The 280,347-nt window shown below is 43.0% G+C and overlaps 21 protein-coding genes and 1 long non-coding RNA gene across 29 annotated transcripts; 16 read left to right on the top strand and 6 right to left on the bottom strand.

Annotated features, from left to right (window-relative positions):
- Nucleotides 1–1,989: 1,989 nt before the first annotated feature.
- On the bottom strand, nucleotides 1,990–5,272 carry LOC117594094 (calcium-binding protein 2-like). The gene is given in 6 exon segments (XM_034290922.1): nucleotides 1,990–2,163; nucleotides 4,089–4,236; nucleotides 4,568–4,680; nucleotides 4,824–4,879; nucleotides 4,881–4,905; nucleotides 5,236–5,272. Coding segments are annotated over 6 exon segments (405 nt in total). The 3' UTR covers nucleotides 1,990–2,137.
- A 120-nt stretch (nucleotides 5,273–5,392) lies between these two features.
- On the top strand, nucleotides 5,393–12,577 carry LOC117594114. Its single transcript, XR_004575491.1, has 3 exons — nucleotides 5,393–5,434; nucleotides 9,659–9,824; nucleotides 12,355–12,577. It is a non-coding gene; the product is annotated as an uncharacterized LOC117594114 (long non-coding RNA).
- A 186-nt stretch (nucleotides 12,578–12,763) lies between these two features.
- LOC117594113 (up-regulator of cell proliferation-like) lies at nucleotides 12,764–19,442 on the top strand. Its single transcript, XM_034291078.1, has 7 exons — nucleotides 12,764–13,114; nucleotides 13,394–13,679; nucleotides 14,794–14,836; nucleotides 15,044–15,310; nucleotides 15,430–15,696; nucleotides 16,446–16,529; nucleotides 18,234–19,442. Exons 1-7 carry the CDS (start codon nucleotides 12,960–12,962, stop codon nucleotides 19,430–19,432), a joined length of 2,301 nt encoding a protein of 766 aa, XP_034146969.1. The 5' UTR covers nucleotides 12,764–12,959; the 3' UTR covers nucleotides 19,433–19,442.
- A 111-nt stretch (nucleotides 19,443–19,553) lies between these two features.
- On the top strand, nucleotides 19,554–22,864 carry LOC105020894 (interferon-induced very large GTPase 1-like). Its single transcript, XM_034291077.1, has 2 exons — nucleotides 19,554–22,100; nucleotides 22,332–22,864. Exons 1-2 carry the CDS (start codon nucleotides 19,555–19,557, stop codon nucleotides 22,837–22,839), a joined length of 3,054 nt encoding a protein of 1,017 aa, XP_034146968.1. The 5' UTR covers nucleotide 19,554; the 3' UTR covers nucleotides 22,840–22,864.
- A 1,045-nt stretch (nucleotides 22,865–23,909) lies between these two features.
- cabp2a (calcium binding protein 2a) lies at nucleotides 23,910–44,214 on the bottom strand. Of its 2 annotated transcripts, none has more exons than XM_034291080.1 (7): nucleotides 43,745–44,214; nucleotides 40,835–41,017; nucleotides 27,651–27,681; nucleotides 27,147–27,281; nucleotides 26,855–26,964; nucleotides 26,291–26,438; nucleotides 23,910–24,567 (listed from the first exon to the last, which is right to left on the bottom strand). In XM_034291080.1, exons 1-7 carry the CDS (start codon nucleotides 43,805–43,807, stop codon nucleotides 24,542–24,544), a joined length of 696 nt encoding a protein of 231 aa, XP_034146971.1. In that variant the 5' UTR covers nucleotides 43,808–44,214; the 3' UTR covers nucleotides 23,910–24,541. The 2 variants fall into 2 exon arrangements, with proteins under 2 accessions (XP_034146971.1, XP_034146970.1); XM_034291079.1 differs by lacking the exons at nucleotides 40,835–41,017; nucleotides 43,745–44,214 and adding exons at nucleotides 33,043–33,273; nucleotides 33,857–33,930.
- A 2,228-nt stretch (nucleotides 44,215–46,442) lies between these two features.
- On the bottom strand, nucleotides 46,443–55,346 carry LOC117592714 (prostaglandin D2 receptor 2-like). 2 transcript variants are annotated; one of them, XM_029118324.2, is made up of 5 exons: nucleotides 55,258–55,346; nucleotides 51,257–51,454; nucleotides 50,984–51,096; nucleotides 50,548–50,696; nucleotides 46,443–48,874 (listed from the first exon to the last, which is right to left on the bottom strand). In XM_029118324.2, exons 2-5 carry the CDS (start codon nucleotides 51,448–51,450, stop codon nucleotides 47,921–47,923), a joined length of 1,410 nt encoding a protein of 469 aa, XP_028974157.1. In that variant the 5' UTR covers nucleotides 51,451–51,454; nucleotides 55,258–55,346; the 3' UTR covers nucleotides 46,443–47,920. The 2 variants fall into 2 exon arrangements, with proteins under 2 accessions (XP_028974157.1, XP_012996115.2); XM_013140661.4 differs by lacking the exon at nucleotides 55,258–55,346 and adding an exon at nucleotides 55,102–55,249.
- Nucleotides 55,347–55,380: 34 nt separating this feature from the next.
- Nucleotides 55,381–68,020, top strand: vwa11 (von Willebrand factor A domain containing 11). The gene is made up of 18 exons (XM_029118322.2): nucleotides 55,381–55,468; nucleotides 59,097–59,282; nucleotides 59,388–59,524; nucleotides 59,629–59,773; nucleotides 60,098–60,191; nucleotides 60,541–60,672; nucleotides 61,337–61,523; nucleotides 62,057–62,226; nucleotides 62,759–62,871; nucleotides 62,983–63,099; nucleotides 63,266–63,442; nucleotides 64,673–64,805; nucleotides 65,032–65,184; nucleotides 65,397–65,489; nucleotides 65,619–65,887; nucleotides 66,127–66,260; nucleotides 66,503–66,662; nucleotides 66,810–68,020. The coding sequence occupies exons 2-18, from the start codon at nucleotides 59,097–59,099 to the stop codon at nucleotides 67,209–67,211; spliced, it is 2,802 nt and encodes a 933-aa protein (XP_028974155.2). The 5' UTR covers nucleotides 55,381–55,468; the 3' UTR covers nucleotides 67,212–68,020.
- A 7,877-nt stretch (nucleotides 68,021–75,897) lies between these two features.
- Nucleotides 75,898–107,464, top strand: LOC105020899 (von Willebrand factor A domain-containing protein 7-like). 2 transcript variants are annotated; one of them, XM_034290959.1, is made up of 18 exons: nucleotides 75,898–75,927; nucleotides 78,229–78,414; nucleotides 78,520–78,656; nucleotides 78,761–78,905; nucleotides 79,230–79,323; nucleotides 79,729–79,860; nucleotides 80,507–80,693; nucleotides 81,225–81,394; nucleotides 81,935–82,047; nucleotides 82,156–82,272; nucleotides 82,430–82,603; nucleotides 86,795–86,927; nucleotides 87,105–87,257; nucleotides 93,140–93,232; nucleotides 104,835–105,103; nucleotides 105,537–105,670; nucleotides 105,907–106,066; nucleotides 106,211–107,464. In XM_034290959.1, exons 1-18 carry the CDS (start codon nucleotides 75,913–75,915, stop codon nucleotides 106,685–106,687), a joined length of 2,889 nt encoding a protein of 962 aa, XP_034146850.1. In that variant the 5' UTR covers nucleotides 75,898–75,912; the 3' UTR covers nucleotides 106,688–107,464. The 2 variants fall into 2 exon arrangements, with proteins under 2 accessions (XP_034146850.1, XP_034146851.1); XM_034290960.1 differs by lacking the exons at nucleotides 75,898–75,927; nucleotides 78,229–78,414; nucleotides 78,520–78,656; ... (9 more) ...; nucleotides 87,105–87,257; nucleotides 93,140–93,232 and adding exons at nucleotides 95,902–96,007; nucleotides 97,483–97,672; nucleotides 97,783–97,919; ... (9 more) ...; nucleotides 104,136–104,288; nucleotides 104,619–104,711.
- A 24,243-nt stretch (nucleotides 107,465–131,707) lies between these two features.
- On the top strand, nucleotides 131,708–188,107 carry LOC117594093 (von Willebrand factor A domain-containing protein 7-like). Its single transcript, XM_034290921.1, has 18 exons — nucleotides 131,708–131,737; nucleotides 133,759–133,944; nucleotides 134,051–134,187; nucleotides 134,279–134,423; nucleotides 134,744–134,837; nucleotides 135,400–135,531; nucleotides 136,016–136,202; nucleotides 136,722–136,891; nucleotides 137,430–137,542; nucleotides 137,653–137,769; nucleotides 137,936–138,112; nucleotides 139,273–139,405; nucleotides 139,632–139,784; nucleotides 144,335–144,427; nucleotides 186,118–186,386; nucleotides 186,820–186,953; nucleotides 187,193–187,352; nucleotides 187,499–188,107. The coding sequence occupies exons 1-18, from the start codon at nucleotides 131,723–131,725 to the stop codon at nucleotides 188,105–188,107; spliced, it is 3,024 nt and encodes a 1,007-aa protein (XP_034146812.1). The 5' UTR covers nucleotides 131,708–131,722.
- On the top strand, nucleotides 147,642–149,499 carry LOC117594097. The gene is made up of 3 exons (XM_034290962.1): nucleotides 147,642–147,733; nucleotides 147,983–148,142; nucleotides 148,289–149,499. Exons 1-3 carry the CDS (start codon nucleotides 147,657–147,659, stop codon nucleotides 148,688–148,690), a joined length of 639 nt encoding a protein of 212 aa, XP_034146853.1. The 5' UTR covers nucleotides 147,642–147,656; the 3' UTR covers nucleotides 148,691–149,499.
- On the top strand, nucleotides 163,387–169,051 carry LOC114828703 (von Willebrand factor A domain-containing protein 7-like). Its single transcript, XM_034290961.1, has 10 exons — nucleotides 163,387–163,489; nucleotides 163,601–163,717; nucleotides 163,884–164,060; nucleotides 166,337–166,469; nucleotides 166,696–166,848; nucleotides 167,141–167,233; nucleotides 167,357–167,625; nucleotides 167,857–167,990; nucleotides 168,233–168,392; nucleotides 168,535–169,051. The coding sequence occupies exons 1-10, from the start codon at nucleotides 163,415–163,417 to the stop codon at nucleotides 168,934–168,936; spliced, it is 1,713 nt and encodes a 570-aa protein (XP_034146852.1). The 5' UTR covers nucleotides 163,387–163,414; the 3' UTR covers nucleotides 168,937–169,051.
- Nucleotides 188,108–189,351: 1,244 nt separating the features above from the next.
- On the bottom strand, nucleotides 189,352–195,725 carry LOC105020898. 3 transcript variants are annotated; one of them, XM_020043836.2, is made up of 5 exons: nucleotides 195,710–195,725; nucleotides 193,656–193,952; nucleotides 193,095–193,213; nucleotides 192,797–192,908; nucleotides 189,352–192,659 (listed from the first exon to the last, which is right to left on the bottom strand). In XM_020043836.2, exons 2-5 carry the CDS (start codon nucleotides 193,933–193,935, stop codon nucleotides 190,243–190,245), a joined length of 2,928 nt encoding a protein of 975 aa, XP_019899395.2. In that variant the 5' UTR covers nucleotides 193,936–193,952; nucleotides 195,710–195,725; the 3' UTR covers nucleotides 189,352–190,242. The 3 variants fall into 3 exon arrangements, with proteins under 3 accessions (XP_019899395.2, XP_019899396.2, XP_034146849.1); XM_020043837.3 differs by lacking the exon at nucleotides 195,710–195,725 and having other exon boundaries at nucleotides 189,352–192,656; nucleotides 193,656–194,049; XM_034290958.1 differs by lacking the exon at nucleotides 195,710–195,725 and having other exon boundaries at nucleotides 193,656–194,048.
- si:ch73-109d9.2 (C2H2-type zinc finger protein) lies at nucleotides 194,180–199,452 on the top strand. The gene is made up of 4 exons (XM_010888239.4): nucleotides 194,180–194,914; nucleotides 195,351–195,487; nucleotides 195,809–195,905; nucleotides 196,569–199,452. The coding sequence occupies exons 1-4, from the start codon at nucleotides 194,644–194,646 to the stop codon at nucleotides 197,750–197,752; spliced, it is 1,689 nt and encodes a 562-aa protein (XP_010886541.2). The 5' UTR covers nucleotides 194,180–194,643; the 3' UTR covers nucleotides 197,753–199,452.
- A 1,297-nt stretch (nucleotides 199,453–200,749) lies between these two features.
- On the top strand, nucleotides 200,750–205,963 carry si:ch73-109d9.3 (zinc finger protein 768). Its single transcript, XM_010888244.4, has 2 exons — nucleotides 200,750–201,638; nucleotides 201,910–205,963. The coding sequence occupies exons 1-2, from the start codon at nucleotides 201,362–201,364 to the stop codon at nucleotides 203,211–203,213; spliced, it is 1,581 nt and encodes a 526-aa protein (XP_010886546.2). The 5' UTR covers nucleotides 200,750–201,361; the 3' UTR covers nucleotides 203,214–205,963.
- LOC105020902 (sodium/potassium-transporting ATPase subunit alpha-1) lies at nucleotides 205,868–213,863 on the bottom strand. The gene is made up of 21 exons (XM_010888245.4): nucleotides 213,720–213,863; nucleotides 213,357–213,482; nucleotides 212,894–212,953; nucleotides 212,373–212,576; nucleotides 212,138–212,251; nucleotides 211,922–212,056; nucleotides 211,566–211,683; nucleotides 211,031–211,299; nucleotides 210,156–210,599; nucleotides 209,727–209,919; nucleotides 209,462–209,637; nucleotides 209,222–209,358; nucleotides 208,857–209,007; nucleotides 208,600–208,768; nucleotides 208,344–208,498; nucleotides 208,048–208,171; nucleotides 207,754–207,899; nucleotides 207,270–207,403; nucleotides 206,995–207,096; nucleotides 206,589–206,680; nucleotides 205,868–206,061 (listed from the first exon to the last, which is right to left on the bottom strand). Exons 1-21 carry the CDS (start codon nucleotides 213,729–213,731, stop codon nucleotides 206,033–206,035), a joined length of 3,090 nt encoding a protein of 1,029 aa, XP_010886547.2. The 5' UTR covers nucleotides 213,732–213,863; the 3' UTR covers nucleotides 205,868–206,032.
- A 1,492-nt stretch (nucleotides 213,864–215,355) lies between these two features.
- Nucleotides 215,356–221,743, top strand: LOC105020903 (ecto-ADP-ribosyltransferase 4-like). Its single transcript, XM_034290957.1, has 4 exons — nucleotides 215,356–215,651; nucleotides 219,501–219,516; nucleotides 219,705–219,836; nucleotides 220,864–221,743. The coding sequence occupies exons 1-4, from the start codon at nucleotides 215,587–215,589 to the stop codon at nucleotides 221,620–221,622; spliced, it is 972 nt and encodes a 323-aa protein (XP_034146848.1). The 5' UTR covers nucleotides 215,356–215,586; the 3' UTR covers nucleotides 221,623–221,743.
- A 6,508-nt stretch (nucleotides 221,744–228,251) lies between these two features.
- Nucleotides 228,252–229,199, top strand: LOC105021006 (formyl peptide receptor-related sequence 6-like). The gene has a single exon (XM_010888434.3). The coding sequence runs from the start codon at nucleotides 228,252–228,254 to the stop codon at nucleotides 229,197–229,199; it is 948 nt and encodes a 315-aa protein (XP_010886736.3).
- A 7,170-nt stretch (nucleotides 229,200–236,369) lies between these two features.
- Nucleotides 236,370–237,362, top strand: LOC105008687 (N-formyl peptide receptor 3-like). The gene has a single exon (XM_034290919.1). It carries the CDS (start codon nucleotides 236,451–236,453, stop codon nucleotides 237,360–237,362), a length of 912 nt encoding a protein of 303 aa, XP_034146810.1. The 5' UTR covers nucleotides 236,370–236,450.
- A 9,195-nt stretch (nucleotides 237,363–246,557) lies between these two features.
- LOC105008690 (chemokine-like receptor 1) lies at nucleotides 246,558–249,084 on the top strand. Its single transcript, XM_010868045.3, has 2 exons — nucleotides 246,558–246,573; nucleotides 248,085–249,084. Exon 2 carries the CDS (start codon nucleotides 248,113–248,115, stop codon nucleotides 249,082–249,084), a length of 972 nt encoding a protein of 323 aa, XP_010866347.2. The 5' UTR covers nucleotides 246,558–246,573; nucleotides 248,085–248,112.
- A 4,509-nt stretch (nucleotides 249,085–253,593) lies between these two features.
- On the bottom strand, nucleotides 253,594–254,545 carry LOC105008691 (C3a anaphylatoxin chemotactic receptor-like). The gene has a single exon (XM_010868046.3). The coding sequence runs from the start codon at nucleotides 254,543–254,545 to the stop codon at nucleotides 253,622–253,624; it is 924 nt and encodes a 307-aa protein (XP_010866348.2). The 3' UTR covers nucleotides 253,594–253,621.
- Nucleotides 254,546–264,504: 9,959 nt separating this feature from the next.
- LOC105008692 (C3a anaphylatoxin chemotactic receptor-like) lies at nucleotides 264,505–272,567 on the top strand. Its single transcript, XM_010868047.3, has 2 exons — nucleotides 264,505–264,590; nucleotides 271,356–272,567. Exon 2 carries the CDS (start codon nucleotides 271,384–271,386, stop codon nucleotides 272,338–272,340), a length of 957 nt encoding a protein of 318 aa, XP_010866349.2. The 5' UTR covers nucleotides 264,505–264,590; nucleotides 271,356–271,383; the 3' UTR covers nucleotides 272,341–272,567.
- A 2,534-nt stretch (nucleotides 272,568–275,101) lies between these two features.
- Nucleotides 275,102–278,838, top strand: LOC105008693 (NAD(P)(+)--arginine ADP-ribosyltransferase 2-like). 3 transcript variants are annotated; one of them, XM_010868049.4, is made up of 3 exons: nucleotides 275,102–275,949; nucleotides 277,054–277,158; nucleotides 277,282–278,838. In XM_010868049.4, the coding sequence occupies exons 2-3, from the start codon at nucleotides 277,081–277,083 to the stop codon at nucleotides 278,020–278,022; spliced, it is 819 nt and encodes a 272-aa protein (XP_010866351.1). In that variant the 5' UTR covers nucleotides 275,102–275,949; nucleotides 277,054–277,080; the 3' UTR covers nucleotides 278,023–278,838. The 3 variants fall into 3 exon arrangements, with proteins under 3 accessions (XP_010866351.1, XP_028974251.1, XP_019899465.1); XM_029118418.2 differs by lacking the exon at nucleotides 275,102–275,949 and adding an exon at nucleotides 276,736–276,941 and having other exon boundaries at nucleotides 276,998–277,158; XM_020043906.3 differs by lacking the exon at nucleotides 275,102–275,949 and having other exon boundaries at nucleotides 276,736–277,158.
- Nucleotides 278,839–280,347: the final 1,509 nt, after the last annotated feature.

The raw sequence follows: 280,347 nt of genomic DNA, 5'->3' as shown, positions 1-280,347 counted from the left end.
CTACAATATCTTCAAAATTCAGCTGCTAGAGTACTGTCTGGGGCCAGGACTAGGGACCATATAACCCCTGTCTTGGAGTACCTGCACTGGCTACCTGTTAGATACCGCATTGATTTTAAAATCCTTATGTTGGCTTATAAATCTTTGCACCACCTGGCACCTCAGTACTTGACTGATTTATTAATGCCTTACACACCTTGTCGGAACCTGCGTTCCTCACGAAGAGGTCTCTTAGTCGTTCCTAAGACACGGCTTCATACTAGGGGTGATCGCGCTTTCTCTGTCTATGCTCCTAAGCTTTGGAATTCCCTCCCGGCTGACATCACAGAAACAAATACACTAGCGACTTTTAAATCTCTTCTTAAAACATTTTATTTCAGGATTGCTTTTACTTGATTTAAATTCTTCTGTGTTTATCCTTGTATTTAAATTGTACTGTTTCTGCTATGCTTGTCTGTAAAGCGCTTTGAGAAAGCTACTTTTAAAGGCGCTATACAAAATAAATGTATTATTATTATTATTATTAAAATGCATTGAGCTTGCAGAATAGTGAACTTTAGTGATGGCCACATGCAATAAAAATTAATTAACGAAGAACACAAGGCACTGCTTGATGACATTCCAGCGCAATGGAACCTAGTAAATCATGCAATTAAAAACTAAAGCGAAATATGACAACCAGAAGTAAAAAGCCTGGTATGAATTTAACAATAAAATATGCATAAATAATAAAGACAAGACCCATGAAATAAATAGTAGATACCATAATTTTCAATTAATCTAGGATTTGAAACAAAACATGTACCACTTGTGTTGGTATTGCGTGAAGTGATGAGTAATACCACATTTGATGTAGACACTAGACAGACAGTGAAATTACTGCGATAATTCTTTACAAATGTCTAATTATTGCATAATCATTGAAGGCTGCAAGATAAAGAGTTTGAACTCCCTGACTAACACATTCCTGCAAGCTGATACAAAATGTGAAGTTAATCACTGTGAATGGAAAGTCTGCTTTATTGACAAATACCATATATTCACACGTATGTACGTATGTATGTTGTGATTAGAAACTAAAGAAGACAATATTAATGTTGTTAAATGTACAAGGGAGATGCTTTCCACTATAAATATAAAAGTTATTTTTGGTTTGTTGATATGGTTCATTCTCTTAACTTTCATTTTTGATAGACTGGTTGGATGGTGGGTGAAAGGGGATTGAAAATATATGCAGAAGGGAAATCATTGATTGTTAGTGATCCTTCAGTTTTTCACCATAAAATTATGCTTCTGGAAAAGGTCCATACATACAGTAATGTACATTGTGAAAGTCTTTCATCTTGTTGTGAGAATATACAAATGACACTTCATTAAATCATTTGTTTCATTTATGTTTGATAAAATATATATTTTAATTATTTGCCAAATACATTTTTGATATTATTGTTTATTTGACTTCATGTAAAATGTAAAGAATGCATGTATATACTTACGATTTAATTTAAAAACCATAGCATTTCTTTTATTGTATAAACATGAATACAATATTACATAAGATATTGATAATTGACATTGGCATGACTTAACATAAACTGACCAAAGATCTACATTGTCATTCAAAATTTTTTCAATAAAAATGTATATCGACAAACATTTCATGTCATTCACTTCATCACCCTTACACTCGTAGATTCATAAATAATAGATTGAACCAAATGAATAAACATTAATTATAATTCTGTTGATAAGTATCATTAGACAATCAGAACATCACCCTGCTGTTGATCAATACTTTCTAAAATATTTTAAATCAAAAACATAAGAATGCTTAAGAATAGATGCCATTAACAACATAGAGTAGTAAAAAATTTGAATACCATGAATGAAAATGTCTTACAAATAAAGCTATTGATAAAGTCATACAACAGTAAACAGAAAACAGAAAATTGTATTATAAGGGATTGTTAAAGAAATACAACCATACACCATAAGAAAAACATGAAATATGTATCAACAATATTGTAATTCATTGTAAAAGTCCATATTAAGGACTGATCCATAACATCTTAGTAGAGGCGTTGCTGTTTTTGTTAACTCTCCAGGTCATGTGATCAGGGTCTTCTCACCAGGAGACTCAACGAGACATCATTCGGACAAATTCTGCAGAAAGAAAATAATTATCTCAGTACAGTGAAAACATTGTCAGTTATTAACCCTTAAGTTATGTCAAATTGACCTGTTTTAAGAGTTTGATTTGTCTGAAATACCATTTAGGTTATTTTGATCTGCATGAAACTTCATGATATCCTCAATATTGTGTTTATGAACATATAAAAACGAAAGGCGACCAAATTTAACAGTTTCAAAGGCCTCTAAAAAAATTTACAAAAAGGAACATTCATAATGTTAGGGTCAAAATGACCCGGTGGTGGAGAATAAACGAAAATGCTTGTTGAAAATCCTGCTGAATACAAATATAGAATGGAAACTATAGCTTACTACACCTTACTATACCTCACTTCACCTTACTACAACTTACTACACCTTACTGCAACATATTACACCTTACTACACCTTACTACACCTTACTATACATCACTTCACCTTACTACAACTTACTACACCTTACTACAACTTATTACACCTTACTACAACTTATTACACCTTACTACAACTTACAATATCTTACTACAACTTATTACCACTTACTACACCTTACCACACCTTACTAAAACATATTACACCTTACTACACTTTACTACACCTTACTACAACCTATTACACCTTACTACACCTTACTACATCTTACTACACCTTACTACACAACTCCTCAATACACACACACACACACACACACACACACACACACACACACACACACACACACACACACACACACACACACACACACACACACACACACACACACACACACAATGCCTGCCATGGTCAGTGTTTGTTGCAGTACTTCTACCAGGTCATATGAGGTGAAGGATTGTCATGTTAGAGATACACCAATCAACCCTAACGTTATGACCACCTGCCTTATTTAGTGTAGGCCCCCCTTTTGGGTCCCTCATCCACATGAATGGCAGGACCCAAGGTTTCCCAGCATAACATTGCCCAAAGCATTACACTGCCTCCGCCGCCTTTTTCCCATAGTGCATCATGGTGCCATGTGTTCTCCAAGTAAGCAACACACACACCCCCGGCCATCCACGTGATGTAAAAGAAAACATGATTCATCAGACCAGGCCACCTTCTTCCATTACTCTGTGGTCCAGTTCTGATGCTCACATGCCCATTGTAGACGCAGTGGACAAGGGTCAGCAAGGGCACTCTGACTGGTCTGCGGCTACGCAGCCCCATACGCAAAAAACTTTGATGCACTGTGTGTTCTGACACCTTTCTATCAGTACCAGCATTAACTTTTTCAGCAATTTGAGCTACAGTAGCTCGTCTGTTGGATCGGACCACAAGGGCCAGCCTTCGCTCCCCATGTGCATCAATGAGCCTTGGCCACCCATGACCCTGTCGCTAGTTCACTGCTTTTCCTTCCTTGGACCACTTTTGATAGGTAGTGACCACTGCAAACCGGGAACACCTCACATGGGCTGCAGTTTTGGATATGCTCACAATTTGGCCCTTGTCACAGTCATTCAGATCCTTACGCTTTCCCATTTATTTATTTCTAACACATCAACTTTGAGGACAGAATGTTCACTTGCTGCCTTATATATCCCTCCCACTGACAGATGTCATGAAAACTTGATTATTAGTGTTATTCACTTCACCTATCAGTGGTCATAATATTATGGCTGATCGGTGTATTTCACTCCCTGAGACCCTTTTTTAATGTCTAACATCACACACACTAAAAGTTAATTTGACCCGCTAACATAATGAGTGGAACCAAAATGTAAACATAACACAAGGGTTAATATCAGACCATGGATTCATGTTTCTAGCAGCGGGTAACACTCATCTTAGTCTTCCCCGTTTTCTACTCTTCCTGTCCCCTTAATCTCTTCCTGTGTGTCCCCAATTGTTTTTCTTCACTCTCCCCAACTGCACCTCCTCCTCACCCTCAAAGTCGACCAGGCCGTCCCCGTTGAGGTCCACGTCTTGGAGGATCTCGTCAATCTCCGGGTTGTTGAGCTGCTCCCCCATCAGCTTCTTCATGGCCTCCTTCAGTTCGGCCAGGCTGATCTGACCGTCCCCGTTGGAGTCAAACTGACACAGGGTGGGGGGGTGATGAGAGAGTAATAAAGATGGGAGAGTGGAACAAAAAGGGAAGGGGAGCATGATAGAGGTTTCATAATGAATGGTGTCAAGGAAGACGTGGATGATAATATTGAAGTAGGGATGGAGCATAAATGGGATGTAGTTGGATAGAAATGAAGGAAAGCAAGGGGACCAAAATCTACTCTAATGGCAAAATATGCATTGAATACTTAGATCATAATGTTTCTATTGATAGTTCACAAAATCTAACCTCTCTTGACATGCAGCTCAGGTCTTTTTTAAACAAACCAAGTAATGAATAATGGAAGTCCATCCGTACCTCTTTGAAAGCATCTCTGAGTTCCTTCACTCCTATCATGTTTGCCATCTCCGCCAACATCTTGGGACCCATCAGCTCCCCAAAGTCCTCAAAGTCCACTCTGCCGCCATCTAGAGGGGAAATGGAGACATGACAGAAACAGTCGCTTGGATCGTACTGAGCGAGTCAATATAAAATACGCTGATTTTGTCCCAGTGTCTGTGAACATACATGCGATTATTCATGTGTATGAGCAGGTATGTGTGTGTGTGTCAGATGTTCTGGCTGAGTTCGATGAGGCCCATCTCAGTGGGCATTTATCCCATGGTCCTCAAACTCCTTAAAAACCTCCTTCAGCTCTGCTCGGGGGGAGGGGTGCAGTTGACGGGGTGAGAAGAGGTGATGAACTGAAAGCGGGGGGAGGGGGAAATAGGGGTGGCAAGGGGCAGAAGGGAGGGATTATGGGATTGATGGGCAGAAAGTAGAGAGAAAGGCACAGTGTTCACTACATTCTTAGATTCTTAGATAACTTTGACTGCTGACAAAACATCAGTGATTTTAGTTGAAGGAAAGTACAAAAAACATTACAGCAAAAAATTATGCAGGTATCAAACTGTAGTGTTTGACTCTAAAGTCACGTGAAAACAGATGATGTTGTTACTGCCTCTATGTAATATGTTTCTCTGTACCTTCAATCTCATCTGGATGTAGATCTCTGTGCTGCATTGTTAGAGTTTAGAGAGGGTGCATTTGATTAATAAAACTTTGAACTTTAGACCTGTTTTACAAGGTGGAGTATGTTACTTCTGACGTAGGAAAAGTACATTTTACACATTGCTCTCGTTCTGGAGCTTCACATAAGGCACCTCCAAATATAACATAGAAAAGGTAAGATAACATTTTATAATCATCAAAATAATGAATTGATTTAGTTTATGGTTGGAGGTAACATAGGCCTATTGAAATCAATCAATCAATCAAATGTATTTATAAATCCCTTTTTACAACAGCAGTTGTCACAAAGTGCTTTTACAGAGACACCCAGCCTTAAACCCCAAGGAGCAAACAACAGTAGTGTTGAATTTAGTGCTTAAATAGATTAAACTGAACAAGTTGGTTACATCATGTTTGAAAGTCTATACGTATGTTTTTCCTGGACCGCGTAAGCAGAGCCCTGGCCATGAAGAGGGAATGTCTCTTAAGGCCTTTTCACACTGCATTGTTCTAATCTAAGCCCTGGGCTATCTTAGCCCCAGGCTAAGACTAGCGCCAGGTTAGCTTAGCCTGTGTTCACACAAGAGTTTGTTAACCCTGGGCATTTACTTCATACAAATGGTTAGCAAATTGGGTCCAAAAAACCTAACTTACCAAAAGATTAAATAGCCTAAGTTTCTCTACAGAGTCACTGACACATTTACAACACGTTTTGTGTGCTTATGAAATAAAAGAATAAAAACAGATGAAAGAAGCACTTCATAGTGCTAGATAACCCTTACAAAAAAGTCCCACAGGAACCCTGCAGGATGTCCTACAGGATTTTGGGGCCACTTTCCTGTAGGACAGTTCATGCAGGATCCTGTAGGAATCCTGCAGGTTGTCCTTTAGGAAATAGATCCTGCAGGAATCCTGGATAAAAAATATCCTGCAGGAATTCCAACAAAATGTCCTAGAGGAACATGGCGTCTACATCCTGTAGGTGATCCTGCAGGATTTGACCTACATGATTTTGGGTCCACTTTCCTGTAGGATAATTGTTGGATCCTGTAGGTAGTCCTTCGGGAAATAAATCCTGCGGGAATCATGCAAATAACACTCAAAATATCCTGCAGAATATTTTCTCTAAGAATAACTCGAGAATGTGGTCCTTTAATCCTATGAAATATCCTTTAGTTCTTGTTCTTGGAGGCAAAAGAAAACATTTCAAGGATTCCTTCCTGAATTGCCATGGTTCTGCAGGATTCCTTCCTGAATTGCCATGGTTGTGCAGGATTCCTGCCTGAATTGCCATGGTTCTGCAGGATTCTCAAAATGTCTACAGGATATGTCATACACAAGCATGAGCATCAGGGAGATCCTCCCGAATGTATTGTCATCTAGCGACGCCTCTGCCTGTGGGACATTTTTTGTAAGGGATTAAACATAATAAGAAATGTTAGTCAGTTTAACACAATGATTAATGGTGTCTAGCTATACACTCACCTAAAGGATTATTAGGAACACCATACTAATACTGTGTTTGACACCCTTTCGCCTTCAGAACTGCCTTAATTCTACGTGGCATTGATTCAACAAGGTGCTGAAAGCATTCTTTAGAAATGTTGGCCCATATTGATAGGATAGCATCTTGCAGTTGATGGAGATTTGTGAGATGCACATCCAGGGCACAAAGCTCCCGTTCCACCACATCCCAAAGATGCTCTATTGGGTTGAGATCTGGTGACTGTGGGGACCATTTCAGTACAGTGAACTCATTGTCATGTTCAAGAAACCAATTTGAAATGATTCAAGCTTTTTGACATGGTGCATTATCCTGCTGGAAGTAGCCATCAGAGGATGGGTACATGGTGGTCATAAAGGGATGGACATGGTCAGAAACAATGCTCAGGTAGGCCATGGCATTTAAACGATGCCCAATTGGCACTAAGGGGCCTAAAGTGTGCCAAGAAAACATCCCCCACACCATTACACCACCACCACCAGCCTGCACTGTGGTAACAAAGCATGATGGATCCATGTTCTCATTCTGTTTACGGCAAATTCTGACTCCATCTGAATGTCTCAACAGAAATCGAGACTCATCAGACCAGGCAACATTCTTCCAGTCTTCAACTGTCCAATTTTGGTGAGCTCGTGCAAATTGTAGCCTCTTTTTCCTATTTGTAGTGGAGATGAGTGGTACCCGGTGGGGTCTTCTGCTGTTGTAGTCCATCCGCCTCAAGGTTGTGCATGTTGTGGCTTCACAAATGCTTTGCTGCATACCTCGGTTGTAACGAGTGGTTATTTCAGTCAAAGTTGCTCTTCTATCAGCTTGAATCAGTCGGCCCATTCTCCTCTGACCTCTAGCATCAACAAGGCATTTTCGCCCACAGGACTGCCGCATACTGGATGTTTTTCCCTTTTCACACCATTCTTTGTAAACCCTAGAAATGGTTGTGCGTGAAAATCCCAGTAACTGAGCAGATTGTGAAATACTCAGACCGGCCCGTCTGGCACCAACAACCATGCCACGCTCAAAATTGCTTAAATCACCTTTCTTTCCCATTCTGACATTCAGTTTGGAGTTCAGGAGATTGTCTTTACAAAATGCATTGAAGCAACTGCCATGTGATTGGTTGATTAAATAATTGCATTAATGTGAAATTGAACAGGTGTTCCTAATAATCCTTTAGGTGACTGTACTTTGGTTTCTTATTTTATATTTAATGTTACTAATGATCTGCTGTGCTTAGACTAAAACCAGTAGGGTTAACACTTTGAGTTCCACAACAATCCTGTTTTAATATGTTGTGTTTGTATATACACGTTAGTCGATTCATAATCCATTATGTATTTTTTTCATAGTAGTTAATGTGCAAGAAAGTTACAAATGCCTAGCCAACCAGCTTCTATATCAGATAGAAGTGTATTATGCACATGGGACTTGTGAGGGGTGGGGCAGCGATTGTATCTGGGTGGCTATGCCCCCCCCCCTATCCAGCCACCCCTTGGCAGTGCCATTGCCGGGTGGGCAATTTAGTGTGCTGGCAGAGGGGATGCCGTAGAGAGAGGCTTTTCACGGCACAGATCTAGTCCTGACAGGTCAGGTAAAGCACAACATTAAAATGGTGGATGCCTTCAAAAAGACATTTCCTTGTTTAACAGTTTTGCTAAAATCCTGTTCAACCAGTTATTGCTGTAGGAGCCGCACCCAGCCCCAACCAAGTGATGTTTTCAACATGCATGTGTTCTCATCAGGAAAATATATTGAAGTGTATAACAGGATTTGTATGTTTTCTTCCTGGAACTTGTAAATAATACTTGTAGAAGAAACTAAATCTAATGGATTATTCCAGCAACATATTACAGCTTGGTAGAATTTTGACAGCAGAAACACAAAAGCACTTACATGTCATTGATACACTTGGCATCACAGTTATTGAAGAAAGACAACAGTAAATATAGGAGAAGGAGGAGGTGACAGATGGAGGATGACAGAGAACAAGGGAAGATATCAGCAGTTAATCCCTGTAGTTCAGTGGTACTCAAACCTTTTATAGCCTCCAAGACGTTTTACCTTGACTTTTGCAGTGCACAGCTGAATGAACCAAGTCTTTACCCCAAGGAAGGAACATTTGCAATGTCCAGAACCTCTTGGCAACCTTTAGAACAGTTAACAGTTTTCAAGACAATTTCCTGCAGTTATACACATTTTGTCCTGGTGTAGAGAGAAAACACGGCAGATTTAAAGCTTAAATGATAATGGATGTAAATATGATAATTGTACTGTATATACTAGTTGGTGTGCGGGTCTCGTCGTACTACTGGAATAAATATAAAACCAACCGCAGGTGGAGCAGTTACTGGATAAAGCAGAGCAAAGTAGCGTGAATACGGCCATCACCGTTGGTAACCAGGATGATCTGCTAGTGCGGGCTTGAACACACCAAATTGCACACGCTGTAGACAAAGCCAATAATATTTATTGATACAAATTCATAAGGGCATATCTTACTATACAACTCCCCACAAGGGCTTGGACAGGCTCATAGAACCAAGTCAGACAGGGACACCCACTCACTCAATCAGGACTGGTCTGTGAAAGGAGTAGTACACAACATTGTGCAAGATCTTAAGTTTCTTGGCAATTTCTTGAATCTCGAATGATGAGATTCAGAAGAAAGTTATTTGTTTCTGGACATTTTAAGCCTGTAATTGAACCCAATTGCTGATGCTGCAGATACTGAACAAGTCTAAAGAAGGCCAGTTTTATTGCTTCTTTAATCAGCTCAACAGTTTTCTGCCTTGATAACATAATTGCAAAATGTTTTGTAATGATCAATACAAGCCACTACATACCCCATCAGATTCTCACTATTTAAGTGTTAATATGGTATTTACTCTTCTTATTTACAGAGTGATATGGGACTAGACCTGTCATTATCAGGATCTTGAGGAGTCCTCTGGGAGTTAAAATGAGTTCTCTACTGCCGAGGGTTGAGGGGGCTGCTGCCCCTGAAGAAAGACATAAGGATGAATCACCACACCAGGCGCTTGATGAAACCATGGAGACAGATAGGAGGTGTGTGCATGTTTGAGTATTTGTGTCCTATTCTGTCTTCAAAACATATGATGCAGTTCAGGATGACTGTTTTTATAAATACTGGCATTATAAATAATACATTGTTGACCCGTAGTTTCAATAATAACGGGTGGTAAATCTGCTTTGTTTCAATTTTAATTGTGATGTCTCCAGCCTTAAAATGGTGGCACTCAATTTGATTAGCAAGTTGAGTTTATTTTTTTTTCCTTCTTATGGATTTGCTTCTTATTTGCTGTTTTTAGTTTTTTGTATTAGTTTTTACTTGCAATTTTAAGAAACAAAATGAATCGTCATCCAGAAATAATAATTGTATTCAAAATTATTGGCACCCCCTGTCACAACAGGTGGTGTAGTGCAGTGTTGCTTGGACAAGGAACCAGGTGCAGGCAGGGGTAGTCAGTGTGGATTCTTTAATTGATAAGAAATAAACAAACACCGAGCACAAAAACACACAAAGCAAAGGGCTGACTAAAGCAGCAAAGACAATATGAATTGGTACACGTACTTACAATAACAGCAACACACACGACATCCAAACACGACAAGAACAATGAGCCACAATGTGGGGAGCAGAGGGGAAACATACATACACATACAAATTAGCTAGATTGGGACCTGGTGTGGAAGATTGGAAACCTGTGACAGTCCGGGATGTGTTCGTGAGATATGGGAACTGAGAAACTATGGCACGGTAGCGCTGCTGCTCACCGCACCATGACACCCCCTAAAGAAATCTATGCAAGTCCTAGTAGGAGTAGCAGCATTACATTACACCTATATAATAATAATACAGCTATAATATTATATTACTAATATTTATAATAGTAATGAAGGTAGCACTTTATTTTGAGAGTCCCAAAAGTGTGCCAGTAGATGCTCTACAGACAATGTGCTGACTATCTGTAACATTTCAACTAACTACTAACTTATCTATATCCTAACCCTAACCTTTACTCTATCCCTAACCTTAACCCCTCACCCTTAACCTTATTCAAAACCTAACCTTAACCTTAGCAAGCTGTTGTTTTGACCTATAGTTTGTTTAACGCTTGTTGAACATTTGTTGATAGTAGTACTATCTATTGATCATCTACAAATGGAAATTGGAACTCTCAAAAGAAGGTGTAACCATAATGAAAATGTTCCTGCTTCCAGTACTCCAGACAGACCAGTGTCACTGGCCTTCATTTATCAGTCCATTAAGACTGACCAATTGAGGTTTACCCCTCCTGTATTCAAGTATGGAGATTCTACTCAAATATGAAGAAGAGCCAGTGCTTGAAGTGGGGAAAAAAAGGTGCCGGTACTCTGTTTCATTTGCATATCATTACATTTGAGATTTTTACAGTGTCTAGCTCTGGCACATGCGTTCTTTTATTGCCTTTCGGAAGCCAGGCTAACATGACTTACAATTTCAAATTCGACACACTTTTTCTAAGTTTCTAGGTTTTGGATTTCACCAGTGAAAAATATGTTTACGCTCAGGTGGAAGCCACAGCCATCAGACAGCTCCTGATAGGGTGAACCGACTGCTTGCCTTTACGTGATTCGTCAAGATCTTTAGTAAGTCATGTATTGCCCTCTGGGTAGTGTAGTTTATGTAACGTTACGTTAGGTCATTACAAATCTCTCTGACACTGACGCTTTTTCTGTCAGTAGTAGAGTACCGGCTGCATGTGAGAAGTAGCGGTACACAAGAAAAAGTGCAGGTACGTTTAAGAGTAAAATGTAGAAGTGCCAGTACCGCCCCACTTCGAGCACTGAGAAGAGCAAGATAATCCTTATTTTTATTTGTTTTTTAATAATGTTTTTTCTGTTGTTGCTTGTAGCATGAAATATGATGTAGTTCTAAAGAAATATCATCTAGTGCCTTTTCCTAACAAGTTGAAGGATCAATGGTCAGGCTGTCAATCTTAAGAAAAATTCAGACCAAAGAGCATTCTACAGAATTGGAAATAAATTAATACAAATGTATAGACTTCATTATCAGATTCTTATTTTGCCAGTTATTGCTGTAATACACAGTGACACACACAAAAAAGAGCACTACAGCATTTGATTTGTTTGTTTATTAAATATTCCTTAATGTCTTGTATTATTTGCAGTGTTTATCTGGATAGAACAGAGTCCATTGTCTCTGGTAATCAGTCATTGAAGAGTGACAAATCCATGGGTGCCATTATTAATTTCGAAAAGGAAGCGTGAGATTATGTTATCTCCTATCTGTTTACATACACTTAGTTTTCAGACACAAGAATAAGCCAGTTGATCAATATATGATTTTGTCCTGAGTCGTGTTTTTATTTCCTTCTCATGTATTTGCTTCTCATTTGCCATCCAGTTGTCATCCAGAAATAATGATTGTATTCTAAAACATGTGTCCCACAATTATTGGCACCCCTAAAGAAATCTATGCAAATCCTAGTAGGAGTAGCATTATATAATAGTAATACAACTGTAATTATAGTACTAATTATACTAATAGTAATGAAAATATTACTGCTTCCAGGACTCCAGATAGACCAGTGTCACCGACCTTCAGTTATAATTCCATTAAGACTGAACAAACAAGGTCTGCCCATTCTGCATTCAAGGATGGAGATTCTACTCAACAAGAAGACAAGTAAGATAATACTTATTTTTAAGTGTAGTTTTATCTGTGTTATTGCTAATGTTTTTCCTGTTGTTGCTTGTAACATCATATATATGATTTAGTGCTGTAGAAATATCAGATAGTGCCTTTCAAAGATATTTGACCCCTAACAAGTTTGTTCATTTTGCTGGTATACACATTTTACATTGACATTTCATTGTGTTTTATATTTTATTTTAAAACCAAGAAACACAAAATCAGTTGTAAAAAAAAAACTGATACATATATACATTTATTTTCAAACCCGTTGCTATGGAATCTCTCAGTTCCTACAGATGAAAGACATTTTCCTAACAAGTTGAAGGATCATTGGTCAGGCTGTGAATCTGAAGGAAAATTAAGACCAAAGAGCATTCTACAGAATTGGAAATAAAGTTATACAAATGTATAGACTTCATTATTAGATTATTATTTTGACAGGTATTGCTGAACTGGGAAGTGACTCACACAAAAAAAGAACAATGCAGAGTTTGAATTGTTTGTTCACATCATTTTCCTGCCTGTCTTGGATTATTTGCAGTGTCTATCTGGACAGAGCAGAGTCCATTGTTTCTGGTGCTGAATCATGGAGGAGTAACAATTCCATGGATGCCATTATTAATTTGAAAAAGGAAGGGTGAGATTATGCTCTTACCTGTAAACATACACATAGTTTACAGAAAGATGAACAAGCCAGATCAGAAAGTCTCGTACATGCAGTATTGCTGTTTAGTCAGAGAAGTACTTTAATATCAGTTTTTCTATTATTTGTTAGATGATTACTATTCTTTACACTGTTAGCAGCATGGACCATGCTATTTTTTGAAAGCGGCATCTATGAACATTTTTGATTATAGTTGTTATACTAAATGTATGAGTTTATTCTGACAAATGCCTTTGTCAAATTCACAATTAGGCAAGAATGGACGGTCTGTAATCTCTGTAAGAACAAGGCTGTGAAGTCCTGTCCGATCTGCGACCAGTCCTACTGTCCGTTCCATGTTAAGAAGCACTGTAAGGAAACCACTCACACACTGGTAGTGATGAATAGACCATTAAAGGAGAAACTCTGTCAGGAGCATCAGAGACCTCTGGAGGTGTTCTGCAGGACAGACCAGAAGTCCATCTGCACCCTCTGTTCAGTGACAAAGCACAGAGGACATGATACCAACTACGATGACAAAAAACAAGCTGGAAGACAGGTAACTAGTTTCTTTATTACTTTCTGTTGGGTGGATACCCTCCCAAAATAACCTTATTAAAATGAGATGCTTATGGTCATACAAGCGTAGCTAATGAAAGGGTCTGGAAAAGGCTTTAACTAGGAACTGGGATACTGAGATTTACCAGGATTTACCTCCTTAATAAACCCACTGGTAAATTGTAATACATTATTTGTATAAACAGTAGCATGAAGCAAAACATTAAATATACAGCCAGTTCCACCAATTGATTGCTCCATAATTCAGCAGACCTAGATTAACGAATGTAAACAAATTCAAAAAAGTAAGAATTAAAATAAGCTTGCTGATAATGATGCCCTCTCAGGTTTACATCTGGGCCAAGTTGATAAAATCTAATTCTATTTGATTGAACGTGAATACCAGGAAGCCTGGTTATTTCTTGCAATTTCCTCAGGAAGCATAATTGGAAGATTCTCTGGAAAATATGAAACCCTAATCTGGGGGGCTACCTGTGATGCTTGTCTTCTTTATCAAAATTTTTTTCAGTTTACTTTACACAACCACACCTGCTCCTTAATGACTCTTTGTCACCCTGAGCAACACTGACAAAGAAGGACCTTTAATAAATCCAAGATCTCTGTCTTGCCTGGCTTCATGAATTCTTGCAAAATCTTTGTTTTAGATTTTGTTTAATCAGTTCATCCAAAAACAAAAGTAACACTGAAGACATGATCTTGGTGTCCTCAGTGGTAGATAAAGGCTTGGTTATACATTCCTAATACTACTACTTCTACAGAATATTATATGGAAGATAAAATGTATATATTGATACGTACAAATGCAGTGTTATTTACAGTTGGTTTAAATACAGTAGTTACAAATGTGTAATTTGTGAGTAGATATGGTAGATACAATATATGCATGTATGTAACAGTTCTGCCATTGTGGCCCTTTTTGGTCTTGGCCTACATAGTAAATGTGTCTATTCAGTTGGTTGTTTGTGTGCGCATTTAATGAACAATTAAGTGTGTGCTATTAGTGTTTAATGTAGGTATCCTATTGTCCCAAAAGTAGGGCCTACCAGGTTTTTAGGTTATATCAAAATTAATAATACTTTGTTTTACTGTCCCAGAACTTGTATCCAGAGCAAATTTGGAGACCGTCCTCACTTGACAGTAGGTGTTTGTAAAATTCAATAAATAAATTACCCAATAAAAAAAAAGTAATACACTGTTGTTAATTTACATAATATGTTCAGGTCACAAATAATTATAGATATTTTTTGGCTGAGAACTTATTGTTCCTCAGCGGTTGTCTAATTTATTTTTAACAATTATAATGCAAGTATATATCACAATTTTCTCTTCAATTTTTTCTTTAAGCTCCTCTGCCTCCTCCATGTGAGATCCAGTTCCTTTCAGTGATGTCTGGCTCGGTTTCTCTGAGCTGGGGGCCTCCTGAAGGACTGAACGGACCACACAAGTTCATAGTAACCTGGGGATATAATGAAGAACCGCTCAGCCTGAGGGTAGATGGTTGTAGTGTTACAATAGATGAACTCCAGCCTGGTAAATGTTACCAGTTCCATGTAGCCACAGAGGGGGAAGATTGTAGTCGAAGCCGATTGGTCTCAGCATCTGTATTAACAGGTAGAATAACTTGAAACTTGAATTTGACTTTGGTTATTTGCATGTTTTTTTTATGGTACCCAAACAAGTTATTAGATGTTATATTACATCTCCTGAAACAAATTATATTCTCTTCCTAGTGGTCCCCGTACCCAGGGATTTACAAGTAAACCGGTCTGGAGAAAACTCCTTCACTCTTAACTGGTCCAAGCCTGAAGGAATGGAGAAAGTCCCTCAATGCTTCCTCATATCCTACTGCAGCCCAAACACAAAGACCTGTGCAGCTACTACTGAGGACTGTTACAGAACTCTCTCTGATCTACAACCTGGAACTCAGTACACTGTCAGTGTCTCAACTGTTCTGAACGGAGAGCAGAGTGAACCTGTCTCTACAACCATCTGCACTGGTAAGGCCTCATACCAACTCATTTGAATTCTGGGGACAGAAGTGGCAAACTCAAGTCACATGAAAATATGATTAAAATATTAATGTCTGTTTCAACACTTAATCTGTAGCTTTGGAGCATTTGGACATACGAGATGAAGGTGAATCTTTATTAGTGATGGGAAATCAAACAAGTGAGGGAATAAAGAAATTCACTGCTGTTATTGCAGGCATGGGATATTTAACTAAATACATTTACATTTGTAACTAAATGTATGTTTACATACTTAATGTTTGCATTAAATTGAATTGTTCCAATATTTACAGTCTCATGAAATCTGGAGCATAAGTTGGTAAAACATATCTGTGTTGAAATCGCCAGAAATAAATGGTCACATCCAGTACTTTTGGGTCATTCACCTTTTAAAATTTTCATATCAATTGAGTGTAAGCAAAAATAATATTTAGACTTTACTGTCCCAATACTTAGAGAGCACTGTGTGTTATTTTTAAATTTTTGTTTGTTTTAAAATGTCAATGTTATAGGTGCTACACATGGGATTTTGTGGTGGAAAATATCATTTTAGCTTAGTCCATAGAGAGAGAGGCTACTTTTGCTCGCCTAACAAACATCAGTTACATTATATCTTCATAGAAAATTCTGAGTTTTGACATTTTGTTCCTCTTTTAGCCCATATATAATCAATGCAGGCAAACTTTTAGCAAGCTATTGGTATTAAATCAGTTGTCCCTGCCCCTGCCTGATGCCAGGACCAACAGATGCAGCTTCAGTCTCAGCAGCCCTGTCTGCCCATCCCCATAGCCCTGAACCAGCCCTACTCCCAACTGAAAGAGGTGAGCAGCATTGTGTTAAATAACATGACAGTTGGGATAATTGCAGGGGGTCTATGGGATTTTTACTTAAATCTTTATTTTTTTTTAATTTTTACAAAAGTGAATCCAAAAGTAAATCCATTTAAAAGATAAGAATTCAAACACTAATTATTTTTCCTCATAACTGCCCCCACCTGGGTGCCCCTGGAGGTAAAACCAGAGGCCACCTTTCGGTTGATCAATAAAGTAATCTAATGTAATGCTATTGTCAATGGATATGCTCACCTGTTATGTCACTACATACATTTTTTACTTCCATTTTTTACAAATTATTACTTATTAGTAGTCTTCAAAAATACAAACATTTAATGGTAATATATAAATATTTATAAGTAATCATTTGATTGAATACCATGCTAACAATGCTTAGTTGCCACGGAATGACACCAGTTTTACAACAATAGATATATCCTGTATAAGATTGTCAAAAAATCTGGTTCTAGAGAATTTTTGACTATGCAAGTGGTATTGTAGTTATTAATGTGTTATGGCAGAAGCCTGTTGTAGCTTTTCAGAGGGCAGCACAGAATTTACACAGAATTAAGTTGATTGAACATAGCTCAGATTACAACAATTAACAGATGGCAGCATTTTGCTCCTATACCTATGTAACCACACCTTATTAACTGTAATAACAATATTAACTATACATACATCGGAAATTCTATGGGTTACAGTTTATTTTGTGAAGCCGGCACATTCAGACTATCATAAAAATGTACGTGATAAGAAACTGCTTGCTATGGTTACAGTCAGTATTAAGTAGGTACCTACTGTATGTGTTGCTCCCACCAGGGTGATGCCATGGCAATCATGTTGTCCAAATAGAAATAAGATCTCAAAGACATAAGAAAGCATGTCAACTGAACTGATCTAATCAATAAAAAAAAATCATTTTTAGGCAACTGAGAAAGTAATGGACCAGAGGATTAAAAAAAGGCAAAAATCTAGACACTTTCTTAATGCTACTGTATGACAGAGTCTGCCTGTGATCCCACTAATTTCTCGAAAACCGTTAACTCACTTAAATGTGGTAACTCCTCGACAACCCTACCAAAGCAAATTATATCGGATGCTGGGATCATCAATAACTAAACTGAAACGATATTCTACAACTTTATCTCTGCTGGTTTTCTTTTTGAAAGACAAAATAGCCAATATAATGCTGAACGGTATATTTCCTTAGCCCCTCGGCCCTCTGGAGCAGAGGAAAACAATAACCCGGTTTTTAATTTCCAATTATTCACAGAAAATTGTCTGTGAAGTAATTATTTAAAAGAAAAAGAAAACATCCAAGATTATCCTAAAAAGTAATTTTTAGAAGCCAATTTTCTTTCTAGGGTTCTAAGAGTTCTGTGAAAGTGTCTAAACTTTATTTTATTGATATAAGTAACAGTATGGCAGTGGGAAGCACTATTTTTCTCTTTTTACCATACGCCTGTCTCAATTGCATGTGGATGGTGCTATGTCGACATAAGGATGCAATTACCAAAAGTCATACAAACAAGAAATGTTTACTGGCTTCTCTTTTTCTACAAGCATGTCATATTGATCAACCCTGTAAACAAAATAATACAAATGGCTGTGGTTGCATGAAATGTAAAGTCAACAAACATGTTATATTTTCTTATTTACCAAACAGTGATGCCATATTTCATTTTTCAGTATCCTCATTCATGGAGCTGTTGCTAAGGATTGGTCTAGAAGATCACTATGGAAATAAGCTGACATTAAGTACTGTCCTGGAGATAAATGCAGATACCACATCAGATGAGACACCTAACACTCTGCAGTCACTTCCAGTGGCTTTCCTGAAGAAGTTAATGATGGCAAATTTTAATGCCAGGAGTGTGATGGTGAAAGGTGACTTGGATAACAGTGAAAAGATGAATCCATTAGATTTGATTACTGCTGTCTTTCTGTGTTCAGATGGTTTGCTACAGCAGCAGATTGCCCAGAAAATGTCCATCTGTCAGTTTGCTGTTCCTCTCCTGCTGCCAAACTATGATACTAAACAAAGCACCTTGATGCTCTGGGCCTTGAGGGACATAGTGAAGAAGTATAGACTGTCTTCACAAACAGACTCAATGTCCTTCATAGAGGAGAGGATTGTTGCCTCTGATATTCCTATGGTGTCCTTTGTGAGGCTAGGAGAGAGCAGTTTGTCCAAGTCACAGATTTTAAACAAGTTGCTTTGTGACTCTCAACAGTACCATGACACCTTTGTTCATCATGATATGGAATGTGGTGATGTTCCTCGTGTAATCTCAGATGGCCTAGTTGAAATCAGCTGGTACTTACCATGTGGGAATAGAAACATGGACAGGTTCACTACTCCTGTGGCTGTCGCCAATCTCAGGGGAGACATCAAGTCCTTTGAAAAAACGTTTTCCTTTCTGTGTGAAACATCAGCTGCAGTGTTTGTTTTCATTGAAAAATTAGAGGAAGATTTTAAGATTTTGCAAGGCCAACCCTCCAAAACACAGTTATTTCTGGTTGTCAACTCTCAGAAAGAACAATTCACAGATGAGACATTGGCAAAACTCACCACAAAATGCAGTATCGATCCAACAAATATGATTGTTAAGAAAAGGGAAAATTGTGCAAACTTTGTTAAGATTCTGCTGTCATCTGTCAATGACATCCTCTATAAAAGTCCAAATCCAGTGAAAATTGAAAGCATGGCTGACATTGCCTGTGAGAGTGGAATTCTGGTTGATGAAAACTGTAATGACTGTCAGAGTGCCAGGAAGTTGGCTGAGGAAATCACTAGAAATATCCCAGACACAGTCAAATTCAGCTACCCCTACAAGGGTCAATCTGGAAAGATATTTCCCAGTTGGAAAAAGAGATGTGTAGACTGAAAAATGCAGGGAATGAAGACATTGAGAAATACAAGAGTTCTCTGAAGAGAAAACAAAATAATCTAAGACAGGATCAAAAAAGCATTAATTTGACAAATGCTAGGACACATTTTATTAGTGCAATGTCTGGGTCAGGAGTGAAGCGAAACTATTTCCTCAAATGGATGCAGATTAATCTGGACATTATATCACAGAAGAATACATCAGGTTTTGAGGACAAGTACAATAAGCTTAGCAAAGATTCTCCAGAGGAGAAAGACCAGATTGCAGATTTGTATAAGAAAATATCTGATTGTTCATTGGGACTTGAACACTTCCTTCGTGAGTTGGGTCAGTTATATGAATCTTCCAGCTTCCCACCTGAAAAAACATTTACAATGCAAGAGATCCAAGATTTGCCTCCTTTGTGCGCTCAGATGCTGTTGGATGGTTTCCCAATTGAGCTTGTAGATGGAGATGCATCAAATATCCCACTAAAATGGATTACTGCTGTATTAACTCAGCTACATACTAAACTGAAATCAAACAGCAAGATCCATGTGGTGACAGTTTTAGGGGTCCAAGGCACAGGGAAGTCTACTCTCCTCAACACCATGTTTGGGCTCCAGTTTGCTGTCAGCAGTGGAAGATGTACCAGAGGGGCCTTCATGCAACTAATAAAAGTAAATGAAAAACTCAAGGAGGAGCTGAAATGTGACTTCATTGTGGTCATTGACACAGAGGGGTTGAAATCACCAGAGCTAGCTCAACTAGATGACAGCTATGAACATGAAAATGAACTGGCCACTCTAGTTATAGGACTCAGTGATGTCACGATTATCAACATAGCCATGGAAAACTCAACAGAGATTAACGATATTCTACAGATTGTTGTTCATGCTTTCATCAGAATGAAGGAAGTCGGAAAGAGGCCAATTTGTCATTTTGTTCACCAGAATGTGTCAGATGTGTCTGCTTATGTCAAAAACATGAGGGCCAGGAAGAAGTTGTTGGAACAGTTGGATGAAATGACCAAGGCAGCAGCCAGAATGGAGAAGAAGGAGAACATCACCAAGTTCACTGATGTGATGGATTATGATCCAGACACCAGCAGCAGCTACATCCCAGGACTCTGGCATGGAACTCCTCCTATGGCTCCAGTCAATGTGGGCTACAGTGAGGCAGTGTATGACTTCAAGAAGAGACTGATGCAAATATTGAAGGAATGCAAGGGGGATAATGATTTGACAGGTTTCCTGAAGTGGACAACAAGCTTGTGGGAGTCTGTCAAATTTGAGAAATTCATCTTTAGTTTCAGAAACAGCTTAGTTGCAGATGCATACTCCTGTTTATGCAGTGAGTACAATGCATGGGAATGGTCATTTCAGAAAGAAATGTATTCCTGGATGGTATGTGCCAAAAACAAAATTTCTAATTTTGGTCTAACATTTCCTCAGTCTCAAATGAAGGAAAATATGCTGGATGATTTGTTAACAGAAGCATCTGATAAGATTGCAGTTGGAGGAAACGAAATCCAAGGCAAAATAGTAAAGTACTTTGAAAGGCACGACAGACATGTAAATCTAGTGGAGAAATATAAGGAGGACTTCGTGGCCAGTGCCAACATATTGAGGAGGGAGATGGAAAACAAAGTTAGGAACACTCTACATAGAACTGTTGAGATCAAAGAGGGGATGGCCAAACTGGAAAAGATCAAACGCTCACATGCAGAAACAATGGAAAAGAAAGTTCTGGCTTTGCTGCAAATATGCAGACGCAAGAAATCTGATTTATTAGATCAAGATCTTGAAAAAGAGTTTGAAAGCATGTGGACGAAAACTTTGTCTGAGATCTGCTTCAGAAAACCTCCAACAAGAAATATTCCTCAGGATGCCTTTCTTGTGTTAAGTAGAAATCTAGCAACAAGGGGGAGTTATGTCAATAAATTGTTGGTTGGAAACAATCTAAGGGATTGTGGGACAAAACCCTTTGCTGTAAAATCAGGGTATTGTTCTGATATGGAAAAAGATGATGCCCAACAACGGCATCACATCAAAGAATTGCAATTCTTCTGTAACCAAATTGTAGCAAAGTGTCAAGACTCAATAACCCAGAGGGTGGAAAGCAAAACAGATTACTATGACACGTACATCAAGGAACTGCTTGAAATGATTGATGAAACATTACTACAAAACAAGAAACTTAAAATTTGTGAGGAATGTGAGGTGTCACTGAAGTTACACATCTTTGGCATAGCAGCCATAGAGTTCCAGAAGATGCATGATGATTTCATTACAGTTAATGATCCAAGGAAGTGTCTGGAGCAGTCTAAGAGCAAGTACCTAACTGATTTCATAGACTTGTTTCATGAGCGAGACCAATGCCAAAAGAAAGCTGAGGATTTCACCAAGCTGTGTTTACAACCAGCTGTACTGGACTATGTGAATAAAATGATTGGTCCTGATGTGGTGGATCTAATGAAGACTAGTAAAGGGTCAGAGGATTACAGCACAAGAGGGGCTTTCCAATTCTCTATTTTGAAACAGCTCTTGACTGATGGGGAGTATGAGAAGTATAGAGAGTACATTAGAAATTATGAACAGTTCATAAAGCAGTGGCTGTTTGACCATATTGTCAACCAACTGTCAAAAGAGAGCAGTCTGAAAAAATTGGTGAAGAAGCATCTTACAGAGATAGTCAAATTAATCACTGATACAATACGACAATTCATAAATACAACCAGCACAGATAAAGAGATTAAGACGTTCATTCAGAATTTCTGTGGTGCCCTTGGAGACAAGCTTGTTGTTCCCAAGGATGCTCTGAATTCTATCATGACTCTGAACTACTCAAGAAGTACAGAACAGTTTGCTGACAATCTCATAGAGTTTGTGGGAGAAATGGAACAGTCACTGGCGGCCAAATATGACCATGAGATGGACATCAAAGAGCGACTCAGGTCACTTCCATTTAAGCCTCAGAACGAGATGTTCACCAGTCTGTTTGGTTGTGGAGAGGTATGTCCATTCTGTAAAGCACCCTGTGAGGCAGGAAGAAAGGAGCATTCAAAACACTTCACCTTCATTCATCGTCCACAAGGCATTCATGGTTGGAAGAGAACTGATACGAAGGTTTTGGTAACTGATATATGTTCCTCTGATGTGATTAGTGAGAACAAATTCAACCTCTCTCTGGTAGGAGCTTGTAACCACCTGTACAAAGACTACCAGAAATACTTCCCAGACTGGATCATACCTGGAGATTCCAGCATTGAGGCTACAGACTACTGGAAATATGTGATGGCCACATTCAATGAGAGAATTGCTGAAGACAACGATGGGCTTCCTGCTGACATCCCAGAGGACTGGAAGACATTAACACCTGAGGATGCCATGAAGTGCTTGGAAACAACATTTAACATGACATGAAGTGGAAAATGACAGTGAAGATGGTTTGTGACTAAGAATCCTTTTGAATACAGACAAAGGCTTGTATAACCTATTCATGAACAATTACTTTGAATAGATCGATATGTATGCATTGAGCTTGCAAAATAGTGAACTTTTTTGATGGCCACATGCAATGAATATTGATTAACAAAGAACACAAGGCACTGCTTGATGACATTCCAGCGCAATGGAACCTAATGAATGAGAAACTAAAGAAAGTGAAATATGACAACCAGAAGTAAAATGCCTTGTATGATTTTAACAATAAAAGTTGCAAAAATAATAATCCATATTGTAAAGATAAGATCCATTAAGTAAATAGCAGATACCACGATTTTCAATAAATCTAAGTTTTGAAATAAAATGTGCCACCTGTATTGGTATTTCGTGAAGTGATGAGTAACACCAGATTTGATGTAGACAGACAGTGAAATTACTGCGATAATTCTTTACAAATGTCTAATTATTGCATAATCATTGAAGGCTACAAGATAAGAGTTTGCACTACCTGACTAACAAATTCCTGCAAGCTGATACAAAATGTGAAGTTAATCACTGTGAATGGAAAGTCTGCTTTATTGACAAATACCATATATTCACACGTATGTACATGTTGTGATTAGAAACTAAAGAAGACAATATTAATGTTGTTAAATGTACAAGGGAGATGCTTTCCACTATAAATATAAAAGTTATTTTTGGTTTGTTGATATGGTTCATTCTCTTAGCTTTCATTTTTGATAGACTGGTTGGATGGTGGGTGAAAGGGGATTGAAAATATATGCAGAAGGGAAATCATGTGATTGTTAGTGATCCTTCAGTTTTTCACCATAAAATTATGCTTCTGGAAAAGGTTCATACATACTGTAATGTACATTGTGAAAGTCTTTCATCTTGTTGTGAGAATATACAAATGACACTTCATTAAATCATTTGTTTAATTTATGTTTGATAAAATATTTATTTTAATTATTTCCCAAATACATTTTTGATATTATTGTTTATTTGACTTTATGTAAAATGTAAAGAATGCATGTATATACTTACGATTTAATTTAAAAACCATAGCATTTCTTTTATTGTATAAACATGAATACAATATTACATTAGATATGATTAATTGACATTGGCATGACTTAACATAAACTGACCAAAGATCTACATTGTTATTCAAAAATTTTTAAATAAAAATGTATATTGACAAACATTTCATGTCATTCACTTCATCACCCTTACACTCGTAGATTCATAAATAATAGATTTAACCAAATGAATAAACATTAATTATAATTCTGTTGATAAGTATCATTTGACAATCAGACCATCACCCTGCTGTTGATCAATACTTTCTAAAATATTTTAAATCAAAAACATAAGAATGCTTAAGAATAGATGCCATTAACAACATAGAGTAGTAAAAAATTTGAATACCATGAATGAAAATGTCTTACAAATAAAGCTATTGTTAAAGTCATACAACAGTAAACAGAAAATTGTATTATAAGGGATTGTTAAATAAATACAAACATACACCATAAGAAAAACATGAAATATGTATCAACAATATTGTAATTCATTGTAAAAGTCCATATTAAGGACTGATCCATAACATCTTAGTAGAGGCGTTGCTGTTTTTGTTAACTCTCCAGGTCATGTGATCAGAGTCTTCTCACCAGGAGACTCAACGAGACATCATTCGGACAAATTCTGCAGAAAGAGAATAATTATCTCAGTACAGTGAAAACATTGTCAGTTATTAACCCTTAAGTTATGTCAAATTGACCCGTTTTAAGAGTTTGATTTGTCTGAAATACCATTTAGGTTATTTTGATCTGCATGAAACTTGATGATATCCTCAATATTGTGGTTATGAACGTATAAAACGAAAGGCGACCAAATTTAACAGTTTCAAAGACCTCTAAAAAAAATTACAAAAAGTAACATTCATAATGTTAGGGTCAAAATTACCCGGTGGTGGAGAATAGATGAAAATTCTTGTTGAAAATCCTGCTGAATACAAATATAGAATGGAAACTATAGCTTACTACACCTTACTATACCTCACTTCACCTTACTACACCTTACTACACCTTACTACACCTTACTACACCTTACTACAACTTACAATACCTTACTACACCTTACTACAACTTACAATACCTTACAATACCTTACTACACCTTACTACACCTTACTACACATCTCCTCAATACACACACACACACACACACACACACACACACACACACACACACACACACACACACTGCACAAACAAACTATGCCTGCCACGGTCAGTGTTTGTTGCAGTACTTCTACCAGGTCATATGAGGTGAAGGATTGTCATGTTAGAGATACACCAATCAACCATAACGTTATGACCACCTGCCTTATTTAGTGTAGGCCCCCCTTTTGGGTCCCTCATCCACATGAATGGCAGGACCCAAGGTCTCCCAGCATAACATTGCCCAAAGCATTGCACTGCCTCCGCCGCCTTTTTCCCATAGTGCATCATGGTGCCATGTGTTCTCCAAGTAAGCAACACACACACCCCCGGCCATCCACGTGATGTAAAAGAAAACATGATTCATCAGACCAGGCCACCTTCTTCCATTACTCTGTGGTCCAGTTCTGATGCTCACATGCCCATTGTAGACGCAGTGGACAAGGGTCAGCAAGGGCACTCTGACTGGTCTGCGGCTACGCAGCCCCATACGCAATAAACGTCGGTGCACTGTGAGTTCTGACACGTTTCTATCAGTACCAGCATTAACTTTTTCAGCAATTTGAGCTACAGTAGCTCGTCTGTTGGATCGGACCACAAGGGCCAGCCTTCGCTCCCCATGAGCATCAATGAGCCTTGGCCGCCCATGACCCTGTCGCTAGTTCACTGCTTTTCCTTCCTTGGACCACTTTTGATAGGTAGTGACCACTGCAAACCGGGAACACCTCACATGGGCTGCAGTTTTGGATATGCTCACAATTTGGCCCTTGTCAAAGTCACTCAGATCCTTACGCTTTCCCATTTATTTATTTCTAACACATCAACTTTGAGGACAGAATGTTCACTTGCTGCCTTATATATCCCTCCCACTGACAGATGTCATGAAAACTTGATTATTAGTGTTATTCACTTCACCTATCAGTGGTCATAATATTATGGCTGATCGGTGTATTTCACTCCCTGAGACCCTTTTTTAATGTCTAACATCACACACACTAAAAGCTAATTTGACCCGCTAACATAATGAGTGGAACCAAAATGTCAACATAACACAAGGGTTAATATCAGACCATGGATTCATGTTTCTAGCAGCGGGTAACACTCATGTTAGTCTTCCCCGTTTTCTACTCTTCCTGTCCCCTTAATCTCTTCCTGTGTGTCCCCAATTGTTTTTCTTCACTCTCCCCAACTGCACCTCCTCCTCACCCTCAAAGTCGACCAGGCCGTCCCCGTTGAGGTCCACATCTTGGAGGATCTCGTCAATCTCCGGGTTGTTGAGCTGCTCCCCCATCAGCTTCTTCATGGCCTCCTTCAGTTCGGCCAGGCTGATCTGACCGTCCCCGTTGGAGTCAAACTGACACAGGGTGGGTGGGGGGTGGGTTGGAGGGGGGGGGGGGGGGGGGTGAGGGGTTTGGGGGGGGGGGGTGGAGATGGAGGTGTCAAGGAAGACGTGGATGATAATATAGATGTAGGGACGGAGCATAAATGGGATGTAGTTGGATAGAAGAGAAGGACATGGAGGAGATAGAAGGAGAGCAAGGGGATGTAGAAAGTTAGATAGGAGTGAAGGAGGAGATCAAAGAAGTGAAGGAAAGCAAGGGGACCAAAATCTCCTCTAATTGCAACATATGCATTGAATACTTAGATCATATTGATTCTAATGATAGTTCACAAAATCGAACACAAATTCTAAACTCTCTTGACATGCAGATCAGTTGTGACGGTCATTTTTAATAAACCAAGTAATGAATAATGCAAGTCCATCCGTACCTCTTTGAAAGCATCTCTGAGTTCCTTCACTCCTATCATGTCTGCCGTCTCCGCCAACATCTTGGGACCCATCAGCTCCACAAAGTCCTCAAAGTCCACTCTGCCGCCACCTAGAGGGGAAATGGAGACAAGACAGAAACAGACACTTGGATCAGTCAATAGTAATCAGTTTGTTTTAATCGGAATGTGTGTGTGTGGGAACATACATGTGGGAGCAGGTGTGTGTGTGTTAGTGTGTGTACAGCATGTACACTTGCAAACGTGTGTGTCTTCATGTGTGTGTGTGTCTCACAGATGTTCTGGCTGAGTTCGATGAGCTCCATCTCAGTGGGCATGTATCCCATGGTCCTCATGCACTCTCCCAGGTCCTTACAGCTGATAAAGCCGTCCCGGTCCTTATCGAACTCCTTAAACGCCTCCTTCAGCTCTGCTCGGGGAGAGGGGTGTGGGGGGGGCGGGGTGAGAAGAGATGATGAGGGGGAGGGATCGGGGGGAGGGATCGGGGGGAGGGATTGGGGGGAGGGATCGGGGGGAGGGGGAAAAAGGGGTGTCCAGGGTCAGAATGGAGTGATGACGGGATTGAGGGGCAGAACGTAAAGAGAAAGGCACAGTGTTCATTCTTAGATGACTTTGACTGCTGACAAAACGTTAGTGTTTTTAGTTGAAGGAAAGTAAAAAAAAAAAAAAAGAAGAAAGCAAAAAATAACGCAGGTATTTTAACTGCACTGTTTGACTCTAAAGTCACGTGAAAACAGGTGATGTTGTTACTGCCTCTGTGCGATATGTTTATCTGTACCTTCAATCTCCTCTGGCCGTAGATCTCTGTCCTGCAGTGTTCCAGATTAGAGAGGGACGGAAAGAGAGACAGAGACAGTAAGATACCTGACACAGACACCCACACAGAGACACGCACAAACACACACACACACACACAAGAACAGACATTCACTGAAGATGCTGTAGAAGCAGAACTGTACAAAGAGTGAATAACCATGCAAAACACATATTTAGCGGAATGCTGCTTTCTTTTATTTTGCTTCATCTGAATGCCGCTGGCTGATCTTAAGTCTCATCTAAATACCGCCGATCTGAATGCTGCCAAATTATCTTTAGCTCCATCTCAATGATGCTGTCTGTCTGAAGCCTTTACGTAAAGGTTTATAACTGATCATTTGCTCTATCTGAGGGCTGCTAACTGACCTTTAGCTCCATCCGAATAATACTGACCGATCTTTAGCGCCATCTGAAGGTTCCTGACTGCACTGCACCGATCAGGCAGTACATTCATATGGACGCCTTTGTAAGGAATAGGATGCCTGTGAGAATGTTACCTGACATGATGATGCACCAGTTGCAGCCCACACAATCACATAGGACACAGCTGTCAGAGCTCAGCCAATCCCATATTGGAGACCCGGGCTTTGTCAGCCAATCACATGGGAGAGCAGGGCTTTTTAAGCCAATCATATGGGAGACAATCGGGCTGTGTTGAGCAGAGGTTACTACAGATAATTGGATCTCAAGCTGTGTAATCCCTTAACAAATCCCTTGTTTGGCTGCGTGGCATGAATTTATGTGTTTTGGTAATGTGGGAGGGATGGAGTATGCAACCTGTGGGACAGACATGAATAAATCCTCTAACCCTTCATCTGATGCATAGCGTTTTAACATGTTAAAATATGGTCATGGCCGTGTCATAACACATTATAACACCGTCATGACAGCACTATTTTATATTAGGGCCCAGACACCAAAATAACAGGAGCGAAACGTACAAAGCCAAAAAAATACAAACCACTACAGCAATTATGAAGAATGCTTATGTTTTATAACACTGACATTGGTGATATTATTGTCAGTTTGACTGTACGCAGTCACGTGTCATGTCATCTGTTTACATTCCCATCCCTCTTCATCAGATTATCTTTATTTGCCGAAACTATTTAACACCTGTTCACCAGTCACGGCAATTCATTTTGGTGTTGTATTTGTGGCTGCGATCTAGGTAGTAATGAAGGTGTTATGATGGTCCTGTGCCAGGAAACAGGTTGAATAGCTTGAAATAGCTAAATCCCCTTTTGATATGGTTACAAAGCATTACGACCATCATTGTCACGTAAGCCAAATATCCCTATCATGTACCTGGACATATGGACATATGTGAAATCCACAGTCACAACGACGGGGTCTAGTCCTGCTGCTGAAATCTGCTCCCACATTCTATATGTTATGACCACGTTATGAGGTGTTATAACACTAAGTAAAGCACAACCGAATCCTCTGTATGAAATTCACAGGGTTAGGTTTCTGCCATCTCCTCACCTCTCCCTCTTAAACATCCCTAGTATCATCAACAGGGAATATCTGGATCACAGCCAGAGTATTTGGTAAAGGTAAAGGGGAACCTTTGGTGTGATGAAAGGTCGCGTACCCAAAACAGTGGTCGAGGTATGGACTATCGCATGGAGCCAGGTACTGTTGATACTAACAAAGAAAGTTGCAGACTCTGCATTTCAGCCCCAAGTGATTTATGAGGTAAAATACAGAGGTTTCGGAAAACCAACGTGCCGTGAGCGGGCTGCACGTTTTGTCTGAGCCAGGCCAGGCGCAGAGTCGCTAACCTCGTTCACACAAACAGCAGTTCTTTGGCTGATTTGGAGATCGGTCGTGCGGTCCAGCTGCAGTGTGTAGTCAAATCTGAAACACGCGGCACTGCGGGCGATGCCAACGGCATAGCGGGCGATGCCAACGGCACAGCGGGGCTTGTGCGCAAACACACACCCACACAAACACACACCCACACAAACACACACTGACAGCCAGGCGCTGGGTGGTGTATGACATGCAGCCAGGGTCGTAGGTCAAAGCAGATTACAGGGCAGGAGTTGCCAGGCAACGCATGGAGATAAGGAGATTTTGGGGTTTTAGTGCGAATGGGGAAAACACGTAAACACACACACACACTAGTCCATTAGTCTTTTAACGTAATATATCCCATGCCCAGTTCATCCGTGTTACCAAAGGTAGGAAGATTAGAGTGCCCTCCTTAATAACAAATGTTTTCACAGCGCCAGGGCAGAGTTCAAATACCAGCTAAATCATTCAGATACTTTATGGATTTGCTTCATCTTGCCAGGAGTGTTGGTTTGCACTTTTGGGACTTTATTGACTCCATCGGTTCCAATGTGAGAGGCAAGCTTGATCAAACCCACCAGAAGTGTTTTAAATTTGAATCGTATTTGAACCCAGGACTGCTCAGTAACCTTCTTTTAATAGCACCAAGCGCGTATGTCCTCAGTCCCCAGGGACCCTTTTATTGGATTATATGTTACAGTAACGTAATGAGTTGGTGTGGCGTAGGATAGTCACAGCACTAATGCAACTCGATGGCGCAGCGAAAACCCTTTCTGATGGAGGACAGCATGAGGTTTAACGCCACTGCTTATTGTACTCCAATATAATCTAAATGCACAACAGATTTTAATTCACAGCCTTTGTTGTGTTGTGCTCTGTTTTTATTTATTTTTGACCCAATTCCGCAATTCCCTGACTGGGAGGTTGTCACAATTATTATTTTAATTTTCTTTAAGCTGTCTTCTGTAACTGCCACTGACATCACAGTCACATCACAAGGAAAATGAATACTAACACACAATAAATATAACATTAGAAAATGAAACTTCTGGATTGGATTAGACAGAGCAGGACAGAGATTGCATTTATTCTAGATTGTATATAAATCACTAAAGCCTAGAGCATCTTTCTCCTCAGCTGTTTATCGGCACTCTGCTCAACAACTTGCTTATTGATTAAAACACACAAACACAATTGTATTATATGCTGACTTTTACCTTTCCCTCATAGCCTTGTGTGTCCAAAGAGAAAGTACAGGAAATGTATGGTAAGACACAAGAGAGCAACTCATTTTGAGTTTAATGTAAGCAGGTTCATATCCTCAACAACTTGAATTACGATCTGGAAATCACATAGTCTGGACATTTCTGAGTAGGTCTCAAACATTAAATCAGCTTTCCTCTCAATTTCCAAGAACAGAGGATTCTGGGATTAAATGATCAGTGTTGCATAAATACTGTTAGGCTTTTGACCGTCCTCGGTTCTTCAAGATGCACTCAAGATATTTTTATAATTTCATGCAACAGTTGTGTACGTGGTTCTCTTGAAACCAAAATGTGTCCCCGTTTGGTGTGCACTACATCACCCATTGTCTACAGGGCTGTCAAAGTTAACGCGTTAATGCATGCAGTTCATAGAAACCACTAAATGCCGTTAATGTTTTGTCGCCATTAACACATTTTTCTTTTTTGAGAACCATCCATGGTTAGTGCTTGACTTGAGCTCAGTCTGTCGCAACTTTACTGGCACGTGACTTGTGTTGGAGTCCAGAGCGCTTCACTTGTACTTTTGTTCAATGTAACAATGTAGTGTAGCTTACACATTAATGTGGTGAAACGTTTAGCGCCTCTCGCCACCTGTTGGTGAATCCCGCCTAACAGCACGATGGTACTCGTACGTTACAACACACAGCCTGTTTGAAGTTGTCGGAAATTGTGATGATTTTGAGAAGACCGGCCGTTGCCCCGCTCTGACCCTGGTCCCAGTCTGGTCCCAAGGTGTTGGCTGTGCACGGATCGACCTGTTGATCTTACTTTTAGCCGGGTAGGTTATGCCTATTTCATGTTCTTGCTAGCCAAACTAAGCATTCATGAATGTAATGTATACAATGAAAAGCACAGGTGGGATTCAGTGTCGGATGACATGGCCATTATTGTACTGGGGGCCTTGATCATGAACACAATGGTAGTTGATGGTAGAAATATGTGATCAAATTTGAGCACATTCAAAAATTGCCATTAATTGCAATTAACTACCATTAACTAATTGCAATTACATATTTAAGTTAATTGCATTAACCTAAACAAACATCTCCAATTGTTATAGCGGAGTCCAAAACCCCACTATCACCTGGCATAATGAGATATTTCTCCTGCTACTGTAAGTGGCTTGCCTGAATGATAAAACCCCTAGCTAAGGGCCCTAAGCAATTAGTATTATCCTAGAGTAGCTGCCATCAGGAAATGACAGTTCTGTTAATCTTTTTGAAGACGGCTGTATCGCAAAACAGCATCCTGTACCTTATTTAGTGAACTACTGTAGGGCCCTGGTCAACAAGGTGCACTGTAGAATAGGGTGCTGTTGACGCTCAGACTTTAGGATCTCCTCTCTGCCAGCAGAATGGAGTAGCAGCACTCGTGCCAATGCCAGCTTGCCTCTGAAGGTTCTCTTCAGTTCCTGGATGAGAGACCTGATGCTGCTGGAATTAGTGTTTGACCGCCTGTAGGTGGCGCTCTTCCGTTTGATCTAAGGGGTCAAATCCCAATGCCCCGGGGCAGTGACGGGGATATTGCCCTGTGTAGGGTGCCGTCTCTTGGATCAGATGTTAAATAGAATCTCGGTAATCACTGAAGATACCATGGCATCTATCCTAAGAGTAGGGATGTGAACCCCAAAGTCTTAGCCAACATTTTCAGTCTCACCCTAATTACCATCGTGACGACCTGATCAGTTCATTACTTTAATGTAAGTTGCTCTGGATAAGATCATAAGCTAAATGACAAAAATAAATAAAAAACTCAAAGCTGTAATGAGATGTTATACCAGACGCTGCTCCCTTTTTGAGGATAATTAATTATAAAGTAAATGATGATCATGAGAAAGAGTCCTTAAAGTATCTACTCAGGTAAAAAATAAATAAAAGGGTTTCACTAAAAGCTGTGAAAGTGGCATCAATGGGTTGGGAACACTCACAAGGATGGATGCTCATTGGTGGAGATGATGCAGTTTCCTCCAATCACGCCACTCGGAATGTCAGGGTGGTGATGATGTCACGGGGGAGATGCGGACGCTCCGGTTGAATGGTGTCAGAGCTCTGGACAGGGTGACGTTTGTTAAAGTGTTCCTGATACTAACGACACCATGGATATGAAGCACAGTCCGCCGAAGGATTTGGTCGGGCAAAATGTCCGAAATAGACCCTGTACGGTTGGCCTGCAGTGAGGCCTAACTTTGTGTGTGTGTTTGCATGAATTCAATTGTACGAATGTGTGCATGTGTGTATCGGCGCGTGTTCAGGCTAGCCGGTGCGGGTATCGGCATGTAGCGTTACGTACGAGCTGGCTCTGAACGAATCCTTCCCTGAGGAAGATGCAGGCTGGGCCTACGATGTTCTGCAGCACGGTGCAGTTTTGGACCAGGGCACATAGAGGCTTCTTCTTAAACGTCCCTCTCCTGCCATCCCTCTCCTCGCTCTCTTCATCCTCCTCCTCTTCCTCCAGGACCCCCATGCCCCCCAGCATCGACGCCGTCGCAGCCAATGGAGTCCCCTTCGAGGACGACACACCCTTTATGAGGGGAACCAATCAGATCGATTAACCGACCTCATGCCAACCAACCAGATTGGTCGGAAAAGTCCCTGTTCATCAAATCGAACTGTCAGGCAATAGAAATAGTCCTGGAGCTCTCTGCCTTATTTTATCTGTTATTTTTCCAGGCTTATGTATATTTATATCATCATCATCTTTACCATGTGACACAGGTGACAGTGTTGTCATTGTTACTTTACCTAGGTGTCAGTCCAACATCTATTTTTACATTTACATTTGGCCAAGCTGCCAGCTAAACAATTAGATATCCATGTGAAATCAACACAAACATGTATCTATGCCATTTGATTTAGATTTACATGAAAATTGAAAAAGTTCCCTTTCATGAATTGTCATGTTTTTCCAATCCACATTGATTCAACGTCTTCACATTGAAATGTTTTAAATTACATGTAAACGATGCTGATTCAACCAGGTTGTTCCCAGCAGGCACAGTTTTAAAAACATAATTTCGGGAATCAGCTAAAAGCGTTTTTTGACCGTTACGAAATCCCCAAATGTTCTAAACGTCAAGGAATAGAAAGAAAGGAGCATTCCTTACCTTCCTCATTTTGCTCCTCTTATTCCCCATCACCTTGTCTCTACAGGAGTTCTCCCCTCCTCCTCCTCCCCTTCTTCCCCAACTTTCCCTCTGTCCTTCCCTCCCCCTTTTTCTCCCCTCTTTCTCCCCCTGTCCTGTACCCCGTCCCTCCCCTTTCCGCCCTCCGTTGAGCGGTTGCATAAACTCTACGCCTCAAATGTCCCGGTCCAAACCCACCGTTCTAATGTATCCCAGAAGGCCCTTCTCTTAGCGAGGACCAGTAGTGTTCTACTGACGGCGATGATAATAATTATAGTCCAGCCACTGACGTCCTCTGAAACACTGAATCCAAGATCCGATTGATCTATTGACAGAAGGTTGCCATGCGGTCGCCATGTGTCCCTGCCCAAAGCCCCCTGGGGTCTTGGTTTTTCCCCCTCTCTCTCTCTCTCTCTCTCACTCTGCTTTACTCCGCAAATGACCAGTCTGACAGAATTGGAAGAAAGAGCGAGAGGGTAGGAGAAGCTATGCGAGCGAGAGAGAGTTAGGAAAAGCGAGCGGGTGGACGAGGGGGATGGGTACAGTTATAGGGGGAAACTGGAGGCCATTTTAATCCTCAACATTTCAGATTAATGGTATAAAGACTGGTGGAAAACGAGGGATGGAGAGGATTGAGAGAGTGAGAGAGGGATTGACCAGAGGAGGAGGGGCAAGAGGAGAAGGTGGAGAGGGGCGGGCCGTGAAAGGGGACAGGGAGGGATGGAGAGGAGGAGGGGGAAGTATGAGGAGGGGAGGATTGGGGCAGGCCTTTAGAGAAAGAAATTCTAGGACAGAGGAGGAGCAGGAGGTGGAATAGGAGGGACATGAGGGGGCGGCATAGAGAGGAGGTGGAGGAGAGATACAGAGGAAGAGGAGTAAGATAAGGAGTGTGAAGGGAGAAGGAGGTGTGAGGGGTAAGACAGGGCAGGAAAGTAAAGATGGAAGTGTTGAGAAACATCAGATGATGTCCATAACCCCGGACTGCTGAACGACGCGACAACAACCGTGCTCAAGCTGTTGCTACAGACTCTGTGGCTAGGCTTAAGTTTTGTTGATTTCACTTTGAAATCAAGTCAGTTAGGTGACTCTTCAACCAGATGTAAGTCAAAAATAGACGTTCAACTGACAACGTGGTAAAGCAACAATGACATAAACAAAGTAAAATGTGGCTCATGCTAAACATGAGGATGATATAGGATGTTAACACTGTTATCAACAGAATGCTATCTTAACCAATCGGCAGTTGGGCTGAACTAGACGGCTGGGGTGGCTTGCTGTGCTTTGAAATTTGGAGTGTAACGTGACATTGGTCCACTCGGAGACGTGAGGGTCCACTCGGAGACGTGAGGGTCCACTCGGAGACGTGAGGGTCCACTCGGAGATGTGAGGGTCCACTCGGAGACGTGAGGGTCCACTCGGAGATGTGAGGGTCCACTCGGAGATGTTCTGCTGATTATCCATTGTGAAGTCCTCAGCTGTATCACAGAAATGTTGGGTGTCCTTGAGGGAGACCGGTTTCACATCTCACTGGTTGAGACAGCTTTATGATACCAGCCCCTTTCATCTCACTGGTTGAGACAGCTTTATGATACCAGCCCCTTTCATCTCACTGGTTGAGACAGCTTTATGATACCAGCCCCTTTCATCTCACTGGTTGAGACAGCTTTATGATACCAGCCCCTTTCATCTCACTGGTTGAGACAGCTTTATGGTACCCACCCCTTTCCGTCCTTTTATGTCACCTGACTCAGGTAAATTAGTAAATGTCCGGTGGAGACCATTCTGAACATAACTGTTTTCAACTGTTGAGGTAATCCTCAACTCACCTTTCATGTGCAACTGGGCACAGTTTGTGTCAGAAATTACATGAACCCGAGACGACAGCTGTCCAAGCGTAAGGAAAAGAAAATGGTCCATAATGAAAACTCGGCTTCGAGTTCAGACAACTCAAAGTCAAATGTCCAAACATTTTAGGTGTTGGAATCACCACGAATCCCAAAACCATAAGCTGGGTATTACGGACACAGTGCCCTGCCAACTCAGATGACATGGAGGATTGGTGGGAAGAACTGAATAGGAGACAGAGGATATCTGCTGTGTGAGGAATGGATGAAGAATGTAAAATGACTATTTGTACTACGATCATGTATTCCTTTTTTATCAAATGAGCCGCAACATTGATGCTTTTTTTGCTCCAGGTTTTTATTTCGTAAATGCAGCTTGGCTGAGTGTGTGTGTGTGTGTGTGTGTATTTGTACAATATGTTTGTGTATGTGTACAGTATGTTTGTGTCTGTAAGTGCGTGTGTGTGTCTCTTTGTATGTATGTGTACGGTGTGTTCATGTAAGTGTGTGTGTGTGTGTTTGTGTTTGCGTGTATAATAGAGATCAGCTGTTTGTATCCAGGCCACTGCAGCCTGGCAGAGCATCACAGCATGAATCTGTCAGATTGGATGGCACATCATACACACTCCTGTCTCTACTGCTGCCTCTCTCTCTCTCTTTAACAGTCTCCTTACTTCCCTCATTCCCTCTTTCATTCTGGGTCTCACACTCTCTCTCTCTCTCATCCTTCCACCCACTTCATACCGCAGCAGTCAACTGTAATGGGTTTAGATGAATCTGCACGAAAGGCTGCCGTTTTCAAACTACACCACTAGAGGGCAGCACACAAATCTCTCTCCTGAGACACTGCCAGTATCCAGAGTAACACTGGGTCAGGAGTGATTCTAGAGGATCGCCACTAGGTGGCAGTTCAGCACAATCAGTGTGTCAACAACCAACAACTGGAAGCCAGTCCATTAAAACTCAATTCAGCCTGAAATCACAGACTTTCTTGAGTACTATTCGAAAACCTCTGAACTACTGGGTGAAACTCCTCATAGGTATCCGTTTTCAGAGTTAGAAGTGTGTGGGGAAGGAAGGAATACTGTAAATAATGAATGTGCATAAACATCACCACATTGGATTTGAATGAATCCCAGCCTTACGCTCTGGTTGTGAAACTTTGAAACTGACCATTCACACAGCATTTGAACACAGAGTGACTTATCATACTGTGTCTGAAGTTGTACACAGTGTTAAGGAATACATCTTCTACTTTTTTTACAAAGAGAATGGGGAGAAACTACTCACTGCAAAAAACAATCAATCAACGACCAGAGAGATACCCAGAGGAAACCTCAGATGGGATGACCTGTTTTTAGCCTGGGTTAGATCACAACACTGTAGAGAACATTCGCACTGCACCTGTTACTGTAACGTGTGTGTGTGTTGGTATGAATGTGTGTCTTCAATATAATTTGATGTAACATCTTGTCATTAGCTCTCTACTCCAGCGTTTCTCAAATCCACGTCCGTGAAACGCTGGTGGTCTCCCAAGGAACGCCTGCCGGTGTGTAGAATATCCATCATCAAGGTCCAGTTGATTCTATTGATGTTTGGCCCATAAAAGCTTCATGACTAATCACCAGTGTTAAGCAGTTGGCACTTACAAAGTGTTTCCTATTCCACTCTTATAAATGAGGCTCTGAAACGGTTTTGGGCTTATTAACTATTATTACAAAACTGGTTGACAGGCTCTGGGCTACTCCTAATGACTAACGCGTCCACTCACTCGTGACGGAAGCCATTTGGTGTTACCTTCCATTCAGCGGACGATGAAATCAAATCATCCTTGGATGTGGATGTAAACACTATTACATCATCACCCTCCGTCAGCCTGTGTGCCTCAGAACGAGCCGGAAAATCGAATGCTGTCTTTAAGAACAATTGTGTGACATACCTACGTTAAACATTGTTACCTAGCAAAAAGAAAATGTTATCGCTCTATTCTCTCTCCCCCCTTTTCTCCCTCCTTTCCACTCTCCCTCCTCTCTCTTCTTCCTTCCTCTCCCTCTTCCTTCCTCTCCTTCTTCCTCCCTCTCCTAGTTTCCTACCTCATGTATACACCCTCGGTTCCCATCCAACTGTAGTGACCAAAGGATTTCCAACATACATGTGGACCTATTTGTCCAGGATATATTTAAGGCACGTAGCCTGGTCCATCTCCCCTCTCTCTCTGTTTCACTGTATCTGGCCAGATGGATGGAGGGATATCTGTCCCTTTCATCTTCTCCGTTGTCCCCTCTCTCTTTTCCTAGTTTTCTCCCTCTTGTCTCTCTGCAGTCTCGCATATTTCCATAATTCCCTGTGCACGTGGGCAGCGTGCGTGTGGTTTCCCTCGGCAGGAGATTTGGGGTTGTGCTGCGTGCTCCGGAATGTTGGGAATGGATTATGTCCAAAATGGCGGAAAGAGCTGGAGATGGAGGGAGAGAGAGAGAGGTAGAGGAACAGACAGATGGAGGGAGAGAGAAAGAGGGAGAAGATCAGATGGAGGGAGAGAGAGAGAGAAAGAGGTAAAGAGAGGTAGAAGAACAGACAGATGGAGGGAGGGAGAGGGAGATGGATAAAGGGAGGGAGGGATGGGTGAGTTCACACAATCAATTCTATTGTCCACATCAGCTGTCTGTGGTGACCCACAACGTCAGATTATCAGCCCGGGTTTAAGGGTGATCCCTGTCGGTGCTGTCTGACTGCTTGTCTGTCTGCCTGTCTGCCTGCCTGTACCCGGGCTGTCTGCCTGCCCGTGTCTGTGCTGTCTGTCTGTGCTATCTATCTGCGCCGTCCTGTCTGTCTGTGATGTGTGGTCAGCACACAGAATCAGACACCCAGTGTCTTTCTTTCTGTCCATTTCAGATGATAGTAAATTGAATTGCTGTAAAGGCTTAATTTCACTGTAATTTCTCATGGTTTACAGACAACCTGGGATTCCCACATATAGCCTAAAATTCCACATCAAATTCCTAATTGGCACGTGGTATCTCCGTCTTCCAAAAGTGCTGTATGTTAACATGTTTGCCTGGTTTCAGCTGTAGTAGGTAGAAGATCACATTGACATGATACTGGATTCTCTTCCTCTGAGTCGTTTAATCTCACCGCCATAATCCCCCATCCCTCCACCTCTATATCTTTCACAATCAATCCCTCCTCCATTTCTCATCACCAATCTCCTCAGCCCAGTCTTTCTTTTCCCCTCTTTCCTTTTGACAGATGAGTCGCCGCGTGGAAGACAGAAACATCCCTATTTCTGAAATCCAGAGTGAACATGGTTTTTAAAATATGTCACTGACCTACAGTAAATGGCTCCCCAATCCCTACTTCCTGCCCCTTTTTTTTCTTACTAGAGCCTTATAGTGATACATGAAGCATTCAGCCCTCAACAAAACGCTAACCTATAACCATGACTGTACCAACACAAAACAGTCCTGGTTTACATTGAGACTACATTGCTGGCATTCTATGAATAACAAATGTCCATCTGTATCCTGTTGCTGGAAGCAAAAGCGTCTCCACGTTCTCTCTCTTGTCTCTTGTCTTTATCTCTCTTTTTTCCTCTCGGTCTCCCCGACACTCAAATTAAATTCCATAATTTTCAGCTACAGTTGCATCATGTTCCTTTCTATCGATCCCAATTCTAAGCAGGACCTCAACAGAGCTGAGCAGCTTAATTCAGCCTTTATTTTAAGATGGACCACCTGGTTTGAAGTCGGGGAAGGATATGCATTTCATTCATAATGATGCATGGCTCTTTTGAATCAAAGTTCTACTTAGATTCCTGATGGTTAATGAAATGACCAATCCGTAAATGTACCAATAAACTGGTGAATCAAACAAAGAAAAATGTGACAATAGCTCAGTTGTTGCCGAGAAATTTCCTTGGACCACAATACCAATCTGTCCGGACAGGGCATTGACCTCCGAGGCTTAAAGTGGTTCCTTTGACGGTTACATTTTTGTGGTTCAAAGGTCATAGATTGTATCTTCCACCAACGCATTACATCTGCTGTCTTCCAGAATGCACCGGGTGATAACATGGAGATCTGAATACAGCGACTGAAACACAAGAACCCTGCACGGCAGGCAATAAGCCGCGTGCTTTCCGTGCTTCTGAACGCTACACTTTGCGGCTTTCCCTGCTTTCTCTAAACCTATAAACAGTGATTACGCATAATGACCACAAGCCGTTTTGTGCCGTCAACCCAGATGACACAATCAGAGTTTTTTTTTTTATTGTGACAGATTCCTCCCAAACTGGCAGTTGGGTGCAGAGACGTTAGAATAGGTCTTAGCGAAGCTGCAGTGCAACTTTGAGTTGATTACTTTTGACTGACTCATTATGCCCAGAGAACAAGGGGTCACTGAGCTTGACTTTCACTCTTCATCTCCTTTTTCCTTTCTGGTTCTCGTTCGCTCTCTATTTTCATTCTTTAGCTTTCTCTCTCCCTCTTTTGTGTTCATGAGATACTGTACGACCAGTAAAAAGCCTCAGTCAAATCTATGAGTGAGCTTCTCTTAAATTCATTTTAATACTGTTATTAAATGACAGTATTAATAACACCCCACAATACCACCACATGAAGGCATGCACCATTCTGGCCTTTTAGTGGTTTAAGCCAAAAGTTAGGATACCCACAGAAGAAGACCCACAAGCAAATAATATTACATGAAATCCCTCAAGGCAGAGGGCCCCCTGGTACGGTTTTCTAAAGGTTGTGAAGGTTTACTACCACAGTTAAAACGGTCTCCATTGGTGAATGGTCCCACAGTAAAAACGGTCCCCATTGGTGAATGGTCCCACAGTTAAAACATTCCCCACTGGGGAATGGTCCCACAGTTAAAACGGTCCACACTGGGGAATGGTCCCACATTTAAAACGGTCTCCATTGGTGAATGGTTCCACAGTAAAAATGGTCCCCACTAGTGAATGGTCCCGCATTAAAAAACGGTCCTCACTGGTGAATGGTCCAACAGTAAAAACCGTCCCCACTAGTGAATGGTCCCACTGTAAAAACAGTTCCTCTGATCAAACTGCCTGGTCTCCAGCTCCACCCACCCCACTGCACCTCCACCAGTGTCCTACCTGTCCGAAGACGGAGGCGACGATGGGTTTGAGCCTCCTCCTTTCTGGGGTCTTGAGCACCCAGGTCTCCTCCGGTGGTTCTGTGGGAGAACACAGGCTGTAGGTCTTGGTCTTCTTAGAGGGTCTCTTTAAGCTGGAGGAGCTCCATCTCCTTAGCTTCTCTATCTTCTTCTTGATGGAGCCCTGGAGACAGAAACAGGGATAGTTGGAGTGAGGAACTCAAGCAAGTCACAACAGAACGCCTGCTTGATGGAGCCCTGGAGATGGAAACAGAGATACCTAGACAGAATGAGGAACTCAAGCATGTCACTACAGAATGTCTATTATGTCTATACAACCAGTGAAATGTTGGAACTTGGAGAAAAACGATGTGAACTTGGTCAGCGGTTATTTTCTTTTGTACAGAGGACTGCTTTAAATCCAACATACAGCTCTTTTAGCATGGAGAGTTTATCGTTCGATCCAAGGCTGGACCACATTTATTGCTCAAAGTCAAGGATCTGTCATCGGAAACTGTCTCCCACTGAATGTTCACAAATTCAAACCTTTCCACAAGACGTTTCAGATTTGATATGTGAGCTTCCGTGGAGGTCATGGATCGATAGCACAGTCCAAAGCAACGCTCCACAATGCATCCTCCAGCTAACAGCGAAGAATTCAGAAACGTAGACAGCTGCTACACGTAGTGGTTGTCAATAATAACGTTATTGTCAACATGTTATTGATCAAGGCATAAAAGTGTGAAATGTCTCCATCAAAGTCTTGGCTAGGGATCGGTAGTTTAGCACAACAGTAGAAACCAGCACAACACTAAGTGTACGGTAAGCTGAAAAAAATAAGTTCTGAAGTCTCACTACTTCGACATCTTCGACAAGATAAAAAGGAAATACAACCTGCATGTTTCTACCAGTCAAAACAAAAGTGTGCTTTCATTTACAGCGCACGGGAGGATGCAAGCAAACTCCCTTCATGGCTTCCCCTATTTCTCATTTCTCTATTTTCATTTACATTTCTCTTTGAGGCGCCATGTTAGACCAATATTAGCACTGCCGACAACAACTGGAATACTTCAAATGGGGGGCAACCAGAGCTTGTTGAATTCTAATTGTCACAACCTCCACAATGCAGGTAAAGCCATTCAGATGTATTCACACTGATCTATTAGCCCTCAAACTCAATGATGGACCTCAAGGTTTTTTCCCTCCAACCCTCCAATCAGGGAATTACTTAGACCTGGGCCACAAGGTGGGTGGGACTAATGATGAGGTAGAACAGAAAACCAGCCGACTCCAGACCTTGTAGGGTAAGAATTTAACCATCCCTGGTTGTATGCTGAAGCCTGTGCTAAAAAGCCCTGCAGACCCAGCCCAGAGGGAGCGCAGCCCAGAGGGAGCACAGCCCAGAGGGAGCACAGCCCAGATGGAGCACAGCTCAGGGGGGAAAAAATGTAAATGTCCGGACTCTTATTAAAGCTCTGCTTTCAGGTCTCCGGTGTCATTCCCAACCAGTCCCTTTTATCAATCCGGAATGTTTAGAGTCCTGGTTCTCAAACTCTCCTCCAGGTGGCGCAGTCAGTAGTTACGATAATTACATTACCTGACCTCCACCAGGTCACAGATCCTGTTCCGTTTACTGATCTTTGACAGACAGAATAACTTTTGTTTTCCGGGGCTTTAGTACACCCTGGGAAGTAGGGAAATGGGGAAGTAGGACAATACACATGTTGGCGCTTCAGTCTATCCTATTAGCAGATGTTTTGGATGTGACTGTTCTCACAAAGATGTCAAAGCCTGTCAGGCCCATTAGCAAACTGTCCATGACCCAATACCAGCAGTTAAACAGTACCAGTGGATATACTGGGGAAAAAACAACAGAGAGATGGAGACATTCATGATACCGTGCATGTTCCCGATACAGGAATACCCAACATCAGAGAGATGGAGACATTCATGATACTGTGCATGTTCCCGATACAGGAATACCCAACAACAGAGAGATGGAGACATTCACGATACCGTGCATGTTCCCGATACAGGAATACCCAACAACAGAGAAATGGAGACATTCATGATACTGTGCATGTTCCCGATACAGGAATACCCAACAACAGAGTCATAATTCATTATTAAAAGTCTGGGAAACAGAAAGGCCTATAGTTATACAATTAGGTATTACAGTACTTCGCTGCAATTACTACTGTTCTAATTAACTTCTGCTGTAGTATTGTAGTAATGTACTATTACTACAAGTTTACTGCATTACAACAGTCTTCTCTGACAACTACAGTGTGAATACTCCCCTTGTACTACTAATATACAACTATTATTAATAATATTCTACTATACCTTCTACCACCACTACTAATACTGTATCATTTCATCTAGTACTCTTCTACTGTACTGAACTGTACTGCTACTAGTGTATTACTAGTACTTTAACTGATGTTCTGCCATCCTACTGTATCACCATTTTACTACTACTACTCTGCTATTCTATTGTACTGCTACTGAATAACTACACCAACGACTAATGTCCTCTGAGACTAGCGTACTACTCTGCTGGATATTGGACTTGCATGCATGAATATGAGTTAGTCAATAGAAAAAGGACAGTGATTGTTTTTGGATTCAACACGCGAATACAGAATAAATGAATAACCAGGATTATGAAAAGTATTAGGGAAATATTCCATGACAACAAGTGACTCTAACAGATTCAACTTGTCAATGTAGACATCAGTATGTCATCTGACACCAAGTAGGTAGACTGGAAATGATCAATATGACAGGGCTGAAAGTTGCAAGAGAAATAACATTGTTAGAAGGAAGAAATACACACACACACACACACACAAACACAGAGGCACACACATACAGACACACACACACACACCAACACACACATGCGTACCCTTTTCTCTAATTTGCCTTCTGGGATGTCATCTGGGCCAAACATGTTTCCAGCTTCACTCATTCTCCCGACCGAAGGATCACAGTTTGTCTATCACTGTCTATCGCTCATTTACGCCCTGTCTGCCTCCTTCTGTCGCTCTTCCTTGTTTTTATATTCACTCACTCGTTCTGTCACTTCTGCCTTGTTCGTTCACTCCTTGTTTGTCTCCCACTCTGGATATCCTTCTGCCTCGCTTGGCAGTCTCTGGGTTGTTTTATTCACTCACTCTATAACCTTCCCTGGTCATCTGCCACTGTTGATCCCTGCCATCTCTCATCTACCGCTCCCTCATTTATCTCTCTCTCTCTCTCTCTTATTTTCCTCTTATTTTCTACCCATCTGCCTCTCCATCACTCATACACTCCGCCACTCTCGCTGAAAACGCTCCCGTCTCTGTCTCTCTCTCTCTCTCTCTCTGTCACTCACACTAAGTCTCTGCCCTCTCTCTCTCTGCCTCCCTTTCTCTCTCTCTCTCTCTCTCTCTGCATTTCTCCCTCTATCACACAACGCGGCTCAGCGGAATGTCATATTTTTAATCAATAGAATGAATCCCCGAACTTTGTCGATGTTTGTCTTAATTCAACGTCTCCTTTCCTCCTCTTTGTCTTTCCTCCTCTTCGTGGTCCCCCTAATCTGATATTAGGGGGAGAACGCGCGCTTTCTCTCAACTCTCACATTTACTTTCGGTTCTGTAAGCAGACACTTCCTTCTAGAGAGACTTAAAGGAAAAAGTTGCCCCAGAATCAACTTTGTTGCCACCCCACAGCCCCCACAACCCCCACACCCCCCACCTAACTTGGGTCCACACACTTTAAGGTAAAGTTTAGGGTAAAACTGGGATTAGTGTTCAAATTGCTTAGCATTAGACGTCGGCTTTATAGTTAGTTACAGGTAGGCAGTACAGAAAATATTGTCTTTCTGGTCATCTTCCTTTTCCCATCAAAGATAGAAAAACGAATGTGTGTGCGTGTAAGTGCATACATTCGTGTGTGTCCTTCTCTGTGCGCATCTGTGTGTGTGTATGTGTGTGTTTAAGATCTTAGCAGTATTCCTGACGCACAACTCAGCTTTAATACCACATGTGCATCTGTCCGTCTGTATGTAAAACCCCTCTGCATTAACCTCTTTTCAAAAGCATTCCACCGCTTCTCTCTCTGTCTACCCACTGTGTCTCTCTTTCCAATCTCTCTCTCCCCACTCTCAATTATTGCTCCCAATCTCTGTGCGGGTATCAAGAAATGTTAGGAGGTTGTGGCCAGCTAGGCGTCTTTAGGACGTTTCGCAGTTTGTTGACCCTCACTCCCGTATTTTAAACCTCTCCCTCTGGACTCAAAGTATTGAACTGCGACAGGGAAACGGGCCCCTGGTTTAGACAAAGAGAGGGCAGGTCATCGGGGCTAACGTCTGACATTAACTTCACATTGCCAGGAAACGGGAAAACTTTGAAAGCGTTTTACGCTCGAGGAGGGGAGGATTGGTTTATAGAGGTATCTCGTATTGCTGGAGTTCCCGAGCAGAGTTGAATGCCGCCCACAGCGTCCGTGACTAGAATGGAGAAGGAAGAGACCATTGGGACATTGTTGGGACAGAGGGAAGACATTTCTCTCTGTTTTGGGAGAGGAAAATGTGACATGAGCCTCAATCACAACGTGAGAATCAAAAGCTATGTGCTACATAACACAACGTTGTCCTGTTGGTGTTTTCCCTCCATGTTCACAGCCTGAACGTGGGAATCACCTATATCCAAACGGTCGGTAATGGAAGACTGAACAGCACTTTGACAACGCTTACGGTTTTACCGTTACATGTAAGCCTACCCACAGTCACACCGCAACCAACGCTGTGTGTAGGACTGCCTTCCCTAATGCCTGGCTCGATGCCAGAACCAGGACATCTACCGTCTTCCTGACTCCAGTTGGTATTGACTATTGATTAAAAAAGAAACGGTGGGATTTCTAGTTCATGTCCTGCTTTTCCACGAAAGAGTAATCACTATGTGGTTAATAAAGGGAGAGAGAGAGAGAGACCGAGAGAGAGAGAGAGAGTGAGAGATGATCAGAGATGGAAAGGGACGGAGATGGAGGTGGATAATCAGTTCACGCTGGGTGAAAGCGGAGCCGAGCGGAGTTGCCTGACTTGCGTCAACCCACACAGGGATTAGAGATTTCATTCACTGTCCGTGTCCCAAGCGGCACCCTACGCAGTGCAGCCCCTTTAACCCGGGACCCTAGGGTAGTTATCTACATAGGGAGTAGTGTTCTCTTTTGGACTCACTCTGCGACCCCCCCCCCCCCCCCCCCCCCCGTATTCTAGCGCTTCGCTGTTTAATGTTCTCAACATTACAACAACCTCTGTGGTAATCTGACAAGACTACAGCCCGAATTACACCTTGCTGTGGAGAGAGAGAGAGAGAGAGAGAGAGAGGTGATAGTGTAGAACCGAAAGCAATCTCAGGTTGAAAAGGATAAAAGATGGAGAGGATAATATATGTAATTCAGCAAAACCAATCACGCTGAAATGTGATTAACGGATGAGCTACATGAAGTGTGAGTGGTCCTTAGATTACAGGTGTCGGAAGTGACAGGCCATAGCGTTACATGATTACTGCCCTCTGGTGGAGAAATGCTGAAAATGCTTAAATGTAAAGGGGTTTGAATGTTGTTTATTAGATAGGATAACACCACATAATGGCTCAAGAACACAAATCCCCCAAAGAATGTACCAATACAATTTGTCTTTAAAAAAAAATCGTTAAACACCCTCAGGTGTTATCATCACAAAACAGTAACAAATGTAAATGTGTATAGATAACTAAACAGAGTAAACACATTTTCGACCCTGCCTTGAGTGCAGATAAGTAACTGACACATAAAAAAGTAAGGACCCAGTTGATAGAAGACATTTTTGGAACAGTTTCACAACTGTTGCCAATGTTTCGTCAGAAATCAGGTGGGGTCCTTGTGACATAAAGTGGGGTCCTCGTGACATAAGGTGGGGTCCTCGTGACATAAGGTAGGTTCCTTGTGTCTCAATAAAGTTAGTGTTGCAAGAAATGGCCTAGGAAACACCTTTACATGAGCATATAGTGAATCTTAGTTTGGATTTAGTGCAATTTTAACAACATATTACTCAGCCCGAAATACTGTATGATGGTAAATAAATTATAGAAATTGGCAAACACACACCACCCAAAACCCGATCAGCTATCAGTACCTTGTGGCCAAAACATCTTTTAAGATTGCTAGGTGATAAATCACATTGAAATTGCATTCCGTGACATTTGGAGAAGAACAAAGTTATTTTTTTGAAATAACTAAAATGTAACTGTCATATTGGAGAAATTATCGGTCAATTGATAAGGTTACTTTACATGCCAAGCTCACATGCCTCAAAAGGCAAATCCCTTACCCAACACACATTGCCCTTAAAGATTATAATTGTTTGTCAGGAAAAGCTGTGTCATAAAGACTTTAGTCAGCCATGGGAAACCAGTGTTACAAAGACCTGAGTCAGACTGGTTGATTTCCATCTAACCAGGCTTTTCACTCATCACTTGCCACATTCTAGCCTGGCTGTTGCACAACACAAGTGTTTTGGTGCCTGTAACTTTTTTTTTTTTTATTTGCTGTTGACTTCCAAGTTAACTCCAGGAAGGCAAGTATTTAATTTCCTGGTTTGGTAGTTAATGGTGTTTATTTGCATTTTTTTATGTACCAACATTTCTTAAAGGGTCATTATGTCATATGTTTGCATTGTTACGTGAGGAAATGTGCGTAATATTTTGGATGCATTCTAACTGTTATGCAGAATTACCATTGGTCAACAGAAACAGGTCAAATGCCTGCGTTTGCAACATCCGTGTCAGTCTTGCCACATCCATTGTCAGCATTGTCTTCGCACATTTAATATGCCCCATTTCTATCCGTTCATCAGAATAAACAACCAATCAACTCAGACCACTGGCAGGAATGTCATTTCTTAAAAGAAAAAACAAAAAGAGTTAAGAGTCAAAACATCCGCACCACTCAGGTAAAAATCTGCAATAAGTTGTAAACCTAGCTACTGACTGTAGTTGTGGAACCGTCAGCCCATTTTGATACCAAAAGAAGTACAGGGAGGATAACAGAGAGAAGTTCAACAATGTTCACTGGCGTGTTCTCCGTCATGTTCACACTGCAGCTCCTCCAGTGTCCTCTTGTTCTGCGTCTCACTGCCTTTCTGTGAACATGTGTTTGATGGAAGCAATGGTGGGTGAGTGTCCATTTGGACACTTGGAGACCCCAGACTGGGTCGACAATTTGGAGACAACGGCGACTGGTTCCCCTCCTTGCTCCCCAGTCCCCTCCACTTCCCCATCCCATTCCGGATACTCTGCCCCAGCCCAGCGCCTCCCGCTCCTCCTGCTCCTCCCGCACCTCCCTCCTCGACCAGTCCATCCATCAGCGCCCCGAGGCTCTGTCGGATCCGGACGCAGAAGTTCGGACAGCTGAACGCGTACAGCACCGGGTTCAGCACAGAGTTCAGGAAGGCAAAGGTCGTCGCTATGGGCAACCCCACCTCCACCAACTGAACCAGTCTGTCCGATTCCTGAGCATCGGCTTCGATGAGGCAGAACAAGTGATAGGGCGCCCAGCAAAGGGCAAACGCCGCGATGACAGACGTCACCATCTTGGTGAAGCTGTGGGACAGGCCAGGCTCCGTCGGTTTGGAAGACGGTTGCATGGAGGGAGGCTTGGTTTTATCAGGAGGGTTGGGTTTTCTGTCCCTAGAATCCCTGTTGGTCAAAGCACCCGTCAGTCTAACCGTGTTCTCCTTCGTCCTCCTCTTCCGCCTCTTGCTCAGGCTGAGGCAGAAGACAGCGTAGCTCCCCGCGATCACCCCTAACGGGAGGAGGAACGCCAGAATCGCCTTGGAAACGGCGGTCGCCATCTGCCGTGTCCTGCAGTCCTGGGCCAGCGTTTCCGGCGAGGAGTACAATCCAAAATGGTGGTAGCACAACTTCCTGTGGTCCTGCTTCTCCGTCACGGCCCGGAAAAGGAAGTAGGGGAAGGTGTTAGCCGCCGCCCACAGCCAGCCCAACAAACACACCTGAGGAATTAATGTACGACAAACAGGACACTAAGCTGGGAACATGCAGAGTACATTATACCATCAATTCACATGACATGAAAAACCAAAAAGTGCAGAAAGTGTTTTCTGCCGGGCCTATTATTGGAGCCCTTTTGTTGCTGTGCCTTTGAAAAGTAGTCCGTCCCCTTTCTCCACATTTTATTGTGTTATGCACTTAATTAAGACAATGTCAAACTACAAAGATTACCCCCCCCCAAAAAAAAAAAACATATTTTGAGAAATCTCAGAGTTTATGTCGCAACAATCCCACAGTCTGACAAACGCGTCCTCACTGCATCCACAACCTCGGGCCGGCGGTCCTCGCCACCACCGGGACCTCAGGATACCGCGCCTTTCCTGTCCACAACACGGCAGGATGCCCACAGAACAGACATTTCAACACCAGCAAGTCAGCAGCCCATAACCCAGAGGTAATGGTCAGGGATATGGCCAGGAAACTGCGGTCATGTTTTACGTGGTCAAGTTCACGAATGGGTTTTACCCAGGTTGAGCTACAAACAGTAACTCTGGCCTTTTCTCCTCTTTTTTTTTTTTTTTTATCCATAAAAGTGAGGAATAAACCCAGCTGTCCCCCATCAAGGCCAGAGAGATCACAATGTGAAGTGAACATTTGTGGGTTCCCATCTCAGGTCAAGGAACCCAGATGTGCTACCTGTTCCATCGCCAATGTCAGGCTGAAGACCCGGTTCCAGACAGCCCTATTAACACGGTGCCCCCCTCCCAAGACGTTAAGAGGACCCAGACAGAAATCAATCAATCAATTGTATTTAATAAAGCCCTTTTTACATCAGCAATTGTCGCGAAGTGCTTCTACAAACACCCAGACAAAAACCCCAAACAGCAAGCAACTACAGGGCTGATGTACAGTGGCCAGAAAAACTCACCAAAATGGTCAAAACCTAGGAAGAAACTGAGAGAGGAACCAGGCAAAAAGATAAGCATCTGGAAGAACATGAACACCATCTAAAACACAGCTATATTTGCTTCAGATGCTCTGCTTCCACAAGGCGGAGAGTAACAACAACAAAGAAAGAGAATATGTTTATTTACAGAAGTGAGTGTAAGAACAGTCATTCCTGAGAGTAAGAACAGTCAACATGTTCTCCCCCGGCACCTGGAACTGTTACAGAAGATTATTCACCTGGCAGGAAGGGCGGAGCCCAGATGTGATTTCCCTCCTGGGTATGCCCTCAAGCATGTATTTGTCAGACCGTACAAGCAACATGGCTGAAAATTAACCGCAGAGAAACAAAGCCTCCTTGTCTCTCCATTTCCTAAGTTTGCTCAAGAATTAATCTTGCAAAGGAAAGTTGCATTACTGAAAATCATTTGCAAACTTGTTGACTTGCAGGCAATAGCCTGTTTAGCAAGAGGGTTCTGGTTATAGATGGTTTGTGTCGTTATTGTGATAGTTTCTCTGTATCGTTAGGACTGTTGACGCTCTCCACCCGTAATGTTTTTCAGACTATTGAACCGCCTCGGTGTCAGAACAAGATAGTTAGGACACAGCAGCTGATACACTTCTAATAACATACTGTCCTGTGCTTCATTATGCTTTGCTGGGTAGTGTCACTTACGAAGCGCTGCCACAAGGATGAATTTTTTCATAATAAAATGAGATGTGACCCCACCTTCCAGGCGCCGCTGACAGAGCGGTGGTTCTGGCTCCAGACCGGCATGGCCACCAGCAGACAGCGGTCCAGAGAAATGGCCGCCAGCAGAAAAGCAGAAACGAACAGGTTGAGGTAGAACACCGAGGACTGGGCCGAACACAGCGGACCTGGGAGAAGATGACAAATTACCTCTGAATGAACACAAGGCACACGCCACTGTCAGTATAGACATGGAATAAGTACAATGTGTCAGTGATCTAGCAGGAGAAGTGATAAACCTCTTGTTTCTCCCCAAGGTAATACTGTCACACACTGACCACCAGATATGACATCCAGATATTCAGAAATGAGTATCTACAGTCTACACCTTATCTCCAGTATTATGAACATTGTTGCTGCTTCTGCGTGTAATGCACGTTTAATGCATGTTGTCAGACCGGGCTACGACACACACCTCCCAGCTCCCAGCTGTGTAAGGAGTGCAAGTAATGGGTGAAGAGAGGCAGCGTCAGGGTGGTCAGGAAGTCCGACAGGGCTAGGTTAAGGACCCAGACGGACGACACGGTCCTGTGGAGAAAACACGAGTCGATCAGCGGTTTCACCGGACGAGCTCCCAATGACCCGAGCACCGCAAACACACGCACATGCGCGCACAGGCGGACAAAGATGAAAACAACACATTGGTCCAGCCTGTGTGGTTGCACCCCCCCCCCCCCCCACCCCCTACCTGCGACGCAGACGGAAGCCGACCACCCAGAGTACCAGAGCGTTCTCCACGATGCCCAAGACGGAGATGAAGCCGTGCAAGCACACCACAAACAGGTTGGCCCGCGTGTTGTTGTTCAGGGAGTGTTTCAGCATGGTGTCGAGGAGGGGACACACCATCGAAGAGGCGGACGATGATGAACTGTTAGACATCATCCATCTGGACAAGGATGAGGAAGAGGCAGTCGGTGAGGAGGATTGGCACTTGTTGAGACTGGAGGTAATAAGTGGGAGGGAGACCGGGAAGGAAGGAGGAAGGCAGCAAGGAATGTGAGGGGGAGAGGAGGTAGAGGAGGAGGAGTGAGTGGCTCTAGCAGGAGAGAGGGGAGAGGAGGTAGAGGAGGAGGAGTGAGTGGCTCTAGCAGGAGAGAGGGGAGAGGAGGTAGAGGAGGAGGAGTGAGTGGCTCTAGCAGGAGGGAGGGGAGAGGAGATAGAGGAGGAGGAGTGAGTGGCTCTAGCAGGAGGGAGGGGAGAGGAGATAGAGGAGGAGGAGTGAGTGGCTCTAGCAGGAGGGAGGGGAGAGGAGGTAGAGGAGGAGTGAGTGGCTCTAGCAGGAGGGAGGGGAGAGAAAAAGGTAAAGAGGAGGTGGAGAATTCAGAATAAAGAACAGTGACATTTCATTGTGACAGAGCTGAAGGAGACAGAAAGGCCAGAGGAAGATAGAGACAGACAGGGCAGAGGGAGATAGAGACAGACAGGGCAGAGGGAGATAGAGACAGACAGGGCAGAGGGAGATAGAGGCAGACAGGGCAGAGGGAGATAGAGGCAGACAGGGCAGAGGGAGATAGAGACAGACACAGCAAAGGAAAATAGAGACAGACAGAATAGATGGATATAGAGACATACAGGGCAGAGGGAGATAGAGACAGACAGGCCAGAGGGAGATAGAGACAGACAGGCCAGAGGGAGATAGAGACAGACAGGCCAGAGGGAGATAGAGACAGACAGGCCAGAGGGAGATAGAGACATACAGGCCAGAGGGAGATAGAGACAGACAGGCCAGAGGGAGATAGAGACAGACAGGGCAGAGGGAGATAGAGACAGACAGGGCAGAGGGAGATAAAGACAGACAGAGAAGAGGGAGATAGAGGCAGACAGGGCAGAGGGAGATAGAGACAGACAGGGCAGAGGGAGATAGAGACAGACAGGGCAGAGGGAGATAAAGACAGACAGAGAAGAGGGAGATAGAGACAGACAGGGCAGAGGGAGATAGAGACAGACAGGGCAGAGGGAGATAAGTATGTTGATGTTTGCACTCCCACATGCCATAGCTCATTTCCTACAGCTGATGATTTTCTCGAGAATTTCTGCTGCACTGACACGCTAAACCATAGTAATCATATTAATACATAGTTATTATTAGATTTACAATTAAATCCCATCCAATGACCCCAAACGCCCCACCCTGGCCAAACCCCACCCCCTCCCCACCCTGGCCAAACCCCACCCCCTCCCCACCCTGGCCAAACCCCACCCCCTCCCCAACCTGGCCATCAGTCCCGCCCTAAACTCTGTCAAAACAATCTCACTTTGGTCTTCAAAATCATTTTAGTTTCTGTCTAGTGAAAACCACAGGTTGAAACATGCTGCAAAACAACAGATCTGCCTGCTACATTCTGGACCAAATGCAATCCTGACAAGTAGTGTTGACAAAGACAGATTCATGCTGAAACCAAAGACTAGGGTGAGACGGCGGTTTAAACACCAAACTTGTAAATTATGAGATCAACATCAGAACAGTAGAATAGTCATGACAAGTTAACTGGCAGTGGGGGTTTCTTCTCTCTCACACACACACACAGACGTTTATCTTAACTGCCAAAAATTTACTTGTTTCCGTGAGACCCAGGCAAGCCTGAACCAGTCCTCTACACACTCACACAAACACGTGTACATAGATAGACACAAACATGTACTCACACACACACACAGACAGACACACGTATCCTCAGGCCCACTCCTGCCTGGCCACAGTACAGACAGACACAAATTAGCTTAATCACTCAACGCAGAAATGATCATATAGCACGTCTTTCATAATTCTGAAAGTCTCCCATTTTCCCACAGATCCAGAACCACCGAGGGAACAAACAAAAACAACCCAATGTACACATTCATCTCTAGCCATCCGCTTAATTAACACCTCCATGTTTTTTCCTCGATTTTTACTTGACCTGGCCCCTAAAACTCTCTTGAACATCTTTGTGACCCTCCAGGTGGGTCACTCTACCCACAACGGTTCCCTACATCAGCCTCTGTGCAGCAACACCCCGGTCAAACATTAGCTTATATTTCTACGAGTCCTTTGCCATTTACTCCCGCTACGATTCTATACCAACGCTTTCTGTGCTTCCTCTCCTCGGCGTGTCCTTCAGGCTCCTGACAATTCCAGAGTTTTCCTCAGAATAGAGAGAATTTCAAAGAAACTGGGCCGTCACTACTGCGGCTGTCCTTGGTTAGCGTTAGGTGTAACACAGGAGCAGTGTTTCATTGAAGGGTCCTTGTGTGACGCTGCTTATTTTGCCCCAATCAAGGGGTGGGGTGGGGGGGTTGTCTTTTGGGTAACAGACCAGAAAACAAGTAGTCAGCTGGACTAATAAGAATCCACCCACACTGAGACATTACATCACCAGTCCAAAATACCAACAATTAGCTGTGCAAAATCTCAAAATGTCCCTGTTTTTCAAGAAAACCTGGCTTTCTGGGGAAAATGGGAATATGGGGGAAAGTTACTCTTTACTTTTAAAATAATATGCTAATGTCTTAAATTTACACAAATTCACTATCACCCCCATCCTCTGTGAGTTACACTGGCTTCCTGTCTCCCAACGCATTGACTACAAGATCCTGCTACTGATATATAAAGCCCTAAACAGTACTGTCCCAGCCTACCTCTCCGACCTTCTTCTTCTTCCATATCAACCAACACACACACTCCGTTCCAGTACTGCAGGCACTGCACCTCATAATCCCCAAATCCAAGCTCCAAGGCTTTGGCGACAGGGCATTCTCAAGGGTTGCTCCTAGGCTCTGGACCTCTCTCCCCAAAACCATCCGTGACTCTGAGACCATCCCCATCTTCCAGAAACACAACAAGACTCATCTGTTCAAAATCGCCTCCCCATAATCTCGCCAAAGCCCACACTCTCTCGTAGTATTTCTTTTGTTTCTGTTTGTTTTCTGTTCCATGTCAATATTGTACAGCGTCTTTGGGTCACTGAAAAGCGCTTTGTAAATATAATGTATTATTATTATTACTAAAGTTATTTCTAAGATGTTACTCCTTTCTGTTTTACGGCTATTAATTCATCCAATCATCCCCTTTTTAATCTCCGTAACACACTGAACTCATCACCGTACAGGTCGCTCAACCATGAAATAAGCAGTAACCAAATATAGTTTGACCAGCCAATTACCTCCCTTCACTTCTGTACTCAGTAATCCTTCCCATCTGGCCAGGTGCAGCAGAGCCCAATCACACTGCTCTTTTGGCTAGATTATAATTATATCCTACACAAAAATCTAACTATAAACCTTTGTAATGATTTGTCTGATGGGGACATTTGACTTACTGCGACTGAAATTTGGTGAAAAGATCTTACCTGGCAATTAGGTCAGCCAAATATGCGACCTGATGTATATTTCAACTTGGTGTATTTAAAAGAAAATCTACATTCCAGTATGTACCTGTTGTTCTACGATGGTAAAAGTTGTTCAAAAGTTTATGGTTAAAAAACACAACAACCTAACATAAACCCTGATCTTTTGAAACTAATAATAACGAGTGTTTATTGAGGTTATGTATACCTGGTATTACCGGTCGTTACTGACGATGAAATACAGCTGGTCACGCACCAAGTTAACAGTCCTATTCTCCCTTTTTTGCTGTGGTTGCCAGCTTCCAGTAAAAGTAAATATACAGGTAGCTGGACCAAATGATTCTCCCTCCTCAGCCCGTCTCACCTACTTCCTCGTTGACAGGCATTTCATTCTCCTCCTCCAAGACTACCTTTGGTTGCCGGGTTTCAGAGAGATTCTCATCATCTCCGGTCTCATCTGCGTAAGGGGAGGAGCAAGCGAAGAAGAAGGGGCAGAATAGAAAGAATTTCAAAGAAAAGTGAGAAGTGGTCCTTGAGACAGAGGGGTTTGTAGGAAGGGAAAGCAACAAAACAAGGTAAGCTCCACATATTTTAAAATAGAAAAAAATATTGGTACATCTGTGTCTGGAAGAGGGTGTGTTAATATATATGTATTTGCAAAGGAGAACATTCGTTTTTCAAATGTGTAAGTAAGGAGAAGTAAGGAACGTGTGAATGATCGAATTATTGTGAAGTTGTGATGTTCGTCACGCATGATTGAAAACCATGCTAAAAATAGAGTTCTGTGAAGGCTGAAGCTTACGGTGGTCACATGAATGCAGTCGTGCTACTATATGAAAATAAGTTGCAACTGAGATTTTAAAAAGCATCAAACTTATACAAAGTTAATAAATAATCAATAAAAAAAAGCAGGGCGTGTTACTATAAGCACGTATACACGGGGCATAACGGGTGTACAGCCCATGGTATATTGGTCAAATACCACCGAAACACCCGAGATTCAACCGTTATCTATATAATTTGTGGTATATGGTCTTATATATTACAGCTTTCAGACAATTAGCATTAAGTGTAAAACGACCTCGTTTATAATTGAACAATACCGCCCGAGGGGGTGTGTCATTTTGCCAATACATAACACCACGTCTGTGGCCTGCTCTTACGCGAACTACAGCGGCAGCGTAGTTTTTCTACAGTGGTAGGGACTGACACTTGTGGGGGTCTGGGGATGGCACGAATTTGTTATTAGAGAACATATTTCTGTACGCCCATTGTAGACGTTTTTGTGACATACTTCCACCCAGATAAAAAAAAAGACATTACAATAGATTTTATATTCAGTCATTAATAATCATAAAATATTCAATAATAGTTTCATAAATATTTAATACTTTTTTGTTTTGGAGAAAACATTATTACATCTGTGCCGTTTACCAAGTTTTACTTGCAGGTTGTGAAGATTTAAAGAAAGCATAGCTCCTGAGAGACGTGTCAGGCTATATGTTGCATTATCAATGACTGCGTTGATTCATTTTGTAACAGGGAAGGACACAGAGGTATTCAGGGCCCTGGAGGGAGTTTATTAACATAACTCAAAGGGTGAGGGGAGGAGGTGAGGGAGAAATCCTTTATCGAAAACCCAACCGCTGTGTTGGGGCTGCGTCCTGGCGGTGGCCTCCCGGTGGGGGTTTGGGAGGAACAGGTTCAGGAGGACCTACTTTTGGAGGCTGCTCCACCCTTCTTCAGCAGGGCGTGGTGTTGCCCTCTGCTGCCTCCACCTCTGTCCCCAAGTGAACAGCCTTCTTTTCTGCCTCTTCCGACTCCTCTACCGCTGAGCAGCTTCTGGTTAGCGTGTATATACCTCCCCAGACGAGGTCTCGAAGGGGTGTGGCTTCGCAGGGGTGTGGCTTCGCAGGGCGTGGCTGGTCCCTGCTGCTTACTGGCCCTGGAAGGTCCTGGAATCCCTTTGGGGGAATGGGTGTGACGGGTATTTGTCTTCCCCCCCAAAAAACTAAAATGCTTCCCCTTCTGGCAAGAGTTAGCACTCGTTTTATCGTTTTCTTTTTTGATCTTAGTTAGCTGTAAATTCCAACTCCGCTTTTGGGGGAACATTTTTCAACATCTCATTGCTAAAATGTTGAATTTCGATGCATTTTTCACCAGAATGTGCCAATTCTAAAACACTGTAGCCTAAATATTAACCTGGTCCGATGATTACGCCAGGCTGAAAAGACAATCACGTCGGGCCCACAGTTGAACTTGGAACGAATTAAGCGCAGTGTGATGGGGAAACTCGTGCCGTTTGTGTTGTGTGTCTCTGCTGTTCCAGCGCCTGGCCTGAGGGGGAGTGAGCTGTAGCCGTTTCAACAAGCCAGTGGAGTACAAATGCTGAGTCAAAGCAGTTCTGCTTGGAGTTGTGAAGCAATATCCTGCAATGGCGATGTGACAAGCTGATTAATCACAACGGGAAGTGTTTGGTCATTGCGGTTACTAGGATTTAACAGTGTGCATTGAGTACACAAGTGTTATTGCTTCACTTAGATTCCCTTCATTAAATACAAGGTTGTTGATGAGTTTTCGTTAGTGCTAGGTGCCTCTGTCGTTTTGCTGCAAATGGTACAAATTTTAGCGATTGTTTGGGTGCTGCGTTTGGGTGTTTGGGTGGCTATTAGCACAGAAGTCGGTTCATTGGCATTTCAAGCCTGGGTCGAGGTTAGCCAGAGGTGCTAGGTCATGGACTACAAACTGGTCAGAGACCACAAAGCCCCCAAGATGTCTAGTTGTTATAAAGAAATGGGACTTTTGCATTACCCTCCAAAGCCATACCAAGCAGTCATGCACCTGGTCAATAATTATGATCTCAATGGGTCAAGTAGAGAATTGTTGGTGTATTTAGGAGCACATGTCCCATTCTGTCAGCCTCCTAAAGGGGAAGAGGCGCTAAATGTTCGCTTCACAACTGCCTGTGTGTGGACCTTGTTAGTTTATTAGTGGTTTGGACCCCTAGGAAATAAAGCCCTCTGTCCTCTCAACTTCAACTCTGTCGATGCGTAATGGACAGCTTGTTTGTTTTACTGACTTTGAGGGAGATGTTTTTTTCCACTTCAGTGGTTTTGAATAGTTATGGCCATTCGAGGCTTCATTGCCGTTCTTCTAGCAGCAGGATATTATACTAGCAGCACTCTGATTTGTATTTTTCAAAATAAAAGCAAAATAGTTAATAATCTGGTCTGTACATTTTATTTTTACCTTTTGCTGTTGGGAAAGTGCTATATTTGACTATACATCCATTGTCACTGAAATGAGGAGGAAATGAAGGTCAGTCTCATGCATGTTTTGGTTCTTATGACAGGATACACGGACGGATTCTCGAGATCAGCAGGATCAACGCTCCGTAAAAACAATCCCGGCTTATATACATATACAGCTCCGGGAAAAATTAAGAGACCCCTGCATCTTTTTCTTTCCTTTCCAAAAAAGTTGAAAAGGAAAGTTTTGAGTAAGGAACAGAAGCGTTCAATTTGCAGTGGTCTCTTAATTTGTACCCACACTCAAAACCATCCTTTTCGACATTTTTGGGAAGGAATGGAAAAGGTGCCGTGGTCCGTTAACTCTTTCCGGAGCTGTAGCTCCCAGTCAGCTCTCAGCTGAATAGACTGTGAATAGGTACAGTCCTTGTCCCAAGGCCATGTTCATGTCCTAGTCAGTTGTAGGAAACTCCTCAACTTGCCACCTGGTTCTAGTTAATCACATGCCGCATTCAACCAATTAGCAAGTCGAAATGTTCTGGGTTTCCTAATTCCAACTAGCAATTTCACAGTCACGAATCCATGAGTCATTTTACATCAGAAAGCAGATGTTTCACATCAGAAGGGAGACAACATAACGTTATGTTGCGGCTGAGTGTTGAAAGATACATAGTTATTCTGACTGAGGTCGAATACAATTAGAGAATAAACATAGAAACACATGCTTAAAATGTTGGATGACAACAAAGTATATTTAAAAAAACATTGTATTTATTAAATATTTACAAAGCATACAAAGTATCTGACTAGCAGTAAACGAGGGATTCCACCAACCCTCCAGTCTCCCAAGTTATCACATAATTCAACAAGCAGATGACACTGATGTTGATGATGTTGTCTTTTACCCCAAACCCCTCTCAACCCTCCCCCGACACGCACCCCCACAACCCCACAGATGATGTCACCGATTGTAGGCGTGTCCCTTCTGGCCCTGGTCCTATCAGGAGGAGCCTGGGCGTTTGTACCCACCGGGGGCGGAGCCTCGTCTCATGTCAGCATGACACAATCAGCAGTGCTACAGAAGGTCACCGAGGTGTGCCGGGCCATCGCTCAGTTAGAGGGACAAGACTTCATCCTCACGGTAAGTGCGGGTGTGGGGGGAACAGTGTGTGTGTCTCTGAGGGTGGGTAGGGGGGGTTATTTACTTTTCCGTCTTTCCTGCTTGACTATCAACCTCTCCCTTCAGGGTAACTCAGCTGAGGAACTTGTCCACGCCTGTCTGGGTCCCAGTGCTATCGGGGAAGTGTCGGCCGCTAAGTTCAAATCTGCCCTGAATGACATTAATGAACAGCACCCCCTAGTGGACCGAGACTTTGTGGACAGGTCGGCGATGAATTTACGCACGAGGAGGTTCTTAATGTGAAATTGAAGAATTGCATTGAAATGACTCGTGCTGAACCAACTTATTTGAATCCTTCTCACAACAGCCCACAGCATCACTTCAACTCAGAGCTGTTCGCTCGGGGCCGGAGCCTGATCACCAGTGGGGTGGCCAGCATCAAGGCTAATGTACGCGCTGAGAACTTCCACGCTGCCAGAGAGACTCTGGGGAGGGTGTTGCATACACTCCAGGTAAGGAAGGGGAGGGAGGGAGGGAGGGAGAGAAGGGGGGAGAGACAGAGAGAAGAGGGAGAGAAAGGGAAGATGAGGTGGCAGTGTAATGATTAAAAGCCACGGGTCAGAAACCCCAAACTTAAAAGTAGAAAATATGTCATTGTGCCCATGATCAAGGCACTTACCTTTAACTGCTGACGTAAGTCGTTCTGGGTCAGAGTGTCCGTTAACAATTCAAATGTAAGGAAGAATGGCACAGAATGAGAAGATAGCAGGAGAAATGTATTGATACTGGGTGTACTGTGTTAATCGCAGTGTGTGATAAACCAATGTGTTTCCCAGGACTTCTACAGCCACAGTAACTGGGTAGATCTGGGCTACACCCAACCATATATCAACTTATTACGCCCCGACCTCCCACTGGAAAACCTAGCGGGTAAGACATGCCAATCTGTGTGTGTGTGTGGACGGATGGCAAAGAACAAAAACAGATGAAGAAGTGACAAAGCTGTTGACACACAGACACGGAGGGACACACACATCACACACACACACACACACGTGGATGTAACACACACACACAACATTGGGATGAGAATAATGATGCAGATTGATGATGATGAATTAAGGGATATAACATTCGCAGGAATACTTTAGGAGACAGAGTGTATGTGTGTGTGTACAGTGCTGTGCATAAGTTCCAAACCACTTCCTTTCTCTTAACTGTGCAAGTTTGAGGTTTTTCGGTCTTGTTCACATTTGAACGTTGTGTTTTGTTTGTGTAGATTTCAAAACTCCAACCTGTAAGGACTGCACCAATGGTGGGTTCTGTCCCAACTCCCTCTTACCTGACATCCTCAGAAAGAAGATTCTCACGTCAGGATACATGGGGATCACCTCCAAATTTAAGCCTAATGGTACGCACACACAGCTTTGTATTTACATTGTGGGGATCAGAATACAAGAAAATCCATGTTCCCTAAACCCAAGCCTAACCCAAGCCTAAACCAAACCTCAATTTTGTAACATTCAAACCAAAACATAAACTAGCCCTATGGCCCGACCCTAAAATTTGCTTAGCATAATGCCTACATTTGAAAATTAACCTCAATTATACTGAACCCCAGTTGTTTGATGGTAAACCCCTGAACTGGAAATAGAATTTGTCCTTGTGAAAGGTCTAAATGAGGACAGATTCCTCATGTTTTATTACCCTTGTAAGCACAGGCGCCGATTTATGTTTTCCTTCGTGGGTGCTTACAGGCGCACGCCATTTATATATATATATATTTTCGTGGGTGCTCGCTATTTTCCGTGGGTGCTCGAGGCCCCGGAGCACCCACGGTATCGGCGCCTATGCTTGTAAGGACTTCACATGAAAACACACAAATACACAAACATAGCTTGTCTGATAAATCAGATTTTTTAAGTCAGGACTGGTCGAATGTTTTCAAGATTGGACCGGTCTTTCTGTCAACACCTGGACGATAAAACCGACACACAAAAAACACACTCGCTACCCTGCTAATATACACTACACACTGTCTCTTTTTGAAAGCCATCATCCCATCTCTCCACTAGGGAAGTGTAGTCATGGAGGTGTTGAAGACCTGACCAGCTTGACGTCTCCTCGTGGGGGCATCAGCAAGGATGAGCGTCGCCCCGACAATGAGGCCCTGCACAACACCGCCGTTACCTTGGCTACCACCGCCAGCCTGCAGCTGTTGGACGACATCCGGGGTGCCGCCGGTGACAAGGACTTTCTACGGTACAGAGAGGGAGGGATTAGTCAAGGACTATCTACAGTACAGAGAGGGAGGGATGAGTCAAGGACTATCTACAGTACAGGGAGGGTGGGATGAGTCAAGGACCATCTACTGTACAGAGAGGAGGAGGGGATGAGTCAAGGACTATCTACAGTACAGGGAGGGTGGGATGAGTCAAGGACCATCTACTGTACAGAGAGGAGGAGGGGGTAAGTTAAGGACTATCAACTGTAAAGACAAGTAGAGGGAAAGGGGATAAGTCCAGGACTATCAACTGTAAAGACAAGTAGAGAGATAGATAGACCTTGACTATCGGCTCATTTACATTCCTATACGTTTTCTGAGACATTTTGAAGAAAACTCGAGGCTCTAGATTATTTTGTTGTGAAATTCTTGATAGTAAACCCTTTTCCACCAAACAATAGCCACATACTGCTTCAAATGCATACATTACCCAAACATTCCCCATACATTACCTGTGGAAGCTACTTACTCCTACTGTCTTTTTCTCTCTCTCTCTCTCTCTCCTCCCCAGCCTTATGGGCGTAGCACGTTCCTCAGTTGTGGTTTTTGTGATTGACACCACCGGGAGCATGAGTAACGACATAGCTGAAGCCAAGCGAATGGTCAACGAGATCATCGACAGCAAGAAGGGAACACAGGACGAGCCCTCCCAGTACATCCTGGTGCCCTTCAACGACCCGGGTAAGGCTGGGTTTAGCGTGTTCTCCTCAGCTTCCTGACACTTCTGTGAGGTTACGGGTTTGGCTGGACCGGAGGTCCTCAGCATGGGTTTGAATCCTCAGCAGGGGTTTGAATCCTCAGCAGGGGTTTGAATCCAGCCCAGTGATATTTCTGCAAAAATGCCGAATGTGACATTGTGGGAGACTTTTCACCGACCTCTCAAGGAACACATTTTCCAGTTGGGGTTAACAGGATAAGGGAAATAGGACTTTGAATGGAAACAGCGTTTTGTATTTACGTGTATATCTTTTATTTGTGTTTCTGTATAGAAGAAAGCTGTTCATGCTCTTCATGACACAGCTTTGATATTTTGTCAGTCTGGCTAACATATTGCTGGACTTTCTATGGGCGGAGTAAGGCAGCTGGCTAGATACCACTCTATTTATTCATCCCTTAGAATCTGTGCACTAATAACTTTCAAACTGATGAATCCCTTACAATGTAATGCAATCTTCTGAATGAAATGAAGTATTTAAAATGTGTTTGCATGTAGAATTCGGACCCTTGATAAGAACGACAGACCCTAACGTCATGAAAGCGGAGATTGCTAAACTCACCGCCGATGGAGGTGGAGACCCACCAGAGATGTGCCTATCAGGACTGCAGGTACAGTGACTGACATGGCTGTCTTCCAATTAGGATTACAAATTTTTTCCCCCCTTTTTTGTATGTAGTGCGCCTGATTAAAATACCTTAATCTCAAACTCCCTTCTCCAGTTGGCGCTGACCGGTGCCCCAGCATCATCCCACATCTACGTTTTCACTGATGCTGCTGCGAAGGACATTTCACTAAAGGACACCATCAGCGCCCTGATCAGAAGCACCAAGTCAACGGTGAGTAATTATATGAACACTTCCTGTTCAGAAGGACCAAGTCCAGTTCTTTCAGTTCAGAGACAACCAACATTTCTGTGAGAAACCCATGCCTTGTATTCACTTCCAAAGAATCCGTTTTTTGTCAGGTTTTTCAACCTAATTGACGGTCTCTCTGTCTCCCCAGGTGTCTTTCTTCATAACTGATGGCGGAGCTAGCCGCAGGAGGAGGAGGCGTTCAGTTGATATGTTTGACATCTACAGGGATCTGGCCCTGGCGTCTGGAGGTCAGGCTATTCGGGTCAGCAAGGCCAACTTGCCTCAGGCCACTGGTATTATTGCTGACTCATCCACCTCTGCTCTGGTGAGTCAGTCGGCCATTTTGTTTTGGATCAGTGGTTGAAGTGAGATCATTCAAAACAACAACTAATTGTTTACATTTGAAGTAAAACCTTGATTATGAAGCTATAATTACCTTTTTTTCCCGGTTAAATTGTGTTTGCTGACTGGTGTTTTATGTTAATGTATTTTGTGCGTATTTCTGTTATTGCTGTAATACAAGGCACAACTGCAAAAGAGACCTAGATGTCAGGTTGATTCACTGTGTAAAGAAAAACGTGAACATGAAAATAAACGTCAAAGGTACTCAAGCCCCACCCCCCTCAAAATGAACTGCCTCTCATCATAATTTGGCTGTAATACTACTTATTGTGTCAGTAATGATTTTCAAAATATAATGTAAGCCAAATTTGCAATGTTTAATTTTGAAAGTCACATATGTTTATTTATATAGCACAATTCATACATAGTAGCAATTCAGCTTGTTTTACAAAGAAAAAGAAAAAGATAAAAAAACATTACAATAAAAACAAATACTAGAAGGAAACCAATAAAACATCATAATAATAAAAACATAGCATAAGAAAATAGAAACACAATACAAACTAAATTAAAACATAGCTGGTAGATTCCGTAGTAGATTCCATGAGGAAGCTATAAAAGCTGTAAGGCTAACAGTGTGGTTAAGTGAAAGCACTCAGTCATAGGCGTGTGAAAAGTGTTTCTAACCTGGATTAAAAAGTTGATACGTTTGGGGCACATCTAGATCTTCTGGTAGTGTATTCCAGTTGTGTACAGCAGAACTGCTAAACGCAGCTTCTCCATGTTTAGTTTGGACTCTGGGCTCTACTAGCTGACCTGAGTTCATGGATCTAAGAGCCCTGCTTGGTTTATACAACATATCAGAAATGTATTCGGGGCCTAAACCATTCAGAGATTTATAAACTAAAAGCACTATTTCAAAATCTATTCTGTAACTGAATGGAAGCCAGAGCATTTAAGAACTGGAGTGATGTGCTCTGTTCTCTTGGTCCTGGTTAACATTCTAGCAGCAGCATTCTGAATGAGCTGCAGCTGTTTTACAGTCTTTTTGGGGACTCCAGTCAAGGAAACATTTCATAAAAAAAGTACACATTACAAAAAACTACATATTGCAATAAAATGCTACAATCAATAATAAAACTACTCAACAACATACTGAACAACACATGCCCTATTCTTTCAAATTCTCTCTTTTTCTTTTTCTATTCCGTAGGTGACAGTGCTACAGCGAGCAAGGAACCCGGGCAAACCTGAGACGTTCTCCTTCCAGCTGGATGAGTCTCTGACCAACATCACCATCTACATCACTGGAAATACCCTCGCCTTCACCCTCAAGAACCCGGCAGGTAAGGACGTCCAACCCCTAAACACTGATCCATGGTCAGTTCTCAGTTACAGGTTCTCCTCATGGAGTAGAATGAAGTTAGAAAGTGGAAATACAGAACACATATATTTCCAGCTGGGATATGGAGCTGAGGCTGGCTAGCTTTTAGAAATCACCCTCTGGTGAGAACTTGTGCTGTACCTTGTCAACCTGTGATTACCCTGATTCTCCCTCCTCCACTCTACTAGGCGTCACTCAGACAGAGACCGAGGCCAGCGGGAAACTGGGGACCGTCCAGAAAGTGGGCAACCTCTACCGGATACGCCTGGCCTCCAACAAACAGACAGGATTATGGGAAATCAACATGAACTCCAACCAGCCCTACACACTGAAGATCACGGGTGAGTTATGGCCGCTCTCTAGTGGTGATTGTGAACTCTAGAGGACAGCCATGAAACATTTCTGCAGATGGTGTTTAAAATACTGTAACTGTAAATATTGTAATATAAGATTGGCACGCAGGTTTGGCAAAGTCATTTAGAAAGAAAACCAGTCTTGAGCTTGTTTATGTGTGTCTGTGTCGGTGTGTTTTCGTGTGTGTTTGTCCCTCTAGGTCAGAGTACCATTGCCTTTATTTATGATTTTGTGGAATCCTTTGGAGGACCACATCCAGGATATGCCCCGATATCTGGACGTCCAGAATCAGGTAAAAACAACAACATTGTTTAAAAGAAGTCTTTCTAGAAAGGAAATTGAACCACGGGTCTACACAGCCAGACTTTTATCCTCCAGTTCATCCTTCCTTATTCCCCTCTCCTCCTCCTCCTCCTTCCAGGTGTTCCTGCAATTCTGTTGGTGTCAGTGTTGGGCAAGAAGGGACCAGCCTCGGTAAAGGTGTCTGATGTTGTCTTGGTGACAGTGTCAGGATCAGAGGTCATTGGTGGGACCTTGGAAGATGTGGGCAATGGAGACTTCCTGGTTACTGTAACCAAGGTCCCTGCTGGCGAATTCGTGGTTCTAGTGAATGGGACTGACCTGGTGTCCACCACTTTGTTCCAGAGACAGTCCACCACTCAGATGTCCGTTTCCAGTGTCACCATCAGGGTACGTGAAGATGACACACTTCCTGTTTACACTGATGTGATGTTAAATACTGAAGTAGGCCATATTGGGATATAGACAATAACAATAACTAATAGAAGAATAGACAATGAACGCTACATAAATGTTTCAGTTTTTGTAAATTGGCCAACAACATGAATAATTTGCACATTTTCATCTTCGTGAAGCGTTTTTCCCACTCCTCAACAATTCTTCTTCTCCTTGTCCTCTCCTCCTCACAGGCTGTGGTGGACAGAACCATGGAGCCTGGTAAGGCCTTCACTCTTCCATTCGTTGTCATGACAAACAGCACAGGAGGCTCTTACAAAATCAATGCCAGGAATGACAAAGACTTCACTATGAACTACCCCACCAGGTAGGAATCATGTGAGGAATATAAAGACCCCAGTTGGCCTGATCCCAGATCTGTTTCATTCAGGTGACCTGTTGACCAGAAGAGTTGGTGATTGAACAGATCTTGGACCAGATTATCTAAGCCTATTGATCAAAACAAGTTCATTCTCTACTCTACATGACATGAGTCAACAATGGTAGATATTGTTCTCTTCTGATTTCATTTGTTCACTCCAACATGTTGCTAAATGCTAACTTCAACAGCGTCATGGTGGGGACCGGAGGAAACGCCACCGCTAATCTGACCATCACAGCGCCCGCCAACACTGAGTCAGGGACGGACATCACCCTGACCATCGAGGCCGTGGCCCCGGGATCTGTTGACTCCAACTACGTGGTCCTGCGCCTCTCTGTCGTCACCAAGGTAACAAGAGATTTAGAAAACATAAGTGTCTACAGATGCAGTATTTTATTTTTAGTATATATTGAGCAGCATGGAAGTCATACTGCAGCTATAAAACATGATGTAATTCTCTTTCCTCTTTCTCTCTCGTTCTCTCTCTCACTCCAGGTGACAGATTTCACTCCTCCTCAGTGTGAGGTGGTCAACGTTTCCACGGTTGACTGTCCGGCCGACCCAGTGTTCTGCAACGCCTCCTTCTGGCAGCTCTCTGCTAACCTGACCGACGGCGTCAACGGCACAGGCATCGCCACCCTCAAAAGCCGCCAGGGCGTCGGCAGCCTCACCCACACCGACCTGAAGCAGATGTTTGTCGCAGCGTATTTCAACGCCTCCTGCTGCTCTCCGAAGGTGGAGCTGGTGGCGGTGGACAACGCCATGAATGTCGGCGTCTGTCTGTACTCCATCGTCCGTTCCTCCGTCCCGCCCTCCCTCACCCTTACTCTGCCGTTATGGGCGTGTCTTCTAGTCTCCGCCCTCTTCAGTGAACCCTTCAGGGGCCTACTAATCTGATCCGAGGGGTCGCGTTCTGCCCGCCAGCCCAACACTGATTCATGTGAAATGTAATGTTCCAGACGGACTACATTATCCTGCGCGTTGCACCAACCATAGAAACACGGGACACCTCATCGACAGCATAAATATGTATCAGATTATGCTGTCATCAAGTCATCTGGAAAGCTTAAAAATAAAGACCCATCCAGGTGTTTTTAGATCAATAGATTTAGAATCAATAGAACATACTCACAAATCCCAGTCAATCACGGCATATTAATAGCTACATCTGGTAGCATCATTTGATGGCCATTCTACTTTGCCATGCAAATGATGGCATCATAATGCCGTTGCCGTGTTTGCGGTAAAGAGGACAATGTCACAATGCAGTGGAAATGTGTAGGGAAAGACCCTGAATCTCCTAATTGCCTGCTATGAAAATATGCCTAAATTTAGATTATTGCTGCTATGTGTAAAACACTGTATATTCATGTCGCCATTACCAATCAAAGGCATGCTAAAAAGAACAAGCTCATACAGATGACAGCTAGTCTTTAGTAACCAGTTCTAAACCTGTTGATGATAACCTCTTAATGTTTTGCTGTGAAAACAGCTAACAGATTGGGTCTAATTGTTATTGCTAGTATAAATGTCAACCAAAAAAAGCTCTATTTTCCTTTTATGTTGTGAGTAGTGTTGGATTACAACTAAATGTATACAGTTATAACAAACCAGATGAGAACTATGCTAAGCTAAGTAAAGCTAAGCCTTTTGTGCTTGTAAATGGCATAAAAACTGTGAAAATTGATTAAATGTCTTGCATTCTTTCTGAACAATGTTGTGTCTCTGCATATAATATGTATCTGCATTTTTGTGGGGAGTTCAGAGTGAGAGAGAAAGATTGAGGACAGAACAAACTGTGTCTCCGTTCTCTTAAGACCACGAATAGATCTTCCTCTCCTTATAAACCCATCCAGGTCTCAATCCGTGGATCCGCGGATGCAGCACTCTGTCCGTTGCATAAATATGAATGAAAACGTAATCGCTGTAATTGTCCGGTTTTAATGCATATTGTATGTAGCCACCTTCTTGAAGCTTTCTGTGTTTTGTTTGGGTTGCTATGGGGACCACAGCCAACTTGTTACCAGGCAACGACATTGACCTTGCATCTTAGAAAGGCTAATGTGTAAAGACTATAGGGATTACATCGCTATATGTGATGTATTAAACTGTAATACATTGTTTGTATTATAAATATGATATAAAAATGTTCTTCTGTCAACGTAGTATTAGGATGTTCTTGGGTTTTTGGGAAAAAGTTTGTACCATACCATACCATCTTCTTCCGCTTATCCGGGGCCGGGTCGTGGGGGCAGCAGTCTAAGCAGGGATGCCCAGACTTCTCTCTCCCCAGACACTTCCTCCAGCTCTTCCGGGGGGACACCGAGGTCGTTCCCAGGCCAGCCGGGAGACATAGTCCCTCCAGCGTGTCCTAGGTCTTCCCCGGGGTCTCCTCCTGGTGGGACGGGACCGGAACACCTTCCCAGGAAGGCGTTCCTGAGGCATCCGAAAAAGATGCCCAAGCCACCTCAGCTGACCCCTCTCGATGTGGAGGAGCAGCGGCTCTACTCTGAGCTCCTCCCGGGTGACCGAGCTTCTCACCCTATCTCTAAGGGATCGCCCGGCCACCCTGCGGAGAAAGCTCATTTCGGCCGCCTGTATCCGGGATCTTGTCCTTTCGGTCATGACCCAAAGCTCATGACCATAGGTGAGAGTAGGAACGTAGATTGACTGGTAAATCGAGAGCTTCGCCTTGCGGCTCAGCTCTTTCTTCACCACGACAGACCGATACATCGACTGCATTACTGCAGAAGCTGCACTGATCCGTCTGTCAATCTCCCGTTCCATCCTTCCCTCACTCGTGAACAAGACCCCTAGATACTTAAACTCCTCCACTTGAGGCAGGCACTCTCCACCAACCTGAAGTGGGCAAGCCACCCTTTTCCGACTGAGGACCATGGCCTCGGATTTGGAGGTACTGATTTTCATCCCCACCGCTTCACACTCGGCTGCAAACCGTCCCAGCGCATGCTGAAGGTCCTGGTTAGAAGGGGCCAACATGACAACATCATCTGCAAAGAGCAGAGACGAAATTGTGTGGTCCCCAAACCTGACACCCTCCGGCCCCTGGCTGCGCCTAGAAATTCTGTCCATAAAAATTACGAACAGAACCGGTGACAAAGGGCAGCCCTGCCGGAGTCCAACATGCACTGGGAACAAGTCTGACTTACTGCCGGCAATGCGGACCAAGCTCCTGCTTCGGTTGTACAGGGACCTGACAGCCCTTAGCAAAGGACCCAGGACCCCATATTCCCCTCCACAAGATGCCGCGAGGGACACAGTCTAATGCCTTCTCCAAATCCACAAAACACATGTGGATTGGTTGGGCAAACTCCCATGAACCTTCCAACACCCCGTAGAGGGTATAGAGCTGGTCCAGTGTTCCACGGCCCGGATGAAAACCACACTGTTCCTCCTGAATCCGAGGTTCTACTATCGGCCGTATTCTTCTCTCCAGAACCCTGGCATAGACTTTCCCGGGGAGGCTAAGAAGTGTGATCCCCCTATAGTTGGAACACACCCTTCGGTCCCCCTTCTTAAAAATAGGGACCACCACCCCGGTCTGCCATCCCAGAGGCACTGTCCCCGACCGCCACGCGATGTTGCACAGGCGTGTCAACCAAGACAGCCCCACAACATCCAGAGGCTTGAGGTACTCAGGGCGGATCTCATCCACCCCCGGTGCCTTGCCACCGAGGAGTTTCTTGACCACCTCTGTGACTTCAGCCCAGGTGATGGACGAGCTGTGCAAAGTTATATAATTAATCGAAACATAAAACAATAAATAAAAAGAAACAAGAAGACAGTTAAGCACAAACATCCCTTAACTGACTCAAACCAAGGAGTTTTAAGACGAAACTTAAATGTCTCAGTGGTGGGGGGTGACCTGATAATAACGGGCAGTTTATTCCACAGTCTAGGGGCCACAACCGATAAGGCATCATCACCTTTTGTTTTCATCCAAGAATGTGGAATGGTTAAAAGTAACTGATTTGATTATCTAATATGTAATATTTAATAGAAATGAGCACAGAGTACTTCAAACAAACTGAACGAAAAAAAAGGCTTTACCTAAACGCCACTCACCACTGACGGGCAACATACAGCGACAAGCAACAATAACCGACAAGTGAGGGGAGCAGAGGAGAAACATTTAAACACATACTGATGACTTAATTGGGACCTGGTGTGGGTGACAATTGGAGACAAAACAAATGAAGGAGTCCGGGGTGAGTTCATGAACAAATGGGAAACCGGGAAAAGCGGGAGATGACGGAGCCGTCCGTCACCTCACCCTCACAGTCGGGGAGATATGGTCCCTCTTCCTGGTACCAGTCAACAATCTAGCAGCCGCGTTCTGGACAAGCTGCAAGTGTAATGATGATGAGGGACAAATTCCAGAGTTCAAAGAATTGCAACGATCAGTTCGAGATTATATAAGGCCATAAACGAGAGGAAGGATTTTAATTTTGTAATAGTCATCAGATGAAAAAAGCTACATTTGACAACATAATTCATTTGTTTTTCAAATTTTAAGGCTGAATCAAAGATAACTCCTACATTTTTTGCAAGGGGGTGCACATTTGTGGACTAACGAAGATGAGTAAATGTTTTCAATTTTAACCGAAAAGGTTCTATCTTTCAAATTAGAATTGAACCAGTGTAGAGCCACACCCTGGATACCAACCCCTTCCTGGAGACGATCCAGGAGGATGACATGATCAACAGTATCGAAAGCTGCACTAATGTCAAGCAAGAGTAAAACACACACAGCACAATTTCCAGAGTCACCGAACAGCAACAAATCAGTCAGTACCTTAAGAAGTGCTGCTTCTGTGCTATGGTGTTCTCTGAAACCTGACTGAAAGTTGTCCAACATATTCTTTGAGAGCTGAGAAAGAACAACCTTTTTCCAGTATATTAGACTCTCCATTAACTAAAATATACAGAAGCAATGTGAGCATAAGACTTAGACGGGCAGATTTTTCAATGATGACGACAGCTCACGTCAATTCCTTGTGTCGTCCATGATTTCCGGGTCCCATGAATATGGGAGATTTTGTCTCCGAGAGCAGCTCCGCCTACTGTCGCTGTGATTAGCTGGCTCTCGTTGGAAATGAATGAGAGAGTACCTCTTTATAGCTCTAGCTAGTGGACAGTGTGAGCGTGCCTCGTGCAGTCTAACCAATATATAGCTACTTCGTCGCTATATTTAGCGATTATTCAGACCCCTTGAGGGACTCTTTTGAAAAAAACAACCATCGACAAATATAGTGACCTTTTCTTGTGTTATTATTTGACTTTTGGAGACTCTGACCTGAAAGCACATATCATTCTTACTTCTCTCAATGAGTAGCGGGTGCTGCCGTGGGCCCATCCCCCATCCCAAAACACTCTCGGGCAGCCCAGTCCTCGCGCACGAGTCCCTCCCAGCTGCAATCAGAACAGGAGATGTTCACCCCTCTGCATCCAGAGACTGCAAATGAATCGCGAATGCGGGAAGCCGCCGCTGGCTGATCACGCCCTGGCTTACCTTCAGGGTGGGATGAAAATGTAAAATGTTCTTTGTCTAAAATAAATCACTACACAAAAATAAATCACTGCATTTGACTCTCACAGTCTGTCACTTACTCACCTCATCCACTGTGTGTCCCTCTCTGTGATATAAGCTAAGCATCAAGCTGGCTAGCTCATCATGTCTCAGTCTAAATTGTACACAAAAAAATACAGAAATGAGAGGGAATCAAACCTTGAATTCAAAGGCTGGTTGAAGCCGTTTATTGGAGATGATACACGGGCATACTGCCTGTATTGTAAGGCTGATTTCTATGCCAAACTTAGTGAGGTAAAAAGACACATGACAACTCAAACACATACTCAAAAGGCAAAGCCTTATGACAGTTCCACCCAAAACAAGCTGCCATTTATGGTTAAAAGAACTGACTCGACAAAAAAGGCTGAGGACTGTTGTGGAAATTCTGAAACCTGATGCATTCTTACTGTTTAAAGGACTGAGTCCCATTGTTTGGATGTGAGAATGAATGAGTTACTAGTTAAAGATGCTGAGAGGGATCTGGTATTTGTCCAAGGGGGACATCCTTGACCAGCATCCTTGTACTCGTAAATCTGTATAACCCTTTATTGTCTCTGTTGTTTGTCCAGGTGCTGTGAGTCTGCTCCTAGAGTTGATGAGGTTACCCATGTGGGGGGGGGGGGGGGGGGGGGACAGCCTGCCCTTTGGGTAAACTCTTATGTGACAAGACAGATGGCAGCATCTTACCACACCCCTTTTCTATGTAATGAATACGGATTGTTCATGTATGGAGTTAGAGACTTCTCGGATGATAATGTATGTAAGCGTTTGACGCGTCTCTCATATTTGCAAATATTAATAAACTGTTAGAATGTGCCTAGAGTATTTCGTCTCTGTACTTCCTTCTTAAAGAGTTCTGATCGATAAAATTACCATCACAGGACATCATGGCATTACCTATCCCTGAACACTGTTCCATGCTGGCATGTGATCACAGTGGAGAAGCATGTAAAGCTGCTTTCTCTCCCACAATGTCATTCCTCTCTCCTACAGCGTCCATCACAATTACATGCACATGGCCAATTATGCAAATTAGGCGATGATGTCATTTAGCGACTTTTAATCAGTCTCTGCGGATGGCGTCATGGTGACTCTCAGGAATACCCTCTCAAACCTCTACCACCTGTTCTGCACTAGCCTTAAGCCTCCCGCTGCCCTCTTATATGCCGGGTTAGCTAGTGTCATAGGGGCTCTCGCCACCACATCCATCATGACCCTACCCTGCTCTATGGTCTACCTCCCAATGTCGCAAGGACGGCATTGGCTTAGGTGCTAACTTGAGTAACCTCAAGCAACTCAAGAAGGCTGGAAATAGTAGTCCCCCCTCCCATACTGCAAAGTTTTGTTTTCTAAATACCCGTTCTCTGAACAATAAATCTAATTTGATAAATGATGTCATTCTGGACTAGGAACTGGACTTCCTGTGACTGAGAAACATGTCTTCAAACTGACGAGTTCTTGACTTTTAACCAGGCCATTCCACCTGGCTACACCTACCTTCGAAAATCATCCTTTTCGGGTTGGGGTGGGGGACTTGCCATTCTCCATCGTGCCTCTTTTAAGGTCAAGGCAGTCCCCATCCCCACTGGGTCTGCCTTGATCTCTGGTCAAAGTGGTCAATGATCTTCTCCTTGCTGTTGACGATGATAACATCTCCATCCTTATCCTGCTTGATCTGTCTGCAGCCTTTGATACCATCTCCCATTCTATTCTCCTGGACCGCTTAGAGTCTACCCTTGGCATCACTGGATTGCCCCTTGCCTGGTTTAAATCTTACCTGTCCAATAGGTGGAAGTTGTGGCCCTTGGGGGTTCAAGGTCCCGTCAACTGCCTGTCAACCAAGGGGTCCCTCAGGGCTCGGGTCTGGGCCCGTCACTGTTCATTATCTATCTCCTCCCCCTGGGTCAGATAATCCGGAACTTCCAACCTATGTGGATGACATACACATTTACCTTCACACCAAATCCTCTTCTGCCCCATTCTCTCTCTGATACCTCTGCCGAAACCCTCATTCATGCATTGGTCACCTCACGCCTCCACTACTGTAATGGGGTCCTGGTTGGTGTCTCCAGAGAGTTTTCTATGCACAAAACTCTGCCGCCAGGATCCTCACCCACTCTAAACGCTGGGACCATATCCCTCCCACTCTTGAAAAACGTCACTGTCTCCCCATAGAACAGAGAATCACCTTTAAAGTCCTTCTCTTTACTTTTAAGGCACTCCAGTACCTACCTCCCCCCTATCTTCGGCATGTCCTTCAGGCTCCTGACAGTTCCCGAGTTTTCCTCAGGATAGAGAGAATTTCAAAGAAACTGGGCCGTCACTACTGCGGCTGTTCTTGGTTAGCGTTAGGTGTAACACAGGAGCAGTGTTTCACTGAAGGGTCCTTGTGTGACGCTGCTTATTTTGCCCCAATCAAGGGGTGGGGTGGGGGGGTTGTCTTTTGGGTAACAGACCAGAAAACAAGCAGTCAGCTGGACTAATAAGAATCCACCCACACTGAGACATTACATCACCAGTCCAAAATACCAATAATTAGCTGTGCAAAATCTCAAAATGTCCCTGTTTTTCAAGAAAACCTGGCTTTCTGGGGAAAATGGGAATATGGGGGAAAGTTACTCTTTACTTTTAAAAGAATATGCTAATATCTTAAATTTACACAAATTCACCATCACCCCCATCCTCTGTGAGTTACACTGGCTTCCTGTCTACCAACGCATCAACTACAAGATCCTCCTACTGATATATAAAGCCCTAAACAGTACTGTCCCAGCCTACCTCTCCGACCTTCTTCTTCTTCCATATCAACCAACACACACACTCCGTTCCAGTACTGCAGGCCACCTCATAATCCCCAAATCCAAGCTCAAAGGGCATTCTCAAAGGTTGCTTCTGGCTCTGGAACTCTCTCCCCAAAACCATCCGTGACTCTGAGACTATCCCCATCTTCCAGAAACACATCAAGACTCATCTGATCAAAATCGCCTACCCATATAGCCTCGTCAAATCCCACACTCTCAATCTTTGTTGTTTTCTCATAGTATTTCTTTTGTTTCTGTTTGTTTTCTGTTCCATGTCAATATTGTACAGCGTCTTTGGGTCCCTGAAAAGTGCTTTATAAATATAATGTATTATTATTATTACAAAAGTTATTTCTAAGATGTTACTCCACTGCACTCATCACCGTACAGGTCGCTCAACCATGAAATAAGCAGTAACCAAATCTAGTTTGACCAGCCAATTAATCGCTAAAGAGCAATTTTGTGAGACCTCCCTTCACGTCTGTACTCAGTAATTCTTACCATCTGGCCAGGTGCAGCAGAGCCGCTCTTTTGGCTAGATTATAATTGTATCCTACACAAAAATCTAACTATAAACCCTTGTAATGATTTGTCTGATGGGGACATTTGACTTACTGCGACTGAAATTTGGTGAAAAGATCTTACCTGGCAATTAGGTCAGCCAAATATGCGACCTGATGTCTATTTCAACTTGGTGTATTTAAAAAAAAAAATCTACATTCCAGTATGTACCTGTTGTTCTACGATGGTAAAGGTTGTTCAAAAGTTTATGGTTAAAAAACACAACAACCTAACACGCATAAACCCTGCTCTTTTGAAACTAATAATAACGAGTGTTTGTTGAGGTTATGTATACCTGGTATTACCGGTCCTTACTGATGAAATACAGCTGGTCACGCACCAGGTTAACAGTCCTATTCTCCGTTTTTGCTGTGGTTGCCAGCTTCCAGTAAAAGTAAATATACAGGTAGTTGGACCAAATGATTCTCCCTCCTCAGCCCGTCTCACCTATTTCCTCGTTGACAGGCACTTCATTCTCCTCTTCCAAGACCACCTTTGGTTGCCGGGATTCAGAGAGAATGTCATCATCTCCGGTCTCATCTGTTTTAGGGGAGGAGCAAGCGAAGAAGAAGGGGCAGAATAGAAAGAATTTCAAAGAAAAGTGAGAAGTGGTCCTTGAGATAGAGGGGTTTGAAGGAAGGGAATGCAACAAAACAAGGTAAACTCCACATATTTTAAAATAGAAAATAATATTGGTACATCTGTGTCTGGTAGAGGGTGTGTTAATATATATATATACATATGTATTTGCAAAGGAGAACATTCGTTTTTCAAATGTGTAAGTAAGGAGAAGTAAGGAACGTGTGAATTATTGTGAAGTTATGATGTTCGTCACGCATGATTGAAAACCATGCTAAAAATAGAGTTCTGTGAAGGCTGAAGCTTACGGCGGTCACATGAATGCAGTCGTGCTACTATATGAAAATAAGTTGCAACTGAGATTTTAAAAAGCATCAAACTTATACAAAGTTAATAAATAATCAATCAAAAAAAGCAGGGCGTCGTACTATAAGCACGTACCATGCACGGCGCATAAAGGGTGTACAGCCCATGGTATATTGGTCAAATACCACCGAAACACCCGAGATTCAACCGTTATCTATATAATTTGTGGTATATGGTCTTATATATTACAGCTTTCAGACAAACAGCATTAAGTGTAAAATGACCTAGTTTATAATTGAGCAATACCGCCCGAGGGGGTGTGTCATTTTGCCAATACATAACACCACGTCTGTGGCCTGCTCTTACGCGAACTACAGCGGCAGCGTAGTTTTTCTACAGTGGTAGAGACTGACACTTGTGGGGGTCTGGGGATGGCACGAATTTGTTATTAGAGAACATATTTCTGTACGCCCATTGTAGACGTTTTTGTGACATGCTTCCACCCATATAAAAAAAAAAGACATAACAATAGATTTTATATTCAGTCATTAATAATCATTAAATATTCAATAAGAGTTTCATAAATATTGAATACTTTTTTTGTTTTGGAGAAAACATTATTACATCTGTGCCGTTTACCAAGTTTTACTTGCAGGTTGTGAAGATTTAAAGAAAGCATAGCTCCTGAGAGAAGTGTCAGGCTATATGTTGCATTATCAATGACTGCGTTGATTCATTTTGTAACAGGGAAGGACACAGAGGTATTCAGGGCCCTGGAGGGAGTTTATTAACATAACTCAAAGGGTGAGGGGAGGAGGTGAGGGAGAAATCCTTTATCGAAAACCCAACCGCTGTGATGGGGCTGCGTCCTGGCGGTGGCCTCCCGGTGGGGGTTTGGGAGGAACAGGTTCAGGAGGACCTACTTTTGGAGGCTGCTCCACCCTTCTTCAGCAGGGCGTGGTGGTGAACAGCCTTCTTTTCTGCCTCTTCCGACTCCTCTACCGCTGAGCAGCTTCTGGTTAGCGTGTATATACCTCCCCAGACGAGGTCTTGAAGGGGTGTGGCTTCGCAGCTGCATGGCTTTGCAGGGCGTGGCTGGTCCCTGCTGCTTACTGGCCCTGGAAGGTCCTGGAATCCCTTTTTCTTTTTGTGATCTTAGTCACTGAAATGAGGAGGAAATGAAGGTCAGTCTCATACATGTTTTGGTTCTTAGGACAGGATACACGGACGGATTCTCGAGATCAGCAGGATCAACGCTTTGTAAAAACAATCCTGGCTTATATACATATACAGCTCTGGGAAAAATGAAGAGACCCCTGCATCTTTTTCTTTCCTTTCCAAAAAACTTGAAAAGGAAAGTTTTGAGTGAGGAACAGAAGCGTTCAATTTGTAGTGGTCTCTTAATTTGAACCCACACTCAAAACCATCCTTATCGACATTTTTGGGAAGGAATGGAAAAAGTGCAGTGGTCCGTTAATTCTTTCCGGAGCTGTATCTCCCAGTCAGCTCTCAGCTGAATAGACTGTGAATAGGTACAGTCCTTGTCCCAAGGCCATGTTCATGTCCTAGTCGGTTGTAGGAAACTCCTCAACTTGCCACCTGGTTCTAGTTAATCACATGCCGCATTCAACCAATTAGCAAGTCGAAATGTTCTGGGTTTCCTAATTCCAACTAGCATATGAATTTCACAGTCGCGAATCCATGAGTCATTTTACATCAGAAAGCAGATGTTTCACATCAGAAGGGAGACAACATAACGTTATGTTGCGGCTGAGTGTTGAAAGATACATAGTTATTCTGACTGAGGTCGAATACAATTAGAGAATAAACATAGAAACACATGCTTAAAATGTTGGATGACAACAAAGTATATTTAAAAAAACATTGTATTTATTAAATATTTACAAAGCATACAAAGTATCTGACTAGCAGTAAACGAGGGATTCCACCAACCCTCCAGTCTCCCAAGTTATCACATAATTCAACAAGCAGATGACACTGATGTTGATGATGTTGTCTTTTACCCCAAACCCCTCTCAACCCTCCCCCGACACACACCCCCACAACCCCACAGATGATGTCACCGATTGTAGGCGTGTCCCTTCTGGCCCTGGTCCTATCAGGAGGAGCCTGGGCGTTTGTACCCACCGGGGGCGGAGCCTCGTCTCATGTCAGCATAACACAATCAGCAGTGCTAAAGAAGGTCACCGAGGTGTGCCGGGCCATCGCTCAGTTAGAGGGACAAGACTTCATCCTCACGGTAAGTGCGGGTGTGGGGGGAACAATGTGTGTGTCTCTGAGGGTGGGTAGGGGGGGTTATTTACTTTTCCGTCTTTCCTGCTTGACTATCAACCTCTCCCTTCAGGGTGATTCAGCTGAGGAACTTGTCCACGCCTGTCTGGGTCCCAGTGCTATCGGGGAAGTGTCGGCCGCTAAGTTCAAATCTGCCCTGAATGACATTAATGAACAGCACCCCCTAGTGGACCGAGACTTTGTGGACAGGTCGGCGATGAATTTACGCACGAGGAGGTTCTTAATGTGAAATTGAAGAATTGCATTGAAATGACTCGTGCTGAACCAACTTATTTGAATCCTTCTCACAACAGCCCACAGCATCACTTCAACTCAGAGCTGTTCGCTCGGGGCCGGAGCCTGATCACCAGTGGGGTGGCCAGCATCAAGGCTAATGTACGCGCTGAGAACTTCCACGCTGCCAGAGAGACTCTGGGGAGGGTGTTGCATACACTCCAGGTAAGGAAGGGGAGGGAGGGAGGGAGGGAGAGAAGGGGGGAGAGACAGAGAGAAGAGGGAGAGAAAGGGAAGATGAGGTGGCAGCGTATTGGTTAAAAGCCACTAGTCAGAAACCCCAAACTTAAAAGTAGAAAATATGTCATGGTGCCCATGATCAAGGCACTTACCTTTAACTACTGACACAAGTCATTCTGGATCAGAGTGTCTGTTAACGATTCAAATGTAAGGAAGAATGGCACGGAATGAGAAGATAGCAGGAGAAATGTATGGATACTGGGTGTACTGTGTTAATCGCAGTGTGTGATAAACCAATGTGTTTCCCAGGACTTCTACAGCCACAGTAACTGGGTAGATCTGGGCTACACCCAACCATACATCAACTTATTACACCCCGACCTCCCACTGGAAAACCTAGCGGGTAAGACATGCCAATCTGTCTGTGTGTGTGTGTGTGTGTGTGTGTGTGTGGACGGGTGGATGTGTAAGGGCAAAGAACAAAAACAGATGAAGGAGAAGTGACAAAGCTGTTGACACACAGACACGGAGGGACACACACATCACACACACACACACACGTGGATGTAACACACACACACAACATTGGGATGAGAATAATGATGCAGATTGATGATGATGAATTACGGGATATAACATTCGCAGGAATACTTTAGGAGACAGAGTGTGTGTGTGTGTGTGTACAGTGCTGTGCATAAGTTCCAAACCACTCTTACCAAATGTATGAATTTCTTCCTTTCTCTTAACTGTGCAAGTTTGAGGTTTTTCGGTCTTGTTCACATTTGAACGTTGTGTTTTGTTTGTGTAGATTTCAAAACTCCAACCTGTAAGGACTGCACCAATGGTGGGTTCTGTCCCAACTCCCTCTTACCTGACATCCTCAGAAAGAAGATTCTCACGTCAGGATACATGGGGATCACCTCCAAATTTAAGCCTAATGGTACGCACACACAGCTTTGTATTTACATTGTCGGGATCAGAATACAAGAAAATCCATGTTCCCTAAACCCAAGCCTAACCCAAGCCTAAACCAAACCTCAATTTTGTAACATTCAAACCAAAACATAAACTAGCCCTATGGCCCGACCCTAAAATTTGCTTAGCACAATGCCTCCATTTGAAAATTAACCTCAATTATACTGAACCCCAGTTGTTTGATGGTAAACCCCTGAACTGGAAATAGAATTTGTCCTTGTGAAAGGTCTAAATGAGGACAGATTCCTCATGTTTTATTATCCTTGTAAGCATAGGCGCCGATTTATGTTTTCCTTCGTGGGTGCTCACAGGCGCACGCCATTTATATATATATATATATTTTCGTGGGTGCTCGAGGCCCCGGAGCACCCACGGTATCGGCGCCTATGCTTGTAAGGACTTCACATGAAAACACACAAATACACAAACATAGCTTGTCTGATAAATCAGATTTTTTAAGTCAGGACTGGTCGAATGTTTTCAAGATTGGACCGGTCTTTCTGTCAACACCTGGACGATAAAACCGACACACAGAAAACACACTCGCTACCCTGCTAATATACACTACACACTGTCTCTTTTTGAAAGCCATCATCCCATCTCTCCACTAGGGAAGTGTAGTCATGGAGGTGTTGAAGACCTGACCAGCTTGACGTCTCCTCGTGGGGGCATCAGCAAGGATGAGCGTCGCCCCGACAATGAGGCCCTGCACAACACCGCCGTTACCTTGGCTACCACCGCCAGCCTGCAGCTGTTGGACGACATCCGGGGTGCCGCCGGTGACAAGGACTTTCTACGGTACAGAGAGGGAGGGATTAGTCAAGGACTATCTACAGTACAGAGAGGGAGGGATGAGTCAAGGACTATCTACAGTACAGGGAGGGTGGGATGAGTCAAGGACCATCTACTGTACAGAGAGGAGGAGGGGATGAGTCAAGGACTATCTACAGTACAGGGAGGGTGGGATGAGTCAAGGACCATCTACTGTACAGAGAGGAGGAGGGGGTAAGTTAAGGACTATCAACTGTAAAGACAAGTAGAGGGAAAGGGGATAAGTCCAGGACTATCAACTGTAAAGACAAGTAGAGAGATAGATAGACCTTGACTATCGGCTCATTTACATTCCTATACGTTTTCTGAGACATTTTGAAGAAAACTCGAGGCTCTAGATTATTTTGTTGTGAAATTCTTGATAGTAAACCCTTTTCCACCAAACAATAGCCACATACTGCTTCAAATGCATACATTACCCAAACATTACCCATACATTACCTGTTGAAGCTACTTACTCCTACTGTCTTTTTCTCTCTCTGCCTCTCTCCTCCCCAGCCTTATGGGCGTAGCACGTTCCTCAGTCTTGGCTTTTGTGATTGACACCACCGGGAGCATGAGTGATGACATAGCTGAAGCCGAGCGAATGGTCAACCAGATCATCGACAGCACGCAGGGAACACAGGACGAGCCCTCCCTGTACATCCTGGTGCCCTTCAACGACCCGGGTAAGGCTGGGTTTAGCGTGTTCTCCTCAGCTCCCTGACACTTCTGTGAGGTTACGGGTTTGGCTGGACCGGAGGTCCTCAGCAGGGGTTTGAATCCTCAGCAGGGGGTTTGAATCCTCAGCAGGGGTTTGAATCCAGCCCAGTGATATTTCTGCAAAAATGCCAAATGTGACCTTGTGGGAGACTTTTCACCGACCTCTCAAGGAACACATTTTACAGTTGGGGTTAACAGGATAAGGGAAATAGGACTTTGAATGGAAACAGCGTTTTGTATTTACGTGTATATCTTTTATTTGTGTTTCTATATAGAAGAAAGATGGTCATGCTCTTCATGACACAGCTTTGATATTTTGTCAGTCTGGCTAACATATCGCTGGACTTTCTATGCGCGGAGTAAGGCAGCTGGCTTGATACCACTCTACTTATTTATCCCTTAGAATCTGTGCACTAATAACTTTCAAACTGATAAATCCCTTACAATGTAATGCAATCTTCTGAATTAAATAAGTAATGTGTTTGCAAAAATGTGTTTGCATGTAGAATTTGGACCCTTGATAAGAACGACAGACCCTAACGTCATGAAAGCGGAGGTTGCTAACCTCATCCCCCAAGGAGGTGGAGACCTACCAGAGATGTGCCTATCAGGACTGCAGGTACAGTGACTGACATGGCTGTCTTCCAATTAGGATTATGTTTGTTTTCCCTTTTATGTATGTAGTGCGCCTGATTAAAATACCTTAATCTCTAAATCCCTTCTCCAGTTGGCGCTGACCGGTGCCCCAGCATCATCCCACATCTACGTTTTCACTGATGCTGATCCAAAGGACATTTCACTAAAGGACACCATCGTCGCCCTGATCAGAAACACCAAGTCCACGGTGAGTAATTATTTGAACACTTCCTGTTTAGATGGACCAGGTCCAGTTCATTCAGTTCAGAGGCAACCAACATTTCTGTGAGAAACCCATGCCTTGTATTCACTTCCAAATAGTCAGTTTTTGTCAAGTCTTTCTACCTTATTGACTGTCTCCCCAGGTGAATATCTTTAAATCTGAAGACGCTAGCCGCAGGAGGAGGAGGCGTTCGGTTGAAATGTTTGACATCTACAATGATCTGGCCCTGGCGTCTGGAGGTCAGGCTATTCGGGTCAGCAAGGCCAACTTGCCTCAGGCCACTGGCATTATTGCTGACTCATCCACCTCTGCTCTGGTGAGTCAGTTGGACATTTGGTTTTGGATCAGTGGTTGAAGTAAGATCATTCAAAACAACAACTAATTATTTACATTTAAAATAAAGTCTTGATTATGGAACTATAATTACCATTTTTTTTCAGTTAAATTGTGTTTGCTGACTGGTGTTTTATGTTAATGTATTTTGTGTGTATTTTTGTTATTGCTGTAATACAAGACACAACTGCAAATGTGATCTAGGTGTCAGGTTGATTCACTGTGTAAAGAAAAACATAAAAATAAACGTCTACTTCATCATTTATGTACCAAGGTACTCAAGCCCCACCCCCTCAAAAGGAACTGCGTGTCATCGTAATTTGGCTCAAATACTACTTATTGTGTCAGTAATGATTTTCTATAACGTAAGCCAAATTTGCAATGTTTAATTTTGAAAGTGACATATGTTTTTTTACCTCTCCTTGAACTGCCACCTTAACGTGGTGGAGGGGTTTGAGTACCCGAGTGACCCTAGGAGCTATGTTGTCTGGGGCTATATGCCCCTGGTGGGGTCTACCAAGTCAAACAGGTCCTAGGCGACGGGTCAGACTAAGAGCGGTTCAAAACCCCCTTAATGATGAACAACATTATGAGTTCCGTGACGTCGCCCGGAATGGCGCAGCCGGGGCCCCACCCTGGAGCCAGGCCCGGGGTTGGGGCTCGTACGCGAGCGCCTGGTGGCCGGGCCTTTCCCCATGGGGCCCGGCCGGGCTCAGCCCAAAGGTGCGACATGGGGCCGCCTTCCCGTGGGCCCACCACCCACAGGAGGGACCATAAGGGGCCGGTGCGGAGAGGATCGGGCGGCAGTCGAAGGCAGGGGCCTAGACAACCCGATCCCTGGACACGGAAAATAGCTCTAGGGACGTGGAATGTCACCTCGCTGGCGGGGAAGGAGCCTGAGATCGTGCATGAGGTTGAGAGGTTCCGACTAGAGATAGTCGGGATCACCTCTACGCACGGCTTGGGCTCTGGAACCACACTCCTTGAGAGAGGATGGACTCTTCACCACTCTGGAGTTGCCCATGGTGAGAGGCGGCGGGCTGGTGTGGGTTTGCTTATATCTCCCCAGCTCTGCCGCCATGTGTTGGAGTTTACCCCGGTGAACGAGAGGGTCGTTTCCCTGCGCCTACGGGTCGGGGATAGGTCTCTCACTGTTGTTTGTGCCAACGGGCCGAACGGCAGTGTAGAGTACCCGACCTTCTTGGAGTCTCTGGGAGGGGTGCTGGAAAGTGCTCCGACCGGGGACTCTATCGTTCTACTGGGGGACTTCAACGCCCACGTGGGCAACGACAGTGACACCTGGAGGGGCGTGATTGGGAGGAACGGCCCCCCTGATCTGAACCCGAGCGGTGTTCAGTTATTGGACTTCTGTGCTAGTCACAGTTTGTCCATAACGAACACCATGTTCAAGCATAAGGGTGTCCATCAGTGCACGTGGCACCAGGACACCCTAGGCCGCAGGTCGATGATCGATTTTGTTGTCGTTTCATCTGACCTGCGGCCGTATGTCTTGGACACTCGGGTGAAGAGAGGGGCGGAGCTGTCAACTGATCACCACCTGGTGGTGAGTTGGATCCGATGGCGGGGGAGGAAGCTGGACAGACTCGGCAGGCCCAAGCGTACTGTAAGGGTCTGCTGGGAACGTCTGGCCGAATCTCCTGTCAGAGAGATTTTTAACTCCCACCTCCGGCAGAGCTTCGACTGGATCCCGAGAGAGGTTGGAGATATTGAGTCCGAGTGGACCATGTTCTCCACCGCCATTGTCAAAGCAGCCGCTCGGAGCTGTGGCCGTAAGGTCTCCGGTGCCTGTCGAGGCGGCAATCCCCAAACCCGGTGGTGGACACCGGAAGTAAGGGATGCTGTCAAGCTGAAGAAGGAGTCCTATCAGGCCTGGTTGGCTTGTGGGACTCCTGAGGCAGCTGACGGGTACAGACAGGCCAAGCGGACTGCAGCCCGGGTGGTTGTGGAGGCAAAATCTCGGGCCTGGGAGGAGTTCGGTGAGGCCATGGAGAAGGACTATCGGCTGGCCTCGAAGAGATTCTGGCAAACCATCCGGCGCCTCAGGAGAGGGAAACAGTGCCCTACCAACGCTGTTTACAGTAGAGGTGGGCAGCTGTTGCCCTCAACTGGGGATGTCGTCGGGCGGTGGAAGGAGTACTTCGAGGATATCCTCAATCCCGCCTTCACGTCTTCCTTTGAGGAAGCAGAGGATGAGGGCTCAAAGGTGGACTCGTCTTTCACCCGGGCTGAAGTCCCAGAGGTGGTTAAGAAACTCCTCGGTGGCAAGGCACCGGGAGTGGATGAGATCCGCCCTGAGTACCTCAAGTCTCTGGATGTTGTGGGGCTGTCTTGGCTGACACGCCTGTGCAACATCGCGTGGCAGTCGGGGACAGAGCCTCTGGGATGGCAGACCGTGGTGGTGGTCCCTCTTTTTAAGAAGGGGGACCGGAGGGTGTGTTCCAACTATAGAGGGATCACACTACTCAGCCTCGCCGGGAAAGTCTATGCCAGGGTTCTGGAGAGGAGAATACGGCCGATAGTAGAACCTCGGATTCAGGAGGAACAGTGTGGTTTTCGTCCAGGCCGTGGAACACTGGACCAGCTCTATACCCTCTACAGGGTGATGGAGGGTTCATGGGAGTTTGCCCAACAAAAGCCAGGACCTTCAGCATGCACTTGGACGGTTTGCAGCCGAGTGTGAAGCGGTTGGGATGAAAATCAGTACCTCCAATTCCGAGGCCATGGTCCTCAGTCGGAAAAGGGTTGGTGGTGAGTGCCTGCCTCAAGTGGAGGAGTTTAAGTATCTAGGGGTCCTGTTCACGAGCGAGGGAAGGATGGAACGGGAGATTGACAGATGGATCGGTGCAGCTTCTGCAGAAATGCGGTCGATGTATCGGTCTGTCGTGGTGAAGAAAGAGCTGAGCCGTAAGGCGAAGCTCTCGATTTACCGGTCAATCTACGTTCCTACTCTCACCTATGGTCATGAGCTTTGGGTCACGATCGAAAGGACAAGATCCCGGATACAGGCGGCCGAAATGAGCTTTCTCCGCAGGGTGGCTGGGCGATCCCTTAGAGATAGGGTGAGAAGCTCGGTCACCCGGGAGGAGCTCAGAGTAGAGCCGCTGCTCCTCCACATCGAGAGGGGTCAGCTGAGGTGGCTTGGGCATCTGTTTCGTGGGAAGGTGTTCCGGTCCCGTCCCACCAGGAGGAGACCCCGGGGAAGACCTAGGACACCGGGGAAGACTAAGAAAGTGTCTGGGGAGAGGGAAGTCTGGGCATCCCTGCTTAGACTGCTGCCCCCGCGACCCGGCCCCGGGTAAAAGCGGTAGATGATGGATGGATGGATATGTTTATTTATATAGCACAATTCATACATAGAAGAAATTCAGCTTGTTTTACAAAGAAAAAGAAAAAAACAATAGAATAAAAACAAATACTAGAATGTAACTAATGAAACAACATAATAAGAAAATTATAGAATAAGAAAACAGAATAAAAACAAAATTAAAACCTAGCTGGTAGATTCCGTAGGAAGCTATAAAAGCTGTAAGGCTAACAGTGTGTTTAAGTTTGAGCACTCAGTCATAGGCGTGTGAAAAGTGTTTCTAACCTGGATTAAAAAGTTGATACGTTTGGGGCACATTTAAGATCCTCTGGTAGTTTATTCCAGTTGTGTACAGCAGAACTGCTAAACGCAGCTTCTCCATGTTTAGTTTGGACTCTGGGCTCTACTAGCTGACCTGAGTTCATGGATCTAAGAGCCCTGCTTGGTTTATACAACATATCAGAAATGTATTCGGGGCCTAAACCATTCAGAGATTTATAAACTAAAAGCACCATTTCAAAATCTATTCTGTAACTGAATGGAAGCCAGAGCATTTAAGAACTGGAGTGATGTGCTCTGTTCTCTTGGTCCTGGTTAACATTCTAGTGGCAGCATTCTGAATGAGCTGCAGCTGTTTTACAGTCTTTTTGGGGACTCCAGTTAAGGAAACATTTCATAAAACCGCTACACATTACAGCAAAACACTACATATTGCAATAAAACGCTATACATAATAACAAAACTGCTCAACGACATACAGAACAACACACGCCCTATTCTTTCATATTCTCTCTTTTTCTTGTCTTCAAACTTACTTTCTCATTCTGTCCATTTGTCCTTTTTACTCAGGTGACAGTGCTACAGCGAGCAAGGAACCCGGGCAAACCTGAGACGTTCTCCTTCCAGCTGGATGAGTCTCTGACCAACATCATCATCTACATCACTGGAAAAAGCCTCACCTTCACCCTCAAGAACCTGGCAGGTAAGGAGGTCCAACCCCTAGACACTGATCCATGGTCAGTTCTCAGTTAGAGGTTCTACTCATGGTGTAGGATGAAGGTTGAAAGTGGAAAGACAGAACACATACATTTGTGTGAGACTTTGTGCTGTACCTTGTCAACCTGTGATAACCCTGATTCTCCCTCCTCCACTCTACTAGGCGTCACTCAGACAGAGACCGAGGCCAGCGGGAAACTGGGGACCGTCCAGAAAGTGGGAAACCTCTACCGGATACGCCTGGTTTCCAACAAACAGACAGGATTATGGGAAATCAACATGAAATCCAATCAGCCCTACACACTGAAGATCACGGGTGAGTTATGGCCACCATTTAGTGGCGAAGTCTAAAACTGGCAAGTATAGAGAGTACAGAGATATTGTTATTCACGTTGGCACCAACTACGTTAGGATGGAACAGTCAGAGGTTACGAAACAGAACATAGCATCAGCGTGTAAACTAGCTAGAAAGATGTGTCGGCATCGAGTAATTGTCTCTGGCCCCCTCCCAGCTAGGGGGGGTGACGAGCTCTACAGCAGACTTGCGCAACACAATCGCTGGCTGAAAGCGGAGTTCTGCCTGTCGCAGGAGGTAGAGTTTGTAGATAACTGGCCTTCTTTTTGGGACTCTCCCAGAAATAGGGCCAGGCCTGATCTGCTGAGGAGCGACGGACTCCATCCTAGCTGGAGTGGTGCTCTTCTTTTATCTAGGAACATTGACAGGAGTCTCACTCCTATAGCTTTAACATGAGATAAGGTGCAGGTCAGGCTGCAGGCTGTTAGCCAGCCTGCTAGCATAGTGGAGTCTGTCGATAGCATAGCCAGAGTAGTTAGTACAGCTTTACCTATTGCCACTGTGACTCGTTCCAGGCTGAGAAAAGTTAAACAAGGTAGTGCTAACAAAAACAACCTTATTAAGATAAAGCCTTCCTCCACCTCGGTCAAAAATAAAAATTATTGTATCACCTCGCATCTCAAAATGGGACTCCTAAATGTTAGATCCCTTGCTCCAAAAGCAGTTGCAGTAAATGAATTAATCTCTGATCATAAACTAGATGCTATTGGTTTATGTGAAACGTGGCTAAAGCCTAATTCATTAATTGCCTTAAATGAGGCCTCTCCTCCTGGTTATACTAGTGATCATATCCCTCGTGCGTCCCGAAAAGTAGGGGGTGTTGCTAATATTTATGACAGTAAATATGAATGTACTCTCAAACATATCACTGAGTTTCATTCTTTCGAAGTTTTACTCATGAAAGTTAACCAGGCCGATAAATCGTTTTACATAGCTACTATTTATAGGCCCCCCGGGGACATACACATTGTTCTTCAATGAGTTTCCAGAATTCTTGTCTAACCTTGTAGTCATGGCAGATAGTATTACAATTTTTGGTTAGTAGTACACTACTGTTGTTTGCTCCTTGGGGATTAAGGCCGGGTGTCTCTGTAAAGCACTTTGTGACAACTGCTGTTGTAAAAAGGGCTTTATAAATGAATTTGATTGATTGATTGATTGATTGATTGGTGATTGTGAACTCGGCATGCAAAATTAAATAGTTGTTTAAAAATTGCTTGTTTTGAATTTTTTAATTCTGCGAAGTTCACATTCACCACTAGAGGACAGCAATGAAACATTTCTGCAGATGCTGTTTAAAATACTGTAACTGTAAATATTGTAATATAAGATTGGCAAGCAGGTTTGGCAAAGTCATTTAGAAAACCAGTCGTGAGCTTGTTTTTGTGTGTCGGTGTGTTTTCGTGTGTGTTTGTCCCTCTAGGTCAGAGTACCATTGCCTTTATTTATGATTTTGTGGAATTCTTTGGAGGGCCTCATCCAGGATATGCCCCGATATCTGGACGTCCAGAATCAGGTAACAACAACACTGTTAAAAAGATGTCTTTCTAGAAAGGACATTGAACCACGGGTCTACACAGCCAGACTTTTATCCTCCAGTTCATCCTTCCTTATTCCTCTCTCCTCCTCCTTCCAGGTGTTCCTGTAATTCTGTTGGTGTCAGTGTTGGGCAGGAAGGGACCAGCCTCGGTCAAGGTGTCTGATGTTGCCTTGGTAACAGTGTCAGGGTCAGAGGTCGTTGGCGGGACCGTGGATGATTTGGGCAATGGAGACTTCCTGGTTACTGTGACCAAGGTCCCTGCTGGCGAATTCGTGGTTCTAGTGAATGGGACTGACCTGGTGTCCACCACTTTGTTCCAGAGACAGTCCACCACTCAGATGTCCGTTTCCGGTGTCACCATCAGGGTACGTGAAGATGACACACTTCCTGTTTACACTGATGTGATGTTAAATCCTGAAGTAGGCCATATTGGGATATAGACAATAATTGGCCAACAACATGAGTAAATTGCACATTTTCACCTTCGTGAAGCGTTTTTCCCACTCCTCAACAATTCTTCTTCTCCTTGTCCTCTCCTCCTCACAGGCCGTGGTGGACAGAACCATGGAGCCTGGTAAGGCCTTCACTCTTCCATTTGTTGTCATGACAAACAGCACAGGAGGCACTTACAAAATCAATGCCAGGAATGACAAAGACTTCACTATGAACTACCCCACCAGGTAGGAATCATGTGAGGAATATAAAGACCCCAGCTGGCCTGATCCCAGATCTGTTTCATTCAGGTGACCCGTTGACCATAGGAGTTGGTGATTTCCACATAAACAGATCTTGGACCAGATTATATAAGCCTATTGATCAAAACAAGTTCATTCTCTACTCTACATGACATGAGTCAACAATGGTAGATATTGTTCTCTTCTGATTTCATTTGTTCACTCCAACATGTTGCTAAATGCTAACTTCAACAGCGTCATGGTGGCGACCGGAGGAAACGCCACCGCTAATCTGACCATCACAGCGCCCGCCAACACTGAGTCAGGGACGGACATCACCCTGACCATCGAGGCCGTGGCCCCGGGATCTGTTGACTCCAACTACGTGGTCCTGCGCCTCTCTGTCGTCACCAAGGTAACAGGGGATTTAGAAAACATAAGTGTCTACAGATGCTTTATTTATTTGTAGTATATATTGAGCAGCATGGAAGTCATACTGCATCTATAAAACATGATGTAATTCTCTTTCCTCTTTCTCTCTCGTTCTCTCTCTCACTCCAGGTGACAGATTTCACTCCTCCTCAGTGTGAGGTGGTCAATGTTTCCGCGGTTGACTGTCCGGCCGACCCAGTGTTCTGCAACGCCTCCTTCTGGCAGCTCTCTGCTAACCTGACCGACGGCGTCAACGGCACGGGCATCGCCACCCTCAAAAGCCGCCAGGGCGTCGGCAGCCTCACCCACACCGACCTGAAGCAGATGTTTGTCGCGGCGTATTTCAACGCCTCCTGCTGCTCTCGGACAGTGGAGCTGGTGGCGGTGGACAACGCCATGAACGTCGGGACGTGTTTGCATTCCCTGCCTTCCATAACCACCTCTGTCGCCCCTTCCACTGCCCCTTCTTCAGGCCCGCCCACCGCCCCTTCCACTGCCCCTTCCACTGCCCCTTCCACTGCCCCTTCCACCGCCCCTTCCTCCGCCCCTTCCACCGCCCCTTCTTCAGGCCCGCCCACCGCCCCTTCCACTGCCCCTTCCACTGCCCCTTCCACTGCCCCTTCCACCGCCCCTTCCACCGCCCCTTCCTCCGCCCCTTCCACTGCCCCTTCCACTGCCCCTTCCACCGCCCCTTCTTCAGGCCCGCCCTCCCTCACCCTCAGCCTTCCACTATGGTTCTGTCTCCTAGTTTCTGCCTTGCCACTATACCATCCAGGGTCCTACTGATCTGACCTACTGATCTGCTGCGCCACCGGGGAAGACCTATACATTTATACTAAGTTTGTCTAAAAATGGGAAAGTGCCCGCACACTTATTCTAACAATGCATGTTTTAAGAGGGACAGAACTGGGAACCTTAAAATAACATGCTATATTCCGTCTTTCACATACCAAAACAAACCTTACACGGGTCAGAAGCATATGGTTACGTTGAAGTTCTCAAAAGAAATTGCTAGTGAAATGTATTGTATAAATACCTTATAGTCAAAAGTGGACTATAGTTACGCCATGGTGGTGCGGAATGTAACCAACACAGCACTGACACAGGCTGCTCTTACACACAACAACATTTGACACTGTCTTTACCCGTGGTCCACAAAGCCCTCGGGGGCCTTGTCATTAAAAACTGGTCTGGTTCTTAAAACATGCGCCTGACTTCCCCTTTTGACAGACCTACAGCTGTCTAGAAGCCAAACAAACTGTCCTCTAGACAGCTTTTTTTTGCACAAGCTCCTCTGACTGCCTGGATAGGATTCCGCATCTGCAATTCCCACTCCCTCTGTTTTGGTGAAGTTTTATGTTAATGTATTGTTGAGTTTTTTTTATTGCTGTAATTCATGGCTCAACTACAAAAGAGACATACTGCAGGTTTGATTCACTGTGTATAGAAAATAAAAAGCTAAAAATAAAGCTCTACTTCATCATTTAATTATCAAGATACTCAAGCCCCACCCACCTCAAAATAAACCAATTGTTACAGTCATTTTGTTGTAATACTATTGGTTGCTCCACTGATTTTTTTCATTATACAATATAATAATGTAAACAAATAAACATTCTACCAGTATTCTAGATGACCTTTAGCAGACAATGTTACCCAGACTGACTAACATGAGCAATTATATTAAAATACCATACCTCAGGACCTTTCCATTACTGGTTCCACACACAAACCACTGGCTTATCTGCCTCCCTGATCACAATCATGAATATTTAATATTATACCTTTGGAAAAAAGCAATGGTGAAAGTTGATATTAAGAGGAATCAGTTACAAATGAAAGGTTGTTAACAAACACCAGGGTGGGTACTAGGCATAATCAACATATGTGGTTGCTTAGGCCCCCACCAATAGGGGACCTCCAACAGATAGGGCTGCCCCCGACCAATTGGGGAGAGGGGGGCCCCAGGTCAAAATTAGCTTAGGGCCCCCAAAAGGCTAGAAGTGGCATTGAGAAACATGCCTCAATTTATTAAAAATGTTTAATAAGACAAAGCAAGATTTCTTTTTTTTCTCTTTCCCTCTATCTCATTAAATAATTGTTTATGTGCTATAAAACGTCCCAGTGTGTGATGGATTAATAAATGCAGATGTTTCATTAATTAGAACTGGGGTTTTGGACGAATTATAGATCCTGCCGACCAATGAAATAATTGAACACTACAGTAATACAACACAACAACACACCCAACAACATAAGCTCTTCACACTAATCTTCTCTCTCATCTTCTCTCTTTTTTTTTCTTCAATCTTACTTTCTCATTCTGTCCATTTCTCCTTCTCCTTAGGTGACAATGCTACAGCGAGCAAGGAACCCTGCCAAAGCTGAGAAGTTCTCCTTCCAGCTGGATGAGTCTCTGACCAACATCATCATCAACATCACTGGAAAAAGCCTCACCTTCACCCTCAAGACATCCAACCCCTACACACTGATTCAAGTTCTCAGTTACAGGTTCACCTCATGGAGTACGATGAAGATAGAAAGTGGAAAGACAGATCACATACATTTCCAGCTGGGATATGGAGCTGAGGCTGGCTAGCATTTAGAAATCACCCTCTGGTGAGACTTTGTGCTGTACCTTGTCAACCTGTGATTACACTGATTCTCCCACCTCAACTCTACTAGGACAGAGACTGAGGCCAGCGGGAAACTGTGGACCGTCCAGAAAGTGGGAAACCTCTACCGGATACGCCTGGCCTCCAACAAACAGACAGGATTATGGGAAATCAACATGAACTCCAAGAAGCCCTACACACTGAAGATCACGGGTGAGTTATGGCCGCCATCTAGTGGTGAATTACGGACATTCACGTCCCAGATGTCCATATGACCAGTCCAGCAAATGGCCTTGCACTTCTGTTTCTGAAACCTCACGGCAAAACCATGCAGAATGCACAGAACCATGCAGAATGCACAGAACCATGCAGAATGCACAGAACCATGCTCAACGTTGGTGGTTTCCAGCCCGTCCATGGCCGCAGGAACATGTTCGGAGCAGGGGGTGTGGACCAAGTGGTGGAATTGAACTTTGTGATAAAAATGTATTTTTTTTAGATTGTAATTTGGGTTCACAGGTTTGGCAAAGTCATATAGAGAAATAACGAGTCGTGTCTGTGTCCATGTGTCTGTCCCTCTAGGTCAGAGTACCATTGCCTTTATTCATGATTTTGTGGAATCCTTTGGAGGGCCTCATCCAGGATACGCCCCGATATCTGGACGTCCAGAATCAGGTAACAACAACACTGTTAAAAATAAGTCTTTCTAGAAAGGACATTGAACCACGGGTCTACACAGCCAGACTTTTATCCTCCATTTCATCCTTCCTTATTCCCCTCTCCTCCTCCTCCTCCTTCCAGGTGTTCCTGCAATTCTATTGGTGTCAGTGTTGGGCAAGAAGGGACCAGCCTTGGTAACTGTGTCAGGGTCAGAGGTAGGTGGCGGGACCTTAGAAGACATGGGCAACGGGGACTTCCTGGTTACTGTAACCAAGGTCCCTGTAGGGGAATCTAGTGAATGGGACTGACGTGGTTTCCTCCATTTTGTTCCAGAGACAGTCCACCACTCAGATGTCCATTTCCAGTGTTACCATCAGGGTATGTGAAGATGAAACACTTCCTGTTTACACTGACGTGATGTTAAATCAAGGCAACAATTGCATATTGGGGTATAGAGAACAACAATACCCAATAGAAGAATAGACTGTAACCTCTACATAAATATTTCTGTTCATGTAAATTGTCCAACCAATGAAAACATTTCACATTTTCTAATGTGGACCAAACCCACTACTTGACAATTCTTCTTCTCCTTGTCCTCTCCTCCTCACAGGCTGTGGTGGACAGAACCATGGAGCCTGGTAAGGCCTTCACTCTTCCATTCGTTGTCATGACAAACAGCACAGGAGGCTCTTACAAAATCAATGCCAGGAATGACAAAGACTTCACTATGAACTACCCCACCAGGTAGGAATCATGTGAGGAATATAAAGACCCCAGCTGGCCTGATCCCAGATCTGTTTCATTCAGGTGATCTGTTGACCAGAGGAGTTGGTGATTTCCACATGAACAGATCTTGGACCAGATTATCTAAGCCTATTGATCAAAACAAGTTCATTCTCAACACTACATGACATGAGTCAACAATGGTAGATGTTGTTCTCTTCTGACTGAATTTGTTCACTCCAACATGTTGCTAAATGCTAACTTCAACAGTGTCATGGTGGGGACCGGAGGAAACGCCACCGCTAATCTGACCATCACAGCGCCCGCCAACACTGAGTCAGGGACGGACATCACCCTGGCCGTCGAGGCCGTGGCCCCGGGATCTGTTGACTCCTGCTGCTCTCCGACGGTGGAGCTGGTGGCGGCGGACAACGCCATGAACGCTGGCATCTGTCTGTACTCCATCGTCCTTTCCTCAGTCCCGCCCTCCCTCACCCTTACTCTGCCGTTATGGGCGTGTCTTCTAGTCTCCGCCCTCTTCAGTGAACCCTTTGGACATGAGGATATGTGCAACGGACAGGACATAATAAACTGTGAGGATTGATTGGAGCACAGAGAACACCTTTAAGGCAAGAACCAAGAAAACCTGGGTCATGGAGTTCATTTCTCACGAAGAGTCCCTTTGAAGATCTTGGGAGAAAAGCTCTCTTACAGGAAGTGGGCTGCTTATGACAGAAAACTGCTGGAAACAGCAATAAACATTGACTACCTCTGCTATAAAGACTGTTTACAGGCATTGTAGAACAAACTAGTACATCTATCATGTCTAAGTATCCAAAATCTGAAGTCCAATCATCCAGAGTTATCTCCCTGTCCTGATAGCTGACAATAAAGAATGCTTTTACTGTCCAGAATATCTTTCATTTTGCTTACAATTTGATTGAACGTGTTCTTTTGAATCATATGAGTCATATTTTCCAGTAGAAACACACCATTAATTCAGACTTGTGTTTCACCTGATTACAGATATGAAGTTACAAAGATACTGAATTGTGTTGGCTTCATATTTATGTAGGCTAGTCTTTTCTTTGACATATTTGTCCTGACGACGCAATGACCATAAATTCACCCATACACCCAAAGGAAAGTAATCAATTTCCCAGACCAAGATTCAAATGTATGTTTTGGGGTTTACAGTCTGTTTAACAAAAACGTTTCAAATGTACAAATATGATGGGACTCCCTGTCAAACTTCCCTGCTGTTGTACTTTATTTCTGCTGTCTTGTTGTCCCAGCCCCACCAGTTTAGCCTATAAAATGCCAAGCAACGATCTTAGCAAGAAACAAACTCAAGTCAGCCGTCCAGCCTGTGTTACGGCCTTGTGTCATCATGTTCAACATGTATATGTTGTAGCTCACGCTAGGTAGATCAGCCTTCTACTGCCCAGCAGAAAGGTTCTGTCCACTTGGTTCTGTCTTAAATGCAGCATTAGACTTCAAATGACTGATCACAACATAGTAATATATAAATATTTAAAATATCGAAATTCAGATTTGTCAACAGGGAATTGAACATTCAATTCACCCATTTGTGAGGAACTCCTTACTGAATAATGCATTTAGATTTACTTTCATTTATTAGTATAACAGGTTACACTAAATGGTGCCAAAATACTATGTTTTTCAGATTGAACCTATCCACTACTTTCTGCAAACTTTGAACTGACATTCTTCACATTCTTCCAATTAAGTACCCTGTGTTCATCTAAAAACCTGAACGGCAGTCCAATGTATTTTATAACAAGATAGTTTTATCTTGTTACCCTGTTATTGTTAGACTGTTATTGTTACCCCCCCGGCACCGTTCTCAGCTGACACGCCCACAAATCACGTCTTCGGACGCATCATCATAAAAAACAATGTGAGTTAATTATTACGGTGTAACCGCCTAGCTCAGTTCAGTATATATTCAGGTGAATTTCTCCGGGTTTTTTTTCATTGCTTTGGTTATCCAAGCACTGTAGGTAGAAAGGAAGAGCTCCAGCTACTGTCCAGCACACTAAGGTATGAAATCTTTGAACGTGTATGTATCATATGTGGTTTTACATCTCAAAACAATCCACATGGAATTATTTCCAATTTGTTTACCAATATAGATATATAGATAGCATATAGTAATGTTAAGATATATAGATAGAATATACAGCGCCGGAAAAAATGAAGAGACCACTGCACCTTTTTCTTTCCTTTCCAAAAAAGTCCAAAATGAAGGTTTTGAGTGAGGAACGAAAAAGGTGCAGTGGTCTCTTCATTTTTTCTGGAGCTGTAGTAATGTTATGGTAAATGGGATAAGGTGCTTAGGTGATAATGTTTATTGATTATTTGTGGTAACCACAACACCATGTATTTTATGTTTTTAATGTTTGTCACAATATATTTTATTTTCTCCTTAATTAGGTCATGTATTTGCATAAGTGGACAGATTTTAGCAAATTTTAGAAAATGAATTAAAAAAATACAAATAACAATTAAACAGAATCTTAGCTTTTGATACCAGATGTTTATGAACTTGGGGGTTTTCCTGACTAGTAAATTATGAAGTTATAGCAAACCTGATGGCCATTCACAAATCCTTTGATACTGTTTTACAAGTTAAGAGCCAGATAATTTAGTAGCATGGCATCAAAGTGGGAAAAGTATTAGAGGAGCACCAGATATATTAATGTCAACAGTATGAGTGTGGACAGCCACTGAGAATTGTTTCAGGGCCCCACATGATGCTATTATACAGCTCCGGAAAAGGTTATGAGACAACTGCACCTTTTTCTTTCCTTTCCAAAAAAGTCGAAAAGGAAGGTTTTGATCAAGGAACGGAAGGGTTAAAATTAAGAGACCACTCAAAAAAGGAAAGAAAAAGGCACAGTGGTCTCTTAATTTTTCCTGGAGCTGTATATCAGAAAGTACATGGGATTCTCCCAGTCTACAAACAAGCAACATTTGCAGAGGTATAATAGTTCAGTTTCTGACCAACCCACAGTTCGGCGTTCGCTTTCAAACACATCAGGGTGTTGAGTTAATGGATAATGGCAAACCGACAGAGAAAAAAGGGCCTTAGTGTACTTGAGCACAATAGTAGTTGGGCAACAAGGCGTTCAGAACATGGGATGAGGCTTGTAAAGGAAAACACCATAAGAAAACATTCACATGTGGCTCAGGAGAGAACAACGACGTTAGTGTTTTATTGATTAATTATTAAAATGGGGGAAGACTGCATGTGCCAGACTCTTGTATAATTTTATGGACGTATAGTTCGCTAACTGCATCATTAGCACAGATAAATGAGAACATGTGGACTGTGGCCAAGACATTGAACAACAGATATGGGCTTGGTCAGGAAATCTCTTCCTGACCCACTTGAGGACTAATGAGGACTGGAAATATTGACGAATGTGTTGAACTTGATGGCGGAAATGATGATGATGGTTATGATGGCTATGGCGATGACGTCTCTCTCAACCCAGAAACACACTCTCCCGCAGACTCGTGATGTCGCCGATGGTAGGCGTGTCCCTTCTGGCCCTGGTCCTATCAGGAGGAAGCTGGGCGTTTGTGCCCACCGGCGACGGACCCTCCACTCACGTCCGGATGACAGAATCAGCAGTGCTACAGAAGGTCGTCGAGGTGTGCCGGGCCATCGCTGAGTCAGAGGGACGGGACTTCATCCTCACAGTAAGTGCTTTTGTGTCTGATAGAGAGATGTTCTTTTTTCTTTTCTTTTTTTAGCTACTGCTGCCTCACCTCGGCTTGGCTGACCTCTAACCTCGGATATTTCCCTTCAGGGTAACTCACCTGAGGAAATTGTCCAGGCCTGTCTGGGTCCCACAGCTACGGGGGAAGTTTCAGCCTCTAAGTTCAAATCCGCCCTGAACGAGATCAACGAACAGCACCCCCTGGTGGACCGAGACTTTGCCGACAGGTCAGAGCAGAACTGAAGGATGACATTTCCATAGAAGCATATAAATACGATTATTTAATCGAATCATTACATAGAGTATTTATTTTTATATTTAACGAGAATGTACTTAAAAAAAAGAAAACAGAGCACACATCCATTGGTTTTTCAGAAGGTTTTGGTGTCGGGCCAGTCGTATCAACGGTGTGAATGTTAGGGACGTGAATATCAGCTATAACTCACACTAAACCAATGGATCACAATCCTGTATTATAACAGCCCAGAACATCACTTCGATTCAGAGGAGTTTGTTCGAGGCCGGGGCCTGATCACCGATGGGGTGGCCAGCATCAAGGCCAACGTACGCAAGGAGAACTTCGTGGCTGCCAGAGAGACTCTGGGGAAGGTGCTGCATACCCTGCAGGTGAGGAGGGTGAGGGAGGGAGAGAAGGGGGAGACAGGGAGAGAGAGGGAGAGAAGGAGAAGATGAGGCGGCAGATAGCCTGATGTTTAGGCTAGTAACCAAAAGGTTGGTGGTTGGGATCGAGGACGGTTTAAGGCATAAGTGACATGAGCAGCCGCTTAGGGTCCCCGACTGCTAGAGGAGATGGGCCCCCCACTGCTAGAGGAGATGGGCCCCCCACTGCTAGAGGAGATGGGTCCCCCACTGCTAGAGGAGATGGGTCCCCCACTGCTAGAGGAGATGGGTCCCCCACTGCTAGAGGAGATGGGGTCCCAAATCAAATTTTGCTTAGGGTCCCCAAAATGTTAGAACCGGTACTGGTTGCAAGGCTTAAAAATTTAGCATGGCTCTGGATAAAAATGCAGGTAAATTATAAAAATGTAAGAATATCACTGTGACAGAGGGAGAAATGTATGGATACTGGGTGTACTGTGTTAATCGCAGTGTGTGATAAACCAATGTGTTTCCCAGGACTTCTACAGCCACAGTAACTGGGTAGATCTGGGCTACACCCAACCATATATCAACTTATTACGCCCCGACCTCCCACTGGAAAACCTAGCGGGTAAAGCCTGCCAATCTGTCTGTGTGTGCATGTGTGTGTGTATGTGTGTGTGTGTGTATGTGTATGTGTGTGTAGGTGTGTGTGTGTGTGTGTGTGTGTGTGTGTATGTGTGTGTGTGTGTGTTAAGGGTGTTTGTGGAAATCCAGAGACCACCTAGACAGAGGGTGGATGTGTGGGAACAATGTCAGATAAAAAAGAGATAAAGCATTTTACATGCTGACCAAATGCCAGACAGTGTGACACATAACTCAGTCAATGCACTCACAATCCAGGGTGGGGTATTGATAACCACTGTTATAAAGATAACAGAGAATGATGTGTGTGTGTGTGTGTGTGTGTGTGTGTCAGTGTTCTGTAGGTCTTGGTCACATTTGAACGTTGTGTTTTGTTTGTGTAGATTTCAAAACTCCAACCTGTAAGGACTGCACCAATGGTGGGTTCTGTCCCAACTCCATTTTGCCCGACATCCTCAACAAGAAGATACTCACGTCAGGATACATGGGGATCTACACCCCGGCCAAGCCTAGAGGTAGACACACGCCGGCTCTCATTCACCTTCATGCGGATGACACTAGTCCACCTGGCCCCTCACTGAAGTCTGGGCTGAGCACCCTTCAACATGGCTTCAATGACACACAACTTGCCTTTCATGAATCCCAAATACTCCTCAGTTCTAGTAAAACTGAATGCATCATCTTCAATTCGAAACCACCTGTACGCGATCGGTAAACACTGTCACATTAGATTTAGATGATATTGATGCCTAGTACCTTGAACCGTTCACTTTTATTACACTCACATCAGCCAACTCTGGTCTAGCATCAAATCAATGATTGATTTCCTGTTTCACAAAACAAAACAGACCTGCACTTTGGCATTATAACTAATTAGGGTTTCCTTTTGTATTTATGTGTAACTAAGTGTTTCTTTGGCCAGGATGTCATTTTAAATCACAATTGTTTCTCAATCGACTTAACTGTTTACAGACACATTAAATAAAAAATATATTAAAAGGTTTTCTAGTGAAGCAAATTTTCAAAATGAGGACATTTGGCAGGTCGATTGACTGCCTTTTGGTCCTCACCTGCACGGTCAGAACAACACACAGAAAACATGCTCACCACCCTGCTAATATACACTACACACTGTCTCTTTTTGAAAGCCATCATCCCATCTCTCCACTAGGGAAGTGTAGCCATGGAGGTGCTGCAGACCTGTCCAGCTTGGAGATTCCTCGTGGGGGCATCAGCAAGGATGAGCTTCGCGCCGACAATGTGGCCCTGCACAATGCTGCTGTTACCTTGGCTACCACCGCCAGCCTGCAGCTTTTGGATGACATACGGGGCGCCGCTGGCGACAAGGACTTTCTACGGTACAGAGAGGGGGAAGGGATGAGTCAAGGACTATCTATGGTAAAGAGAGGGGGAGGGGATGAGTCAAGGGCTATCTACAGTACAGAGAGGGGGAGGGGGTAAGTCAAGGACTATCTATGGAACAGAGAGGGGGAAGGGATGAGTCAAGGGCTATCTACGGTACAGAGAGGGGGAAGGGATGAGTCAAGGACTATCTACAGTACAGAGAGGGGGAAGGGATGAGTCAAGGAGTATCTACTGTAAAGAGAGGGGGAGGGGATGAGTTAAGGGCTATCTACAGTACAGAGAGGGGGAGGGGGTGAGTCAAGGACTATCTACGGTAAAGAGAGGGGGAGGGGATGAGTCAAGGGCTATCTACAGTACAGAGAGGGGGAGGGGGTGAGTCAAGGACTATCTATGGAACAGAGAGGGGAAGGGAATGAGTCAAGGACTTTCTACGGTACAGAGAAGGGGAAGGGATGAGTCAAAGCACTATCTGTGGTGCAGAGAAGGGGAGGGGATGAGTCAAGGACTATCTATAGTACAGATGTGGAGGTGATGGATAAAGGACTATCTACAGTACAGAGGGGCAGGGGATGAGTCAAGGACTATCTAAATATATTTTGAAATACATTATTACAATAAGTTTAACAATAAAATACTATTCTTAATATGATCAGCTGAGTAAGAATAAGATACAATTACATAGGCTGTAAAAAATAAAACCTGAACTAAAAAAACAAACCTGAACTTGTTTAAACTAAATATACCATTGGACTCAGTTTTACCTCATGCTGCTTCAGGGCCCCTGGTAGTCATGGAACCTAAACTAGTGGCTGTGATACAGTGATTACGATCCTTATGAGGGCATATGGTTCCACTGAACCCAGAATTTAAAATTAAACGGTATGCTGTGAATGCACCCCTTTCTGGTGTCAGCATCAGGCTAATGCCCTAGGGAGAACCATCTTGACCTGGGCTGCCACATGGGGCACTTAAACGTGGCTCGGCTGCCACCCCCTGACGAGGCACACCTGCTCATAATCAGGCCTTGTCAGGGGACGTTAAAAGGGACCCTCAGAAATTGGGGCCCCTACTTCCTGCAGCTGTGACTGACCGTAACCCCTGGAGATGGGCAAAGTAGTGCATCTGTTCATTCGGCTCTCACATCCTCTCTCTCTCTCTCTCTCTCTCTCTCTCTCTCCTTCCCAGCCTTATGGGAATAGCACGTTCCTCAGTCTTGGCTTTTGTGATTGACACCACTGGGAGCATGAGTGATGACATAGCTGAAGCCAAGCGAATGGTCAACGAGATCATCGACAGCAAAAAGGGAACGCAGGACGAGCCCTCCCAGTACATCCTGGTGCCCTTCAACGACCCAGGTAAGGCTGGGTTTAGCGTGTTCTCCTCAGCTAAACATCCCTGACACTTCTGGCATGCCCCGAAACGCGTGACCACAACGTGAAACCAGGAACTGGTGTTTGTGGGTCTGTGTCTGTTTAACTAACCGGGTATGGCCGAGAACCCACAAGGACAAAAAACAAAACTGGGGAACTCACAGATTAAAGCTAAACAAATTACAAGAAAATGGGTTAATGGGGTAACAAACAATGTAAATAGGAACAATGTTTCACATCTGTACACTGTCCTTGAAATGTTTAAATCCTTAATTATGTCGTTTTACTTTCAGATTCAAATAATATATTTAAAATGTGTTTGCATGTAGATTTCGGACCCTTGATAAGAACGACAGAGCCTAACGTCATGAAAGCGCAGGTTGCTAAGCTCACCGCCAAAGGAGGTGGAGACAAACCTGAGATGTGCTTATCAGGACTGCAGGTACAGTAACTGACATGGCTATCTTCCAATTAGGATTAAGATATTTCTTTGTACCTTAAAGTAATCTTTCCCTACCTTCTCCAGTTGGCGCTGACCGGTGCCCCAGCATCATCCCACATCTACGTTTTCACTGATGCTCCCCCAAAGGACATTTCACTAAAGGACACCATCGTCGCCCTGATCAGAAGCACCAAGTCCACGGTGAGTATTTCCTCAAACAGTTCCTATTCGCAAGGACCAATTCCATTTCCTGCAGTCTAAAGGAATCCAATATTCCTGTGATTAACCCTGGCCTTGTATTAACTTGCAGAGGTGGTTTTTCACAGGGAGTCCACCTAACTGTCTCCCCAGGTGTCTTTCTTCATGACCGGTGACGGAGCCGGTGCTCGGAGGAGGAAGCGTGCGGTTGGGATGTTTGACATCTATAAGGATCTGGCCCTGGCGTCTGGAGGTCAAGCTATTGGTGTCAGCAAGGCTAACTTGCCTCAGGCCACTGACATTATTGCTGACTCATCCACCTCTGCCCTGGTGAGTCAGTCGGCCATTTTGTTTTAGATCAGAAGCTGAAGATCATTCAAAACAACAACTAATTATTTATTTAAAATGAAGCCTTAATATTAAAGTTATATTTTTTTATCATTTTTTTTTTTATCTAATTGTGTTTTGGGGACGTTTTATGTTAATGTATTGTTGAGTTTTTATTATTGCTGTAATTCATGGCTCAACTACAAAAGAGACATACTACAGGTCTCAGTTTGATTCACTGTGTATAGAAAAAAAAAACTAAAAATAAAGCTCTACTTATCATTTAATTACCATGGTACTGAAGCCCCACCCACCTCAAAATCAACCAATTGTTACAGTCATTTGGTTGTGATACTATTGGTTGCTCCACTGATTTTTTTCATTATACAATATAATAATGTAAACAAATAAACATTCTACCAGTATTCTAGATGACCTTTAGCAGACAATGTTACCCAGACTGACTAGCATGAGCAATTATATTAAAATACCATACCTCAGGACCTTTCCATTACTGGTTCCACACACAAACCACTGGCTTATCTGCCTCCCTGATTACAATCATGAATATTTAATATTATACCTTTGGAAAAAAGCAATGGTGAAAGTTGATATTAAGAGGAATCAGTTAAAAATGTAAAGTTGTTAACAAACACCAGGGTGGGTACTAGGAATAATCAACATATGTGGTTGCTTAGGGCCCCCACCAATAGGGGACCTCCAACAGATAGGACTGCCCCCGACCAATTGGGGAGAGGGGGGCCCCAGGTCAAATTTTGCTTGGGCCCCCAAAAGGCTAGAATCGGCATTGAGAAACATGCCTCAGTTTATTAAAAATGTTTAATAAGAAAAAACAAGATTTCTTTTTTTCCTTTTTCCCTCTATCTCATTAAATAATTGTTTATGTGCTATAAAACGTCCCAGTGTGTGATGGATTAATAAATGCAGATGTTACATTAATTAGAACTGCGGTTTTGGACCATTTATAGATCCCGCCGACCAATTAAATAATTGAACACTACAGTAATACAACACACCCAACCACATAAGCTCTTCTCAGTAATCTTTTCTCTCATCTTCTCTCTTTTCTTGTCTTCGATCTTACTTTCTCATTCTGTCTATTTCTCGTCTCCTCAGGTGACAGTGCTACAGCGAGCAAGGAACCCCGGCAAAGCTGAGAAGTTCTCCTTCCAGCTGGATGAGTCTCTGACCAACATCACCATCTACATCACTGGAAAAAGCCTCACCTTCACCCTCAAGAACCCGGCAGGTAAGGACGTCCAACCCCAAGACACTGATCCATGGTCTGTTCTCAGTTACAGGTTCTCCTCATGGAGTAGAATGAAGTTAGAAAGTGGAAATACAGAACACATATATTTCCAGCTGGGATATGGAGCTGAGGCTGGCTAGCTTTTAGAAATCACCCTCTGGTGAGAACTTGTGCTGTACCTTGTCAACCTGTGATTACCCTGATTCTCCCTCCTCAACTCTACTAGGCGTCACTCAGACAGAGACCGAGGCCAGCGGGAAACTGGGGACCGTCCAGAAAGTGGGAAACCTCTACCGGATACGCCTGGCCTCCAACAAACAGACAGGATTATGGGAAATCAACATGAACTCCAACCAGCCCTACACACTGAAGATCACGGGTGAGTTATGGCCGCCATCTAGTGGTGAATTACGGACATTCACGTCCCAGATGTCCATACGACCAGTCCACCAAGTGGCCTTGCACTTCTGTTTCTGAAACCTACTGGCAAAACCATGCAGAATGCACAAAACCATGATCAACGTTGGTTGTTTCCAGCCCATCCATGGCCGCAGGAAGATGTTCTGAGCAGGGGGTGTAATTGTGTGGTGGAATTGAACTTTGTGATAAATATGTATTTTTTTAGAAATGTATTTTGGGTTCACAGGTTTGGCAAAGTCGTATAGAGAGATAACCAGTCGTGTCTGTGTTCATGTGTCTGTCCCTCTAGGTCAGAGTACCATTGCCTTTATTTATGATTTTGTGGAATCTTTTGGAGGGCCTCATCCTGGATACGCCCCGATATCTGGACGTCCAGAATCAGGTAAAAACAACAACACTGTTAAAAAGATGTCTTTCTAGAAAGGACATTGAACCACGGGCCTACACAGCCAGACATTTATCCTCCAGTTCGCCCTTCCTTATTCCTCTCTCCTCCTCCTTCCAGGTGTTCCTGCAATTCTATTGGTGTCAGTGTTGGGCAAGAAGGGACCGGCCTCTTTCAAGATCTCCGATGTTGCCTTGGTAACAGTGTCAGGGTCAGAGGTTGTTGGTGGGATCCTGGAAGGCATGGGCAACGGCGACTTCCTTGTTACTGTAACCAAGGTCCCTGCGGGCGAGTTTGTGGTGCTGCTGAACGGGACCGACCTGGTTTCCTCCACTTTGTTCCAGAGACAGTCCACCACTCAGATGTCCGTTTCCAAAGTTACCATCAGGGTACGTGAAGATGACACACTTCCTGTTGACAGTCAAATACAACTTTAATGAATGAGTCAGGAAGTAGCCTTTATGGAATATTGGGACATGGTTAGATAATATACGATAGCAGAGAACAGTGTGACTGTTGCTTTTCGACAGCAACTCAAATGCCGAATTTCATCACTTCAATGCCAACACACATATTCTCTTAACTGTATAGAATTTAGCAAATCAAAAACAAAATTCCCAACATATTTTAATTCTGCTTGATTTAAATTCTTAACCATAAGACACAGGTTTTTGAAACCCCATCTGATTGGCTGCCACAGGAACAGGGCCCCAATCGCACCCAATAAAGCTCCGCCTCCTGAGCACAAAGATTTGTCAGTCACTGTTAATGGGCCAATAAATGAACGAGAAGCAATCCTTTCTTTTCTGACCCTCCTCACAGGCCGTGGTGGACAGAACCATGGAGCCTGGTAAGGCCTTCACTCTTCCATTCGTTGTCATGACAAACAGCACAGGAGGCACTTATAAAATCAATGCCAGGAATGACAAAGACTTCACTATGAACTACCCCACCAGGTAGGAATCATGTGAGGAATATTAAGAACCTAGCTGGCTTGATCCCAGAACTGTTTCATTCCGATGTCCTGTTGACCATAGTTGGTGATTTCCACATGAACAGATCTTGGACCAGATTATCTAGTCCAATTGTACCTGTTTATTTTCCACACTACATGAGTCAACATCAGAAAACATTGTTCTCTTCTGATTTAATTTGTTCACTCCAACATGTTGCTAAATGCTAACTTCAACAGCGTCATGGTGGGGACCGGAGAAAAGGCCACCGCTAATCTGACCATCACAGCGCCCGCCAACACTGAGTCAGGGACGGACATCACCCTGACCGTCGAGGCCGTGGCCCCGGGATCTGTTGACTCCAACTACGTGGTCCTGCGCCTCTCTGTCGTCACCAAGGTAACAGTAGATTGAGAAAACATGTGTCTACAGATGCAGTATTTTATTTTGGTATATATTAAGCAGCATGGAAGTCATACTGCAGCTATAAAACATGATGTAATTCTCTTTCCTCATTCTCTCTCGTTCTCTCTCTCACTCCAGGTGACAGATTTCACTCCTCCTCAGTGTGAGGTTGTCAACGTTTCCGCGGTTGACTGTCCGGCCGACCCAGTGTTCTGCAACGCCTCCTTCTGGCAGCTCTCTGCTAACCTGACCGACGGCGTCAACGGCACGGGCATTGCCACCCTCAAAAGCCGCCAGGGCGTTGGCAGCCTCACCCACACTGACCTGAAGCAGATGTTTGTTGCGGCGTATTTCAACGCCTCCTGCTGCTCTCGGACGGTGGAGCTGGTGGCGGTGGACAACGCCATGAACGTCGGGACGTGTTTGCATTCCCTGCCTTCCATAACCACCTCTGTCGCCCCTTCCACTGCCCCTTCTTCAGGCCCGCCCACCGCCCCTTCCTCCGCCCCTTCCACCGCCCCTTCTTCAGGCCCGCCCTCCCTCACCCTCAGCCTTCCACTATGGTTCTGTCTCCTAGTTTCTGCCTTGCCACTATACCATCCAGGGACCTACTGATCTGACCTACTGATCTGCTGCGCCACCGGGGAAGACCTATACATTTATACTAAGTTTGTCTAAAAATGTGAAAGTGCCCGCACACTTATTCTAACAATGCATGTTTTAAGAGGGACAGAAATGGGAACCTTAAAAGAACATGCTATATTCCGTCTTTCACATACCAAAACAAACCTTACAGGGGTCAAAAGCATATGGTTACGTTGAAGTTCTCAAAAGAAATTGCTAGTTAAATGTATAGTATAAATACCTTATAGTCAAAAGTTGACTATAGTTAGGGCCATGGTGGTGCGGAACGTAACCAACACAGCACTGACACAGGCTGCTCTTACACACAACAACATGGATAGCCTTGACACTGCCTTTAGCCGTGGTCCACAAAGCCCTCGGGGGCCTTGACATTACAAACTGGTCTGGTTCTTAAAACATGCGCCTGACTTCCCCTTTTGACAGACCTACAGCTGTCTAGAAGCCAAACAAACTGTCCTCTAGACAGCTTTTTTTGCACAAGCTCCTCTGACTGCCTGGATAGGATTCCGCATCTGCAATTCACACTCCCTCTGTTTTGGTGAAGTTTTATGTTAATGTATTGTTGAGTTTTTATTATTGCTGTAATTCATGGCTCAACTACAAAAGAGACATACTGCAGGTCTCATACTGCAGGTTTGATTCACTGTGTATGGAAAAAAGAAAGCTAAAAATAAAGCTCTACTTGTCATTTAATTACCAAGGTACTCAAGCCCCACCCACCTCAAAATAAACCAATTGTTACCGTCATTTTGTTGTCATACTATTGGTTGCTCCACTGATTTTTTTCATTATACAATATAATAATGTAAACAAATAAACATTCTACCAGTATTCTAGATGACCTTTAGCAGACAATGTTACCCAGACTGACTAGCATGAGCAATTATATTAAAATACCATACCTCAGGACCTTTCCATTACTGGTTCCACACACAAACCACTGGCTTATCTGCCTCCCTGATCACAATCATGAATATTTAATATTATACCTTTGGAAAAAAGCAATGGTGAAAGTTGATATTAAGAGGAATCAGTTACAAATGAAAGGTTGTTAACAAACACCAGGGTGGGTACTAGGCATAATCAACATATGTGGTTGCTTAGGGCCCCCACCAATAGGGGACCTCCAACAGATAGGGCTGCCCCCGACCAATTGGGGAGAGGGGGGCCCCAGGTCAAAATTAGCTTAGGGCCCCCAAAAGGCTAGAAGCGGCATTGAGAAACATGCCTCAATTTATTAAAAATGTTTAATAAGACAAAGCAAGATTTCTTTTTTTTCTCTTTCCCTCTATCTCATTAAATAATTGTTTATGTGCTATAAAACGTCCCAGTGTGTGATGGATTAATAAATGCAGATGTTACATTAATTAGAACTGGGGTTTTGGACCATTTATAGATCCCGCCGACCAATGAAATAATTGAACACTACAGCAATACAACACAACAACACACCCAACAACATATGCTCTTTACACTAATCTTCTCTCTCATCTTCTCTCTTTTTTTTTCTTCAATCTTATTTTCTCATTCTGTCCATTTCTCCTTCTCCTTAGGTGACAGTGCTACAGCGAGTAAGGAACCCCGCCAAAGCTGAGAAGTTCTCCTTCCAGCTGGATGAGTCTCTGACCAACATCATCATCTACATCACTGGAAAAAGCCTCACCTTCACCCTCAAGACATCCAACCCCTACACACTGATTGATGGTCAGTTCTCAGTTACAGGTTCACCTCATGGAGTACGATGAAGATAGAAAGTGGAAAGACAGATCACATACATTTCCAGCTGGGATATGGAGCTGAGGCTGGCTAGCATTTAGAAATCACCCTCTGGTGAGACTTTGTGCTGTACCTTGTCAACCTGTGATAACCCTGATTCTCCCTCCTCCACTCTACTAGGCGTCACTCAGACAGAGACTGAGGCCTGCGGGAAACTGTGGACCGTCCAGAAAGTGGGAAACCTCTACCGGATACGCCTGGCCTCCAACAAACAGACAGGATTATGGGAAATCAACATGAACTCCAAGAAGCCCTACACACTGAAGATCACGGGTGAGTTATGGCCACCATCTAGTGGTGAATTACGGACATTCACGTCCCAGATGTCCATATGACCAGTCCAGCAAATGGCCTTGCACTTCTGATTCTGAAACCTCACGGCAAACCATGCAGAATGCACAGAACCATGCTCAACGTTGGTTGTTTCCAGCCCGTCCATGGCCGCAGGAACATGTTCTGAGCAGGGGGTGTGGACCAAGTGGTGGAATTGAACTTTGTGATAAATGTGTATTTTTTTTAGAATGTAATTTGGGTTTGTGTTTGTCGTGTCTGTGAATGAATGTCGTGTCTGTGTTTGTGTCTGTGTCCATGTGTCTGTCCCTCTAGGTCAGAGTACCATTGCCTTTATTTATGATTTTGTGGAATCCTTTGGAGGACCACATCCAGGATACGCCCTGATATCTGGCCGTCCAGAATCAGGTAAAAACAACAACACTGTTAAAAAGATGTCTTTCTAGAAAGGACATTGAACCACGGGTCTACACAGCCAGACTTTTATCCTCCAGTTCACCCTTCCTTATTCCCCTCTCCACCTCCTTCCAGGTGTTCCTGCAATTCCATTGGTGTCAGTGTTGGGCAGGAAGGGACCAGCGTCGGTCAAGGTGTCTGATGTTGCCTTGGTAACAGTGTCAGGGTCAGAGGTTGTTGGTGGGATCCTGGAAGCCATGGACAACGGCGACTTCACTGGTTGAGACAGCTTTATAATACCAGCCCCTTTCATCTCACTGGTTGAAACAGCTTTATGATACCGGCCCCTTTCATATCACTGGTTGAGACAGCTTTATAATACCAGCCCCTTTCATCTCACTGGTTGAGACAGCTTTATGGTACCCGCCCCTTTCATCTCACTGGTTGAGACAGCTTTATGATACCAGCCCTTTTCCGTCCTGTTATGTCATCTGACTCAGGTAAGTTAGTAAATGTCAGGGGGAGGCCAAGGCATTCTGAACATAACTGTTTTCAACTGTTGAGGTAATCCTCAACTCACCTCTCACGTGCAACTGGGCACAGTTTGTGTCAGATATTACATGAACCCGAGACGACAGCTGTCCAAGCATAAGGAAAAGAAAAGGGTCCATAATGAAAACTCGGCTTCGAGCTCAGAAAACTCAAAGTCATGTGTCCAAACATTTTAGGTGTTGGTTTCACCACGAATCCCAAAACCATAAGCTGGGTATTACGGACACAGTGCCCTGCCAACTCAGATGACATGGAGGATTGGTGGGAAGAAATGAATAGGAGACAGAGGATATCTGCTGTGTGAGGAATGGATGAAGAATGTAAAATGACTATTTGTACTACAATCATGTATTCCTTTTTTATCAAATGAGCCGCAATATTGATGCTTCTTTTGCTCCAGGTTTTTATTTTGTAAATGCAGCTTTGCTGTGTGTGTGTGTGTGTATTTGTACAATATGTTTGTGTCTGTGTGTGTATGTGTACGGTATGTTTGTGTCTGTAAGTGCTTGTGTGTCTCTTTGTATGTATATGTACGGTGTGTTCGTGTGTGTGTGTGTGTGTGTGTGTGTGCTTTTGTGTGTAATAGAGCTGTTTGTATCCAGGCCACTGCAGCCTGGCAGAGCATCACAGCATGAATCTGTCAGATTGGATGGCAGTCACACACACTCCTGTCTCTACTGCTGCCTCTCTCTCTCTCTTTAACAGTCTCCTTACTTCCCTCATTCTCTCTATCATTCTGGGTCTCTCACTCTATCTCTCTCTCATCCTTCCACCCACTTCATACCGCAGCAGTCAACTGTAATGGGTTTAGAGGAATCTGTACGAAAGGCTGCAGTTTTCAAACTACACCACTAGAGGGCAGCACACAAATCTCTCTCCTGAGACACTGCCAGTATCCAGAGTAACACTGGGTCAGGAGTGATTCTAGAGGATCGCCACTAGGTGGCAGTTCAGCACAATCAGTGTGTCAACAACCAGCAACTGGAAGCCAGTCCATTAAAACTCAATTCAGCCTGAAATCACAGACTTTCTTGAGTACTGTACGAAAACTCCTCATAGGTATCAGTTTTCAGAGTTAGAAGTGTGTGGGGAAGGAAGGAATACTGTAAATAATGAATGTGCATAAACATCACCACATCGGATTTAAATGAATCCCAGCCTTGTGCTCTAGTTGTGAGACTGAGAAACTGAACATGCACACTGCATTTGTACACAGAGTGATACTGTGTCTGAAGTTGTACACAGTGTTAAGCAATAAATCTTTTACTTTTTTTTACAATGAGAATGGGGAGAAACTACTTACTGCAAAAAACAATCAATCAATGACCAGAGAGATACCCAGAGGAAACCTCAGATGAGATGACCTGTTTTTAGCCTGGGTTAGATCAAAACACTGCAGAGAACATTCGCAGTGCACCTGTTACTGTAACGTGTGTGTGTGTTGGTGTGAATGTGTGTGTCTTACTTCAATATAATTTGATGTAACATCTTGTCATTAGCTCTCTACTCCAGCGTTTCTCAAATCCACGTCCGTAAACCGCCGGTGGTCTGCCAAGGAACGTCTGCCGGTGTGTAGAATATCCATCATCAAGGTCCAGTTGATTCTATTGATGTTTGGCCCATAAAAGCTTCATGACTAATCACCAGTGTTAAGCAGTTGGCACTTACAAAGTGCTTCCTATTCCACTCTTATAAATGAGGCTCTGGCTTTGGAACGGTTTGGGCTATTAACTATTATTACAAAACTGGTTGACAGGCTCTGGGCTACTCCTAATGACTAACGCGTCCACTCACTCGTGATGCAAGCCATTTGGTTTGACCTTCCATTCAGTGGAAGGTAACATCAAATCATCCTTGGATGTGTATGTAAATATTATTACATCATTACCCTCTGTCAGCCTGTGTACTTCAGAACCAGCTGGAAAATCGAATGCTATATTTAAGAACAATAGTGTGACATACCTATGTTGGCATAAAAAGATTGTTATCAAAAAGAAAATGTTATCGCTCTATTCTCTCTCCTCCTTTTTCTCCCTCCTTTCCACTCTCCTTCCTCTCTCTCTCTCTTCCTTCATCTCCCAGTCTCCTTCCACGCGTACACACCTCCGGTTCCCATCCAATCATAGTGACCAAAGGATTTCCAACATTCTTGTGGACCTATTTGTCCAGGATAAATGTAGATCCAAAATTACGTAAAGAGCTGGAGATAGAGGGAGAGAGAAAGAGGGAGGAGATCAGATGGAGGGAGGGAGGGAGGGAGAGAGAGGAAGAGAGAGGTAGAGGAACAGACAGATGGAGGGAGGGAGAGGGAGATGGATAAAGGGAGGGAGGGATGGGTGAGTTCACACAATCAATTCTATTGTCCACGTCAGCTGTCTGTGGTGACCCACAACATCAGATTATCAGGCCAGGTTTAATGGTGATCACTGTCGGTGCTGTCTGACTGCTTGTCTGACTGCCTGTCTGCCTGCCTGTACCCGGGCTGTCTGCCTGTGATGTGTGGTCAGCACACAGAATCAGACACCCCGTGTCTTTCTTTCTGTCCATTTCAGATTAAAGGCCAATTTCACTGTAATTTCTCAGTTTACACACAAATTAAATTCCTAATTGGTACATGGTATCTCCGTCATACAAAAGTGCTGTATGTTAACATGTTTGCCTGGTTTCAGCTGTAGTAGGTAGAAGATCACATTGACATGATACTCTAACTGGATCCTCTTCTTCTGAGTCGTTTAATCTCACCGCCATAATCCCCCATCCCTCCACCTCTATATCTTTCACAATCAATCCCTCCTCCCTTTCTCATCGCCAATCTCCTCAGCCCAGTCTTTCTTTTCCCCTCTTTCCTTTTGACAGATGAGTCGCCGCGTGGAAGACAGAAACACACCTATTTCTTAAATGAACATGGTTTTTAAAACATGTCACTGACCTACAGTAAATGGCTGCCCATTCCCTACTTCATGCACTTTTTTTCTTACTAGAGCCTTATAGTGATACATGAAGCATTCAGCCCTCAACAAAATGCTAACCTATAACCATAACTGTAAACCAACACAAAACATAGTCTCCTTGTTTACATTGAGACTACATTGCTGCCTGGCTGCTGGGACTGTATCCATAAAGCCAGGGTTAGTCTATCAGGGGTCATTCTATAAATGACAAATGTCCATCTGTGTCCTGTTGCTGGAAGCATCTCCACGTTCTCTCTCTTGTCCCTTGTCGCTCTCTTTCTTTTCTAAGTCTCTCTGTCACTCAAATTAAATTCCATTATTTTCAGCTACAGTTGCAGTTGTTCAAAAAGGGAGACCAGAGGGTGTGTGCCAATTACAGGGGTATCACATATCTCAGCCTCCCTGGAAAAGTCTACTCAAAGGTACTGGAAAGGAGGGTTCGGCAGATAGTCGAACCTCAGATTGAAGAAGAACAATGCTAATTCCGTCATGGTCGTGGAACAACCGACCAGCTTTTTACTCTTGCAAGGATCCTGGAGGGCCCTGGGAATATGCCCATCCAGTCTACATGTGTTTTGTGGATTGGGAGAAGGCGTATGACTGGGTCCCCCGGGAGATATTGTGGGAGGTGCTGCGGGAGTATGGGGTGAGGAGGTCCCTTCTGAGGGCTATCCAATCCCTGTACGTCCAAAGTGAGAGTTGTGTTTCGGGTTCTCTGTAGTAAGTCGGACTCGTTCCAGGTGGGGGTTGGCCTCCGCCAGGGTTGCGCTTTGTCACCAATCCTGTTTGTAACTTTTATGGACAGGAAATCAAGGCATAGTCTGGGTGAGGAGGGGTTGCAGTTCGGTGGGCTGGGGATCTCATCGCTGCTTTTTGCGGATGATGTGGTCCTGATGGCATCATCGGTCAGTAACCTTCAGCACTCACTGGACCGGTTTGCTGCTGAGTGCGAACTGGTTGGGATGAGGATTAGCACCTCTAAATCTGAGGCCATGGTTCTCAGCAGGAAACCGATGGAGTGCCTTCTCCGGGTAGGGAATGAGGTGTTACCCCAATAAAGGAATTCAAGTATCTCGGGGTCTTGTTCGCGAGTGAGGGGACAATGGAGCGGGAGATTGTCCCGGGGAATCAGAGCAGCGGGGGCGGAATTGCATTCGCTTTTCAGCACCGATGTGACGAAAAGAGAGCTGAGCCGGAAGGCAAAGCTCTCCATATACCGGTCAATTTTCATTCCTACTCACCTATGGTCATAAAGGCTGGGTCATGACCGAAAGAACAAGATCGCGTGTACAAGCGGCTGAAATGGGTTTTCTCAGAAGGGTGGCTGGCTTCTCCCTTAGGGATAGGGTGAGAAGCTCAGCCATCCGTGAGGAACTTGGAGTAGAGCTAATGCTCTTTTGCATCGAAAGGAGCCAGCTGAGTAAACGCTACACTTTGCGGCTTTCCCTGCTTTCTCTAAACCTATAAACAGTGATTACGCATAATGACCACAAGCCGTTTTGCCCCGTCAACACCAATGACACAATCATTGGAGTTTTTTTTTTATTGTGACAGATTTTTCCCAAACTGGCAGTTGGGTGCAGAGACGTTTGAATAGGTCTGAGTGTAGCTGCAGTGCAACTTTGAGTTATGGCCTGAGAACAAATGGTCACTGAGCTTTCACTCTTCATCTCCTTTTTCCTTTCTGGTTCTCATTCGCTCTCTTTTTTCATTCTTTAGCTTTCTCTCTCCCTCTTTTGTGTTCATGAGATACTGTATGACCAGTCAAAAGCCTCAGTCAAATCTATGATACCCACAGAAGACCCACAAGCAAATAACATTACATGAAATCCCTCAAAGCTGAGGGCCCCCTGGTACGGTTTCTAAAGGTTGTGAAGGTTTACTACCACAGTTAAAACGGTCCCCATTGGTGAATGTTCCCACAGTTAAAACGGTCCCCACTGGGGAAAGGTCCCACAGTTAAAACAGTCCCAACTGGGGAATGTACCCACAGTTAAAACGGTCTCCATTGGTGAATGGTCCCACCGTAAAAACGGTCCCCACGAGTGAATGGTCCTGTAGTTAAAACGGTGCCCACTGGTGAATGGTCCCACAGTAAAAACAGTTCCTCTGATGAAACTGACTGGTCTCCAGCTCCACCCACCCCACTGCACCTCCTCCAGTGTCAAACTGCCTGATCTCCAGCTCCACCCACCCCATGTCATATTTTGAATCAATAGAATTAATCCCCGAACTTTGTCTATGTTTGTCTTAATTCAACTTCTCCTTTCCTCCTCTTTGTCTTCCCTCTTCTTCATTGTCCCCCAAATCTGACATTTCGGGGACAATGCACGCTTTCTGTCAACTCTCACATTTACTTTCAGGTCGGTTAGCAGACACTTTCTTCTAGAGCAACTTAAAGGACAAAGTTGCTCCAGAATCAACTTTGTTGATCTGTGTGTGTGCGTGTATGTGTGTGTGTGTTTAAGACCTTAGCAGTTTTCCTGACGCACAACTCAGCTTTAATACCACATGTGCATCTGTCCGTCTGTATGAAAAACCCCTCTGCATTAACCTCTTTTCACAAGCATTCCACTGCCTTCACTCCCTGTCTACCCATGGTCTCTCTCTTTCCAATCTCTCTCTCCCCACTCTCCATTTGTGTCCCTCTCTCTCCACAGGGGTCAAGAAATTCCCTGGAATGTTAGGAGGTTGTGCCCAGCTGGGTGTCTTTAGGACATTTCGCAGTTTGTTGACACTCACTCCCTTATTTTAAACCTCTCCCTCCATCTCTCCCTCTGGACTCAAAATATTGAACTGCATCAGGGAAATGGGCCTCTGGTTTAAACAAAGTAAGGGCAGGTTATCAGGGGGTAACGTCTGACATTAATTCCCACATTCAGACCGTGCCAGAAACGGGAAAACTTTGAAAGCATTTTACACTCGAGGAGGAGAGGATTGGTTTATAGAGGTTATCTCTTATTGCTGGAGTTCCTAAGCAGAGTTGAATGCCGCCCACCAGGCAGACCAACGTTACACGTCTGTAACCAGAACGGAGAAGGAAAAGACCATTGGGACATTGGTGGGACACAGGGAGGACATTTCTCTGTTTTGTGAGAGGTGTGAAATGTGACATGAGCCTCAATCACAACGTGAGAATCAAAAGAAGTGTGTTACATAACACAACGTTGTCCTGTGAGTATTTTACCCCCATGTTCACTGTCTGAATGTGGGAATCACCTACATCCAAAAGGTTGATAATAGAAGACTGAATGAACAGCACTTTGACAACGCTTACGGTTTTACCGCAAAATATAAGCCTAGCCACAGTCACACCACAATAAATGCTGTGTGTAGGACTGCCTTCACTAATGCCTGGCTCGATGCCAGAACCAGGACATCTACCGTCTTCCTGACTCCAGTTGGTATTGACTATTGATTAAAAAAGAAACAGTGGGATCTCTAGTTCATGTCCTCCTTTTCCACAAAAGAGTAATCACTATGTGGTTAGGATGAGCTACATGAAGTGTGAGTGGTCCTTTGATTACAGGTGTGGGAAGTGACAGGCCATAGCGTTACATGATTACTGCCCTCTGGTGGTGAAAAACTGAAAATGCTTAAATGTAAAGGGTTTTAAAGTTGTTTATTAGATGGGATAACTGGACGAATTGGCTCAAGGAAAAAAATCCCCTAAAGAATGTACCAATAAATTGTGTCTTTAAAAAAATCGTTAAACAGTAACAAATGTGAATGTGTATAGATAACCAAACAAAGTAACCACGTTTTCGACCCAGCCTTGAGTGCAGATGAGTAACTGACACGTAAAAAAGTAAGGACCCAGTTGATAGAAGAGAGATATTTTGGAACAGTTTCACAAATGTTGCCAATGTTTCTTCAGAAATAAGGTGGGGTCCTTGTGACATGAAGTGGGGTCCTTGTGACATTAAGTGGGGTCCTCGTGACATAAGGTAGGGTCCTTGTGTCTCAATAAAGTAAGTGTTGCAAGAAATGGCTTTGGAAAGGCCTTTACATGAGCATATAGTGAATCTTAGTATGGATTATGTGCAGTTTAAACAACTTATTACCCAGCCCAAAATGTAAGTTATTTTCAAAAAAATAACTTTGTTCTTTTCCAAATGTCATGGAATGCAATTTCAATCTTAAAAGATGTTTTGGCCACAGGGTACTGATGGCTCATCGGGTTTGGGGTGGTGTGTGCTTGCCAATTTCTATAATTTATCCACCATCATACAGCATCTGTCATATTGGAGAAATGATCAGTCAATTGATAAGGTTACCTGACATGCCAAGCTCACATGCCTCAAAGGGTAAATCTCTTACACAACACACAATGCCCTTAAAATGTATAATTGTTTGTCAGGAAAAGCTGTATCATAAAGACTTGAGTCAGCCACAGGGAAACCAGTGTTACAAAGAGCTGAGTCAGACTCTGGAAATGTTGATAAGCAGGCTTTTCACTCATCATTTGTTATCATTTCTAGCCTGGCTGTTGCACAACACAGGTGTTTTGGTGCCTGTAACTTTTTTTCTACATTTTCTGTTGACTTCCAAGTTAACTCAAGTTAAGGCAAGTATTTCCTTTCCTGGTCTGCAATAAGTTGTAAACCTAGCTACTGACTGTGGTTGTGGAACCATCAGCCCGTTATGATAAAAAAAAAAATACAGGCAGGATAACAGAGCGAGGTTCAACAATGTTAACTGGCGTGTTCTCCGTCACGTTCACACAGCAGCTACTCCAGTGTCCACTTGTTCTGTGTCTCCCTGCCTTTCTGTGAACAGGTGTTTGATGGAAGCAAAGGTGGGTGAGTGTCCACTTGGACACTTGGAGACCCCAGACTGGGTCGCCAATTTGGAGACAACAGCGGCTGGTTCCCCTCCTTGCTCCCCAGTCCCCTCCACATTCCCATCCCATTCCTGATACTCTGCCCCAGCCCAGCGCCTCCCACTCCTCCCGCACCTCCCTCCTCCACCAATCCATCCATAAGCGCCCCGAGGCTCTGTCGGATCCAGACTTGGGACAGGCCAGGCTCCATCTATTTGGAAGACAGTTAGGAGGGTTGGGTTTTCTGTCCCTAGAATCCCTGTTGGTCAAAGCACCCGTCAGTCTAACAGTGTTCTCCTTTGTCCTCCTCTTCCGCCTCTTGCTCAGGCTGAGGCAGAAGACAGCGTAGCTCCCCGCGATCACCCCTAACGGGAGGAGGAACGCCAGAATCGCCTTGGAAACGGCGGTCGCCATCTGCCGTGTCCTGCAGTCCTGGGCCAGCGTTTCCGGCGAGGAGTACAATCCAAAATGGTGGTAGCACAACTTCCTGTGGTCCTGCTTCTCCGTCACAACCCGGAAAAAGAAGTAGCGGAAGGTGTTATCCGCCGCCCACAGGCAGCCCAACAAACACACCTAAGGAATTAATGTACGAAAAACAGGACACTAAGCTGGGAACATGCAGAGTACATTATACCATCAATTCACATGACATGAAAAACCAAAAAGTACAGAAAGTGTTTTCTGCCGGCCAATTATTTGAGCCTTTAGTAATCAGTCCCCTTTCTCCACATTTTATTGTGTTATATTTGAGAGTTCCCATCTCAGGGCAGAGAACCCAGGTGAGCTACCTGTCCCATTGCCAACAGACAGCCCTATTAACAAGCTGCCCCCCTCCCAAGACATTTAGACGAACCAAACAGACCTATTAACAAGCTGCCCCCCTCCCAAGACAATTAGACGAACCAAACAGACCTATTAACAAGCTGCCCCCCTCCCAAGACGTTTAGTACTCAGTCCCCTTTCTCCATATTTTATTGTGTTATGCACTTAATTAAGAAAATGTCAAATTACAAAGATTACACCGCACCCGTCACCAAAAAAACAAACATGTTTTGAGAAATCTCAGAGTTTATGTTACAATAATCCCACAGTCTGACAAACGCGTCCTCACTGCATCCACAACTTCAGCCCGGCGGTGCTCGCGACCACCATAATCTCAGGATACCGCGCCTTTCCTGTCCACAACACGGCAGGATGCCCACAGAACAGACATTTAAACACCAGCAAGCCAGCAACCCATTACCCAGAGGTAATGGTCTGGGATATGGCCAGGAAACTGGGGGCATGTTTTACGTGGTCAAGTTCATGAATGGGTTTTACCCAGGTTGAGCTACAAACAGTAACTCTGGCCTTTTATCCATAAAAGTGAGGAATGTCCCTGTCAAGGCCACAGAGATAACAATGTGAAGTGAACATTTGAGGGTTCCCTTCTCAGGGCAAAGAACCCAGATGTGCTACCTGTCCCATTGCCAACGTCAGGCTGAAGACCCGGTTCCAGACATCCCTATTAACACTCTGCCCCCCTCCCAAGACATTTAGAGGACCCAGACAGCCCTATTAACATGCTGCCCCCCTCCCAAGACATTTAGACGACCCAGACATCCCTATTAACACTCTGCCCCCCTCCCAAGACATTTAGAGGACCCAGACAGCCCTATTAACATGCTGCCCCCCTCCCAAGACATTTAGAGGACCCAGACAGCCCTATTAACACTCTGCCCCCCTCCCAAGACATTTAGAGGACCCAGACAGCCCTATTAACATGCTGCCCCCCTCCCAAGACATTTAGAGGACCCAGACATCCCTATTAACACTCTGCCCCCCTCCCAAGACATTTAGAGGACCCAGACAGCCCTATTAACATGCTGCCCCCCTCCCAAGACATTTAGACGACCCAGACATCCCTATTAACACTCTGCCCCCCTCCCAAGACATTTAGAGGACCCAGACAGCCCTATTAACATGCTGCCCCCCTCCCAAGACATTTAGAGGACCCAGACAGCCCTATTAACACTCTGCCCCCCTCCCAAGACATTTAGAGGACCCAGACAGCCCTATTAACATGCTGCCCCCCTCCCAAGACATTTAGAGGACCCAGACATCCCTATTAACACTCTGCCCCCCTCCCAAGACATTTAGAGGACCCAGACAGCCCTATTAACATGCTGCCCCCCTCCCAAGACGTTTAGAGGACCCAGACAGCCCTATTAACATGCTGCCCCCCTCCCAAGACATTTAGACGACCCAGACAGCCCTATTAACATGCTGCCCCCCTCCCAAGACGTTTAGAGGACCCAGACAGAAATCAATCAATCAATTGTATTTAATAAAGCCCTTTTTAAATCAGCAGTTGTCGCAAAGTGCTTCTACAAACACCCAGACTAAAATCCCAAACAGCAAGAAACTAAAGGGCTGATGTACAGTGGCCAGGAAAAACTCCCCAAAATGGTCAAAACCAAAGAAGAAACTGAGAGAGGAACCAGGCAAAAAGATAAGCATCTAGAAGAACATGAACACCATCTAAAACACAGCTACATTTGTTTCAGATGCTCTGCCTCCATAAGGCAGACAGCAACAACAACAAGGAAAGATAATATTTTTATTTACAGAACACTGTCCTGAGAGTAAGAACAGTCAACATGTTCTCCCCCGGCACCTGGAACTGTTACAGAAGATTATTCACCTGGCAGGAAGGGCGGAGCCCAGAGGTGATTTCCCTCCTGGGTATGCCCTTGAGCCTGTATTTGTCAGACCGTACAAGCAACATGGCTGGTTAACCGCAGAGATACAAAGCCTCCTTGTCTCTCTATTTCCTAAGTTTGCTCAAGAATTAATCTTGCAAATGAAAGTTGCATTACTGAAAATCATTTGCAAACTTGTTGACGTAGCCGCAAATCTGGGGTTGGTGCTAGCGAAGTCTAAAACTGGCAAGTATAGAGAGTACAGAGATATTTTTATTCATGTTGGCACCAACTACGTTAGGATGAAAAGGTGTGTCGGCATCGAGTAATTGTCTCTGGCCCCCTCCCAGCTAGGGGTGGTGACAAGCTCTACAGCAGACTTGCGCAACTCAATCGCTGGCTGAAAACGGAGTTCTGCCCGTCGCAGGAGGTAGAGTTTGTAGATAACTGGCCTTCTTTTTGGGACTCTCCCAGAAATAGGGCCAGGCCTGATCTGCTGAGGAGCGACGAACTCCATCCTAGCTGGAGTGGTGCTCTTCTTTTATTTAGGAACATTGACAGGAGTCTCACTCCTATAGCTTTAACATGAGATAAGGTGCAGGTCAGGCTGCTAGCATAGTGGAGTCTGTCAATAGCATAGCCAGAGTAGTTAGTACAGCTTTATTGTATTTATAGTACACCTATTGCCACTGTGACTCGTTCCAGGCTGCGAAAAGTTAAACAAGGTAGTGCTAACAAAAACAACCTTATTAAGATAAAGCCTTCCTCCACCTCGGTCAAAAATAAAAATTATTGTATCACCTCGCATCTCAAAATGGGACTCCTAAATGTTAGATCCCTTGCTCCAAAGGCAGTTGCAGTAAATGAATTAATCTCTGATCATAAACTAAATGCTATTGGTTTATGTGAAACGTGGCTAAAGCCTAATGAATTCATTGCCTTAAATGAGGCCTCTCCTCCTGGTTATACTAGTGATCATATCCCTTGAGCGTCCTGAAAAGTAGGGGGTGTTGCTAAAATTTATGACAGTAAATATAAATTTACTCTCAAACATATCACTGAGTTTCATTCTTTCAACCAGGCCAATAAATCGTTTTACATAGCTACTATTTATAGGCCCCCCGGGCCATACACAATGTTCCTCAATGAGTTTCCAGAATTCTTGTCTAACCTTGTAGTCATGGCAGATAGTATTCTAATTTTTGCCAATTTCAACCTTCATATGGAAAAGTCCAATGATCCTCTTCAAAAAGCCTTTGAAGTCATAATTGACTCAATGGGTTTCATCCAACATGTCTCAGGTCCAACACATTGCCACAATCATACCTTAGATTTAGTCCTGTCACAAATAAATTACTTGATATTCTTACAAGTTTGCTCACTGACGACAGAGTAAATAAATCTGTAAATGATCAAATCGAGGATCTCAACTCAATACTGCGAAATACATTAGACACAGTTGCACCACTAAAAACAAAAGAAATACGCAACAACAAACTTGCTCCCTGGTACACAGACAATACTAGAGCACTTAAGCAACCCTCCAGAAAATGTTTGCGAAAGTGGCGCTCCACCAAGTTGGAAGTATTTAGACTAGCCTGGATAGACAGTACACTACAATACCGAAAATCACTCACGTCTGCTCGATCAGCTTATTTCTTCAACCTGATTGAGGCGAACAAAAACAATCCAAATTTTATCTTTGATACAGTTGCAAAGTTAACAAAAAAGCAAAGCTTAGCAAGTGAAGTGGGTTGTGACAACTGCGACCTCTGCTGGTTCACCTCCCCCTGCAGCGGGCGGGCCCCAGCGGTCGACGTCACCTGCTTTCTGACGCCACCGTCTTCATCATACATTTCACCTGTGTCTCGTTTGTGCACCTGTTCCTCATCATCGCTGTTTCCCCCGGTATATATGTTCCCTCTGCTCCCCCTGTCTTTGTGTGTAATTGTCTCTACTAAATGGAAGAGCTGTTCAACGCTTTGTTATATACCTGTACTGATTTCTCTCGCTGAGAAACATTAAACCTTCATTCCATCACGCCTTCTCCGGTTCCTCCTTGCTCCTCTCAACCCCCGAAGCCGTGACAGAATTACACACCAAATATACAACAGCAAGGATATGGAGCCCACGGGAGCCACAGGCGAGGTCGGTGTTGCGGAGGCGGTCCAGGTACATTCAACGATGCTGGCCAGCCTAGGCGCTGCAATGGACAATGTCTTAAAAGCGGTGCAGCGCCTAGAGCTGAGCCAGCAGACCCCCGCAGCACCGGCCGTTTCTCCACCTGCCCCTGCCGTGCCGCCGAGCATGGGGGCACTGCATCTCCCCTTACCCAGGGATTTCGACGGGGCGGCGGACCGCTGCCAGGGATTCCTTCTACAGCTGGACATCGCGCTCCAGGCGATGCACCCTGCGCCGACCGAGGCACAGAAGATCACCTCGCTCGTCTCCTGCCTGTCCGGAAAAGCCCTGGAGTGGGCCACCGCCGTCTGGAACACCGAGCAGCCCACCCAGGGCAGCTACGCCGAGTTCACCCGCCGCTTCCGAGCCGTGTTCGACCATCCACACGAAGGAAGAGAGGCGGGTGAACGGCTGTTCCACCTACGGCAGGGGACGAGGTCGGCGCAGGAGTTCGCACTGGAGTTCCGGACCCTGGCAGCGGGATCAGGGTGGAACGAACGGGCTCAAATCGACCATTACCGTTGCAGCCTTCGCGAGGACGTCCGGAGGGAGCTGGCTTGTCGAGACGTGTCCCTCTCCTTCGATCAGCTGGTTGACATGTCCATCCGTCTTGACAACCTGCTGGCTGCCCGAGGACGTCCCGGAAGAGGCCCGTCCGTTCCACCCTGCCAACCTGACACCGCCGTCCCCATGGAATTGGGGACGGCTGCACTGCCGGGCAGATGTCGGGGAGGGCAGGTGCGGAGTGCCTCCAAGGGGCGACGAGGCCGTACTACTGCACCACACCGCACCTCCCTCCCTGAGTCGAGAGGCGACAGGCATGGCACTTCCGCGTCACCCCAGGTAGCACATGCACATTCGCCACTAACCTCTTCCCTCTCTATGTGCACTGTTCCTGTTAGGTTCCCCGGCTTTCCGCTGATTTCCCGGTGTAAGGCGCTGGTAGACTAAGGCGCAGCTGGGAATTTCATGGATAGGTCTTTTGCCCTGCGGTCACGCATACCCCTCCAGGTCCTCGCCACCCCCCTGCCCGTGAGAGCTTTAGACAGCCGGCCACTAGGGTCAGGTCTGGTCACGAGTTGCACTGTTCCCCTCCTCCTGATTACCGACAGCCGACACAGCGAAACCATTTCATTTCACATCATCGACTCACCCACGTTCCCAGTCGTTTTAGGTTTCCCCTGGTTGTCCCTACACGACCCCTTCATCTCCTGGTCTAGTCGACGTCTGTCGGGGTGGTCGCGGAAGTGCCAGGGTAGGTGTTTGGGTGTTTCCGTTGGCTCGACCTCGGTGGAAAGTCCAGACAGTGCGCCCGCCGTGCCCATTCCCCCCGAATACAGGGACTTGGCTACGGTTTTCTCCAAAGCCAAGGCTGCTGTGTTGCCACCACACCGGCTGGGGGATTGTGCGATAGACCTCGTTGATGGAGCCGCACTCCCGAAGGGTCACGTGTATCCACTGTCCCGCACCGAAACGGAGACTATGAACGCCTACGTTACGGAAGCGTTGGAACAGGGCTACATCAGGCCCTCCAAGTCACAGGTCTCCTCGAGTTTCTTTTTTGTGAAAAAGAAGGATGGTGGTTTGCGCCCGTGCATCGATTACCGGGCGCTGAACAAGATCACCATTCCGTTCCGCTACCCTCTCCCTTTGATCTCTGCGGAGGTGGAGAGGATGCACGGGGCCCGCTTTTTCACTAAATTAGACCTCAGGAGTGCCTATAACCTGGTGCGTATCCGGGAAGGAGACGAGTGGAAAACCGCTTTTAGTACCACGTCTGGCCATTACGAGTATTTAGTGATGCCGTACGGGTTGATGAATGCTCCTTCAGTCTTCCAGTCATTCGTCAACGACGTATTCCGGGACTTGTTGTGCGAAGGAGTGGTAGTGTATATTGATGACATCTTGATATTCACTGCCACCCGCGCCAAACATGTCTCGTTAGTGCGCAGAGTGCTGGCTCGACTGCTGGAGCATGACCTGTACGTGAAAGCCGAGAAGTGTCTGTTTTTCCAGTCGTCTGTGTCCTTCCTGGGATATCGCTTTTCCAGCACAGGTGTGGCTATGGAGGAGCCTCACATTGACGCCGTGCGTAATTGGCCGACCCCAACCACGGTTAAGGACGTGCAACGTTTCTTAGGCTTCTCTAATTACTATAGGAGGTTTATCCGGGGCTTTAGCCAGGTCGCGGCTCCGATCACCTCCCTTCTGAAGGGGGGGGCGACCCGGTTGCGGTGGACCGTGGACGCGGAGCGGGCGTTTGTGGAACTGAAACACCGTTTCACCACCGCTCCGGTCCTGGCCCATCCCGACCCGTCGCTCCAGTTCATCGTGGAGGTGGACGCGTCCGATTGTGGGCTCGGTGCCATCCTCTCCCAACGGACGGGGTGTCGTAACACGCTCCGTCCCTGTGCCTTCTTCTCCCAGAAGCTCAGTGCGGCGGAGCGGAACTACGACATTGGTGATCGTGAGCTGCTGGCCGTGGTTCGAGCTCTGTCGGCGTGGAGGCACTGGTTAGAGGGGGCTAAACACCCTTTCCTCGTCTGGACTGACCACCGGAACCTGGAGTACATGCGGGCAGCGAGGAGGCTGACCCCTCGCCAGGCAAGGTGGGCTATGTTCTTCACCCGGTTTGTGTTTACTCTCACCTACAGGCCGGGGAGTAAGAACGTCGGGGCTGACGCGCTGTCCCGCCAGCATGACACGGGGGAGAGGCCAGTGGATGATGCTCCCGTGCTCCCGGAGTCATGCATCGTGGCACCGGTGGTATGGGAACTGGACGCGGACATCGCCGGAGCGCAGCGCGACGAGCCCTCTCCGCCCACATGCCCTGAGGGCCGTACGTATGTGCCGGCGTCTGTCCGCGACCGCCTCATCTACTGGGCGCATACATCTCCCTCCTCCGGTCATCCTGGCATCGGGCCAACAGTGCGCGCCCTGGCCGGTAAGTACTGGTGGCCCACTTTAGCCAAGGACGTGAGGGTATACGTCTCTTCCTGCTCGGTGTGTGCCCAGAGTAAGGCACCCCGGCACCTACCTGTGGGCAAGTTGCACCCCTTGCCCATTCCACAACGACCATGGTCCCACATTTCTGTTGATTTCTTGACGGATCTCCCCCCTTCCCAGGGCCATACCACCATCCTGGTCGTTGTGGATCGGTTCTCGAAGTCCTGCCGCCTCTTGCCTCTGCCCGGCCTTCCTACTGCCCTACAGACCGCGGAGGCCCTGTTCACACACGTCTTCCGGCACTATGGGGTGCCCGAGGACATCGTGTCTGACCGGGGTCCCCAATTCACGTCTAGGGTGTGGAAGGCATTTATGCAGCACCTGGGGATCTCGGTCAGCCTGACCTCGGGCTACCATCCCCAGTCCAACGGGCAGGTGGAACGGGTCAATCAAGAAGTGGGTAGGTTCCTCCGGTCCTACTGCCAGGACCGGCCGGGGGAGTGGGCAGAGTTTCTGCCGTGGGCAGAATACGCACTGAATTCTCTGCACCACTCCTCCACGGGCGTGACGCCGTTCCAGTGCGTCCTGGGCTACCAGCCGGTCCTGGCGCCGTGGACGCCGAGCCAGACCGGTACCCCTGCGGTGGACGACTGGTTCCGGCGGGCAGCGGGCACATGGGAGGCAGTACAATCCCGCCTCCGGCTCGCTGTCCGCCGTCAAAAGACCTATGCAGACCGCCACCGCGGGGAGGCCCCGGTGTATCGGCCGGGCGACCGGGTCTGGCTCTCGTCCAGGGACCTGCCCCTCCGCCTGCCCTGCCGGAAGCTGGCCCCGCGGTTTGTGGGGCCTTTTAAAGTCCTGAGGAGAGTCAACGAGGTAACATATCGGTTACGCCTTCCCCCCGACTACCGTATTAACCCCTCGTTTCACGTGTCTCTCCTCAGGCCGGTGGTGGATGGTCCCCTCCAGGGGTGTGAGGTGCGGGAGGTGCCCCCTCCCCCTCTGGACATCGAGGGGGCCCCGGCGTACTCTGTCCGCTCCATCATCGACTCGAGGCGCCGGGCGGGGGGCCTCCAGTACCTCGTGGAGTGGGAGGGGTACGGCCCGGAGGAGCGGAGCTGGGTTCCGGTGAAGGACGTCCTGGCTCCCGTCCTTGTCCGCGACTTCCATCAGCGTCGGCCGGACCGCCCTGCTCCGCGCCCCCCGGGTCGGCCCCGAGGCCGGTGTCGTCGCGCGGCTGGGGCCGCGCGTCAGGGGGGGGGTACTGTGACAACTGCGACCTCTGCTGGTTCACCTCCCCCTGCAGCGGGCGGGCCCCAGCGGTCGACGTCACCTGCTTTCTGACGCCACCGTCTTCATCATACATTTCACCTGTGTCTCGTTTGTGCACCTGTTCCTCATCATCGCTGTTTCCCCCGGTATATATGTTCCCTCTGCTCCCCCTGTCTTTGTGTGTAATTGTCTCTACTAAATGGAAGAGCTGTTCAACGCTTTGTTATATACCTGTACTGATTTCTCTCGCTGAGAAACATTAAACCTTCATTCCATCACGCCTTCTCCGGTTCCTCCTTGCTCCTCTCAACCCCCGAAGCCGTGACATGGGTCTTCACTTTAGTTGTAATGAATACATAAACTACTTTGATGAAAAGATTGTCACCATTAGAAAACAAATAACTGACTCTTTAAATAGTAAATGGTCAATGGGGACAATGGGGACACTTGAATTTTTTGATACTGTATCGCTCGACCCATTTACAAAATTTGTAATGAGTTCTAAACCCACAAACTCTCAGCTAGACCCGATTCTAACAAAATTACTTAAGGAGCTATTTCCTGTGCTAGGTCAGCCAATGCTGAACATAATAAATTGCTCCCTTTCCTCCGGATGTGTACAAAACTCACAAAAAATAGTGAAAATTAAGCCTCTTCTAAAAAAATCTAATCTGGATCCAGACATATTAAACAATTATAGGCCAATATCGAACCTCCCGTTCCTCTCAAAAATCTTAGAAAAATGTGTTTCCCAACTACTGAATGCCTTCCTAAAGACAAATAACATTTATTATTTATATTGATCACTCCCTTCTCTTAGAGAGACTGGAAACCCATATTGGGCTACGTGGACATGTTCCAGCCTGGTTTAAATCTTATTTATCTGAAAGATATCAGTTCGTTAGTGTGGATGGCATATCCTCTGACAAGTCAAAGGTATGCTTTGGAGTTCCTCAAGGCTCGGTTCTGGGCCCATTATTGTTCTCACTATATATGCTCCCTCTGGGCGATGTAATCCGAAATCACAATATTAACTTTCACTGTTATGCTGATGACACACAGTTATATATTTCAATGAAGCATGGAGAAGCCCCTAAAATAGCTACTTTGGAAGCATGCGTTTCAGATATTAGGAAGTGGATGGCAGAGAATTTCTTGCTCTTAAACTCAAATAAAACAGAAATGCTTGTTTTAGGACTCAAAAAACAAAGAGCGTTGTTTGCAGATCTCACTGTGAACCTCGACGGCTGCATGGTCGTATCCCAAAAAACTGTAAAAAACCTTGGCGTTACCCATGACCCTGACCACTCCTTTGAAGAACATATAAAATATGTTTCAAGAATTGCTTATTTTCATCTTCGAAACATTGCAAAAATATGAAACTTTCTATCAAAAACTGATGCAGAAAAATGTATCCATGCTTTTGTTACTTCTAGACTAGATTGGGCTCTCGTCACCACGGGGATGCCCTCCCTCCAATGCCTTTCAGGGGAAGAGTCACTGACTTGTTGTTGACTCTCTGTTGCGCACTTGTGCAATTGGGCTGTACGCTGCTGGCAATACTCGGCCCTCATTCAGGGGGGTTGGGTTGGTGGGTGTCCCTTTGGTTGATGCCTGGCAATGTGGGTGGATTGATTTTCTGCCTGTTGGGCCCTGTCCGAGGGCCTCCCCCTGGTAGGGCCACAGTGTCACTGGACCCCCCCGTCTCAGTTCCAAGGTGTTACGCTGCTATATTATTGTGCTGGGGGATATGAGGAATGCACTACTAACTTTTCTCAGTCTCCTCCAGTTTTAAATTTTAGGAGATGAGGTCCTGGTCCACACCTGCGGATTACCTGGTTTGGGGGGCCCGTTGCTGTCCCTGTCCTTGTCCTTGTCCACCTGGTCATACTTCTGACCTAGTCTAAAATCAAATAGACTCTGGATTTAGCCCAGAGCAATGTATTCATTATTCCAATTGGACTCTTAATATCTCACACGGCACAGCCAGAAGAGGACTGGTCACCCGTCTGAGCCTGGGTCCTCTCTAGGTTTCTTCCTAAAATTCGACCTTCTTAGGGAGTTTTTCCTAGCCACTGAAATTCAACACTACTGTTGTTTGCTCCTTGGGGTTTAAGGCCAGGTGTCTCTGTAAAGCACTTTGTGACAACTGCTGTTGTAAACAGGGCTTTTTAAATACATTTGATTGATTGATTGATTGCAGGCAATAGCTTGTTTAGAAGCAAGATGGTCTGGTTATAGATGGTATTGTGCCGTTATTCTGATAGTTTCTTTGTATTGTTTTGACTGTTTACACTCTCCACCCGTAATGTTTTTCAGACTATTTAACTGCCTCTGTGTCAGAAAAAGATAGTTAGGACACAACAGCTGATACACTTCTAATAACATACTGTCCTGTGCTTCATTATGCTGTGTTGGGTAGTGTCATTTACGAAGCGCTGCCACAAGGATTCATTTTTTTATAATAAAATGAGATGTGACTCCACCTTCCAGGCGCCGCTGACAGAGCGGTGGTTCTGGCTCCAGACTGGCATGGCCACCAGCAGACAGCGGTCCAGAGAAATGGCTGCCAGCAGAAAAGCAGAAACGAACAGGTTGAGGAAGAACACAGAGGTCTGGGCTGAACACAGCGGACCTGGGAGAAGATGACAAATTACTTACCTCTGAATAAACACGAAAAGGCATGCTCCACTGTCAGTATAGACATGGAATAAGTACAATGTGTCAGTGATCTAGCTGGAGAAGTGATAAACCTCTTGTTTCTCCCCAAGGGAATACTGTCACACACTGACCACCACATATGACAACCAGATATTCAGAAATGAGTATCTACAGTCTACAGGAGGAGCAAGCGAAGAAGAAGGGGCAGAATAGAAAGAATTTCTAAGAAAAGTGAAAAGTGGTCCTTGAGAGAGAAGGGTTTGAAGGAAGTTAATACAACAAAACAAGGTAACCCATACGGAAAAGTAATATATTTGAAATATATTTTTGCTATGCATAATGTATGTAGAATTTATGCTGAATATATGTCAAATACATTTAACTTAATTCAAAATACATTTTACAAATGTATTTACAAATGTATGCACACATTCTTCTTTATTCAAAATACATTTCAGGTATCAAAATGTATTTCACCTTTTATTCTGAAATGTATCATGGCAATACCACTACTTGCCTCTCTTATCCCCCAAATCTGGTTTAGTGTAGTGGTTAGCGCTCCTGATTGAGGGACATAAGGTCGCAGGTTCAAAACACCACCTTTTGTTCCTTCTCAGCTCGTCTCAACTGCTTCCTCTTTGGCAGGCTCTTCATTCTCCTCTTTGTAGACTTCCAATTGTTGCCCGGTTTCAGAGAGATTTTCAGCAGTTCCGCTTTCATTGGTGTTAGGGGAGGAGCAAGCAAAGAAGAAGGGGCTTTCAAAGAAAAGTGAATTTCAAAGAAAAGAAGAATTTCAAAGAAAAGTGAGAAGTGGTCCTTGAGATAGAAGGGTTTGAAAACATAAATCTATTTTTGCTATGTAGAATGTATGCTGAATATATGTCAAATACATTTAACTTAATTCAAAATACATTTCAGGTATAAAAATGTATTTCACCTTTTATTCTGAAATGGATTTAAAAATGAATACACACTTTCTTCTTTATTCAAAATACATTTCAGGTTTCAAAAGGTATTTCACCTTTTATTCTAAAATGTATTTAAAAATAAAAATACATTTAACTATATTCAAAATACATTTCAGCTATTATTAATGAAATGTATTCGAAAATAAATACATTTAAGTTTTGTCCAAATATATTTCACTGTCAACAATGTTCTCATTACAATTGTAATGTATTATAGAAAATAGATGACAACATTTATTTTGAAGCCTATATTAAAATGCATTTTCCAGGTCCTGTGAAAATAAAGAAAAGTGAGAAGTGGTCCTTGAGAGAGAAGGGTTTGAAGGAAGTTAATGCAACAAAACAAGGTAACCCATACGGAAAATAAATATATTTTTGCTATGCATAATGTATGTAGAATTTATGCTGAATATATGTCAAATACATTTAACTTAATTCAAAAGAAATTTCAGGTGCCAAAATGTATTTCACATTTTATTCAGAAATGTATTTAAAAATGTATGCACACATTCTTCTTTATTCAAAATACATTTCAGGTATCAACATTTATTTCACCTTTTATTCTGAAATGTATTTAAAAATGTATAAAAACATTTAACTATATTCAAAATACATTTCAGCTATTATTCCGAAATGTATTTGAAAATATATAAATACATTTCAGTTTTGTCCAAATGTATTTCACCTTTTATTCTGAAATGTATTTAAAAATGGCTTGCAGCACCTGGTATTCCAAGGCGGTCTCCCATCCAAGTACTAACCGGGTCGCAGGTTCAAAACACCACCTTTCCTGTTGTTCCTCCTCAGCTCGTCTCACCTGCTTCCTCTTTGGCAGGCTCTTCATTCTCCTCCTTGTAGACTTCCAATTGTTGCCCGGTTTCAGAGAGATTTTCATCATCTCCGGTTTCATTGGTTTTAGGGGAGGATCAAGCAAAGAAGAAGGGGCAGTATAGAAAGAATTTCAAAGAAAAGTGAGAAGTGGTCCTTGAGATAGAAGGGTTTGAAGGAAGTGAATGCAACAAAACAAGGTAACCCATATGGAAAATAAATCTATTTTTGCTATGTTGAATGTATGCTGAATATTTGTCAATTACATTTAACTTAATTCAAAATACATTTCAGGTATAAAAATGTATTTCACCTTTTATTCTGAAATGTATTTAAAAATGTATACACACATTCTTCTTTATTCAAAATACATTTCAGGTTTCAAAAGGTATTTCACCTTTTATTCTGAAATGTATTTAAAAATAAAAATACATTTAACTATATTCAAAATACATTTCAGCTATTATTAATGAAATGTATTCGAAAATGTATGAATACATTTCAGTTTTGTCCAAATATATTTCACTGTCAACAATGCTCTCATTACAATTGTAATGTATTATAGAAAATAGATGACAACATTTATTTTGAAGCCTATATTAAAATGCATTTTCCAGGTCCTGTGAAATTAAAGAAAAGTGAGAAGTGGTCCTTGAGAGAGAAGGGTTTGAAGGAAGTTAATGCAACAAAACAAGGTAACCCATACGGAAAATAAATATATTTTTGCTATGCATAATGTATGTAGAATTTATGCTGAATATATGTCAAATACATTTAACTTAATTCAAAAGAAATTTCAGGTGCCAAAATGTATTTCACATTTTATTCAGAAATGTATTTAAAAATGTATGCACACATTCTTCTTTATTCAAAATACATTTCAGGTATCAACATTTATTTCACCGTTTATTCTGAAACGTATTTAAAAATGTATAAAAACATTGAACTATATTCAAAATACATTTCAGCTATTATTCCGAAATGTATTTGAAAATGTATAAATACATTTCAGTTTTGTACAAATGTATTTCACTGTCAACAATGCTCTCGTTAAAATTGTAATGTATTATAGAAAATACACAACAACATTTATTTTGAAGCCTATTTTAAAATGCATTTTCCAGGTCCTGTGAAAGTAAAATGATGAAATGTATTTACCGACATATTGATTATATCACATTTAGGTGTTGAAACACATTTTATAGATGTGTACATTACCAAAATACATTTCATCTTAGTCACAAATATAGTCTAACATACTAAAGTGAACTTGGCAATACCACTACTAATACTAGTTAATCAAATGCCGCATTCCACCAATAAGCAAGTAGAAATGAGTTTCCTAGTTCCAACCATAGACTGTAAAAAAAAATGGACGACGCCCTTTCGCTCTTTTCCATTGGTGAAAACTGAAGCCGCCAGTGTCCCGATACGGCGCTGACATCTTGGACTTGCGTCTGCGCAGATAGCGATCTTGGGACCAGTTCTGCGCAGTAGTTATGCGCAGTAGCGAGCTGGAAGTAAAGCCGTAAAGCCGCGAAATCAACGGCCCACCCCTGTGCCCCGCCCTCACTCTCCCTCGCAGAATGCGTATACCGTAATCAATCGCAAATGTCCAAGTACAGTACAACCTTTGCTTGTTAAACCTAGACGATATGTTATAGCCTAACTTACATCATGTTTAACCTTAATTTAGAATAGGCCTAATACAAAAATTATTGGTAACTTCTAGCTAACGATCACCTGCTAGCTATTAACATGGCTATTAACGAGGCTTGTTGTCTTTTAGCTAACGTTAGCTGGCCCATTACATTTATTTACTAATTAAATAGCTTATAAATTTAACTTACCGAAAAAAATTCAGCACAATGTACTGCAGAACAACCCATTATGTCCGTGTGAAATTCTATCAATTATAGGAATTTAGAGATTAAATGTAAAGCACCAATCTCCTCAGTCCCCCGAAGATCGCGAAAAAAGCCTGATGGCGCTTCAGTGGCTCCTCGGCTCAGATAGCTGTCAATCACAGCTGTGAATCACGACGTCACACCACCGTTTTTAGAGCATTAAATAACTAACTAAAAACCAACTTATTTTAAAAACAAACTCTGGAATTTACATTAGCGTGATACAAACTACAGTAAATGACAGAAACCAGCTTCGGAAAAAAGATATTTGAAGGGTAATTTAATTGTTTAGTTGGTCTCGCGTCCCATTGAATAACATGGGGAGGGCGGGGTTTATGACCTATACTGGGACCACTCACCAGGGGGCGATCGAGACGTTTTGGCTTCACTTTTCAGGGCTTATGCGGCACGCTTGGTTCCAACTAGCATGTGAATGTCTCAGTCGCACAAATCCATGAGTCATTTACATCAGAAAGCAGATGTTTCACATCAGAAAGGAGACAACATAACATTATGTTGCGGTTGAGTGTTGAAAGATACATAGTTATTCTGACTGAGGTCGAATACAATTAGAGAATAAACATAGAAACACATGCTTAAAATGTTGGATGACAACAAAGTATATTTAATATAATAATATTTACAAAGCATTCAGATCAAACTGGTTTGCTAATAAAAGTATCTGACTACCATTAAACGAGGGCTTCCACTAACCCTCCAGTCTCCCAAATTATCACATATTTCAGCAAGCAGGTGACACTGTTGTCCCTTTCAACCCTCCCCCGACACGCACCCCCACACCCCCACAGATGATGTCATCGATTGTAGGCGTGTCCCTTCTGGCCCTGGTCCTATCAGGAGGAGCCTGGGCGTTTGTACCCACCGGGGGCGGAGCCTCGTCTCATGTCAGCATAACACAATCAGCAGTGCTAAAGAAGGTCACCGAGGTGTGCCGGGCCATCGCTCAGTTAGAGGGACAAGACTTCATCCATCCGGTAAGTGCGGGTGTGGGGGGCACAGTGTGTGTGTCTCTGAGAGTAGTGGTGGGGGGGTTATTTACTTTTCCATCATTCCTGCTTGACTATCAACCTCTCCCTTCAGGGTGATTCAGTTGAGGAAATTGTCCACGCCTGTCTGGGTCCCACTGCTATCGGGGAAGTGTCTGCCGCTAAGTTCAAATCCTCCCTGAATGAGATTTATGAACAGCACCCCCTAGTGGACCGAGACTTTGTGGACAGGTCGGCGACGAATTTACGCAGAAGGAGGTTCTTAATGTCAAATTGAAGAATTTAATTTAAATGACTCTTATTTGAATCCTTCTCACAACAGCCCACAGCATCACTTCAACTCAGAGCTGTTCGCTCAGGGCCGAAACCTGATCACCAGTGAGGTTTACAGCATCAAGGTTATTGTACGCGCTAAGAACTTCCAAGCTGCCAGAGAGACTCTGGGGAGGGTGTTACATACACTCCAGGTAAGGAAGGGGAGGGAGGGAGGGAGAGAAGGGGGGAGAGACAGAGAGAAGAGGGAGAGAAAGGGAAGATGAGGTGGCAGCGTATTGGTTAAAAGCCACTGGTCAGAAACCCCAAACTTAAAAGTAGAAAATATGTCATTGTGCCCATGATCAAGGCACTTACCTTTAACTACTGACACAAGTCATTCTGGATCAGAGTGTCCGTTAACAATTCAAATGTAAGGAAGAATGGCACGGAATGAGAAGATAGCAGGAGAAATGTATGGATACTGGGTGTACTGTGTTAATCGCAGTGTGTGATAAACCAATGTGTTTCCCAGGACTTCTACAGCCACAGTAACTGGGTAGATCTGGGCTACACCCAACCATATATCAACTTATTACGCCCCGACCTCCCACTGGAAAACCTAGCGGGTAAGACATGCCAATCTGTGTGTGTGTGTGTGTGTGCATGTGTGTGTGTGTGTGTTTGTGTGTGTGTGTATATGTGTGTGTGTGTTTGTGTGTGTGTGTATGTGTGTGTGTGTGTTTGTGTGTGTGTGTGTGTTTGTGTGTGTGTGTGTATGTGTGTGTGTGTGTGTATGTGTGTGTGTGTTTGTGTGTGTGTGTGTGTGTTTGTGTGTGTGTGTATGTGTGTGTGTGTGCACGGATGGCAAGGAACAAAAACAGATGAAGGAGAAGTGACAAAGCAGTTGACAAGCAGACACGGAGGGACACACACATCACACACACACGGATGTAACACACACACACAACAATGGGATGAGAACAATGATACAGATTGATGGGATATAACATTTGCAGGAATAATTTAGTAGACAGAGAGAGTGTGTGTGTGTGTGTGTGTGTGTGTGTACAGTACTGTGCATAAGTTCCAGACCACTCTTACCAAATGTGTGAATTTCTTCCTTTCTCTTAACTGTGGAAGTTTGAGTTTTTTGGTCTTTCTTATACTTGAACGTGCTGTTTTGTGTAGATTTCAAGACTCCAACCTGTAAGGACTGCACCAATGGTGGGTTCTGTCCCAACTCCCTCTTACCTGACATCCTCAGAAAGAAGAAACTCACGTCAGGATACATGGGGATCTCCTCCAAATTCAAGCCTAATGGTACGCACACACAGCTTTGTATTTACATTGTGGGGATCAGAATACAAAAAAATCCATGTTCCCTAAACCCAAGCCTAACCCAAGCCTAAACCAAACCTCAATTTTGTAACATTCATGCCAAAACATAAACTAGCCCTATTTACCAACCCTAAACACAATGCCTACATTTGAAAATTAACCTCAATTTTACTGAACCCAAGTTGTTTGTAAACCCCTGAACCGGAAATTGAATTTGTCCTGGTCTAAATGAGGACAGATTCATCATGTTTTATTATCCTTGTAAGGACTTCAGATGAAAACACACAAATACACAAACATAGCTTAATTTTTTTAAGTCAGGACTGGTCAATATTCTCAAGATTTGACCGGTTTTCGGTCAACACCTGGACGGTAAAACCAACACACAGAAAACACGCTCGCCACCCTCCTAATTTACACTACACACTGTCTCTTTTTGAAAGCCATCATCCCATCTCTCCACTAGGTAAGTGTAGTCATGGAGGCGCTGCAGACCTGACCGGCTTGGAGATTCCTTGGGGGGGCATCAGCAAGGATGAGCGTCGCCCCGACAATGAGGCCCTGCACAACACCGCCATTACCTTGGCTACCACCGCCAGCCTGCAGCTGTTGGACGACATCCGGGGTGCCGCCGGTGACAATGACTTTCTACGGTACAGAGAGGGGGAGGGGTTGAGTCAAGGACTATCTACAGTACAGAGAGGCAGAGGGGATGAGTCAAGGACTATCTACAGTACAGGGAGGGAGGGTTGAGTCAAGGACTATCTACAGTACAGAGAGGCAGAGGGGATGAGTCAAGGACTATCTACAGTACAGGGAGGCAGAGGGGATGAGTCAAGGACTATCTACAGTACAGGGAGAGAGTGATGTCAAGGATTATCTATTGTAAAGACAAGTGGAGGGAACAGGGATAAGTCAAGGACTATCAACTGTAAAGTCAAGTGGAGAGATAGTCAAGGTCTATCTATCGGCTCATTTACATTCCTATACATTTTCTGAGACATTTTGAAGAAAACTCGAGGCTAGATTATTTTGATAGTAAACCCTTTCCCTCCAAACAATAGCCACATACTGCTTCAAATGCATACATTACCCAAACATTACTCATACATATCCTGTGGAAGCTACTTACTCCTACTGTCTTTTTCTCTCTCTGTCTCTCTCCTCCCCAGCCTTATGGGCGTAGCACGTTCCTCAGTCTTGGCTTTTGTGATCGACACCACTGGGAGCATGAGTGATGACATAGCTGAAGCCGAGCGAATGGTCAACCAGATCATCGACAGCACGCAGGGAACACAGGACGAGCCCTCCCTGTACATCCTGGTGCCCTTCAACGACCCGGGTAAGGCTGGGTTTAGCGTGTTCTCCTCAGCTCCCTGACACTTCTGTGAGGTTACGGGTTTGGCTGGACCGGAGGTCCTCAGCATGGGTTTGAATCCTCAGCAGGGGTTTGAATCCTCAGCAGGGGTTTGAATCCGGCCCAGTGATATTTCTGCAAAAATGCCAAATGTGACCTTGTGGGAGACTTTTCACCGACCTCTCAAGGCACACATTTTACAGTTGGGGTTAACAGGATAAGGGAAATAGGACTTTGAATGGGAAAAGCGTTTTGTATTTACGTGTATATCTTTTATTTGTGTTTCTGTATAGAAGAAAGATGGTCATGCTCTTCATGACTCAGCTTTGATATTTTGTCAGTCTGGCTAACATATCGCTGGACTTTCTATGCGCAGAGTAAGGCAGCTGGCTTGATACCACTACTTATTTATCCCTTAGAATCTGTGCACTAATAACTTTCAAACTGATGAATCCCTTACAATGTAATGCAATCTTCTGAATTAAATGAAGTAATGTGTTTGCAAAAATGTGTTTGCATGTAGAATTTGGACCCTTGATAAGAACGACAGACCCTAACGTCATGAAAGCGGAGGTTGATAAACTCACCGCCCATGGAGGTGGAGACCCACCAGAGATGTGCCTATCAGGACTGCAGGTACAGTGACTGACATGGCTGTCTTCCAATTAGGATTACGATTTTTTTCCCCCTTTTTTGTATGTAGTGCGCCTGATTAAAATACCTTAATCTCCAACTCCCTTCTACAGTTGGCGCTGACCGGTGCCCCAGCATCATCCCACATCTACGTTTTCACTGATGTTGCTGCGAAGGACATTTCACTAAAGGACACCATCGTCGCCCTGATCAGAAGCACCAAGTCCACAGTGAGTAATTATTTGAACACTTCCTGTTCAGAAGGACCAAGTCCAGTTCTTTCAGTTCAGAGGCAACCAACATTTCTGTGAGAAACCCATGCAGTTTATTCACTTCCAAATAATCCGTTTTTTGTCAGGTTTTTGAACCTAATTGACGGTCTCTCTGTCTCCCCAGGTGTCTTTCTTCATAACTGATGGCGGAGCTAGCCGCAGGAGGAGGAGGCGTTCAGTTGATATGTTTGACATCTACAGGGATCTGGCCCTTGTGTCTGGAGGTCAGGCTATTCGGGTCAGCAAGGCCAACTTGCCTCAGGCCACTGGGATTATTGCTGACTCATCCACCTCTGCTCTGGTGAGTCAGTCGGCCATTTTGTTTTGGATCAGTGGTTGAAGTGAGATCATTCAAAACAACAACTAATTGTTTACATTTGAAGTAAAACCTTGATTATGAAGCTATAATTACCTTTTTTTCCCGGTTAAATTGTGTTTGCTGACTGGTGTTTTATGTTAATGTATTTTGTGCGTATTTCTGTTATTGCTGTAATACAAGGCACAACTGCAAAAGAGACCTAGATGTCAGGTTGATTCACTGTGTAAAGAAAAACGTAAACATGAAAATAAACGTCAAAGGTACTCAAGCCCCACCCCCCTCAAAATTAACTGCCTGTCATCGTAATTTGGCTGTAATACTACTTATTGTGTCAGTAATGATTTTCTATAACGTAAGCCAAATTTGCAATGTTTAATTTTGAAAGTCACATATGTTTATTTATATAGCACAATTCATACATAGAAGAAATTCAGCTTGTTTTACAAAGAAAAAGATAAAAACTATAGAATAAAAACAAATACTAGAATTAAACTAATAAAACAACATGATAATAAAACAGAATAAAAACAAAATTAAAACCTAATTGGTAGATTCAGTAGTAGATTCCATGAGGAAGCTATAAAAGCTGTAAGGCTAACAGTGTGGTTAAGTGAAAGCACTCAGTCATAGGCATGTGAAAACTGTTTCTAACCTGGATTAAAAAGTTGATACGTTTGGGGCACATTTAAGATCTTCTGGTAGTTTATTCCAGTTGTGTACAGCAGAACTGCTAAACGCAGCTTCTCCATGTTTAGTTTGGACTCTGGGCTCTATTAGCTGACCTGAGATTTATAAACTAAAAGCACCATTTCAAAATCTATTCTGTAATTTAATGGAAGCCAGTTCATTTAAGAACTGGAGTGATGTGCTCTGTTCTCTTGGTCCTGATTAACATTCTAGCAGCAGCATTCTGGATGAGCTGCAGCTGTTTTACAGTCTTTTTGGGGACTCCAGTTAAGGAAACATTTCATAAAAAAATTACACATTTCAGCAAAACACTACACATTGCAATAAAATGCTACAATCAATAATAAAACTGCTCAACAACATACTGAACAACACATGCCCTATTCTTTCAAATTCTCTCTTTTTCTTGTCTTCAATCTTACTTTCTCATTCTGTCCATTTCTCCTTTTCCGTAGGTGACAGTGCTACAGCGAGCAAGGAACCCGGGCAAACCTGAGACGTTCTCCTTCCAGCTGGATGAGTCTCTGACCAACATCACCATCTACATCACTGGAAATACCGTCGCCTTCACCCTCAAGAACCCGGCAGGTAAGGACGTCCAACCCCTAGACACTGATCCATGGTCAGTTCTTAGTTACAGGTTCTCCTCATGGAGTAGGAAGAAGTTAGCAAGTGGAAAGACAGAACACATATATTTCCAGCTGGGATATGGAGCTGAGGCTGGCTAGCTTTTAGAAATCACCCTCTGGTGAGAACTTGTGCTGTACCTTGTCAACCTGTGATTACCCTGATTCTCCCTCCTCAACTCAACTAGGCGTCACTCAGACAGAGACCGAGGCCAGCGGGAAACTGGGGACCGTCCAGAAAGTAGGCAACCTCTACCGGATACGCCTGGCCTCCAACAAACAGACAGGATTATGGGAAATCAACATGAACTCCAACCAGCCCTACACACTGAAGATCACGGGTGAGTTATGGCCGCCATCTAGTGGTAATTGTGACCTCGGCATGCAGAATTAAATAGTTTTTTAAAAACGGCTTGTTTTTTTATTTTTTATTCTGCGTTTGAAGATCACATTCACCACTAGAGGACAGCCATGAAACATTTCTGCAGATGCTGTTTAAAATACTGTAACTGTTAATATTGTATATAAGATTGGCACGCAGGTTTGGCAACGTAATTTAGAAAACCAGTCGTGAGCTTGTTTATGTGTGTCTGTGTCGGTGTGTTTTTGTGTGTGTTTGTCCCTCTAGGTCAGAGTACCATTGCCTTTATTTATGATTTTGTGGAATCCTTTGGAGGACCACATCCAGGATACGCCCCGATATCTGGCCGTCCAGAATCAGGTAACAACAACACTGTTAAAAAGAAGTCTTTCTAGAAAGGACATTGAACCACGGGTCTACACAGCCAGACTTTTATCCTCCAGTTCATCCTTCCTTATTCCTCTCTCCTCCTCCTCCTCCTTCCAGGTGTTCCTGTAATTCTGTTGGTGTCAGTGTTGGGCAGGAAGGGACCAGCCTCGGTAAAGGTGTCTAATGTTGTCTTGGTAACAGTGTCAGAGGTCATTGGTGGGACCTTGGAAGATGTGGGCAATGGAGACTTCCTGGTTACTGTAACCAAGGTCCCTGCTGGCGAATTTGTGGTACTAGTGAATGGGACTGACCTGGTGTCCACCACTTTGTTCCAGAGACAGTCCACCACTCAGATGTCCGTTTCCAGTGTCACCATCAGGGTACGTGAAGATGACACACTTCCTGTTTACACTGACGTAATGTTCAATCCTGAAGTAGGCCATATTGGTATATAGACAATAACAAGAACTAAGAAAAATAGACAAGAATAGACAATGAACGCTACATAAATGTTTCAGTTTTTGTAAATTGGCCAACAACATGAATAAATTGCACATTTTCACCTTCGTGAAGCGTTTTTCCCACTCCTCAACAATTCTTCTTCTCCTTGTCCTCTCCTCCTCACAGGCCGTGGTGGACAGAACCATGGAGCCTGGTAAGGCCTTCACTCTTCCATTTGTTGTCATGACAGACAGCACAGGAGGCACTTATAAAATCAATGCCAGGAATGACAAAGACTTCACTATGATCTACCCCACCAGGTAGGAATCATGTGAGGAATATAAAGACCCCAGCTGGCCTGATCCCAGATCTGTTTCATTCAGGTGACCTGTTGACCAGAGGATTTGGTGATTTCCACATGAACAGATCTTGGACCAGATTATCTAAGCCTATTGATCAAAACAAGTTCATTCTCTACTCTACATGACATGAGTCAACAATGGTAGATATTGTTCTCTTCTGACTGAATTTGTTCACTCCAACATGTTGCTAAATGCTAACTTCAACAGTGTCATGGTGGGGACCGGAGGAAACGCCACCGCTAATCTGACCATCACAGCGCCCGCCAACACTGAGTCAGGGACGGACATCACCCTGACCGTCGAGGCCGTGGCCCCGGGATCTGTTGACTCCAACTACGTCGTCCTGCGCCTCTCTGTCGTCACCAAGGTAACAGTAGATTGAGAAAACATAAGTGTCTACAGATGCAGTATTTAATTTTTAGTATATATTGAGCAGCATGGAAGTCATACTGCAGCTATAAAACATGATGTAATTCTGTTTCCTCTTTCTCTCTCGTTCTCTCTCTCACTCCAGGTGACAGATTTCACTCCTCCTCAGTGTGAGGTGGTCAATGTTTCCGCGGTTGACTGTCCGGCCGACCCGGTGTTCTGCAAAGCCTCTTTCTGGCAGCTCTCTGCTAACCTGACCGACGGCGTCAACGGCACGGGCATCGCCACCCTCAAAAGCCGCCAGGGCGTCGGCAGCCTCACCCACACCGACCTGAAGCAGATGTTTGTCGCGGCGTATTTCAACGCCTCCTGCTGCTCTCGGACAGTGGAGCTGGTGGCGATGGACAACGCCATGAACGTCGGGACGTGTTTGCATTCCCTGCCTTCCATAACCACTTCTGCCGCCCCTTCCACCGCCCCTTCCTCCGCCCCTTCCACCGCCCCTTCTTCAGGCCCGCCCTCCCTCACCCTCAGCCTTCCACTATGGTTCTGTCTCCTAGTTTCTGCCTTGCCACTATACCATCCAGGGACCTACTGATCTGACCTACTGATCTGCTGCGCCACCGGGGAAGACCTATACATTTATACTAAGTTTGTCTAAAAATGTGAAAGTGCCCGCATACTTATTCTAACAATGCATGTTTTAAGAGGGACAGAACTGGGAACCTTAAAAGAACATGCTATATTCCGTCTTTCACATACCAAAACAAACCTTACAGGGGTCAGAAGCATATGGTTACGTTGAAGTTCTCAAAAGAAATTGCTAGTGAAATGTATTGTATAAATACCTTATAGTCAAAAGTTGACTATAGTTATGGCCATGGTGGTGCGGAATGTAACCAACACAGCACTGACACAGGCTGCTCTTACACACAACAACATTTGACACTGTGTTTACCCGAGGTCCACAAAGCCCTCGGGGGCCTTGTCATTACAAACTGGTCTGGTTCTTAAAACATGCGCCTGACTTCCCCTTTTGACAGACCTACAGCTGTCTAGAAGCCAAACAAACTGTCCTCTAGACAGCTTTTTTTTGCACAAGCTCCTCTGACTGCCTGGATAGGATTCCGCATCTGCAATTCACACTCCCTCTGTTTTGGTGAAGTTTTATGTTAATGTATTGTTGAGTTTTTTTTATTGCTGTAATTCATGGCTCAACTACAAAAGAGACATACTGCAGGTTTGATTCACTGTGTAAAGAAAATAAAAAGCTAAAAATAAAGCTCTACTTCATCATTTAATTATCAAGGTACTCAAGCCCCACCCACCTCAAAATAAACCAATTGTTACAGTCATTTTGTTGTAATACTATTGGTTGCTCCACTGATTTTTTTCATTATACAATATAATAATGTAAATAAATAAACATTCTACCAGATGACCTTTAGCAGACAATGTTACCCAGACTGACTAACATGAGCAATTATATTAAAATACCATACCTCAGGACCTTTCCATTACTGGTTCCACACACAAACCACTGGCTTATCTGCCTCCCTGATCACAATCATGAATATTTAATATTACACCTTTGGAAAAAAGCAATGGTGAAAGTTGATATTAAGAGGAATCAGTTACAAATGAAAGGTTGTTAACAAACACCAGGGTGGGTACTAGGCATAATCAACATATGTGGTTGCTTAGGCCCCCACCAATAGGGGACCTCCAACAGATAGGGCTGCCCCCGACCAATTGGGGAGAGGGGGGCCCCAGGTCAAAATTAGCTTAGGGCCCCCAAAAGGCTAGAAGCGGCATTGAGAAACATGCCTCAATTTATTAAAAATGTTTAATAAGAAAAAGCAAGATTTCTTTTTTTTCTCTTTCCCTCTATCTCATTAAATAATTGTTTATGTGCTATAAAACGTCCCAGTGTGTGATGGATTAATAAATGCAGATGTTACATTAATTAGAACTGGGGTTTTGGACCATTTATAGATCCCGCCGACCAATGAAATAATTGAACACTACAGTAATACAACACAACAACACACCCAACAACATAAGCTCTTCACACTAATCTTCTCTCTCATCTTCTCTCTTTTTTTTTCTTCAATCTTACTTTCTCATTCTGTCCATTTCTCCTTCTCCTTAGGTGACAGTGCTACAGCGAGCAAGGAACCCTGCCAAATGCTGAGAAGTTCTCCTTCCAGCTGGATGAGTCTCTGACCAACATCATCATCTACATCACTGGAAAAAGCCTCACCTTCACCCTCAAGACATCCAACCCCTACACACTGATTGATGGTCAGTTCTCAGTTACAGGTTCACCTCATGGAGTACGATGAAATTAGAAAGTGGAAAGACAGATCACATACATTTCCAGCTGGGATATGGAGCTGAGGCTGGCTAGCTTTTAGAAATCACCCTCTGGTGAGACTTTGTGCTGTACCTTGTCAACCTGTGATAACCCTGATTCTCCCTCCTCCACTCTACTAGGACAGAGACTGAGGCCAGCGGGAAACTGCGGACCGTCCAGAAAGTGGGAAACCTATACAGGATACGCCTGGCCTCCAACAAACAGACAGGATTATAGGAAATCAACATGAACTCCAAGAAGCCCTACACACTGAAGATCACGGGTGAGTTATGGCCGCCATCTAGTGGTGAATTACGGACATTCACGTCCCAGATGTGCATACAACCAGTCCACCAAATGGCCTTGCACTTCTGTTTCTGAAACCTCACGGCAAAACCATGCAGAATGCACAGAACCATGCAGAATGCACAGAACCATGCTCAACGTTGGTGGTTTCCAGCCCGTCCATGGCCGCAGGAACATGTTCGGAGCAGGGGGTGTGGACCAAGTGGTGGAATTGAACTTTGTGATAAAAATGTATTTTTTTTAGATTGTAATTTGGGTTCACAGGTTTGGCAAAGTCATATAGAGAAATAACGAGTCGTGTCTGTGTCCATGTGTCTGTCCCTCTAGGTCAGAGTACCATTGCCTTTATTCATGATTTTGTGGAATCCTTTGGAGGGCCTCATCCAGGATACGCCCCGATATCTGGACGTCCAGAATCAGGTAACAACAACACTGTTAAAAAGAAGTCTTTCTAGAAAGGACATTGAACCACGGGTCTACACAGCCAGACTTTTATCCTCCAGTTCATCCTTCCTTATTCCCCTCTCCACCTCCTCCTCCTTCCAGGTGTTCCTGCAATTCTGTTGGTGTCAGTGTTGGGCAGGAAGGGACCAGCCTCGGTCAAGGTGTCTGATGTTGCCTTGGTGACTGTGTCAGGGTCAGAGGTTGTTGGTGGGATCCTGGAAGGCATGGACAATGGCGAATTCACTGGTTGAGACAGCTTTATAATACCAGCCCTTTTCATCTCACTGGTTGAGACAGCTTTATAATACCAGCCCGTTTCATCTCACTGGTTGAGACAGCTTTATGGTACCCACCCCTTTCATTTCACTGATTGAGACAGCTTTATGATACCAGCCCTTTTCCGTCCTGTTATGTCATCTGACTCAGGTAAGTTAGTAAATGTCAGGGGGAGGCCATAAGCCAACATGAGGTTTCCTCTGGGTATCTCTCTGGTCATTGATTGATTGTTTATTGCAGTAAGTAGTTTCTCCCCATTCTCATTGTAAAAAAAAGTAAAAGATTTATTGCTTAACACTGTGTATAACTTCAGACAAATGCAGCGTACAAATGCTGCGTCCTGGCGGTGGCCTCCCGGTGGGGGAACAGATTCAGGAGGACCTACTTTTGGAGGCTGCTCCACCCTCCTTCAGCAGGGCGTGGTGCTTCCCTTTGCTGCCTCCACCTCTGTCCCCAAGTGAACAGCCTTCTTTTCTGCCTCTTCCGACTCCTCTACCGCTGAGCAGCTTCTGGTTAGCGTGTATATACCTCCCCAGGTCCTGGAATCCCTTTTTCTTTTTGTGATCTTAGTCACTGAAATGAGGAGGAAATGAAGGTCAGTCTCATACATGTTTTGGTTCTTAGGACAGGATACACCGACGGAATCTCGAGATCAGCAGGATCAACGCTCCGTAAAAACAATCCTGGCTTGTATACATATACAGCTCCGGGAAAAATGAAGAGACCCCTGCATCTTTTTCTTTCCTTTCCAAAAAAGTTGAAAAGGAAAGTTTTGAGTGAGGAACAGAAGCGTTAAATTTGTAGTGGTCTCTTAATTTGAACCCACACTCAAAACCATCCTTATCGACATTTTTGGGAAGGAATGGAAAAAGTGCAGTGGTCCGTTAATTCTTTCCGGAGCTGTATCTCCCAGTCAGCTCTCAGCTGAATAGACTGTGAATAGGTACAGTCCTTGTCCCAAGGCCATGTTCATGTCCTAGTCGGTTGTAGGAAACTCCTCAACTTGCCACCTGGTTCTAGTTAATCACATGCCGCATTCAACCAATTAGCAAGTCGAAATGTTCTGGGTTTCCTAATTCCAACTAGCAATTTCACAGTCACGAATCCATGAGTCATTTTACATCAGAAAGCAGATGTTTCACATCAGAAGGGAGACATCATAACATTATGTTGCAGCAAATGTTAGATGACAACAAAGTATATTTAAAAAAACATTGTATTCATTAAATATTTACAAAGCATTCAGATCAAACTGGTTTGCCAATAGAAGTATCTGACTAGCAGTAAACGAGGGATTCCACCAACCCTCCAGTCTCCCAAGTTATCACATAATTCAACAAGCAGATGACACTGATGTTGATGATGTTGTCTTATACCCCAAACCCCTCTCAACCCTCCCCCCGACACGCACCCCCACAACCCCACAGATGATGTCACCGATTGTAGGCGTGTCCCTTCTGGCCCTGGTCCTATCAGGAGGAGCCTGGGCGTTTGTACCCACCGGGGGCGGAGCCTCGTCTCATGTCAGCATAACACAATCAGCAGTGCTACAGAAGGTCACCGAGGTGTGCCGGGCCATCGCTCAGTCAGAGGGACAAGACTTCATCCTCACGGTAAGTGCGGGTGTGGGGGGAACAGTGTGTGTGTCACTGAGGGTGTGTGGGGGGAACAATGTGTGTGTCTCTGAGGGTGGGTAGGGGGGGTTATTTACTTTTCCGTCTTTCCTGCTTGACTATCAACCTCTCCCTTCAGGGTGATTCAGCTGAGGAACTTGTCCACGCCTGTCTGGGTCCCAGTGCTATCGGGGAAGTGTCGGCCGCTAAGTTCAAATCCGCCCTGAATGAGATTAATGAACAGCACCCCCTAGTGGACCGAGACTTTGTCGACAGGTCGGCGACGAATTTACGCACGAGGAGGTTCTTAATGTCAAATTGGAGAATTGCATTTAAATGACTCGTACTGAACCAACTTATTTGAATCCTTCTCACAACAGCCCACAGCATCACTTCAACTCAGAGCTGTTCGCTCAGGGCCGGAGCCTGATCACCAGTGGGGTTCACAGCATCAAGGCTAATGTACGCACTGAGAACTTCCACGCTGCCAGAGAGACTCTGGGGAGGGTGTTGCATACACTCCAGGTAAGGAAGGGGAGGGAGGGAGAGAAGGGGGGAGAGACAGAGAGAAGAGGGAGAGAAAGGGAAGATGAGGTGGCAGCGTATTGGTTAAAAGCCACGGGTCAGAAACCCCAAACTTAAAAGTAGGAAATATGTCATGGTGCCCATGATCAGGGCACTTACCTTTAACTGCTGACGTAAGTCATTCTGGGTCAGAGTGTCCGTTAACAATTCAAATGTAAGGAAGAATGGCACGGAATGAGAAGATAGCAGGAGAAATGTATGGATACTGGGTGTACTGCGTTAATCGCAGTGTGTCTGATGTTGCCTTGGTAACAGTGTCAGGGTCAGAGGTCGTTGGCGGGACCGTGGATGATTTGGGCAATGGAGACTTCCTGGTTACTGTGACCAAGGTCCCTGCTGGCGAATTCGTGGTTCTAGTGAATGGGACTGACGTGGTGTCCACCACTTCATTCCAGAGACAGTCCACCACTCAGATGTCCGTTTCCAGTGTTACCATCAGGGTACGTGAAGATGAAACACTTCCTGTTTACACTGACGTAATGTTCAATCCTGAAGTAGGCCATATTGGGATATAGGCAATAACAAGAACTAATAGAAGAATAGACAATGACCGCTACCTAAATGTTTCAGTCTCTGTAAATTGGCCAACAACATGGATAAATTGCACATTTTCTAATGTGGACCAAACCCACTCCTTAACAATTCTTCTTCTCATTGTCTACTCCTCCTCACAGGCCGTGGTGGACAGAACCATGGAGCCTGGTAAGGCGTTCACTTTTCCATTTGTTGTCATGACAAACAGCACAGGAGGCACTTACAAACTCAATGCCAGGAATGACAAAGACTTCACTATGAACTACCCCACCAGGTAGGAATCATGTGAGGAATATAAAGACCCCAGCTGGCCTGATCCCAGATCTGTTTCATTCAGGTGACCTGTTGACCATAGGAGTTGGTGATTTCCACATGAACAGATCTTGGACCAGATTATATAAGTCTATTGATCGAAACAAATTCATTCTCTACACTACATGACATGAGTCAACAATGGTAGATATTGTTCTCTTCTGATTTAATTTGTTCACTCCAACATGTTGCTAAATGCTAACTTCAACAGCGTCATGGTGGGGACCGGAGGAAACGCCACCGCTAATCTGACCATCACAGCACCCGCCAACACTGAGTCAGGGACGGACATCACCCTGACCGTCGAGGCCGTGGCCCCGGGATCTGTTGACTCCAACTACGTGGTCCTGCGCCTCTCTGTCGTCACCAAGGTAACAGAGGATTTAGAAAACATAAGTGTCTACAGATGCTTTATTTATTTGTAGTATATATTGAGCAGCATGGAAGTCATACTGCATCTATAAAACATGATGTAATTCTCTTTCCTCTTTCTCTCTCGTTCTCTCTCTCACTCCAGGTGACAGATTTCACTCCTCCTCAGTGTGAGGTGGTCAACGTTTCCACGGTTGACTGTCCGGCCGACCCAGTGTTCTGCAACGCCTCCTTCTGGCAGCTCTCTGCTAACCTGACCGACGGCGTCAACGGCACAGGCATCGCCACCCTCAAAAGCCGCCAGGGCGTCGGCAGCCTCACCCACACCGACCTGAAGCAGATGTTTGTCGCGGCGTATTTCAACGCCTCCTGCTGCTCTCCGAAGGTGGAGCTGGTGGCGGTGGACAACGCCATGAATGTCGGCGTCTGTCTGTACTCCATCGTCCGTTCCTCCGTCCCGCCCTCCCTCACCCTTACTCTGCCGTTATGGGCGTGTCTTCTAGTCTCCGCCCTCTTCAGTGAACCCTTCAGGGGCCTACTAATCTGATCCGAGGGGTCGCGTTCTGCCCGCCAGCCCAACACTGATTCATGTGAAATGTAATGTTCCAGACGGACTACATTATCCTGCGCGTTGCACCAACCATAGAAACACGGGACACCTCATCGACAGCATAAATATGTATCAGATTATGCTGTCATCAAGTCATCTGGAAAGCTTAAAAATAAAGACCCATCCAGGTGTTTTTAGATCAATAGATTTAGAATCAATAGAACATACTCACAAATCCCAGTCAATCACGGCATATTAATAGCTACATCTGGTAGCATCATTTGATGGCCATTCTACTTTGCCATGCAAATGATGGCATCATAATGCCGTTGCCGTGTTTGCGGTAAAGAGGACAATGTCACAATGCAGTGGAAATGTGTAGGGAAAGACCCTGAATCTCCTAATTGCCTGCTATGAAAATATGCCTAAATTTAGATTATTGCTGCTATGTGTAAAACACTGTATATTCATGTCGCCATTACCAATCAAAGGCATGCTAAAAAGAACAAGCTCATACAGATGACAGCTAGTCTTTAGTAACCAGTTCTAAACCTGTTGATGATAACCTCTTAATGTTTTGCTGTGAAAACAGCTAACAGATTGGGTCTAATTGTTATTGCTAGTATAAATGTCAACCAAAAAAAGCTCTATTTTCCTTTTATGTTGTGAGTAGTGTTGGATTACAACTAAATGTATACAGTTATAACAAACCAGATGAGAACTATGCTAAGCTAAGTAAAGCTAAGCCTTTTGTGCTTGTAAATGGCATAAAAACTGTGAAAATTGATTAAATGTCTTGCATTCTTTCTGAACAATGTTGTGTCTCTGCATATAATATGTATCTGCATTTTTGTGGGGAGTTCAGAGTGAGAGAGAAAGATTGAGGACAGAACAAACTGTGTCTCCGTTCTCTTAAGACCACGAATAGATCTTCCTCTCCTTATAAACCCATCCAGGTCTCAATCCGTGGATCCGCGGATGCAGCACTCTGTCCGTTGCATAAATATGAATGAAAACGTAATCGCTGTAATTGTCCGGTTTTAATGCATATTGTATGTAGCCACCTTCTTGAAGCTTTCTGTGTTTTGTTTGGGTTGCTATGGGGACCACAGCCAACTTGTTACCAGGCAACGACATTGACCTTGCATCTTAGAAAGGCTAATGTGTAAAGACTATAGGGATTACATCGCTATATGTGATGTATTAAACTGTAATACATTGTTTGTATTATAAATATGATATAAAAATGTTCTTCTGTCAACGTAGTATTAGGATGTTCTTGGGTTTTTGGGAAAAAGTTTGTACCATACCATACCATCTTCTTCCGCTTATCCGGGGCCGGGTCGTGGGGGCAGCAGTCTAAGCAGGGATGCCCAGACTTCTCTCTCCCCAGACACTTCCTCCAGCTCTTCCGGGGGGACACCGAGGTCGTTCCCAGGCCAGCCGGGAGACATAGTCCCTCCAGCGTGTCCTAGGTCTTCCCCGGGGTCTCCTCCTGGTGGGACGGGACCGGAACACCTTCCCAGGAAGGCGTTCCTGAGGCATCCGAAAAAGATGCCCAAGCCACCTCAGCTGACCCCTCTCGATGTGGAGGAGCAGCGGCTCTACTCTGAGCTCCTCCCGGGTGACCGAGCTTCTCACCCTATCTCTAAGGGATCGCCCGGCCACCCTGCGGAGAAAGCTCATTTCGGCCGCCTGTATCCGGGATCTTGTCCTTTCGGTCATGACCCAAAGCTCATGACCATAGGTGAGAGTAGGAACGTAGATTGACTGGTAAATCGAGAGCTTCGCCTTGCGGCTCAGCTCTTTCTTCACCACGACAGACCGATACATCGACTGCATTACTGCAGAAGCTGCACTGATCCGTCTGTCAATCTCCCGTTCCATCCTTCCCTCACTCGTGAACAAGACCCCTAGATACTTAAACTCCTCCACTTGAGGCAGGCACTCTCCACCAACCTGAAGTGGGCAAGCCACCCTTTTCCGACTGAGGACCATGGCCTCGGATTTGGAGGTACTGATTTTCATCCCCACCGCTTCACACTCGGCTGCAAACCGTCCCAGCGCATGCTGAAGGTCCTGGTTAGAAGGGGCCAACATGACAACATCATCTGCAAAGAGCAGAGACGAAATTGTGTGGTCCCCAAACCTGACACCCTCCGGCCCCTGGCTGCGCCTAGAAATTCTGTCCATAAAAATTACGAACAGAACCGGTGACAAAGGGCAGCCCTGCCGGAGTCCAACATGCACTGGGAACAAGTCTGACTTACTGCCGGCAATGCGGACCAAGCTCCTGCTTCGGTTGTACAGGGACCTGACAGCCCTTAGCAAAGGACCCAGGACCCCATATTCCCCTCCACAAGATGCCGCGAGGGACACAGTCTAATGCCTTCTCCAAATCCACAAAACACATGTGGATTGGTTGGGCAAACTCCCATGAACCTTCCAACACCCTGTAGAGGGTATAGAGCTGGTCCAGTGTTCCACGGCCCGGATGAAAACCACACTGTTCCTCCTGAATCCGAGGTTCTACTATCGGCCGTATTCTTCTCTCCAGAACCCTGGCATAGACTTTCCCGGGGAGGCTAAGAAGTGTGATCCCCCTATAGTTGGAACACACCCTTCGGTCCCCCTTCTTAAAAATAGGGACCACCACCCCGGTCTGCCATCCCAGAGGCACTGTCCCCGACCGCCACGCGATGTTGCACAGGCGTGTCAACCAAGACAGCCCCACAACATCCAGAGGCTTGAGGTACTCAGGGCGGATCTCATCCACCCCCGGTGCCTTGCCACCGAGGAGTTTCTTGACCACCTCTGTGACTTCAGCCCAGGTGATGGACGAGCTGTGCAAAGTTATATAATTAATCGAAACATAAAACAATAAATAAAAAGAAACAAGAAGACAGTTAAGCACAAACATCCCTTAACTGACTCAAACCAAGGAGTTTTAAGACGAAATTTAAATGTCTCAGTGGTGGGGGGTGACCTGATAATAACGGGCAGTTTATTCCACAGTCTAGGGGCCACAACCGATAAGGCATCATCACCTTTTGTTTTCATCCAAGAATGTGGAATGGTTAAAAGTAACTGATTTGATTATCTAATATGTAATATTTAATAGAAATGAGCACAGAGTACTTCAAACAAACTGAACGAAAAAAAAGGCTTTACCTAAACGCCACTCACCACTGACGGGCAACATACAGCGACAAGCAACAATAACCGACAAGTGAGGGGAGCAGAGGAGAAACATTTAAACACATACTGATGACTTAATTGGGACCTGGTGTGGGTGACAATTGGAGACAAAACAAATGAAGGAGTCCGGGGTGAGTTCATGAACAAATGGGAAACCGGGAAAAGCGGGAGATGACGGAGCCGTCCGTCACCTCACCCTCACAGTCGGGGAGATATGGTCCCTCTTCCTGGTACCAGTCAACAATCTAGCAGCCGCGTTCTGGACAAGCTGCAAGTGTAATGATGATGAGGGACAAATTCCAGAGTTCAAAGAATTGCAACGATCAGTTCGAGATTATATAAGGCCATAAACGAGAGGAAGGATTTTAATTTTGTAATAGTCATCAGATGAAAAAAGCTACATTTGACAACATAATTCATTTGTTTTTCAAATTTTAAGGCTGAATCAAAGATAACACCTACATTTTTTGCAAGGGGGTGCACATTTGTGGACTAACGAAGATGAGTAAATGTTTTCAATTTTAACCGAAAAGGTTCTATCTTTCAAATTAGAATTGAACCAGTGTAGAGCCACACCCTGGATACCAACCCCTTCCTGGAGACGATCCAGGAGGATGACATGATCAACAGTATCGAAAGCTGCACTAATGTCAAGCAAGAGTAAAACACACACAGCACAATTTCCAGAGTCACCGAACAGCAACAAATCAGTCAGTACCTTAAGAAGTGCTGCTTCTGTGCTATGGTGTTCTCTGAAACCTGACTGAAAGTTGTCCAACATATTCTTTGAGAGCTGAGAAAGAACAACCTTTTTCCAGTATATTAGACTCTCCATTAACTAAAATATACAGAAGCAACGTGAGCATAAGACTTAGACGGGCAGATTTTTCAATGATGACGACAGCTCACGTCAATTCCTTGTGTCGTCCATGATTTCCGGGTCCCATGAATATGGGAGATTTTGTCTCCGAGAGCAGCTCCGCCTACTGTCGCTGTGATTAGCTGGCTCTCGTTGGAAATGAATGAGAGAGTACCTCTTTATAGCTCTAGCTAGTGGACAGTGTGAGCGTGCCTCGTGCAGTCTAACCAATATATAGCTACTTCGTCGCTATATTTAGCGATTATTCAGACCCCTTGAGGGACTCTTTTGAAAAAAACAACCATCGACAAATATAGTGACCTTTTCTTGTGTTATTATTTGACTTTTGGAGACTCTGACCTGAAAGCACATATCATTCTTACTTCTCTCAATGAGTAGCGGGTGCTGCCGTGGGCCCATCCCCCATCCCAAAACACTCTCGGGCAGCCCAGTCCTCGCGCACGAGTCCCTCCCAGCTGCAATCAGAACAGGAGATGTTCACCCCTCTGCATCCAGAGACTGCAAATGAATCGCGAATGCGGGAAGCCGCCGCTGGCTGATCACGCCCTGGCTTACCTTCAGGGTGGGATGAAAATGTAAAATGTTCTTTGTCTAAAATAAATCACTACACAAAAATAAATCACTGCATTTGACTCTCACAGTCTGTCACTTACTCACCTCATCCACTGTGTGTCCCTCTCTGTGATATAAGCTAAGCATCAAGCTGGCTAGCTCATCATGTCTCAGTCTAAATTGTACACAAAAAAATACAGAAATGAGAGGGAATCAAACCTTGAATTCAAAGGCTGGTTGAAGCCGTTTATTGGAGATGATACACGGGCATACTGCCTGTATTGTAAGGCTGATTTCTATGCCAAACTTAGTGAGGTAAAAAGACACATGACAACTCAAACACATACTCAAAAGGCAAAGCCTTATGACAGTTCCACCCAAAACAAGCTGCCATTTATGGTTAAAAGAACTGACTCGACAAAAAAGGCTGAGGACTGTTGTGGAAATTCTGAAACCTGATGCATTCTTACTGTTTAAAGGACTGAGTCCCATTGTTTGGATGTGAGAATGAATGAGTTACTAGTTAAAGATGCTGAGAGGGATCTGGTATTTGTCCAAGGGGGACATCCTTGACCAGCATCCTTGTACTCGTAAATCTGTATAACCCTTTATTGTCTCTGTTGTTTGTCCAGGTGCTGTGAGTCTGCTCCTAGAGTTGATGAGGTTACCCATGTGGGGGGGGGGGGGGGGGGACAGCCTGCCCTTTGGGTAAACTCTTATGTGACAAGACAGATGGCAGCATCTTACCACACCCCTTTTATATGTAATGAATACGGATTGTTCATGTATGGAGTTAGAGACTTCTCGGATGATAATGTATGTAAGCGTTTGACGCGTCTCTCATATTTGCAAATATTAATAAACTGTTAGAATGTGCCTAGAGTATTTCGTCTCTGTACTTCCTTCTTAAAGAGTTCTGATCGATAAAATTACCATCACAGGACATCATGGCATTACCTATCCCTGAACACTGTTCCATGCTGGCATGTGATCACAGTGGAGAAGCATGTAAAGCTGCTTTCTCTCCCACAATGTCATTCCTCTCTCCTACAGCGTCCATCACAATTACATGCACATGGCCAATTATGCAAATTAGGCGATGATGTCATTTAGCGACTTTTAATCAGTCTCTGCGGATGGCGTCATGGTGACTCTCAGGAATACCCTCTCAAACCTCTACCACCTGTTCTGCACTAGCCTTAAGCCTCCCGCTGCCCTCTTATATGCCGGGTTAGCTAGTGTCATAGGGGCTCTCGCCACCACATCCATCATGACCCTACCCTGCTCTATGGTCTACCTCCCAATGTCGCAAGGACGGCATTGGCTTAGGTGCTAACTTGAGTAACCTCAAGCAACTCAAGAAGGCTGGAAATAGTAGTCCCCCCTCCCATACTGCAAAGTTTTGTTTTCTAAATACCCGTTCTCTGAACAATAAATCTAATTTGATAAATGATGTCATTCTGGACTAGGAACTGGACTTCCTGTGACTGAGAAACATGTCTTCAAACTGACGAGTTCTTGACTTTTAACCAGGCCATTCCACCTGGCTACACCTACCTTCGAAAATCATCCTTTTCGGGTTGGGGTGGGGGACTTGCCATTCTCCATCGTGCCTCTTTTAAGGTCAAGGCAGTCCCCATCCCCACTGGGTCTGCCTTGATCTCTGGTCAAAGTGGTCAATGATCTTCTCCTTGCTGTTGACGATGATAACATCTCCATCCTTATCCTGCTTGATCTGTCTGCAGCCTTTGATACCATCTCCCATTCTATTCTCCTGGACCGCTTAGAGTCTACCCTTGGCATCACTGGATTGCCCCTTGCCTGGTTTAAATCTTACCTGTCCAATAGGTGGAAGTTGTGGCCCTTGGGGGTTCAAGGTCCCGTCAACTGCCTGTCAACCAAGGGGTCCCTCAGGGCTCGGGTCTGGGCCCGTCACTGTTCATTATCTATCTCCTCCCCCTGGGTCAGATAATCCGGAACTTCCAACCTATGTGGATGACATACACATTTACCTTCACACCAAATCCTCTTCTGCCCCATTCTCTCTCTGATACCTCTGCCGAAACCCTCATTCATGCATTGGTCACCTCACGCCTCCACTACTGTAATGGGGTCCTGGTTGGTGTCTCCAGAGAGTTTTCTATGCACAAAACTCTGCCGCCAGGATCCTCACCCACTCTAAACGCTGGGACCATATCCCTCCCACTCTTGAAAAACGTCACTGTCTCCCCATAGAACAGAGAATCACCTTTAAAGTCCTTCTCTTTACTTTTAAGGCACTCCAGTACCTACCTCCCCCCTATCTTCGGCATGTCCTTCAGGCTCCTGACAGTTCCCGAGTTTTCCTCAGGATAGAGAGAATTTCAAAGAAACTGGGCCGTCACTACTGCGGCTGTTCTTGGTTAGCGTTAGGTGTAACACAGGAGCAGTGTTTCACTGAAGGGTCCTTGTGTGACGCTGCTTATTTTGCCCCAATCAAGGGGTGGGGTGGGGGGGTTGTCTTTTGGGTAACAGACCAGAAAACAAGCAGTCAGCTGGACTAATAAGAATCCACCCACACTGAGACATTACATCACCAGTCCAAAATACCAATAATTAGCTGTGCAAAATCTCAAAATGTCCCTGTTTTTCAAGAAAACCTGGCTTTCTGGGGAAAATGGGAATATGGGGGAAAGTTACTCTTTACTTTTAAAAGAATATGCTAATATCTTAAATTTACACAAATTCACTATCACCCCCATCCTCTGTGAGTTACACTGGCTTCCTGTCTACCAACGCATCAACTACAAGATCCTCCTACTGATATATAAAGCCCTAAACAGTACTGTCCCAGTCTACCTCTCCGACCTTCTTCTTCTTCCATATCAACCAACACACACACTCCGTTCCAGTACTGCAGGCCACCTCATAATCCCCAAATCCAAGCTCAAAGGCTTTGGCGACAGGGCATTCTCAAGGGTTGCTTCTGGCTCTGGAACTCTCTCCCCAAAACCATCCGTGACTCTGAGACTATCCCCATCTTCCAGAAACACATCAAGACTCATCTGATCAAAATCGCCTACCCATATAGCCTCGTCAAATCCCACACTCTCAATCTTTGTTGTTTTCTCATAGTATTTCTTTTGTTTCTGTTTGTTTTCTGTTCCATGTCAATATTGTACAGCGTCTTTGGGTCCCTGAAAAGTGCTTTATAAATATAATGTATTATTATTATTACAAAAGTTATTTCTAAGATGTTACTCCACTGCACTCATCACCGTACAGGTCGCTCAACCATGAAATAAGCAGTAACCAAATCTAGTTTGACCAGCCAATTAATCGCTAAAGAGCAATTTTGTGAGACCTCCCTTCACGTCTGTACTCAGTAATTCTTACCATCTGGCCAGGTGCAGCAGAGCCGCTCTTTTGGCTAGATTATAATTGTATCCTACACAAAAATCTAACTATAAACCCTTGTAATGATTTGTCTGATGGGGACATTTGACTTACTGCGACTGAAATTTGGTGAAAAGATCTTACCTGGCAATTAGGTCAGCCAAATATGCGACCTGATGTCTATTTCAACTTGGTGTATTTAAAAAAAAAAATCTACATTCCAGTATGTACCTGTTGTTCTACGATGGTAAAGGTTGTTCAAAAGTTTATGGTTAAAAAACACAACAACCTAACACGCATAAACCCTGCTCTTTTGAAACTAATAATAACGAGTGTTTGTTGAGGTTATGTATACCTGGTATTACCGGTCGTTACTGATGAAATACAGCTGGTCACGCACCAGGTTAACAGTCCTATTCTCCGTTTTTGCTGTGGTTGCCAGCTTCCAGTAAAAGTAAATATACAGGTAGTTGGACCAAATGATTCTCCCTCCTCAGCCCGTCTCACCTATTTCCTCGTTGACAGGCACTTCATTCTCCTCTTCCAAGACCACCTTTGGTTGCCGGGATTCAGAGAGAATGTCATCATCTCCGGTCTCATCTGTTTTAGGGGAGGAGCAAGCGAAGAAGAAGGGGCAGAATAGAAAGAATTTCAAAGAAAAGTGAGAAGTGGTCCTTGAGATAGAGGGGTTTGAAGGAAGGGAATGCAACAAAACAAGGTAAACTCCACATATTTTAAAATAGAAAATAATATTGGTACATCTGTGTCTGGTAGAGGGTGTGTTAATATATATATATATACATATGTATTTGCAAAGGAGAACATTCGTTTTTCAAATGTGTAAGTAAGGAGAAGTAAGGAACGTGTGAATTATTGTGAAGTTATGATGTTCGTCACGCATGATTGAAAACCATGCTAAAAATAGAGTTCTGTGAAGGCTGAAGCTTACGGCGGTCACATGAATGCAGTCGTGCTACTATATGAAAATAAGTTGCAACTGAGATTTTAAAAAGCATCAAACTTATACAAAGTTAATAAATAATCAATCAAAAAAAGCAGGGCGTCGTACTATAAGCACGTACCATGCACGGCGCATAAAGGGTGTACAGCCCATGGTATATTGGTCAAATACCACCGAAACACCCGAGATTCAACCGTTATCTATATAATTTGTGGTATATGGTCTTATATATTACAGCTTTCAGACAAACAGCATTAAGTGTAAAATGACCTAGTTTATAATTGAGCAATACCGCCCGAGGGGGTGTGTCATTTTGCCAATACATAACACCACGTCTGTGGCCTGCTCTTACGCGAACTACAGCGGCAGCGTAGTTTTTCTACAGTGGTAGAGACTGACACTTGTGGGGGTCTGGGGATGGCACGAATTTGTTATTAGAGAACATATTTCTGTACGCCCATTGTAGACGTTTTTGTGACATGCTTCCACCCAGATAAAAAAAAAAAAAAGACATAACAATAGATTTTATATTCAGTCATTAATAATCATTAAATATTCAATAAGAGTTTCATAAATATTGAATACTTTTTTTGTTTTGGAGAAAACATTATTACATCTGTGCCGTTTACCAAGTTTTACTTGCAGGTTGTGAAGATTTAAAGAAAGCATAGCTCCTGAGAGACGTGTCAGGCTATATGTTGCATTATCAATGACTGCGTTGATTCATTTTGTAACAGGGGAGGACACAGAGGTATTCAGGGCCCTGGAGGGAGTTTATTAACATAACTCAAAGGGTGAGGGGAGGAGGTGAGGGAGAAATCCTTTATCGAAAACCCAACCGCTGTGATGGGGCTGCGTCCTGGCGGTGGCCTCCCGGTGGGGGTTTGGGAGGAACAGGTTCAGGAGGACCTACTTTTGGAGGCTGCTCCACCCTTCTTCAGCAGGGCGTGGTGGTGAACAGCCTTCTTTTCTGCCTCTTCCGACTCCTCTACCGCTGAGCAGCTTCTGGTTAGCGTGTATATACCTCCCCAGACGAGGTCTTGAAGGGGTGTGTCTTCGCAGGGCGTGGCTGGTCCCTGCTGCTTACTGGCCCTGGAAGGTCCTGGAATCCCTTTTTCTTTTTGTGATCTTAGTCACTGAAATGAGGAGGAAATGAAGGTCAGTCTCATACATGTTTTGGTTCTTAAGACAGGATACACGGACGGATTCTCGAGATCAGCAGGATCAACGCTTTGTAAAAACAATCCTGGCTTATATACATATACAGCTCCGGGAAAAATGAAGAGACCCCTGCATCTTTTTCTTTCCTTTCCAAAAAACTTGAAAAGGAAAGTTTTGAGTGAGGAACAGAAGCGTTCAATTTGTAGTGGTCTCTTAATTTGAACCCACACTCAAAACCATCCTTATCGACATTTTTGGGAAGGAATGGAAAAAGTGCAGTGGTCCGTTAATTCTTTCCGGAGCTGTAGCTCCCAGTCAGCTCTCAGCTGAATAGACTGTGAATAGGTACAGTCCTTGTCCCAAGGCCATGTTCATGTCCTAGTCGGTTGTAGGAAACTCCTCAACTTGCCACCTGGTTCTAGTTAATCACATGCCGCATTCAACCAATTAGCAAGTCGAAATGTTCTGGGTTTCCTAATTCCAACTAGCATATGAATTTCACAGTCGCGAATCCATGAGTCATTTTACATCAGAAAGCAGATGTTTCACATCAGAAGGGAGACAACATAACGTTATGTTGCGGCTGAGTGTTGAAAGATACATAGTTATTCTGACTGAGGTCGAATACAATTAGAGAATAAACATAGAAACACATGCTTAAAATGTTGGATGACAACAAAGTATATTTAAAAAAACATTGTATTTATTAAATATTTACAAAGCATACAAAGTATCTGACTAGCAGTAAACGAGGGATTCCACCAACCCTCCAGTCTCCCAAGTTATCACATAATTCAACAAGCAGATGACACTGATGTTGATGATGTTGTCTTTTACCCCAAACCCCTCTCAACCCTCCCCCCGACACACACCCCCACAACCCCACAGATGATGTCACCGATTGTAGGCGTGTCCCTTCTGGCCCTGGTCCTATCAGGAGGAGCCTGGGCGTTTGTACCCACCGGGGGCGGAGCCTCGTCTCATGTCAGCATAACACAATCAGCAGTGCTACAGAAGGTCACCGAGGTGTGCCGGGCCATCGCTCAGTTAAAGGGACAAGACTTCATCCTCACGGTAAGTGCGGGTGTGGGGGGAACAGTGTGTGTGTCACTGAGGGTGTGTGGGGGGGTATATACTTTTCCGTCATTCCTGCTTGACTATCAACCTCTCCCTTCAGGGTGATTCAGCTGAGGAACTTGTCCACGCCTGTCTGGGTCCCAGTGCTATCGCGGAAGTGTCGGCCTCTAAGTTCAAATCCGCCCTGAATGACATTAATGAACAGCACCTCCTAGTGGACCGAGACTTCGCCGACAGGTCGGCAACGAATTTTTGCACGAGGAGGTTTTTAATGTGAAATTGGAGAATTGCATTTAAATGACTCGTGCTGAACCAACTTATTTGAATCCTTCTCACAACAGCCCACAGCATCACTTCAACTCAGAGCTGTTCGCTCAGGGCCGGAACCTGATCACCAGTGAGGTTCACAGCATAAAGGTTTATGTACGCGCTGAGAACTTCCAAGCTGCCAGAGAGACTCTGGGGAGGGTGTTACATACACTCCAGGTAAGGAAGGGGAATGAGGGAGGCAGAGAAGGGGGAGATTCAGAGAGAAGAGGGAGAGAAAGGGTAGATGAGGTGGCAGCGTATTGGTTAAAAGCCACTAGTCAGAAACCCCAAACTTAAAAGTAGAAAATATGTCATGGTGCCCATGATCAAGGCACTTACCTTTAACTACTGACACAAGTCATTCTGGATCAGAGTGTCTGTTAACGATTCAAATGTAAGGAAGAATGGCACAGAATGAGAAGATAGCAGGAGAAATGTATTGATACTGGGTGTACTGTGTTAATCGCAGTGTGTGATAAACCAATGTGTTTCCCAGGACTTCTACAGCCACAGTAACTGGGTAGATCTGGGCTACACCCAACCATATATCAACTTATTACGCCCCGACCTCCCACTGGAAAACCTAGCGGGTAAAGCCTGCCAATCTGTCTGTGTGTGTGTGTGTGTGTGTATGTGTGTGTGTGTGTGGACGGGTGGATGTGTAAGGGCAAAGAACAAAAACAGATGAAGGAGAAGTGACAAAGCAGTTGACACGCAGACACGGAGGGACACACACATCACACACACACACACACTGATGGATGTAACACACACACACAACTTTGGGATGAGAACAATGATGCAGATTGATGATGATGATTCTTTAGGAGACAGAGTGTATGTGTGTGTGTGTGCGTGCAGTGCTGTGCATAAGTTCCAAACCACTCTTACCAAATGTATGAATTTCTTCCTTTCTCTTAACTGTGCAAGTTTGAGGTTTTTCGGTCTTGTTCACATTTGAACGTTGTGTTTTGGTTGTGTAGATTTCAAGACTCCAACCTGTAAGGACTGCACCAATGGTGGGTTCTGTCCCAACTCCCTCTTACCTGACATCCTCAGAAAGAAGATTCTCACGTCAGGATACATGGGGATCACCTCCAAATTTAAGCCTAATGGTACGCACACACAGCTTTGTATTTACATTGTGGGGATCAGAATACAAGAAAATCCATGTTCCCTAAACCCAAGCCTAACCCAAGCCTAAACCAAACCTCAATTTTGTAACATTCATGACAAAATATAAACTAGCCCTATGGCCCGACCCTAAAATTTGCTTAGCACAATGCCTACATTTGAAAATTAACCTCAATTATACTGAACCCAAGTTGTTTGATGGTAAACCCCTGAACTGGAAATTGAATTTGTCCTGGTGAAAGGCCTAAATGAGGACAGATTCCTCATGTTCTATTATCCTTGTAAGGACTTCACATGAGAACACACAAATACACAAACATAGCTTGTCTGATAAATCAAATTTTTTAAGTCAGGACTGGTTGATGTTCTCAAGATTTGACCGGTCTTTCTGTCAACACCTGGACGATAAGACCGACACACAGAAAACACACTCGCTACCCTCCTAATATACACTACACACTGTCTCTTTTTGAAAGCCATCATCCCATCTCTCCACTAGGAAAGTGTAGTCATGGAGGTGTTGAAGACCTGACCAGCTCGACGTCTCCTCGTGGGGGCATCAGCAAGGATGAGCGTCGCCCCGACAATGAGGCCCTGCACAACACCGCCGTTACCTTGGCTACCACCGCCAGCCTGCAGCTGTTGGACGACATACGGGGTGCCGCCGGTGACAAGGACTTTCTACGGTACAGAGAGGGAGAGGGGATGAGTCAAGGACTATCTACAGTACAGAGAGGGAGGGATGAGTCAAGGACTATCCACTGTACAGAGAGGCAGAGGGGATGAGTCAAGGACTATCTACGGTACAGAGATGCGTAGGGGATTGGTCAAGGACTATCTACTGTACAGAGGCAGAGGGGATGAGTCAAGGACTATCTACAGTACAGAGAGGCAGATGGGATGAGTCAAGGACTATCTACAGTACAGAGAGGCAGAGGGGATGAGTCAAGGACTATCTACAGTACAGGGAGGGTGGGATGAGTCAAGGACCATCTACTGTACAGAGATGCATAGGGGGTAAGTTAAGGACTATCAACTGTAATGACAAGTAGAGGGAAAGGGGATAAGTCCAGGACTGTCAACTGTAAAGACAAGTGGAGAGATAGATAGACCTTGACTATCGGCTCATTTACATTCCTATACGTTTTCTGAGACATTTTGAAGAAAACTTGAGGCTCTAGATTATTTTGTTGTGAAATTCTTGATAGTAAACCCTTTTCCACCAAACAATAACCACATACTGCTTCAAATGCATACATTACCCATACATTACCTGTGGAAGCTACTTACTCCTACTGTCTTTTTCTCTCTCTGTCTCTCTCCTCCCCAGCCTTATGGGCGTAGCACGTTCCTCAGTCGTGGTTTTTGTGATTGACACCACCGGGAGCATGAGTAACGACATAGCTGAAGCCAAGCGAATGGTCAACGAGATCATCGACAGCAAGAAGGGAACACAGGACGAGCCCTCCCAGTACATCCTGGTGCCCTTCAACGACCCGGGTAAGGCTGGGTTTAGCGTGTTCTCCTCAGCTAAACGTCCCTGACACATATGTGAGATTACGAGTTTGGCTGGACCGGAGGACCTCAGCAGGGGTTTGAATCCTCAGCAGGGGGTTTGAATCCTCAGCAGGGGTTTGAATCCAGCCCAGTGATATTTCTGCAAAAATGCCAAATGTGAATTGTGGGAGACTTGTCACCGACCTCTCAAGGAACACATTTTACAGTTGGGGTTAACAGGATAAGGGAAATAGGACTTTGAATGGGAAAAGCGTTTTGTATTTACGTGTATATCTTTTTTGTGTTTCTTTATAGAAGAAAGCTGTTCATGCTTTTCATGACACAGCTTTGATATTTTGTCAGTCTGGCTAACATATCGCTGGACTTTCTATGCGCGGAGTAAGGCAGCTGGCTAGATACCACTCTATTTATTTATCCCTTAGAATTTTTGCACTGATATCTTTCAAACTGATGAATCCCTTACAATGTAATGCAATCTTCTGAATTAAATGAAGTATTTAAAATGTGTTTGCATGTAGAATCCAGACCCTTGATAAGAACGACAGACCCTAACGTCATGAAAGTGGAGGTTGATAAACTCACCGCCCATGGAGGTGGAGACCCACCAGAAATGTGCCTATCAGGACTGCAGGTACAGTGACTGACATGGCTGTCTTCCAATTAGGATTACGATTTTTTTCCCCCCTTTTTTGTATGTAGTGCGCCTGATTAAAATACCTTGATCTCAAACTCCCTTCTCCAGTTGGCACTGACCGGTGCCCCAGCATCATCCCACATCTACGTTTTCACTGATGCTGCTGCGAAGGACTGTTCACTAAAGGACACCATCGTCGCCCTGATCAGAAGCACCAAGTCAACGGTGAGTAACTATTTGAACGCTTCCTGTTTAGAAGGACCAAGTCCAGTTCTTTCGGTTCAGAGGCAACCAACATCTCTGTGAGAAACCCATGCTGTGTATTCACTTCCAAAGAATCCGTTTTTTGTCAGGTTTTTCAACCTAATTGACGGTCTCTCTGTCTCCCCAGGTGTCTTTCTTCATAACTAATGGCGGAGCTAGCCGCAGGAGGAGGAGGCGTTCAGTTGACATGTTTGACATCTACAAGGATCTGGCCCTGGCGTCTGGAGGTCAGGCTATTCGGGTCAGGAAGGCCAACTTGCCTCAGGCCACTGGCATTATTGCTGACTCATCCACCTCCGCTCTGGTGAGTCAGTCGGCCATTTTGTTTTGGATCAGTGGTTGAAGTGAGATCATTCAAAACAACAACTAATTGTTTACATTTGAAGTAAAACCTTGATTATGAAGCTATAATTACCTTTTTTTCCTGGTTAAATTGTGTTTGCTGACTGGTGTTTTATGTTAATGTATTTTGTGCGTATTTCTGTTATTGCTGTAATACAAGGCACAACTGCAAAAGAGACCTAGATGTCAGGTTGATTCACTGTGTAAAGAAAAACGTAAACATGAAAATAAACGTCAAAGGTACTCAAGCCCCACCCCCCTCAAAATTAACTGCCTGTCATCGTAATTTGGTTGTAATACTACTTATTGTGTCAGTAATGATTTTCAAAATATAATGTAAGCCAAATTTGCAATGTTTAATTTTGAAAGTCACATATGTTTATTTATATAGCACAATTCATACATAGAAGCAATTCAGCTGGTTTTACAAAGAAAAAGAAACATAAAAAAACATTACAATAAAAACAAATACTAGAAGGAAACCAATAAAACATCATAATAATAAAAACATAGAATAAGAAAATAGAAACACAATAAAAACAAAATTAAAACCTAGCTGGTAGATTCCGTAGTAGATTCCATGAGGAAGCTATAAAAGCTGTAAGGCTAACAGTGTGGTTAAGTCAAGCGTGCCGCACTAGCCCTGAAAAGTGAAGCCAAAACGTCTCAATCGCCCCCTGGTGAGTGGTCCCAGTATAGGTCATAAACCCCGCCCTCCCCATGTTATTCAATGGGACGCGAGACCAACTAAACAATTAAATTACCCTTCAAATATATTTTTTCCGAAGCTGGTTTCTGTCATTTACTGTAGTTTGTATCACGCTAATGTAAATTCAAGAGTTTATTTTTAAAATAAGTTGGTTTTTAGTTAGTTATTTAATGCTCTAAAAACGGTGGTGTGACGTCGTGATTCACAGCTGTGATTGACAGCTATCTGAGCCGAGGAGCCACTGAAGCACCATCAGGCTTTTTTCGCGATCTTTGGAGGACTGAGGAAATTGGAGCTTTACATTTAATGTCTAAATTTCTATAATTGATATAATTTCACACGGACATAATGGGTTGTTCTGTAGTACATTGTGCTAACCGATCTGGCATTTCCAATCGATCTTTGAATTTTTTTCGGTAAATTAAATGTATAAGCTATTTAATTAGTAAATAAATGTAATGGGCTAGCTAACGTTAGCTAAAAGACAACAAGCCTCGTTAATAGCCATGTTAATAGCTAGCAGGTGATCATTAGCTAGAAGTTACCAATTATTTTTGTATTAGGCCTATTCTAAATTAAGGTTAAACATGATGTAAGTTAGCCTATAACATATCGTCTAGGTTTAACAAGCAAAGGTTGTACTGTACTTGGACTTGCGATTGATTACGGTATGCGCATTCTGCGAGGGAGAGTGAGGGCGGGGCACAGGGGTGGGGCCGTTGATTTCGCGGCTTTACGGCTTTACGGCTTTACTTCCTGCTCGCTACTGCGCATAACTACTGCGCAGAACTGGTCCCAAGATCGCTATCTACGCAGGCGCAAGTCCAAGATGTCAGCGCCGTATCGGGACACTGGCGCTTCAGTTTTCACCAATGGAAAAGAGCGAAAGGGCGTCGTCCATTTTTTTTTACTGTCTATGGGTTAAGTGAAAGCACTCAGTCATAGGCGTGTGAAAAGTGTTACTAACCTGGATTAAAAAGTTGATACGTTTGGGGCACATTTAGATCTTCTGGTAGTTTATTCCAGTTGTGTACAGCAGAACTGCTAAACGCAGCTTCTCCATGTTTAGTTTGGACTCTGGGCTCTACTAGCTGACCTGAGTTCATGGATCTAAGAGCCCTGCTTGGTTTATACAACATATCAGAAATGTATTCGGGGCCTAAACCATTCAGAGATTTATAAACTAAAAGCACCATTTCAAAATCTATTCTGTAACTGAATGGAAGCCAGAGCATTTAAGAACTGGAGTGATGTGCTCTGTTCTCTTGGTCCTGGTTAACATTCTAGCAGCAGCATTCTGAATGAGCTGCAGCTGTTTTACAGTCTTTTTGGGGACTCCAGTTAAGGAAACATTTCATAAAAAAATTACACATTTCAGCAAAACACTACACATGGCAATAAAATGCTACAATCAATAATAAAACTGCTCAACAACATACTGAACAACACATGCCCTATTCTTTCAAATTCTCTCTTTTTCTTGTCTTCAATCTTACTTTCTCATTCTGTCCATTTCTCCTTCTCCTCAGGTGACAGTGCTACAGCGAGCAAGGAACCCGGGCAAACCTGAGACGTTCTCCTTCCAGCTGGATGAGTCTCTGACCAACATCACCATCTACATCACTGGAAAAAGCCTCACCTTCACCCTCAAGAACCCGGCAGGTAAGGACGTCCAACCCCTAGACACTGATCCATGGTCTGTTCTCAGTTACAGGTTCTCCTCATGGAGAAAGATGAAGTTAGAAAGTGGAAAGACAGAACACATACATTTCCAGCTGGGATATGGAGCTGAAGCCTGCTAGGTTTTAGAAATCACCCTCTGGTGAGAACTTGTGCTGTACCTTGTCAACCTGTGATTACCCTGATTCTCCCTCCTCAACTCAACTAGGCGTCACTCAGACAGAGATTGAGGCCAGTGGGAAACTGGGGACCGTCCAGAAAGTGGGAAACCTCTACCGGATACGCCTGGCCTCCAACAAACAGACAGGATTATGGGAAATCAACATGAACTCCAACCAGCCCTACACACTGAAGATCACGGGTGAGTTATGGCCGCCGTCTAGAGGTGATTGTGAACTCGGCATGCAGAATTAAGTAGTTTTTTAAAAACGGCTTGTTTTTTATTTTTTTATTCTGCGTTTGAAGATCACATTCACCACTAGAGGACAGCCATGAAACATTTCTGCAGATGCTGTTTAAAATACTGTAACTGTAAATATTGAAATAGAAGATTGGCACGCAGGTTTGGCAAAGTCATTTAGAAAGAAAACCAGTCGTGAGCTTGTTTATGTGTGTCTGTGTCGGTGTGTTTTCGTGTGTGTTTGTCCCTCTAGGTCAGAGTACCATTGCCTTTATTTATGACTTTGTGGAATCCTTTGGAGGGCCTCATCCAGGATACGCCCCGATATCTGGCCGTCCAGAATCAGGTAAAAACAACAACACTGTTAAAAAGATGTCTTTCTAGAAAGGACATTGAACCACGGGCCTACACAGCCAGACTTTTATCCTCCAGTTCATCCTTCCTTATTCCTCTCTCCTCCTCCTTCCAGGTGTTCCTGCAATTCTGTTGGTGTCAGTGTTGGGCAGGAAGGGACCAGCCTCGGTCAAGGTGTCTGATGTTGTCTTGGTGACAGTGTCAGGATCAGAGATCATTGGTGGGACCTTGGAAGATGTGGGCAATGGAGACTTCCTGGTTACTGTAACCAAGGTCCCTGCTGGCGAATTTGTGGTTCTAGTGAATGGGACTGACCTGGTGTCCACCACTTTGTTCCAGAGACAGTCCACCACTCAGATGTCCGTTTCCAGTGTTACCATCAGGGTACGTGAAGATGAAACACTTCCTGTTTACACTGATGTGATGTTAAATCCTGAAGTAGGCCATATTGGGATATAGACAATAACAAGAACTAATAGAAGAATAGACAATGAACACTACATAAGTTTTTGTAAATTGGCCAACAACATGAATAATTTGCACATTTTCATCTTCGTGAAGCGTTTTTCCCACTCCTCAACAATTCTTCTTCTCCTTGTCCTCTCCTCCTCACAGGCTGTGGTGGACAGAACCATGGAGCCTGGTAAGGCCTTCACTCTTCCATTCGTTGTCATGACAAACAGCACAGGAGGCACTTACAAAATCAATGCCAGGAATGACAAAGACTTCACTATGAACTACCCCACCAGGTAGGAATCATGTGAGGAATATAAAGACCCCAGCTGGCCTGATCCTAGATCTGTTTCATTCAGGTGACCTGTTGACCAGAAGAGTTGGTGATTGAACAGATCTTGGACCAGATTATCTAAGCCTATTGATCAAAACAAGTTCATTCTCTACTCTACATGACATGAGTCAACAATGGTAGATGTTGTTCTCTTCTGACTGAATTTGTTCACTCCAACATGTTGCTAAATGCTAACTTCAACAGCATCATGGTGGCGACCGGAGGAAACGCCACCGCTAATCTGACCATCACAGCACCCGCCAACACTGAGTCAGGGACGGACATCACCCTGACCGTCGAGGCCGTGGCCCCGGGATCTGTTGACTCCAACTACGTGGTCCTGCGCCTCTCTGTCGTCACCAAGGTAACAGGAGATTTAGAAAACGTGTCTACAGATGCTTTATTTATTTTTAGTATATATTGAGCAGCATGGAAGTCATACTGCAGCTATAAAACATGATGTAATTCTCTTTCCTCTTTCTCTCTCGTTCTCTCTCTCACTCCAGGTGACAGATTTCACTCCTCCTCAGTGTGAGGTGGTCAACGTTTCCGCGGTTGACTGTCCGGCCGACCCAGTGTTCTGCAACGCCTCCTTCTGGCAGCTCTCTGCCAACCTGACCGACGGTGTCAACGGCACGGGCATCGCCACCCTCAAAAGCCACCAGGGCGTCGGCAGCCTCACCCACACCGACCTGAAGCAGATGTTTGTCGCAGCGTATTTCAACGCATCCTGCTGCTCTCCGACGGTGGAGCTGGTGGCGGTGGACAACGCCATGAATGTCGGCGTCTGTCTGTACTCCATCGTCCGTTCCTCCGTCCCGCCCTCCCTCACCCTTACTCTGCCGTTATGGGCGTGTCTTCTGGTCTCCGCCCTCTTCAGTGAACCCTTCAGGGGCCTACTAATCTGATCCGAGGGGTCGCGTTCTGCCCGCCAGCCCAACACTGATTTATGTGAAATGTAATGTTCCAGACTGACTACATTATCCTGCGCGTTGCACCTAGCACAGAAACACATGACACCACATCGACAGCATAAATATGTATCAGATTATGCTGTAATCAAGTCATCTGGAAAGCTTAATAAAAAAAGACCCATCCAGGTGTTGTTAGATAAATAGATTTAGAATCAATTGAACATACTCACAAATCCCAGTCAGTCACGGCGTATTAATAGCTACATCTGTTAGCATCATTTGATGGCCATTCTACGTTCCCATGCAAATGATGGCATCATAATGCTGTTGCCGTGGTTGCGGTAAAGAGGACAATGTCACAATGCAGTGGAAATTTGTAGGGAAAGACCCTGAATCTCCTAATTGCCTGCTATGAAAATGTGCCTACGTTTAGATTATTGCTATTATGTGTAAAACACTGATTATAAGGCTTGCATGGAACTCAGCCCGAATATGCACTGTATATTCATGTCGCCATTACATATCAAATGCATGCTAAAAAGAACAGGACCACCACCCATTACAATACCACTAGTTATTCTCTCAGCTCATACAGATGACAGCTAATCTTTAGTAATCAGTTCTAAACTGTTGATGATAACCTCTTAATGTTTTGCTGTGGTAGCATAAATGTCAAGCATAAAAAGCCCTATTTTCCTGTTATGTTGTGAGTGGTGTAGGATTACAACTACATGTATACAGTTATAACAAACCAGATGAGAACTATGCAATCACTAAGTAAAGCTAAGCCTTTTGTGCTTGTAAAGGGAAATTTGCATATGTGCTATGGACTGGGCATAAAAACTGTGAGAATTTATTGGAAGATGTCTTGCATTCTTGTTGAAAGACAGTCCCTTTTCTGAACAAACAATGTTGTGTCTCTGTGCATATAATATGTATCTGCATTTTTGTGGGGAGTTCCGAGTGAAAAAGAAAGATTGAGGACAGAACAAACTGTGTCTCGGTTCTCTTAAGACCACGAATAGATCTTCCTCTCCTTATAAACCCTTCCAGGTCTCAATCCACAGATTGCACTCTGTGCTCATTTGCATAAATATGAATGAAAACGTAATCGCTATAATTGTCCGGTTTCAATGTTTATTGTATGTAGCCACTTTTGTATAGCGTTCCATGTATTGTTTGGGTTGCTATCTGGACCACAGCCAACTTGTCACCAGGCAAAGACATTGACCATGCATCTTAGAAAGGCTAATGTGTAAAGACTATAGGGATTACATCGCTATATATGATGTATTAAACTGTAATACATTGTTTATATTCTAAATATGATATAAAAAAAAATTCTGTCAACATAGTATGAGGATGTTCTTGGATTTTTGGGAAAAAATTAGAAATTTTGGTAAAAACTCCATACCGCACTACCAATCTCGTGCTGGCATCATTACACAATAAACACATTATTTGTCTTCTTTCTAATTTATTTTATAGTGTTTTATTTCTAGGTAGAAGAATCCAATTTTGGGGGGTGTCTATATTTTTTACCTTTTATTATTTTTTTGGTTTGTTAGTTTCAACCCAATGCAATGTAATATGACAGTAAAGGCATGGAACTATCAGGGAATACCATTGAAACAAAACTTCATAATGCTTTCAATCAAATTTTATGGCAGAAATTATTTCCGAAAAATATTTTTATGTGTTATAATTGTAGCTGAGGGTAAATACCAGGATAATCTAGAACCCAAAATGTCCAAGTACTGACATCTGTCCAAAATCCCCTCGGACCCTGAGGTGCAGTTGTTGACTGTGGCTTCTTTTATTGGTCAAGTCCGAAAACAATTGTCAGGTGTCAGACTCAGCCTCTAGGGGGCAGCAGTCAGCCAGTGTTAGCTTGGAGCTCTGTGCCTTTAAGACCAACTGATTGCTCCCAGCTGGGATTAATCAACAAGTGGTTTTGGTGCTGAGATGTCAATTGAATTTGCTTCCCTGGGAAGTTTTTCAAACATACCACTAGATGGTGCTGTTCCTAGTGTTTTGTTTAGGACACTTACATTACAAATGGTTTCTCATCTATGGGTTTCCCCATAGGTCAGGTCAATTTATTTATAAAGCACATTTAAAAACAACCAATGCTAAACAAAGTGCTGTGCAAAGTTATGTAATTAATCGAAACATAAAACAATACATAAAAAGAAACAAGAAGACAGTTTAGCCCTAAACTGACTCCAACGCCAAGGAATAAAAATGTGTTTTAAGACTTAAATGTCTCGGTGGTGGGGGTGACCTGATAATAACGGGCAGTTTATTCCACAGTCTAGGGGCCACAACCGATAAGGCATCATCACCTTTTGTTTTCATCCAAGAATGAGGAATGGTTAAAAGTAACTGATTTGATTATCTAAGGGGCCTGGATGAGTGTTACAGCATTATGAGATCTGAAATATACAATGGAGCCAATTCATGTGATGCCTTAAAAACAAGCATCAGTACCTTAAAGTCCTTTCTATATTTGACTGGTAACTAGTGAACGTCGGTGTCACAAATGGTGTAGTGGTGGAGAGGAGGAACCAGGCGCAGGCCGATCGGCATTCAATGGAATATTTAATAGAAACGAACTACTTCAAACAAACTGAAAGAAAACAAAGGCTTTAACTAAACGCCACTCACCACTGACGGACAACATACAGCGACAAGCAACAATAACTGACAAGTGAGGGGAGCAGAGGAGAAACATTTAAACACATACTGATGACTAAATTGGGACCGGGTGTGAGTGACAATTGGAGACAAAACAAATGAAGGAGTCCGGGGTGAGTTCATGAACAAATGGGAAACCGGGAAAAGCGGGAGATGACGGAGCCGTCCGTCACCTCACCCTCATAGTCGGGGAGATATGGTCCCTCTTCCTGGTACCAGTCAACAATCTAGCAGCCGCGTTCTGGACAAGCTGCAAGTGTGATGATGATGAGGGACAAATTCAAAAGTACAAAGAATTGCAACGATCAGTTCGAGATTAGTCCATAGTCCGTTCGAGAAGTCTATAAACGAGAGGAAGGATTTCAATTTTGCAATAGTCCTCAAATGAAAAAAGCTACCTTTGACAACATAATTCATTAGTTTTTCAAATTGTAAGGCTGAATCAAAGATAACACCCACATTTTGCAAGGGGGTGCACATTTGTGGACAAGGGCTAACAAAGATGAGTAAATGTTTTCAATATTAACCGGAAAGGTTATATCTTTCAAATAAGAATTGTACCAGTGTAGAGCCACACCCTGGATACCAACCCCTTCCTGGAGACGATCCAGGAGGATGACATGATCAACAGTATGGAAAGCAGCACTAAGGTCAAGCAAGAGTAAAACAGCACAATTTCCAGAGTCACCAAACAGCAACAAATCAGTCAGTACCTTAAGAAGTACTGTTTCTGTGCTATGGTGTACTCTGAAACCTGACTGAAAGTTGTCCAACATATTATTTGCTGAGCGCTGAGAAAGAACAACCGTTTCCAGTATATTGGACTCTTAATTAAAATATACAGGAGCAACGTGAGCATAAGACTGAGGGCACATAATTCAATGATGATGAAGGCTCACGTCAATTCCTTGTATCGTCCCATGAAAAGGATAAAAATGTTGAGTTCCTTCGTTGGGCCAGGTGGACAAACAAGATACAGAGAACATCTGCCCTGCCATTGGTATTCGTTGAACTCCGTCACTGCCTGTTCACTGGCATGCACATGTACAATTCATACACATCTCAACCGTTGCTTTCGCTGGGAGATTTTGTCTCCGAGAGCAGCTCCGCCTACTGTCGCTGTGATTCGCTGGCTCTCGTTGGAAATGAACGAGAGAGTACCTCTTTATAGTTCTAGTTGGTGGACAGTGTGTGAGTGCCTCTTGCGGTGTAGCCAACATAGCGAGTATTCAGACCCCTTTAGGGACTTTTTTTTTTTTTTTGACAGTCGACAAATATAGTGACTTTTTCTGGTGTTATTGGAGACTTTTGGAGACTCTGACCTGAAAGCACGTATCGTTCTTACTTCTCTCAATGAATAGCGGGTGCTGCCGTGGGCCCCTCCCCCATCCCAAAACACTCTCAGGCAGCCCAGTCCTCGCGCACGAGTCCCTCCCAGCTGCAATCAGAACAGGAGATGTTCACCCCTCCACGTACAGAGGCTGCAAATGAATCGCGCATGCGGGAAGCCGCCGCTGGCTGATCACGCCCTGGCATACCTTCAGGGTGGGAAGTAAATGTAAAATGTTCTTTGTCTAAAATAAATCATTGCATTTGACTCACACAGCCTGTCACTTACTCACCTCATCCACTGTGTGTGTCCCTCTCTGTGATATAAGCTAAGCATCTAGCTGGCAAGCTCATCATGTCTCAGTCTAAACTGTACACTCAAAAATACAGAAATGAGTGGGAATCAAACCTTGAATTCAAAGGCTGGTTGAAGGTGTTTATTGGAGATGATACAGTATTGTAAGGCCGATTTCTACGCCAAACTTAGTGAGGTAAAAAGACACATGACAACTCAAACACATACTCAAAAGGCAAAACCTTATAACAGTTCCACACAAAACGAGCTGCCATTTATGGTTAAAAGAACTGACTCTACAAAAAAGGCTGAAGCCACCCTGAACATTACCTATCCCTGAACACTGTTCCATGCTGGCATGTGATCCCAGTGGAGAAGCATGTAGAGCTGCTTTCTCTCCCACAGTGTCATTCCTCTCTCCTACAGCGTCCATCACAATCACATGGCCAATTATGCAAATTAGGCCATGACGTCATTTAGCGACTTTTATTCAGTCATTTAGCGACTTTTAATCAGTCATTTAGCGACTTTTAATCAGTCATTTAGTGACTTTTTAATGGCGTCATGGTGATTCTCAGGAATACCCTCTCAAACCTCTACCACCTGTTCTGCACTAGCCTTAAGCCTCCCGCTGCCCTCTTATATGCCGGGTTAGCTAGTGTCATAGGGGCTCTCGCCACCACATCCATCATGACCCTACCCTGCTCTATGGTCTACCTCCCAATGTCGCAAGGACGGCATTGGCTTAGGTGCTAACTTGAGTAACCTCAAGCAACTCAAGAAGGCTGGTCCCCCCTCCCATACTGCAAAGTTTTGTTTTCTAAATACCCGTTCTCCGAACAATAAATCTAATTTGATAAATGATGTCATTCTGGACTAGGAACTGGACTTCCTGTGACTGAGAAACATGTCTTCAAATTGACGAGTTCTTGACTTTTAACCAGGCCATTCCACCTGGCTACACCTACCTTCGAAAATCATCCTTTTCGGGTTGGGGTGGGGGACTTGCCATTCTCCATCGTGCCTCTTTTAAGGTCAAGGCAGTCCCCATCCCCACTGGGTCTGCCTTGATCTCTGGTCAAAGTGGTCAATGATCTTCTCCTTGCTGTTGACGATGATAACATCTCCATCCTTATCCTGCTTGATCTGTCTGCAGCCTTTGATACCATCTCCCATTCTATTCTCCTGGACCGTTTAGTGTCCTGGACCGTTTTACTGTAATATAAGATTGGCACCCTGGTTTGGCAAAGTAATTTAGTATGTCGGTGTGTTTTCGTGTGTGTCTGTCCCTCAAGGTCAGAGTACCATTGCCTTCATTTATGACTTTGTGGAATCCTTTGGAGGACTACATCCAGGATACGCCCCGATATCTGGACGTCCAGAATCAGGTAAAAACAACAACATTGTTTAAAAGATGTCTTTCTAGAAAGGACATTGAACCACGGGCCTACACAGCCAGACATTTATCCTCCAGTTCATCCTTCCCCTCTCCTCCTCCTCCTCCTTCCAGGTGTTCCTGCAATTCTATTGGTGTCAGTGTTGGGCAAGAAGGGACCAGCCTTGGTAACTGTGTCAGGGTCAGAGGTAGGTGGCGGGACCTTAGAAGACATGGGCAACGGGGACTTCCTGGTTACTGTAACCAAGGTCCCTGTAGGGGAATCTAGTGAATGGGACTGACGTGGTTTCCTCCATTTTGTTCCAGAGACAGTCCACCACTCAGATGTCCATTTCCAGTGTTACCATCAGGGTATGTGAAGATGAAACACTTCCTGTTTACACTGACGTGATGTTAAATCAAGGCAACAATTGCATATTGGGGTATAGAGAACAACAATACCCAATAGAAGAATAGACTGTAACCTCTACATAAATATTTCTGTTCATGTAAATTGTCCAACCAATGAAAACATTTCACATTTTCTAATGTGGACCAATTCTTCTTCTCCTTGTCCTCTCCTCCTCACAGGCTGTGGTGGACAGAACCATGGAGCCTGGTAAGGCCTTCACTCTTCCATTCGTTGTCATGACAAACAGCACAGGAGGCACTTACAAAATTAATGCCAGGAATGACAAAGGCTTCAGTATAAACTACCCCACCAGGTAGGAATCATGTGAGGAATATAAAGACCCCAGTTGGCCTGATCCCAGATCTGTTTCATTCAGGTGACCTGTTGACCAGAGGAGTTGGTGATTTCCACATAAACAGATCTTGGACCAGATTATCTAAGCCTATTGATCAAAACAAGTTCATTCTCAACACTACATGACATGAGTCAACAATGGTAGGTATTATTCTCTTCTGACTGAATTTGTTCACTCCAACATGTTGCTAAATGTTAACTTCAACAGCGTCATGGTGGGGACCGGAGGAAACGCCACCGCTAATCTGACCATCACAGCACCCGCCAACACTGAGTCAGGGACGGACATCACCCTGACCGTCGAGGCCGTGGCCCCGGGATCTGTTGAGTCCTGCTGCTCTCCGACGGTGGAGCTGGTGGCGGCGGACAACGCCATGAACGCTGGCATCTGTCTGTACTCCATCGTCCGTTCCTCAGTCCCGCCCTCCCTCACCCTTACTCTGCCGTTATGGGCGTGTCTTCTAGTCTCCGCCCTCTTCAGTGAACCCTTTGACATGAGGATATGTGCAACGGACAGGACATAATAAACTGTGAGGATTGATTGGAGCACAGAGAACACCTTTAAGGCAAGAACCAAGAAAACCTGGGTCATGGAATTCATTTCTCACGAAGAGTCCCTTTGAAGATCTTGGGAGAAAAGCTCTCTTACAGGAAGTGGGCTGCTTATGACAGAAAACTGCTGGAAACAGCAATAAACATTGACTACCTCTGCTATAAAGACTGTTTACAGGCATTGTAGAACAAACTAGTACATCTATCATGTCTAAGTATCCACAATCTGAAGTCCAATCATCCAGAGTTATCTCCCTGTCCTGATAGCTGACAATAAAGAATGCTTTTACTGTCCAGAATATCTTTCATTTTGCTTACAATTTGATTGAACGTGTTCTTTTGAATCATATGAGTCATATTTTCCAGTAGAAACACACCATTAATTCAGACTTGTGTTTCACCTGATTACAGATATGAAGTTACAAAGATACTGAATTGTGTTGGCTTCATATTTATGTAGGCTAGTCTTTTCTTTGACATATTTGTCCTGACGACGCAATGACCATAAATTCACCCATACACCCAAAGGAAAGTAATCAATTTCCCAGACCAAGATTCAAATGTATGTTTTGGGGTTTACAGTCTGTTTAACAAAAACGTTTCAAATGTACAAATATGATGGGACTCCCTGTCAAACTTCCCTGCTGTTGTACTTTATTTCTGCTGTCTTGTTGTCCCAGCCCCACCAGTTTAGCCTATAAAATGCCAAGCAACGATCTTAGCAAGAAACAAACTCAAGTCAGCCGTCCAGCCTGTGTTACGGCCTTGTGTCATCATGTTCAACATGTATATGTTGTAGCTTACGCTAGGTAGATCAGCCTTCTACTGCCCAGCAGAAAGGTTCTGTCCACTTGGTTCTGTCTTAAATGCAGCATTAGACTTCAAATGACTGATCACAACATAGTAATATATAAATATTTAAAATATCGAAATTCAGATTTGTCAACAGGGAATTGAACATTCAATTCACCCATTTGTGAGGAACTCCTTACTGAATAATGCATTTAGATTTACTTTCATTTATTAGTATAACAGGTTACACTAAATGGTGCCAAAATACTATGTTTTTCAGATTGAACCTATCCACTACTTTCTGCAAACTTTGAACTGACATTCTTCCAATTAAGTACCCTGTGTTCATCTAAAAACCTGAACGGCAGTCCAATGTATTTTATAACAAGATAGTTTTATCTTGTTACCCTGTTATTGTTAGACTGTTATTGTTACCCCCCCGGCACCGTTCTCAGCTGACACGCCCACAAATCACGTCTTCGGACGCATCATCATAAAAAACTATGTGAGTTAATTATTACGGTGTAACCGCCTAGCTCAGTTCAGTATATATTCAGGTGAATTTCTCCGGGTTTTTTTTCATTGCTTTGGTTATCCAAGCACTGTAGGTAGAAAGGAAGAGCTCCAGCTACTGTCCAGCACACTAAGGTATGAAATCTTTGAACGTGTATGTATCATATGTGGTTTTACATCTCAAAACAATCCACATGGAATTATTTCCAATTTGTTTACCAATATAGATATATAGATAGCATATAGTAATGTTAAGATATATAGATAGAATATACAGCGCCGGAAAAAATGAAGAGACCACTGCACCTTTTTCTTTCCTTTCCAAAAAAGTCCAAAATGAAGGTTTTGAGTGAGGAACGAAAAAGGTGCAGTGGTCTCTTCATTTTTTCTGGAGCTGTAGTAATGTTATGGTAAATGGGATAAGGTGCTTAGGTGATAATGTTTATTGATTATTTGTGGTAACCACAACACCATGTATTTTATGTTTTTAATGTTTGTCACAATATATTTTATTTTCTCCTTAATTAGGTCATGTATTTGCATAAGTGGACAGATTTTAGCAAATTTTAGAAAATGAATTAAAAAAATACAAATAACAATTAAACAGAATCTTAGCTTTTGATACCAGATGTTTATGAACTTGGGGGTTTTCCTGACTAGTAAATTATGAAGTTATAGCAAACCTGATGGCCATTCACGAATCCTTTGATACTGTTTTACAAGTTAAGAGCCAGATAATTTAGTAGCATGGCATCAAAGTGGGAAAAGTATTAGAGGAGCACCAGATATATTAATGTCAACAGTATGAGTGTGGACAGCAACTGAGAATTGTTTCAGGGCCCCACATGATGCTATTATACAGCTCCGGAAAAGGTTATGAGACAACTGCACCTTTTTCTTTCCTTTCCAAAAAAGTCGAAAAAGGAAGGTTTTGATCAAGGAACGGAAGGGTTAAAATTAAGAGACCACTCAAAAAAGGAAAGAAAAAGGCACAGTGGTCTCTTCATTTTTTCTGGAGCTGTATATCAGAAAGTACATGGGATTCTCCCAGTCTACAAACAAGCAACATTTGCAGAGGTATAATAGTTCAGTTTCTGACCAACCCACAGTTCGGCGTTCGCTTTCAAACACATCAGGGTGTTGAGTTAATGGATAATGGCAAACTGACAGAGAAAAAAGGGCCTTAGTGTACTTGAGCACAATAGTGGACTTGGCCGGTGTGTGATCAGTTCGATTGTAGTTGGGCAACAAGGCGTTCAGAACATGGGATGAGGCTTGTAAAGGAAAACACCATAAGAAAACATTCACATGTGGCTCAGGAGAGAACAACGACGTTAGTGTTTTATTGATTAATTATTAAAATGGGGGAAGACTGCATGTGCCAGACTCTTGTATAATTTTATGGACGTATAGTTTGCTAACTGCATCATTAGCACAGATAAATGAGAACATGTGGACTGTGGCCAAGACATTGAACAACAGATATGGGCTTGGTCAGGAAATCTCTTCCTGACCCACTTGAGGACTAATGAGGACTGGAAATATTGACGAATGTGTTGAACTTGATGGCGGAAATGATGATGATGGTTATGATGGCTATGGCGATGACGTCTCTCTCAACCCAGAAACACACTCTCCCGCAGACTCGTGATGTCGCCGATGGTAGGCGTGTCCCTTCTGGCCCTGGTCCTATCTGGAGGAAGCTGGGCGTTTGTGCCCACCGGCGACGGACCCTCCACTCACGTCCGGATGACAGAATCGGCAGTGCTACAGAAGGTCGTCGAGGTGTGCCGGGCCATCGCTGAGTCAGAGGGACGGGACTTCATCCTCACAGTAAGTGCTTTTGTGTCTGATAGAGAGATGTTCTTTTTTCTTTTCTTTTTTAGCTACTGCTGCCTCACTTCGGCTTGGCTGACCTCTAACCTCTGATCTTTCCCTTCAGGGTTACTCAGCTGAGGAAATTGTCCAGGCCTGTCTGGGTCCCACAGCTACGGGGGAAGTTTCAGCCGCTAAGTTCAAATCCGCCCTGAACGAGATCAACGAACAGCACCCCCTGGTGGACCGAGACTTTGCCGACAGGTCAGAGCAGAACTGAAGGATGACATTTCCATAGAAGCATATAAATACGATTATTTAATCGAATCATTACATAGAGTATTTATTTTTATATTTAACGAGAATGTACTTAAAAAAAAGAAAACAGAGCACACATCCATTGGTTTTTCAGAAGGTTTTGGTGTCGGGCCAGTCGTATCAACGGTGTGAATGTTAGGGACGTGAATATCAGCTATAACTCACACTAAACCAATGGATCACAATCCTGTATTATAACAGCCCAGAACATCACTTCGATTCAGAGGAGTTTGTTCGAGGCCGGGGCCTGATCACCGATGGGGTGGCCAGCATCAAGGCCAACGTACGCAAGGAGAACTTCGTGGCTGCCAGAGAGACTCTGGGGAAGGTGCTGCATACCCTGCAGGTGAGGAGGGTGAGGGAGGGAGAGAAGGGGGAGACAGGGAGAGAGAGGGAGAGAAGGAGAAGATGAGGCGGCAGATAGCCTGATGTTTAGGCTAGTAACCAAAAGGTTGGTGGTTGGGATCGAGGACGGTTTAAGGCATAAGTGACATGAGCAGCCGCTTAGGGTCCCCGACTGCTAGAGGAGATGGGCCCCCCACTGCTAGAGGAGATGGGTCCCCCACTGCTAGAGGAGATGGGTCCCCCACTGCTAGAGGAGATGGGTCCCCCACTGCTAGAGGAGATGGGGTCCCAAATCAAATTTTGCTTAGGGTCCCCAAAATGTTAGAACCGGTACTGGTTGCAAGGCTTAAAAATTTAGCATGGCTCTGGATAAAAATGCAGGTAAATTATAAAAATGTAAGAATATCACTGTGACAGAGGGAGAAATGTATGGATACTGGGTGTACTGTGTTAATCGCAGTGTGTGATAAACCAATGTGTTTCCCAGGACTTCTACAGCCACAGTAACTGGGTAGATCTGGGCTACACCCAACCATATATCAACTTATTACGCCCCGACCTCCCACTGGAAAACCTAGCGGGTAAGACATGCCAATCTGTCTGTGTGTGTGTGTGTGTGTGTGTGTATGTGTGTGTGTGTGTGTAGGTGTGTGTGTGTGTGTGTGTGTATGTGTGTGTGTGTGTGTGTGTGTGTGTGTATTTGTGTGTGTGTATGTGTGTTTGTGTGTGTGTGTGTATTTGTGTGTTTGTGTGTGTGTGTGTATTTGTGTGTGTGTGTGTGTGTGTGTGTGTGTGTTTGTGTGTGTGTGTGTGTTAAGGGTGTTTGTGGAAATCCAGAGACCACCTAGACAGAGGGTGGATGTGTGGGAACAATGTCAGATAAAAAAGAGATAAAGCATTTTACATGCTGACCAAATGCCAGACAGTGTGACACATAACTCAGTCAATGCACTCACAATCCAGGGTGGGGTATTGATAACCACTGTTATAAAGATAACAGAGAATGATGTGTGTGTGTGTGTGTGTGTGTGTCAGTGTTCTGTAGGTCTTGGTCACATTTGAACGTTGTGTTTTGTTTGTGTAGATTTCAAAACTCCAACCTGTAAGGACTGCACCAATGGTGGGTTCTGTCCCAACTCCATTTTGCCCGACATCCTCAACAAGAAGAAACTCACGTCAGGATACATGGGGATCTACACCCCGGCCAAGCCTAGAGGTAGACACACGCCGGCTCTCATTCACCTTCATGCGGATGACACTAGTCCACCTGGCCCCTCATTGAAGTCTGGGCTGATCACCCTTCAACATGGTTTCAATGACACACAACTTGCCTTTCATGAATCCCAAATACTCCTCAGTTCTAGTAAAACTGAATGCATCATCTTCAATCCGAAGCCACCTGTACGCGATCGGTAAACACTGTCACATTAGATTTAGATGATATTGATGCCTAGTACCTTGAACCGTTCACTTTTATTACACTCACATCAGCCAACTCTGGTCTAGCATCAAATCAATGATTGATTTCCTGATTCACAAAACAAAACAGACCTGCACTTCGGCATTATAACTAATTAGGGTTTTCTTTTGTATTCATGTGTAACTAAGTGTTCTCTTTGGCCAGGATGTCATTTTTAATCACAATTGTTTCTCAATCAACTGTTTAAAGAAACATTAAATAAAAAATATTTTAAAAGGTTTTCTAGTGAAGCAAATTTTCTACATGAGGACATTTGGCAGGTCGATTGACTGCCTTTTGGTCCTCACCTGCACGGTCAGAACAATACACAGAAAACATGCTCACTACCCTGCTAATATACACTTCACACTGTCTCTTTTTGAAAGCCATCATCCTATCTCTCCACTAGGGAAGTGTAGCCATGGAGGTGCTGCAGACCTGTCCAGCTTGGAGATTCCTCGTGGGGGCATCAGCAAGGATGAGCTTCGCGCCGACAATGTGGCCCTGCACAATGCTGCTGTTACCTTGGCTACCACCGCCAGCCTGCAGCTTTTGGATGACATCCGGGGCGCTGCTGGCGACAAGGACTTTCTACGGTACAGAGAGGGGGAAGGGATGAGTCAAGGACTATCTATGGTAAAGAGAGGGGGAGGGGATGAGTCAAGGGCTATCTACAGTACAGAGAGGGGGAGGGGGTGAGTCAAGGACTATCTATGGAACAGAGAGGGGAAGGGGATGATTCAAGGACTTTCTACGGTACAGAGAGGGGGAAGGGATGAGTCAAGGCACTATCTGTGGTGCAGAGAAGGGGAGGGGATGAGTCAAGGACTATCTACAGTACAGATGTGGAGGTGATGGATAAAGGACTATCTATAGTACAGTGGTGCAGGGGATGAGTCAAGGACTATCTAAATATATTTTGTAATACATTATTACAATAAGTTTAACAATAAAATACTATTCTTAATATGCTCAGCTGAGTAAGAATAAGATATAATTACATAGGCTGTAAAAAATAAAACCTGAACTAAAAAAATAAACCTGAACGTGTTTATACTAAATATACCATTGGACTCAGTTTTACCTCATGCTGCTTCAGGGCCCCTGGTAGTCATGGAACCTTAACTACTGGCTGTGATACAGTGATTACGATCCTTATGAGGGCATATGGTTCCACTGAACCCAGAATTTCAAATTAAACGGTATGCTGTGAATGCACCCCTTTCTGGTGTCAGCATCAGGCTAATGCCCTAGGGAGAACCATCTTGACCTGGGCTGCCACATGGGGCACTTAAACGCAGCTCGGCTGCCACCCCCTGACGAGGCACACCTGCTCATAATCAGGCCTTGTCAGGGGACGCTAAAAAGGACCCCTACTTCCTGCAGCTGTGACTGACCGTAACCCCTGGAGATGGGCAAAGTAGTGCATTGATTATCTGTTCATTCTGCTGACACAACCTCTCTCTCTCTCTCTCTCTCTCTCTCTCTCTCTCTCTCTCTCTCTCTCTCTCTCTCTCTCTCTCTCTCTCTCTCTCTCTCTCTCTCTCTCTCTCTCTCTCTCTTTCCCAGCCTTATGGGAATAGCACGTTCCTCAGTCTTGGCTTTTGTGATCGACACCACCAGGAGCATGAGTGATGAGATAGCTGAAGCCAAGCGAATAGTCAACGAGATCATCGACAGCAAGAAGGGAACGCAGGACGAGCCTTCCCTGTACATCCTGGTGCCCTTCAATGACCCGGGTAAGGCTGGGTTTAGCGTGTTCTCCTCAGCTAAACGTCCCTGACACTTCTGGCATGCCCCGAAATGCGTGACCACAACGTGAAACCAGGAACTGGTGTTTGTGGGTCTGTGTCTGTTTAACTAACCGGGTACGGCCGAGAACCCACAAGGACAAAAAACAAAACTGGGGAACTCACAGATTAAAGCAAAAGAAATTACAAGAAAATTGGTTAATGGGGTGACAAACAATGTATATACGAACAATGTTTCACATCTGTACACTAACCATGAAATGTTTAAATCCTTAATAATGTCGTTTTACTTTTAGATTCAAATCATGTATTTAAAATGTGTTTGCATGCAGAATTCGGACCCTTGATAAGAACGACAGACCCTAACGTCATGAAAGCAGAGGTTGCTAAGCTCACCTTGAAAGATGGTGGAGACTTACCTGAGATGTGCCTATCAGGACTGCAGGTACAGTAACTGACATGGCTATCTTCCAATTAGGATTAAGATATTTCTTTGTACCTTAAAGTAATCTTTCCCTCCCTTCTCCAGTTGGCGCTGACCGGTGCCCCAGCATCATCCCACATCTATGTTTTCACTGATGCTCCCCCGAAGGACATTTCACTAAAGGAAACCATCGTCGCCCTGATCAGAAGCACCAAGTCCACGGTGAGTATTTCCTCAAACAGTTCCTATTCGCAAGGACCAATTCCATTTCCTGCAGTCTAAAGGAATCCAATATTCCTGCAATTAACCCTGGCCTTGTATTAACTTGCAGAGGTGGTTTTTCACAGGGAGTCCACCTAACTGTCTCCCCAGGTGTCTTTCTTCATGACCGGTGAGGGAGCCGGTGCTCGGAGGAGGAAGCGTGCGGTTGGGACGTTTGACACCTACAAGGATCTGGCCCTGGCGTCTGGAGGTCAAGCTATTGGTGTCAGCAAGGCCAACTTGCCTCAGGCCACAGACATTATTGCTGACTCATCCACCTCTGCCCTGGTGAGTCAGTCGGCCATTTTGTTTTAGATCAGAAGCTGAAGATCATTCAAAACAACAACTAATTAATTATTTATTTAAAATGAAGCCTTAATATTAAAGTTATATTTTTTTATCTTTTTTTTTTTATCTAATTGTGTTTTGGGGACGTTTTATGTTAATGTATTGTTGAGTTTTTATTATTGCTGTAATTCATGGCTCAACTACAAAAGAGACATACTACAGGTCTCAGTTTGATTCACTGTGTATAGAAAAAAAAAACTAAAAATAAAGCTCTACTTATCATTTAATTACCATGGTACTGAAGCCCCACCCACCTCAAAATCAACCAATTGTTACAGTCATTTGGTTGTGATACTATTGGTTGCTCCACTGATTTTTTTCATTATACAATATAATAATGTAAACAAATAAACATTCTACCAGTATTCTGGATGACCTTTAGCAGACAATGTTACCCAGACTGACTAGCATGAGCAATTATATTAAAATACCATACCTCAGGACCTTTCCATTACTGGTTCCACACACAAACCACTGGCTTATCTGCCTCCCTGATTACAATCATGAATATTTAATATTATACCTTTGGAAAAAAGCAATGGTGAAAGTTGATATTAAGAGGAATCAGTTAAAAATGTAAAGTTGTTAACAAACACCAGGGTGGGTACTAGGAATAATCAACATATGTGGTTGCTTAGGGCCCCCACCAATAGGGGACCTCCAACAGATAGGACTGCCCCCGACCAATTGGGGAGAGGGGGGCCCCAGGTCAAATTTTGCTTGGGCCCCCAAAAGGCTAGAATCGGCATTGAGAAACATGCCTCAGTTTATTAAAAATGTTTAATAAGAAAAAACAAGATTTCTTTTTTTCCTTTTTCCCTCTATCTCATTAAATAATTGTTTATGTGCTATAAAACGTCCCAGTGTGTGATGGATTAATAAATGCAGATGTTACATTAATTAGAACTGCGGTTTTGGACCATTTATAGATCCCGCCGACCAATTAAATAATTGAACACTACAGTAATACAACACACCCAACCACATAAGCTCTTCTCAGTAATCTTTTCTCTCATCTTCTCTCTTTTCTTGTCTTCGATCTTACTTTCTCATTCTGTCTATTTCTCGTCTCCTCAGGTGACAGTGCTACAGCGAGCAAGGAACCCCGGCAAAGCTGAGAAGTTCTCCTTCCAGCTGGATGAGTCTCTGACCAACATCACCATCTACATCACTGGAAAAAGCCTCACCTTCACCCTCAAGAACCCGGCAGGTAAGGACGTCCAACCCCAAGACACTGATCCATGGTCTGTTCTCAGTTACAGGTTCTCCTCATGGAGTAGAATGAAGTTAGAAAGTGGAAATACAGAACACATATATTTCCAGCTGGGATATGGAGCTGAGGCTGGCTAGCTTTTAGAAATCACCCTCTGGTGAGAACTTGTGCTGTACCTTGTCAACCTGTGATTACCCTGATTCTCCCTCCTCAACTCAACTAGGCGTCACTCAGACAGAGACTGAGGCCAGCGGGAAACTGGGGACCGTCCAGAAAGTGGGAAACCTCTACCGGATACGCCTGGCCTCCAACAAACAGACAGGATTATGGGAAATCAACATGAACTCCAACCAGCCCTACACACTGAAGATCACGGGTGAGTTATGGCCGCCATCTAGTGGTGAATTACGGACATTCACGTCCCAGATGTCCATACGACCAGTCCACCAAGTGGCCTTGCACTTCTGTTTCTGAAACCTACTGGCAAAACCATGCAGAATGCACAAAACCATGATCAACGTTGGTTGTTTCCAGCCCATCCATGGCCGCAGGAAGATGTTCTGAGCAGGGGGTGTAATTGTGTGGTGGAATTGAACTTTGTGATAAATATGTATTTTTTTAGAAATGTATTTTGGGTTCACAGGTTTGGCAAAGTCGTATAGAGAGATAACCAGTCGTGTCTGTGTTCATGTGTCTGTCCCTCTAGGTCAGAGTACCATTGCCTTTATTTATGATTTTGTGGAATCTTTTGGAGGGCCTCATCCTGGATACGCCCCGATATCTGGACGTCCAGAATCAGGTAAAAACAACAACACTGTTAAAAAGATGTCTTTCTAGAAAGGACATTGAACCACGGGCCTACACAGCCAGACATTTATCCTCCAGTTCGCCCTTCCTTATTCCTCTCTCCTCCTCCTTCCAGGTGTTCCTGCAATTCTATTGGTGTCAGTGTTGGGCAAGAAGGGACCGGCCTCTTTCAAGATCTCCGATGTTGCCTTGGTAACAGTGTCAGGGTCAGAGGTTGTTGGTGGGATCCTGGAAGGCATGGGCAACGGCGACTTCCTTGTTACTGTAACCAAGGTCCCTGCGGGCGAGTTTGTGGTGCTGCTGAACGGGACCGACCTGGTTTCCTCCACTTTGTTCCAGAGACAGTCCACCACTCAGATGTCCGTTTCCAAAGTTACCATCAGGGTACGTGAAGATGACACACTTCCTGTTGACAGTCAAATACAACTTTAATGAATGAGTCAGGAAGTAGCCTTTATGGAATATTGGGACATGGTTAGATAATATACGATAGCAGAGAACAGTGTGACTGTTGCTTTTCGACAGCAACTCAAATGCCGAATTTCATCACTTCAATGCCAACACACATATTCTCTTAACTGTATAGAATTTAGCAAATCAAAAACAAAATTCCCAACATATTTTAATTCTGCTTGATTTAAATTCTTAACCATAAGACACAGGTTTTTGAAACCCCATCTGATTGGCTGCCACAGGAACAGGGCCCCAATCGCACCCAATAAAGCTCCGCCTCCTGAGCACAAAGATTTGTCAGTCACTGTTAATGGGCCAATAAATGAACGAGATGCAATCCTTTCTTTTCTGACCCTCCTCACAGGCCGTGGTGGACAGAACCATGGAGCCTGGTAAGGCCTTCACTCTTCCATTCTTTGTCATATCAGACAGCACAGGAGGAACTTACAAAATCAATGCCAGGAATGACAAAGACTTCACTATGAACTACCCCACCAGGTATGAATCATGTGAGGAATATTAAGAACCTAGCTGGCTTGATCCCAGAACTGTTTCATTCCGATGTCCTGTTGACCATAGGAGTTGGGAATTTACACATGAACAGATCTTGGACCAGATTATCTAGTCCAATTGTACCTGTTTATTTTCCACACTACATGAGTCAACATCAGAAAACATTGTTCTCTTCTGACTGAATTTGTTCACTCCAACATGTTGCTAAATGCTAACTTCAACAGCGTCATGGTGGGGACCGGAGGAAACGCCACCGCTAATCTGACCATCACAGCACCCGCCAACACTGAGTCAGGGACGGACATCACCCTGACCATCGAGGCCGTGGCCCCGGGATCTGTTGACTCCAACTACGTGGTCCTGCGCCTCTCTGTCGTCACCAAGGTAACAGTAGATTTAGAAAACATAAGTGTCTACAGATGCAGTATTTCATTTTAGTATATATTGAGCAGCATGGAAGTCATACTGCAGCTATAAAACATGATGTAATTCTCTTTCCTCTTTCTCTCTCGTTCTCTCTCTCACTCCAGGTGACAGATTTCACTCCTCCTCAGTGTGAGGTGGTCAACGTTTCCGCGGTTGACTGTCCGGCCGACCCAGTGTTCTGCAACGCCTCCTTCTGGCAGCTCTCTGCTAACCTGACCGACGGCGTCAACGGCACGGGCATCGCCACCCTCAAAAGCCGCCAGGGCGTTGGCAGCCTCACCCACACCGACCTGAAGCAGATGTTTGTCGCGGCGTATTTCAACGCCTCCTGCTGCTCTCGGACAGTGGAGCTGGTGGCGGTGGACAACGCCATGAACGTCGGGACGTGTTTGCATTCCCTGCCTTCCATAACCACCTCTGCCGCCCCTTCCACTGCCCCTTCTTCAGGCCCGCCCACCGCCCCTTCTTCAGGCCCGCCCACCGCCCCTTCCACCACCCCTTCTTCAGGCCCGCCCACCGCCCCTTCCACCACCCCTTCTTCAGGCCCGCCCACCGCCCCTTCCACCGCCCCTTCCACCGCCCCTTCCACCGCCCCTTCCTCCGCCCCTTCCACCACCCCTTCTTCAGGCCCGCCCTCCCTCACCCTCAGCCTTCCACTATGGTTCTGTCTCCTAGTTTCTGCCTTGCCAGTATACCATCCAGGGACCTACTGATCTGAGGGTAGCCCTTTCAATCTTCATGTATGATTTATGTACAGGCATCACAATATGTTTGCCTTATCATCTTTACCAATAAACCGCATCCCTCAGTTTGTGTTTGTTCCATGTCATTTTGCTAGAGTAATGAAAACTCAAAACCAAATGATGGTCAAATCCCTAAATATTCAAACCAATCAAAATTAAAACAATGAGAGTGTGTAAGATTTGAACATGTAGCCTTTCCAATGTTCTTGCATTTTAAAGAGATAATCGGGTTGCAGACATGATGTGACCGCTAGCGATCGACTAATTCAACGAAATTAACAGCTAAAAATGAACAGCTATAAATTAATCTATTAACGCGTCAAGGAAGGTCATAAAAAAAGTGTTGTGTTTTTATAATATACCTGTGGTGGACTGAGGAAGAACTCAGACTGCTGCGGGGGAAATCCTATACATTTATACTAAGTTTGTCTAAAAATGTGAAGGTGCCCACACATTTATTCTAAAAATGTATGTTTTAAGAGGGACAGAACTGGGAACCTTAAAAGAACATGCTATATTCCGTCTTTCACATACCAAAACAAACCTTACAGGGGTCAAAAGCATATCATTACGTTGAAGTTCATAAAATAAATTGCTAGTGAAATGTATAGTATAAATACCTTATAGTCAAAAGTTGACTATAGTTACGCCATGGTGGTGCGGAATGTAACCAACACAGCACTGTCACAGGCTGCTCTAATGCACAACAACATGGATAGCCTTGACACTGCCTTTAGCCGTGGTCCACAAAGCCCTCGGGGGCCTTGTCATTACAAACTGGTCTGGTTCTTAAACATGCGCCTGACTTCCCCTTTTGACAGACCTACAGCTGCCTAGAAGCCAAACAAACTGTCCTCTCAACAGCTTTTATTTGCACAAGCTCCCCGACTGCCTGGATAGGATTCCACATCCACAATTCACACTCCCTCTGCCTTACCACTCTAGTCCAGTAGTTCCCAACTCCGGTCCTCGAGTACCCCCAACAGCACACGTTGTTGTAGCCCTGGACAAGCACACCCAATTCAACTCAATGAGAGCCTTATAATTAGCTGACAAGTCGAATCAGCTGTGCTTGGCTTGGGCTACAATGAAAATGTGTACTGTTGGGGTTACTCAAGGACCTTATTTGGGAACCACTGCTCTAGTACATACTTACACCAGCAAGCTGAAATACAATTGGGTTGAGGATAACGTTCCGTGGAGAATCACAATAGTCAAAATAAAACATTCACTTTTATTCTCTCAAACAGAACCAGAGGTGACAGAACAATTCCTTTTCTTTTTACACACAATATTACAGTGTAGTTAGCAAATCTGACAGAACACCCCTCCTAATACATCAAGATCTGATATGGGAAACAAACAGGTGTTAGGTCCAACTTGTCCAGAAGCTGAGACAGTGCATCCTTCCAAGCGTATTCAATCGCTTCTAATAATTTATACAATTTGTCTGGCCTGAAAACTTATTAGACATTAAACAGGTTAAAACCTAAAATATACTTTAAGTTATCTTTAAGGGTCGAATCCATCGTCCCCCAAAAATGTATTCTATACATGACCCATTACCCCACTAAGGAGAAACAACTGATCAAAAGGAAATAAAAGACAATAAACATCTTAAATAGAAATATCATTAAAACAACACAAAAAAGCCGCTAGTTCAAAACTTGCAGAACATAAAAAAACATGAAGTGCAGCACACTCCAATTTAAATGTTAGGCTTCTAACTTTCCTAATAAATATAATTAACAAAAACTGGACAAATAGCCATAATGAGCTTTAAATAAAAACTCAACTGTTATTCAAAAAAATTGTTTTTACTTTTTTTAAACATGTTGCCTAACCTTTCCCTCACAGAACTACTCTTGTTAATCACAAAACACAACCCCAAATGTAACACAACAGGTCCTTCCCCATCCCAATGAGAATAGATTGGGATCCCCGCTTTCTTAAAAACTAACAGCAGGGCAGTGCAGATAGCACTATTCTCTCATATTAACCATGGTACAAAACTCTGTTCCAATATGGAGCACTACTGGGGACCAGGGTACATTGCCATGGGTTCTGGTTCAAATAAGTGCCATTTAAACGTACCTCCCACCCTCTTATCTGACTTTGTGTACATTCTTCAGGTGTTTCTTCAGATGACCAGTCTGCTTGAAGTGCTTGCCACATTCAGAGCAGGTGTAGGGTTTCTCTCCGGTGTGGACCAGTTTGTGTCTCTTCAGATTATTGTAATCCAGGAAGCCTTTGCCGCAGTACGCGCACCAGTGCCGCTTCTCCCCGTTGTGCCACCTGATATGAACGTTTAGCTCCACACGCCTTTTGAAACGCTTCACGCAGAGGGAGCAGGCGAACGGTTTCTCCCCTGTGTGAACGCGCAGGTGCGTCTCGAGGTCGCGCCGTATCACGAAGCGCTTGTCGCAGATCTGGCATACGAACGGGCGTATGCCGCTGTGGACCACCTGCTGGTGCTTGGTGAGGCCAAAGCGGTAGACGAAGGTCTTGCCGCACTGCGGACACTGGTGTCCCCGCTGGTCGACATGGACGCGGGCGTGGCGGTTGAGGCCCTTGAGGTCGGGGAAGTCCTTGCCACAGGTGGAGCAGGCAAACGGGCGCTCGCCTCTGTGTAGGGAGGCGTGGCTCAGTAAAGCGGCGGGACTGCTCAGGACGCGACCGCAGTCCGTGCACTGGTTCTTCACGCATTTACGCGGAGACTGCGGCGACTGGAATGGCCCCGGCGGAGTCCACACCGGTTGTGACTGGCGGCACCGCCACGCCTGCTGGATCAACGGGCTCTGCGGGGACATTTTGAAGCTGGTCCGTGGGCCCCCGGCGAACGGGATTGGCTGAGGCACGGTGGGGACCCGTGTCAAATTTAAAACCGCCGCGGTGGACAAACGAGGTCGTCCGCGCCGAGGGGTGGCCGAAGGGTCTTTTGCGGGGCGAGGGGTGGTGGACGGGTCCTTTAACATGTCGGGCTGTGGGTGGGTTGGGGTGGTGGGGGAGGTGCTGACGGTGGAGCCTATGGGTTGCCGCGGGCTGGTGCGACGCGGGCTGGAGGCGGAGGCGTGAGGACTGGAGCTGTGTGACCGGCGGCGCTGCGGGGCGGAAGCCAGGAACTGGGCCTGAGTGACCAGACCTCTGAGTTCTGACCGCAGGCCTCTCTGTGAGGCCTTGGTGACCTTTGACCTGCTCCTCTTTGCTTGGGCTAGAGCCAATCCTCGTTGAGCCTGCACCCACGTCATGCTTCTCTTCCTGGATTTGGACACGCCTCCTCCATCACCGATAGGTGACTGCCTGGCAACATCACCGTTAGCTCCTCCTTCCTCTTCCTCACTGACAGCTTGGTTGCTACTTCCTGGTCTACTGTAGTCGTCTTCGGTCATGGCCTCATGAGCGATGTCCTCTACACCGTGGTCATCACTAACGTGTGGCCCGCTGGACTTTTCTCCTCCGTTCTGCATCATCTTTGAGTAGTCATGATCGAGCGGTGAGGTTTCATCTTTTCTATGCTGCTTTGCAACGGCAGGAGTAGGCGTGCCGTCTCGGGGGCGGGGCCTCAAGCGGAGGCGGAGCCCGGTCAGGATAGCTTCGTGCCGTCTTTTCTTTTGGCTGCCGCCGCCCCCCACAACGACCTGCTTCTCATCAGCGGGGCTCGTCTCCGTGGCCACAGACCGGGTCACCACTGCTTCCGTAGCGACGGCGTGGCAGGGGGAGAGCCCCACCCCCTCGTCATCCTCACCAACCCCCAGCGGCGTGCGTACTAGGGGCGCCACGGACAACTGAGCCAAGAACTGTGTCTTAGAGATGTGACTAACAGCAGGGGGGGCGGCTCCAGTGGACGACCACATGAGGGCGCCCTCGGATGACGTCTCACACGCGACTTCCTGTGACTTCGCCCGCTGCGAGGTTGAGCGCACATGCTCCGTGACCCGGCTGGAATAGCCCGGCGGCGGCGGCGCTGCGGCCAAACCCGACGGATCCGACACCATTGGCGGTCGGGTCGGCGGGACGGCGGGAGTGATTGGCAGTACGTCTGCGTGTGACCGCGCTGGTGGCGGGCGAGGAGGCCGGGGCGGGCGAGGGGGTACGCGGACCGGCCGAGGGTCTTGAAGAGGGGCGGCGGCGGCTAACCCAGGGGGGACAGATGATGAGCACCCTGGTGCCGTGGACCGGTCTGCTACAGCAGGCCGCGGTGCGGCGCTCATTCGGGCCGTCGCCGATGTGGACTGACTGGCGAGCGGGTCGCGGTGACCGGCTGGCGACGGCGGAGACGGTGTGGCGTGTCCCACCGCCGGAACCGCCAGCAACCGCTGTCCCGCTCCACCGGCCTGGTTCCGGCCACAGCCGCCACCTGTCGTCTCTCTGGGCCGGGTCGGGCTGTTGGACTGGCGGGCCTCCGGGCTATCCCGATGGGCCTGCAGCGTCGCCATCGCCGGGTCAAGCCAGGCGCCGGGGGGCTTGTCCTGGGTGTGGCAGTCGACCCGGGCACCGGCGGCTCGAGGAGGGACCAGAGCTGCTACGGGATGGAGATGGAGAGTGTCGGGGAAATGCGGACAGTGGAAGGCGGACATCGGAATAGAAAAGCCATGATTATTTTATTACCTCACCCAGCTAAGTTGTAATAAAAAGTGAAAAGGTCTCCCTGGCTCCTACCTCGGCTTGATAACTCCCTGAGAGGCTGTCTACGGACCAGGGTCGGAGGTTCTCCTCCCTCCTGCTTTAGCAGTATGTACCCCGGGGAGTACTCGTCGGAGCAGTCCGCCTCCTGGTAGGACACAGTGAGAGGGGTGATCAACTGGCTGACGGGGTCAACAAAAACCTAGCCTCTAAGTTCAAATTAAAATCATGCATTAGTATGCACAGGGTATCCCCCTCCCTCTCAGGTGAATAACAGGTTGGTATGTCACAGCGGATGACAACAATACAAACATATCCGAAAAGTCTGCATTACCCAGTCAACCTCCTGTTTAATGAGTATGAAGGCCATCTGTGAGTTCCCGTCCACCGTGCCCTGGTCCGCCACACGCAGGTGCTGCTCCACATCCAGGGGCAAAGCCTGGGCAGTAAGGACTGGAAATACACACGAGATCAAGAGACAGACATCGTTCAGGGCTTGAGATATATAAGCAAGCCAAGACAACGTTATGTTAAAATAACCTTTATAAAATACATTTGATTGACTGACTGACTAATGTTGAGATGACAGAAACACATTCTGTTTTGCAACATTCTCTAGCGCATTTCAAGATTTCTCATCAGTCATTTATGAAGGCGTTATACGGTACTTGCCCGATTGGAACAAAATACACAATTGTGTATCACAGTCTTAAATTTGCCAAAATAAGGACTACACATGTCTAATTTCACAACTGGAAGCACATTTTGGACAAATATTGTTAGCTTTGTAACTTTATACTAATCAAACCTCAGCTGGCTAATAGCTGCCGTGATGTAACTACGATCATCATGATTATGGGTAGGTCATTGATCGTCGCGCCTGTGTTCAACTCACCACACTGAACGCCAATGTTACGTGTGGTTGTCTGACTCGATCCGGGTTCAGCAGTTTGGCTTTCACTTTCACCGGTCGATTTCTTCTCATTTTCAAGAGAACGAAGCTTCGATTTTAGATCATCATTCTCTTCTTTTATTCGAGATATTTCGGCTCGCAGTTCCTCAATGGTTGTTTCGAAAAGTTTCGTTGTCTCTGTTACTGCAGTCTTCAGTACAGTCTCCATAACCGAGGCAAACTGGGTTTGAAAACCTTCTTTTAACATGTTGTCGGCGGCCATCTTCAAAATAGACGGCCCTAGAAAAATAAAATTGATATTTATTTCCCAATATATTGTAGAGACTTGATCAGAATAAATGGCCTGTCGGTGACAAGGCTTCTTCCAGTATGGTCTCGGCGCATGCACAGTGCTTTGTGTGACGCACTGAACAGTAGTGGGCGGGATAACTCGCTTCCGGGTTGATTTGCTTAAAAGAAATAAGACGGCTATAATTACAGAGGCAGTATCATATTGAAAATCTGCATAATAAATAATGGAATTTACTGTATCCGAGTTTCCTAAGTTTGTTGTTTGAGATTGATTCGAACAGAAATACTGAAGTTTGACTTGAATTCGTATTACTCTAGAAAGGTACGCTTCAATGTAGATTGTCCAACTACTCCATCCGTTGATGTGTTTCCGGAAGTTACCAAAAAAATTGGACTTGCTAGCTAGACACTGAGACAACTAAACAGTACCATAGGTTGGTGTATTGCTTTCTCTTAATACCTATAACTAATATATTCGAATAGCTTCTTACAAAAACTGCTACATATTTTGAAATTCTATATTTTTATACTTCCAAAGGTAGCTAGCTTTGCTAGCGTTAGATCACTAGCCTTTTACTAGACTCGATTACAACACGGATTCGATTGAACAAAGGTAGCTAGCCAGCTAAACGTAACGAACTCTAGCCGTAGCTAGCTAGCTACACATACACAGTTTGCCATGATGTCCGAAGCCATCGTAACGTTCCAGTCTCAGCTTTCCGGAGTAATGGAGACGGTGTTCAAGGCTGCCATGTACGAAATCACCAGGTTAGTGGAGGATAGCTTCTTGAAGGAGGTGTCTCGGAGCCGGGAGCAGGTCGAGTCACTGAAGAAGCGGCTGCAGTGTTCGGAGAACCGGAGCAGGGAGAAGGACAGAGATGGAAGCCGGAGGGGGAGGTGTGCGGACTGTGGGAGAGCTGAGGAAAGAAGCTCTGGAGCATCTCAGACAGGTGACAAGGATACCTCACTATGTGGAGCTACTCTGCATGTGAACCGTGCATACCTTAGTGATCACTGCTTTGTGATTACTGACCATTCCGTTGGTCCTCTTTATGTACATCTACTTAATGTTGAATGTACAATGGAAATTATTTTTGACAGGGATATTCAACTTTTACCCTGTGTGGTCCAGAGCCTTCAAAATTGTTCTCTTCTGTCTCTTTGAGGGTTGAGTTAGAGAGGTTTATATTACGCGCTGGCTATCCATTGTCAGGTGTAGACATTTTTCATGTATTTTAAACTGTCAAATATCAGTTAATTGCAGGAGAGAAGTTACTTCCTTCTCTTAATCTGCGCTGATGTGAGTCCACCCCTGGCATATTTCCAGTGTTGCTCTTGCCTTTCTTTTCACTTAAAAATGACATTTCTTTGTTTACCTGTGGCCAGGTGCTGAGAGAGGGCTTGGCCTGAAACAAGAGAAAGTGCCGGGGGAGGAGTGGAGCAGCTGTGGAAGTGTGGCAGGGGAATCGGCATTCCACGATCTGGAGGACACAGAGGCAGCCAGTCCGAGGAGGATCTCTGAGGTCAGTTGGGTTCTCATGTTCCCTCTCCAACATGGCCTCACATGGAATTGTTGTCATTGTTGCAATAATACCACATTTTCTTTTTGTGCATTTTTATTTTGCCCGGTGGTAGCTAACCCTGGACACAAAATATGTTCCCAATTTCTGGCGTAATACATTTTCACAGACACAGTAGTTGAAACATTTTCACTGTGAAACGGTTGGTACAGCAGGACTACTCACGTCAGACCTGTTGATATGTGACGTTAGTCAAAGGGAAACCGTCGATGGAAATGTGGTCACTGGTAGACACGTTCAATTCTCCCCTTCTGCCTGCCTCAGTCCACAGAGATCGGAGGTCAGAAGATGGACAACCTGCTGAAAGAAGAGGCCCTCCACAACGCTGAGCTACGGGAGAGATGGGGAGTCTGCCTGGATGGTGAGTTTGGGAGTTAACCACAAACGGCCAAGACAGTAGGTTGTCTTTGCGAGACTTAGCGAAGTACCTTATTGTCTGCTGTGCCATTTGCGTTGTGATGGCAATTCCATCGATCAGAACTCTTTAAATACGGAAGTATTTACAGTTCCTTAATTATTATTTGCAAAAAAGAGAGAAGCGTCAAACGCTTACAAACATAATCATCCAAGGAGTCTCTACCGTAAGACATGAACATTCCGTATTTATTACAATTAAAAGGGGTGTGGTAAGTTGTTGCCCATCTGTCTTGTGTAACATTTACCCAAAGGGCGGGCTGTCCCCCCCGCCTTATCCTTCTTAACTCCTGAGGAGACACAATGTCTGGACAATCAACCGAGACACTAAATTGTTATACAGATTTCCGAGTAACCCTCTAATCCGCTGGTGCCAGTCAAGGATGTCTCTTAGTCAAACACCAGACCCCTCTCGACATCTTTAACTAGTAACTCATTCATACATAGGACGACCAAGAATACATCAGTTCAAGAATTTCCTCAACAGCGTGTATTCACTATTACACATAGAAAACCTTTTTTTTTTGTATGTATACATATGTCATTACAATAGTTGCTATATGTTTCCAATTACCTGACTACTAATGTCCCTGTCTCATTTATTCCTAAGGAGCTGAAAGTTCGGACGTCTCGGGGCCCAGCAAGAGTTTCAGTGAGCAGGAGCTACAGCAGTGCCAGGACGACTGGGGTTCCAGCCTGGACCAGGGACCCGAACCACCCGGCCCGGAGTGCGACCCAGGGGACCCCAGTGACCCCCTCTACCGGGCCCGCTACAATATAGATGAGCAGGGCAGCAGCTTTGAGAAGTCTGGTTTCAGCGGTGGTGGTAGTGGCAGCCATCTTCTAGACATGGAAGGGCTGGATGGACTTCCCGGTTCTCCGTCTCACCTGGGCGGGTTAAGCTTCGGACCCGGTGGTCATTTCCAGGTGGACCTGGGGGCGTCCGATGGGGGAGACCATCAGCTCCGCTCCCACATGCCTGGCCCACATCGGAACCGCAGGGAGCAAATGGGCTCACCTTCGCAGTCCCCCCACACGGATGTGGGAGACCTGAACTGCCTGCTGATCAACGAGGACGGGTATCTACAGGACTCGAGTGCCTTGTACCCCGACCATGGCGTGACCGCGCCGGGTGGCAGAGCCAATCGCCGGGGGCTAACCTCGGATCACAACAACGCAGAGGGCCCGTACCCCTACGGCCCCTCGCTGACCCTCGGCGGTCGTTTACAGGAGCAGGCGGGAGAAGGCGCCGGGAGGCGTCACGCCTGCAGTCAGTGCCCCATGACCTTCCCGGACTCCGGTTCCCTCAAGGCCCACAAGCAGTCTCACAGAAGCGCGAGGGGGTCGGGTGCGGGGTCGGGTCCTCCCTACTCCTGCAACCAGTGCGGCAAGACCTTCACACAGGCCTGTAACCTGAAGGTCCACCAGCGGGTTCACCAGGCTGAGGGCCTCCACCTCTGCAGCCACTGCGGCAAGGGTTTTGCCTCCTTCTCCGACCTGAAGAGGCACAAGTGCAGCCAGACGACGGACAAGCCATACTGCTGCTCTCTGTGCGGCAATAAGTTCAGCCGGCTCTGGAACCTCAAGCTACACCGGCGCATCCACACGCAGGAGAAGCCCCACCGCTGCACCATGTGCGAGAAGAGCTTCACACGGGCGGACATTCTGAAAGTGCACCAGCGCACCCACACCGGGGAGAGACCGTACTGCTGCGCCGTGTGCGGACTCAGCTTTAAACGGCTGGATCATCTAAAGTCGCACCAGCGCAAGCACAGGCCGGATCTCCTGAACTGATTCTGGTTTTTATTTTTTGGGTTTTATTTTTATCATCAACATTTTCTTTTGTGATCAATTGTTTTAATCAGAACACTGAAAATATAAACTTTTGGGAATCTAACAAGTGCGTATAATACAAATTTACCCAATATGGATTCTCTATTGTCTGACCTAGTGTGGGAGTTTGATTCTGCTGTACTGTGCCAGGCTAAGTTCACTGATGTGAACAGGCAGAAGCTGTGAGAGATGAGTGCCCTTCTCAAATGGGTTTTCCGGTTCCAAATGCAATCATAGCCAACCAGGTTCCCTCAGGGCAGACATGGGGCATAAATCGAATCTCCTTTTGAACCTGGCTCACTCTCAGGTGAGACTTGGGTATCACCTTTAACAGAAAAGTTGTCTCAAACGAAAATGTGGTGGTGGTTAAGGACATGGAGGAATCTGTTTTCATGTGCAAAACTGGCATCTTTTGATAAAAATACATGTAGAAAAATACATGACAGAGAATACAATTCCATTTACAGCAGTTACCTGGAGCAATTAGCCAGACTTCGCCATGACCAGGCAGGGGATTTGATCTAGCAAATGTTCAGTTGCTGGTAAGGTGCTCTAACCGCTTGGCTTTCTGCTGTCCTGACTTGGAGAATTAGAACATGTTTCATGATGCATTTTACTGCCTTGCTTATGTCACAGAGAAACCCCTGATTACTGTTCTAATCCAAACAAGTTCCCCTCCCCTTGACCACTTTTTCAAATTCACGTCCAAGACTGTAGGCCAGCAAGCCAAATCAAACTCCCCCACTGATCATGCCAACCTTAATGGACGACTCAGTCTTGAATTCTTCTGCTGCATCAGTCGCTCCAGAAGAGACTAGTGGGCATGGCTTTTTGACAGAATGAATTGGATGTGAAGTCACAACGTATCAAACCTTACAATAACTTTGCGGTGTGGGAAAGAGCATCTGAAGTTTTTTTTTCCGACTGCTAATTATTGGTCTCATCCCTGATCTCCAACCTCTCCCACATGGTGACCCCTGACATCACCTACTTACTGAATGACCTCAGTAACAGCAATTCCATCAGTTAAACAAAACATAATTTATGAAAAGCAATCTGTTATGTTTTTTTAAAGTAGAATTTTACAACCATGTTCACCTTTTGGGGGTTATAGTGTAGCAACTTGTTTGCCTTTGGTCTTTCGATGTTGTGCCACAAGTTCAAAGCACTTGAAAGCTTGTAACTGGTATTTACGACTTTTCCCGCCTTTCAACCTAAAGCCCAGAATGACATTTCAACCTTAACTAATTGTGCAGTTATCACGCTTGTACACGGATTGTGTTAAAAAAAATAATGTTAATAGATTGCTTTTAATAAATACATTTTATGGCATTTAACTGTTGTAAATGTGTCAGAGGTCTGCATGTGGGAAATGATGAAGCCAGACAGTGTCCAATATCCCAACAGTTCCCTGTCCTCTGGCAAAGATTCTACTTCCCACTTAATGCACCATTATTTTAGTATTTCCTGTTCATCAAGCAAAAGCTTGGCTTTTTCCTCACCAGTCACTCCTTAATCATACTTAAACCATATGTTTTCTTCTTGTAATTTGATTTCATGGCTTTAAATGATTTGTCTTTTTTGTACATTAAAGGCCCAGTGTCAAAGATTGACATTACTGTGTTCATATATATTCAGTAAACTTCAAAATATTTGGACAGTGACTCATTTCTGTTTTTCTGGCTCTGTTTTCCAGCGCTTTGGATTCAAAATGCTTCAGCGATTATAGGGTTAACGTGTAGTCTGTGATCTTTAATTTGAGGGTGTTTTCATCCGTATGGCTAAACACTGTTGTCTTGCGCTATGGGTCTCAGTCTGACAACGGTGGTGCATCGGGTTCAGTCATTTTCTTTTACTGACTGAAATCTCTATCATACTGCTTTGACTGTCCTGCGATGGTAAACGTTGCTAAGGCATTTCGACGGTGCTCATGGCTGCACTGCGCTACTGCGTTTTTTATTTGTTTAGTTAGCAAACAGGCCAGGTCGTAAACGTGCCTTTATCACAGATATAACATAAGAGATTTACATATAATCTGTTTACATATAACCTATTAACTTTTTTATAGTTAGAATATAGTAACAGAATGACGTAATAGAGAATAGAAATGGGAAATTACAAAAATGAAAGAGAAATTGGCTTAATTCTTTGCCTCAAATAGCCCATTCTCTTCATTCAGAATCATACAATAACAATTAATTTATTAATAACAATTAATTTATTAAGTAATCTTATGTTTAGAATTACATCAGTATGTGTGAAATTAGTTTAACTTATTAATTGGACAGATCCACTTTCATATTCAAAGCTATTAGGCTTTTTGGCCCATTGTTTATTGGCTCTGAAATCGCTGAATGCAAGAGCAATGTTTTACATTGTTCGAAATGTCCGAAAGAGAAAACATTAAGTTTGGCTTTGTGCACAGGATACACAACCACTTGTACGTTCCTACTTGAAATTTATAAGGTGGGTTTTCAATCTATGAAATAGTGTTTTTTCATATATAACTTCACTCAGTAAGAATGTACTTGATATGTATCAAGTTTGAAAAGGTTTTATTGGGTAGCTAATAAGTATTGATATCTGGGCAAATTATACGTGGTAATTGCTTGCAATTCATTCTTCCAGTACTGATCAGGTGGCAAGAATTTTTGTTCCACTTTCCCGAAATACATTATTTGCTTCAAAGACGACGGAGCGTCTCCTAGCCTGTACAAAATGGACAGCGGAATGAGTTCAAATATATGTTTGTAAATGTCCTCGGGACCTATTTATCAGACGCCTGTAATTGGATAGCCGCTCGGGCACACTCTTTCCCACAAAATGAGACCATTTCTGAAAAGAAAAAAAACAGGGATGGCCGACTGGGTTTTGGTGGATATAGTATTTGATCAGAAACGCATTTCTAAAAAAACACTTCTACACGGCACGTTGATCACTCCCGGCCACCATACTTCACGCTGACGTTGGTTGAAAACAATCACATTTCCGGAATCCATCGGTGTGCTTATATTTATTATCGTAAACTCGTGTTATTATCTAAAAAAAACTACCAAATATCATGTTGATGAAATTATTTCTGCATTTTAGTATTACGGTTCAATCAGCAATACTTAGTTGTAAAAAAATATATTTGTACTGACTTGTAACAAGGCTAGTAGTAATAGCATGATAGTTGGTTAGCTAGCTAGCTATTTTTCATTATCAAGCTGGATTCAACACCGGGTTGGACAGACTTTGTGGAGTCTTGCGATGTGACTGCTTCAGTAAATATATATTGCGCTCTTCTATGCTAAACCGGCTATGCTATTTGGGTGCTAGTTAGCTAGCTAGCTTACGTAGCTGGAGCTACTGTCACTTATATTGTCCAGAGAGACAGATCGGTGATGTGTCGGTGATGACAGTCAGCATGGACAAGGCATGTTTCTTACCACTTTTACTGAATAAGAGGGCTTCCTGAAGAATTTAGTTGTAGGAATATATACACACTTAGTCCTGACTTAGCTCCTACACGGTCCGGTGCTCTGTGTGGATCCCACTCGGGTAAAGACGAATAGCAACACACGCAGTATGTCGGAGACGCTTGTCCTCGCATTCCAGACCCAACTCTCTGGAGTCATGGAGACGGTCCTGAAGACAGCCATGTACGAGATCACCAGGCTGGTGGAGGACGGCTTCCTGGAGGAAGTGAGACGGGGTCACCAGGAAGTGGAGTCTCTACGGACCCTGCTGCAGCTGTCAGAGAACCAGCTGAAAGATGGAGGCAGGAGAGCCAGGTGTGCTGACTGTGGCAGGACGGCGGTCCTCAATGAGGGAACAAGTGACAGACCCCCAGCGACACATAACAGTAAGTAGGGGCTGTGAGTCGCAAAATAAGTGTTTAACTATAAACAAAGGGTTAGATGGGAAGGTAGAGGTAATGCAACTATCCTAACACTGCTAACGGCTATCTAATGTGTGAACAAAACCATGTGACTGTCTGACCAATGCCAAGACAAAGTCACACTTCAGTAGCAAACTGTGAGTGTCAATATCCATCCTTGCTGAGAGAGGTTTGGCCACATTACGGCCACCGATGGCAGCCCTTTTGTCTGAGCCGTTGTCACCCGTATCCCCAGATGCGCTGCCGCTGCTGACTGTGTGCGACCTGAAGCTGGAGGAGGATCCCGAGGTCCGGTGGAGAAGCTGTGGACAGGCAACGGCGGAGTCGCCACCAGAAGTGCCGGAACCTCCCAGTCCCCCGGCTCCCGGCCCGCCGTCGGTGGACGGGGTCAAGAAGGAGGAGGAAGCGTCGGCGGAGCCGTGGAGAGCGAAGGAGAACGGGCAGCCCTTCGCGGCTCGTGTCTACGCAGAGGAGCGGCACGACTCCCTCGGCCCAGCCTCCGGAGACGACGTCGAGTTCTCCCCTGTGCACCCGGAGGCCACGGCGGTCGCCCAGACACACCGATCGGCAGGATCCTCACCCAGCCAGATCGTCGACTGCGACCGACCGTCCAGAGCGTCTCCTGTCTGGATAGACCGCAGGATGTTAGACGCAGATGCGGACATCCACAGGTCGGCCCAGCCGAACCTGCCGGTGGTGATAGACCCGTCGCCGTCCTCTGAACCGCCGGAGGCGAAGCAGCAAACTAGAGAGGTGGGCTACAAGGCCGTCAAAGAGGAGATTATTGTGGATTCTGACTTGGGCGAGTACGAAGAGGAAGTGAAGGAGGACGACGCGGGATTGGTGGTGGGGCGGTACAGGATTAGACCTGATAACTACAATACCCAGAGGTCCCTGGGGCAGGAAGTGATGAAGCTGCCTGGGTCTTACACCAAAGTGGACGCCGGGCTGGTGCCACAGCAGCCACATCAAACGGTCAGGAAACACCCCCACGTACCTCCTGTTAACCTCGGCAGCTCGGCCGGGACCTCCGTCTCGGCTCCGTCCTCCTCGGCCGGCTGTCACGTCTTCAACAGTCTGAACTACAGGATCCCCTCCAAATATAAACCCGGCCCTCAGTCCCTGCCGCGCATGAGGGCATACAGGGACGCGGCCAAGCGCGGCGGCTACATCACGTACAACCGGGGCCCCGCCCACGGAGGGCTGAACCCCGCCCCCTCCCAGTCGGCGACCCAACAGCAAGGCGGCAACCACCAGCAGCAGCACCACCCGGCGAGGCTGGCCCTCCGTTGCCCGGTGTGCGGCAAGGTCTTCCCCCACCCCAGCAACCTGAAGGCCCACCAGCAGACACACACGGGCGAGAGGCCGTTCGTCTGCGCCCTGTGCGGCCGGAGCTTCACCAAGCTGAGCAACCTGAAGGCGCACCGGCGCGTCCACACCGGCGAGAGGCCGTACAGCTGTTCGGACTGCGGCAAGCGTTTCACGCAGAAGTGCAACCTCAAGCGGCACCAGAGGATTCACATGGAGAACGATATATGACCCCGGGGGCGGACATGGGCCGCCCGTGGTCGGGGAGTTTGTGTGTGGACGTGGGGAGGAGTGCGCGCGTGAGGTTAATTTGACCCGTGTTATTGCATTTAGTATTTTTCCTATGCCAATAGTGTTGATGTTAAATTAGACATGACGTACACTAGGTAGGCTGTGTTTTATCTCGATTGTCTTGTCTACTGTTACAATCACAATGGGTTGCCGTTATCATCTGGACTTTATGGTCTCAGTGGACCTTGTTCACTGATAGGTTGCAAGCATATTAGATAAGAGACCGTGGCCTCCCAAGGCAGATTTAGGTATCTGTTATACTGATTATCCCAAATTGCGTTGAATATGCATACTCTTTTCATTGGAACATACAAAATGGTACCGTGAAGGTCTATATTGCCTGTGTAATGGATAGATATTTTGGTATGCTGGTTGGTAGTGGCGCAGTTGATTGAAATCAGTGGAGTTCTTTATAATATTCTTATTTATTTTATTGCCATACCCTGTGAAAGTTACTGCCCCATCTACTGTTCTACTGTGTAACGTCCCCTGATATTTTGAATGATCTCGACAATTATGAAATTAAGGAGAAGGCTGTAACTTGAGGTCACAATCAAATTCATGTTTGTTAATTAATTTACTTCTGCCAGATTATTCCATTATGTTTTTGGGCTGATACATTTTTCCATTTAGTACAAAATCACAACATTTAAATAAATAGACAAAAGATCAAAAACCCCTGCACAACTTCCTGGGAAACAACATGTCACATGAAAAATTATGTCATAGTTGTATTGTGAATCGGGTTGACCCCATTGACCAAGACTCACCATTTATTTTATAGTTAAGTGCTCAGTTAATTTTTTATTTTCTTTATTTATTTATTTTTGAAAAGTCTGATTCATTTTTCTGTATTTCTTTTTTTCTTTTAACCTTTTTTTCTCTCCACTTTTACTATATCCAACTAGTGATTAAGGCCCGGCTTCATTGCAGGTATTCCTTTCAAACTTTGAGCAGGCGTTTCGATATATGCATATTCTAAACTAAAGCACACTTGATGCCGTTCTATTTTTTATCATGCTGCTCAAACCAAGAAGTTTAGACCGGAATCCCTCTAAGCCAGAAGGAATGCACTCTCCGGCCTTGCGCCTGTATTAGTAGACTTGTTAATTTCAGAGAATGAGAGTTTGTCACAGTCTATCACTCCAGGCTAGGTTCTCAAAATAGGGTATACAATGCAATTTTGCATGTGTGACACTGAATGGAATACATAATTGAACAGTCTACCCATCAAAATATATTTTCTATGTACTTCTTCAGAACCAAAAAGTTCTCAAATATCAACGCTTGATGCATTTGTTTTCATTATTTCATTGGTCAGTGTGCTTTCAAAGCGGCAGACAAAGTCAGTCCTTGTAGTTGATATTGGTAGAACAGTTTATTATATGGAAAAAGTTTACAAAGTGATTAGTCATAAGGACTGTTGTTGACAGCCCAAATTGTGAAATCAAAATGTTGGTGTTGTTCCCACTGGAATACAAGAATATCATTTTATTTTATAGTTAGATAGGGAGACTGAATAAATTATTATTTTTAAATGCACTCCAGTATTTTGATCACAAACAAATTCGTAACATTTAGTTTTCTTATATTTATTTTTAGTTTTGCCAACTATAATATATCATACTAAATATCTGACTTGTAAAAATTTAACAAAAGCCGTTTAGTCTTTAACTTAGCATAGTTCATTTGTTTTTGACACAACTTGATGTAGGCCTACAATTTGATGGCCTTTTAATTCTAAATTAAAGCAAATCGAATGTCTTTCTGAGCTTTTATAATTCATTTCAGTACAATAATCAATACTAGGTAACAATGTTTTGAAATGTTTTTCCCTGGTATATCTGTGTGTGTTTTAATTTGTGTTTGGTATCCTGGATTTATATTTAAATCCAGCATACAGGAGGCCCATTTTTAAAGTCAAAGTTTCATTTTTAAATTTCAGTTGTTGAGTTTAGGCTGCCAGGGCCAGGCTTTCTATCAAACAAATTGCCATTAAATATTTCTTGTTAGCAGTCTTATAGCATAAGCATGCTATTGAGATATCATTGAGTCTACTATGGACTAGATCAAATTTTCTCTTCCCAAAGTGTTTAGGGTGATAAAAAAGGCTGTGCCATGTGAAGATGACATCAGGTTGTTGAGGCCTCTGTCTGTTGCCCTGCTTGAGAATTGGTCGGTTAGAAATGGTTGCGCAACCACAAAACCGGTTTCTATAACTCCAGTTGAAATTATCTATAAAAAAAAATCTCTTTCCTCTGATCATGGTCAGGAAGTGCTGGTGTGCACCTTGGTCTTTCATGGAATAATTCCATGTCTCCTTTGGAAATTCCGCTGAAAAAATAGGAAAATAGTTTGTGGTGCTGTGCATTTTGTGAAGTTGTTTTTGGTTAACAGGAAGCTTCCTTAGGTCAGAGGATGTGTGTGAAATTAACTAATGAAATTAACTAATTACTTCCCCAGCACAACAGGTTTAAAATTTAAAGGCAATCTGCTTTTGCAAAATATAAGATGTAATTGAAACAAATTTAACAAGAGATTTAGGAGAAACATAAAAAAAACAATGTCATTTTATTTAGGATGTTTTATTTGTCTTTTTTTTACAGCAATTCTTCTTTTTTTTTTTTACTGCAGCAGTCATTGCTCTGCACCCTGTGACTGCACGTCACTGCACTGCATAGAGATGAAAATGAAATAGGATGAAATTACAATGTAACAATGCAATTGCAATGTATGTTGTTCCTGGGATCTTCTAGGTCTTAATAGTATGTCTCCTGTTCTACCCAACCTTAAAGGAGAGTAGAGAAAAATGTGTTAGATTTGTTTTGCCACAGTACATTTCCGTTAGACAATTCATAAAATTTAACACACCCAATTATACTACATCTTCATGTAATAATTACACGATAATAACATTTGTGTAATTATAATTGCTATTGGTTTAAAGTCCCACACCAGCCCTAAAAGACACTGGCTCCGTGTTGTTGAACATTGATTTGTGTAAATAGGTCATCATTTTAATCAAAGATGTATTCACCTTTCCGCTTTGAAGTTGTAAAATAGACAAAGATATTTATATATTACTTAAATAATATTTTCAGGACCGTATTACCTTCTATCCTGATAAGTTTATGTAATTAAGAATTTGTAAAAATATCAAATTTGTAAGTATATTGTTACAGGCATCTTTTCAGGGTGGAACCTAAACCGGAATTTCCAGTCTGGGGCGAGACTTGTGTCAAAATATGGGTTGGATGCCAACTAGTGTTTGTAAAGCTTTACCAGTATTTTTTACCATGGTCCTTCAGCACTTACCTCCTGGGTTTCGTCTCAGGATGTATTTCCTGACTTCATCGTAGAGGAAGATGAGCATGGAGTAGGGGAAGGCACAGAACCACCAGTAAGGCCTGAGGGAAAAGAGAAAGTTAAGAAAATATTTGAGGAAAAGGACAAGTGGAAAGAGAAAATCATTTTAAGGTCAGCATACACACTTTAAGAACTGTTAATGAAATACTTTTTTTTGGCATTTTATCTATTTTTTGTGTGTTAAACCCAATTTAACAAGCTATTTGGTGAAACCCAACTTATCTTGTGAGACCATAGTAGCCTACTGTAGTTTATGCCCTTTGTAATATCCATCCATTTTACCACTCATCTTAAAAAAAAAAGTATTGCACCAAGCTGATATACAGAAAAACTGAAGAGAATCAGGTGTGCTCACTTGAGTGGGTACATTCTGACAGCAACATCCATTCCAGGGCAGTAAGAAAGGAAGACCGCCAATGCAGTTTCAGAAAATATTCCGAAGATGAGGACACGGTTCCTGTGAGGAAAAAGTCATGTATATGAATAAAAAAAAACAGGGTGGATATTGATTTTGAAGTGAAAAGCAGGGATTTCTCAAGATGGTAATACATGACAGAAGTGAGGTAAGAGACCAGAGCCGGCAAAAACAAGCCTAACTTCAAAACCGCAAAGGTCAGTGCGTGTACTTACGACATAATTCCCTGACGCAAGATGGAGTTCTTCCTGGTCTTACAGACGATCAAAACAGCCCACTGGACAATCACGATAGTGACAAAGTACGCCGTGTGGCAGGTGAACTCGATGATCTTCCTGCGCTCATACGTCTAAAGGATGAAGAGAAGATGAAAGAGAGATGTTTACAGAGATGTTTGGAGAAACAGAAGCGAGGACAGTTGGTTTCTTAGATTTTCTCACTGCAGCATTGATGATTACTGACTACTCTGTTGTGAGCAGCAGTGGCATTAACAAATGTCTCCTGACAGACCTCTGTTTCAAAGGAAGAGTACGTAGTAATCGCTCTACAAAGCCCAAAAAATAGGATGTTGGGCATAGCAACAGGCACTCCCTTCCAGGGTCTGAAAAGCTTCTCTGATCTAGTCAGGTTTTAGCTGAACCAAAGACTGCCGTTTATCAATAAGCGCTGCAAATGGCAGAGCGGAGTCGGTGTACTGACCCACTGCTGGCCGTAGCTGTCCTCCATGTCGTTTAGATACTTGTTTTCCCAGTCCATACGGACACCTATCAGATCCGTGGGGTAGAACCCGTTCTCAGCCATAATTACAAAATATGTGAAGAACCCGCCTGCAGCCTGCATCACACCTGGGGAGGGACACGAGGGAGAGTATTTTGAACAGACATTGATTATGTTGTAAGATGTGCAAAGAGACTGGTCAACATACTGTACATCATTTCCTATGAATGGGTTCTCCGTCAACTTACATGGTTAAAAAAATAAAAATAAACGTACCAATTTGACCATAGGCCATGCTGATGAGCCGCTCATTCACCAGTTTGTCTGTTTTGGAGTTTCTGGGCTGTCTTTTCATGATGTCATTCTCAGCTTGTTCATAGGCCAGGGAGATTGCAGGGATCTTGAAGGCGAAAGATTGTCAAAATGTAAAAGGAGTTGGTAACTTTAACATTAGTGTGTTCCATGATCATTTCTGCGGTTCTGTTCAACCTCAAGCATTTTAATGGACAATGTGCATTCTAATGCACCAGAACATATGACTTCCAAGACATAGTCACATCTAAAAGACCCACCATGTCAGTTCCCAGGTCAATACAGAGGATGGTGACAGTTCCAAGGGCCAGTGGAATGTTGGCAAGGATTAAGAAGAGGAAGGGGGTCATCTCTGGAATTTTACTGCTCAGGGTATAGGCAATGGACTTCTTCAAGTTGTCAAAGATCAGCCGGCCTGAGGGGAAATAGGGGATGGCATGAAACAATAGCCAGGCTGGTGAGAGAGGGATGGACAGATCCAGACGATTGATGGTAATTGGCCGGGGCTTCTCTTACCTTCTTCAACACCAGTCACAATGGAGGCAAAGTTGTCATCCATGAGGATCATGTCTGCAGCCTGCTTGGAGACATCAGACCCAGCGATGCCCATAGCAACCCCAATGTCCGCTTTCTTCAGAGCGGGAGAATCATTCACGCCATCACCTGTCACAGCCACAATCGCACCCTGTGGATAATTAAGATGTTTACCGATCTTTGCAACAGGAGGTTCAAGCCTTCTGGATCATGAGCCCAGATTCATGATGAAATTGTACCTGACGCTGACAGCCTTCCACAATGATGAGCTTCTGCTGAGGGGACGTTCTGGCAAACACAATCTCCGTGTGATACTTGAGGATGTCATCCAGCTGTTCGGCAGTCATGTCCTTCAGCTCTCCACCGTGGACAACGCAGGCCTTGGCATCTCTGCAGGGTCGAAAGTAAAACTTAAATTGTTTCTGTCGCTCAGCCTCAAAGGCCCAGTGCAATTCAAATGTTATGATACACAAAGGTCAACACTAAATATGTATTTGGGTTAGAATATGTATTTAGTCACAAAGACTACACTGACTTAAATGTAGACAGTCCAAGGCAAGATGGATTGGCACGCCAACATTTCCAAACAAACGGCGTACACTACCTTGGGTTGACATCAGCAACTGGGATTTTCAAACGAGCAGCAATGTCGTCAATGGTCTCGTTGCCCTCAGAGATGATACCCACTCCCTTGGCAATGGCCTTGGCAGTGATTGGATGATCACCAGTGACCATGATAACCTAAAGGAAGGAAGGAAGGAAATTTGAGTGGCCTGATCACATTGTCTTTGGTGGCCATGCGGGAGGACTGAAGAGTCCTTAGTTTAGTACGATATTCCAGTACCTTGATTCCAGCACATCTGCACTTGTTCACAGCGTCTGGCACAGCAGCTCGGGGAGGGTCAATCATGGAAATGAGGCCAATAAAGCACAGATTCTCTGCAGGAAAGTTAATTTTTTCGCAGTCAAAGGCAAAGCCGTCTGCAAACTGGTCATCAGGGAGATGGGAGTGGCAGAAACCTGAAAAGAACAAACAGTCACAACCTTGCAGACACATGAATTCCATAAACACTTAATACAAGTTTTCTTATTGTTTTGCGACCTCATACCCAGCACTCTCTCTCCCATCCCTCCCAGCTGTTCATAAGCGGCCTGGAAGGATTCCTTCATTTCGTCATCCAGAGGCTGTTCTTTGCCCTCGATCAGGATAGTGGAGCAGCGGTCCAGGATCCTCTCAGGTGCTCCCTTCATCACCAGAAGGTGCTTGGACTCTCCGGGTGTGTTGTTCTTATGAATGGATATCTGGCAGACAAAATGTTCTGGGGTTTGCTCAGGTGACACCATGGAGAGGGTTTACTCTTATTTCAAATGAATCAGCCAGTGAGTAGCCTACAATATAATGGTTGGCAAACAAAAGTTCTGGCAACTAACTGGATCTAGATACGCAGTGGCAGATGAAAGCCGATAGAGAAAAGTGTTCAAGATCTCAGTTTATCAAATGTTTTGCCCACAGAAAAACAAGTTGCACATGCGGTTACCTGGTATTTATTGATGGAGTTGAAGGGGATCTCAGCGATGTTGCGATACCTTTCCCTCATTTCTTTGACAGACCCGCAGCACAGCTCAATACACTTCAGCAGGGCAGCCTCTGAGGCATCGCCAGCCACATCCCTCCTGAGGATAGGCACGTTGGTCTGTTCTGCCAGGAAGACGGCGCGGTTGCACAGCCCGGCGACTCTGGCCAGGGCAGCCCAGGTGTCGGAGCTTTTGTCGAAGGAGGTACCACTCTGGTTCTCAGTGGTGTCGGCCTCGTGGATCTGGTTGTCGAACCACATGTGGGCCACGGTCATCCTGTTCTGGGTTAGGGTGCCGGTCTTGTCGGAGCAGATGGTCGAGGTGGAGCCCAGGGTCTCCACGGCTTCGAGGTTCTTCACCAGGCAGTTCTTCTTGGCCATGCGCTTGGCGGTCAGGGTCAGACACACCTAAGTGACAACACAGTGCAGTTCAACCTTTTATAATCTTTTACCTTTTAAAATATTGTTATTTGCAGGTCAATCAAATAGCAGTGAATTTGTGAACATTGTGGCAGCGCCTCTTTGATCTGATTTAATTTATTTGGGGGAATTTATGCCTGTTCAGCTGCGATGGCCCAATTTATAAGGTCACCAATAGGATCTGTGCATAACTGACCAAAATCTGTTCATCTGGGCAGGGGAGTGAGCGCTAGATAATGCTTTCCACCAATCAGGACAATGCATGTAAATATCTTAACATTTGTCCCCTAATCTCTATGTGATCATCCTAAACAATTTAAATACCAAAAAAGGCTCAGGTATGTAAAGGATTAAATATATATATTTTTGTTATTTTCATGAAATCGACACGCTAAACATGACATTTCATCAGCACTCACTGTCACAGTAGCCAGGAGGCCCTCAGGTACATTGGCAACGATGATTCCGATGAGGAAGATGACAGACGCCAGCACACCGTACCCCAGAATGACGGAGAGGATCAGGAAAGTCACGCCAAAGAAGACAGACACCCCAGTGATAATTTGGATGAAGTGATCAATTTCGATGTTGAGAGGCGTCTTCCCCCCTTCCAGGTTCATGGCCAAGGTGGCAATACGACCCATGATGGTGTGATCACCAGTGTTAATGACAACACCCCTGGCCGTTCCTGGAAGGACAAGACACAGAGAATCGTTAGGCAGAGTGGTTACAGAAGAGGATGTCCTCTTAGAATCGATAGTACTTAAAAATGTGACATTCTGTGACAATTAAAACAAAAATTCAAGGTTTTGCAATTATTGAGGAAAAAGACTGACATTGATACATTTAATTTCACCGGTCATAATGGCTAACTGCTCAACACTTTCAAAATAAATATTTGCAGGGTTGAAATAGCAAGCACTGTGCCAGTGGACATCAGCTATTGCTATCTACCTTCAACACAGTTGGTGGAGAAGAAGGCAATATTCCTGGTCTCCAGAGGGTTGTCATGGGTGAAGTCGGGACTGCGTGTCTGGGGCTCAGATTCTCCAGTGAGTGAGGAGTTGTCCACCTGAGTGGGGAAAAAATGCATTAACACAACAACTGAAACATTACCTCATCAAGCAACATGTCATGTTGTATTGCCAGTATACAACCCAAACCGGTATTATAAGGCAGTTACTAACACGATAGTGAAAAGGTAAGTTAGGTCTTATCCATTGTATATAGTCTCATATACCGTGGCTTTTACCCAATCAGCATTCAGGATTCTAACCACTGAAGTTTGAAATGGATTATGAAGTACCCACCTTGCAGCCGCTAGAGGAGATGATGCGCAGATCGGCTGGGATCCGGTCTCCACCTTTCACCTCCACTAGATCTCCAACCACCACGTCCTCGGTGTTGATGCTACTCTTTTCACCGTCGCGGATGACCAGGGCTTGCTGCAAAACAGTCGAACGGATTACAATCTGTGGTCATAATGTTACGATCTGAGAGGTGTTTGAAAAGAGCCAACGCCTGACCTGTGGGACCAGGTTCTTAAAGGAATCCATGATCTTCGAGCTCTTGGCTTCTTGGAAGTAGGAGAAACAGCCTGTGATCATGACGACAACGGCGAGCACAATGCCCAGGTACAACTGTGAAGGAAAAGAGGCAGAAGACTAAAAAACGGCACAGGATCTTTAACGGAACGGATTCATGGTTGTCGTCAAGACCAAATGATCTCGCTACTGGATTCTGATTCACGGGGACTCTCACGTTATCACTGGCCGGCTCCTGCTCGGAGGCGAACTGGATTACGTAGGCAATGAAGCACAGCACTGCTCCGATCCACAGGAGCATGCAGAAACCGCCAAAGAGCTGCTTGCAGAACTTGACCCATTCAGGGGTAGTTGGGGGAGGGGTCAGGCAGTTGGGGCCATCTCGGAGGAGGATCTCTCTGGCCTGAGACAAGGACAGACCCTGGTTGAGGGATAAGAGGGAAGGAGAGAGGAACAAAGGTGTAGAGAAAGAAGGAAGGAGGACAGGAGGCAGAGGGAGACAGAATTGGTGGAAGGATGTTGCGCAATCTGAAAATATTGATTTGCATTAGGAATTTATCAATTTGTTTAGTATCCAAGGATTCAGTGGTTAACAGTGAAGGCAGTTAAAGTTTGGCAAAAGATATGATCTTGTGCTTTAACCTACAAGACCTTAATGATCTTTAAATTACAGTTTGCTGCATTCCGTAAGAGCAACTGGTCAATGTTACAAATTGACACAAATAAACCTTCACTCACCCTGACTAGGTCTGTGCCGTATTTCTTGTGAAGTTCATCAAAGGTCAACTTGTGGTCATCCTGAAAGACAGACAGCCAGAGGGAGAGAGTGATTGATAAAATAGTAAAAAAAAAAAATAATAATAAATAGAACAATTACTTTTCCCCTTTGTAAATTATTCAGAACATTCATATGAAACATGTCTATATAAAACACATTCCTCAAAGCAATCATTATTTTGCATTCAATCATTTCAATGTATTAAACTAACTTTTGATAATATTCCAAATTAGTGTATTACTTTTACGACTGTATGTTTTCCATTACTGTTCAATGTTATTGTTTCCTTCCTGAAAATACATTGTTGAAGCTTTGAGATTGTAACTGTAACAAAACAAAATGCATATGGATCAATTTGTATTTTCCCTCCTCACCTAAATTAGAATGATTTAATAAATAAGCGAGTAAATAATCATTTCTTACCAGGTCAACTTCCTTTTTCAGCTCGTCCAAATCCATCTTCTCCTTAGCTTTCTTCCCCTGCTTTTTAGTCTTCGTCTTCCCTTCATTGTCCGAAGTTGCCGCCAACTTATATTCATCAATTTTCCCCTTGTGTTTATTAAAAAGTATGTTAACGACAATGCAAGTATAAACTGTCAGTGTTCCTCTTCCTTATCAAAGTCTATAAAAGAACATCAGTTGAAAACTTTCCCTTACAAATTAATACAGAGTACAGAGCAAAATCTTTTTTTTTTTTTTACTATGGATTGCAAAGTGTTTAGTCAATTTGAAAGAACACATAAGTACTACTTAATCCAAATAATCAATTATGCAACCCAGACTTACTCTAAGCCCCATCCTCGGACTGATGGGGATCCTTGGACCCAATGGTTTTTAAAGAGAATATATGAATGTGTCCTTATCCCAAGAAGCTCCACTTGTTAAGCGCCTACACCTGTCTCTATCTCCACGTCGCGAGGTAGCCCAGAGCTTCCTGGACAGCTAGCTCAGGTTTTAATATTTATACCTTTTACCTGTCGAGGGGGAGGGACCATAATCAACGGCAGGTAAGTGGGCTAAAGGTGGGAGGAGTCTGGGCGGAGTCACCTGTACGCCGCAGGTAAATCATTTTGACGACTCGCCCCTATAAAAGAAAGTTTAAACAACGTTTTCTGAAATTGCGTCCTGTACAGGTCAACAAACAAACAAAGAAGGTCATCTCCTTGGACCCACATGTATCTCAGCTAGTGTTGTGTGTTTTAAGGTGCTTATTGTGACATCAGTAGCCTTCTGAAACATTGAGAAACGGTCTTCTGACGCTACACTGGTCGCCAACACAAGGTTATCTTGTAGGCCATCTATGCACCAGGACATTACTTCTCTTCCGTAAGGTCTTTCGTTATGTGGAACAAATAGCAACACAGATCCACAAGCGAGAAGTGAATTTGTACATGTTGATGAACTATTATATCCCTTCTAAACTCAACAAATATTAACAACAAAATACTTCAGAAGTGATTTTCATGAAGGCTCTACAAATCAAAATAACAAAACATACATTTTAAAAAGGGATTAATGACTTCAGAATACTAATATAGAAGTAAGATTATTCAGCCTAGAAATTACAACTCAATATTACAATACAGTAACAGTGTATCATATGTAAATTATTTTGATCAATTTTACTTTTAATTTAATATATTGTTTTAATTTGTCTTACAACGTATTGTTGGTATCATTAAAGCCCAATTAAGCATTTCGCCAACATTTCCAGAAAATAAAAAAAAAACACAGGCAGACAAAACATAGGCCCATCACAAGCATTGGTGAAGCGTGATAACATTGAGAGCTCGTCCTTTGGGAGGTAGTGGGTGTCTGTTTAGTAAACTTCTGGCTGTTTGTGGTTGTGGGACCATGCCTATACTCCCTCAGCTCCATGCAGCATCCGGTCTGTCGCAGGCAGCCACATCAATCCCCTCATCCGCCATCAGCAACCGGGTTGGAAACATCGACCTGGTCTTCTCCCTCAATGCCCTATTAAGTCCCGTGCGTAAAAGGTTGTCATTTCACCTGAAGAACATTGTACCTTTTACCGCAATTTCTGAAGCAGAAAAGCGTATTCCTGGCCTACCCTTCCTTTTAGAATTGTTTTAATTGTTTTATATTTTTTACTGAAAGGTTGTGAAAGTATTATGTAGTACAGTATTGTTATTATTTCTTTGTTAACATTAGTGATGCTTTAAGGTTCCCTTCGTCGTATGTTCTACGCGGATACATTAGCGGACTGGCCATCTGGAGCACCTGGAAAATGCCCGATGGGCCTATCAACATGTTGGCCTGTGGGTGGCTGGCCTGACATATATATTTTTTGTTTTTATGGGACCTGGCCGACGTCGTTTCACTGGGGCAAGGATTGGGGACTTCCCAAGCCAGCCCAACGGATGATCTCCGACTCCCTCCGGCTCCGGCCCATTGGTCCATTCCTCCCATGGCATGGGTGTCAATGCCAGCCTGCCCCTTGCTTCCCCATCACACAGCAACTGGGAAGTTGTGACAGGAAAGTTTATACAAGCAATGAGCTGTACAGGGAATGGATTGACAGGCACAAAAACGTAAAGTTGGGGAAGAGAAATCGCGGAAGTTCCTAGGTTCGGAGGCAGGCACATTTCGAAATGAACCGAATTACTCGGTAGCGGTGCCACCTGGTTGCAAGATGAGTACGCTGCAGTATCTGGTCTGGGTCAGAACTTGGCGGCAGAGCCGAGTCAGCCTGGGAATGTGAGCTTACTACAAATGCGAACCAAAAGTAGCCGAAGTGGTAGGCAATAATGGGAATGGGAAGGGAAAGTTTATAGGAAATAATCCATATTGGGATATAGATATAAACTAGCTAGTTAATGAGTTTGCTGGCTCCCAGTGTGCCTGCCAGCCAGTTAATTTATGTATCTCAATTCGGCAGCTAGTCATTTTAAGCTCTATTTCTAAACTTGTTAAATATTGTGGCTGAACTGTGTTCTCCGAACTTATTACTACATCTCTTCAATTGGTTTGAGATTGAGTTTTGCATTTGGTGTGCAGCGTTACTTTGTTTACGGCCCGCATGATAATTACTTTTGAGTATGCCTGTTATAAGCCAAACAATTCAAGTTTTGCTAGGGTGACCAGACGTCCCAGAAAAGCAACAATTATCACCAAAGCTCAATGGAGCGGAAAAACACACAGGACATGTGAATATAGTAACAAACGATGCACGCACGATGTTGATAAGCGCATACATGTGCGCGTGCATTAACGTGCAGTACAAGGGTCCCGGTTTGGGGGTTTGGAAATGTGGTCAGCTTAAGTTATTATTTGATTATTGATTATTATTATTATTTATTTGATACCCTGCTGCTTACATTAGTCCGACCTTCAAACAGCACCGTCACCTTTTATTTGCCATGATTTTATTCATTCATGTTCAGGTTTATGTGGAAGAGACAGGAAATTCCAGGATGCTGAATGTGAGCGGCTGTGAACACTGCTCCTCAAATAAGGTAGCCAGGACATATTTCCTTTTAATTTTCCTGGTTCACTGTGCGGTGTGGTCCAGTGAAGTACTATCAACTACATCACTGTGTGGCTAAGGAGTTTGTGTAACAATACTATTCTTGCTTTGTGTTTTGTTCAATGATTGAAGACTTCAGTATCTGCCATCAGTCAGGTATTTATGCCAAGAGGAAATCTGACCCAAAATTCAGAGAAATCTGTCATGCGAAACAGTTGCAGTTCGTCTACTCGTTGCACCCATGTCAGTCTGCCGCTCACTGACCGAGACAATTTAAACTAAACACCACCCCTAGACAGCAAGCTACACAAACCAACCAATGAGAGTGTTTGTTGAGTGAATAAAGGCTGAATAAATCAAGCAACAAGGGAAATTGCCAATAATAACTGTTATATTAGCACTCTCCACTACTTTGACTGAGTGAAGCCATCCAGTCCTCTTTGGGTAGACAGCAGTTATACTTATAATTATGGCACGTTTAATTATGAGGGAAGCTAGGTAGCGCAATGGGGCTGTTTCTGGTGGCCAACAGCCATCATCCGGTGGGGGGGTTGGTTGGGGTGGTGGGCTGGTTTGAGTAGAAGTCCAAGTCCATTTGTTGTTTCGTCCCTGGGCGGATCATGAGCTAAGGGAACATGATATCTTGGGTAAACTGGTTTGAGCGAAACATAATGCTGATAGAATATAGAACCCAGGGGACATAGAACCCAGGGGACATAGAAACGAGGGGACATAGAACCCAGGGAACATACGGTCTTTGGAACATAGGACTGGGGGAACATTTAACACAGTTGACACATGATATCTGAGCTATTTTCACGCAGTATAAAATATTCCTGCACCGACATGGCAGGCACATCTTCACAGAGATTTATGATCATTCATGGGAATATTTTTTGATTTCCTCATTTGCTTGGGAGCGTTTGTGACTATATTGCATCTCTGACCGTCCAGCTTCATTGCCTTAAAATGAATGCCTCCGTCAACATTGTTAATTTTGAACCATTTGGTCCTTCAGCAGATGCTCTCATTCAGAGTGACTCAGAGGTACCGCATTATTTTTACTGTTTCAGTAGTCTGGATGTCCCAAAGTTGTAGTCTGTTCTGGTCAGATTTTCTATGTGTCAAGAGTTAACAGAAAGTGGAGACTCGATGGGCTCGGATTACAGGCATCTCAACAAGGAGCTGACCCAGACACACTGCAGAAGGATTAGGTCTGTCCAAACTTTTGACTGGCAATGTAGATATTTTTTGAGGACCTTAAAGCTCATGACCACAGATGATCAGTTTCTATAAGAATGTAGTTCCTAACATCCCCTAATTTAGTCTTTGAAGATGATAGAATTAATTTGTCCTCAAACAATCCAGATCCTTAAAAATACAGAGGGATGAGAACATTTTCTAATTACTCCTTGACTGTATAGTCAGCCTGGAACATGATATTTCTCTCCTCCTTGTAGTTGGTATGTTGAGCATTGCAGAGTTTGGTTCTCACAGAAACAGCATATTAGTAACCGTGATACTCCTCTTCCTCTCTCCCTCGCTACCAGTTAATTCTCACACCCGCACAGTTTCCTGTGCTCTTCTCACTATGGTGACACTTCATCATCAAGTTTGTTTCCAAGCCACTTGGTGATATTTCTCAATAACACTGTGGCCACTCTATTAATGTTTACTTGTTTGCATGAATATGATTATCGGCATTTAATTATAATTTAGCAAAAGACACAACTACAGACCTAACCCTTACCCTACACTTCACCTCACTAACATAATATTTATCCCTTAACCTAACCCTAACACCTAACTTATCCCCCAATGCCTGAATCTAAAACTAACCCCTTATTGTATGTTACCCTTAACCACACCACTAAGACTGAAAGAGCTGAAATCATTTTAGGGTCATGCTCAAAAACCTTTTTACAGTCTTCTCGGGAACGTCTGGTCCCTCACACACAGGCAAAAGAAACACAGATGTCTTGTTTTTATTGTTTCTTCACACTTCATGTATGCCGGTCTATGTGTGAAGAACACCATCCACCTCATGATCATGAATCCCGTCTAACCAGGGACAGAAACAGATCTAGAATATTCTCTGGCAGAAATAGTGTCTCTCAAAAGTATTCACCACCCTTGGAACACATATCATTGTGTTACAACATGGTTGACAACTGTGGCAAGAATTTCTTTGTATTCCACTTTGAGTTACTCCCCCATAACACATCTGAACCCCTCTTTCTTTGCCCTTTCTTGATCCAGTCTTGCTAATAAATAACTCATAGGTGACCACTTTTTGCATGCATACAAAATTTATGTATTTCTTTAGCAGTTGAACTGATAAAGTTTCACTTCACACGGTTACAGCAGTTCGGTGATTTTCCATGGCCACCACTGAGAAGTGATTCTATTGTATTCTCCTCAGTCACCACAGGGGGGCGGTATTTCTCAAATGGACAGACTGTTTTCAGGACCCTCGATCTCTCCACCTGAGTGATCACCAACCCTGTTCCTCATGTGAAAGTCATGCCTGTAGATGCTCCCATTTCACTTACATTAAATCTTAGTATGTGTAGATGTACATTATACCTACAAGCCAAACCTTTTTACACCACCCTGCCTGTTAGGAACAGGTTTCTAGTGTTCATGTTTGTTCTAGGCCTGGTTTAAGTGTCCTGGTTTAAGTGTCCTGGTTTAAGTGTCCTGGTTGAAGTGTCCTGGTTTAAGTGTCCTGGTTGAAGTGTCATTGCAATTGTGAGTCTTGTTCACACATAAAGCATCTCAGCATTAGAAGAAACAATTATCAGAAACCATGCTGGATTTTCTGCCCTTGTGTGTGTGTTTGTGCATTGTTCAATCTGCTATGTGGTTCAGGGGGTAGTTGTCTATTTATATAAGGCCTTTTCTCAGTAAGATAGGAGGGGCTGTGAAAATGACCTCAAAGCCACTAGTATAACAAGACGACTCCTGAATGTTGAACACTTCAATGCTGAATCTGCACCTTAAAAGGCAAAAGACATCATGGCGAAAGACAAGACTGTAACCTTTGCTGTGCTGTGTTTCATTCATGTTTGGACTTTTAGTGTGGATTCGAAAACGGTAAGATCCAACACTATTTTACACATAAGTTCGAACACTATTTTACACATAAGATCTAACACTATTTTACACATAAGATCCAACACTATTTTACACATAATATCCAACACTATTTTTCACATAAGAATCTGTTTGTTGTGTAGAAAAAAACAATGCCTTTTAGACCTTTTTCTGTCCACTTACTGAAGATTCCTCAGCATGGCCTCCTCAACAACTCAACCGTGCACAATAATCCCCTGGACAACGCTGTACCCCGAGACATGGCTCCTAACATTGTCAATGATGACTACAAGGGTAGCAGACCTGAAAAGCACAAGAAGGTGAGTTTCTGACAAAAGAGAGACAAAATGTCAGTGTTTTTAACCAGACTAGAGCGCTGCTGAGGACCATTACAATCCAGACGCTTCATTGAAAGACAAAATTGTATTTAAGTCATTTTAGTTTAATGCAATCTGATTCCTCACTTTACTGCCAGACATGAGCATCACAACTCAAGTTCAAGTATAAGGAAACTGTGTTTGACGTTCCAATGTGTTCCATGGGGCTCAATGACTGTAATATTAGATACTCAGTGTCGATGGTGTCATAACTGTTAGTAATATTAGATACTCAGTGTCGATGGTGTCATAACTATTAGTAATATTAGATACTCAGTGTTTATGGTTTCATAACTGTTAGTAATATTAGATACTCAGTGTCGATGGTGTCATAACTGTTAGTAATATTAGATACTCAGTGTCGATGGTGTCATAACTGTTAGTAATATTAGATACTCAGTGTCGATGGTGTCATAACTATTAGTAATATTAGATACTCAGTGTTTATGGTTTCATAACTGTTAGTAATATTAGATACTCAGTGTCGATGGTGTCATAACTGTTAGTAATATTAGATACTCAGTGTCGATGGTGTCATAACTGTTAGTAATATTAGATACTCAGTTTCGATGGTGTCATAACTGTCATAAATATTAGATACTCAGAGTGTATGGTATCATAACTGACAGTGATATTAGATACTCAGTATTTATGGTTTCATAACTTTGTCCAACCCTAGTAACAGCAGGTAGTTTATAACTTACTACATCTTATGCTGAAATTGAGATATATCACCCCATCTTGATGTTGTTACACAGTAGGGGGAGTTATTAGTCAGTTAATTAATGTATCATAGATACATCCAATACTGTACAGTTGGAAGCGTGATCTGTTAGAAAGGACAAGCCCTCCATTTTCATAAAAATTGTTGTGTGGTTTAGTATGAAAAAGCAACAACATGATAGACATGTGCACACAACCTGCCATGAATAAATGAATGTTTGTGTTTATTTCCCTTCTATTTTTAAAGGGTTCTGATAAAGATCCTCTGACAATCATCTTATCAATGGTCGAGGATGCTGTGGATGACATGTATTATGGATGCACTGTAAAAATGAAGTACAAAGTAAATAATGAATATCTTACAAATGAAACGAACCAGGAACTATTTAATAAAAGTTGGGTAAAGACAAAGGAATGTCTAGAAAATGTACAGAAACGATTCAAAAAAGAGAAAGAAAAGTATAATGATTTAGCATTTGAAGATGATCACAAAAAAGCCATCTGTGCTTATACGGCTAAGGAACCCCAGATATATGATGCATTCAACCAAGACGTCCGCACCCAAAATAATCAGTATACAGCAACCTTCAAGTACCATACTCTGCATTTTTGGCTCACGGATGCTATCCGTCTTTTGAAAGAAAATCAACAGCACTGTTATATCACTTATAGAAGAACAAAGGACATATATATTGGTAGAGTTAACGACAAGATGAGATTTGGATATTTTGCATCCAGCTCCCTGGATAAGAATAGTAATGACAAATTTGGAGAAGAGTCCTGCTTTGAAATATTTACATGTTTTGGCGCATACCTAAAATCCTACCCTGGTTTGGGGAACAGTCAAAAAGAGGTGTTGATTCCACCCTACGAAGTCTTCAAAATTACTGCTGTGAGTAAGAAAGAAAAGAAAAATAAAGATAATAGCCTTTGGTGCAATACTGTGTACAAACTAGAGAGTCATGGATGTCAAAGTAACCTGAACTGCAACATGGTCCCTGATTAAGCAGAGAATACTCAGCCATGACAAGCCAATCAAATATTAAGAAAATGTAATCTATAAAGTGGATTTAATTCAACCAGATAGGCTGTTCATGCTTCTTAAAATAACAAAATGGCATAATAACATTTTCAGTGTCTGTAGTTTGCATTGTATTACCTTTAAGGGTTTACTGACTGATGTCACATACAGACCTCATTATGACACATGGAAGTTCATTAGTGAGGTGGTTGTTCTAATCTGTGTATCAGACCAAGACACATACTGTATGGATGCAACATACTTCTGTTATCAAATGTATTAATTATGAATGAATTACAGCCTTTTGTCATCACCCCCTCCCAACTTCTTCTTCCACCACCAAACTCCTTCCTTCCTCAGTAACTTCTTGCTCCCCTGTACTTTATGTCACGGGTGTGAAAGCAAAGGTCTGGAATATGTTTGTTAAACAATTTCTAGTTTTTTAACGTCTTTATTGATTTATTTTTTAATTAATGCTTTGTCCAAATAACAGAGTTGGTTTCATGATGTTTTCAAAATGAGAGAATCTATCTCTGGGGATTAATATGTTTCCAAATTGAGTGTGTTTCCTAATTTGCTGAGCCATTAGTTAAGGGAAGCGCTTCCATTTTACTAAATAAAGTGTTTTACAAATTACATTCTTTGACTATTTTTTGTCTCATTTAAAGAACAGAAATGGTTCATTACTTTGTAATAATAATATTTTTTGCAGAATAAGGCCAAATTGCAACAACAAACAAGAACAGCTGTGGAAAGCACAGCCTTCAAAATCACAGTAGAATTGAATGTTATAATGAGGAGCACAAAATCTAGACCCTTGAGTTATGGAGAAAAGCAGTATGGTCTGATATCCCATTAGATACAGTTCAGGACTTCTATAACAGCATTCCAAGAAGGATTGGATCTGTTCTGAAACAAAGGGAGCCCCCATTCCTTCTAATAGTTTAAATCAATCAAATGTATTTATAAAGCCCTTTTTACATCAGCAGATGTCAGAAAGTACAGTGGCCAGGAAAAACTCCCTAAGAGGGCCAGAGGGGTGACCAGTCCTCTTCTGGCTGTGCTGGGTTAAGAGTACAAGTTGTAATAATTAGTAAATGCATTTGGGTTGTGTTCAGAGTCTATAAAACCTAATCCAGGTCAGAAGCATGACCAGAGGGACAACCAGGTAGGGGCCACGGGTGGTTATTTTATACTGCAGGCTACAGTAATTTGGACATCATTTATTTCCATTACTAATTTTTTCCCAGTAGATATTTTTAAATGGTTCCCTTTTAGGAGATAACACCAAACATTTTAAAACACATTCATGTAGTATTTGTGGGATGTCCTGCATTATTATTTTTAGCAGTGCTGCTTTGATGAAGGTATTTTGGCAAAAAACCTGAGTGTTTATGGAATTAGCGTCTGACTGCAAGTTTGTGGAAATAATTTACTCTCCATCAGGTTTTGGTCGTCAGGACTGGTCCAATTTTGGCTGTCATTTGGTTAGTCACTGTGTCTTTCTTCTTTAAAAAAATAGTTTTTCACCTTCTTAAGCATCTTTAATACATCCCTTGTATTTGCCGTTGAAAGTTAAGAGCCATGTTGAAAGGTACAAAATCTCATGCTGAGGGAGGCAAATCTCCAGTGATTGGAAGACAGAAAATGGTCCAAAAGGTGTTGGTTTTTCTACACAGTAAACTCTTATGTGTAGAATGTTGTTGTAACTTACCATGTTGTTGTAACAGTCCACACCCAAAGTCCAAACATGAATGAAATACAGTGAATGTTAGAATCTTGTCTTTTACCATGATGTAAAAATGTCTGAAATTGTCAAATTCTGCAATGGAGATTAGTTGTCTTTAAGATACAGAATCAGCATTAAAATGTCTAGGGGCACCTTGTTATACTATTTTGTTCATCCTCTTTGCTCAGAAAAGACATTTACTTGTACAGGTGTGGTTTTTACAGAAACACAGCTTAGAAAAGGACTGTTACTTTGAAGTTACTAAATCACAAACACATCTGCCGAGGTCACAAACAGTGGGTGGACATAAACACCTAACTATATATTGATATCAACCTAATATATAGTATGAGCCACATTCCTTGGTTCTACTGAAAGCATCGTTAGGGTAGAACTAGGCCTTCAACAGAATACGTAAGGAAATAAGGATAAACTTGACATTTACAAGTAAGGTCTACAGAAACATGTAACACTATATATGCTGCTTAGGCTAACGTTGAAGGAATATGCAAATAACCTATTCAGTGAATGGTTGGGTGGATTCAACAAATAATGTTTTTGCTTTAGCTCAGGCTTCTCACATCATAGAAATAATGAAATGAAATAGAGTAAACATTTATTTTACTTAATTCATAATATCTTAATATAAAGCATATCCAGAATACTGTCATGAGAGACCAGCAAACATACCAATGAGACCTTTACCACCTTGACATGGTGCATTCTGCCCAGCAGCCTGAAGAGGACAGACTTTCACTAAAACAGATTAGTGATAGATTCTCAGACAGTTCAGAGTGGCAGGTATTTAATGTGGTGGGGAAATATCCAGTAACATAGATGATTAAAGGAAGATATTCCCTAATTTGGGTTCCAAAAGGGATATTTTCCACTTTAACTTTTATAATCTGATATCAAAATTATGTTTTGACTGATTTGATATAATTCTTCAATCCTTATATAAAGAAACCTGGACAGGGCACAGACTCCAACCATTATATTTGTACATAGTCCAGAAGATCAGAGGCAGCAATGGTGAACAGTGAGGTTTTGGTAAAGTGACATTTCATTTTTGGGTAAAATTAACTTAGGCTACACATTAGTGATTTTAGTTATCAACAAGAAATGTGGTCGAAATATCCCTTTAAGTTTGTGAAATGGACCTGTGTCCATAATACATTTTTCTTGTGTGCAAGTACCTCAAAATGATCTTGAATAGAAAGCAGTCAGCTAAGACACATACAGCACTATACAAACATATAAAAGGAAGAACTAAGGGCTGTGCAGTGTTGGTTAACAGCTTCCTGTGTGACATCAGCTCAGATCAACTATCTCATTCCATGACAACTATATTACAGTCAGGTTGGACTCTTTACTAGTGCTTGGTGCCCAGTTAGACAGCCACATTGTTTTGGACCCTGGTCCTGTGTTTGGTACATAATGAAACAATGCATATGTCTTTCACCTGGAATGGACTACTGAATATTAGGGACACATTACCAGCTGGTTTCTCATCCAATAATGTACCAGCGAAGGACACTGACTGGTTGCACTTAAAGTTGAGTTTGGCTCAAATATAAGAAAAGAGTTAATCTGAGAGATAACCAAATATAAGAAAAGAGTTAGTCTGAGAGATAACCAAATATAAGAAAAGAGTTAGTCTGAGAGATAACCAAATATAAGAAAAGAGTTAGTCTGAGAGATAACCAAATATAAGAAAAGAGTTAGTCTGAGAGATAACCAAATATAAGAAAAGAGTTAGTCTGAGAGATAACCAAATATAAGAAAAGAGTTAGTCTGAGAGATAACCAAATATAAGAAAAGAGCTTGCACCACAAATGCGGGAGCAGAGGGAAAACATTTAAACACTTGTGTTAGACCATGGTACTAAGCAGCTGATATGAGACAGGGTCAGATCGTAGATGTTTGGTGAACCCTTACCATTCATGTCTCTATTTTTTTTTTTTGCTTTAGTTGGTGGTTCATTGTTTGTGTTAGGGTTAGAACTCAGTTTGCAGTCTGCTTCCCCTTTTTTAGTTTTTGGCTCAGTTTATAAATGGTAGAAAATTTGGAAAAAACTTTTTTTACTTTTATAATATGTACCATGCCTGGCTTTACCCCCCCCCCCCCCCTCAAATGGGGAGTGAGACGGAAAGAGAACTAACCAAATCTAATTTCAAAAGCTTGCAACCTTGAAGGTGTCAGACAGCCATCATCAAGCAGACAACCACAAACCATGAACCTAATCATGCCGATCTTCTTGTCCACAAGCGCAAACGTGCATGAGAACAAACCCAGTTATACCACAGGGCCCCTTCAACTGAAACTTTCCTTTCCTGTCTTTCTGAAGTACACCTTCCTGTCTTATCAAAGCACAACAATCACCTTAGAGCCTGGTAAGTTCATTTGTACAACCATCATTGTCTGATGATAACTAATCAATTGTGTTAGGGGATAGGAATGTGGATGTAGGATTGTAGGATTGTTGGAGATCGAGAACATACCATAATAACAAAGTTGTAGGGAATATTTTACTATGGAGTTCATACCAGTAGCTTATTATTCTGTAGGTAATTTGAAGAGTGCCAAGCCAATTACTGATTAAGATGTAATTAACACTATATAAAAAAAATGAAGGCCGTGTTTCCAAAAAAAAAAATGACTTAAAGATATTTTAACCAGAAATCCCCATCTACCCAAGGTGATAAGCGCCTGTAGAGGTATGAAGTCTGATGGAAATAACAGGAAAAAAACGTGAATATAATAAAATCTAGGTTATAATCGGGATTAAACTGGTACGTTTGGACTTATTATGTGTGATTATTTAGTTAGTCTCCTGGCAGACGTATGTAGGTAATACAGCTGTTTATTTTATATATTACACTGTTTGTACAGTTGTGCTCATTAGTTTGCATACCCTGGAAGAAATTGTGAAATCTTTGCCTTGATTTTGAAATATGACTGATCATGCCAAAAAATAAAATATTTAAGGATAGCGATCATATGAAGCCATTTATTTTCACATAGTTGTTTGGCTCCTTTTTAAATCATAATGAATACAGAAATCACCCAAATGGCCCTGATCAAATGTTTACATGCCCTTGAATGTTTGGCCTTGTTACAGACTCACAAGGTGACACACACAGGTAAAAATGGCAATTAAATTGTTCGGGGTACAAAGAAAACCCCACAGGTAACCTGAGAAATATAGGCTGCTCTGGAAAAAGACGGTGTGGTTGTTTCAAGGAGCACAGTACGAGAATACTTGAACAAAAATGAGCTTCATGGTCGAGTTGCCAGAAATATTCCTTTCCTGTGCCAATACCACAAAAAAGCCTGGTAACAGTATGCCTGACAAAACCTTCACATGCCTCACAGCCTCTAGCACACTGTCATTTGGAATGATTTTTTTCTTTGTTGCCATGTTTTGTTTTATGATTGGGCCATTCTTTTATGACCTACAGTTGAATATGAATCCCATAAGAAATAAAAGACATGTGTTTTGCCTGCTCACTCATGTTTTCTTTACTAATTGTCATATATTACCAATTCTCCAAGGGTATGCAAACTTTTGAGCACCACTGTATGTACAGTGGATATAAAAAGTCTACACACCCCTGTTAAAATGCCCGGTTCTTTTAAAAGAATGAGACAAAGATAAATCATGTCAGAACTTTTTCCACCTTTAATATGATTTAAATCGTGAACAATTCAATTGAAAAACAAACTGAAATCTTTGAGGGGGACATTTTTTTTTTATAATGGTTCACTTCCAAGACCACATTAAGAGTGGAAAAAGTCCTGACATGATTTATCTTTTCTCATTCTTTTACATCACAAAAACCTGGCATTTTAACAGGGGTGTGTAGACTTTATATATCCACTCTATATTCTGTGTGAAAGTTATTAATTTCTTAATGGACACCTAAAGACATTTAATGGACATGTACTTGTAATTTATGGGCTCTTGATGTGGTAGTAGCAACTCGCTGGACCTCGACTAACATGTTATGGTGACCTTTAGCCCCTAGTCCAGGTCCTGTTTTAATAGCCTGATGAACTTATGTTGAAACGTATTTTAATAACTGGAACACCAGTGTAAATCAATGGCACCTCTCAACACATCAAACTGTTTGCTTGAGCAATAGTGTTCATCAGATTATTGTCTTACCATTTTTTTTAATTGCTTGGTAATGATTTACCAACTATGTCGTAATGTTTCACAACCACTTTTATCTTACCTGGTAGTATACTCCAATGTAACCTGGAATACCCTGAAAAAGATTATGTAAAAATATTGTTTTACTCTCGGTCTCATGGTGTAAAAGAGCCCTTGGTCCTTGGGAGTGAGATAACCTCCATACACATTGACAGGGCTCCCAGTTCCTTTGGGTCCAAAGGGCCACAAAATGATAGAATATAGACATCATTGATTATTAAATGGACCTTTTTGCACTCCAGTAGGAATGTATGCACACAAACTTGACTTTGACCAAACCCTCATGGTCCCTACACACACACACACACACACCGCACATTCTCTCTACACACACACTTGCTCATACACACTTAGACAAGCCTGTCCACCACAGGAAGTCTGTCAGGCATCACACAAAGACGTGGGTGTTCACAGTCTGTAACAAGATGCTGTATTCCCTTCTGTCTCAACTTAGTGTGTAGTGACCTCTAGAGTCCCCTGTTAGTCTGATTATCTGTCCTGGGTTCAACACTAAGGGGTGGGGGGGTGTGGGGGGGTGAGGACACCATGTGTACTTTCACTACTGTAAATGACATTGGGTACAAGATGGACTCAGGCACCTAAAACAGATTCCTAACTACTGAAACATCTTATCTTCACAGGGATTACAGGTGAAATACACGAAACACAATGGAGAATGATGTCAATTACACACATGACAGTGTCAACACTATTGAAGTGGGTGTTGCTTCCATAACCCACAATAGATGCTTCACTGATGGTTTCTGTATCCTTTACCTGGTGGTCAACATTGTCACCTTCCTGGTTGGGGTTCTTGGGAACGGCCTGGTCATCTGGATCACTGTTCTCAAGATGAAGAAGACGGTCAACACCACCTGGTACCTCAGCCTGGCCGTGTCCGACTTCATATTCTATGTTGCCTTTCTACCCTTTAACATTGTCCGCATTGTTACAGAGGAGTGCATCTTTGGGCCTTTCATTTGTCACTTCACATTTCCTCTGATATACATCAGCTTGTTCAGCAGCGTCTTCCTCCTGGTCATCATCAGTGTTGATCACTGTGTGTTGGTGGTGTTTCCAGTCTGGGCTCAGACCATTCGTACCGTTAACAAGGCCTCTGTTGTGGTGGTCCTGGCCTGGGTTTTGTCTATTGCCCTCAGCACACGCTATATATTTGCAGGTGAAACACACAACTACAAGATGAAAGTGGTGGGTCTGTTCATAGGTGGCTTTGCAATGCCCTTTCTTATCATCATGTTCTGTTACTCTGTTATCATCCTGCAACTGAGAACAAGACGAATGATGAACGTATCCTCCAAGTCCCTCAGAGTAATGACTGTCCTGATAGTCATGTTCTTCATCTCCTGGCTGCCCTTCCATGTCTTCATACTGTTAGAAAAAAACCACCAAAACTACAACCTGGAAATCTTAAGAACTGGACTTATAGTGGGAATAACATTTTCCACAGTCAATAGTTTCCTCAGACCAGTGTTGTATGTTTGCATGGGGAATAACATCCCAACGACACTCAAGAGGTCCATAGTTGGTAGGATTGAGAATGTCCTTGGAGAGGAAGACCCCCCCACCACCAGCCATGAAACATCCTCACATCTCTAAAACTCTCTGAGGATGACAAGGACTCAGGGGCAATGCTTAACTTTGGTAACATTTCTATTATAAATGTATGTTCTTTTGATGGCCTCATGTAAAATAGACCTAAACAACAGGCATGCTGTTCATCTAGTTGACAAGATATTGATGGCACCTCTTCCAGTTTTTATGAGAAATATTACTGTGATGAAGAATGCAAATTGCCTACATAATAAAACCACACAGTTCACATATCCATGTTTACCCTACAAGACAGGCATCCAGTGGTCTCTTCATATTCTCCAAGTGTAGAAAAGTCACAGTAAAACAGTAGAAAATAGAGACATGATTCAACCCTGCATTATTCAAGCAATCAGACAAATGACCATTAAAAGACACTTGCACGATATAATATAATGTGCGGCCATGTATTGTATGTATGTATGTATTCTGTTTGTGTGTTTTAGGGGGTTTGCTAATCCTTTTTTCATGCTTACTCAACCAGGAATTTGGCCAGAACCACTGATCTCAAATCTTACTTTTAACTCCTATTTCACCCACATCCAATCATGTCCTATATAATAAGTATTTATATTCTTTCCATCTCGCTTCCTGTTAAGGTCAGGAGGCTTCATTAACACGAAAATGAATTAACATGTTGAACCCGTATGCATAACACATACAGATATCCACACATTAAATAACGTGGCCATATTTATGAATGAAATATAATGTTAATAATCACCATCTGATGAATGTCCATGTGAGGTTTTTCCGACACAAACAGGAAGACCAGCGATGGTGGTGACCTTTGGTTTACTGTATGTATAAAACAGACCAGCGTTGGTGGTGACCTTTGGTTTACTGTATGTAAGAAACAGACCAGCGATGGTGGTGACCTTTGTTTTACTGTATGTATAAAACAGACCAGCGATGGTGGTGACCTTAGGTTTACTGTATGTATAAAACAGACCAGCGATGGTGGTGACCTTTGGTTTACTGTATGTATGAAACAGACCAGTGATGGTGGTGACCTTTGGTTTACTGTATGTATAAAACAAACTAGTGATGGTGGTGACCTTTTTGGTTTACTGTGTGTATGAAACAGACCAGTGATGATGGTGACCTTTGGTTTACTGTCTGAATAAAACAGACCAGCGATGATGGTGACCTTTGGTTTACTGTATGTATAAAACATTACAGCGTAGATGGTGACCTTTGGTTTACTGTATTATATAAAACTGACCACCTTTGTAAAACCAAATGGCCCTGTAGTCAGAGACATGGACACTCAAGATACCACACTGAATTTGCAATCTTTCTTTATACAAATGCATGAGACAACATGCTTGACTACACGTCAGCCTGCTAAATTCACAACAGGTTGTGTACCTGTAAGAGGGCCAGTGTACCTTCTGACCAAAATAGCGTTTGAGGGCTTCAGAGCAGTTAAAGACCATCTTCAAGTTCAGACATCCTTTTAGACCTGATCAATTTCTTTCTTTTTTTTTTGCATTAATTGCATTTTGGCTGTGTATCCAAATGTTCAGGGTTTCTCTTTAAGTCTTTATAAGTCTTTATATTTCCACCTAAAACAGTTAGGCTCCTTTGGCAGGAAATTTAGGCTCCTTAGGATTCCATCTTGTGGTTCTCATTTAATAATACAAGTAAATTGTCCAGTCAGGTGGGAGTTTGACCCTTGGGCGGCTGCTTGCTGAATTAGTGTTTAGATGTTGGTGTGCATATCTGGAAATATAACACTCTCACTTACTCTCTTTTTACAGGAGGCGCTGAAAAGCAGTTGGTAGAACTGCCATGTGTCTGACTATAAGAGATATGATTTAAGTCCCTTTTCATTAACCTCTATAATCAAACCTCATTTGGCACCATATTCTGTTGAATCTGATTTGAAATGTGACACCGACTCATCTATGGATTGTGGTTCAGGCTTTTAATGAATGAAGTGTTTGGCGTTCGACATTGAGGAACATGCAAGTGACCTGCTATTTCAAGCTTTTCACAACTTTGAAATAATAAAGTAAATAAATGAAAAATATATATATTTGATGTAATTCTTTGTAATAATATTGAAATTTACCCAGAACACTGTCATGAGTGAACATTAAAAGCAAACCTACCACCGAGATGTCTTTACCGCCTTGACACAGTGCATTCTGGCCAGCAGCCTGAAGAGGGCAGTCTTTCACTAAAACAGATAAGTTATGTCATGTCAGACAACTTCAGGCTGATGGGTCTTGTTATAATGTCTCACAGTGAATTTGTTCATCAATTGATCGATTCTGTTTCTAATAAGAACATTAAAAGGATGTTTCACTTGACGTCTGCGCCTGTTTCCTGCCTCATTGACCAGAATACCTTTTTGATTAAACGGTAGAAAAGGGGGAAAAAAGACATGGCTTCTTAAACTTTTAAAGATAGTTATGTGTTTTTTACTTTTATAATATGTATCATGCCCAGCTTTGCCCCCCCGTGGACCCGGGCCTGTTGCTGTATAGACAATGTCCTTTTCCAAACCCTGATCCACACAAATGGGGAGGGAGACGGAAAGGGAACTAACCAAATCTAATTTCATAATCTGGATTTAAGAGTTCTGACTTTACACGTAGACTCTGACCCTGATCCAACACAAATAAACACTACTAACAAGTGTCAAGCCTCCTTGAAGGTATCAGACGGCCATCATCAGGAAGACAACCACAAACCTGGTCCTCATACGGACACATCAGACCATGAACCCAATCATGTTGATCTTCTTGTCCACAAGTCCACACGTGCATTATATCATACCCAGCTATACCACAGGGCCCCTTCACCTGAAACTTTCCCTTCCTGTCTTTCTGAAGCAGTGACATTCAGCCAGAGTGAGAAGAGGAATGTGATTTTTGTGGCCATGGCCCATATATCTTTATAGGTTTTTTCAGCAAGTAGTTTTCTATCTGCCAGAGCATAAGTTTTGTGTGTTTTCAAAGAAGTTAGGTGTTGTGAGACTCAAAATTGTTGGTGAGGTCAGGCGGTTTGTTTATTTTCACATACAGGAAGGACACACAGTTCTCCTCGATGCCGTCATACAGATTATTTTGGTCTTGGTGTACTGGTAGTGTCAGAGAAACAGGAAATACACATTCCCATTTACATTTGCATAGAATACATAAACTTTGTCTTGAGGTCTTGAACACATGTAGCTAACTTTAAGATGTGTCTTTCTGAGACACGTCTGACTGATGTACATTCAACAACTGTCTAGCCTTGCTGTCTTGCCAGGTGGGCTCTCATCACCACTGGGATGCCCTCCCTCCAATACCATTCAGGGGCGGAGTCACTGGCTTGTTGTTGTTTCCCCGTTGCGCCCATCGTGCAACTTTAGTTGAACTCTGCTGGTAATACTCGGCCCTCATTTCAGGGTGGTTGCAGTTGGTAGCTGTACCTTTGGTTGATGCCCGGCAATGTGGGTGGATTGACTTCCTGCCTGTTGGGCCCTGTCCGGGGCCTCCCCCAGATAGGGCCACAGTCTCACTGGACCCCCCTGTCTCCACCCCAAGGGTTTATGCTGCTTTATTATTGTGCCGGAGGAGTAGGGACAGTTCTCCTTCTCCACTCAGTTCTCCTTTTCCACTGTAAATCCTTGTGGATCTAAAGAATGCACTTTCTACATTTTCCCTGTCTCCTTCTCTGTTTAAACTTAGGAGGACATCAGGACTTGGCCCACACGTCCAGAGTACCAGGCTTGAATGACTTGTTGTTGTCCCTGTCCAAAGTCCTCCTGGTTGTGTTGCATATCAAGACCATACCCAACAAAAAGTTAGGTGCTGAAAAATATAAAGGGTGAGTAATAAATAAATATTTTTTTTATTTACTTTGTTGGCTTATAGTAAGCAAAGGAACTGATTAAATAGATTTATATTTAGCTATCCTTTTAAACAATTTGCTCATCAAATAACCTTTTACTGACATTTGTGACTACTGGGATTCCATACAGAACACTGTCATGAGTGACCAGCAAACGTACCAATGAACAGAGACCTTTAACACCTTGACATGGTGCATTCTGCCCAGCAGCCTGAAGAGGGCAGACTTTCACTAAAACAGATAAGGGAAAGATTCTCAGACACTTCAGAGTGACAGGTCTTTAATGATATGGAAAAATATCCAGTTACATAGATAACCCAAGGAAATGAATCTCAAGTTTGGGTTCCCAAAGGGATGTTTTCTACAAGTACTGTTCAGTTTTATTATCCGATATCAAAATTATTTATTGACTGAATTTATGTAATTCTTCAATCCTTACATAAAGAAACCTGGACAGTGCACAGACTCCAATCGTCACATTTGTTTTTTTAAAGTTACAGTTCAATATTTTGGTGAAATTCATCTTACACAAACGTACCCAAATAATGTCTTGTCTAGAGAACAGTCAGCTAAGACACATACAGCACTATACCAACATATAAAAGGAAGAACTAAGGGATGTGCAGTGTTGGTTAACAGCTTCCTGTGTGACATCAGCTCAGATCAACAATCTCATTCCATGAGAACTATATTACAGTCAGGTTGGACTCTTTACTAGTGGTTGGTGCCCAGTTAGACAGCCACATTGTTTTGGACCCTGGTCCCGTGTTTGGTACATAAAGAAACAATGCATATGTCTTTCACCTGGAATGGACTACTGAATATTAGGGACACATTACCAGCTGGTTTCTCATAATTTCTCTCAAATAATGTTCACAAATCTGTCTAAATCTGTGTTAGTGAGCACTTCTCCTTTGCAGAGATAATCCATCCACCTCACAGGTGTGGCATATCAAGATGCTGATTAGACAGCATGATTATTGCATAGGTGTGCCTTAGGCTGCCCACAATAAAAGGCTACTCTAAAATGTGCAGTTTCACTGTATTGGGGGGTTCCGGGGCGGTCCGAAAACCAGTCAGTATCTGATGTGACCACCATTTGCCTCATGCAGTGCAACACATCTCCTTCACATAGAGTTGATCAGGTTGTTGATTGTGGCCTGTGCAATGTCATCATCATCAGGCCGACAACCACAAAGCTAGTTCTCATACGAACACATCAGACCATGAATAGAATCATACCGATCTTCTTGTCCACAAGTCCACATGTGCATGACATCATACCTCAAGCTTATTTATGCTTAAACACCCAGATGACATACATACACACCCATATCCAGATTGGCATGCCTACATCACACACACACACACACACACACACACACACACACAGAAAACCTCGCCAATAACTGATCAGCCTCTTTCCCAAACCCAACCCAGCCCCCTACTATACTAAGTAGATCTTTGCAGACAATTTTAAAAGTCCTGAAGTAGAAATAAGCACAACAATCATCTTAGAGTCTGGTAAGTTCAATTGTACGACCATTATTGTCTGATGATAACAAAAATAATTGTGGTAGGAGATGTAATATTGTTGGAGACCATTGAACATACCATAATACCAAAGTTGTGGGAAATATTTTACTACGGAATTTATACCAGTAGATAGTTAATTTTTATGGACTGCCAAGCATATACTGATTAAGATGTCATTGACAATATTTACAGATCACAATTAAGGCCTTGTTGAATGGTGATGGTTTCCCAAAATTCAAAATGACTTTAGATATAATTTGATAAGAAGCCTCCACCCACCCAAAGTGATAAGCGCCAGTAGAGGTGTGAAGTTTGATTAAAGTGGGAATGTAATAATATCTAGGTTATAGTCAGAATTAAACTTCCTCTGTTTCACATGAAGGAATCACTATTCCAATATTCCACATTGTTCTGTACAGGTTATGGATCATTCCTTACGTTGACAAGTATCTGTCCTGATAATGTGTTGATACAGGAATATGTGTGAGTTCTGCTGTTTTTAGTTTTCATTGTTTGGTTGAGTGATGTAAATAAAACGTAGTGATCAGAGGAGTAATGAATATTCATGGAGAATTATTTAGTGAGTCTCCTGACATATGTATGTAGGAAATATATCTGTTTATCTTATATATTAGACTTGGACTACTGGTCACATTGACAACTGTTGGTATGTTCATTCTGTGACAATCGTAGACATTTCGTACTGCAAAAATGTAATTGTTTAGAAATACAGAGACAATGCATTCCTTCTATAATAGGTTGTCTATTTTTAGTAAGTCTATTTCAATTTAGTGTAATTTTCTATGGTATTTTATCTATGTGCTAGAACACATCAATGTTACTTTAACCAGACTGGACATGCCTGAACTTAAGATTTGGATCGGGTAAATCAGGGTTGTGTATTTTCCTTCATAACAGGTTACCATATGGTGACAGGACTAAGCCATGTGGACTTTTCAATGCATGCTGGTAGGGCACCAAAACTGTTTAAAACATTAATCGAAACCAACGCCCAAAGGGGGTCAGACAATGCTTTTATCTGTGGTACCAATACCAGCGAGGCGAGCAGAAGCTACACACACACACACACACTCACTCACCTCTACTCAGACTAGTGCAAGCTGTAGTTTAGATTTACTGACATGGTGATAGACCATTAGTCCAAAAATATTTATTTAAAATACTAATGTTATATTTAGATGACATAACACAGACTGAGCGGTAAGAATGGTAGCCTACTACTATGAGCTATGGTTACATTATGTTAGCCTAAACACGATAGCCTTTAGCTTTTAGCCATTGCAAATGTTGTATGGAACACTGTTGCCTAGGCTACACAGCAATGCCAGCTGTCTCAAACTAAATAATGGTAGTGTGTATTTCAGGATAAAGATATAACAAGGATAATACTTTGGAAACGTTGTTAATGTAACGTGAATTGAAACTCACTCACATTGAATTCTTTAAATATATCTGCATGACTGTCTTTGACGCACTTGGAAGTGTTTCCTCCTTTAGTCTCGAAGGTTTGAAGGCACAGTTTCCATAGTGGTTTTGGGTATTTGTTACTCCCTGATCATCAACCTCGAACGAAAAGTTGGCGACTCTTTTTCTTTTGGATGAGTTGAGGCGGAGCTACAGTACAGCTGCACTTGCTGCCATCTGTCACGTGTTGGATCCCCGGTACTTACGATTCTGTATATAAACCAGTACTGTCATGTTGTCAGAATGTTGGCATTTTGTGAGGACACCATGTGTACATTCACTACTGTAAATGACATGGGATACAAGATGGACTCAGGCATCTAAAACAGTTTCCTAACTACTGAAACATCTGATCTTCACAGGGATTACAGGTCAAATACAAGAAAAGCAATGGAGTATTATGGCTATTACAAACATAAGGATTTCCCTCTCATAAACCCAAATATATGCTTGACTGATGGTTTCTGTATCTTCTACCTGGTGGTCAACATTGTCACCTTCCTGGTTGGGGTTTTTGGGAACGGCCTGGTCATCTGGATCGCTGGACTCAAGATGAAGAAGACGGTCAACACCACCTGGTACCTCAGCCTGGCCGTGTCCGATTTCATAATCTGTTTTGTCTTTCCACCCTTTTACATCATCATCCTTTTTAAAGAGGTGTGCGTCAAGGGGCTTTTCATGTGTAACTTCACCTTTGCTCTGATATTCATCCCTTTATTCAGCAGTGTCTTCCTCCTGGTCATCATCTGTGTTGATGGCTGTGTGTCTGTGTTGTTTCCAGTCTGGTCTCAGAACATTCGTACCATCAACAAGGCCTCTGTTGTTGTGGTACTGACCTGGTTGTTGTCTGTTGCCCTCAGCACCCGCTATATGTTTGCGGGTGAAAATTACAGGGACAAGATAGTGGCAAGTCACTTCATTGGTGGCTTTGCAGTGCCCTTCCTCATCATCTTCTTCTGTTACTCTTTAACTATCCCGAGACGAATGATGAGTGTGCCCTCCAAGTCCCTCAGAGTAATGACTGCCCTGATCGCCATGTTCATCATCTGTTGGTTGCCCTTCCATGTCTTCATGTTGTTACCCCCGAACCCCATGTATTACAGCCCAGAGGTCATAAGAAGTGGCCTTATAGTGGGAGTAACATTAGCCACAGTCCATAGTTTCCTCAGACCAGTGTTGTATGTTTGCATGGGGAACAATGTCTCACAGACACTCAAGAGGTCCATAGTTGGAAGGATTGAGAATGTCCTTGGAGAGGAAGACCCCCCCACCACCAGCCATGAAACATCCACACAAGGATGACAAGGCCTCAGGGGCTGTGGAACACAATGTTATAAGCAATGCTTAACTTTGGTGACATTTCTATTATAAATGTTTGTTCTTTTGACGGCCTAATGTCAACGTAAAGCCTTCATTACATTAACAGGGTGTTCATCAGATTGAGGATTGAATAGAGATTGATGGCATCTCTTTTAGTTCTTATAAGAAATATTACTGTAATGATGAATGCAATTTATCTACTTAATAAAACCATACAGCTCACATATCCATGCCTACCCTGTATGGTAGCCGACCAGTTGTCTGTTCATGGTCTCAAAGTCTACAAAATTCACAGTAAAACAGTAAATAACATGATCAGAGAAACTCCCTTCCACACTGCATTAATCAAGCAAACAGACAAATTACTGTTTAAAGTCACTTGTGTGACATATAGTCACTTATATGTTTGTGTATTTTAGGGGGTTTGGATATCCTGGGGGTCTATATTCATGCTTGCTCAACCAGGAAGTTGGCCAGAACAGTGATCTTGGGTCTGTTTAACTTTATTCAGTAAGAGGTTTTCTGTCTACCAGAGCATAAATGTTGTGTCGTTTCAAAGAAATTAGAAAGTGTTGTGAGACTCAAAATTATCCTGTCAGTCGTCAAGATTGTTTGTGAGGTCTGATGGTTTATTTATTTTCACATACAGGAAGGACACACTGTTCTCATCAATGCCGTCATACAGAATATTTTTGTCTTGGTGTGCTGGCAGTCTAAGAGAAACAGGAAACACACATTCCCATTTACATTTGCATAGAATACTTAAACATTGACTAGAGGACTTTAAACCCAACATATGGTCACATATCTGGTTGATTGTATATATACAACAAAAAGTGTTAGAATCTGATAACCAGGTTGCGTCTGGAAGTTTCTACTGCTTGAGCTAGAGGTTGCACATCTAGTTAATCATCAAAGATGTTTTCATGGGATTCTGGTTGCTAAAACCAAAACAGTGTTAATGCTTTGAGGAACCTTTTTTGAATATATAGTTCTGTAGTTCCAAACTAACCAGCGGACTCCACACCAAAGTAAAAATTATTAATCCTTCACATTTCACTCTTTCACTCTTTCTATTTTTTTCTTGTCTGATGCTCTCCGTCTCCTGAAAAGGAAAGACTGATGCAAGTTAAAATACCTGTTATTCTCCTTCTGTGGTGAAATGTACAGTAAATAATGTTTTGCATATCCTTTTAGGATTTGGACTGTAGCACTCCACACAGTTACAGCAGTACAATGCGTATCGATGACCAACAATGAGAAGTGATTATATTGTATTCTCCACAATCACCAGAAGGGGGCGGAATGTCACGAATGAGTTTTCAGGCCCCACAATCTCTCCAGCAGAGTCATCACAAACCCTGTTCCTCAAGTGAAAGTCATGCCTGTACACGGTTCTATGTCACTAACATTAATTTTAACTATGCTTACATTCACTAAAGAATAATTACTTCAATCCTTTCCATCACCCTTCCTGTTTAGGTCAGGAGTGTTCAGGAACCCCTAGTATCAGGAGTGTTCAGGAACCCCTAGGATCGTATTGGACACTTATGCACAGGGCCATGGCTAGGAATCCTGGGCCCCCTGAAATGATATATGCCCGGGCCCCCTTACTTACAGATTATAATGACATTATTACAATCAGTGGGCCCTGCCAAGCCATGTGCCCTTTAAATCATATCCCACTTTATAGCCCTGCTTAAATGTATCACATACAGAAATCCACAAGTAAATTATTAAACATACCATTGAACAGAGACCTTTACCACCTTGACATGGTGCATTCTGTCCAGCAGCCTGAAGAGGGCAGACTTTCACAAAAACAGATAAGTGAAAGATTCTCATACACATTTCAGTGACAGGTATTCAATTTTGTGGAAAAATCACATGTTTAGGCTGATTTCATATAATTCTTCAATCCTTATATAAAGAAAGCTCGATTAGTGGATTTAGTTATCAAAGTGCTATTTGTTGTCGGAATTTTTTTTTTTTTTATAGTACATTGTTTTCTTTAGGTATGCTCTAAGGCCACAGTGAATCTGGTGAACTAACATACAGTAAATAGTACAAGTACCCAAATAATGTCTTGTCTAGACATCAGTCAGCTAAGACACATACAGCACTATACCAACATATAAAAGGAAGAACTAAGGGATGTGCAGTGTTGGTTAACAGCTTCCTGTGTGACATCAGCTCAGATCAACAATCTCATTCCATGACAACTATATTACAGTCAGGTTGGACTCTTTACTAGTGCTTGGTGCCCAGTTAGACAGCCACATTGTTTTGGACCCTGGTCCTGTGTTTGGTACATAATGAAACAATGCATATGTCTTTCACCTGGAATGGACTACTGAATATTAGGGACACATTACCAGCTGGTTTCTCATCCAATAATACACCAGTGAAGGACACTGACTGGTTGCACTTAAAGTTGAGTTTGGCTTCTGAGGAAACCAAGTATAAGACAAGAGTTAGTCTGAGAGGAAACCAATTATGAGAAAATCTTTTGGACAGAGCTAGCCAGAGTCCCAGGTATGACTGTGCTGTCTTGTCAGTTCTGCACCAACTAATCTAGGACTGGTATCAGTAGATCTTTGCAGATCCTTAGCTGATATTCTGAAAAGACTGTCTGAAAAACATTCAACCTAGTGGAAAACAAGTCTAAGGAGTTGTTGTCAACTTACTGTTCATTATAATATGATGGTGATCCTGCTATAATGGTGCCTTCAGGTTTATTGTTGAAGATTCACAATAAATGCTTCACTCAGTGTTGTCATTCCAATAACACCTGTTACATTATAAACAGCACTATATATTAACACTAATCTTAATAAACAATTTTTTATGTTTGATATTTCATCTGGTTACAAACCTTGAACCTCCAGTAGATGGAGCAGCTACTACATCTGAGCAAAGAAGCGTAAACACTTCCACAACCTTTGCAAAACCAGATGGCACTGTAGTCAGAGACATGGACACTCAAGACACCACACTGAAATCAGAATCTTTCTTTATACAGATGCAAGAGACAACATGCTTGACTACAGGTCAACCTGCTAAATTCAAAACATGTTGTGTACTTGTAAGAGGACCAGTGTACCTTCTGACCAAAATAGGGTTTGAGGCATCCAGGCTAATAGCAACACACACTATTAAAGCACTTCACTAATGTACAAATGTGGGCATCAGAGCAGTTAAAGACCACAGGTCTACAAGTACAGACCTCTTTTTAGACCAAATAATTTCTTTGTAATTTTTTTGTTTACTTCATCAATTACACATGTATTAAAGCGCATTTTGGCTGTGTGTCTAAATATTTCAGGGGGATTCTCTTTAAGTCTTTATATAAATCTTTATACTTCCACCCAAAACAGTTGTAGTTATAGAAGGAAAATGAGGCTCCTTAGTACGCCATCTAGTGGTTCTCATTTAATATTACAAGTATATTTTCCAGTCAGGTGGGAGTTTGACTCCTGGGCATCTGCTTGCTGAATGTATGTTTAAATGTTGGTCTGCAGATCTGGAAATATACCGTTCTCACTTCCTGTCTTTTTACAGGAGGTTCCGAAAAACAGTTGGTAGATCAGCCATGTGCCCGACTATGGGAGATTAGATTTTAGTCCTTTTACATTAACCTCTATAACCAAACCTTATTTGGCACTGTAGATTGCTAAATTTGATTTGAAATGTGGCACCGATTCATCTATAGATTGTGGTTCCGGCCTTGTCTGAATGTGTTTGGCGTTCGACCTTGAGGAACATGCAAGTGACATGCTATTTCAAGCTTCTCAAAACTCACAACAAGTAAATAAATCCAAAATAATTATTTGATGCAATTCTTTGAAAAAATATTGAAATACTGCCTAAAACATACCCAAAACACTGTCACTGACCGTTAAGAGCAAACCTACCACCCAGAGGACATTAGTGCCTTGACAGTGCATTCTGACCAGCAGCCTGAAGAGGGAAGTCTTTCAATAAAACAGAGTAGTGAAATCTTGTCAGACAGATTTCAGACTGGTGTGGTTATAATGTCACAGTGAATTTGTGCAAAAACATATACAATTTCAAGGATTTCCTGCTTTTTTCAGATGTTGTCAACAAGTAAAGTTCAATTTCATTATTTGTCTGCAGTCACATTATGTTAAGACTGATCTGAAATTCAGTGCCTGCCTCAAGTGGAGGAGTTTAAGTATATAGGGGTCCTGTTCACGAGTGAGGGAAGGATGGAACGGGAGATTGACAGACGGATTGGTGCAGCTTCTGCAGTAATGTATCGGTCTGTCGTGGTGAAGAAAGAGCTGAGCAGCAAGGCGAAGCTCTCGATTTACCGGTCAATCTACGTTCCTACTCTCACCTATGGTCATGAGCTTTGGGTCATGACCGAAAGGACAAGATCCCGGATACAGGCGGCCGAAATGAGCTTTCTCCGCAGGGTGGCTGGGCGATCCCTTAGAGATAGGGTGAGAAGCTCGGTCACCCGGGAGGAGCTCAGAGTAGAGCCTCTGCTCCTCCACATCGAGAGGGGTCAGCTGAGGTGGCTTGGGCATCTGTTTTGGATGCCTCCGGAACACCTTCCTGGGAAGGTGTTCCGGTCCCGTCCCACCGGGAGGAGACCCCGGGGAAGACCTAGGACACGCTGGAGGGACTATGTCTCCCGGCTGGCCTGGGAACGCCTCAGTCCCCCCCCGGAAGAGCTGGAGAAAGTGTCTGGGGAGAGGGAAGTCTGGGAATCCCTGCTTAGACTGCTGCCCCCGCGACCCGGCCCCGGATAAGCGGAAGATGATGGATGGATGATCGATGATTTGAAATTCCATACACTAAAACATCCAGCTGGTAAAATTAGCAAAACAACAAAGACTCTAGCTATTATCTTTTGCATAGTCCACAACATCAGAGGCAGCAGGAATAAACAGTGAAGTATTCTTAACTTTGTGAAATGGACCCTTTGCATCTCACTCTTTTGAAATGTATTATTAACAGAGACATATTATTCTTCACAATAAAATCTCTTCAACTTTGCATTAATCGAGCAAACAGTGAAATGACCTTTAAAAGACACTTGTATGGTATGATATTCATGCAGTCTAGTGAGCAGCCATGTATTGAGACTCTGTTCTTTTAACCTGTGGTCTGATTATGTATTTTAGCTTATCCTTGGGGTCTATCTTCATGCTTACTCGAACAGGAATATGGTCAGAACCAATGATCTCGGATCTGTATAACTTTTTCATTTTTTTGTCAAAGATTTTCCATCTACCAGAGCAAAAGTGTTGTGTCATTTCAAAGAAGTTAGAAGGTGTTGATTGTTGGTGAGGTCAGGTGGTTTGTGTATTTTCACAAAAAGGACAGAGTACTTTTGTCTTGGTGTACTGGCAGTGTAAGAGAAACAAGAAAACACATTCCCATTTACGTTTGCATAGAACAGATGAACATTGACTTGAGGACTTAAAATGCAACATTGTCTTTACTCTAAACTTGAATGTTGTCTTGAGACATGCTGTGGACTTTCAAAATGGTGACTTGGTCCCGTCTGGTTGAGTGTATATAAACACAAAAATGTGTTTGAATCTGATAAACAGGTGACGTCTTTACCAAAAGTTTCTCCTGCTTGAGCTGGAGGCTAAACATTTAGATCAGCATCAAAGATGTTTTCATGGGATTCTGGTTACTGATACCAAAACAGTGTTAGAGCTTTGTGGAAGGCGTTTAGCAGATATTCTGGTCCAGAGGACTGTAGCTACAGTTTGTTAAAGCTGTACGAACCTATGTACAACATAACAATGTATTAAATATACAGTACTGTAGATCCAAACTAACCAGCGGACTCCACACCAAAGTAGAAGTTGTGAAAATAAATAATAAATAAGCACATAGAGAACCAGATGGATTTGTCCATGCATCTATGATATTCATGGTTTTTTAAATATTTTACATATAGATATTCCATTTCATGTACCTGTTGAAGCAACAGGCAAAAGGTTTTCTGACTTGTTATCACAAGTGGTGTTGGCAAAATCTTCATCATGAGATTACAATGATCTTATTATGGAATTCACAAGCATATAGATTCCAGAGACCAGACATTACAAAACGACAACCACTGACACTTTTTGCACCCAAACGAATCCTGTTAACAAGTGTCAAACCCCACTGTAGGTGTGAGATGTCCCTCATCGTGCAGAGTAACCACAAACCTAGTTCTCATACAGATACAGTAGTCCATAAAGGCACAGTAATGCAAGTAAAACAGTTGTCATGGTCAGAGTTTGTCAGGTTGAGTGACTGTTGATTTCTCAGGAACAAATTTCGCTAAAATATTGATTGTAATAGAACTACAGGAATAGAACATTGTTATTATCCATGTAAATATGACATTAAATTAAATATCATATTTGGTGATTGTGGAATATCCTCAGTCATTAAGGTGACTTTACTGGTGACCTCTAACTGATGTTTAGCTCCTTCCTAGCCTGAGTACCAGATCTGTTTGTGTTTGTGTTTTGTTCATTTCTCTTCCCCTGGCTCCAACCGATATTGTCACCCCAAACAATGAGATAATAGTTGTTTAGAATGAAATGTACCTGGAACTCAGGCTATCTGTATCCAAAGTTTCTAGGAGCACCAATGCCACATAAAGGCCTGGTTACAATATGCCCGACAACACCTTGACATGCCTCACAGCTTCTGACACAGTGTAATTTTGAGTGACAAGACCAAAATAGAGCTTTACGGTCACAACCATGAGCGCCATGTTTGCAGAGGGGTAAACAAGGCCTATAGTGAACAGAATACCATCCCCACTGTGAAGCATGGTGGTTGCTCACTGAAGTTTTTTTTTTTTTTTGGGGGGGGGGGTGTGTGAGCTCTAAAGGCACAAGGAATCATGTGAAAATTGATGGCAACCAAACTAAAAACTAACCCCACTTGTATGTTACCCTTAAAAACACCCTTAAGACGGAAATAGCTTAAATAATTTTAGGGACATGCTGAAAAACCTTTTTACAGTCTTACCAGGAACTTTTGGTCCCTCACACACAGGCAAGAAAAACAGATGTCCTCTTTTTATTGTTTTTTCTCTTCATGCATGAGTTTCGTGTGAACGACACCATCAGCAACGCCACTCCTGACACAGAAAGGCCCTTCTACCTCATGATCATGAATCCCCTCTAACCAGGGACTGAAACAGGTCTAGAAAACTCTCTTGCAAAAATACAGTGGCTCTTAAAAGTATTGACAATCCTTGGACCGCATTTTATGGTATTACAACATTAAATTAAAATTGTTATAATTTATTTAATTTTGCCATTGATCAATGCCAATGCATCCTTCATATCAAAGGGAAAAATTCACTTGACAAATCTACTTGTTGGTCAGATGATAAGTGGTGCCTGGTTTCCTCCAGATGTGACACTTGACATTCAGGCTCAATCTTGTGGTATGGCATTTTAACTAACTCATTGTCATTCTTTATGGTCTTTCTATGGATGCAGACTTTGGGCTGGACCCTCTGCTCAGCCTCTCATATGAAAAAGGCCAGGATTGACAAAATGGTTGATAACTATGGCAATCATTTCCTCTAAAACTAGAGTTCTTTGTATTCCACTTTGAGTTACTCCACCAGAACACATTTGAACCCCTCTTTCCTTGCTCTTTCTTGATCCAGTCTTGCTAATAAAATCTCATAGGTGACCACTTTTATGCATGCATACAAATTGATTGCTGATTGCTTTAACCCAGTTTCATTAAATGTTTCCCAGCAATAAAGAAAAACTGTCATCCACATTTCTATTGGTCCCGTGAACCACAAGAAAAAGCTAACTTGACTAAATAGGCCATTTTGTGGGAGATCAAAGTTGAATTTTTATCTGTAAAACCCAGAGAGGGAATGATCTAATTTGAATATTCAGATTAGGCAACACCTTCAATAGTAACTTTCACTGGTTGTATGGACCTGGATGAATATGAATATTATATTATCTGATTGAGTATGCTGAACTAAAACTACGATTTGGACCCAAATCTTTTATTCTGTATAATTTACTGGTAACAATTTTCTTTCCTACATAATTTACTGCTTTAAACTTTTAATTTAACCTGTGGTTTAAGGTCAAGGAAATGACCTTTAGGTTATGTACATTAGATGCTGACTGGTTTTGTTACATTCCACCGTGTTTCCAGTTTATAACTTTACCAGTTCACTCAAAATGAAATCTTCTAGCCTTGTCAAAAGACATCAATTACTTTTGGAATAAAACAGAAATACCTTTGAATATTTATTTGCTTTTCTATTGTTATATGTTTTTTTACAAGCAGATAATCTCATACTAAACATATCAATAGCTTTAACCAATGAAGACCAAAATCATTTATAAAGCAGTGGTGAGAATTATATTATAATGAAAGTATGTCTGTCCCTAAAGTAATAAATAGAATGGGTTACACATATCTTTACATTTCAACCAAGACGTGACAAAATGTACCACAAATAAAACCTGAAGCTGTTCACATCCCATTTAATTGAGAATGCAGCTTACATGATCAAACTTCACCCATCATTCTTCAGTTGTAAAAAGGAAGGACGGATAGTAATTGCTTCAAAATGACCTTGATGCACAGCAACCAGAGTGATGAGAGAAGAGGAACATGGTTTTTGTGGCTGTAACAGTTTTCAGTTTTGTTAAGATCATCGCAAAAAGTTTCTCTAATGAAAAAGTTGCCTTTCAAAATGGTTCACTTTAGAATAGCAAACACAATGTGCCACTGGAACACAGGAGTGATGGTTGCTGATAATGGGCTTCTGTATGTAGATATTCCATTAAACATCAGCCGTTTCCAGCTACAATAGTCATTCACATTATTAACAATGTCTACACTGTATTTTTTATTACATTGGATATTATTAGCACGGGAAAACATTTGTGCTTAAACATCAAGATGACATACATGCATACCTACATCATGCACACAGATGTGCGCACACACGCGCACTCACACACACACACACACACACACACACATACACACACACACACACACACACACACACACAGACGACCTTGCTTATAGTTGATCCGCCTCTTGCCCAAACCCAACCCAGCCCCCTACAATACTAAGTATATCTTTGCAGACAGTTTTAAAATTGAATTTCTGAACTATAACAAAGCACAACAATCATCTTAGATTTTAGGTAAGTTTAATGGTACAACCATTATTGTCTGATGATAACTAATCAATTGTGGTAGGGGATGTAGTATTGTTGGAGATCATTGAACGTACCATAATACAAAAGTTCCTGGAAATATTTTCCTGTGGAATTAATAAAGTATCTTGTCATGATGTGTTAAATTTGAAAGAAGTGTTATGCCAATTACCGATTAAAATTGCATTGACAATATATACAGTTCACAATTAAAGGTCAGGGTTAGGTTTAAAAAACATTCCGGGGCTGTTTCTGTTAATCCTATATATTAGACTTGGACTACTGTATATGTTCATAAATGTTGGTATGTTCATTCTGTGACAATTGTACACATTTCTTACTGCAGAAATGTCATTACTTAGAAATATACAGAGATAATGCAATAGGTTGTCTGTTTTTAGTCTAATTCAATTTAGTGTAATTGTCTATGGTATCTTATCTATTTACTAGCACAAATTGTTTAGTTATGTCCAAGTCATGTTTTAATAGCCCGGTGAAATTATGTTATAAAAAGTATATAAAATACTGGAATACCAGTGTAAATCAATGACTCCTCTCAACATTTCAAACCAATTTTATTGCCTGCTTCGGCAGTGATCCAAAATGTGTTCATCAGATTATTGTCTTACAATTTTTTTAATCGCTTGGTACTATTTCCCCAAATATTTAATTATGTTTCAGAACCCTGAATAAAACACACATCAGATCTTCAAAAATAAATGTTTCCAAATTCACATTTTACAGATACTTTATTACAAAACACAAGCTCAAACAATCATTGTTCCATCTAGAAAAACATGTTTCATATAAAGTACTTGCAGAACGTTTGATAGGAACGGTCAACTTGCACTGCTGCTCGAAGCCCACATTCCTATTTTATCTTACCAGGTGGTAATTAGAATGCCCTAAAAAAAGGATGTCCAGTAAGACATATTCCAGTCACATTTTACTCTGTCTCATAGTGTAAAAGGGCCCTTGGTCCTTGGGAAGAGAACACCTTCATACACATTGACATGGTGTAGCGTGGTGAAAGGAGGGAACCAGGCAAAGGATCCAGAGTACAGTACCCTTACAGGGAACGTTCTTATACAATTAGAATTAAAGGAAACAACGGGTCAAAACCCAGAATGAAGGTGCCGTCACAACAGCGTATACCATACACGTAACAGGGAAAACAATAACACACAAGGGGAAACAGATATTAACTAGTAATGATTAGAAATGTGGATTAGGTGTGTGTAGTTGTGACAGGAAAGGCCAAGGGGCGTTTAGGATAACGTGTTGTGTGGTGCTGGGAAACTGGAATACAGGACCAAGGGAACATTGGCAGAGTCCCCCTGTTAGTCTAATTATCTGTCCTGGGTTCAACACTAAGGGGTGGGGGTGTGGGGGGGTGAGGACACCATGTGTACTTTCACTACTGTAAATGACATTGGGTACAAGATGGACTCAGGCATCTAAAAAAGTTTCCTAACTACTGAAACATCTTATCTTCACAGGGATTACAGGTCAAATACACGAAACACAATGGAGGATTATTACATATTCCCTCTCATAAAACACAATATATGCTTCAGCGATTTTTTCTCTATCTCCAACCTGTTGGTCAATTTTTTCAACTTCCTGGTTGGGGTTCTTGGGAACGGTCTGGTCATCTGGATCACTGGTCTCAAGATGAAGAAGACGGTCAAAACCACCTGGTACCTCAGCCTGGCCGTGTCCGACTTCATATTCTGTGTCGCCTACCCACCCTTTTACATCATCTTCATTGTAAGAAAGGAGTGCATCTTTGGGCTTTTCATGTGTAACTTCACCATTGCTCTGATGTACATCACCTTGTACAGCAGCGTCTTCCTCCTGGTCATCATCAGTGTTGATCACTGTCTGTCGGTAGTGTTTCCAGTCTGGTCTCAGACCAACCGTACCATCGACAAGGCCTCTATTGTGGTGATCCTGACCTGGGTTTTGTCTGTTGCCCTCAGCACCCGTTTTAATTTCACAGGTAGAACACAAGTGTTCATTGTTGGGTTTGTAGTGCCGTTCCTCATCATCATCTTCTGTTACTTTTGTGTTACTTTTATCCTGCGACTGAGAACCAGACAAATGATGAGTGTGTCTTCCAAGCCATTCAGAGTAATGATTGTTCTGATAGCTATGTTCTTCATCTGCTGGCTGCCCCTTCATGTCTTCATACTGTTAGACCAGAACGACGCATTTAAAAATGCATTTAACAAAACATTTAAACCCGAACCATACATAACATCTGGACTATCTGTGGGAGTAATATTAGCCACTGTCCATAGTTTCCTCAGACCAGTGTTGTATGTTTGCATGGGGAATAACGTCCCACCAACACTCAAGAGGTCCATAATTGATAGGATTGAGAATGTCCTTGGAGAAGAAGACTCCCACACCACCAGCCATGAAACATCTCTAAAACTCTTTGAGGATGATAAGGCCTCAGGGGCTGTGGAACACAGTGTTATAAGCAATGCATAACTTCTATTATAAATGTATGTTCTTTTCGTGGCCAAATGGAAATTTGCCCAAAACTGTATCCTCTGGTTGAGAGTTGAAAAGAGATTGACTGTCATGGTGCGGTGAGCAGCAGTGCCACCGTGCCATATTTTCACAATTTCCCATATTCTCACGAACACATCCCGGACTGTCACATGTTTTCAATCCTTCACACCAGGTCCCAATTTGAATCGTTTGTATGTGTATATATGTTTCCCCTCTGCTCCCCACATTGTGGCTCATTGTTCTTGTCATGTTTGGATGTCGTTTATGTTGCCGTTATTGTAAGTACTTGTGTTATTTCATATTGTCGTTTTTTGCTGCTTTAGTCAGCCCTTTACTTTGTGTGTTTTGTGCTCGGTGTTTGTTTATTTCTTATCAATTAAAGAATCCACACCGACTACCCCTGCCTGCACCTGGTTCCTTGTCCATGCAACACTGCACTACACCACCTGTTGTGACATTGACAGATTCTGTTTTAGCTTACAGTATGTATTACTGTAATGAAGAATGCACATTGTCTGTGTAATAAAACCATACAGCTCACATATCCATGTTTACCTTACAAGACAGCAATCCAGTGGTCACTACATGGTCAAATCTAAAAAAATTCAAGGTAAAACAGTAGATAACAGAGACATGATCACAGAAACACCCTTCAACCCTGCATTAATCAAGCAAACAGACAAATGACCATTAAAAGACACTTGTATGGTATGATATTTTTGCAGTCTATTATGCAGCAATTTACTTTGACTCTTAACCTATGTTCTTTTTGGGTATTAGTTAGCAAGATAGTTGTTGAGGTCACATACACGAATGTCACAGTTCTCACCATCCTTTTCAACTTTTTTGGAAAGGAAAGAAAAAGGTGCAGTGGTCTCTTAATTCTTTCCCGAGCTGTAGATACAACCACAGGCAACAATTTAATATCTTTTTCAGATAGAAATGTATGATTGATTAGCTCCGTCACAATATGAAGTTCTCACATCATAAAAATAATGAAATAAAGAGTAAACATTAATTTGATGTAATTATTAAGACATACCCAGAACTACCAAATCCCTGGAATGACAAGTGTCAGGTCTAGGTTATTTGATGAGTGAATTGTTAAATATAAAATTTGTTTAATAATTTCCTTTGCCATCTAAAAGCCAACAAAGTATATTTTAAATAATTCATTTATTTCTAGTTTTACTTTTACTTTTCCTCTTGAAACATTTCACATTTTCCTAGTGGCATATTATAATTAGAAGGGTGTGTCTAAACTACCTGGGCAGTATCTGATCCACCATTGGCTAATCTTTGTGCACAAGAAACACTCAACTACTACTGTCTGTTGGGACTAATACTACCAGACTTAGCCACTAGATGTCAGTGAGATTACTTTCAGAGATATAGTTTAGCTTGATAGCTAGCTATCTTATTTGACTGTTAACCATTGTCTTGTTGTAGGGACATCAGGGATAAAATTGTAGACCTGCATACGGCTGGGATGGGCTGACAACAGGCAAGCAGCTTGGCGCAACAACTGTTGGCGCAATTATTATAAAAAGTTCAAGATGATGTTCAATCTCCCTCTGTCTGGGGCTTTATGCAAGATCTCACCCTGTGGTGCATCAATGATCATGAGGAAGGTGAGGGATCAGCCCAGAACTACACAGGTCATGTGGTCTGATGAGCCTTTTGGTCTAAACTCCACTCGCTGTGTTTGGAGGAAGAAGAAGGATGAGTACAACCCCAAGAACACCATTCCAACCGTGAAGTATGGAGGTGGAATCTTAATTCTTTGGGGATGCTTTTCTGCAAAGCGAGCTGAAAGTCCGTATTGCCCAGCGACAGCCCCAAAATCTGAAGGATCTGGAGAAAGTCTGTATGCCAAAATCCCTGCTGCAGAGTGTGCAAACCTGGTCAAGAACTACAGGAAATGTATGATCTCTGTAATTGCAAACAAAGGTTTCTGTACCAAATATTAAGTTCTGCTTTTCTGATGTATCAAATACTTATGTCATGCAATAAAATGCTAATTAATTACTTAAAAATCATACAATGTGATTTTCTGGATTTTTTTTTTGATTCCGTCACTCACAGTTGAAGAGTACCTATGATAAAAATGATAGACTTCTACATGCTTTGTAAGTGGGAAAACCTGCAAAATCGGCAGTGTATCAAATACAGGCGCTGGTTATATAATTAGAAAAAAAAAAGTTTATTTATTTCAGCAATTCCATTCAAAAAGTGAAACTTGTATAATGTATACATTCATTTCACACAGACTGATATATTTCAAGTGTTTATTTATTTTAAAGTTGATGATTATAACTGAAAACTAATGAAAAACCCAAATTCAGTATCTCAGAAAATTTGAATATTGTGAAAAGGTTCAATATTGAAGACACCTGGTGCCACACTCTAATCAGCTAATTAACTCAAAACACCTGCAAAGGCCTTTAAATGGTCACTCAGTCTAGTTCTGTAGGCTACACAAACATGGGGAAAAGTGCTGACTTGACAGCTGACCAAAAGACAACCATTGACACTTGCACAAGGAGGGCAAGACACAAAAGGTCATTGCTAAAGAGGCTGGGTGTTCACAGAGCTCTGAGTCCAAGCACATTAATAGAGAGGCGAAGGGAAGGAAAGGATGTGGTAGAAAAAAGTGTACAAGCAATAGAGATAACCGCACCCTGGAGATTATTGTGAAACAAAACCCATTCAAAAATGTGGGGGAGATTCACAAAGAGTGAACTGCAGCTGGAGTCAGTGCTTCAAGAACCACCACGCACAGACGTATGGAAGACATGGGTTTCAGCTGTCGCATTCCTTGTGTCAAGCCACTCTTGAACAAGACACAGCGTCAGAATCGTCTCGCCTGGGCTAAAGACAAAAAGGACTGGACTGCTGCTGAGTGGTCCAAAGTTATGTTCTCTGATGAAAGTCAATTTTGCATTTCCTTTGGAAATCAAGGTCCCAGAGTCTGGAGGAAGAGAGGAGAGGCACCTAATCCACGTTCCTTGAAGTCCAGTGTAATGTTTCCACAGTCAGTGATGGTTTGGGGTGCCATGTCATCTGCTGGTGTTGGTCCACTGTGTTTTCTGAGGTCCAAGGTCAACACAGCCGTCTACCAGGAAGTTTTACAGCACTTCATGCTTCCTGCTGCTGACCAACTTTTTGGAGATGCAGATTAAATTTTCCAACAGGACTTGGCACCTGCACACAGTGCCAAAGCTACCAGTAGTTTAAGGACCATGGTATCCCTGTTCTTAATTGGCCAGCAAACTCGCCTGACCTTAACCCTTTAGAAAATCTATGGGGTATTGTGAAGAGGAAGATGCGATATGCCAGACCCAACAATGCAGAAGAGCTGAAGGCCACTATCAGAGCAACCTGGGCTCTCATAACACCTGAGCAGTTCCACAGACTGATCGACTCCATGCCACGCTGCATTGCTGAAGTAATTCAGGCAAAAGGAGCCCCAACTAAGTATTGAGTGCTGTGCTGTATACTTTTCAGTTGGCCAACATTTCTAAAAATCTTTTTTTTCTTAAGTAATATTTAAATTTTCAGAGATACTGAATTTGGGATTTTCATTTGTTGTCAGTTATAATCATCACAATTAAAATAAATAAACATTTGAAATATATCAGTCTGTGTGTATTGAATGAATAAAGTTTCACTTTTTGAATGGAATTACTGACATAAATAAACTTTTTGATGATATTGTAATTATATGACCAGCACCTGTACTTGTTCTCCCCACTGTATATACAGTCAACCAGTCATGGGACCATGTCACCATTTTGAAAGTCCTCAGTATGTCTCAAGTCATAACCTTTGAGTTATAAATACTCTGTATGACCGCATTAATGAGAACTGTGTGTCCTGGATGTAAAAATACACAAAACCACCAGACCTCATTAACCATATGACAACTGATAGGATTATATTGGGGTCTTGCAACACCTTCTAACTTCTTTGAAACCACACAACATTTATGCTCTGGTTGATGGAAAACTACTTGCTGAATAAAAAATGTATACAGATCTGAGAACAAGCTAGCCCCCAAAATACACAAACCTATAAAGAGTTTTTTAATGGTAGTTTGTCTGTTTGCTTGATTAATGCAGTGTGGAAGGGAGTTTCTGTGATCATGTCTCTGTTATCTACTGTTTTACTGTGACTTCTTTAGACTTGGAGACCATGAAGAGACCACTGGATGGCTGTCTTGTAAGGTAAGTATGGATATGTGAGCTGTATGGTTTTATTATGTAGACAAATTGCATTCTTCATTACAGTAACATTTCTCATATAAGATAAAAGAAAAAATGTCAATCTCGGTTTAACCCTCAACCACTTTAAAAGCTTACTTTTTATGCAGTTATTTAAATGCAGTTAATTGGAATTTTACATGAGGCCATCAAACGATCATACATTTATAATAGAAATGTCACCAAAGTTAAGCATTGCTTAACAACACCGTGTTCCACAGCCCCTGAGTCCTTGTCATCCTCAGAGAGTTTTAGAGATGTGTGGATGTTTCATGGCTGGTGGTGGGGGGGTCTTCCTCTCCAAGGACATTCTCAATCCTACCAACTATGGACCTCTTGAGTGTTGGTGGGACGTTATTCCCCATGCAAACATACATCACTGGTCTGAGGAAACTATGGACTGTGGCTAACATTATTGCGACCAGTAGTCCAGGTATTATGACCTCTGGGATGTAAAATATGTGGTTCCAGGGTAACAGCATGAAGACATGGAAGGGCAGCCAGCAGATGATGAATATGGCGATCAGGGCAGTCATTACTCTGAGGGACTTGGAGGACACACTCCTCATTTGTCTGGTTCTCAGTCTCAGGATAGTTACAGAGTAACAGAAGAAGATGATGAGGAAGGGCACTACAAAGCCACCAATGAAGTTACTCGCTACTATCTTCTCCCTGTCTATTTCACCCACAAACATAAAACGAGTGCTGAGGGCAGAGGAAACCCAGGCCAGGATCACCACAATAGAGGCCTTGTCGATGGTACGGTTGTTCTGAGACCAGACTGGAAACACCACCCACAGACAGTGATCAACACAGATGATGACTAGGAGGAAGATGCTGCTGAACATGGGGATGAATATCAGAGCAAAAATGAAGGAACTCATGAAAAGCTCAAAGATGCAATCCACTTTTTTAAAAATGAGGATGATGTTAAACAGTGGAATTGCGACACAGAATATGAAGTCGGACACGGCCAGGCTGAGGTACCAGGTGGTGTTGACCGTCTTCTTCATCTTGAGACCAGTGATGTAGATGACCAGGCCGTTCCCAAGAACTCCAACCAGGAAGGTGACAATGTTGACCACCAGGTAAAAGATACAGAACACATCAGTGTAGCATATATTTGAGTTTATTTGAGGGAAAATGTCATGTCTGCAATATAAATAATTCTCCATTGTGTTTCTTGTATTTGACCTGTAATCCCTGTGAAGATAAGATGTTTCAGTAGTTAGGAAACTTTTTTAGATGCCTGAGTCCATCTTGTACCCAATGTCATTTACAGTAGTGAAAGTACACATGGTGTCCTCACCCCCCCACACCCCCCCACCCCTTAGTGTTGAACCCAGGACAGATAATTAGACTAACAGGGGGACTCTGCCAATGTTCCCTTGGTCCTGTATTCCAGTTTCCCAGCACCACACAACACGTTATCCTAAACGCCCCTTGGCCTTTCCTGTCACAACTACACACACCTAATCCACATTTCTAATCATTACTAGTTAATATCTGTTTCCCCTTGTGTGTTATTGTTTTCCCTGTTACGTGTATGGTAGATAATTAGACTAACAGGGGGACTCTAGAGGTCACTACACACTAAGTTGAGACAGAAGGGGATACAGCATCTTGTTACAGACTGTGAACACCCACGTCCTTGTAATAATAATAATATGAATAGTTTTTTTTGGGGGACGACTTTCAAGGACATTGTGGAATCTGAGCATTAACAATTTCAATATGAATGTATGTTTTTTTGGACATGAATGTGCCTAGATAATGAGAACAACAGAAACATCTCTGTTTAGATTGTCTCTCTGTAGGTTGCGCTCTGATAACCCCAGGAATGTTTGCATTGACCATTTGGCATGGGGGTTATTGTCTTAGAAACCTGATCTTTGCTAGGTAGACACACCCTTCAATGTATACATTTGCTTGTAACCAACATTACAGTAAGAAGAGTTTGAGTGAGATGAGATTGAGGTTGGGTAAGGAAGACCAGTTCCTTAACCTCATGAACAAGCCTATCTAATGCTGCAATAAATAATAGAATTACTCTCTCCCTTGACAACCGGGTATGCGATAATTATTTCAACCACTAAACGAAATGGCAGATTTTTTAAAACATCATGAATGAGAAAGTAATTATCCTTGTCATATCTTTATCCTGAAATACACAATATTATTATTTTTGTTTGAGACAGCTGGCATTGCTGTGTAGCCTAGCCAACTGTGTTCCATACAGTGTTGCCAAGTCTGCTTATAATATGCGTTTGGGCTTTTCGCAGGTTGTGGTTTTTTGGCCTTATTTTGAAAAATGTGGTTGACCCTATCTGCTCACAGCCTCAGGTTGGGTCGTGCACCCTGGTCTCAGGAACCTACGTAGACTATATTATGAAAATCCATGGCACCCGATTTCGTATGTGACGTTAGGTTACATTACAATGCGCCACCAAAACGTATGGTACATAACGAAATTATTAAAACGTAACATATCTTAGGAACTCTATTACAACGTATCAAATGTTACGATTATGGTTAGATCTCACAGTGCTGGGGTTCAGGTTTGTGTTTGGGTTAAGGTTAGGTATCACAGCACTGGGGTTAAGGTTAGGGTTTGAGTTAGAATTACAAAGAAAAGCAGTGGGTAGCATGCCTGTCTAAGATGCGGAAGGTCACCGGTTCAAACAATAGTAACTGCTTTTGTTTCTCCGTTCCGACTCTAATGTTATTTTACTGCACATAATATATTTCTTACGAAATCCCCTGCCTAAAATTTATGTAAAAAAGTCTACGTCATCCTTCTGAGACCAGGTTGCAACATAATATAAGTGCTGTAGTGTAATTTGCTCTACTACAAATCCCCATGTGGATCTTTCCTGCCTCCCCCACCACCATCACCCTCCACCACCACCACCGCCTCACATTGGCGAAAAATCTAGTTAGAATTCCAAACCATGTTACACATTTCAATGTTTATTTGTCAGATGAACCAAGCAACACAGCGTCATCCTGAACAATTAAATTCCTTGTGACATGGCAGCCGACAACTACGTAATGAGAGTGAAGAAGAATACAGTGGATATAAAAAGTCTACACACCCCTGTTGAAATGCCAGGTTTTTGTGATGTAAAAGAATGAGACAAAGATAAATCATGTCAGAACCTTTTCCACTTTTAATGTGACCTATAATGTGAACCATTTAATTGAAGAACAAACTGAATGATCTCCAACAATACTACATCCCCTACCAGAATTGATTAGTTATCATCAGACATTAATGGTAGTACAATTAAACTTACCGAGAACCTAAGATGATTGTTGTGCTTTTTTAAAACTGTTTGCTAAGATCTACTTGGTATCGTATGGGTCTGGGTTTGGTTTGGGCAAGAGGCGGATCAACTATAAGCAAGGTTTTGTGTGTGTGTGTGTGTGTGTGTGCACACATCTGTGCTCATGATGTTGGTCTGCAAATCTTGATATGGGTGTGTATGTATGTCATCTTGATTTTTAAGCACAAATGATTTAGATATTTCCTGGTTTTCAAAAGAAAAGCAATTTTTCTTCCATTACAATAACATCACATTTAATCAAAAATACAGTGTAGACATTGTTAATAAGTGAATTACTATTGTAGCTGGAAACGGCTGGTTTTTAATGGAATATCTACATACAGAAGCCCATTATCAGCAACCATGACTCTTGTGTTCCAGTGGCACATTTTGTTTGCTAATCCAAGTTTACCATTTTAAAAGGCAACTTGGTCATTAGAGAAATGTTTTTGCAATTATCTTAACCCAACTGAAAACGGTTACAGCCACAAAGTCCATGTTCTTCTTTTCTTATCATGCTGGCTGCTATGCTTTTTGGTCATTTTGAAACAATTACTATCAGTCCTTCCTTTTTACCACTGAAGACCGATGTGGGAAGCTTGATCATATAATCTGCATTCTCATTGAAATGGGACGATAACAGATTCAGGTTATACTTGTTGAACAATTTGTTGAAGTCTTGATTGAAATGTAAACATTTTTGTAGACCATTCTATTTATTACTTTAGGGACAAACTTTCAACAACAAAAGATAGAATTCATTTCAGGTTTATTCCAAAAAGTAATTGATGTCTTTTGAGACGGCTAGAACATTTCATTTTAAGTGAACTGGTCAAGTTATAAACCGGAAACACAGTGGAATGTAACAAAACCAGTCAGCATCTAATGTACATAACCTAAAGGTCACTTTCTTGACCTTAAACCACAGATTAAATTAAAAGGTTAAAACAATAAATTATATAGGGAAAAAATAGTTGCAGTAAATTATATAGAATAACAGTTGCTAGAAAGGTAGACTTCTATTAATTCCAGTGCAAAAACAACTCAATCAGATAATCTAATATTAATATTTATCCAGGTCTGTACAACCAGTGAACGTTACTGTTGAAGGTGTTGCCTAATCTGAATATTCAAATTAGATATTTCCCTCTCTGGGTTTTACAGATAAAATTCAAATAGAAATTCAACTTTGTTCCCCCACAAATGGCCTGTATAGTCAAGTTAACTTTTTCTTGTTCACGGGACCAATAGAAATGTGGATGACAGTTTTTCTTTATTGCTAGGAAACCTTTAATGAAACTCTGTTTAAATAATCAGCAATCACCTAAGAGATTTTATCAGCAGGACTGGATCAAGAAAGAACAAGGAAAGAGGGGTTCAGATGTGTTCTGGTGGAGTAACTCAAAGTGGAATACAAATAACTATATTTTTTGAGGAAATTCTTGTCACAGTTATAAATCGTTGTCAATCCTGGCCTTTTTCATATGAGAAGCTGAGCAGAGGGTCCAGACTAATGTCTGCATCCATAGAAATGAAGAATGACAATGAGTTAGTTACAATGCCATACCACAAGATTGAGCCTGAATGCCAAGTGTCACATCTGGAGGAAACCTTTGGTTTACTGTATGTATAAAACAGCACATATTTACAAACACAGCCAACAATTTAATATCCCTTTCAGGTAGAAATTACAATAGAAATAGAAATTGCATTATTAATTGAAATGTTTGCAGATACTGGCAGGTTTTATTTATACAGACGTTTCAGTAGAGAGGATTTTTTTTGATTAAGGCAATGAGGGTTATACATCATAAAAAAGGTCAATGTAACTGGGAAACAGCCTGAGTTCCAGATACAGTACATTCTAAACAACTCTTATCTCATTGTTTTGGGTGATAGATGCTGGGCATGAAAAGTATCTGAATAAAGCTTGTCACATTGTATGAGAGTACTAACTATCTCTGTACGAAGGACACTAGGTAGGAAATGTGATGCCCCATTGTTGATGGGTCCCACACACCCTGTCCATACCTTCTGATAGGAGTTTTCCATGAGACTGTCATAGACTCTATGAATAAACCCATGGACTTTAAGTTGGAACATACCATTGTGAGGAAGCCTGTCTTTCCCTGATGATACCCATGTATTTTAGAGGTATTCTGTTGTAAGAGGAGTGATACTTCGTTATCTTGTGCTATATGAGGTAATGTATTGCAAGCAGTTGGTATCCACTATTGAGGGGCCCCACACAACCTGATAAGTGTGTGGAGCCAGGAAACCCAAGAGGGGACACTACCAGGCCATGTAAGGTTAGGATATAGAATACACGTATTGTCAGGGAAATTTCTTTATACAATGTATTCTCACTGAATAAAGGACTGAGTCCCACTGTTTAGATAGGTAGAGGAATGTGGGGGATCTGGTATTTGCATAGGGGGCATCATTGACTGGTATCAGCTGATGAAAGGGTTATTCTTTATCTCCTTATCTGTGTAAACTCACCAGGACATCTACTGTCTGTTTGGGTTCGGTTGGAACTCTTAGAGTTGAAGAAGATATTTATGGGAGGAAGGAGAGCTGTCCTTTGTGTGATGTGTAGGTTATAATGGAACAAAGGGAATGTGTCCTGTTGAGCTGGAATGTGCAGGATTTGTCACACCCCTCTCCTGTCCTTAAATACTGTCGATTGCCTGTTTTGTGTTGAGACTATTCACTGTTACTTTGTTACCTGCGTACTCTCTACTTGCAAGTATATTAAAACTGTTTATTGCGCAATTGATTTCTCCTGTCTTACCTACCATTTTCATAGAACTGTTTTGCACTTTAGAAATTGCCATCACATTTTGGGGGCTCGTCCTCGGTTACTGATCCTGTGGTCGATTCTCCTGTCTTACCTACCATTTTCAAAGAACTGTTTTGCACTTTAAAAATTGCCATCACAGTATGTGATTGGAAGACAGACAGATATTGGAGGGGATGTGCTGGAGGATCAAAGACTGTGTTAACTTTGTAATTATTGGAGAACATGTAAGAACTATGGAAGGTCAACATTTAAAGACTCTGTTCATGGATCGTAGGTGGAGAGAAGCTAAAAGGGGAGACAATAAATGTTGGAGCTGGGAGTAGAGAAATTAACAAGACAACACAAACAGATCTGGTTCTCAGGCTAGGAAGGAGCGGTTAGAGGTCACCAGTTAAGTCATTCTGATGACTGATGACATTCCACAATCACCAAATGTAATATTTTTAATCGCATATTTACAAGGATGATAAACATTTTCTATTCCTGTATAGTTCCATTACAATCGATATTTAGGGCTAAATTTCGTTAAATGTTGACCTGAGAAATCAACAGTCACTCAACCTGACAAAACTGTTTTATTTGCATTACTGTGCCTTTATGGACTGCTGCATCTGTATGAGTACTAGGTTTCAGGTCTGCCTGCCTGATGAGGGACATCTCACACTTTCGATGAGGTTTGACACTTGTTAGCAGGATGTTATTTGTTTGGTTGCAAAAAGTGTCAGTGGGTGTCAGCTTGTAAAGTCTGATCTCAGTCATTTCTATAGATGTGAATTCCATAATAAGATCATTGTAATCTTATGATAAAGATTTTGCCAACACCACTTGTGATGAGTCAGAAAACCTTCTGCCAGTTGCTTCAACTCGAACATGACATGGAATATCTATATCTAAAAGATTAAACAGACCATGAATATCATAGATATATTATACATTCGCCTGGTTCTCTATGTGTTATAGTTTGCAACAAACTCACACTAATCATTGTCTCACACCTTCAAACTTAAGAGTGTTTCCAGGGTTACACTTTCCGATAAGGGTACATGAACTATCATTAATGAATACATTAGGTAACATGAGCGAATGATGAACAAATACATAGAGAAACGATTAATAATGATTGGCCACACATTAACCTTCTGAAGTAACACTCTAGTTTGAACCCACTTAAAGGTCTTACCATTAATCAACAATGTTCCTCTCTACTGTAATGTCTGTATAAGCACAACATGCCAATATCTGCAAACATTTCTGTTAATAATGTAATTTCTATGTATAATGTAATTTTTATCTGTAAGGGATATTAAAATGGTGACCTTTGGTTTACTGTATGTATAAAACAGACCAGTGATGGTGGTGACCTTTGGTTTACTGTATGTATAAAACAGACCAGCGATGGTGGTGACCTTTGGTTTACTGTATGTATAAAACAGACCAGTGTTGGTGGTGACCTTTGGTTTACTGTATGTATAAAACAGCACGTAGTTACAACCATGGGAAAATATAAAATATATTTTTCAGATAGAAATAGCAGCATTATAGAAATGTATGATTGGGGGGAATTGACCAGTGTTATTTTTCCTTTTGCTCATTTACAATATTTCAACTTCTCATATCATGGAAAGAATAAAATAAACTGAGATAACATTTATTTGCCGTAATTCTTAATATTGAAATACTGCCTAAAGTGTTTCTCAAACCTGCTCCTGGAGGCCCCCCTTCCCTGCAAGTTTTAGTTCTCTCCCTTCCCTAACATACCTGATGTAGCTCATGAAGGACTTGATAATAAGCTGATCATTTAAATCAGGTGTGACAGAGCAGGGATAGATCTAAAACATGCTGGGCAGGGTTGTTGTGACCAGGAACCGTGTTGAGAAACACTGGCCTAAAGGAAACCCAGAACACTGTCATGAGTGACCAGCAAACGTAAAAATAAACCTTTTACCACCTTGACATGGTGCATTCTGCCCAGTAGCCTGAAGAGGGCAGACTTTCAATGAAACAAATGAGTAATAGATTCTCAGACACTTCAGAGTGACAAGCATATAATGGGGTGGGAAATATCCAATTACATAGATGAGTAAAGGAAAATATTTAATAATTTGGGTTCCCAAAGAAATGTTTTCAAGAATAACTGTTTACTTTTATAATGTGATATCATAATTATGATTGACTGATTTGATATAATTCTTCAAGTATAAAAATAGACATAATCCACAGTTCACAGGCTCCAACTATCATAGGTGTACATAGTCCACACGATCAGAGGCAGCAGGGCAGAAAAGTGAGGTTTTGTTAGAGATGACCTATGTTCATAGATGGGTGAAATATTTGGGTCATCTTACACGACAGATGCCCTGAATATAGCTATCAAACAAGAAATAAGATCACACTATCCCTTTCAGTTTGTGAAATGGACCCATTTCCTGTCTCACTAACTTTTGAAATGTACCAAGAACTATTGGTTGTCAGAATAAGTTTTTTATTAGAGTTCATTGTTTTATTTCGGTATGTAAGATAACAGTAAATCTGGTGAACTAACCTACAGTTAATACAGTGGATATAAAGAGTCTGCACAACCCTGTTAAAATGCCCGATTCTTCTGATGTAAATGAATGAGACAAAGATAAATCATGTCAGAACCTTTTCCACCTTTAATTTGACCTATAATGTGAAAAACTCAATTGAAAAAAAAAAGAAAAAGAAAAACCTTACAATTACCTGATTTACAAATACCAAGTCCCAAATAATGTCTTGTCTAGAGAACAGTCAGCTAAGACACATACAGCACTATACCAACATATAAAAGGAAGAACTAAGGGATGTGCAGTGTTGGTTAACAGCTTCCTGTGTGACATCAGCTCAGATCAACAATCTCATTCCATGAGAACTATATTACAGTCAGGTTGGACTCTTTACTAGTGGTTGGTGCCCAGTTAGACAGCCACATTGTTTTGGACCCTGGTCCTGTGTTTGGTACATAATGAAACAATGCATATGTCTTTCACCTGGAATGAACTACTGAATATTAGGGACACATTACCAGCTGGTTTCTCATCCAATAATACACCAGTGAAAGACACTGACAGGTTGCACTTAAAGTTGAGTTTGGCTTCTGAGGAAACCAAGTTTAAGAAAAGAGCAAGTCTGAGAGGAAACCAAATATAAGAAAAGAGTTAGTCTGAGAGGAAACCAAATATAAGAAAAGAGTTAGTCTGAGAGGAAACCAAATATAAGAAAAGAGTTAGTCTGAGAGGAAACCAAATATAAGAAAAGAGTTAGTCTGAGAGGAAACCAAATATAAGAACATCTATTAGACTGTGCTAGCCTGAGTCCCAGGTATGATTGTGCTGTCTTGTCAGTTCTTACTTCTGAGTTTGGTGTGATGATGGCATAGAAGATTGCTAGACTGCACCTACAGATCAAGGACTCAGGCTAGGAAAATGTTTAACAGCTTTCAATGATCACCACTAAAGTCTCTGAGAATTACATACAAATTAAAAAATGTGGCCTTTCTTCTGAAATGTTTTGATGAACAACTGAGAATGTATATTGAGTTTAATTCAGCTTGATTTGGTCACTTAAAACATTGTTTTTTAAGCTGTTTCTAAGAACCAGCAAAAACTAATTTCCAGTCACTCAACCTGAGAGTCTGTGACCACGACAACTGAATGAACACCAGTTGTGGTTGACTTGGGGTTGAGATGCAGCAGAAAAACAAAAATCATCATACAAAAGGCTGTGTACGTGCTCATACAGGGGTGATGATCATTGTGACTCTCTGCACCTTTAATCTGGTTCTTCAGTGTGTTGACAGGTTTTCTGTTTGTATCTGCTTGTGAAGACGTCTCTGCTTGGATTAAGGAGATCAGGGCAGACAGTAAAAAACATTAGACCAGGAAGAGAATATTACACTACTACCTCTGTCATTGTCAACTCTGATAAATACAACTATAAAGCCATAAGGATCTGATGATTATCCTGCTACAATGGTGTTAATAGATGAACTGTAAATATGTCTAGAACCATTTCCAGTGTATTTAATAACAGGTCGACCCTCACAATCTGATCCTCCACTCTTCTATACACTGAAAGGAAGTGAATTGGGGTTTGCACTACTCAACCTGATTATAATGGTTTTACACTTTCAAGGCAGAGACTGTGGGAACAGGGTTTATGGTTGTCTGCTTGTAAGTAGGCCAGTGTACCGTCTGACCAAAAACAGGGTTTGAGACACCCAGGTTGATAGCAAACACACACTAACTGCATCACACTGCACACTTTGGATGTGGATAAGGTCAATAATCAGACCAGGGTACCTACTGAGATGCCTAGTGACTTAACATCTTACTAGCTCACTAAAATACTATTCAGTATAATAATATTCAGCAATTAATATCAGCAGAGACACATTTTTTTGTGTTAATACAGCCTCTTTTGTGTTAAGATGACGTGTGTATGTACTACAATTAATATCAGCGAAACATGTTAAGACAACAATGTACGTCCTCCACATGACATGAACACGTTAAGACAACAATGTATGTCCTCCACATGACATGAACACGTTAAGACAACAATGTATGTCCTCCACATGACATGAACACGTTAAGACAACAATGTATGTCCTCCACATGACATGAACACGTTAAGACAACAATGTATGTCCTCCACACGACTTGAACACGTGAAGACAACAATGTATGTCCTCCACATGACATGAACATGTTAAGACAACAATGTATGTCCTCCACACGACTTGAACACGTGAAGACAACAATGTATGTCCTCCACATGACATGAACATGTTAAGACAACAATGTATGTCCTCCACACGACATAAAGACAATAAGACAATGGGTGTATGTTCTGCTTATTTCTGGTTAGCACTTGACTCACCACAATTATATCCGTCTCACATCTTCCAGGGGGTTGCCCCTTTCTAGAAAATGTGGGGGATGGGAACAGGGCATGTGGTTGTGTTTGCTTATAATCAGATCTCTGCCCAGGTGTAAGTAGATCTTTGAAGACTGTTTGCGATATTGAAGCCTTGGAGGACAACTAAATACAACAATATAATCCTTGCCTCTGGTAAGTTCAACATTAAAACCACTATATTATATATTAATTATTCCACAATTGGATGGTGACATTGAAATCAATTTTATCAATTTCTAAAAATAAAATATTAACACAATATTATGTTACGCTCTTAAAATCATGATTGCCAGTACATTCATAATCCCAAACAGCAGATAGTTTGGATTGATATGCAATCAGTTATGCTGTTGACGGTGATATTTGGTGATTGGTTTGGTCCACCCTAGGTTTTGTTGTCCTACAAGGGAAGTCAGGTGGAAAGACATCCTAACCGTTGCTTTGCTGTATGTCTTCCATACTTGGACTATGGGAGTAGATTTAAGTCATGTTTTGCAGAGGGGTCAAATACTTATTTCACTCACCCTTGGTAGCCTATGGGGCTTTCGGCCGGATTTCACTACTGGGACATTTTGGGTCCTAGATTCATTTCTGTAACAGATACAACCTATTATGATGTATCCTTTTAATAGCAACCCCTCTGGCTACAATAAAAACACATAAAAACAGACTTCTGGGTCACTATTTATAAAACCCATCAGTTTGAAAGGCAAAAAAATTGTTTTCGGAAAACATTTCTGCCATTCAGCATCAAGATTTTTTTTTTTAAAGCATTATGAGATTTTGTGTCAATGGTATTTCCTCATACTTTCATGCCTTTACTATCAAATTACACTTTAATTGGGTTGAAAATAATGAAATAATTATATAATAGAAGGTAAAACATATAAAACGGTTCCTTTACGTGTAATGACACAAAAAAAAAAGCACTAGATCGCTAGTTACGTTTGGACTTATATATTTTATAAACTCAGAAAAATTACCAACTTCTTCCCAAAAACTCAAGAACATCCCCATACTATTTTGACTAAATATTTATTTTTATATCTTATATATAATACAAACAATGTTTTATGGTTCAAAACATCATATATAGTGATGTACGCGCTTGTTATATTCATAGTAGTGGACAAATGAGCCTTTCTAAGATGAATAGGCAATGTCGTTGCCTGGTGAAAAGTTCTCATAGCAACCCAAACTATACAACTATACAACCCATATTATACACGGAAAACCCCAATTATACACGGAACGCTTCAGGAAAGTGGCTACAAATAATATACCATTGGAATTGGACGATTATGGCGAATCTATTTTTCGAAGTATTTATGCAAATGAGCACTGTCCGCGATATCGCGGACGTCGACCATGTTAAAATACAAATCAATTTAGAAAATTTTTGACACACGTTTTTCTGGATTATTTTGTTGTTACTCTGTCTCTCACTGTTCAAATAAACCTACCATTAAAATTATAGACTGATCATTTCTTTGTCTGTGGGCAAACATACATAATCAGCAGGGGATCAAATATTTTTTTTCCCTCACTGTACCTATACCAGAATATACTGTATTAATTGATGCCTGAACTTTAAGCTCAGGACCAAGTATGATCAGTTACTATAAGAATGTACTTCTTATAGTAACTCTTCACACTACGGTTGCACTTCATCCTCAAGTTTATTTAAAACCATGTGATATTTCTCTGTATCACTGTGGCCACTGTATTTCTGTTACCGTATTTGAATGAATACTATTATCGATTTCTGAAGATTTAGCAAATATCTTGACTGCATTAAATGTATTATTAAATTGTTCAACATTTAGGTAGTATTGTGTACATTTGGGTATTGTTGTGTTTATTTGTTTTATTTTGTGTTCTTTTGGGTACTTTGTGTATTATTGTGTCCATGTGGGAATTTAGGGGTTCCTCTGGTTATTACTGTGTTATTCTGTGTTCTATGCGTATTTTTGTTGTTGTTTGTGTTCATTCGGGGTAGTTTTTTGTTCTTTTGTGTTGTTTTGAGTACCTTAAGTGTCCTTTTATATATATTATGATCTTTTGGTTACTTCTGTGTTCTTTTGGGTTCTTTTGGGTAGTTTGGGTTAAATAATTTATCTTTTTTTATCCTCAGAACCCTTCTTGGTCATTACTTGACTTGGGACTTAGCTGTTCTGCTCTTCACTGGTACCTCATTTCTGGATAGCAGAATAAAATGTCTTCATTCATCATAATTCCACGTTGTTTACCCACCACAAAATCTGAACACATTCTAAATCCCACATTTGATGAATTGCGATTAACTACAGTGTCACGGTTGTGGTTGTGGTAGGACAGAGGCGCAGAGTCAAAATGGTGGAAGTAATCCATGGTTTTAATCCAAAAGGAAACAAAACAATAGCAGCAACCAGTGACTTAGGGCATTCAGTACAAAACAAAACCCAAATGAACCACACTGGGTGTGGCCACACATAAAACATAAATAGGGTCCCCAATTGGAGGCAACGATCTACACCTACCTCCAATTGGGGAGACGAAAAAGGATTAAAGGTGGCTAAAGGCACCACCCTCTGTCCTGTCCTGACTTTGGCCCCAGCCGGGGAATTATGGCCCAGGCGGCGCCCTCTCCAGGCGGAGGCTCTCCAGTGAGCCTCCACCTGTCCGGGTGTCGTCCCCCCGCCCTCCCCCCTGGGTTGCTCCCAGTCTTGCGGCCGGGAGCCCACGCCTTGAAGGGGGGTATTGTCATGCCCTGGCTATGCCTCTTGCCATCTCTGCGCTGGGCTGGGGCCATAGTCAGGACAGGACTGGAGGTGGTGCCCTTAATACCAGTTTCATTAAAGGTTTCCTAGCAATAGAGAAAAACTGTCATCCACATTTCTATTTGCCCTGTGAACCACAAGAAAAAGGTAACTTGACTAAACAGGCCATTTGTGGGAGACCAAAGTTGACATTTCATTAGAGTTTTATCTGCCCAGAGAGGGAAATATCTAATTTGAATATTCAGATTAGGCAACACCTTCAATAGTAACTTTGACTGGTTGTACAGACCTGTATACATTTGAATGTTATATTATCTGATTGAGTATGCTGTTGCACTGTAACGAATAGAAAGTCTACCTTTCACCCCAGGCAAGTTAAAACAATTGTTTGTTTAATTGATTAAAACTAGTATTTGGATCGAAGTCTGTTATTCTATAAAAAAAACTGTAACTGTTTTTGCAGGACTGCGTAAGCATAGCCGGTCAAGAAGAGCGAATGTTCTGAGTGAGTGACTGACTGACTGTCTACCCCTTGTTAAATAACGCAGTGGTTAGAGAAGCAAATCTGTAAATTATAGGTCCCGAGTTCGTATCTCCTCACAGTCAAAACGAAGTATGCTTTATGAATTATTGCTTATAGACAAAAACTTTGATCGCTGTAACCTTCAGTATCTGCATTATAGTAAGCCAGAAATAAAACTGTTTACAGTCATATTGCCCTTGTTTCTGGCATGGAAAAGTCCATCTTCAGTCTTGCTAGCAATTGCTCAATTCTCATGACTATTCCTAGTAAGTTAGTAGATACCAGTAAGCCTATTACTGGCTAATAAGCTGTTGAAACGGCCAGTGGCAAAAGCCATACAGTTCATAGATGGTATTTGTGAAGGTAAACTTAATAAGAAACGTTAGTTAGTTTAACACAATGCTCAGTGGTGTCTAGCAACTGATGAAGCATGTTGTGCCGTAGCGTTGTGGTTAAATACACTGCCTCTCGCGTGGAAGACTTGAGTTTGAATCTAGTGAGAACCACAGCATTTAGTCATTTTATTTGCAGTCCGCAATAAAACTGTTTACGGTTATATTGCGACTATTTCTTGTGGATTTTCGAAGTACGCACCCAGGCATGCTTTTTGGGTTAGGATAGACAGACACTTAGCTGGCTACAACATTCAGGGTATGCCTAAACTAAAACTGTTTACGGTTATACAGTATTGCGACTATTTCTGGTTGATTCCACACATTTTATCGTCACCTTTATTGATAGTTATTTTGTATCAATGTAATTCACAAGTGAAAGAGAATAGTACGTTGGTATGCCATGAAATGAAATAGCTTTAGCTGTATTAAGTTCAGTCTAGTTAGAAATTGCTCAATTCTTACGACTATTCCAGTAAGTTAGTAGATACTGGTAAAGCATATTAATGGCTAATACACTGTTAAAACAGCCAGCGGCAAACGCCATACAGTTCATAGACGCTTGTGGTGGAGGTAAAATTTGTATGAAACGTGAGTCAGTTTAACCCCATGCTTAATGGTGTCCAGCCAATGGGTAAGTCTGTAGTGCCTTGGCATAGTGGTTAAAGACAGTGCCTCTCACGCAGGGGACCCAGCTTTAAACCAGTGTGGGCAGATGAAGAAAAACTGAGAATAAACATGTGAGTTGGGAGAAATTATTTTTTAACTAAATTTGTGGCCTAATAATTCTGCACACCAATTGTTGCCTAATAATTCTGCATTCTTATGTATTCCCCCGAGAAAGATCAAAACAAACATTTCCTTTTATTGTAAAAAGGAAGGACTGATAGTAATTCAAAATTACCTTGATGCACCACAGTAACAGGCAGATAAGAGAAGAGGAACATGGTTTTTGTGGCTGTAACAGTTTTCAGTGGTGTTAAGATCATTGCAAAAAGTTTCTCTAATGACAAAGTTGCCTTTTAAAATGGTAAACTTGGATTAACAAAAACAATGTGCATCTGGAACACAGAAGTGATGGTTGCTGATAATGGGCTTCTGTATGTAGGTATTCCATAAAAAAAAATCTGCTATTTCCAGCTACAATAGTCATTCACATCATTAACAATGTCCACACTGTTTTTTACGATAAATTTGATATTATTGTAATGGACAAAATATTAGCTTTTCTTGTGAAAAACAGGAAATATCTAGCTCATTTGTGCATAGAAACACAGAGATGACATTCATACATATCTAGATTTGCAGACCTAAATCACACACACACACACACACACACACACGTGCACAAACACAAACACACAGAAACCCTTGCTTATAGTTGATCCGCCTCTTGCACAAACCCAATCCAGCCCCAAACGAAACTAAGTACATATTTGCTGACAGTTTTCAAATGGAATTTCTGAACTAGAACAAATAACAACTATCATCTTAGAGCCTGGTAAGTTTAATGGTACAACCATTATTGTCTGATGATGACTAATCAATTGTGGTAGGAGATTAAGTATTGTTGGAAATCATTGAACATACCATAATACCAAAGCTGTAGGAAATATTTTCCTGTGGAATTCATACAGTAGCTAGTCATGATGTGGTAAATTTGAAAGAGGTGTTATGCCAATTACTGATTAAAATACAATTGACACTATATACAGTTCACAATTAATTGAGGCCTTGTTGAAGGAAGATGATTTCCCAAAAATGTAAAATGACTTCAAAAATATTTTGACAAGATGCCCCCATCCAACCAAAGTGATAAGCGCCAGTAGAGGTGTGAAGTTTGATTAAAGTGGGAATGTAATAATATCTAGGTTATAGTTGGGATTTTTAAACTGGTAGGTTTGGAGTTCCTCTGTTTTGCATAAAGGGATCAGTATTCCAATATTCATCATTGTACTGTACAGGTTATGGATCAAACTTTACAGTGACAAGTGTCTCTCCTGATAATGTGTTGATACAGGAATATGTGTGAGTTCTCCTGTTTTTAGTTTTCATTGTTTGGCCATGGTTGAGTGATGTAAATTATACGTAGTGATCACACCTGTGTGTGGTTTGGTGAGGAATAATATACATATATATATATATATATATATATATATATATATATATATATATATATATATATATATATATATATATATATATATATATATTAATGGATAATTATTTAGTGATTCTCCTAGCACATGCAAAGAGGTACTGTAGTATGTACAGTTGTTTATCTTATACATTAGACTTGGACTACGTTGACAACTGTTGGTATGAACATTTTGTGACAAATGTACACATTTCATACGGCAAAAATTGTATTACTTAGAAATATAAAGCCAATGCATTCCTTCTATAATAGGTTGTCTGTTTTTAGTCTAATTCAATTTAGTGTAATTGTCTATGCTATATTTTCTCTGTACTAGAACAAATGTATGTTACTTGAACTACAAATTTATGTTACTGACTGAACATGCCTGAACTTAAGATTTTGATCAGGATATTGAGATCTATGATGAACATTTTCAGTATTTCATAATTGCATAACGGATACTTAAAGGACATGTACTTGTAATGTATGGGCAGTTGATGAGGGAGTAGCAACTCGCCAGACCTTGTCTGACGTTATGGTGACCTTATGGCCCCTAGTCCAATTCATGTTTCAAAGGCCTGGTGAACTTATGTTCAAAAAGTATATAGAAGAAAGGAACACCAGTGTAAATCAATGACACCTCTCAACACATCAAACAAATCAATTGCCTGCTTGGGCAGTAATCCAAAATGTGTTCATCAGATTATTGTTACTTTTTTCTTTTTAATTGCTTGGTACTATTTTCCCAAGTATGTCCTAATATTTCATAACCTCTAATACAAAAACACATGAGATCATCAAAAAATACATTTTTCCTAATTCACATTTTACAGGTATTTGATTACAAAACACAAACTCAAAAAAATTTGTGTTCCATCTAGAAAGACGTTTCATATAAAATACATGCAGAACTTTTGATACTGAGACGTTTCGCTAGTATGCAGAACTGGTTACAACGCCCGAAAACTTTTATCCAGTGCATGTTTGTTTGGGTTTGAAGAAAGGACACCATGTGTACTTTCACTACTGTAAATGACATTGGGTACAAGATGGACTCAGACATCTAAACAGTTTCCTAACTACTGAAACATCTGATCTTCACAGGGATTACAGGTCAAATACACGAAACACAATGGAGGATTATGAGGATCACACGGAGGAGAGTTACATCTATTACCCACGGGCAGTGGAGCATTATGACTATTACAGAACTGCAATGGAGGATTATGATTATTACAGACATGACAATTTCCCTCTCATAAACCACAATATATGCATTACTGATGGATTCTGTATCTTCTACCTGGTGGTAAACATTGTCACCTTCCTGGTTGGGGTTCTTGGGAACGGCCTAGTCATCTGGATCACTGGTTTCAAGATGAAGAAGACGGTCAACACCACCTGGTACCTCAGCCTGGCCATGTCAGACTTCATATTCTGTGTCACCTATTTACCGGTTTACATCGTCCACTTTTTTGATATGGTGTACTTCACCTTTGCTCTGATATTCATCACCATGTTCAGCAGCGTCTTCCTCCTGGTCATCATCAGTGTTGATTGCTGTGTGTCGGTGGTGTTTCCAGTCTGGTCTCAGACCAACCGTACCATCGGCAAAGCCTCTTTTGTGGTGGTCCTGACCTGGGTTTCATCTGTTGCCCTCAGTACACGCTATATGTTTGCGGGTGAAATAGACATTGCGAAGATAATCTTGAGTCACTTCATTGGTGGCTTTGTAGTGCCCTTCCTCATCATCTTCTTCTGTTATTCTGTAATTATCCCGAGACTGAGAACGAGACAAATGATAAGTGTGTCCTCCAAGTCCCTCAGAGTAATGACTGCCCTGATAGCAATGCTCTTCATCTTCTGGCTACCCATCTATTTCATCATTCTGTTTCAAGGCATTGTTTTAGACCAGGACATAAGAACTGGACTTATGGTGGGAGTAATATTAGCCACAGTCCCCAGTTTCCTCAGACCAGTGTTGTATGTTTGCATGGGGAATAATGTCCCACCGACACTCAAGAGGTCCATAGTTGGTAGGATTGAGAATGTCCTTGGAGAGGAAGACCCCCCACACCACCAGCCATGAAACATCCACACATCTCTAAAACTCTCTGAGGATGACAAGGACTCTGGGGCTGTGGAACACAGTGTTGTTAAGCAATGGATAACTTTTTCTACATTTTATTATAAATGTATGTTCTTTTGATGGCCTGCATTTAAATAACTGCACAACAAGTAGTTTCTTTTTTAGCCAAAATTATAAATATTACTGTAATGAAGAATGCATATTGTCTGTGTAATTAAAATATACAGCTTGCATATCCACGTTTACCCTACAAGACCGCATTTCATGGTCTCTTCATGGTCTCCAAATCTTAAAATGAGACATGATCACATTCAAATCTGTTCAACCCTGCATTAATCACGCAAACAAATGACCGTTAAAAGACAGTCGTGTGGTGTGATATATTTGCAGTTTATAATGCAGCCATTTTAACCTATGGTCTGTTTCTTTTTTCTTTTTGTTTGGGTATTAGTTAGCAAGATGGTTCACAAACAGGAAGGTCACAGTTCTCAGTGCCCTCATACAGATTATTTTTGTCTAGTGTACTGGCAGTGTACTAGAAACAGGAAATACACATAAACTTTGACTTGATGAATTGAACCACAACATTGTCTTTATTCTAAACTTGACTCGAATGTTATGACTTGAGACATGTGAAGTTTCAAAATGGTTACTTTGTCCCATGTCTGGTTGACTGTATATATAAACAAAAATGTGCTTCAATGCAATACACAGGTGACATCTATACTGGAAGTTTCTCCTGCTTGAGCTGAATGTTACAAATCTTGTTAATCATCAAAGACGTTTTCATGGGATTCTGGTTGCTAAAGCCAAAACAGTGTTAGAATTTTGTGGAAGGCGTTTAGCAGATAATCTTATCCAGAGGACTGTAGTTACAGTTGGTTAAAGCTGTATGATCCCAGGTTCCACAATATAATGTATTGAATGTACTGTACTGTAAATCCAAACTAACCAGCGGACTCCACAACAAAGTAAAAGTTCTGAATCCTTAAACTCCTCGCAATTTTTCTTGTCTCATGCTCTCGGTCTCCTGAAAAAGAAAGACTGATGCAAGTTGAAATACCTGTTATTCTCTGTCTGTGGTGAAATTTACAGTAAATAATGTTTTGCATATCTTTTTAGGAGTTGGACTGTAGCATGAATAAAGCTTCACTCCACACAGTTACAGCAGTACAATGCGTATCGATGACCACCACTGAGAAGTGATTATATTGTATTCTCCACAATCACCAAAAGGGGGCGGAATGTCACAAACGAATGAGTTTTCAGGCCCCACAATCTCTCCAGCTGCGTCATCACCAACCCTGTTCCTCAAATGAAAGTCATGCCTGTATACGGTTCTATGTCACTAACATTTAATCTAACTATGTTTACATTCACTGAAGAATAATTACTTCAATTCTTTCCATCACCCTTCCTGTTTAGGTCAGGAGGCTTCATGTTCAGGAACACCCAGGATCGTATTGGACACTTATGCACAGGGCCATGGCTTGGAATCCTGGGCCCCCTGAAAATATATATGCCCGGGCCCCTTCACTTACAGATTATATTGACAATATTACAATCAGGTGGCCCTGCCAAGCCATGGGCCCTTTGAATCATATCCTCCTTTACCGGTGTCAGCTACGGCCATGCTCATGCATAACACATAAAGATATCCAGTAGTAAATGATTAAACATACCATTGAACAGAGACCTTAACCAGCTTGACATGGTGCATTCTGCCCAGCAGCCTGAAGAGGGCAGACTTTCACTAAAACAGGTAAGGGAGAGATTCTCAGACACTTTTCAGTGACAGGTGTTCAATGGGGTGGAAGAAATATTATGTTTTGACTGATTTTATATAATTCTTCAAACCTTATATAAAGAAACCTCGATAAGTGGATTTTGTTATCAAACAAGAAATTAAGTCGAAATATATGTTTGTGATATGGACACGTTTCATGTCTTTTGAAAATTACCAAGTACTATTGGTTGTCAGAATTAGTTTTTTATTATAGTACATTGTTATTTAGGTAGGCACTAAGGCAACAGTGAATCTGGTGAACTAACATACAGTAAATAGTACCCAAATAATGTCTTGTCTAGAGAACAGTCAACTAAGACACATACAGCACTATACCAACATATAAAAGGAAGAACTAAGGGATGTGCAGTGTTGGTTAACAGCTTCCTGTGTGACATCAGCTCAGATCAACAATCTCATTCCATGACAACTATATTACAGTCAGGTTGGACTCTTTACTAGTGCTTGGTGCCCAGTTAGACAGCCACATTGTTTTGGACCCTGGTCCTGTGTTTGGTACATAATGAAACAATGCATATGTCTTTCACCTGGAATGAACTACTGAATATTAGGGACACATTACCAGCTGGTTTCTCATCCAATAATACACCAGTGAAGGACACTGACTGGTTGCACTTAAAGTTGAGTTTGGCTTCTGAGGATACCAAGTATAAGAACTGTGCTAGCCTGAGTCCCAGGTATGATTGTGCTGTCTTGTCATTTCTTACTTCTGAGTTTGGTGTGACAATGGCATAGAAGTTTGCAAGACTGCACCTACAGATAAAGGACTCAGGGTAGGAACATTTCTAACAGCTGTCAATGATCACCACTAAAGTCTCTCTGATGACTTATATCCACATTTAAAAATGTTGTCTATTTTCTGAAATGTTTTAATGAACAACTGAGAATGTATATTTTGTTTAATTCAGCTTAGGATACTATATTTGGTCACTTAAAACATTGTTTTAAAAGCTGTTTCTAAGAAAAAAAAAAAAAAATTCCAGTCACTCAACCTGAGAGTCTGTAACCTGAGAGAATGACCACCAGCTGTGGCTGATTTGGTATCGAGATGCAGCAGAAAGACAAAAGAGGGAGCGTCATTTTTGGTTGAAATGTTTCCATGTGGTGAACCATTGTAAGGCTGTGTACGTGTTCATACAGGGGTGATGATCATTGTGACTTTCTGCACCTTTAATCTGGTTCTTCAGTGTGTTGACAGGTTTTCTGTTTATATCTGCTTGTAAAGACGTCTCTGCTTGGATTAATAAGATCAGGGCAGACAGTGAAAAACATTAGACCAGGAAGAGAACAATACACTACAACCTCTGTCATTCTCAAGTCTGATAAATACAACTATAAAGCCATAAGGATCTGATGATGATTCTGCTACAATGGTGTTAATAGATAAACTCTGTAAATATGTCTAGAACCATTTCCAGGACTCCCACCATGGCCAGATTCCCGGGTCCTGCTCTGTTCAACCACATCCTGATGATCAACTGTCAGTTTCTGCATTATTCCTCTGGTATTGACTGTATGGGAACAGACGTGACTAAATTAATATATTTCTATTTTTCTGTTAGTTCAATCAATCAAGTGTATTTATAAAGCCCTTTCTACATCAACAGTTGTCACAAATTGGTTTTAGTTGTGGTTAGCCCTTGACTCAGTGGGGCCTGGCCTTTGGGGTGTGAGAACAGAGTCTGTTGTCATGTCTGCTTGTAATGAAACCTCTGGCCAGGTATAAGTAGATCTTTGCAGACTGTTTGTGAATCAGAAGTCCTGGAGGAGAACAAAACACAAGAATATCATCCTTAAGTCAGGTAAGTACAACTCTAAAACCATTGTTATCTGATGATGGTAATACTGCTTTAATGGTGTTTATAGATAATGTAAAATGTTACATGATTGACAATATACAGTTGTGCTCAAAAGTTTGCATACCCTTGGAGAACTGATAATATATGTACCATTTGTAAAGAAAACATGCTCAGTGAGCAGGCAAAACACGTATTTTATTGTTGATGGGATTCATATTCAACTGTAGGTCATAACAGAATAGCCCAATCATAAAACAAAACATGGCCAAAAAAAAAAAAAAAGAACTGACCCCTATTCAAAAGTCTCCATACCCTTAGTTCTTAATACTGTGTATTGGCCCCTTTAGCATCATTGACAGCGTGCAGTCATTTGTAATAGTTGTCTATGAAGCCCCATATTATTGCAGGTGTTATCTGCACATGGGACACTCTTGGACTTTCCAGCATGACAATGACCCAAAGCAAAGGCAGAGTAGACCCTTCTCCAAACATAACGCACATGGTTGTTACCATAAAGCTCTATTTTTGTCTTGTCACTCCAAATGACAGTGTGCCAGAAACTGTGAGGCGTGTCAAGGTGTTGTCGGGCATATTGTAACTGGCCTTTTTTTTTTCATATTGTAAAGGCTTCTTTCTGGCAACTCAACCATGCAGCTCATTTTTGTTCAAGTGTCGTTGTATTGTGCTCCTTGAAACAACTGCAATGTGTTTTTCCAGACCAGCCTGTATTTCTCCTGTGGTTACTTGTGGATTTTCTTTGTATCCTGAACAATTCTTCTGACAGTTTTGGCTGAAATCTTTCTTGGTCTACCTGACCTTGGCATGGTCTCACAATATCCCTACATTTTCCACTTCTGATTGAACAGTACTGACTGGCATTTGCAAGGCTTTCGATATGCTAAGAACATCTCCTAGCCATGGTATATTGGCTATATATTGGCACATCAATGAAAGTGTTGATAGTGATTATTTGGGTTTGGTTCATTCCCCTCTAGGTTGATTGATTGGTTCATTCCCCTCTAGGTTGATTGATTGGTTCATTCCCCTCTAGGTTGATTGATTGGTTCATTCCCCTCTAGGTTGATTGATTGGTTCATTCCCCTCTAGGTTTTGTCCACAGGTGGTGTAGAAGTCATGTGGAGAGACACCATCCTAACTGTTGCTGTGTTGTATTTCTTCCATACTTGGACTTTGGGTGTGGACTCAAAGACGGTAAAATGGTTTCTGAGTCTGTGTCGTAAAGCTACAGTACAAAAGAGATTAAAGCTTGCTGTTATGGAATTGTATTCCTTATTGTATAATTGATGTATTATTTTTTCTTTTAATTCTCTGAAGGTGCATTTCAGTCCACCTGGTCTAAATCCCAGCATACCTTTAGACATGGTCCCTGACTCCGTTGATGACATGTACGAAGGCTGCACTGAACCAATGTACACGGAAGTGGAGAAGAAATATCTTCCTCGTGAAAAGAAAAATGAGCCCTTTAAAAAAGCCTGGAGTTCAGCAGAACTTTGTGCAAAAAATGTGAAGGACCGATTTAAAAAAAAAACAACACATTTTGATAGTGCTGAACTTACACATGATCATATCAAAGCTATTTGTGTTTACACAAAAGGATATACTCCAATCTATGCAGAATTTAATGAGGCAGTCCGCACCAATAAAACAGTGTACAAAACCACCTTTAAGTTCCACTCACTGCATTTCCTCCTGACTGATGCTCTCCGCCTACTGAAACTAAAGCAACCTAACTGTCACACAACATACAGAAGATCCAAATCGGCTTTTGAGGGTAAGGTCAACCAAATAATCAGATTTGGCTACTTTGCCTCCAGCTCTCTCAGCAAGGAAATGACACATTTTGGAAGAGTCTCCTGCTTTAAAATAACCACATGTTCAGGAGCTTTCCTCAAGTCCTACCCAGTGATGGGAGACAAAGAGCAGGAGGTGTTGATTCCTCCCTTTGAGATGTTTAAAATTATCAAAAAGGAAAAACCAAATTTTCTGAATTGTAATGTTCTCTACATATTAAAGAGTATAGGCAGGTGGAGTGATCTGAATTGTAAAAATGTTTAGACATGCAGTTTTAAAAACTAACTCAGTGAACTTCAGACATTTAAATGAAACTGTTTATGTTGCTTAAGCTTGCAGTAGAATCATCTCTTTTAGTCAGACCTTCATAGGGTTTCACAGACAAATGTAGTTTCCTGTGAACCACATGAGAAACACAACTAATATTTCCACTAAGCACAAATCAACAATCTGTCTAAACATTTAATCTGGGACAGAAAGCTTTAGAAAGCTAAATTAATATTAATGTGTGAGTCCCAGGGAAGGACACATGATGTGAACAAAGACTTATACAGACACCACTTCAGTAACAACGTTGTTTATTTGTTAAATGTTTTATTGAATCTTTATTGAACCTCTATTTTACCAGGTAGGCCAATTGAGAACAGATTCTCATTTGCAATGGCGACTTGGCCAAGACGAAGTGCAATTTGGCTTGATTGAGTTTGCATGTTGCCCCAACAGAATAAAATACAGAAAGTGGAAACCCCCCCCACCTTACACTTCAGGCAGGCCAAAGCAATTTCTCAAGTATTTAAAAGATTTCAAAAGCAAAATTGAACCTAGGTTGTCTACATCATTTACTGTAACTAAAGTATGATGACCAGTGTATTTGTTGTAACTATATTGACCATTGTATTTCTTAGTAACTACATGGCCTACATGGGAAAATATACTCTGTGTATTTAGAGTGAATAGTTTTATCCTATATGTTGAAAACCTTGAATGTATTTTCAAAGAAGCATCACACAAAACACGCTCTACTCACTCTCTCCTCTGTTCACTCTCTACTCACTCTCTCCTCTGTTCACTCTCTACTCACTCTCTCCTCTGTTCACTCTCTCCTCTGTTCACTCTCTACTCACTCTCTGTTCACTCTCTACTCACTCTCTCCTCTGTTCACTCTCTACTCATTCTCTCCTCTGTTCACTCTCTACTCACTCTCTCCTCTGTTCACTCTCTACTCTCTTCTCTACTAACTCTGGTACAGTAGCTGATGGTTGTCATTAATAAAATCCACAATAAATTCAGTCAGTGGACCACAAACAATAGATGTTGCATGTTATTATGTACCACGATAATGGCAATTGATTACCATGTCTTTAGTGCTAAATGAATTTCATCCCATGTTTTTTTTGTTTTATATAGAGCTTTAAACGCCTTTCCACATTTGTCTTGCTGGTCATTTCAAATAATGTATCTGCAAAATATGTATTTCCTTGCATATGCTTGAATTAAGCATTTTAAAGGAGATTTCAGACCCCCCCACCACCAGCCATGAAACATCCACACATCTCTAAAAAAAACTCTCTGACTGAGGAAAGACTGATGCAAGTTAAAATACCTGTTATTCTCTATGTAATGTACAGCCAATTATGTTTTAGGAGATGGACTGTATTATGAATAAAACTTCAGTTCACATGGTCATAGGCGCCGATACCGTGGGTGCTCTGGGGCTCAGGCACCCACGGAAAATAGCGAGCACCCACGAAAATACAGAGCACGAGCCCCCACGTGTGCCAGACCGCCAGTAGGCTACATTCATTTAAAATTAAACTTGCCGTTGGTGATATGTAAAGCGTCTGTCACACTGTGATTGGTTATGTCGATGTTAGTGACAGCGACATAACCAGTCGCCCGCTCCGGGTGCTCCCTATCCACCAATCACAGCGTTTCTCAGATGAAAAAATGCCACTATCAAAAACTCGTATCAGAAATTAGGGAGAAACTCCCAGAAACTATATGAGTCGTTTTTTTTAATCGATATTTAGATAATAGCGCAAAACATTAATTTCCCACTAACTGATCGCGGTTAGGCCTACGTGTCAGTTAAACTTTTCATCTCCAATCCTGTATTTGTGATAAGTGGTACATTTTGAAAGATCTACTTTACGGCTTTATTAATAAGTAAATGAATAGGTGTGCATAGTGCGTTTATATAGGTATATATAGGTGTGTATATATAGGTATATATAGGTGTGTATATATAGGTATATATAGGTGTGTGTGTGTGTATATATATATATAAATGGCGTGCGCCTATGAGCACCCACGGAGGAAAACATAAATCGGCGCCTATGCACACGGTTATTAATGTGTTTTAATGACCATGACTGAGAAGTGATTTCATTGTATTCTCCACATTTACCAGAAGGGGGCAGTATTTTACAAATGAACAGGACCCTCGATCTCTCCACCTGAGTGATCACCAACCCTGTTATTTAAGTGAAAGTCATGCTTGGATTGATTCCTATTTGACTTACATTAAACCTAACTATGTGTACGTTTCCTATCGAATAATTACTTAAAGTCAGGAGGCTTAATTTTCAG

The sequence above is a fragment of the Esox lucius genome, chromosome 25, assembly GCF_011004845.1.
Source record: "Esox lucius isolate fEsoLuc1 chromosome 25, fEsoLuc1.pri, whole genome shotgun sequence".
NCBI lineage: Eukaryota > Metazoa > Chordata > Actinopteri > Esociformes > Esocidae > Esox > Esox lucius.
This window is presented reverse-complemented; position numbering and strand designations above follow the sequence as displayed.

Bases quoted from the DNA above. Each gene is read 5' to 3' on its own strand.
- si:ch73-109d9.3 (XM_010888244.4), top strand. From the start codon at position 201,362: ATGTCGGAGACGCTTGTCCTCGCATTCCAGACCCAACTCTCTGGAGTC. The intron at 201,639-201,909 runs GTAAGTAGGGGC...CCGTATCCCCAG, and splicing joins ACCCCCAGCGACACATAACA to ATGCGCTGCCGCTGCTGACT.
- LOC117592714 (XM_029118324.2), bottom strand. From the start codon at position 51,450: ATGATGTCTAACAGTTCATCATCGTCCGCCTCTTCGATGGTGTGTCCC. The intron at 51,097-51,256 runs GTAGGGGGTGGG...TTTTCTCCACAG, and splicing joins GGCTTCCGTCTGCGTCGCAG to GACCGTGTCGTCCGTCTGGG. The intron at 50,697-50,983 runs GTGTGTGTCGTA...ATCTTCTCCCAG, and splicing joins ACACAGCTGGGAGCTGGGAG to GTCCGCTGTGTTCGGCCCAG.
- vwa11 (XM_029118322.2), top strand. From the start codon at position 59,097: ATGATGTCACCGATTGTAGGCGTGTCCCTTCTGGCCCTGGTCCTATCA. The intron at 62,227-62,758 runs GTAAGGCTGGGT...GTTTGCATGTAG, and splicing joins GGTGCCCTTCAACGACCCGG to AATTCGGACCCTTGATAAGA. The intron at 66,261-66,502 runs GTAGGAATCATG...TAACTTCAACAG, and splicing joins ACTATGAACTACCCCACCAG to CGTCATGGTGGGGACCGGAG.
- LOC105020899 (XM_034290959.1), top strand. The intron at 78,657-78,760 runs GTCGGCGATGAA...TTCTCACAACAG, and splicing joins GACCGAGACTTTGTGGACAG to CCCACAGCATCACTTCAACT. The intron at 79,324-79,728 runs GTAAGACATGCC...TTGTTTGTGTAG, and splicing joins CCCACTGGAAAACCTAGCGG to ATTTCAAAACTCCAACCTGT.
- LOC105020894 (XM_034291077.1), top strand. From the start codon at position 19,555: ATGTCTGGGTCAGGAGTGAAGCGAAACTATTTCCTCAAATGGATGCAG. The intron at 22,101-22,331 runs AGAGATAGTCAA...GTCACTGGCGGC, and splicing joins TTGGTGAAGAAGCATCTTAC to CAAATATGACCATGAGATGG.
- LOC105020902 (XM_010888245.4), bottom strand. The intron at 212,057-212,137 runs GTCAGGCGTTGG...ACTGTTTTGCAG, and splicing joins TTAAGAACCTGGTCCCACAG to CAAGCCCTGGTCATCCGCGA. The intron at 209,920-210,155 runs GTAACCGCATGT...TTTGTCTGCCAG, and splicing joins ACTCCATCAATAAATACCAG to ATATCCATTCATAAGAACAA.
- LOC117594113 (XM_034291078.1), top strand. From the start codon at position 12,960: ATGCAGAGTTTGAATTGTTTGTTCACATCATTTTCCTGCCTGTCTTGG. The intron at 13,115-13,393 runs GTGAGATTATGC...ATTCACAATTAG, and splicing joins ATTAATTTGAAAAAGGAAGG to GCAAGAATGGACGGTCTGTA. The intron at 15,311-15,429 runs GTAGAATAACTT...TTCTCTTCCTAG, and splicing joins CTCAGCATCTGTATTAACAG to TGGTCCCCGTACCCAGGGAT.
- LOC105020903 (XM_034290957.1), top strand. From the start codon at position 215,587: ATGAGTACGCTGCAGTATCTGGTCTGGGTCAGAACTTGGCGGCAGAGC. The intron at 219,837-220,863 runs GTGAGTTTCTGA...CTATTTTTAAAG, and splicing joins GACCTGAAAAGCACAAGAAG to GGTTCTGATAAAGATCCTCT.
- cabp2a (XM_034291079.1), bottom strand. From the start codon at position 33,886: ATGGGGAATAAGAGGAGCAAAATGAGGAAG. The intron at 33,274-33,856 runs GTAAGGAATGCT...CCCCTCATAAAG, and splicing joins AGAGGAGCAAAATGAGGAAG to GGTGTGTCGTCCTCGAAGGG. The intron at 26,965-27,146 runs GTGAGACACACA...TTTCCCCTCTAG, and splicing joins CGAACTCAGCCAGAACATCT to GTGGCGGCAGAGTGGACTTT.
- LOC114828703 (XM_034290961.1), top strand. From the start codon at position 163,415: ATGAAAGTGGAGGTTGATAAACTCACCGCCCATGGAGGTGGAGACCCA. The intron at 166,470-166,695 runs GTAAGGACGTCC...CAACTCAACTAG, and splicing joins CACCCTCAAGAACCCGGCAG to GCGTCACTCAGACAGAGATT. The intron at 167,991-168,232 runs GTAGGAATCATG...TAACTTCAACAG, and splicing joins ACTATGAACTACCCCACCAG to CATCATGGTGGCGACCGGAG.
- LOC105008691 (XM_010868046.3), bottom strand. From the start codon at position 254,545: ATGGAGAATTATTTATATTGCAGACATGACATTTTCCCTCAAATAAAC.
- LOC117594093 (XM_034290921.1), top strand. The intron at 133,945-134,050 runs GTAAGTGCGGGT...CTCTCCCTTCAG, and splicing joins GACAAGACTTCATCCATCCG to GGTGATTCAGTTGAGGAAAT. The intron at 134,188-134,278 runs GTCGGCGACGAA...TTCTCACAACAG, and splicing joins GACCGAGACTTTGTGGACAG to CCCACAGCATCACTTCAACT.
- LOC105008693 (XM_010868049.4), top strand. From the start codon at position 277,081: ATGTGGAGAGACACCATCCTAACTGTTGCTGTGTTGTATTTCTTCCAT. The intron at 277,159-277,281 runs GTAAAATGGTTT...AATTCTCTGAAG, and splicing joins TGGGTGTGGACTCAAAGACG to GTGCATTTCAGTCCACCTGG.
- LOC105008690 (XM_010868045.3), top strand. From the start codon at position 248,113: ATGGAGGATTATTACATATTCCCTCTCATAAAACACAATATATGCTTC.
- si:ch73-109d9.2 (XM_010888239.4), top strand. From the start codon at position 194,644: ATGATGTCCGAAGCCATCGTAACGTTCCAGTCTCAGCTTTCCGGAGTA. The intron at 194,915-195,350 runs GTGACAAGGATA...ACCTGTGGCCAG, and splicing joins CTCTGGAGCATCTCAGACAG to GTGCTGAGAGAGGGCTTGGC. The intron at 195,906-196,568 runs GTGAGTTTGGGA...TTTATTCCTAAG, and splicing joins ATGGGGAGTCTGCCTGGATG to GAGCTGAAAGTTCGGACGTC.
- LOC117594097 (XM_034290962.1), top strand. From the start codon at position 147,657: ATGACAAACAGCACAGGAGGCACTTACAAACTCAATGCCAGGAATGAC. The intron at 147,734-147,982 runs GTAGGAATCATG...TAACTTCAACAG, and splicing joins ACTATGAACTACCCCACCAG to CGTCATGGTGGGGACCGGAG. The intron at 148,143-148,288 runs GTAACAGAGGAT...CTCTCACTCCAG, and splicing joins GCCTCTCTGTCGTCACCAAG to GTGACAGATTTCACTCCTCC.
- LOC105008692 (XM_010868047.3), top strand. From the start codon at position 271,384: ATGGAGGATTATGAGGATCACACGGAGGAGAGTTACATCTATTACCCA.
- LOC105020898 (XM_020043836.2), bottom strand. From the start codon at position 193,935: ATGGCCGCCGACAACATGTTAAAAGAAGGTTTTCAAACCCAGTTTGCC. The intron at 193,214-193,655 runs GTGAGTTGAACA...GTGTATTTCCAG, and splicing joins TAACATTGGCGTTCAGTGTG to TCCTTACTGCCCAGGCTTTG. The intron at 192,660-192,796 runs GTAGGAGCCAGG...TCCATCCCGTAG, and splicing joins CAGGGAGTTATCAAGCCGAG to CAGCTCTGGTCCCTCCTCGA.
- LOC105021006 (XM_010888434.3), top strand. From the start codon at position 228,252: ATGGAGAATGATGTCAATTACACACATGACAGTGTCAACACTATTGAA.
- LOC105008687 (XM_034290919.1), top strand. From the start codon at position 236,451: ATGGAGTATTATGGCTATTACAAACATAAGGATTTCCCTCTCATAAAC.